The 288,358-nt window shown below is 38.9% G+C and overlaps 1 protein-coding gene across 1 annotated transcript; it reads right to left on the bottom strand.

The window, feature by feature from the left end:
* Nucleotides 1–53,474: 53,474 nt before the first annotated feature.
* Nucleotides 53,475–278,558, bottom strand: WDR97 (WD repeat domain 97). The gene is made up of 17 exons (XM_053708904.1): nucleotides 278,470–278,558; nucleotides 264,170–264,302; nucleotides 263,349–263,473; nucleotides 240,849–240,921; nucleotides 240,606–240,761; nucleotides 240,060–240,218; nucleotides 197,665–197,802; nucleotides 181,845–182,075; nucleotides 181,420–181,467; nucleotides 178,646–178,867; nucleotides 171,912–172,100; nucleotides 156,257–156,378; nucleotides 143,428–143,593; nucleotides 70,325–70,423; nucleotides 64,522–64,679; nucleotides 63,882–63,943; nucleotides 53,475–54,007 (listed from the first exon to the last, which is right to left on the bottom strand). The coding sequence occupies exons 1-17, from the start codon at nucleotides 278,556–278,558 to the stop codon at nucleotides 53,808–53,810; spliced, it is 2,370 nt and encodes a 789-aa protein (XP_053564879.1). The 3' UTR covers nucleotides 53,475–53,807.
* Between the last annotated feature and the right edge of the window lie 9,800 nt (nucleotides 278,559–288,358).

Below are 288,358 nucleotides of genomic sequence, written 5' to 3'. Positions count from 1 at the left end.
GTCAAATGTGACCCCAAGACATCGGGCATGCGGGGTAGGGGTAATGATAGAGTTGTCAACAGTTATAGAGAGATTGGGGGTGGAGAGTTTAGAAGAAAGGGGGAAAATAAGGAGCTCAGTTTTGGAGAGATTTAGCTTGAGGTAGTGAGAGGACATCCAGTTGGAGATGTGAGAAAGACAGTTAGTGACACGGGTTAGCAAGGAAGGAGAAAGGTCTGGTGCAGAGAAGTAGATTTGGGTGTCATCGGCATACAAATGATATTGTAAAACATGGGAATTTATTAGGGAACCTAGTGATGACGTGTAGATTGAGAAGAGAAGGGGACCGAGGACTTAGCCTTGCGGTACTCCGACAGAAAGTGGTGACGTGGCAGAGGAGGCCCCAGAGAAGGCTACACTAAAGGTACGGTTTGACAGGTAGGAAGAGAGCCACGAGAGGGCTGTGTCACATATGCCGAAGGATTGGAGGGTTTGGAGCAAGAGAGGGTGGACAACAGTGTCAAAGGCTGCGGACAGATCAAGGAGGATAAGCAGAGAGAAGTGGCCTTTTGATTTTGCTGTAAGTAGGTCGTTGGTAACCTTAACAATTGCTGTCTCTGTGGAGTAATGGGGACGAAATCCAGATTGCAATGGGTCAAGGAGGGAGTTTATTGTAAGGAAATGGGATAGGCGTGCATAAGCTAGTTTTTCGAGAAGCTTTGATGCAAGAGGGAAGGGAAATAGGGCAGTAGTTGGATTGGGAGGTCGGATCAAGGGAAGTATTTTTGAGGATAGGTGTGCCCAGTGCATGTCTCAGCGATGAGGGAAATATACCGGTGCTTAGGGAGAGGTTGAAAGTGTGTGTGAGTATAGGAGTAAGGGTGGCAGAGAGGGAGGGGAGTAGCTGTGAGGGGATAGGGTCAAGGGGACAGGTAGTGAGGTGAGAGTGCACTATAAGTGCCTAAACTTCTTCCTCAGTAACAGGGGAGAATGAGCTAAGTTAAAGGTTATGTGGGTTGTGGTTGATTGAGAGCATTTGAAGGGATGAGAGAATGGAATTATGTTGAGAGCTGATTTAATTTCTGATGGAGTCGATTTTGTTATTGAAGTGGTTGGCAAAGTCTTGAGCTGACAGAGAAGTTGTATTAGGAGGTGGGGGAGGGTGGAGAAGAGTATTGAAAGTGGAGAACAAACGTTTTGGGTTTGAAGAAAGATTAGAGATAAGAGTAGAGAAGTAGTGTTGCTTATGGAAATTAAGGGCAGAGTAGTAGGAGTTCAAGATAAATTTGTAATGTTGAAAATCAGCTGAACTCCTAGATTTTCTCCAGTGCCGCTCAGCAGTACGGGAACATCTGCGCAGGTATTGTGTCAGAGGAGTATGCCAGGGCTGAGGATGAGTGTTTGATTTTCGAGCTAAGGTAAGATTGTCAAGGACAGATGTAAGGGTGGAATTATAGTGGCAGATAGATTGGTCAGGGCATGAAAAGGAGGAGAAGGATGAGAGGAGAGGTTTGAGGGAATTAGAAAGCTGTTGTTGATCTAATGACATAATGTTTCTGTGAAGTTTGGAGTGAGGAGCAGAAGGAGGGAGAGTTGTAGGGAGGGATGATATGTTGCAAGTAAGGAGATGGTGGTCAGAAAGAGGAAAGGGGGAGTTTGTGAAGTTTGAGAGGGTGCATCGATAGCTAAAGATCAGATCAAGGGAGTGACCATCTTTGTGAGTGGTAGAATCAGTCCATTGTGACAAACCGAAAGAGGGAGTGAGTTGCAGAAGTTGTTTTGCAGAGGAGGCAGTGGGATTGTCAAGAGGGATGTTGAAGTCACCAAGAATGAGGGAAGGGGTGTCTGAGGAAAGGAAATAAGGTAGCCAGGCAGCCAAGTGATCTAGAAATTGAGTTGAGGAGCCAGGAGGATGGTATACGACTGCAACACGTATAGAAAGAGGAGAGAATAAGGGAATCATGTGGGTTTCGAATGAGGAAAATATGAGGGAAGAGATGGGATGTATTTGTTGAAAGGTCCAACGAGAGGAAAGTAAAATACCTACACCACCTCCTTGTCTATTACCAGACCTAGGAGTGTGGCTGAAGTGGAGACCCCCATGTGACAGAGCATCAGTGGATGCTGTGTCTAGGGGAGAGAGCCAGGTTTCTGTTAGGGCCAGAAGGTTGAGGGAATGGGAGATAAAGAGGTCATGTATAGAAGTGAGTTTGTTGCAAACAGAGCAAGAGTTCCAAAGTGCACAAGTGAAAGGGGAAGTGGCTTTTGATGCAAGAGGAATGTGAGTAAGGTTGTCAGAGTTTTGTTTTTTGAGTCTGTGGGATGGTATACATGGATGTGCACGGCTAGGCAGTTGTTGGGGACCAGGATTAGGAGAGATATCACCAGCAGTTAGTAAAAGCAAGAGGGAGAGTGACATGAGATGAGATACAGATTTGCAATAGTGAGACTGCTTTTGAGACAAGGTACAGGGGGGAGAGAGAGTGTTTAGGAATAGGTAAAGTTCATGAGTACAAAAGTAAGGTGAGTTTAAGAGAGATGGGCTAATGAACAGTGCAGGTAGAGAGAGAGAAGGAGTAATTGAATAATGTAGTTTGTTATAGAGACAGAAGGCAGCAAAAAGGAATAAGAAGATATTAGGCATTTTTACAAAAGAGGGAACCAGTTAAACACATAAGGCACAGTATTACAGTAGCAATTGCATAAGAAAACAGTAAGGTATATCAAACATAATATTACAAAAGTACCTGCCTTTTTCTTGCCCCTTGCCCAATCCTTGTCCAATTCTTGTATAATTCTATTGCTCGTGCCTCACTTATAAAATGTTCACTTTGAAAATGTGAACATATGTTGTTATAGCAATGCACATCCCAGTGCAATGCACATCCCAGACTGGTGTGAAATATATGCAGGGAGGGCAGTCAGCTGAGTCCACTAAATTTAGTTGATTGCTAATCAAAGACAATTGGAAAGGCCAATTGGAAAGTTAGATTCTGGTCTGGTCAGGGTGAGATGTTAAGTAAACAGAAAATAAAATTTGGGGGAGGTTAAAACTATGGAATAAGACAGCTATACAATTTAAAATAATAGCAAGTATTGATAAGGATTGAACATCACATGGCAATTAAATGAACATTAGAAATAAGACATTGGATAACAGTACAACAGATGTAGGACTAAACTAACAAACAAAATCATGCATCAACTCAAAGGGGCGCCACATAGCGTATTCTTATATTGTTACAAATGACTGTAGAATACACTAATAGTATCAAACTGAAGTACAAAGGGGCGCCACCTAGTGTAATCTTCTATTGTTACAAATGAATGTAAATACACTAATAGTATCAAACAGAAGTACAAAGGGGCACCACATAGTGTAATCTTCTATTGTTAACAATGATTGTAGATACACTAATTGTATCAACTCACAAGTATGTTGGCAGCAATGATGAAATGTTGCAAATAGAGCAGGCTGGCACTCACAGTCCCCAGCTGTAAAATACAGAGTACACTTTGCTCTATTTGTACCATTTCATTATTGTTGCCAACATAGTTGTGAGTTGATACTAGAGGGCCAATTTATTATTGTGCAGATGGACATGATCCGCTGTAGCATACACTGTCGGCATTTCTCATGAAATGCTTGTGCAATACTGCCCCCTGCACATTCACGGCCAATCGGCCACTAGCAGGGTCTTTTTAATCAACCTGATCATATCTGATCGGGCTGATTGCTGTCCGCCGCCTCAGAGGTGGTGGACGAGTTAAGGAGAAGCAGTCTTACAACCGCTGCTTCTTAACATATGCTTCAGGGGGAAGAGTGCGTCGGAAGCAACATCCGCTGCTTCATAAATGGACCTCTATTAGCGTAACTCCATTTATTTGTAACAATACAAGATTACGCTATGTGGTGCCCCTATGTACTTCATATTTTCTAGAACCGATGAAGTTGTGAAGACCGGCTGGAGTTAGCTGAGGACTGTGAGTACCTGCCTGTCCTTTTAGCACTAAATGGACTCTTAACATAATCTCTTCTCCCTCTTTATTTGGGATTATTTGTGAATATATTATTATGAGGCTAAAATTAGTTTTGAATACATCATTCTATCAATGATTTATGTACGACTAGATTACGAGTTTTGCGTTATGAGTGAAAATGCTTCATAACGTTGCTTTTTCACTACCGCTGCTATTACAAGTCTTGCAGGTATAGGTGTACCGTACACATTTTTGGCCGCAACATAACTACCGCACCTTTCAAAAAGTCCTTTTTTAATGGAACTTCCATAGCGAGTGCCGGTATTACAAGTTTTGCCTGGGAGGCCAAAAAGTGAGCGGCACAGTCTATACCGTCAAGATTTTTTCCGCCATCTAAAGTCAGTAGTTAAGAGTTTTAAGTTACAAATCTGTAGCATAAAACTCCTAACTAAAGTGTTACAAAGTACACTAACACCCATAAAATACCTATTAACCCCTAAACCGAGGACCTCCCGCATCGCAAACACTATAATAAAATGATTAACCCCTAATCTGCTGCTCCGGACATTGCCGCCACTATAATAAGCATATTAACCCCTAAACCGCCACTCTCCCGTATCGCAGACACTAGTTAAATATTATTAGCCCCTAATCTGCCGCCCCCAATGTCACCGCCGCCACTATACTAAAGTTATTAACCCCTAAACCTAACCCTAAGCCTAACCCTAAGACCCCTAACTTTAATACAATTAAAATAAATCTAAATAAAAATTACTAATATTAACTAAATCATTCCTATTTCAAACTGTGATTGTCTGGATTTGTTTCCAAATTTTGTCTCTCATAGTTGAGGTAAACCTATGATGAAAATTACAGGCCTCTCTCATCCTCTTAAGTGGGAGAACTTGCACAATTGGTGGCTGACTAAATACTTTTTTGCCCCACTGTATCTTAGGGTTTATTTTATAGGTATGTATTTAGTTTTAAATAGCAAATATTTAGTTAATGATAGTAATTTTTATTAAGATTTATTTTTATTATATTAAAGTTAGTGGTGTTAGGGTTAGACTTAGGGTAACGGTTAGGTTTAGGGGTTAATATATTTATGTAGTGTTAGTGATGTGAGAGGCCAGAGGTTTAGGGGTTAATAACTTTAGTATAGTGTCAGTGGCCGACGTTGGGGGTGGAAGATTAGGGGTTAATAAGTGTAGGTAGGTGTCGGCGACATTGGGGGTGGCCGATTAGGGGTTAATACATTTATTTAGGTGGCAACGGCATTGAGGACGGCAGATTAGGTGTTAATAAGTGTAATGTAGTTGTTGGCTATGTCGGGGGTGGCAAATTAGGGGTTAATAAGTGTAATGTAGGTGTCGGCGATGTCGGGGGGCGGAAGATTAGGGGTGTTTATACACAGGGTTTATGTTAGGGTGTTAGGTGTAAACATAAATGTTCTTTCCCTCATAGGAATCAATGGGGCTGCATTACGGAGCTTTACGCTCCTTTATTGCAGATGTTAGGTTTTTTTTAGCCGACTCTCCCCATTTATGTCTATGGGGAAATTGTGCATGAGCACGTAAAACCAGCTCAAAGAAGCGCTGGAATTTGTGTGCGGGATGGAGCTCAACGTTGCCATATTGCCCGCTAACGCCGGGTTTTTGCAAACCTGTAATAGCAGCGCTATTAAAGGTGAGCGGTGGAAATAACTTGCAAGTTATTCCCGAGCCCCTCATAACGCAAAATTCATAATCTGGCCGTTAGTTTGTAATGTCCCTTTAAGCATGGAATCTAAAATCATGGAGAAAAAATCTGAAGAATAGATTGTTAAAGGCTTTGAGCTGTTCTGTGTGCTTAAAAAATGAATATAGCCTAAACTACCTACGTAACGTCTACATTCTGAAACAGTGCATACTAAATTAAAAAAATTTAATTATACATAAGTTATAGAAAACAAGACATTAGCTCATAATATGTGGCTTTAAAATAGAAAACAAAAGTTAGAAATTATTATTATAAACAAACAAAAAATCACAAATATGTGACAGAATATTTTAAAAGAAAGTCAAAATGTTTACTATATTCTATCACTTACCTCCTCAGAAACAGAAAGAGTTTGCTTGATGAAACTTCACCGGGGGAAACTGAAGGTGAAATAAATACTTCTGGATTTGTAATAAAACGATGATGATGTAATTTATGATATTGACCTTAATTGTACTGGATAAAATATACATTTTTCAATATGGCCCATGATATTTTCATAAAAGCAAATTGTGTGGCTAAAAAGTAAACAATTATCAGTGAAATAAACTGAGACAAATGTTTGCTGATAACACCCTGCAATAAAATAAATGATGATACGCACCATATGAAACATAGAGATATTGACATTATTGACATTACTGGTTAATAATCAGTATGTATTATAATTAAGGAAACAAGGAAAATTGTTCAGAAGAAATACTGTACTAGGAACTCCCAAAATCAATATTGCCCTACATATTAAACCTTTTATTTAGTCATTTTCAAGACACCTGTGACAGCAGCTATAACTTAATTGAAAACCTCTCTCCGCATTCTCAATGTTCAACAAAGCAGCTATTTCACTTGAGTAAAAAGGGACATGAAACCCAATGTTTTCTTTTCTTTCATGACTCAGAGTGTATGATACTTAAAAAAAAACTTTACAGATTATTTATATTATCACATTTACTTTGTGCTCATTGTATACTTTTTTTTTTTTTTTCTCTTTTTTTTCTCTTTTTTTTTATTTGAATAAGTCAACAAACATAAGAATCACAGCTCAAATAATATATGCCACGCAGGGCAAAATGACACATTTGATCAAAATAAGCATATATAATACATAGATAGCAATCTTAAATTAACCAACTTAATCTTATATGCATAAGTAGTTAGTATCTTAAACATGAAGTTGACTTGAAATAATCATTTATGATACATAGATACCAGCCTAAACTTTACAGACTTAAATCTTTCAGTCGTACTTAGTTGGTAACTTAAACATAAAGTTTGAATAAGTCAACGAACATAAAAATCACAGCTCAAATAATATATGCCACACCGGGCAAGATGACAGATTGACCAAAATAATGATTTATAACACATAGATACCATCTTAACTTAACAAACTTAGGTCTCATATGCATAAGTAGTTAGTATCTTAAACATGAAGTTGACTTGAAATAATCATTTATAATACATAGATACCAGCATTAACTTAACAGACTTAAATCTTTCAACCGTACTTGGTTAGTATCTTTAACACAAGGTTAACTTAATTTTTCCTTTTGCTCTCCTCTAATTTTCCCAACTAAACAAAAAAAAAAAAAAATCTCCACTCCCTAACCCCTATCATGACCAATCATCCTAACCTATATTCATAGAGCTCCTATTCCCTGTAGCAAGAGACCCAAGATGCTGGGAATTCATTATATAGTACAAATTCTGCAAAACTATCTGAACTTAAAAATGGAGACAAGATACGTTTTTGACCAATCTGAAATAAAAAAAAATCTTTTTTTTTTCTTTAGCGGATTTGAGATAAAAAGATTCAAAAATTATTTGATTTTGTATTTCCTGAATAACCTTAAAGAATGAAGGAACAGATTTTGATTTCCAATTTTTGACATAATAATAGATACCAGGGTTTTCAGTCTAAAAGAGAAATCAGTAATATGGATATTAAAAAAAATAATATTTTCTGGACTGAATAATATATCGATACCATAAAACTTTTTTAACCAGAAGGATAGTTTGTTCCATAGTTGTCTTAATCTAGGGCAATAATAAAGCATATGTAATATATCGGCTTTGGGATATGAGCAACGAGGACAATTAGAAGATTGTGAGATATACATCTTTGACAATCTTAAAGGCGTTATATAAGACCTATTTATAATTTTGAAATGTGATTCTTTCCAACTCGATGGAATTCGACATTTATTTACTAGAATACAACTAGCTTTTATTTCTCCATCTTCCAAATTTGGGCAATCCCATGACCATGAAGTAGAAATGTTATTGAGGCTAAGTAGGTTCTGTTTATTGAGCATGATATCATACATGAGAGAGATTGAGGATAGCCCTGCTTTAAATTTCAAAATACATTTTTTGATATCAGACCATGCTAGACACTGATTAAGCTCCCAAGTATGACTACTGAGACAATGCCTTAACTGGAAATAAGCAAACATGTCCTGTCTAGGTAGACCAAATTGTGTAACAAGAGACTCAAATGAGCGAATATAGCCATCGTCGTGAAAGATTTGATACATATTAATGAGTCCTTTATCGGCCCATTTCTTAAATACTGCCTGAGAATAACCTGGAGAGAAATCTATTGTGCCAATTATTGGGAGAAATTCAGAAAAAGAGTAGTCAACTCCTATAAGAGTGCAACATTTTTGCCAGGCTTTAATAATATTTTTTATAGTTATCAGTCCCTTGATGTTATAAGGTAAATTCCTAGGTGCATAGTGTAAACTGGCTTTAAAAGAAAAGGGGGATAGCATATAATTTTCCATAATCAAGCAAGAAAAAATGTTTGTGTCAGCTAACCAATCTATGGCAATTTTGGCCAAGCAAGCAATGTTATAAAATTGGATATTCGGTAGCGCAAGTCCAGCTGAATCACGAGAATGCATTAATTTTCTAAGCGCAATGCAAGGTTTTTTGTTTTTCCAAATAAATCTGTAAAAAATAGAATATAATTTACGTTGGTCCATCATAGAGATAAATAATGGTAGATTCTGTAAGGAGTATAGTAGACGTGGAAATACAATTGTCTTGATAACACTGACACGGGCTGATAATGAAATAGGTAATGAAATCCAATTTTCTAGATCAATTTCAATTTTCTGAATAAGAGGGGGAATATTTAACTTGTACCATAATTTAGGATTAGCGTGAATATGGATACCTAGATATTTAAATGTTTCTGATATTTTAAAAGGAAAATTGAACTTTGTACGGCTATCCTTTTTAATCCACATTAACTCACTTTTCTTTGAATTAATTTTGTAGCCGGAAAAAGAGCTAAAAGTATTAAGACTATTTAAAACCATAGGGATTTCCTGAACAGGATTTCCTAAAAATATCAATAAATCATCCGCATAGATTAGAAGTTTTAGATTTTGCGAACCAAATCTGATAACATTAATTTTATCCCTAAGCCAAAATGCTAGCGGTTCTAAAGCAATATTGAATAGAAAAGGCGACAATGGGCAGCCTTGCCTAGTACCTCTACCTAATGTCAGGGGTGGAGAGACATTAGAATTAAATAACAAATATGAAATTGGATTCCTATAAATATTATGTATAAATCGAATAAATTGATTTCTAAAGCCAAATTGCTCAAGCACTCTAAATAAATGATTCCACGTGATTGCGTCAAACGCTTTTTCGGCATCAAGACTAATTAAAGCTGTATCTTGCTTTGATTGAATCTGTTGGGCTTTATCAGTATTATATATATAATCTATGCATGTTAAGACTTTGCGTATAATTTTAGAAGAATTCCTAGTACTCATAAAGCCCGTTTGATCGGGGTGTATTATCTTATCGAAGGAGATCGAAAGCCTAGATGCTATAATTGAAGTTAAAATTTTATAATCTGTATTGAGGACAGATATGGGTCTATAAGACGCAGGATCTTCTGGGTCTTTCTCTTTTTTAAGAATTAAAGAGATATTTGCTGCAGTAAAATTTTTCGAGATTTGTTGATCATTAGTAAAATAACTATTAAAAAGTCTCTATAATCTCTTCCGATAAGATCTTGAAAAATTTGGCTGGAAGGCCATCAGGACCTGCTGCCTTATTTAGTTTAGTTTTTACTATAGCTTTCCTTATTTCATCTTGAGTTATAGGAGCATTCAATATAGATAGATCTGTATCTAGCATTTTCGGCAGATTGATCTTTGACCAAAACATTTCTTCCTGTAATGTATCTGTTTCTGTTCCAGTATATAATTGCTGATAATATGAGTGGAAGAAATTACTAATTTCTTGAGGATCTAAATATCTTTTATTACCTTCCCTTATGGACAATATATAAAAAAAAATTTCCTATTTCTAGTTAGCTTAGCTAAGAATTTAGCAGAACAGCCGTGGAAGCTTTTGTAATAGAGATTATTTTTTATTTCTTCCTCTTGAATTTTTTGCTTTATTGAAACATCACTTTCCTGTCTAGCTTCTATGTATTTTTTCCAATTTTGGTCATTACACAGATTATTATATCTTTTATATGCAATTTTAACTTGGTTGGCTAAAATAATTTCTTGGGCGGCAGCTTTCTTTTTTATGATACACATATAGGCCTTTATCTCTCCTCTTAAGACTGCCTTTGCGGTTTCCCAAAATATCTCTATTTTATTGAAATAGGCTGTTATTGACACAATAGTCTCTCCAAGTTTGCCTCAACCATAAAGAAAATCTAGAATTATTATAAAGATATCTGGGAAAATAGAATATTTGATTATTACTCTTATTTCACGTCAAAGAGGGAAACAAAATTGAGATACTATCATGGTCTGATAGAACAATGTCATTCACCTGAGGGACTAGCTTAAGGATAGATAGTGATTCCGATATTAGAATATAATCGATTCTAGAAAATGTTTTATATGTTTTGGATTCACACGTAAAAATCTGAGAATCGGGATTCTTAATTCTCCAAATGTCAATAAGTTTCATCTTATAGCAAAAAGATCTGAAATGCTTAGCTTGTCGATCATATTCTTTTTTATTTCTAGTATCGAATCTGTCGAGTTCGGTACATAAAGACATATTAAAATCACCCCCAACTATAACGTTCTGGTTAACGTAGGGAAATAATTTAGACTGGATTATCTTCCAAAATTTAAGTGAAAACTTATTAGGGGCATATATATTACATAAAAACAATTTAGCGTCTTGGATTTTAATTTGCAATAATATAAATCTGGCTTCCGGGTCCTTCTCTATATTCAAAATCTTATATGTAAGATTTTTATTGATTAGAATTGCAACTCCACTTTTTCTGGAAGAACAGGGGGTAGCTATAACTTCTCCTACCCATTTAGACTGAAGTTTGGATATGTCAGTATCTTTAAGGTGGGTTTCTTGGAGAAAAGCAATGGTTGGGTTTAATTTCCCCAATCTTTGGATAACTGATTTACGTTTTATTGGTGAGGTTATCCCTCCTCCAGGAAAGGAGTTTAAACTCTTCAGCTAAACTTAATCCTATAGGATTAACTATCTAAGATAAAGATATTTGGGTGTCAACATACATCTTCATAATTGATAGAATGAGCTCAAACACCGACACCCGGGGACAAGAGGAGAGAGGAGAAGGGAGAGGGGGAGAAAAAAAAAAAAAACACAATGCGAGACTTAAAAATAACATTAGGAGCCATCAGATAAATATGTCTGAGCTTCTTCTACAGAGCTAAGGGATATCCTGTTACCTTCCTTCATTATTATAATTCTTGCAGGATAGAGCATACAAGCATTTTCCCCTTTATTAATCAATTGAGTACAGAACGGGGCCATGTTTTTTCTTTTAAGGGCAGTTTCGTTTGAGAAATCCTGAAATAACAGGATTTTCTTGCTCTCTATAGTAAAGGTTTCTATTTTCTTAAAGAGTTTGAGGATTTGAACTTTGTCTTGGAATCTAAGAATTTTAAATATACAAATTCTATTTCTAACTGTACCATCTTGATTAAACCTCCTAGGGCCTATTCGGTGGGCTCTTTTTATTGATAGAGGGAGTAGATGGGAAGGAAACCCTAATGCTTGTGGAAGGACGGTTGATGTAAAATGTAACAAATCCTCAAATTCTGGGGTATCGGGCAGGCCAACAATTCTAATATTATTGCGCCTGGAGCGATCTACTAGATCCACCAGGCGATTTTGTAAATTACAAATTTTGTCCCCTTGTTTTTGCAAGGTGTTTTCTTGTGTATTGACTAGATCTTCTAGATCTGAAATTCTAGATTCTGCTTCCGAAATTCTTGTAGCAAACTGTTTAACTTCTGATGAAATTAGGTCTAGCCTAGATGTAATAATTGATAGATCTTTTTTAATGGAATCAAATTGGGGTATGAATAATTGGCTTAGCTGTGTTATTAATAGTTGTGTGTCAGGGGGATTGGCCTGGGCTTCTAATATAGAATCTGAACTAGCCTCAATTAATTTACTTTTTTTCTCTAGTTTTAGCAGGCATTATGGGTGAGTTTTGTTTCACCTGAGTGACAAATCTTTTCATTAAGTGAGAATAGCTATCAAGATACAAAATTGTAAATAATTCAAAATGTTGTGATGACAATTATTGTGCAAAAAACAGACAAGGAGTCATGCAGGACCCTGTGAAGGAGAGACAATATCAGGAAAAATAAAAAATATAAGTGTACGTGCTTTTTTTCCTTTTTCTTCTTTTTCTCCTTTCTTTTTTTTCTTTTTTTTTTTTTTTCTTTGTAGGCAAACCAAGTGTATCTAGAGCCTGCTTAAATCATTGAACATTAGAACAGAGGAACAGCGTATTAACTTGGCCTAATCAAGATGTAACAAACTATCCTGACATACTATACATAGTTACATCCATAAGTCAACAGATCTCATTTCAGTTCAATTAATTTTAAAATTAATTAGGGCGAACCATATATACAAAAAAATAAATAAAAAAAAAGGGGCTCACTGTAGCTATATATATACTAGTTTGGCTGTTAAGTAAAATAACTTTTTGTTATATAGTTTGCTGAGTTTAGAACATATATATAGGCTTATTAACAGTGTAGAGATCACCAGGAACACAGGTGATTTTGAGCCTGCTTACACCTTTGGTTATAGCAAATACAAATGATACCTTACGGAAAACATTGATATGTCTGATAGAGTTGAAAAAAGATATATAATACAGTTGACAATAGATCTTCGATAGATTCTTAGCAATATCTGTTATACCTGTAATTAACATACACAAGAAAAAATTAAAGTAAAAAATAACCAGACAGGGGGAGCTAGAATCTAACACCTTCAGCTTAAATTTTGGCAAAAATAGGTTTCCCAACCAAGATTGCTATGTACCTAGAAATATTCAAAACAGGTTATTTTTGAGTAGCAAATAGACCCTATTTATAATAGTATAGACCCCTATAAGAGCAATGACATTATATGCATAATTTCAAAAACACTTTAACTCAGGCACATCAAAACAGAGCACCGCAATAAGAACATAGAAAAGTATAGTCCCAATGGAAAGGGGAAAAAAACAAAACTGCAGCCAGTTCAATTTATGCTGAGTATGTAAAGTTAGTAGCCGGCAGAAAAACAACAGGAAAATAAAAGACGAGGTTGGCCCGGATACTTGCGTAGCCCAGGATGGATGCAAAGACACCTTCTTTGGAGGATAAATTAAGCCCACTCGGAAAGATCATACAAGGCCAGCTAGATATCCTGTGCTCGTCTACAGCTAGCCGGTTGGAAAGAGACAAGGCTACCACTGCTTCAAACCGGACCAGAGAGAACCGAATGATGACAGAGGATTATGGCCTTCTTTTAGGAATGCTTCACAAGTTGTAAAGACCAGATGACTAGCAGATTCCATAAGTTCCGTAAGCTGATATATTCAAGAAGTGAAAACTTTTGACGCTTGAATGTGTATCTGCTGGTAAGTAGATTCCTTTTCCATTAGGTAAAGAGAGTAGTAGAATAGATCCTGCCGTCACTAGGAAGATTTTTTCAGCAGTCTTTTCCGATATAACGGGGATAGATGATAAACGCAGCCTTGGCAAGCCAGCCATCTCTCCTGCCCAGTATTTGTACTGCATTGTACCGAATATCACCCAATTTCCTCTTTCTATAGAGGGCAGCACGGCAAGGTACCTTCCAACTCTATACCCGCAGGGCAGAGAGACTCCGTTGGACCCGAAGGTCTCCAGCACTCAAGCTGTGGCTGTGGCAAATCGGCCTCACGCCACTCGAGGACTTCTGTGCCTTGGAGCCGGATCCCAGCTCAAGTATCCGCTCGGTAGTGGTCCACCTTACCGGCTAGGATAATGGCACTGCGGCTTGATAGAAACGCTCAGTTAGGGGGCCAGCCTTCAACCTGCCTGACTCTGTGAGCTCCGCCCCGGAAGTCTTCCAGGTAGTGTATACTTTGTTGACAAGCAGGTAGGTAGGCCCAGGAGCGTACATGAGTCTGGGGCACTATTAAGTTGCTGCTTGGCATGAAACATTTAAATATTATAATACATTACACACTGCTGCCATATAGTTCTCATGTGCATGATACCTACCTAGGTATTCTCTTCAACAAAGAATACCATTAAACTGTCAATGTGATAATAGAAATAAATTAAAGAAACATAACAGTTTGGTTTTGTATAGGCTGTACTATGTGTACCTATTATTTTTAACATATTTTTACCTTGGGAACCATTTCTGCAGAGGAGTGAAAGGGATATTGGATTTTATGCAAACTATCGCCTAGATTACAAGTTTTGTTGGTAAGGCTTGCAGTGCTAACGAGCAGTTTTCCCTCACCGCTCACCTACAGACAGCGCTGGTATTACGGGTTTTTAGAAACCCGGCGTGAGGGAAGAGCAATATTTTGCTCCACATCTCACCTCAATACCAGCGCTACTTACGTTAGCAGTGATCAGGTAAAACATGCTCGTGCACGATTTCCTCATAGGAATCAATAGGGGAGAGCCGGCTGAAAAAAAACCTAACACCTGCAAAAAAGCAGCGTAAAGCTCCTAACGCAGCCCCATTGATTCCTATGGGGAAATACTTTTGATGTCTACACCTAACACCCTAACATGAACCCAGAGTCTAAACACCCCTAATCTTACACTTATTAACCCCTAATCTGCCGCCCCAGACATCGCCGACACCTTCATTATATTATTAACCCCTAATCTGCCGATCCAGACACCGCCGCAACCTAAATTATATTTTTTGAACCCTTAATCTGATGCCCCCAACATCGCCAAACCCTACATTATATTTATTAACCCCTAATCTGTCACCCCCAATGTCACCGCAACCTACCTACACTTATTAACCGCTAATCTGCCGCCCCCAAAGTCGCCGCCACTATATTAAATTTATTTACCCCTAAATCTAAGTCTAACCCTAACACCCCCCTAACTTAAATATAATTTAAATAAATCTAAATAAAATAACTATCATTAACTAAATTATTTCTATTTAAAACGAAATACTTACCTATAAAATAAACCCTAAGCTAGCTACAATATAACTAATAGTTACATTGTATCTAGCTTAGGGTTTATTTTTATTTTACAGGCAAGTTTGTATTTATTTTAACTAGGTAGAATCGTTATTAAATAGTTATTAACTATTTAATAGCTACCAAGTTAAAATAAATTCATATTTACATGTAAAATAAATCCTAACCTAAATTACAATTACACCTAACACTACACTATAATTAAATTAATTACCTAAACTAAATATAATTAAATACAATTTAAAAAAATTATCTAAAGTACGAAAAAAACAAACACTAAATTACAGAAAATAATAAAATAATTACAAGTTTTTTAAACTAATTACATCTAATCTAATCCCCCTAATAAAATAAAAAAGCCCCCCAAAATAATAAAAAGCCCTACCATATACTAAATTACAAATAGCCCTTAAAAGGGCCTTTTGCGGGGCATTGCCCCAAAGTAATCAGCTCTATTAATTGTAAAAAAAAAGTACAATACCCCCCAACATTAAAACCCACCACCCACACACCCAACCCTACTCTAATACCCACCCAATCCCCCCTTAATAAAACCTAACACTAACCCCTTGAAGATCACCCTACCTTGAGAAGTCTTCACCCAGCCGGGTCGAAGTCTTCAACGAAGCCGGGTTAAGTGGTTTTCCAGACGGGCAGAAGTCTTCATCGAAGCCGGCCAGAAGAGGTCCTCCAGACGGGCAGAAGTCTTAATCCAGGCGGCATCTTCTATCTTCATCCATCTGGCGCGGAACACTCCGTATTCAAGACATCCGATGCAGAGCATCCTCTTCCAACGAAGTCCAACTGAAGAATGAAGGTTCCTTTAAATTACGTCATCCAAGATGGCGTCCCTTGAATTCCGATTGGCTGATAGAATTCTATCAGCCAATCGGAATTAAGGTAGAAAAAATCCTATTGGCTGATGCAATGAACGGTTTTTAAGAGCTGACAATGACACTTGCCATGTCGTAGTGGAATAAGGCAAAGGGAGGGATGTAGGTGGATGAAAGGCACCTAGGTCTAAATCGCTCAGAGACTGCATTTGTTGTCTTGATCAGTTCAATTGCATTTAACACAGAAGTAAAAAGTGCTCTTTTAGTTGAACCCTTGATCAAATCTAAAAACCCCAAATTAAAACTAAAATAAATCCTACAATTTTATAATAGTGTTGTGTTGGGGTCCCATCATGTACCACATTCATCCTCTTACCCCCAACATGACCTCAGAGCAGAACATCCAACTCCACAGAATTTATAAGGTGACCTTACTTTGGTGGCTCCTACTGAGGGTAAATTTGATGAAGAGACCAACAGAGACTGACAAAAAGAGTGTGCAGAGGTTCGCACTATGGCCTCTATTTATCAAGCTGTCAACCGCAAATACGCTGGAATTCCACAGTGTATTTGTGGCGAGCCTGATTCACTGTAGTTATCAAACCCTACAGACTGGCAAAAGTAGAATTTAGTAACGTAACATACGATCCACCGGACTCAGTCCGACACAGATCGATGCTTATGTCACTACAGATTTTCCAAACGCAAGTTCGGCACAATCTGACTACTTTTGCTAGTTATCAAAAAACTAGCTGGTACGCTCAAAACTGTTCTGGCCCAGCGTACCTGATTTTCAATCCGCCGCCCTGGAGGCGGATGCCATAGGAATCAAAGGGAGTCTGACAGCAGCGAAAGCTTATGTTCGCTGCAGACCGATATCCCATTGATTTCTATGGTAAATGTCTACACCTAACACCCTAACATGTACCCCGAGTCTAAGCACCCCTAATCTGCCCCCCTACACCGCCGCTATATTAAATGTATTAACCCCTAAACCGCCGCTCCCGGAGCCCGCCGCAACTAAATAAAGTGTTTAACTCCTAAACCGACGCTCCCGGAGGCCGCCTCCACCTACATTATATTTATTAAACCCTAATCTGCCCCCCCTACACCACCGCCACCTACATTAAATGTATTAACCCCTAAACCTAAGCCTAACCCTAACCCCCCTAACTTAAATATAATCTAAATAAATCTAAATAAATATTCCTAGCATTAAATAAATTATTCCTATTTAAAACTAAATACTTACCTATAAAATAAACCCTAAGATAGCTACAATATAACTAATAGTTACATTGTAGCTATTTATAATTTATTTTTATTTTACACTCAACTTTGTATTTATTTGACACCACTAATCAGTGCACCTGGATTAATTTATATTGTCAGATCGCTGACTAAGTGTGCAGCGGTGTGTCTTTGAATTTATACTGATACCTGTGCCGCCTACACATTTCCTCAACGGCAAGTAACCATCCATCTGGCGTGGAACACTCCGTCTTCAAGACATCCGACGCAGAGCATCCTCTTCCAACGAAGTCCAACTGAAGAATGAAGGTTCCTTTAAATTACGTCATCCAAGATGGCGTCCCTTGAATTCCGATTGGCTGATAGAATTCTATCAGCCAATCGGAATTAAGGCCAATAGGATTTTTCCTACCTTAATTCCGATTGGCTGATAGAATTCTATCAGCCAATCGGAATTCAAGGGACACCATCTTGGATGACGTCATTTAAAGGAATATTCATTCGTCGGGTAGCCGTCGGCCTGGAAGGATGCTCCGTGTCGGATGTCTTGAAGATGGACCCGCTCCGGATGGATGAAGATAGAAGATGCCGCCTGGATGAAGACTTCTGCCCACCTGGAGGTCCTCTTCTGCCCGGATAGGATGAAGACTTTGGACCGTCTGGAGGACCACTTCTGCCTGGTTGGGTGAAGACGTCTCAAGGTAGGGTGCTCTTCAAGTGGGTAGCGTTAGGTTTTATTAAGTGGGGATTGGGTGGGTTTTAGAGTGGGGTTGGGTGTGTGGGTGGTGGGTTTTAATGTTGGGGGGGGTATTGTCTTTTTTTTTTACAGGTAATTGAGCTGATTACTTTGGGGCGATGCCCCGCAAAAAGCCCTTTTAAGGGCTATTTGTAATTTAGTATAGGGTATGGATTTTTATTATTTTGGGGGGCTTTTTATTTTATTAGGGGGATTAGATTAGGTGTAATTAGTTTAAAATTTTTGCAATTATTTTATAATTTTCTCTAATTTAGTGTTTTTTTTTGTACTTTAGTTAATTTTATTTAATTGTAATTAATTTATTTTAATTTAGGGAATTAATTTAATTATAGTGTAGTGTTAGGTGTAATTGTAACTTAGGTTAGGATTTATTTTACAGGTATATTTGTATTTATTTTAACTAGGTAGTTATTAAATAGTTAATAACTATTTAATAACTATTGTACCTATGATTGTACTATTGTACCTATTATTGTTAAAATAAATAAAAAATTGCCTGTAAAAAAAAATAATCCTAAAATAGCTACATTGTAACTATTAGTTATATTGTAGCTATCTTACGGCTAGATTTAGAGTTTGGCGTTAGCCGTCAAAACCAGCGTTGGAGGCTCCTAACTCTGGTTTTGGGCTACCGCTGGTATTTAGAGTCAGTCAGGAAAAGGTCTAACGCTCACTTTGCAGCCGCGACTTTTCCATACAGCAGATCCCCCTACGCCATTTGTGTATCCTATCTTTTCAATGGGATCTTTCTAACGCCAGTATTTAGAGTCGTGGCTGAAGTGAGCATTAGAAATCTAACGACAAAACTCCAGCCGCAGAAAAAAGTCAGGAGTTAAGAGCTTTCTGGGCTAACGCCGGTTCATAAAGCTCTTAACTTCTTCTTAACCTATGTACCCCTAAACCGAGGCCCCCCCCACATCGCCGCCACTCTAATAAATTTTTTTAACCCCTAATCTGCCGACCGAATACCGCCGCAACCTACGTTATCCCTATGTACCCCTAATCTGCTGCCCCTAACACTGCCGACCCCTATATTATATTTATTAACCCCTAATCTGCCGTCCCCAACGTCGCCGCCACCTACCTACAATTATTAACCCCTAATCTGCCGACCGGACCTCACCGCTACTATAATAAATGTATTAACCCCTAATCCGCCTCACTAACTCTATAATAAATAGTATTAACCCCTAATCTGCCCTCCCTAATATCGCCGACACCTAACTTCAAGTATTAACCCCTAATCTGCCGACCGGACCTCACCGCTACTATAATAAATGTATTAACCCCTAAAGCTAAGTCTAACCCTAACACTAACACCCCCCTAAGTTAAATATAATTTTATTCTAACAAAATAAATTCTCTTATTAAATAAATTATTCCTATTTAAAGCTACTTACCTGTAAAATAAACCCTAATATAGCTACAATATAAATTATAATTATATTGCAGCTATTTTAGGGTTTACATTTATTTTACAGGCAACTTTGTATTTATTTTAACCAGGTGCAATAGCTATTAAATAGTTAAGAACTATTTAATAGCTACCTATTTAAAATAAGTACAAAATTACCTGTAAAATAAATCCTAACCTAAGTTACAATTAAACCTAACACTACACTATCAATAAATTAAATAAACTACCTACAATTATCTACAATTAAACCTAACACTACATTATCAATAAATTAATTAAATACAATACCTACAAATAATTACAATTAAATAAACTAACTAAAGTACAAAAAATAAAAAAAGCTAAGTTACAAAAAATAAAAAAATTACAAACATAATAAAAATATTACAACAATTTTAAGCTAATTACACCTACTCTAAGCCCCCTAATAAAATAACAAAGCCCCCTAAAATAAAAAATTGACCTACCCTATTCTGAATTGAATCAGCCAATCAGATTTTGCTCGCATTCTCTTGGCTGTTCCGGTCAGCCAACAGAATGCAAGCTCAATCTGATTGGCTGATTGGATCAGCCAATCGGATTGAACTTGAATCTGATTGGCTGATTCCATCAGCCAATCAGATTTTTCCTACCTTAATTCCGATTGGCTGATAGAATCCTATCAGCCAATTGGAATTCGAGGGACGCCATCTTGTCGTAATATAAAGGAACCTTCATTCGGACTTAGGACGTCGGAAGAAGAGGATGGATCCGCGCCAGAGGTCTTCAAGATGGAGCCGCTTGTCATCGGATGAAGATAGAAGATGCCGCTTGGAAGAAGATGGTTGCCGGTCCGGATCTACTCTTCTGCCCGGATAGGATGAAGACTTTGGAGCCTCTTCTGGACCTCTTCAGCCGCCGCTTGATAGAAGACTTCAGCCGGATGATGGATCTCCAGCCCCCGCTTGGGCTTGGATGAAGACTTCGGAGCCTGGAGCGATCGGTGATACCTGGCATGGTGAAGACAAGGTAGGAAGATCTTCAGGGGCTTAGTGTTAGGTTTATTTAAGGGGGGATTGGGTTAGATTAGGGGTATGTGGGTGGTGGGTTGTAATGTTGGGGGGGTATTGTATGTTTTTTTTACAGGCAAAAGAGCTGAATTCTTTGAGGCATGCCCCGCAAAAGGCCCTTTTAAGGGCTGGTAAGGTAAAAGAGCTTTTCTATTTTAATTTTAGAATAGGGTAGGGCATTTTTTTATTTTGGGGGGCTTTGTTATTTAATTAGGGGGCTTAGAGTAGGTGTAATTAGCTTAAAATTGTTGTAATATTTTTATTATGTTTGTAATTCATTTTTTTATTTTTTTGTAACTTAGCTTTTTTTATTTTTTTGTACTTTAGTTAGTTTATTTAATTGTATTTATTTGTAGGTATTGTATTTAATTAATTTATTGATAGTGTAGTGTTAGATTTAATTGTAGATAATTGTAGGTATTTTAATTAATTTATTGCTAGTGTAGTGTTAGGTTTAATTGTAACTTAGGTTAGGATTTATTTTACAGGTAATTTTGTACTTATTTTAACTAGGTAGCTATTAAATAGTTCTTAACTATTTAATAGCTATTGTACCTGGTTACAATAAATACAAAGTTGCCTGTAAAATAAATATAAATCCTAAAATAGCTACAATATAATTATAATTTATATTGTAGCTATATTAGGGTTTATTTTACAGATAAGTATTTAGCTTTAAATAGGAATAATTTATTTAATAAGAATTAATTTAGTTTGTTAGATTTAAATTATATTTAACTTAGGGGGATGTTAGTGTTAGGGTTAGACTTAGCTTTAGGGGTTAATACATTTATTAGAGTAGCAGTGAGGTCCGGTCGGCAGATTAGGGGTTAATACTTGAAGTTAGGTGTAAGCGATGTTAGGGAGGGCAGATTAGGGGTTCATACTATTTATTATAGGGTTAGTGAGGTGGATTAGGGGTTAATACATTTATTATAGTAGCGGTGAGGTCTGGTCGGCAGATTAGGGGTTAATTATTGTAGGTAGCTGGCGGCGACGTTGTGGGGGGCAGATTAGGGGTTAATAAATATAATATAGGGGTCGGCGGTGTTAGGGGCAGCAGATTAGGGGTACATAGGTATAATGTAGGTTGCGGCGGTGTACGGAGCGGCAGATTAGGGGTTAAAAAAAATATGCAGGGGTCAGCGATAGCGGGGTCGGCAGATTAGGGGTTAATAAGTGTAAGGTTAGGGGTGTTTAGACTCGGGGTTCATGTTAGAGTGTTAGGTGCAGACATAGGATGTGTTTCCCCATAGGAAACAATGGGGCTGCGTTATTAGCTGAACGCTGCTTTTTTGCAGGTGTTAGGTTTTTTTACAGCTCAAACAGCCCCATTGTTTTCTATGGGGGAATCGTGCACGAGCACGTTTTTGAAGCTGGCCACGTCCATAAGCACCGCTGGTATTGAGAGTTGCAGTGGCGGTAAATATGCCTGTACGCTCCCTTTTTGGAGCCTAACGCAGCCATTCTGTGAACTCTAAATACCAGCGGTATTTAAAAGGTGCGGGGAAAAAAAAGCCAGCATTAGCTACGCGGGTCGTTACCGACAAAACTCTAAATCTAGCCGTTTGGGTTTATGTTATAGGTAAGTATTTATTCTTAAATAGGCATAATTTATTTCATGATAGGAATATTTATTTAGATTAATTTAAATTATATTTAAATTAGGGGGTGTTAGGGTTAGGATTAGATTTAGGTTTAGGGGTTAATAAATTTAATATAGTGGCGGCGACATTGGGGGCAGGCGCTGCTTAATACCAGCGCTGCTTAAGTCAGCGGTGAGCTGGTCGTACGTGCTCGTGCGCGATTTCCCCATAGGAATCAACGGGGAGAGTCGGCTGAGAAAAAGTCTAACACCTGCAAAAAAGCAGCGTAAAACTCAGTAACGCAGCCCCATTGATTCCTATGGGGAAATAAAATTTATGTCTACACCACCTAATACCCTAACATGAACCCGAGTCTAAACACCCCTAATCTTAAAAATATTAACCCCTAATCTGCCGCCCCCGACATCGCCGACACCTACATTATATTTATTAACCCCTAATCTGCCACTCCGGACACCGCTGCAACCTACATTATACTTATGAACCCCTAATCTGTTGGCCCCAACATCGCTGACACCTACATTATATTTATTAACCCCTAATCTGCCACCCCAATTTCGTTGCAATCTACCTACACTTATTAACCCCTAATCTGCTGCCCCCAACGTCGCCGGCACTATAATAAACATATAAACCCCTAAACCACCACACTCCCGCCTCGCAAACATTAGTTAAATATTATTAATCCCTAATCTGACGTCCCTAACATCGCCGCAACCTACCTACATTTATTAACCCCTAATCTGCCGCCCCCAACGTCGCCGCCACTATACTAAATGTATTAACCCCTAAACCTAAGTCTAACCCTAACCCTTACACCCCCTAATTTTTACAGGTAAAAGAGCTGATTACTTTGGGGCAATGCCCGCAAAAGGCCCTTTTAAGGGCTATTGGTAGTTTAGTTTATGCTAGGGTCTTTTTTTATTTTGGGGGTGCTTTTTTATTTTGATAGGGCTATTAGATTAGGTGTAATTAGTTTAAATATTGTGTGATTTGTTTATTATTTTCTGTAATTTAGTGGGGGGGGTTTTTGTACTTTAGCTAATTTAATTTAATTTATTTAATTGTTGTTAATTTAGTTAATTTATTTAATTATAGTGTAGTGTTAGGTGTTATTGTAACTTAGGTTAGGATTTTTTTTTACAGGTACTTTTAAATTTATTTTAGCTAGGTAGTTATTAAACAGTTAATAACTATTTAATAACTATTCTACCTTGTTAAAATAAATACAAACTTGCCTGTAAAATAAAAATAAACCCTAAGCTAGCTACAATGTAACTATTAGTTATATTGTAGCTAGCTTAATGTTTATTTTATAGGTAAGTATTTAATTTTAAATAGGAATTATTTAGTTACTGATAGGAATTTTTTGTTAGATTTATTGTAATTATATTTAAGTTAGGGGGTGTTAGGGTTAGACTAGGGGTTAATAAATGTAGGTAGGTTGCGGTGATGTTAGGGACAGTAGGTTAGGGGTTAATAACATTTTACTAATGTTTGCGAGGCAGGAGTACGGCGGTTTAGGGGTTAATATGTTTATTATAGTGGTGGCAACGTTGGGGGCAGCAGATTAGGTAGGTTGCGGCGACATTGGGGGCGGCAGATTAGGGGTTAATAAATATAATGTAGGTGCCGGCGATGTTGGGGCCAGCAGATTAGGGGTTGTCCGGAGCGGCATATTAGGGGTTAAAATTTTTATTATAGTGTTTGCAATGCGGGAGGGCCTCGATTTAGGGGTTAATAGGTAGTTTATGGGTGTTAGTGTACTTTTTAGCACTTTAGTTATGAATTTTATGCTACGGCGTTGTACAATAAAACTCTTAACTACTGACTTTTAAATGCGTTAGGACTCTTGACGGGGAAGGGTGTACCGCTCACTTTTTGGCCTCCCAGGACAGACTCGTAAAATCAGCGCTATGGAAGTCCCATAGAAAAAAGACTTAGCAAAGTTTACGTAAGTTGTTTTGCGGTAAGGCCAAAGAAGTGTGCGGTGCTCCTAAACCTGCAAGTCTCGTAATACCAGCGGGTGTAAAAAAGCAGCGTTAGGACCTCTTAATGCTGCTTTTTTACCTTAACGCACAATCTAGCCGTTTGTTATTTTGCAAATAACCATGTACATATAAAAAATATGGTTCAGTCTGTCCGTTTTTGGTTTGTTGATAACTTTTATTCCACTTCCATAGCTTGCCCTTTGCTAAATCGTAACCCCAGATGAGTAAACTGAAGCCTCAACTGTGGTGTAGCCAACGATCCTGTTTTCCCTGTGTTGTCCAATTTTCCAGCTACATTTTTCATGCTCTCCTGGCTTCCGTATTTTGCTGTCTCCTCGTGGTTAACCTGCGCTAACTTTAGCAATCCACTTGTAATCTAGGCTTAAGAGTTTACCCAGGGGCCCTGCACCCAGATTAAGCATTTGACCTTAGGTCATCTACTGGGAACAGGCTTTTGGCAAGGGGCCCAGCACCTGGAACAGGTGTTTGCGTTGTGCCCTGCACCTGAAATAGGTATTTACAGGGGAACCTCTTTGACTATGGGCTCTGCAACACAAATAGGTGTTTTCCAGGGGATTGGAAAGGTGTTTTATTTAGAAGACCAATACTTAGAATAAGGGTTTTACCAAGGGATCAGGATTTTGCTCAGGAGCCCATACCCAAAAAAAGGCATTTTCCCAGAACCTTCCTCCTAGAGTAGGTGTTTGCTTAGGGACCACATACCCTAACTAGTTGTTTGCCCAGGGATCTCGAAACTAGATTAGGCTGTACCCTAGGGTCCAGCACCAGGAACAGGTATATGCCCAGGGGCTCTGTACACAGAATAGGTGTTTGTCTTGTGATCTACACCTGGAATAGGCATATCCTCTTTGCTTCTGCACTGGAATATGAGTTTGATTATGGGCTGTGCACTGAGAATAATAATTTTCGAATGGAATAATAGGTTTTTTACTTGGCCTACACACACTGAATAGGTGATGGCTATTCAATTGACCTAATCTTCAGCCACCATTATTCTGTTTCTCAGTTTACTAACCCATTCCCACTCTCTGACCACCATCTCTTGAAATGCAGCATCAATATACTGACTGCACACCCACTACCTAACCCTTTTAATAGAATCAATAGAAATGTACACACTATAAACACAGAACTACTCTCTCACACTCTAAACCCCATTCTATCTGCATTCCCCTCCATTTCATGCCCTGAGGAATCTGTCTCTCTGTATAATAATTCCATAGAGCCACACCTGGAAATGTAATTTGCCCAGGACACCAGAACCTGAAATAGGCACTTGCCCAGAGCCCCAACCTGGAACAGGCATCTGTATAGGGGTTTTGCACTCAAATGTGTGCTTGACAAAGGATACTACACCTGGAATAGGTATTTCCCTTGGGGCCCAACACTAAGAAAATGCATTTTCCCATATGCCCGCTTCATCCAAAACAGGATTATGCATATGGTCTGTACTTATAGAACAGGGATTGACAATGGATCCCACTCCATGAACAGTCTGTCATGTCCTCATGACCCGACACCAGGAATAGGAATTAGCCCAGGAGCCACACACCAGTAACAGGGAAGCAATTGTCAAAGGGCCATACACATAGAATAGGAGTCTGCCCAGGGGCCTCACACCTGGAATAGTCATTTACCCAGGTGCCACACACTTTGATAAGACATGAGAGTGCGGAGGTGAAGAATATAATAAAAATGTCAACAAACACTTATAAATGTCAGGTTTCTGTATTTTTATTTTTAATTTTAAAGAACTTATTTTGTCTAAAGTGTATACATAGTTTATATTATATTTGTAATACATACAGCTTTCAATAGAAATGTTCAGGATATGTTTTTAAACACTCTTATGCAGATAACGTTTGAAGTGTTATAGATGGTCACTAGTGATGTAAGTGATGATATGATAAATGTTTGCAGACTGAGCCAGGGCTGAGTGTGAGGGACAGAAGATGAGAAGGTAACTGTATGATGGAGGTGAGAGTGTCTAATATGTGAGGTAGAGGGAAGTTTGGGTAAGTAGTGGTTGTGTGAGGGTGATAATGAGGTGTGTTAAATAGGGGTGAGAGAGGGTAAGGTAGAGGCTTTTTGTGAGGGAAAGAGGAGTAAGAGGAGACAAAGTGTAAGGGTGTAGGAGACTGAGGGTCCCATATTCATAATAGTGCTATGATGTAAAGGTATCTTTATCACAAAAGTGTCTGTGAACTGTTCTAAAGGGTTCAAATCATTGTTTTAAGATTGTGTCACAGAGAGGAATTTTGTTGCACTTCACTCTGCGATGTGAGGGTTTTCTGCAAGAAGTGGAAAGTTCACAGGAGCATCGCCATGTGCAGAAAGGGTTAACGTAAATGATGCCTTTGTACAGTGTGTAATGATTCAGTCTTGCCACAAAAGAGTCTGAAACACTAGTAAAGTTGCTAAGGTCTTAACACCGCAGCCACTTAATCTATCCGCCACCTCAATTGATTTCAATCATCCCAATCTGATCCTATCAGGATAACTGGCAACCCATGAATCACTTGTGATTGGTCCCCCATGAGCAGGGGAGACATTGCACAAGCAGGGGTCCTTATCTACCTGGCTCATGATAAATGGAGTCTAACCTCTTTAGTTCCAAAACAATAGCAAATATTTTAAATAAATAATTAATGTACTTTATCTGGGGCATTATGGGTATAGTGTGCATGAGTGTATGGTTTGTTAATTATATGCATTAAACTGTAACATTTTTATTATATAATTTATATTAACTTTGTTTATTGTAAATTCTCACTGTACAGAACCAGATCCTGAAAGTATACTTATGCTCTCTGAAAAATAGAGTTTTTTTATAAGTTGCCCAATTAGACTTTTTTCAGTGGTGATAAATTAATATTTTCAGTGAGGAACATACAAAATAACCGTGTTTCATGAAATGGACACGTATCAAAGACTAGCCATGTTAAAAAATTATTGAACAGTGAATAAACCAATACCTCCTTAAAAATGTCTGTTGGAAGTGGAACCAATGAAAGTGCAGGAAAGCCTTTAAATATGTAGAGGGGGGTATTCAAATTATGTCTTAATAAAGCCCAGTTTGGGATGAAAGATGTTGACAGGACAAGAGAATCCCCTATATTGCATAAACCCTGTGAAGTCTGTATAACAGATGGAGGGAGATGCACTATTCCATTTATTTGAACAATATATAACACCACATGGCAATCTATCGGTTATTTGTTAAAATTGGTAGTCAAGAGTGCTCACAATATATCACTTTAGTTTGTTAAAATTCTGCCACTGCAATTGAGATTGCAAATGAAAAGATCCTGAAAATAACTTTTTGTGTTTTAAGTACCTGTTATTAAAATAGAAACTGGGAGGTCTGCCAAAATTGACAATATTTAATAGCCCATACACACCTCTTACGGTAACAGGAGAACCCCTTTGATCACTCTGCAAGGAAAATACTAATTTGCTTGTGTGATATTCACCTGTTGTCATTAGAATGCATCCTCAACACTAAGGAACCATATAAATGTCATATATAACTTGGCATGAACTACCATTGGTGCAGCAGGTGCAGGGGGGGGGCATAGCAGCCAGTCTATACATAGGAGTGTGCAGAATGTGTACAACTTAATGCAGGGGAGCCTTTTATTAGTGCAGGTTGCAGGTCTATCTATCTATCTATCTATCTATCTATCCCCAAAATCATTATACAAAGCAGCATGTAAGTTATTATTATTCAACAACAAGAGAAAAACCAGCAAACCTCAAAGCGCTGAAATAAATGGTGTTCTTTATTGGAGATAGGTTAAAAAAACAGCATAAAAGCAAGTAGCCCGTGCAACCTATGAAAAAAAAAAGAGTCCTACGCGTTTCAGCAGCCCTCTGCCTTAATCATGGACTTAACTAAAGTGACAATAAAACATCCTCAAATACCCCTGAGTCCTCAGGTGTAAGAAAAACATATGTAGCATATTTAAAGGGACATGACCAGATACCAAATATGAGATCACAAACACATGGATATACTAGCATAATTGATGGTTAACACAAAATCTATGGTATTTTAAAGTTATCATGCAGTTCTCATGTAAACCACAATGCAATCGATAACAAGGTAAAGATAAATCATTGCATAGTGACAGGTTGAGTGATCAAGTACATAAATGAAATTAAGTTAGATGGCCGAAATGAAGGTATATACACAGATATAATAACAAAGTAGTATAATTAACTCCCCATATTAAATTTAGTATGCTTAGAAAACATAGTGGAGCCTTAGAAAAATAAAGTAGTACATGATCTTATGGTAGATAAATTCCAAAAATAGATCAAATAACTATTATTATGCTAATCCCATAATTAATCTAATATATATATTAGAATGTAATGTACAATTTAATTGATGGATATATAAGAGCATATACAAATAAAAAAAATTATTTATGTAAGAACTTACCTGATAAATTCATTTCTTTCATATTAGTCCATGAGCTAGTGACGTATGGGATATACATTCCTACAAGGAGAGGCAAAGTTTCCCAAACCTCAAAATGCCTATAAATACACCCCTCACCACACCCACAATTCAGTTTTACGAATAGCCAAGTAGTGGGGTGATAAAGAAATGAGTAATAAAGCATCAACAAAGGAATTTGGAAATAATAGTGCTTTATACAAAAAAATCATAACCACCATAAAAAAGGGTGGGCCTCATGGACTCTTGCCAATATGAAAGAAATTAATTTATCAGGTAAGTTCTTACATAAATTATGTTTTCTTTCATGTAATTGGCAAGAGTCCATGAGCTAGTGATGTATGGGATAGCAATACCCAAAATGTGGAACTCCACGCAAGAGTCACTAGAGAGGGAGGGATAAAATAGAAACAGCCATTTTCCGCTGAAAAAATTAATCCACAACCCAAAATTTAAGTTTATTCCAATATATGAAAGGAAAAAAATTAAATCAAAAGCAGAAGAATCAAACTGAAACAGCTGCCTGAAGAACTTTTCGAACTTTATGAGAAGTTTTAAAAGACCTTTACATTTATTAGAAGGCAGGATGGCAGACAAAGCCTTCTGAATAGAATCAGCAATAAATTCTTATAAATTCACAGGTATATCTTGTACATTAGATGTTAAAAGAACAGCAACAGGCAATGTACTATTACTGATGGACACATTCTCTGCATGTAAAGGTTTATCATGACAATTTATTACAAACCACAGCTGGAGATATAATCTTCACAAGATTACAACAAATGTACTTAGCTTTGGTAGAACTGTTATCAGTCATCAGGATTCCAACAGTGATTTCTGAGACAGGATCAGATTGAGACATCTTGCAAATGTAAGAGAAAACATAACATATAAAGCAAAATTATCAATTTCCTTATATGGAAGTTTCAGGAATAGGAAAAAAAGCAAACAGCATAGCCCTCTGATAGAGAAAAAAGGCAAGAGGCATATAGGAATGGGGTTTAAAATAATGAAAATATTTGGCGTCAAGTATGACGCACAAACAAACATAGAAAAATTTTGGCGCTAACAACATCCAGAAATGACACACTGGCGTCAATGAGGATGCAACCTTTTGAAAAAACTCTGCGTCGACAAAGACACCGGAAATTACGAATTTGCGTCATCGAACGCAACTTCACGCCAAAAAAATCTTGTGCCAAAAATGTCACAATATAGTTTGACATTTTGCGCCCTCGCAAGCCTAATTCTGCCCGCGAATTTAAAATGACAGTCAATTGAAAAAAGACTATACCCCAGGTAAGAAATACATTTTCCTAAAAAATGCATTTCCCAGATATGAAACTGACAGTCTGCAAAAGGAAATATACTGAAACCTGAACCATGGCAAATATAAGTACAATACATATATTTAGAACTTTATATAAAGTGCCAAACCATAAGTAATGAAAACAAACTTACCAAAAGACACCCATCCACATATAGCAGATATCCAAACCAGTACTGAAACGCTTATCAGTAGGGGTTAATGGAATATGAGAGTATATATTGAAAATGGAGGTAGGAGATGAATCTCTATGACCGATAACAGAGAACCTATGAAATAGATCTCCCGTGAGGAAAACCATTGCATTAAAAAGGTGATACTCCCTTCACGTCCCTCTGACATTCACTGTACTCTGAGAGGAATCGGGCTTCAAAATGCTGAGAAGCGCATATCAACGTAGAAATCTTAGCAAAAACTTTCTTCACCACCTCCATAGGAGGCAATGTTTGTAAAACTGAATTGTGGGTGTGGTGAGGGGTGTATTTATAGGCATTTTGAGGTTTGGGAAACTTTGCCCCTCCTGGTAGGATTGTATATCCCCATACGTCACTAGCTCATGGACTCTTGCCAATTACATGAAAGAAAGATATATTATTCTAGAGAAATCATACAGGGTCCCCAACTTATATATAAAGAGGAGTCCTCATAGAGCTATATAAATAAGCTATCACTTACAATCATGTGGCCTAACACTAGTTATTAGCCGAAAGAGATATGTGAGGAAACAACCCTAGAATTGTACAGTTGGATAGTGGGGATAAAATGACCCAAATAAACACATAATAAATATATAAAACAAAGGAATATGTAATAGACCATATTGTCATCAAAAGAGTAAATTTTACTAACCACTATGAAGTGATAAAAAAGGAATGGGGAGATGTATTAATATAAAACCATCATCAAATTATAAACAGTGAATATGACCTACAAATATCAATCAGTTTTGGCGGCACCAAAAATTAATGAAGTCACCATCTATATTGAAGTTATTATTATTGCTTGCAACTGAGTTACCTTTGGGGCCCTCAAAAAATGCCATGCCCATTGTCATTGATGCGGCGGTGACTGTAGGCGCATGGTGATGACGTCATCGCTGCACGCCTCCTCTTCCTGATGCAGGTCAGATCGTAACTGAGAGCCTCCTTGGAGCGAATATGTGCCTATGCAAGTACCATGTCTCTTACTATTCTTTGCCCTAGTATAGGTTGTTATGTGCTTCATGGTTGCTATTCTTCTGAACTGCTGTATTATTATTGATTGCCTAATTGTTCCTGGTCTCTGCTTGTACTGACTACTCACCTGTATAACCCCTGAACTACTGATGCTTTAAATTGCCTAAATTGTTGCTGGACTCTGCTTGTACTGCCAAGGTAGAACACTGTGCGATCTGTGTTCTTATCGCAGAAACCGAAGGGTCTCTGCAGAAAGAACTGCAGTGGCAATTAAAATATTTTTTTTGCCTGCACTTTTAATTTCTACCTGCAAGGTGTCACTGTTCCGTTCTATTTCAATGTAAATATTTGCTATGTTCCTCTCTTTCCAATTTCCTCCCCTTCCTGAACTCCAGTGCGGTACAGGGTAACAGCACATTGCAGAAAAGGTAAGTCAGGGCTTAACCAATGTATTCTAGGAGTGTATGAGCCAATCAAAATACTTAGCAGACAGATTGTTTTTGTTTGTTCTTTAATAAGTGTGTGTGTGTATATATGTTGTGTGTGTGTGTAAGTGTTGTGTGTGTATGTGTTGTGTGTGTATATGGTGTGTGTGTATATGTTGTGTGTGTATGTGTTATGTGTATGTGTTGTGTGTGTACATATTTTGTGTGTATATGTTGTGTGTGTGTATGTGTTGTGTGTGTATGTGTTATGTGTATATGTGTGTGTGTATATATTTTGTGTGTGTATATGTTGTGTGTGTGTATTTGTTGTGTGTGTATATGTTGTGTGTGTATATGTTGTGTGTGTATATGTTGTGTGTGTGTATGTGTTGTGTGTGTGTGGGGGTATATGGTGTGTGTGTATATATTGTGTGTGTGTATATGGTGTGTGTGTATGTGTAGTGTGTGTGTGTGTATATGGTGTGTGTATATGTTGTATGTGTGTATGTGTTGTGTGTGTGTATGTATGTGTTGTGTGTGTGTATATGGTGTGTGTGTGTATATGTTGTGTGTGTATATATGTTGTGTGTGTGTGTATTGTATGTTGTGTGTATGTATATGTTGTGTGTATATGTTGTATGTGTTGTGTATGTTGTGTGTGCGTGTGTATATGGTGTGTTGACATGGTGTGTGTGTGTATATATACAGTTGTATGCAAAAGTTTAGGCACCCCTGACAATTGATCCATGATTTTCATTTATAAATAATTGGGTGTTTAGATCAGCAATTTCATTTTGATCTATCAAATAACTGAAGGACACAGTAATATTTCAGTAGTGAAATGAGGTTTATTGGATTAACAGAAAATGTGCAATATGCATCAAAACGAAATTAGACAGGTGCATAAATTTGGGCACCCTTGTCATTTTGTTGATTTAAATACATGTAACTACCTAGCACTGATTAATTGGAACACACAATTGGTTTGGTGAGCCCATTAAACTTTGAACTTCATAGACAGGTGCATCCAATCATGAGAAAAGGTATTTAAGGTGGTCAACTCTTAAATGACCTGAAAACAAAGATTGTTCAACATTATGGTTTAGGGGAAGGCTACAAAAAGCTATCACAGAGATTTAAGATGTCAGTGTCCACTGTGAGGAACATAGTGAGGAAATGGAAGACCACAGGCACAGTTCTTGTTAAGGCTAGAAGTAAAATATCGGAGAGGCAAAGGCAAAGGATGGTGAGAATGGTCAAAAACAGTCCTCAGTCCACCTCCAAAGACGAACAACATCATCTTGCTGCAGATGGTGTCACTGTGCATTGTTCAACAATTCAGCCTATGGGAATGTGATGCGGAAGAAGTCTTTTCTGCACACATGCCACAAATAGAGTCACTTGAGGTATGCAAACGCACATTTGGACAAGCCAGCTTCATTTTGGAAGAAGGTGCTGTGGACTGATGAAACAAAGATTGAGTTATTTGGTCATAACAAGGGGCGTTATGCATGGCAGCAAAAGAACACAGCGTTCCAAGACAAACACTTGCTAGCCACAGTAAAATTTGGTGGGTGTTCCATCATGCTGTGGAGCTGTGTGCCAGTGCCAGTACTGGGAATCTTGTTAAAGTTGAGGGTCGCATGAATTCCACTCAATATCAGCAGATACTTGAGAAGAATGTTGAGGAATCAGTCACAAAGTTGAAGTTACGCCGGAGCTGGATATTTCAACAAGACAACAACCCAAAACACTGCTCAAAATCTACTCTGGCATTTATGCAGAAGAACAAGTACAATGTTCTGGAATGGCAATCCCAGTCCCCAGACCTGAATATCATTGAAAATCTGTGGGGTGATTTGAAGCGGGCTGTCCATGCTCGGCAACCATCAAACCTAACTGAACTGGAGATGTTTTGCAAGGTGGAATGGTCCAAAATACCTTCATCCAGAATCCAGACACTCATTACAGGCTATATGAAGCATCTAGAGGCTGTTATTTCTGCTAAAGGAGGCTCTACTAAATATTTTTGCAATATTTCTGTTGGGGTGCCAAAATGTATGCACATGTCTAATTTAGTTTTGATGCATACTGCAGATTTTCTGTTAATCCAATAAAACTAATTTCACTACTGAAATATTACTGTGTCCTTCAGTTATTTGAAAGATCAAAATGAAATTGCTGATTCAAACACCCCATTATTTATAAATGAAAATCGTGGAACCTGTCAGGGGTGCCTAAACTTTTGCATACGACTGTATATATATATATATATATATATATATATATATATATATATATATATATACAGGGAGTGCAGAATTATTAGGCAAATTAGTATTTTGACCACATCATCCTCTTTATGCATGTTGTCTTACTCCAAGCTGTATAGGCTCGAAAGCCTACTACCAATTAAGCATATTAGGTGATGTGCATCTCTGTAATGAGAAGGGGTGTGGTCTAATGACATCAACACCCTATATCAGGTGTGCATAATTATTAGGCAACTTCCTTTCCTTTGGCAAAATGGGTCAAAAGAAGGACTTGACAGGCTCAGAAAAGTCAAAAATAGTGAGATATCTTGCAGAGGGATGCAGCACTCTTAAAATTGCAAAGCTTCTGAAGCGTGATCATCGAACAATCAAGCGTTTCATTCAAAATAGTCAACAGGGTCGCAAGAAGCGTGTGGAAAAACCAAGGCGCAAAATAACTGCCCATGAACTGAGAAAAGTCAAGCGTGCAGCTGCCAAGATGCCACTTGCCACCAGTTTGGCCATATTTCAGAGCTGCAACATCACTGGAGTGCCCAAAAGCACAAGGTGTGCAATACTCAGAGACATGGCCAAGGTAAGAAAGGCTGAAAGACGACCACCACTGAACAAGACACACAAGCTGAAACATCAAGACTGGGCCAAGAAATATCTCAAGACTGATTTTTCTAAGGTTTTATGGACTGATGAAATGAGAGTGAGTCTTGATGGGCCAGATGGATGGGCCCGTGGCTGGATTGGTAAAGGGCAGAGAGCTCCAGTCCGACTCAGACGCCAGCAAGGTGGAGGTGGAGTACTGGTTTGGGCTGGTATCATCAAAGATGAGCTTGTGGGGCCTTTTCGGGTTGAGGATGGAGTCAAGCTCAACTCCCAGTCCTACTGCCAGTTTCTGGAAGACACCTTCTTCAAGCAGTGGTACAGGAAGAAGTCTGCATCCTTCAAGAAAAACATGATTTTCATGCAGGACAATGCTCCATCACACGCGTCCAAGTACTCCACAGCGTGGCTGGCAAGAAAGGGTATAAAAGAAGAAAATCTAATGACATGGCCTACTTGTTCACCTGATCTGAACCCCATTGAGAACCTGTGGTCCATCATCAAATGTGAGATTTAAAAGGAGGGAAAACAGTACACCTCTCTGAACAGTGTCTGGGAGGCTGTGGTTGCTGCTGCACCCAATGTTGATGGTGAACAGATCAAAACACTGACAGAATCCATGGATGGCAGGCTTTTGAGTGTCCTTGCAAAGAAAGGTGGCTATATTGGTCACTGATTTGTTTTTGTTTTGTTTTTGAATGTCAGAAATGTATATTTGTGAATGTTGAGATGTTATATTGGTTTCACTGGTAAAAATAAATAATTGAAATGGGTATATATTTGTTTTTTGTTAAGTTGCCTAATAATTATGCACAGTAATAGTCACCTGCACACACAGATATCCCCCTAAAATAGCTATAACTAAAAACAAACTAAAAACTACTTCCAAAACTATTCAGCTTTGATATTAATGAGTTTTTTGGGTTCATTGAGAACATGGTTGTTGTTCAATAATAAAATGAATCCTCAAAAATACAACTTGCCTAATAATTCTGCACTCCCTGTATATATATATATATGTTGTGTGTGTGTGTGTAGAGATCACAGAAGCTGAAACTTTACCAAATAAGTTAATTGTATATACACAGTATTGGAAAAATGGGGTTGTGGACCCTTACCAAGCCTTTTTCACAATACTGTGAATATCCCTTTAACTCATTTGGGAAAAGCTTTAGCCTTTTAAATGGGTGTGTATTATATTATTTGCTCTTCCAGTGTGTGTGTGTTTTTTTAAAGATCCCTTTACTGTAATCAACTCTGAGGCTGTAATAAATAATATACAGTGTCTGTGTGTGTGTGTGTATATATATATATATATATATATATATATATATATATATACACACACTAATTTCTAAGTGCCATCCTTTAGGAAGCATATATTATAATTATACATCAGCAGTATAAGCATGGAGCAGCAGCCCCTACAAAATAAGCATATAGACCCCAGAAGTACAGTAGAGCAGGTTCCCAGGCAGACTGACACTGTGGGAACGTACAGCAGACATCAGCGAGGCTGTACATGAACCTGTCCTCATGCACACCAAGTATTGGCAACAAACACAGCAGCACCGGCTCCTTAGAGACACTGCAGAACATTTTCACAAAAAAATTCTCATTGCAGAAAATGAAAAAAAGTTCTGCCTCTGGGGCACTCTCCTGTTTAACCCCTGAACTGCTGATACTTTTGATTGCCTAATTATTGCTGGGCTCTGCTTGTACTGACTACTCTCCTGTTTAACCCCTGAATTGCTGATACTTTTGATTGCCTAATTATTGCTGGACTCTGCTTGTACTGACAAATCTCCTGTTTAACCCCTGAATTGCTGATACTTTGGATTGCCTAATTGTTGCTGGACTCTGCTTGTTTCTGACCGCTCTGTGTTTTAACCCTTTGGTGTTCTAACCCTTTGGTACTGTTTGCCTGGTATTGATCTCTGACTCCCTCTGACCATTCTCTGCTTACCCCTTTTGGTGCTGTGAAGGAGTGGCCTGTCTCTCTGGTGTCTAACCCTGAACCGCCTGAGACCATTTCTCTGTTCCCCTTGTCTATACTGTGAGTATTGCATTGTCTCCTCATTTACTTCTTTATATTTTTTGTTCTGGGATATTTCCTTTTCTTGCCACTTGACGCTGGAATAAGAAGACTATTGGCCAGGATTGGTCTGATAGGGAAATATCCCACGAGCATTACCATAAGTTAGTTGGAACCTAAAATTGCATGCTCTGTCTGTATCATAAAAATGTAATATTGACTTTACCGTCCCTTTAACCCTAACTGTTACTGCCAAAAACAAATAGCTTTATTTGAAACATACCTAACATCAAGTTAACTTTACTTATAGAGGCCCATTTAACAACGGTCTTGCGGAGCTGATCCGTCAGTGCGGATCAGGTCCGCAAGACCTCGCTGAATGCGGAGAGCAATACGCTCTCCGTATTCAGCATTGCACCAGCAGCTGACAAGAGCTGCTGGTGCAACACCACCCCCTGCAAACTCGCTGGCCAATCGGCCGCCAGCAGGGAGGTGTCAATCAACCCGATCGTACTCGATCGGGTTGAGTTGTGGCGATGTCTGTCCGTCTGCTTTAGACCGCTGCTTCATAACTGCTGTTTAGACTCGCCAGAAACACGGGCCCACAAGCTCTATACGCAGCTTGATAAATGGGCCTCATTATATGAATATTTGCTCACGTTATTTACTTTAGATAAATGATTCTACTGTAAAGTAATTTAAAGTGTAATTGACAAAAGGAAGCTGGTTAATATAAATATATTCATAACCTCCTGCCAGATAAAAACTATTGGTTAACAATAAAATTATTATCACCAATTTCACAGATGTTGTAATCTAGTCTTCTTGAGGGCAATAAAATCATTCCAATTCCCTGTACTATACATAGAATTAAAGTGATATAAACACAAAATGTTTCTTTCATGATTCAGATAGAGCATGTGATTTAAAAACATAATCTAATTTACTACTATTATCTATTTTTTTTATTCTTTTGGTATCTTTTGTTGAAAAGAAGGGACATAGGCTTAGGAGCTGGCTCATATTTGGAGCACTAGAGGACAGCACTATTTCCTGCTATGTAGTGCTCCACATGCCTACCTAGGTATTTCTTCAACACAGAATATCATGGGAACAAAATGCATTTGATAATAGAAGTAAATAGGAAACTTTTTAAAAATGTTATGTTCTGTATGAATCACAAAATAATTTTTTGGGTTTCATATCCCTTTAACATGTTGTGCCCATTTCAATATATTTAAATACCCTCCAGTTAAAGGGACAGTCTAGTCCAAAATAAACTTTCATGATTTAAATAGGGCATGTAATTTTAAACAATTTTCCAATTTACTTTTAACACCAATTTTGCTTTGTTCTCTTGGTATTCTTAGTTTAAAGCTAAACCTAGGAGGTTCATATGCTAATTTCTTAGCCCTTGAAGGCCGCCTTTTTTCTCAGGGCATTTTGACCACTAGAGGGTGTTAGTTCACGTGTGAAATATAGATGACACTGTGCTCACGCACGTGTCGTTCAAGTTAGCCAGCTCTAATTGGCTAAAATGGATGTCTGTCAAAAAAACTGAAATAAGGGGGCAGTTTGCAGAGGCTTAGATACAAGGTAATCACAGAGCTAAAAAGTATATTAATACAGGTGGCCCTCGTTTTACAACGGTTCAATTTACACCGTTTCAGAATAACAACCTTTTTTTTCCAGTCATGTGACTGCTATTGAAAAGCATTGAGAAGCAGTGCATTTATTAAAATAGCCAGTAGGTGGAGCTGTCCGCTTGTGTTGCAGCAAAGCCAAGCAACCTGAAATTAATCAGTTTAACCAGATCTGAGCTATCGAGCAGATTTCAAAGGAACAAATATAAATCAGTCCAGATTGGAATGCATAGAAAGAACTGTTTGCAGAAAAATGCAAGTGACGTCTGTGTTGTGTGATTATTTTATTAGGTTTAAAAATGCTGTTTAGCAAATGTTTTTGTTCATTTAAGTTAGTTTAATTTTATATTCTGTGTTGTGTGAATATTTTATTAGGTTTATAATGCTGTTTAGCATTTAAAGTCTTAATTTCAAAGCTTTAAAAATAATATATTGTGTTACTTATGACAATTTTGAGAGGGGCCTGGAACCTATCTCCCTCACTTCCCATTGACTTACATTATAAACTGGGTTTCAATTTACAACGTTTTCGAATTACAACCATTCCTTCTGGAACCTAACCCCGGCGTAAACTGAGGGCTACCTGTATAACTGTGTTGGTTGTGGAAAACTAGGGAATGGGTAATAAAGAGATTATCTATCTTTTTAAACAAGGAAAATTCTGGTGTAGACTGTCCCTTTAAGGGCTAGATTACATGTGGTGCTTACTCTATAAAGCAGGGTGTGTTATTTTGATAATAGAGCATAATCTGGTATTACAAGTGATTTAAGCAGCCCTCACACTATTGGCTGATTTGAATAATTCAGTCAATAGGAATGCAATGGTACCCCAATATAAAAGGGGTACCATGCAATTAAGCTTGAGTGTGCGGCGTAAGATTGCATGAAGAGAAGGATCCACGTCACTGAAGACTGCCGCCGCTGAAGAGGAACAATGCTCCAGATGCGGACCAGCGCTCAGGATCTGCGCATCACCAAAGACCGCTCCGCACCTCCGGGAAGAAGATAGAAGATAGTGCCGACCTGGAAGAAGATCTTCGCCGCCTGGATGAAGACTTTGCTCACATGGACTTCCTGACTTCAGGAACAGTGAGTACATTTTCTGGGGTTAGTGTTAGTTTTTTGGGGTGTTTTTTTTTTTTTAGATTAGTGCCATACAAATGCCCCTTTAGGGTCAATGGGTAGCATAGGTTTTTTTAGACTTAGGTTTTTTATTTTGGGGGGTTGGTTGGGTGGGGGGGTTACTGTTTGGGGGGACTTTATAATTATTTAGGTAAAAGAGTTGATTGCTTCAGGACAATTCCATACAAAATGCCCTTTTAAGGGCTATTGGTAGTTTATTGTTAGCTTAGGGGGTGTTTTTATTTTGGGGTGGCTTTTTGTATTATAGGGTTATTAGGTTTAAATTTTATTATTTTGGATAATTTGGTTTATTATTTTTTGTAATCTTAGTGTTTTTTTATTTTTCATAATTTTAGTGTTTTTTTGTAATGTTAAGTTTTTTTATTTATTTTAATTTAATTTTTTTAAATAGTAATGTTATGTTAATGTATAGTTTAATCTTAGTTTTTTTATGTAACAGGTAAGTTTTTATTTATTTGAAGCTAGTTATATTGTAAATTGAATTCAAAGTTAGGGGTTGTTAGGTTTAAGGGTTAATAGTTTAATGTAGTGTGTTGCGATGTGGGGGGCAGCAGTTTAAGGGTTAATAGTTTTAGTTTAGTATTAGCGATGTGGGGGCCAGCGGTTTAGGGGTTAATAGGTTTATTATAGTAGTAGCAATGTGGGGGCCGGTGATTTAGGGGTTAATAGGTTTATTATAGTAGTAGCGATGTGGGGGGCCAGCAGTTTAGGGGTTATTAGGTTTATTATAGAAGTAGCGATGTGTGGGGCCAGCAGTTTAGGGGTTAATAGGTTTATTATAGTAGTAGTGATGTGGGGGGCCAGCAGTTTAGGGGTTATTAGGTTTATTATAGAAGTAGCGATGTGGGGGGCCAGCAGTTTAGGGGTTAATAGGTTTATTACAGTAGTAGCAATGTGGGTGGCCGGCAGTTTAGGGGTTAACAGTTTTAGTTTGGTATTAGCAATGTGGGGGGGGGGCGCGGCGGTTTAAGGGTTATTAAAGTAGCAGCAATGTTGGGGGGTGGCGGTTTAGGGGTTAATAGGTTTATTTAGTGTTGGCAATGTGGGAGGGCGGTGGTTTAGGGTTTCATAGATTTATTATAGTATTTGCAATGTGGGGGGATGGAGATTTAGGGGCTAATAGGTAGTTTATGAGTGTAAGTGTACTTTGTAAAATTTTTGTTATGAGTTTTGTGAAACATTTTTGTTCCCAAAATCCATAACTAGCGGTCTCTGATCGCGGAATGGCGGTATAAGCTATAAGGCTAGCGTTATAGCCAGACCGTACAACCTGTAAAACAGGAGACTTCAAAATTCCACACTCAAAAGTCATTTTTTGAGTGCAGAATGGAGAGTTGCGTAAAGGCTAAAATGCTAGCGGTATAGCCGTACCGCCGCAAATTGTAATACCACGCGCAATGGCCAATTTTTCAGCGGTATAGCTGTACCGCAACACTTGTAATCTTGCCGATTCTTAGTAAGGGTGGTACCACCAAGCTATTATACTTCAAATTTTAGCATACTTGATGAAAACTTATCTTAAATGTGAACATATACATATGTTAACAGAGTATACAGCCTTATAAAGATACACAATTGCAAAGTTCATTTTCCAAAAAATCTGTACGGAAACCTCTGTTGCAACATTGTAAATTCTGATACTATTCTTGTTGGGGAATCTCATGTGTGAAAATGTTCTCCAAAGGGAAATGTTAATGAATGTTATGTCCACTCCTTCAATATAAGCATACCAACGACACTATTGAGCCAAATCTGTCATTTCCACTTGCTTTCCGCAGGTATACATAGACCTCAGTAATTAAACTGCACTTAAGGTCCCACCTGCATTATGTGCGCTTTGTTATATTACCAGCCCGTTATAAGCCAACTGCAGTCCAAATACTGCATTCAAGGTCCCAACTGCACAGCACACCTTCCGTTTCTTACCATCCTGTCTTTGCCGGCCACTGCAGAACTCGTACCTCTAACTGTTAGGATATCACTCCTCCTCGGATTCCTAGGAGTTTTCAGGTGTACTGCCCCCTTAGAGACTGGTCCGGATGCGTTAGGCAGATAGATTTGAAACCTAGTGTTGTTTATTCATGTACAGGTAAACAAATGCTCATTTAAGGCTCAAAGTGTAGTTGCTCACGATGATGGTCACCCAAACAACAAGATATTTGTAATCCATATAGCAAGACAAAAAGCCAACGCCTTCAGCGTTTCACCCCTTCACATACTCTCTGGGGCTTCGCCAGGGCTACTCCTCCAAATGAATCATCTCACCTATAAAGGCCTTGGTCTCTTTTACCTTTTAGAAAGTTCCACCTCCTCTAAAAAGGGATAGTGCATTTGCAACAACATGCAATCACTGTGTGGTATGTAATGGATTCAAATTCCAAATTAATAAAACTGTATTATATATACACAGACATTATGGTGTCCACTTAAACAACTATATTTACACAATATTTACACCTTTCTTACATTATGCATATTTTGGGGAACTGTTTCATGTATTCTGTTAAAGCTTCTCACTCAATTTTTTCCAATCTTTTCTTATTATTGCTTAAAGAGAACATGCATAATCCAATTTATCATTGAGGTCTAAAGGGGCTCTAGTCTTTAAGGTTAAAATCCACCTTGCCTCTTTTTGAAGCAAACATTTATCCACATCACCCCCCTATTGTTAGGATCTCCTCTGTTAATTGCTATGAATTTCAGTGAAACAGGATAACTATTGTAAAATTTAGCAAAATGTCTGGCTTCATTAGTGTCTCTTTTGAATGTAATATCATCCCTATGTTCCTGTATTCTATCCTTGAGGATGCGTTTTGTTTTTCCCTTATATAAATAGGGATATGAACAGTGTAAGAGATATACAACCCCTGTTTATTTACAGTTAAACAAGTATCTTATATCAAACTCTTTTTCACTGCTTCCTGATTTTTTCTTTGTATTTTCCATAAAGGGACAGTACACGCAATTCCCACAAGGAAAATTACCTTTTAAACCATTTAATCAGCCAATCAGACGGAGAGGGACTTTTCACAAATCTGCTTTCTTTTAATTTAGCATCCATATGAAGAAGATGCCAGTTATTTGATAAAGCAGATCTTAATTCATTCCACTGTGAATTATATGTTGCTATATATCTTATAGCTCCCTGTTCCTTCACAGGTTTCTCAGAATATTATTATTATTATACTTTATTTATGAAGCGCCAACATATTCTGCAGCGCTGTCCATGGATACAATTCATTTAAATAAAACAATACGAGACTTGTAAAAGACAGGACAACATTTCCAAACACATACAGGAGGGACTGAGGGCCATATTCCATAAGAGCTCTTCTCTATTTGTGTTCCTAGCTCTGTGTAGAGCTTTCTTCAAACATTTATTCAAATATCCCTCTCTTTTTAAACCTCACTCTCATCTGTGAGACGTGATTCTCAAACTTTTTTGTTGAAGAGCAGTTCCTTTTATCAATGAATGTGCGTGAGCACTGGTAGCATCCAAGATACTATTTGTAGCAGTGGATTTTCTATAATTTTCTGTTACAATTCAACATCCTTCTTTTTTATCGCAGCTCGTTCTGATCCACTTGAAAGGTTAGCATTATGTTTCTATCATTTTTATTTAGAATTAAGACAAATTCTTTTAGGTCCTAAAGACTTCCATCCCATAGAATAAATATGTTGTATCTGACCCAAAGTTGTATAGACCGATCAAAGGCAAAATCAAACTCATCAAATATAGTATTCTCCCATGCCCCCAATTGAAGACATGCATAGGTGGGGGCACACACGGCCCCCATAGCCGTTTCTTTGATTTGTCTATACAACTTTTCATCAAATAAAAACACATTGTTTTCTAATATAAACCTTAACAGATCTAGGACAAAGGATGTATGTTTATGGAAACCAGAGCTACGAGTTTCTAAAAAGCTCTTAATGGCCCTCATTCCAATCTCATGGGGTATCGAAGAATACAATCCTTCCACATCCAAATATGCTATAATTGTATTCTTGGATACCATAATTTCCTCAATAAATCACTAGTATCCTTCACATATGATGGTAGTAATGACAAGAAGGTTCTTAGTATGAAATATACATATTGCCCAATCTTTTCAGTAACACTTCCAATCCTCGGTCTCCCTGGTGGGTTGGTCATACTCTTATTTAGCTTGGGCAATATGTAAAATACAGGCAACCTGGGGTATTTTGGGTACATAAACAAAAATTCTCAATTAGAGATTATGCCTTCACACTTGGCATCATTTAATAATTTAAACAACTCAGATTGCATATTTTTTTATAGGGTTCATTCCCAATTTCTCATATTATTCCCCTATACCTAGATGGCATCTAATTTCTTTTGTCCGATATGACAAGGTTTCCTCTCTTGTCAGCCTCCTTTATTATCAGATTTGACACTGACATAAATTCTTTTAGAGCTTGTCTTTCATTAAATGACAAATTGTCCTAAAAAAATCAAAAATCTGATATACCTTCAATTTCTTTCTCAACTGTTTTGACAAACAAGTTAACAGCTGGGATTAGGGAGAGTCATGACATACAGTGGGGCAAAAAAGTATTTAGTCAGCCACCAATTGTGCAAGTTCTCCCACTTAAGAAGATGAGAGAGGATTGTAATTTTCATCATAGGTATACCTCAACTATGAGAGACAAAATGTGGAAACAAATCCAGACAATCACATTGTCTGATTTGGAAAGAATTTATTTGCATATTATGGTGGAAAATAAGTATTTGGTCACCTACAAACAAGCAAGATTTCTGGCTTTCATAGACCTGTATCGTCTTCTTTAAGAGGCTCCTCTGTCCTCCACTCATTACCTGTATTAATGGCACCTGTTTGAACTTGTTATCAGTATAAAAGACACCTGTCCACAACCTCAAACAGTCACACTCCAAACTCCACTATGGTGAAGACCAAACAGCTGTCGAAGGACACAAAAAAAAAATTGTAGACCTGCACCAGGCTGGGAAGACTGAATCTGCAATAGGCAAGCAGCTTGGTTTGAAGAAATCAACTGTGGGAGCAATAATTAGAAAATGGAAGACATACAAGACCACTGATAATCTTTCATGATCTGGGGCTCCACGCAAGATCTCACCCCAAAATGATCACAAGAACGGTGAGCAAAAATCCCAGAAACACACGGGGGGACCTAGTGAATGACCTGCCGAGAGCTGGGACCAACGTAACAAAGGCTACCATCAGTAACACACTACGCCGCCAGGGACTCAGATCCTGCAGTGGTAGACGTGTCCCCCTGCTTAAGCCAGTACATGTCCGGGCCCGTCTGAAGTATGCTAGAGAGCATTTGGTTGATCCAGAAGCGGATTGGGAGAATGTCATATGGTCAGATGAAACCAAAGTAGAACTGTTTGGTAGAAATACAACTTGTCGTGTTTGGTGGAGAGAGAATGCTGAGTTGCAACCAAAGAACACCATACCAACTGTGAAGCATGGGGGTGGCAACATCATGCTTTGGGGCTGTTTCTCTGCAAAGGGAACAGGACGACTGATCCGTGTACATGAAAGAATGAATGGGGCCATGTATCTTGAGATTTTGAGTGCAAACCTCCTTTCATCAGCAAGGGCATTGAAGATGAAACGTGGCTGAGTCTTTCAGCATGACAATGATCCCAAACACACCGCCCGGGCAACGAAGGAGTGGCTTTGTAAGAAGCATTTCAAGGTCCTGGAGTGGCCTAGCCAGTCTCCAGATCTCAACCCCATAGAAAACCTTTGGAAGGAGTTGAAAGTCCATGTTGCCCAGCGACAGCCCCAAAACATCACTGCTCTAGAGGAGATCTGCATGCAGTAATGGGCCAACATACCAGCAACAGTGTGTGACAACCTTGTGAAGACTTACAGAAAACGTTTGACCTCTGTCATTGCCAACAAAGGATATATAACAAAGTATTGAGATGAACTTTTTATATTGACCATATACTTATTTTCCACCATAATTTGCAAATAAATTCTTTCCAAATCAGACAATGTGATTGCCTGGATTTGTTTCCACATTTTGTCTCTCATAGTTGAGGTATACCTATGATGAAAATTACAGGCCTCTCTCATCTTAAGTGGGAGAACTTGCACAATTGGTGGCTGACTAAATACTTTTTTGCCCCACTGTATATGAAAATTTAGGCTTAAATGGAGTCATCACTGGTGTCAAGTTATATTCTCCAAATATTGTGAGGACCCTTCAGGGTCTAAAGACTACAAGATAGGCAAAGCTTTCATATCCCTGAATTCTAACCTGTCCACATTTCTACCTGATTTTCCGATAGTTAATGATAAAACCAATATTCTTGCGAATAAATGCAAATCCTTAATAGCCTCAATGTATTTAGTTTATTAGCTGTACAAAATTAAAGGCGTTTTTTTAAGGAGACTGATATGGGCCAGATTTAGTTTAAAAATGGAAAGACTGACAATTTGCATTTCATCTTCAACATTCTTCCCTTAAATCCCCTGCGTGTTCTCCTCCGAAATCTTGTACTGTATTGTGGCCCTTCTTGTGATTGATAATCTCTCCATTCACTCATTTGTCTGGTTCGATATCTCCTCTCTCCTAATGAAGAATCTATTATTTCTAGATCATTTTCTGCTCCCCCCACTCCTCCATCTCCAGGAGTACCTCATTGAGAATTCTGGGGGGTGTTTCTAGTTGTACGTTCTAATTCTGAATCAGTTGCATCTGTGCCTGAATCGTAGGAGTTTTTTTGTCATTTATAAACATATACCTTTTGTTGTTTGTAATCTTCCTGATCTCTATGTAACTTTCTACATTTTTTAAATTTTATTTCATATTATAGTCTTGAAATACCTGTTTTGTCTCTTCATTACATTTTTGAAAATTGGGGTCACTCTCAAATTGATTTACATTGTTTAGAGTTTTTTCAACCTCAACTTTAATTTTAGCGAGCCTGTTGTTGTTGATAGCAATCATCATGTTCATTAAATCCAATGAACATGATGATACTTTTTCATTCCAATTCTCTATAAATGTGTTCCCTTCCTCATCTTCTTTTGTACTCGAGCCAGTATCTAGATGCAATCTCAAATCCCTAGGTATCATTTGAATGGAAATAGTTGGATAAACTTAAGTTCTCAGTTCTGATTTTTATTTGTCTATTCAAATAATATCTATATTTTTTGAAGGCTGAGAACACATTAAGGTCCTCACTATCTGTGTTACTCCCTCCTTTCCTACATTGGTTTAAAGACTCCTTAAGATCCACTTCCCATTGCTCATCAGAAAAAGTGAACATCTATTAACCTCTTAAGGACATATGACAGAATTTTTCCGTCATAAAACAATTGAGCAAACTGAAAGCTGTGTCCTTAAAGGGTTAATAATTAATTATTATTATTACTTGTGTTTTTTTAGAGGAAAGACTGAGTGGCCAAACAAAAATCAGGGTGAGCTTAGGACGCACCAGGCCATATGAGGCCCCTGTAGTTCCGCCCGTGAAATGGATTTGTTATTAAGTATTTTTTATCACATCTGTCTTTTCCACCACACGTATTTTTTGAATAAGTTAGAAACTGTGAATGTTGACAAATAAAAATATCCAGGGTTTGCAGCCACAGGTTTGTGTTCCTGTGCCAATCACATAACCGCTGTTAGGACTTCAAGTTCTTATTTGAATAAGAGAGATCCAACAACATTGGATAAAATTGAACAACTAGCTCTAATGGGAAAACAGCTCTACGCATTTTAGAGGATACAACCATTTTTTAAACAATTATAAAATCAATCAAATGAGCTTTCTTCTTTTCCAACATTCTATTCTATTTATAGGTCATAATTAATTATTTTATCCCTGCACTCAAGTTATCTTAAAAAGTAAACCAAAAGCATTTATTAGAAAAAAACAAAATTACTTTATTAAAAAAAACAAGAAACATCCAAATTCTTTCTATAAGGGATACAAAACAGTTTCGATTGTACTTGTTTCTTTAGTAAATCACTCCTTTTTTAACTTTTTTCACAATGTTAATTTAGAATTTATCTCTGTATAAATCTATTCTTTAACATATTTCCTTACAAATTACAGGATCATCAATAATATGCGTGGCTCTAATCGGTTGACTTAAAGGTACACTTGTTTGGGGGCTGAAAGCTCTTATAATAAAGTAATGCATTTATATTTGTGGACTTGAGCATAAACAATGTAAAACCTCCTCCTTAATCAACACATTTGTGTCCAAAAAATGTTTGTGCTCAAGCAAAAACAAAATTTGCGCTCAATGGACTGAAGACCTAGTGTAAAGTGTAAGTAAAAAAAAAAAGTTGCACCAAGCACAACATAAATACAATAAAAACAAAATGTATGCTTACCTGATAAATTTCTTTCTTTCTTGACACAATGAGTCCACGGATCATCATCAATTACTATTGGGAATATCACTCCTGGCCAGCAGGAGGAGGCAAAGAGCACCACAGCAGAGCTGTTAAGTATCACTTCCCTTCCCACAAACCTCAGTCATTCGACCGAAGGAAAAGGAGAGAAAGGAAATAACACAAAGTGCAGAGGTGCCTGAGATTGATATAAAAAACCTGTCTGAAAAACAGGGAGGGCCGTGGACTCACTGTGTCAGGAAATAAATAAATTTATCAGGTAGGCATAAATTTGGTTTTCTTTCTAATGACATGGTTAGTCCACAGATCATCATCAATTACTGTTGGGAATCAATACCCAAGCTAGAGGACACAGATAATACGGGAGGGACAAGACAGGTAACCCAAATGGAAGGCACCACTGCTTGAAGACCCTTTCTCCCAAAAGAAAACTCACTTGAGGCAAAAGAATAAAATGTATATACTTTAGAAAAAGAAAACAAAGAAGGCCACGTCGACCTCCTTACAATTCTGATCTACACAGTCCTCTTTCTTGAAAACCCATCTCTCAGGAGGCTGTAGCCTGTAGATAAAATTTAAGGGCCCGCACAACATCTAAGTTGTGCAAAAAATGATCTTTATAAGAAGAAGGATTAGGACAGAGAGAAGGAACAACAATTTCTGATCACAATCTCTGCCCGAAACCACCTTAGGAAGAAAACCAAACTTGGTACGAAACTGCCTTATCTGCCGAAAAACGAGATAAGGAAAACCACACTGCAAGCTAAGATTTCGGAAACCCTCTGAGCAGAAGAAGAACAAAACTCTCCAAGAAAATAACTTAATATCTATGGAATGCATAGGCTTAAATAGAGCCCAGTTTTCTTTAAAAAACCAAGGATAAGGCTCTAAGGGAGCAACTGATTTAAATACAGTTCCGATTCTTACCAGGACCTGATAAGAGGATTGTACATCCGGCACATCTGCCAGACGCTTGAACAGCAGAACGGAAAGAGATGAATTTGACCCTTGAGGGTACTAACAGATAACCCATTCTCAAGTCCTACCTGGAGAAAGGATAAGATCCTTGGGATACTGTTAATAGTAAATCTTTCTAGTGATAGATTTACAAGTCTGAATCGTGGTCTCAATAACTGATTTGGAACCCTACGTTAGCTTAAAAAAAAACAAAAAAACACAAACAGGCATACAATCTCCCAGCAGACAGTTTCAGAGAAACGATTTTTGGATGAAGGAAAAAAACCCCTGAAACAGAAGAACCTTCCTCAGCGGAAGTTTCCCCGGAGGTAGAGACGACATCTCTACTAAATCTGCCTACCAGATCCTGCGAGGCCATGCAGGAGTTAGGAGAAAACTAAAGCTCTCTCCTACTAGATCCGAACGATGACTCACGGAAGGAGAACAAACAGAGAAGGAGGATATGTCATCTGAAGTTCCAAACTACCAGTGCATCTATTAAAAAGGCTTGAGGATCTCTTGACCTCGAACCAAACTTGGTGTTCTGATGAGACCCCATCAAAACCAATTCTGGGAACCCCCATTTGGTAGATAACCTGGAGAACACATCCCATTCCCAATTGTCCATTCCAGAAATTTGGATGGCCAATGGACAATAACTGTGAGCACCCACCCACAGAAAAAAATCGGAAACACCACATGACTAAGGAACTAAAGTTCCTTTCTGGAAGTTGATGTTAGACACAGAGACTATGTTGTCTGATAAGAACCTGATAAAATGGGCTAAAGACAACTGAGGTCAAACCATCAGAGCATTGTAAATCACTATCAACTCCAATTGATGAAGGGGAGAACAGACTTCTCCCAGGACCAAAGTCTCTGCGATAAAATGCGGGCAGTGATCCTGTTACCTCTCGCCTGATAAGCAAGCGCTCTACCCTTTGAGCTAAAACCCTGGCGAGACTCAACGAGTCCCAGACACCTCCCCAGCCCAGCAAAATGTCCAGGACGGCCTCCAAAGCGTGAGTCCTGTAGCCAAAAAAACGCTAAAAATACCACGGGAAAAAGAGACTATTTGTCGACAGATCTAGATACTCTGAGACATCCGGATAATCCCCATTCCACTGACTGAGCATGCAGAACTGCTGAGCTCTCAAATGGAATCGGACACTAAGTCACTGAGATCTAACAGTGGACAGAAAAATGAGGCAAGAGGATAGGATTTAGGCTTTCCTAACCTCTGGCAGAAGAACTTTCATTAAAAGGATTAATGAACCATACCCATGGGTAGATTCAAAGCCATTTACTTGCAAGTCTGGCATGCTAACCACTAAGCTATGACAGAGCATTCAATAATAATTCCTAAACAGAATATCCCATGTAGCTGGGACAAGGGAGTTCTTTTCCGGCTCCACTTCCATTCGTGGAATGAATATAGAGAACAAAACCTCCAATAAGATCTTGATCGAAGAAGGATGGCGTCTGGACCAATAGGGTGTCCAGGAGGGATGCCACTGCAATCCTGGAACCGAATTGCGGCCCAGAAAAACCTGGAGAAAACTTTGGGGGCTGTTACAAGGCCATTGCTGGCCCACAAACTGAAAAAAGTTCACTGGGAAAGCATAACTCAGAAATCTGAGATGATCCCTTTGAATGGGAAACTGAGGGTACGCATCTGTCTAAGGCCGTTATAAACTGACCCTCCTGAACCAAGAAAGAGTGGAGCGAATAGTCTCCATCTTGAAGGACAGTACTCAGAGAAACGTATTTAGACATTTCATGTCTAAATTAGAACGAAGAGAATTTGGAACAGAATATAAAAGAACAGCCAATAGAATGCAAGCTCAATCGTATTGGCTGATTGGATCAGCCAATAGGATTGAAGCTCAATCCTATTGGCTGATTGCATCAGCCAATAGGATTTTTTCACCTTTAATTCCAATTGGCTGATAGAATTCGATCAGCCAATCGGAGTTCAAGGGACGCCATCTCGGATAACGTCACTTAAAGGAACCTTCATTCTTTGTTAGACGTCAAGAGAAGAGGATGTTCTGCCCCGGATGTCTTGAAGATGGAGCCGCTCCGCGCTGGATGGATGAAGATAGAAGATGCCGTCTGGATGAAGACTTCTACCCGGTTGGATGAAGACTTCTGCCCGGTTGGATGAAGACTTCTGCCGCTTCGTTGAGGACTTCTGCCGACTTCGTTGAGGATGGATTTCGTGTCTTCAAAAACTGTAAGTGGATCTTCGGGAGTTAGTGTTAGGTTTTTTTAAGGGTTTATTGGGTGGGTTTTATTTTTAGATTAGGGTTTGAGCACTTGAAAAAAGAGCTAAATGCCCTTTTAAGGGCAATGCCCATCCAAATGCCCTTTTCAGGGCAATGGGGAGCTTAGTTTTTTTTAGTTAGGATTTTATTTGGGGGGTTGGTTGTGTGGGTGGTGGGTTTTACTGTTGGGGGTGGTTTGTATTTTTTTTTTTACAGGTAAAAGAGCTGATTTGTTTGGGGCAATGCCCAGCAAAAGGCCCTTTTAAGGGCTATTGGTAGTTTAGTTAAGGCTAGGGTTTTTTTTTTATTTTGGGGGGGCTTTTTTATTTTGATAGGGCTATTAGATTAGGTGTAATTAGTTTAAATATCTGATAATTTCTTTTTTTATTTTGTGTAATTTAGTGGTTTTTTTTTGTAATTTAGGTATTTAATTAATGTAATTTATTTAATTGTAGTGTAAGGTTAGGTGTTAGTGTAACTCAGGTTAGGTTTCATTTTACAGGTAAATTTGTATTTATTTTAACTAGGTACCTAGTAAATAATTAATAACTATTTACTAACTAGTCTACCTAGTTGAAATAAATACAAACTTGCCTGTAAAATAAAAATAAAACCTAAGTTAGATACAATGTAACTATTAGTTGTATATTGTAGCTAGCTTAGGGTTTATTTTACAGGTAAGTATTTCGTTTTAAATAGGAATTATTTAGGTAATGATAGTAGGTTTTACGTAGATTTATTTTAATTATATTTAAGTTAGGGGGTGTTAGGGTTACGGTTAGACTTAAGGTTTAGGGGTTAATAAATTTAGTATAGTGGCGGCGACGTTGGGGGCGGCAGATTAGGGGTTAATAAATGAAGGTAGGTGGCGGCGATGTTAGGGGTGGCAGATTAGGGGTTAATAATATTTAACTCCTTGATAGAGTCTGCTATAGGAAACATCTTGTTAAATATAGGGGATGGAGAAAAAGGGATACCCGGTCTCTCCTATTCTTTAGCAATAATTTCTGTAGCTCAATCTGGTACAGGGAAAACCTCCACCATGAAAGGCACATCAAAGTACTTGTTTAGTTTACTAGACTTCTTAGGATTGACTACGACAGTAGAGTCTGAGTCGTCCAGGGTAGCCAAAACCTCCTTAAGTACCAAACGGAGGTGTTCGAGCCTAAACCTGAAAGATACAACTTCAATATCAGCAGAAGGAATTACACTGTCTGAGTCTGAGATTTCACCCTCAGATGATACTGAAGTATCTTCCTCCTCAGATTTCTGGGAGGGAACATTTGGAGTAGACACGACTGTGTCAGCAACCTTACTCACTGATTGTTTACAATTCCTCTTGCACTTTCCCTGCAGCATTGGAAAAGCAGACAACGCATCAGATACCGCTGAGGACATGAGGGAAGTGATGTCTTGCAAAGTAACTCCAGGTGGAGTAAGAGAGGAATCGCAAGGCACTGGCTGTGTAAACGATGAATTTTGGGGCACTCGAGGAGAAAGCTGCAGCATATCTTGAACATTGTCAGGAGACTCCTGAACAGTATCCGCCTTAGACAATGTTGGCTCAGGAAAAAGTCTATCCCTGTAATGCAAAGTTCTCTCATTTACATAAGGAATAGAAAGGGATTGGTGGTTCCACATTAGCATCAAAACATAAAGAACATGTAACATCTTGCAGGGCCTCTTGGTCCATCTTTATTCACCAATAAACAGAATAAATAGATAAAAAAACTGAAATTTTATTTAGAAAATACCCCACAAAAAAACGTTACTCTTTCTTTAAATTTTTCTGCAATAAAAATAATAAAGTATCCCCAAAAAACACTCCGGACAGCCTCTACATCTCAGCTTAGCTTTGCAGAGGTGCTTACCTGCCTGACTGCAAACGGAGTGACTATTCTGCTAGATAAACCGGACTCAACTTCTTATTTTTTTGTAAATTGTAGTCCGGTAACTGCAACGCTGTTATATTTGTGACAAAGCTATTTCTCTGCTCCGGAACACAGGAAGTGTAGGAGGAAAAAGGCACGCAACAGAGATTGCTGCCTCAGCTAACCCTGCACATTGTGGGCGTTACAACGTTAACCTCCCGTTCGGCTAAATGTATTACTAAAGCCGTCGGGAGTAAAGTAACAACAAAAACACCACCTACTGAGCCATAAGTCTCCTCGTCCCCAGTGCCTGCTATTGCTGCCATTAATAAATGATCCCCCTAGCAATAGGCAAATGTCTCTTGAAACAATCGCATTTAAAAGTGCCATGCTTTTATTTTCTGCAATGTGTCCCAGAAAAAAATAAAGTTAGCACTTACCTTTAGAATTCTGCCAGGCAGCACGGCAGCTCACTAGGTTTGAGAGGTCAGTTCCCTCACATGGACCTGTGGATAAAAACAAAGACTGAGTTCCCATTGCTGAAAGCCACCACTGCTCTACTGAAGAGACTGATATGGACTACGGCTACACCCTAGGACAAAGCAGAACAATCATGCACTGCTGAAAAATAATAAAATCTTGCTTGAAGAATCTTCTTTCTAACACCTAAACTTTACCACTTCCTTACTCTAACGTAGGCAAAGAGAATGACTGGGGTTGGAGAGAAGGGAGGTGATATTTAACAGCTTTGCTGTGGTGCTCTTTGCCGCCTCCTGCTAGGCAGGAGTGATATTCCTAATAGTAAATAGATGATCCGTGGACTCACCGTGTCATTAGAAAAAATTCCTTTACTGCGCCACTTCAATAGAGAGATTTCCTGGGGCAGTTTTATATAAAGATTGATGATTCTCATTTAGTAATTACATTATTTTGTTGCCTTGAGTATGAGCATCTTTTTAAATGATTAATTATTGCTATTTAAAATTTTTGATTGTATTATAATAAGATATATGATGTGTTGCCCCTGACCACCAGAGGGACTCAGATGATTTTATTCCTGGATTGGATTAATGTTAGGCCTAATTTTGTTATTTTGTTTGCAGCTCAGTAGTAGCTATGTGTAAAGGAACGCTGTTGTATGAAGTATTTGTGAACCTCCTGGTTCAGGGACATAATATTATCCTGTGAGTCAGAAGCATCTTGCATGGGTGAGAAGGGATAGAGGGAGATCTTCTTTAGTGGCAAATCAATAAAATGGATGATCTCTGGGAACAGAGGCTGAAGAATTGGGGGTAGCTGAGCATCTGAAAATAAAATACAGACAATAAGGTTAAAAAAGAAACTCATGTAGAAAGACTGTAAACAGAAGCTAAAGTAGGAACATAATATGGAGATTTCTGAAGAGATCCATATTAGGAATAAATTAAGTAAAACAAAGAAAAAAGAAACGTGAAAAAATAATAAGTAGGGAGAAATCTAAATTTACACAACAATAATGAGATATAGATAGACTGTGTGGGGCCGATTTATCAAGTTCCATATGGAGCTTAATGCCCCTTGTTTCCATCTAAAGACCGCTGCTCCATAACTTGTCCGCCTGCTCTCAGGCAGCAGACAGAAATCAATCCGATCGAATAAGATCGAGTTGATTGACACCCCCTGCTAGCGGCCGATTGGCCGAGAATCTACAGGGGACGGCATTGCACCAGCAGTTCACAAGAACTGCTGGTGCAATGATAAATGCTGAGAGCGTATGCTGTTGGCATTTATCGATGTGCAGCGGACATCGTATCATGTCCGCTCGCACTATAATAAATATACCCCTGAGTGTACACCTGAATAAATCACCACATTTCACCAAATATTGCTAAATTCTGTATTACAGGCCTTTACTTTTTAATTAACAGACACAAATATCTATGTTTAAGTAACAGAGGTTTCATTCATTAAGAATTTCTTTAAAAAATAATTTTCTAGATTGAGAAAAAAATATTTTACAATAATAATCTGCCTAATATCATGAATTACAATGCTACTGATGATAACATTTATGGAACTGAAATAATTATCCTGTAATTTAAAAGAACTAACTAGCCTGGTACCAATCACTGTCCAATCCCTCTAAGGTGAGCGTGTGCACGCGCACACCCTTCTCCAACACAGTGCACATGTCTTTCAAAGGTGCGCACAACCCAGGGGAAATCTCCTTTTTTTTTTAAATGGTAAGAGAGGGCTCACTAGTTAGAACATAGTTTGTGTAAAAAGACAGTTCGTGCTAATTAGGTATAGTGGATGGAAGTTAATGGTGAGAGAGCGTGTGTGCTAGTTATTTACAGTGGTAAATAGGACACTGTGCCTGCACTTTAGTCTTATGTGTGTGACTGAGGGTTGTGCAGAGAGACGTCATCAGAGTTGGGGTTTTGCGGCAGTTCGTCGGTAAGTAAGAATTTACACTTGTTCATGTTTGTGGGAATTCAGCAAGTCACAGAGGTGAAGGTAATTCTTAAAGATGGGCCAAATCTTCCATACTTTTCTTTTATCTACAGATAAAAGTGTCACTACTGAAGTTTTGACAATATTATCTGGTGGATGACTTTGTATTTGATGTATTGGTTTTGCTGGCTTTTGTCATATTATTACATTGTGGATGATGGTTTCATTAAAGGCCTGTTCCAGTGCTTTTAAAGTCTAGGGGATTTATCAACCCCCAAATGCAGTTGTTGCCGCCGTAAACAGGAGTTAAGGAGCAGCGGTCTTAAGACTGCCTCTCCTTAACTCGTCCGCCAACTCGGAGGCGGCAGACAGCAATCTGCACGATCGGATACAATTGGCTAGCGGCCAATTGCATGCAAATGTGCAAGGAGCCGCATTTCTAGTGAAATGCTTGTGCAATGATAAATGTGTATGCTGTCGGCATTTATTGATATGAGGCAGACATTGTTAAATCGACCACTAGGTCTTAGCTTTAATGCAGTCAAATAGCCTCAGAAACTATCGAAACAGCAATTTGTTTAGGTTAAACGGTTTGAGCTGGGCTTTGATGAGTTAGTCACTCAGTCAGGATTTCATATTTTATTTATATTTATTACTTAATCTACACAAGTAACTGAGCTATGGGGTAATCTGCAATTCATATTGGGCTAAATTACAAGTGGAGCGCTAATTTATTGCGCGCCCATAAAACGGGCAAATTTGATCATTTACAGGCGCACAATACATAACCAGCCATTACAAGTGGCTGTTATTGCTACAGCGAGCTTGCGGTAGCAATTAGCGCTCAAAAAATTAACCAGAGGTTTTTTAAATGTGCCCCAACTGGCACCCAAAAAATATGTGTAGTTCCTTTAAAAAAAATAAAAAAAATGTGGCTTTTTTATTAAAAAATATAACTGCACTAGGCAGTTTTTGGGGGCTAAAGTTTGCTGCTGTGGGGCTTTGGAAAAAAACGTCACTGTGCCTTTACATAGCGGTCTATAGAAACACTGTGTTTTCTGTAAATATATATGTATATGCTTATTTAAATGTGCTGTGCAACTTACCCCCTTCGCTGCTATACTTCTCATGCCAAGTCTGATGGCATGAGAACGAGGCTCCCATTGGAGTGCATGGAAGGGCGCAAATATTCCCTGCAATGGAAACGCAATGGAGGTTGCGTTCGCATTGCGCTGTACTTGTAAACCCAGTGCACATTAGCATGCACTGGTATTACTCAGTTGAGAGCAAATATTACTTTTTGCAGAAGCGATATTTTGCGATCAACTTGTAATCTAGCCCATTATGTGGTAACATAGTCCTTTGGCTACTCCCTGAGTTCTGTGCCTTGCATGACATCCATCTTCTTGTATAGTAAATAGTAAATCAGGGGCCCCATTACATATGCAGGGTCGCCCGCAAAAGCAGGCGCCGCCGGTTTTTGCGTGGGTTTGGTATCCTATAAACAGCGCCGCATATAAATGCGGCACGTATATTTCACCTGTCGCCCGCAATTTTTACTCCCATAGGCTAACATGGGACCACATAGTAAATCGATATCCAATATCCAGCGCAAGGACTTACGTGGCGAAAATGGAGAAATCTTACTACATTTCTACCTCGCCATAAAAGGCAGCCGTAGCAAGCCTTGCACTGAGTATGGGAGCACCGTAACTCCCGAAAATGCCTGCAAACATAAACTAACACCTAACGCATGCGCAATGTCTATCTACCTGTCAACCGCAATCCCCCACCGCAATAACTAATAAAGTGTATTAACCCCTATACCCATCAAACCCACACCGCAAGTAATTACTAAATTATTAATCCCTATATCCGCCAAAACCCCAACATTGCAAACTACCTATTAAAACTATTAACCCTTAATCCGCCATTAACCCACAACGCAATAAACCCATTAAAACTATTAACCCTTAATCCGCCATTAACCCACTGAAGACCGGTGACCGTGGAGCCATGGAGCGTGGAGGATCCTCTTCATACGATCTCCGCCGTACACTAAATAGGAATTCAAGGTACGCGATTAAAAATGGCGTCCCTTGAATTCCTATTGGCTGATTTGAGCCTTCAAATTCAAATCAGCCAATAAGATAAGAGCTACTGAAATTCTATTGACTATTCAAATCAGCCAATAGAATTTCAGTAGCTCTTATCCTATTGGCTAATTTGAACAGCCAATAGGATTTCAGTAGCTCTCATCCTATTGGCTGATTTGAATTTGAAGGCTCAAATCAGCCAATAGGAATTCAAGGGACGCCATTTTTAATTGCGTACCTTGAATTCCTATTCAGTGTATGGCGGAGATCGTATGAAGAGGATCCTCCACGCTCAATGGCTCTGCGGTCGCCGGTCTTCAGTTCCAGGGTCTCCAGTCTTCAGCTCCGCGGTCATCAGTCTTCAGCTCCGCTCTCCACTCCGTGCCGGCGGGTTCATGGAAGAAGAAAGAAGAGGTCGCCGCTTGGAAGAAGACTTCACCGCCTGGAACAGGACCTTCTCCATCGGACTTTCAGGACAGGTGAGGATCACTTGGCGGTAAGACTTAGGGTTTTTTAAGGGATTTTTGGGGGGTTTTATTTTATTTAGATAGGGTGGGCAGTAAAAGAGCTGAATGCCCTTTTAAGGGCAATGCCCAACAAATGCCCTTTTCAGGGCAATGGGTAGTTTAGGGTTTTTAGTGTTAGGTTATTTTATTTGGGGGGGTTTGGTGGGGGTTTGAAAAAGAGCTGATTATCTTGGGGCAATGCCCTGCAAAAAGCCCTTTTAAGGGCTACTGGTACTTTATTAGATTAGGGGGTGTTTTTTGTTTGGGGGGGGCTTTTTTATTTTCATAGGGATTAGGTATAATTTTTGTAAAATTTGGTAATTTTCTTTTTTATTTCCTGTAATTGAAGCTTAAAGGGACAGTCTACTCCAGAATTCTGATTAGACTGCCCCTTTAATTTATACTTAGTTTATTTGTATTTTTAAAGTAGTGTTAGTTTTTTTTAATTTAATAGTAACTTTAGTATTCTGTAAATTAGGTAATTTGAGTTAATTTAGGGGGTGTTAGGTTAGGGGTGTTAGGTTAGGGGTTAGGTTTATTGTGTTGTGGGCTTTGGCGGTTTATGGGTTAATACTTTAATAAGTTTATTGCGTTGTGGGTTAATGGCGGATTAGGGGTTAATACTTAAATAGGTTTATTGCTTTGTGGGTTAATGGCGGATTAGCGGTTATTACTTTATTATGTTTATTGCGTTGTGGGCTTTGGCGATTTAGGGGTTAATACTTTAATAGGTTTATTGCATTGTGGGCTTTGGCGGTTTAGGGGTTAATACTTTAATAGGTTTATTGCGTAGTGGGTCAATGGTGGATTAGGGTTTAATAGTTTTAATAGGTAGTTTGCGAGGTTAGGGTTGGTGGATTTAGAGGTTAATCATTTAGTTATTACTTGGGGTGTGGGTTTGATGATATATATAGGGGTTAATAGTTTAATTAGGCTTATTGCGTTGTGGGGGGTTGCCGGTCTAGGGGTTAATACATTTTTTTATTAGTAGTGAGAGGGGGGATTGCGAATACAGGTGGCTCTCGGTTTACGTCGGTTCAATTTGCGCCGTTTCAGAATAACAACCTTTTTTTTCAGTCATTTGGAAAGCAATGCACTAAAATAAAATAGCCAATAGGTGGAGCTGTCCGCTTGTTTTGCAGCAAAGTTATGCAACTTAACAGTCTTAAATTGATCTGTGTACACAGATCAGACCAGATCTATCTAGCAAAATTTAGAAGGCACTTCCCTATTATCTTCCTGTCCAGCAGCTTCAGGCGAGGGTGACTAACTGCTTATTAATCACTGCAGATTGAAATGCATATAATAGGTGCAGACCCAATATTATCTAACATGCTAACAATGCAGATAACTTATTGCAGAAAAATGCAAGTAAAAAAACGTTTTTGTTCATTAAACTTAGTTTGATGATGATGCAGTCTGTTGTGTAATTATTTTATTAGGTGATGTTTAGCAAATGTTTTTGTTCATTAAACTTAGTTTGATGATGATACAATCTATATTATTAGGTTTATAATGCTGTTTAACATTTAAAGTCTTCATTTCAAAGTTTTAAAAATTATGTATTAGGTGTTACTTATGACAATTTTGAGAGGGGCCTGGAACCTAACTCCCTCACTTCCCCTTTGACTTACAATATAAACTGGGTTTCAATTTACAACGGTTTCGATTTACAACCATTCCTCCTGGAACCTAATCCCGGCGTAAACTGAGGGCTACCTGTATAGGGGTTTTTAAGTGTCGGGCTTATTTTTTGGGGGCCTGTTAGACTTTTACGGGAGATTTGTTATTTTCTTTACTTTTATTAGGCGCTGGCAGTTTTTAAAGTGCCGTAAGTCACTGGCGACTCCAGAAATTTGTATTTACGCTCATTTCTGGACATCGCTATTTTATCCGACTTACGGCACTTTATGAGCTGCCGGCACCATATATTTAATACCCCGATGTGCGAGGTGAAATTAAAGGCGGCGGGTTGCAGCGCTTGCGCTGAAGCCTGCACCGTATATGTAATCGCGTCCCATAAGTCTAAGCTTTTTGCATGTAACAAAAAGTTGTGGACCAAAAATCTGTGCTTCCCTACTACTCAGATGTGAAAGCATATGTTCAGCTGCATAATATGACAAAGGGAATGGCTGGAACTTAGAATAAAACATGTCAATAAATTAATAGATTCATAAAAACATATTTTTAAATATTAAGAAAAACAAACAAACATTCACCATGGGCTAAAACAAATTTTTTAAGCCCATGGTGGGTGCTTGCATTTCTCCTTATTTATTAATGTCTATTATGGAACCTTTTCAACTTGTCTGCCATTTTCTTTGGCTTATATTGTACTTTTATCATGTCACATATTAATCCAAAGGATGTTACTACTTATTTGTTGTATTTCAATTGGGGTTTGTTTAATTTATTAAAGGCACAGTAAAGTCAAAATTAAACTTTCAGAATTCAGCAATTTTAAACAACTTTCTAATTTACATATATTGGGGCATATGTATCAAGCTCCGAATGGAGCTTGATGCCCCGTGTTTCTGGCAGTTATGAAGCAGCGGTCACAAAGACCGCTGCTCCATAACCTGTCCGCCTGCTCTGAGCAGGTGGACAGACATCGCCGGAAATCAACCCGATCGAGTACGATCAGGTTGATTGACACCCCCCTGCTGGTGGCCTATTGGCCGCGAGTCTGCAGGGGGCTGCGTTGCACCAGCAGCTTTTGTGAGCTGCTGGTGCAGTGCTGAATACGGCGAGTGTATTGCTCGTCATATTCAGCAAGGTCTGTCGGACCTGATCCGCACTGTCGGATCAGGTCCGACAGACCTTGATAACTAGAGGCCATTATCTAAATAGCTTCATTTTCTTGGTACTCGTTGTAAAAAAGCATATCTAGGTAGACTCAGAAAAAGCAATGCGCTACTAGGAGCTATAGCTGTTGATTGGTAACTTCACATATGCCTCTTATTATTGGCTTACCCAATGTGTTCAGCTAGTTTCCTTTAACAAAGGATAACAAGATATTCAAATTTGATAACAAAAGGAAATAGTAAGTTGTTTAAAATTGCATGTGTAATCTGAATTATAAAAGAAACATTACTGTGCCTTTAAAAACGCATTGATAGAATGACATCTTCAGAGCAAATATTAGCCTGAGAATAATATGTACATGTATTTGCATTTTCTGTTCATAGCTCAAAGTGTTTAATGTCCCTTTAAGCTGCCTAAGGCTTTCTTGGTTCTTCTATAGACCTCCTATTGAGCCCTATACTTGCGCATGTGTTGCATTGGTTGTCATATGGAAGGCTTGACTTTCATTGTGACGTAAGGGACAGTAATGTTCTTTTATATTTTGACCGATTGTGTGCAATAATTGTACATATATCAAGCCATGTGCATCAAGTATTCTATAATGTTATAGTTTTATTTGTTATTTGTACTTAACCCAGCTGTTTGTTTTAAAAGCATTTCAGTAAATGTGTGCCCCTTAGTTTTTAAGCTCTTAACAACTGAGACATATCCTGTACGTATAATAGTGCACTACTATTAGACCCTTCCTCCTTCCTAACGGCTTGCTAAAATCACACTATCGAAAATGTCACTCCCATAGAAAGAGCAGCGACGTACAGGGTATGTCGCTGGTCATTAAGGGGTTAGATGTATTACACTAAATCAGGGTCTGTCAAATTTATATTTAAATTAGGGGCCTACAGATAATACACACATAGGGGATAGATGTGTGTTGTTATTTTTTGTAGCCATATACGGTTTTATACACTCTCCATGCCCGGAAAGAAAGAACTTTATCAGGTAAGCATAAATTTGGTTTCTTTCCTATGGCATGGAGAGTCCACAATTTCCTTCCAATTACTGGTGGGAACCAATACCCAAGCTAGAGGACACGGAAAGAACACGTAGGGAGAACAAGGCAGAAGGACCTAAACAGAAGGCACCACCGATTGAAGAACTTTTCTCCCAAAAGAAGCCTCAGCCAAGGCAAAAGTATCAAATTATTAGAATTTGGAAAAAGTATGCAGAGGACCATGTTGCCGCCTTGCAAATCTGTTCAACTGAAGCTTCATTTTTGAAAGCCCAAGTTGATGAGACAGCCCTAGTGAAATGAGCTGTAATTCTCTCAGGAGGCTGTTGACCAGCAGTCTCATAAGTAAAATGAGTCATACTTCTCAACCAGAGGGAAAGAGAAGTAGAAGTGGCCTTCTGATCCTTACACTTTCCAGAGAAAACCACAAACAGGGCAGAAGACTGACGAAAGTAGTAGCTTGAAGGTAAAATTTTGGAGCACGCACTAAGTTATGCAAAAGATGTTCCTTATGAGAAGAAGGATTAGAACAAAAAGAAGGAACAACAATTTCCTGATTAATATTTCGATCAGACACCACCTTATCGAGAAAACCCAATTTAGTACAAAGAACCACCTTATCTGCATGAAAAATAAGATAAGGGGAATTACACTGCAAAGCCGAGAGTTCAGAAACTCTGCGAGCAGAGGAAATAGCAATAAGGAACAAAACCTTCCAAGATAACAACTTAAAGGGCCATAATACCCAAATGTTTAAACACTTGAAAGTGATGCAGCACAGCTGTAAAAAGCTGACTAGAAAATATCACCTGAACATCTCTATGTAAAAAAGAAAGATATTTTACCCCAAAAGTTCCTCAGTAGCCACCTCCCATTGTAAAGGATTTCTAAGCAGCATTTTAGTGTGTCTGTCCTGGGACATCTTAGGGGATGAGCCTCGTGAACTCTCATATTATTTCACCAATCAGGTAAAGGAAGCTTACTATGAAATCCCATGAGAGTTAAGTCAAATCTCATGAGATCACAGTAAGAGTTCATTACCTCAGCACTGCTGATGCTGATTGGCTGCAGTTCATTTCTTCATTTTTTTATTTTTTTTTACCTGCAGCTGGGAGTAGGTGAAGTATAACTTTTTACACAGAACTTACTCTGCTGAGCTGAGGAGATTGTGAGGTAAAATATCTTCCTTTTTTACATAGAGATGCTCAGGTGATATTTTCCTGTCAGCTTTTTACAGTTATACTGCATCAGTTTCAAGTGATTTAGCATATGAGTATTATGTCCCTTTAATATCCACAGAATGCATAGGCTCAAATGGAGCATGTTGCAAAACTTTAAGAACAAGGTTTAAGCTCCAAGGAGGAGCAACAGGTTTAAAAACAGGCCTGATTCTGACCAGAGCCTGAAAATAGGATTGAACATCTGTCATATCAGCCAGACGTTTGTGCAAAAGAATAGACAGTGCAGAAATCTGACCCTTCAGAGAACTAACTGACAAACCCTTCTCCAGACCCTCCTGTGGAAAAGACAAAATTCTGGGAATCCTGACCCTGTTTCAAGAGAAGCCCTTTGATTCACACCAATATAGGTATTAGCACCATGCCGTATGGTAAATCTTATGAGTAACTGGTTTGTGAGCCTGAAGCATGGTATCAATGACCGACTCAGAAAAAACACGCTTGGCCAAAACTAAGCATTCAATCTCCAAGCAGTCAACTTCAGAGAATCTAGATTTGGGTGTAGGAAGGGACCCTGCAGTAGAAGATCCTTCCTCAGAGGCAACCTCCAGGGTGGAAGAGATGACATCTTCACCAGATCCACAAATCAGATCCTGCGAGGCCCTGCAGGAGCTATTAAAATTACAGATACTCTCTCCTGTTTGATACAAGCAATTACTAGTGGAAGGAGAGCAAAAGGAGGAAAAAGGTATGCTAGACCAAAATTCCAAGGAAACGCCAGAACATCTATCAGTGTGGCCTGAGGATCTCTTGACCTTGAACAATACCATGGAAGCTACTCTAACAACGAAAGACTTAAAAACTATTTGAGTTAGGAAGCAAACATTCACATAAACATTACTAAGAATTATTAAAGGGAGGTTTTAGTAGGTTCCAAAACAATGAGTTTACTTACATATCAGTATAAAGCCTCAAAATTAAAAAGCACAGTACATACAGTACCATGATTAAGGTATATTACAAAGAGAGTTAAACCAGAACATTTTAAGTAGACCTTAAGCCTAGCGGAACCTTCAAAACCTTTTAAAGTTGAATAAGAGATGTGTATTTGTTCTAAATGTTTACAAACAGATTTAGGTCAGGTAACTCACCATCCTCATATTTGCGTCTAAATGGCGCGCTGGTTTCCCCCAATCTCATTAAAGCTCGTTTACTGCAAATTAAAGAAAAATACACTAAATTACAGTTTACCATTAGTCTAAATGTTTTGATCTCATAATTAAATTGTATAACCTTATGGTTACACAAAGGATTAATATAAGGAATACATCTAGGTTTAGAGCAAGATTTATGGCAGGGATTTAGTTCTCGGATAGGTTTATGGCTAGTTAGAACAAAGGTAAAACTTATAGTTAGGGTTCATTTGAAGGTTAGTCTGATGACTTGAGTTAGTGTTGACCCCTTGCATACCACAGAACAATGCTCTGCAGCTTCCTTTATACCAAGTGTTATAGAGGGAGACTCATTATATTTATTGTAAAATTGTAACTAAGGCAATACAACAGCCCCATTGACTATGGATGCAACAGGTATGATGTCTATTTGATACACAAAGCATACATTAAGCTGTCATTTGAAGTTGAGATATTTGAATAAACTGATAGGACAAAATTACTGATCAGAATTTCATGGTGAAGAAGAATCAGACACAAAGAAGAACTCTCCACCGGTATTTAACTTTAGACAGGCACATAAGCTATCATGTGATAGCAATGGCCTGGGTATTGTTACCTGTTTATTGGGGGTAGTGCCAGCACAGTGCCACCCTGCCGAGGAGGCGCCACTTGCATTTCTTTTTCCAGCTGAACTTCACAGAAATAATTTAAAACCTCCATTGTATTTACATCAATATCAGAGGACCTTTGATCTTGTGTCTTTTTAGGTTTATCCTGCAGTGGCGGAAATATGAATTAGAATATATGTTCTCTAGCATTACACCAATAAAAACAAAGTTTTATTTCCCTTCCCACATAGTGTAGTGGATTCATGGAAGTATGTACCACTAGAAACAGTAACACATGAGTTATCTTGGACTATCTACAGCAAGGATCAGCAAACTTTTTCTGTAAAATGTCAGATAAAAAAAATATTATAGGCTTTGCAAGCCAAGAGGCACAATTGAGGTTATTATGTAGGTTCTTCTAAAACAAGAGAAAACAAATTTACATAAAATTGTACTGATAAAATTTAACATATACAACAAGTAAAAAAGCCACTTGGAAACTTGCTTTGGTTGCAGCCTGAATTTATTTTTTTATTTATGTGAAGAAATGTGTTGTTTTCCTTTGAGTTGGGAATATTGTATTGTCGTAACTTCAGTGCACCGAGCATCTACTCAACTCAGCCAATGTATCATGAAAGCATAGACAATAAGTAAACAAATGAGACGTGTTTTATGGAAAGTAAAAACAAGACAAGGGGTGCCTCATAGTGTAGCCTTACGAACATATGGAAATGATGATAAAGAGCATAAAAATACTCACAAAGGTGAATGCACCTAAAAGTCGGCAGGTGCTGATCAGCAGGCTGACATTCAACAGCATTCAGAACACTGATGCAGACGGTTCTCCCCTGGGGCGGACAGATGGAACTCCCGTGGTCTGGACTATCAGTGTTCGTTAAGGGCTCTTGTGGATAACCGATAAACACAGGAAGAGGTTGGTGGTGCCTAACCACTCCAGTGGGACCTCCAGGTGAAACACAGCCGTGTTCAGCCTGTGTTTATCGGCTATCCATAGGAGCCCTTACCGAACACTGCCCGCCCCACGGGAGAAGCGTGCTGACTGCTGTTGAATGTTCAGCACCTGCCAACTTTTAGATGCATTCACACTTGTGAGTATTTTTTATGCTTTTTACCATCATTTCTATTTGTTTGTATGGCTACACTATGAGGCGCCCCTTGTGTTTTTTATACTTTTACCACAGATGAACCATCACACCACTGGTCCCAAGAGGAGCTACCGCACAGTTTAATTGGATGTTCTTTTATATGGATTTCATTTGATATAAAAGAAAATTTATGCTTACCTGATAAATGTATTTCTTTTTGACACGATGAGTCCTCAGATCATCTTAATTACTAATGGGATATTCACCTCCTGGTCAGCAGGAGGCGGCAAAGAGCACCACAGCCAAGCAGTTAAATAGCTCCTCCCTTCCCTCTCACTCCAGTCATTCGACCGAAGTTAAGGAAATAAAGGAAAAACCAAGGTGCATAGGTGTCTGAAGTTTAAAATAACCAACACCCTGCTTACAAAAACAGGGCAGGCCCTGGACTCATCGTGTCAAAAAAGAAATACATTTATCAGTTAAGCATACATTTTCTTTTCTTTTTTATGTCACAATGAGTCTACGGATCATCTTAATTACTAATGGGATTCAATACCCAAGCTAGAGTACACAGATGATACGGGAGGGACAAGACAGGGAACCTAAACGAAAGGCACCACTGCTTGAAGAACCTTTCTCCCAAAAGCAGCCTCAGCCGAGGAAAAAGTGTCAAATTTGTAGAATTTAGAAAAAGTGTGAAGAGAGGACCAAGTTGCAGCCTTGCAAATCTGTTCCACAGAAGCTTCATTTTTGAATGTCCATGAGGAAGCGACAGCCCTTGTGGAATGAGCCATAACTCTCTCAGGAGGCTGCTGTCCAGCAGTCTCATATGCAAAACGTATGATAGTCTTTAGCCAAAAAGAAAGAGAAGTTGCTGAAGCTTTCTGTCCCTTACGTTTCCCTGAAAAAATCACAAACAAGGTAGACGACTGACGAAGTCCTTAGTCGCCTGCAGGTAAAACTTTAAAGCCCGGACCACATCCAAATTGTGCAGAAGACGTTCCTTCTGAGAAGAAGGATTAGGATACAAGGAAGGAACAACAATTTCCTGATTAATGTTCCGATCAGAAACAACTTTAGGAAGGAATCCTAATTTGGTACGTAAGGAAAATCAGATAAGGAGACTTAAACTGTAATGCCGAGAGCTCTGACACTCTCTGAGCGGAAGAAATAGCAACAAGAAATAAAACTTTCCAAGATAACAACTTAATATCTAAAGAATGCATGGGCTCAAACGGAGCACCTTGAAGAACTTGGAGAACTAAATTAAGACTCCATGGAGGAGTAACTGGTTTGAACACAGGCCTGATCCTGACCAAGGCCTGACAAAAAGATTGCATATCTGGGACATCCGCCATACGTTTGTGTAACAAAATAGATAAGGCCGAGATTTGACCCTTTAGGGAACTTGGCGATAATCCGTTCTCCAAACCCTCTTGGAGAAAAGACAACATTCTAGGAATCCTAACTCTACTCAATGAGTAGCCCTTGGATTCACACCAATAGAGATATTTACGCCAAAGGTTATGGTAAATTCTTTTAGTTACAGGCTTAATAGGCTATGACCGAGTCAGAAATGGCCCGCTTGGATAAAATTAAGCGTTCAATCTCCAAGCAGTCAGCTTCAGAAAAACTAGATTTGGGTGAAGGAAGGGCCCCTGAATCAGAAGGTCCTTCCTCAACGGAAGTCTCCAAGGTGGCAGAGATGCCATCTCCACCATGTGTGCATACCAAATCCTGCGAGGCCAGGCCGGTGATATGAGGATAACGAGGCCCTCTCCTGTTTGATTCGAGCAATTACCCGAGGAAGAAGAGCAAACAGAGGAAATAGGTATGCTAGACTGAAGGTAAAAGGGACCACCAGAGCATCTATCAGTTCCGCCTGGGGGTCCCTGATTCTCAACCCATATCTCGGGAGTTTGGCATTCTGTCGGGAAGCCATGAGATCCAATTCCGGCTGACCCCACCTGAGAATCAGGCTGGAGAACACTTCCGGATGGAGTTCCCACTCCCCCGGATGAAAGGTCTGCCTGCTCAAGAAATCCGCCTCCCAATTGTCAACCCCTGGGATGTGGATCGCCGACAGACAGCAAGGGTGGGTTTCCGCCCACTGGATTATTTTGGTTACTTCTGTTATTGCCAAGGAACTCCTCGTTCCCCCCTGATGATTGATGTAAGCCACAGAAGTTATGTTGTCCAACTGGAACTGGATAAACCGGACCGTGGCTAACTGGGGCCAGGCCAGAAGAGCATTGAAAATCACTCTCAGTTCCAGAATGTTTATAGGAAGAACAGACTCTGACCGAGTCCAAACTCCCTGAGCTTTTAGAGAGCCCCAGACTGCTCCCCACCCTAGAAGGCTGGCGTTTGTTGTCACAATCACCCAAGATATTCTGCAAAAGCAGGTTCCCTGGGAGAGATGCTCCAGAGACAACCACCATTGGAGAGAATCCATTGTCTCCTGCCTCAGTAGTATTTGAGGAGACAAGTCCGCATAATCTCAGTTCCATTGCCTGAGCATGCTTAACTGCAGAGGTCTGAGATGGAACCGAGCAAACGGTATGACATCCATTGCCGCTACCATCAGCCCGATTAACTCCATGCACTGAGCCACTGATGGCCGAGGAGTGGATTAAGGACTCGGCAAGCATCGATAATCTTTGATTTCCTGACTTCTGTTAGAAAAATCTTCATAGACAGGGAGTCTATTATGGTTCCTAAGAAAGTCCCCCTTGTATTTGGGATTAAGGAACTCTTTTCCAAATTTAATTTCCACCCGTGAGATCGTAGGAAGGACAACACCAAGTCTGTGTGGGATCTTGCTAGATGAAAGGATGGTGCCTGAACTAGGATGTCGTCCAGATATGGCGCCACTGCAATGCCCCGTGATCGAAGCACTGCCAACAGAAATCCCAGAACCTTTGTGAAAATTCTGGGAGCTGTGGCAAGACCAAAAGGAAGAGCTATGGACTGGAAGTGTCTGTCCAGAAAGGCAAACCTTAGAAACCTGTGATGACTCCTGCTGCTGAAAAGGAAATACCGTTTTTGCACTAGAAACGCATGGCATGCTTCACCATGCGACTCTAGAACAGACTGGACAAATCCTTCCTAATGTTGCTCTCTCAGAACTGAAGCGCAACTATAGAAAACAGTGTGAAACCACCAGAGCTTTAACACCAGCCTTACTCCAACCCCAGTGCCTACCAAGTAACGCTGCCAAAATACTCTCCATCCAGGAAAGATTGTAATGTCCCTAACATAAAGAGCCATCATCCCTTCAGTGCCCCTTATGTTCAGAGTGTGCTTACTTTTTTCTGAGTCTCCTTACTGTTTCACTGTGCCCCAGAAAATTAAAGTAACACTTACCTTAGCTTCTGCCTGGCAGCAAGGCAGCTCTCAGGTTTGAGAGGTCCTCTCCCTCACATTGACCTGAGGAGAATAAAATGCTGAGTAAATGTTTACCTCAGACTGAAGGATATAGGGCAGCAAGAAAACATGGGAGGCGCAGTGAGAATTATGTCCCACAAGTTCCCATTGCTCTAAAGCCACCAATGCTCTACTGAAGAGACTGATATGGACTACGGCTACACCCTAGAACAAAGCAGCACAATCTTGCACTACTTTAAAAATAATAAACTCTTGATTAAAGAATCTATACTAACACCTCACTTTACCACTTCCTATCACTAACGTAGGCAAAGAGAATGACTGGAGTGGGAGGGAAGGGAGGAGCTATTTAACAGCTTGGCTGAAGTGCTCTTTGCTGCCTCCTGCTGACCAGGAGGTGAATATCCCATTAGTAATTAAGATGATGCGTGGACTCATCGTGTCATAAAAAAGAAATAACTTTTTTTTTCTGCCTTTGTTTCATATTTCAGAATTTTGTTAGCAATTTCTGTCTTGGTTTCATATTCACATATCAATTTTGATTTCTACATTATACACAATATCCCAAATAGTGCGCCCCCTATAGATATCCTTTTGGGCATCTTTTTCAATACTACATTATTTATGGAAACTGAAATTTGAATTTCATAGAATTTTAAATTCATGAAACAGAATTCTTCTTTTCAATATTTTTCAAACATTTAAATACGTAAAAAAAAAATCTTGGTCTCAGGAGGAAGTGGGTCTGCTTTGACCTTACCTACACCTGATCTAGAATACCAGTCAAAACATTTAAAAACAACGTTGTTGAAAGCAAATAAGAAAATGTATATGAAGATAGGGCAAACATCATGCATTTGTTGTGCAACTAAGACATTACTAATCAATAGCTATTGGACGGCATTATAACACTGCAATTTAGCAGTCATAAACTGTGATGATTTGTAATATACTGTATCAAATAATAATTAGTGTTACAGTTCTAATAGTATGTATAATTTGTTGCAGAAGTTGTTAATTTGGGTATATATCATTTTGTAATTGCATTATGGAATCATCAAGATTCTTGAAATCAGTAAATTTCAAGTATTAAATAAGTGAAATGCTAGCCTTTACAATTTACTATCTGTACCCCTATGAAAGAATGGAGGTAAGTGATTTTCAGTTAAAATCTACAAAATAACTTAGAAAGCAAAGAGATTGGAGTATCTGCTCCAGCTGTAGCAAATTTAGATGAATTAGAAATATACACATCTAAAATATATATATTACTTATATACACCATAGTATCATGCAGAGAAAGGGGCTAATATGTTACCCTAAGTCTCCCGGCTCCTTTCATATGGTGACGCTTTACACGAGTTCCTTCATCATAAGCTCCCAGAGTAATTGATCTCAGGGATTCAGCCACAAAATTCTAAAATTGAAAAGCATATCTATGTTATATATTGTTCTCCACAGAAAATTATTCCAGTCGGGTGGAATTATGAAGTAGCAAGGTGGGGGCAGTGAATATAATACAATTTTCTGTTATTTATAAACTCCTTGAAATACAGCAGAGCTACAGCCCACATTACCTTGTTGTAAATAGTTAGAAACAGACCTGAAGCCAGCAGAAAGGGAATGGATATATGTAGAGGAAGAGGGGAACACTGAAGACTTCTGGGAGTTTATAATTAATGCATTAAAAGGACAGTGTACAGTAAAATTGTCTTATCCGATATATGTTGGCGTTGACTTGTTGTAACAGCTGCAAAGTACACAATGTATGTGAAATTGCTAATATGAAACCACAGCCCATCAATTGGCCTAAGCTTGCAGAGAAAGCAAACCTCCTTATGTTATCTCTCTAGGGCAGATTACAATATGAGCACAAAATATTGCGTTAGCGGAATATTTGCGCTCAACTTAGTAATACCAGTTTTTCTGAAAAAGAGAGGAGAAGAGCGCAGACTCAAATGTAGTGTAATATTCCTTTAATACATATGCACACACGACAAGTGGCAACTCACAAAAACATAATTTATGTAAGAACTTACCTGATAAATTCATTTATTTCATATTAGCAAGAGTCCATGAGCTAGTGACGTATGGGATATACATTCCTACCAGGAGGGGCAAAGTTTCCCAAACCTTAAAATGCCTATAAATACACCCCTCACCACACCCACAATTCAGTTTAACGAATAGCCAAGAAGTGGGGTGATAAGAAAGGAGCGAAAGCATCAAAAATAAGGAATTGGAATAATTGTGCTTTATACAAAAAAATCATAACCACCACAAAAAGGGTGGGCCTCATGGACTCTTGCTAATATGAAAGAAATTCATTTATCAGGTAAGTTCTTACATAAATTATGTTTTCTTTCATGTAATTAGCAAGAGTCCATGAGCTAGTGACGTATGGTATAGCAGATACCCAAGATGTGGAACTTCCACGCAAGAGTCACTAGAGAGGGAGGGATAAAATAAAGACAGCCAATTCCACTGAAAAATTAATCCACTACCCAAATCAAGAATTTCAATTTTTAAAATGAAAAAAAAACCTGAAATTATAAGCAGAAGAATCAAACTGAAACAGCTGCCTGAAGTACTATTCTACCAAAAACTGGTTCTAAGAAGAAAAAACATCAAAATGGTAGAATTTAGTAAAAGTATGCAAAGAAGACCAAGTCATTGCTTTGCAAATCTGATCAACAGAAGCTTCATTCTTAAAAAGCCCAGGAAGTAGAAACTTACCTAGTAGAATGAGCCGTAATCCTCTGAGACGGGGATTAACCCGACTCCAAATACGCATGATGAATCAAAAGCTTTAACCAAGATGCCAAAGAAATGGCAGAAGCCTTCTGACCTTTCCTAAAACCAGAAAAAATAACAAATAGACTAGAAGTCTGTTTGAAATCTGAATAGCTTCAACATAATATTTCAAAATTCTTACCACATCCAAAGAATGTAAGAATCTTACCAAATAATTCTTAGGATTAAGACACAATGAAAAGACAATAATTCCTCCACTAATGTTGTTAGAATTCACAACTTTAGGTGAAAATTTAAATGAAGACAGCCAAAACCACCTTATCCTGATGAAAAAACAGAACAAGGAGATTCACAAGAAAGAACAGATAATTTAAAACTGTTCTAGTTGAAGAGATGTCTAAAAAGAACAATACTTTCCATAAAAGTAATTAATGTCCAAAGAAAGCATATGTTCAAAGAGAAGAGCCTGTAAAGCCTTCAGAATCAAATTAAGACTCCAAAGAGGAGAAATTGGCTTAATGACAGGCTTGATACGAACCAAAGCCTGAACAAAACAAAGAATATTAGAAAGATTTAGCAATTCTTACTGTGAAACAACACAGGAAAAGCAGAGATTTGTCCTTTCAAGGAACATGCAGACAAATCCTTATGAAGAAACTATAAAATCCTAGAACTCAATAATAAATCCTATTAGACACCGATTTACGAGCCTGCAACATAGTATTACTTACTGAGTCAGAGAAACTCCTATGACTAAGTACTAAGCATTACATTTTCATACCATCAAATTAATCATTTGAATTCCTGATGAAAAAAATTAAAGTTAAGATATAAGGTCTGGCTATAATGGAAGTAACCAAGATTGGCAACTGAACATCCGAACAAGAACCATATACCAAAACCTGTGTGGCTATGCTAAAGCCACCAGCCACACCAAAGATTGCTCTCTGATGATTTTGAAAATCACTTTTAAAAGAAGAAACAGAGATGAAAAAATATAGGCAGATTGATAATTCCAAGGAAGTGTCAATGCATACACTACTTCCGCCTGAGGATCCCCGAACCTGAATAGGCCCCTGGGAAGTTCCTTGTTTAGATGAAATGCCAACAGATCTATTACTGGAAGCCCTCACATCTGAAAAATTGAAAAACATATATGGGTAAAAAGACCATTCTCCCGGATGTAAAGCTTGATTAACAGAGATAATCCGCTTCCCAATGTCTATACCTGGGAAAAAGACCACAGAAATTAGATAGGAGCTGAATTTAGCCCAAGCAAATATCCAAGATACTTCTGTCACAGCCTAAGAACTGATAGTCCCACCCTGATGATTGACATACGCCACAGTTGTGACAATGTCTGTCTGAAAAAACAATAAGCGTCTCTTCTTCAAAAAGAAACCAAACTGAAGAACTCTGAGAATGCACGGAGTTCCAAAAATATAAAATGGTAATCTCGCCTCCTGAGATTTCCAAACCCCTTGTGCTGACAGAGATCCTCAGACAGCCTCTCAACCTAAAAGACTTGCATCTGCAGATCATGGTCCAGGTTGAAAGAACCGAAGAGACCTATAGAACTAAATGATGGTGATCTTAAACACCGAATCAAAGATAGTTAAACATTAGGATTCAAAGATATAAAAAGTGATATCCTAGAATCCCTGCACCATTATTCAGCATAAGAAAACTGGAAAGGTTTCCTAAATGAGCAAAGGGAATCGAATCCAATGCTGCAGCCATGAAACCTAAAACGTCCATGCATATATAGCAACTTGAAGGAAATAATAGAGACTGAAAATTCCGACAAACGGAACCCAATAAACTTGTCACTTGACAAAAAACATTGACACAATTTATCTGGAAACCTAAAAAGGTGACCCTTGTGTGAGGAATCAAGAAGATCCTCTAACCATGTCTTGAAGAGACAACAAAGTTGAATTGTATGAGATTCCACAGAATGAAAAGACTGAACCAGTACCACCATACCGTCCAAATAAGGAACACTGAGAACCTTAGAAAAGATTCTTAGAGCTGTCACTAGACCAGAAGGAAAAGCAACAAATTGGTAATACTTGTCAAAAAAAGAGAATCTCAGAAAATAAAATAATCTGAATGAAAACAGAAAATGAAGATATGCATCTATTGTATCTATTGTAAACAAATAATGCCATCACTGACCAAAAGGCAGAATAGACCATATAAACTCCATTCTAAAAGATGGTACACTTATATGACAATTCAAAAAGATTTTCTATCTTTGGAACAATGAATAGTCTTGAATAAAACCCCAAAACCCAGTTCCTAGAAATGGAACTGAAATAAATAAATACCCCAGAAGACTCCAGGTCTGAGCAGCGCTTGAGCCCCAACGGGTGACCAGCCGCACTTCACCAGTACCCAAAACATATAGGTCTGAATACACTTCAGGAAAGTGTTAGTCTTACTGAAATAGCTGGAATACGATAGAGAAAAAAGACTTCTCACAGATGGTTTTACTCTGAATCCTATTCTGTACCCAAAGTCTAAGAAGTTTGGACCGAATAGAACCAAACAAATTTAAAAAAAAGTCTCAACCTGCCCCTTACCAGCCAAGCTGGAATAAGAACCGCACCTACATGCAAATTTGGGGAGCTGACTTTAAAAAGGCTTAATTGAATGAAGAAAAAAACTTCCAATTATAAACATGTTACTTGGAGAAGAATTCAGGACTCCATTCTTTAGTAAGAACAGAAAACTAATATAAGCTTAAAGTTTTAGTCTTAGAACTCAATCTTGAAGCCCATAGTAACAGTTAAAGAATTGAATCCAATTATGAACCAAATAATTGATTACCTTGGAAAAAAAAAAAATATGGATTTTAAAAATCAAATTAGCATTCCAAGATTGAAAAGATTGAAGAACACAAAGTTCTTCTAGCTAAAATAGCTAAAGACATAGATTAAACCTCATTTGCGAAAATATCTAATAAAATGACAACACAAATGAAATTATTAGCATGTTAATTAAGTTAAAGGACCAGTCAACACACTGGACTTGCACAATCAACAATATGCAAGAAAACAAGACAATGCAATAGCACTTAGTCTGAACCTCAAATGAGTAGTAGATTTTGTCCTTTTAACAATGCTAAACAAATCATAATCCGATACTTGATCTTAAAGTATCCAACCAGAAAGATGAAGCAATTGCAACATCAGCCAAATAAATTACAGGTCTAAGAAAAGTACCAGAAAATAATTTTCCTTAAATAAGATACAACCATCTGAAGGAAAAAAATAAATACTATTTGCTATAAGAATAATAGTATATTTAGCAGGAGTAGAGATAGCCCCATTAACTTGGGGAATCTTTCCTCAAAACTAACTGCAGGCAAAGAAACAGAATTTATGCTTACCTGATAAATTACTTTCTCCAACGGTGTGTCCGGTCCACGGCGTCATCCATTACTTGTGGGAATATTCTCTTCCCCAACAGGAAATGGCAAAGAGCACAGCAAAAGCTGTCCATATAGCCCCTCCTCAGGCTCCGCCCCCCAGTAATTCGACCGAAGGTTAGGAGAAAAAAAGGAGAAACTATAGGGTGCCGTGGTGACTGTAGTGTATAGAGAAAGACATTTTTCAAACCTGATTAAAAAACCAGGGCGGGCCGTGGACCGGACACACCGTTGGAGAAAGTAATTTATCAGGTAAGCATAAATTCTGTTTTCTCCAACATTGGTGTGTCCGGTCCACGGCATTATCCATTACTTGTGGGAACCAATACCAAAGCTTTAGGACACGGATGAAGGGAGGGCGCAAATCAGGTTACCTAAACGGAAGGCACCACGGCTTGCAAAACCTTTCTCCCAAAAATAGCCTCCGAAGAAGCATAAGTATCAAATTTGTAGAATTTGGCAAAAGTGTGCAGAGAAGACCAAGTCGCTGCCTTACATATCTGATAAACAGAAGCCTCGTTCTTGAAGGCCCATGTGGAAGCCACAGCCCTAGTAGAGTGAGCTGTGATTCGTTCAGAAGGCTGCCGTCCGGCAGTCTCATAAGCCAATCGGATAATGCTTTTCAGCCAGAAAGAAAGAGGTAGCAGTAGCTTTTTGTCCTCTCCTCTTACCAGAGTAAACGACAAACAAAGATGAGGTTTGTCTAAAATCCTTTGTTGCTTCTAAATAGAATTTTAAAGCACGAACTACATCTAAATTGTGTAACAAACGTTCCTTCTTTGAAACTGGATTCGGACACAGAGAAGGAACAACTATTTCCTGGTTAATATTCTTGTTGGAAACAACTTTTGGAAGAAAACCAGGCTTAGTACGCAAAACGACCTTATCTGAATGGAACACCAGATAGGGTGGATCACACTGCAAAGCAGATAATTCAGAAACTCTTCTAGCAGAAGAAATAGCAACCAAAAACAGAACATTCCAAGATAGTAACTTGATATCTATGGAATGTAAAGGTTCAAACGGAACCCCTTGCAGAACTGAAAGAACTAAATTTAGACTCCAAGGAGGAGTCATGGGTCTGTAAACAGGCTTGATTCTGACCAAAGCCTGCACAAAAGCTTGTACATCTGGCACAGCTGCCAGGCGTTTGTGTAACAAAACAGATAAAGCAGAAATCTGTCCTTTTAGAGAACTCACTGACAATCCTTTACCCAAACCCTCTTGGAGAAAGGAAAGAATCTTAGGAATTTTAATTTTACTCCAGGAGAATCCCTTGGATTCACACCAACAGATATATTTTTTCCATATTTTATGGTAAATCTTTCTAGTCACAGGTTTTCTGGCTTGGACCAGAGTATCTATCACTGAATTTGAAAATCCACGCTTGGATAAAATCAAGCGTTCAATTTCCAAGCAGTCAGCTGCAGTGAAACTAGATTTGGATGTTCGAATAGACCTTGTACTAGAAGATCCTGTCTCAAAGGTAGCTTCCATGGTGGAGCCGATGACATATTCACCAGGACTGCATACCAAGTCCTGCGTGGCCACGCAGGAGCTATCAGAATCACAGAGGCCTTCTCCTGTTTGATCCTGGCTACGAGCCTGGGAAGGAGAGGGAACGGTGGAAATACATAAGCTAGGTTGAACGACCAAGGCGCCACTAATGCATCCACTAGAGTCGCCTTGGGATCCCTGGATCTGGACCCGTAACAAGGAACCTTGAAGTTCTGACGGGACGCCATCAGATCCATGTCTGGAATGCCCCATAATTGAGTTAACTGGGCAAAGACCTCCAGGTGGAGTTCCCACTCCCCCGGATGGAAAGTCTGACGACTCAAGTAATCCGCCTCCCAGTTGTCTACTCCTGGGATGAGAATTGCAGATAGGTGGCAGGAGTGATCCTCCGCCCATTTGATGATCTTGGATACCTCTCTCATCGCCAAGGAACTCTTTGTTCCTCCCTGATGGTTGATGTAAGCTACAGTCGTCATGTTGTCCGACTGGAATCTTATGAATCCGGCCTTCGCTAGTTGAGACCAAGCCTGGAGCGCATTGAATATCGCTCTCAGTTCCAGGATGTTTATCGGGAGAAGGGACTCTTCCTGAGACCATAGACCCTGAGCTTTCAGGGAGTCCCAGACCGTGCCCCAGCCTAATAGACTGGCGTCAGTCGTGACAATGACCCACTCTGGTCTGCGGAAACTCATTCCCTGAGACAGGTGATCCTGAGTCAACCACCAACGGAGTGAGTCTCTGGTTACCTGGTCTACTTGAATCTGGGGAGACAAGTCTGCATAGTCCCCATTCCACTGACTGAGCATGCACAGTTGTAACGGTCTTAGATGAATTTGAGCAAAAGGAACTATGTCCATTGCTGCAACCATCAATCCTATTACTTCCATGCACTGAGCTATGGAAGGCTGCAGAATAGAGTGAAGAACTTGACAAGCGTTTAGAAGCTTTGACTTTCTGACCTCTGTCAGGAAGATCTTCATTTCTAAAGAATCTATTATTGTTCCCAAAAAGGGAACTCTTGTTGACAGGGACAGGGAACTCTTTTCTACGTTCACCTTCCACCCATGAGATCTGAGAAAGGCTAGAACAATGTCTGTATGAGCCTTTGCCTTGGAAAGAGACGACGCTTGAATTAGAATGTCGTCTAGATAAGGTGCCACTGCAATGCCCCTCGGTCTTAGAACCGCTAGAAGGGACCCTAGCACCTTTGTGAAAATTCTGGGAGCAGTGGCTAAGCCGAATGCAAGAGCCACGAACTGGTAATGTTTGTCCAGAAAGGCGAACCTTAGGAACTGATGATGATCTTTGTGGATAGGAATATGTAGGTATGCATCCTTTAAATCCACGGTAGTCATATATTGACCCTCCTGGATTGTAGGTAAAATTGTTCGAATGGTTTCCATTTTGAACGATGGAACTCTGAGGAATTTGTTTAGAATTTTAAAATCCAGAATTGGTCTGAAAGTTCCCTCTTTTTTGGGAACTACAAACAGGTTTGAATAAAACCCCTGACCTTGTTCCGCTGTTGGAACTGGGTGTATCACTCCCATCTTTAACAGGTCTCCTACGCAATGTAAGAATGCCTGTCTCTTTATCTGGTCTGAAGATAAGCGAGACATGTGGAACCTTCCCCTTGGAGGAAGTTCCTTGAATTCTAGAAGATAACCCTGAGAGACTATTTCTAGTGCCCAGGGATCCGGAACATCTCTTGCCCAAGCCTGAGTAAAGAGACAGAGTCTGCCCCCTACTAGATCCGGTCCCGGATCGGGGGCTACCCTTTCATGCTGTCTTGGTAGCAGCAGCAGGCTTCTTGGCCTGTTTACCCTTGTTCCAGCCTTGCATTGGTTTCCAGGCTGGCTTGGCCTGGGAAGCGTTACCCTCTTGTCTAGAGGCCGCAGAGTTAGGAAACGGTCCGTTCCTGAAGTTACGAAAGGAACGAAAATTGGACTTATTCTTAGTCTTGAAAGGCCTATCCTGTGGGAGGGCATGTCCCTTCCCCCCAGTGATGTCTGAAATAATTTCCTTCAATTCTGGCCCAAAAAGGGTCTTACCTTTGAAAGGAATATTAAGCAATTTTGTCTTGGAAGATACGTCCGCCGACCAAGACTTTAGCCAGAGCGCTCTGCGCGCCACAATTGCAAACCCTGAATTTTTCGCCGCTAATCTCGCTAATTGCAAAGCGGCATCTAAACTAAAGGAATTAGCTAACTTAAGTGCGTGAATTCTGTCCATGACTTCCTCATATGGAGTCTCCTTATTGAGCGACTTTTCTAGTTCATCGAACCAGAAACACGCCACCGTAGTGACAGGAATAATGCACGAAATTGGTTGGAGGAGGTAACCTTGCTGAACAAAAATCTTTTTAAGCAAACCCTCCAATTTTTTATCCATAGGATTTTGAAAGCACAATTGTCCTCAATGGGAATAGTCGTGCGTTTGGCTAGCGTACAAACTGCCCCCTCAACCTTAGGGACTGTTTGCCATGTGTCCTTCCTTGGGTCGACCATGGGGAACAATTTCTTAAATATAGGAGGTGGGACAAAAGGTATGCCTGGTTTCTCCCACTCCTTATTCACTATGTCCGCCACCCTTTTAGGTATTGGAAAGGCATCGGGGTGCACCGGGACCTCAAGGAATTTGTCCATCTTGCACAATTTTTCTGGAATGACCAAAGAGTCACAATCATCCAGTGTAGTTAGCACCTCCTTAAGTAATGCGCGGAGATGCTCTAACTTAAATTTAAACGTCACAACATCAGGTTCTGCCTGTTGAGAAATTCTTCCTGAATCAGAAAGTTCTCCCTCCGATAAACCCTCCCTCACTGCCACTTCTGACTGGTGTGAGGGTATGACAGATAAATTATCGTCAGCGCTTTCTTGCTCCACTGTATTTAAAACTGAGCAATCATGCTTTCTTTGAAATGCTGGCATTTTGGATAAAATATTAGCTATGGAATTATCCATTACTGACGTTAATTGTTGCATAGTAACAAGCATTGGCGCGCTAGATGTACTAGGGGTTGCCTGCGTGGGCATAACTGGTATTGACACAGAAGGAGAGGATGAAGCACTATCCCCACTACCTTCATTTGATGAATCATCTTGGGCAACTTTATTAAATGTGACAGTACTGTCCTTACTTTGTCTGGACGCCATGGCACAATTATCACATACATTTGAAGGGGGGACCACCTTGGCCTCCATACATACAGAACATGTTCTATCTGAAGGTACAGACATGTTAGACAGGCTTAAACAGGCTAATAATGCAAAAAAAACGTTTTTAAACAAAACCGTTACTGTCTCTTTAAATGTTAAACAGAGCACACTTTATTTCTGAATATGCGAAAAACTATGAAGGAAATATCCAATCTTTACCAAATTTTCACCACAGAGTCTTAATGCTTTTAAAGTATTGCACCCCAATTTTCAAGCTTTTAACCCCTTAAATGAGGAAACCGGAGCCGTTTAATCAATTAACAACTTTAACCCCACTACAGTCCCAGCCACAGCGTTTGCTGCGACTCCACCTGTCCCTGGGGGTTATACAATACCAAATTAAGCCTTCCAGGAACGTTTTCAATGATCACCAGACCCTCTCACATGCAGCTGCATGCACTGCATCCAAAAGAAACTGTGCAATTATGGCGCGAAAATGAGGCTCTGCCTACTATAGTGAAAGGCCCTTCCTGACTGGGAAGGTGTCTAAATGACTGCCTGGCGTCTAAAAACGTTCCCCACACTAAAAGTTTAGAAATATCACTTCAAACTTCATAAAAAACTTAAATAAAGCAATCGATTTAGCCCACAAGAGTGTCAACCAGTGTACAGCCCATAATAAGCCTGCATTCTGTTAAGAGTCTAAGAAAATGGCTTACCGATCCCCAAGAGGGAAAATGACAGTCTTCTAGCATTACACAGTCTTGTTAGAAATGGACTAGTCATACCTTGAGCAGAAAAGTCTGCAAACTGTTCCCCCCAACTGAAGTTCTCTGGGCTCAACAGTCCTGCGTGGGAACAGCAATTGATTTTAGTTACTGCTGCTAAAATCATACTCCTCTTTTAAACAGAACTCTTCATCCCTTTCTGTTTTAGAGTAAATAGTACAAACCGGCACTATTTTAAAACAACAAACTCTTGATAGAAGAATAAAAAACTACAACTAAACACCACATACTCTTTACCATCTCCGTGGAGATGCTACTTGTTCAGAGCAGCAAAGAGAATGACTGGGGGGCGGAGCCTGAGGAGGGGCTATATGGACAGCTTTTGCTGTGCTCTTTGCCATTTCCTGTTGGGGAAGAGAATATTCCCACAAGTAATGGATGACGCCGTGGACCGGACACACCAATGTTGGAGAAATACAATTTAAAAACCTTAAAGAAGGACTAAAAGAAAATTCTCAGCCTATTCCATTCCCTAGTATCAGGAACTGGAAAAAAACTTCTGAAGAAATCACAGAAGATAAATAAGCAGAATTTAAATGTTAGCTAGTCTTTAAAATCCAAAGAACTAGTTACTTCAATATCCAAAATAATCAACACCTTTTGAACAAAGAACAAATGTACTCTATTAAAAAATAAAAAAGTAGATTTGTTAGTGTCAATATCTGATGAAGAAAAATTCTGAATGAGAAAAAAACACCATCAGAGAAGGATAATTCATTATGTTGTTGGTCATTTGAAACTTCATCAACTAAAAAAGAAGTTTGAAAAAGACCTAAAAATGTATTAGAAGGCGGGATGTCAGACAAAGCCTTTAAAATAGAATCAGAAAAAAATTCTTATAAATTTCTAAGTAAATCTTGTACATAAGATGTAAAAAGAATAGCAATATATAAAGTATAAATACTAATGGATTCTGCATGTAAAAGTTTATCATGATAACTTATTACAAACCATAGCTAAAGATAAACATTCATAACATTTAAAATAAATGAACTTAGCTTTGGTAGGACTGATCTCAGTCAACAGGAATCCCTCAGCATGTTCTGATCCAGGAACAGTGTATGGAAAATCTTGCAATATGTAATAGAAAAAAAAAAACAACATATAAAGCAAAATTATCAAATTCCTTAAATGACAGTTTCAGGAATGGGAAAAAATGCAAAACAAACAAGCTTCTAGCAACCTGAAGCAACAAAAAAGTGAGACTTAAATAATGTGAGAAAAAGTGAACAAGTATGACGCCCACATTTTTGGCGCCAAGTATGACATCCACATTATTGGCGCCAAGTACAACGCCCATATTTTTTGGCGCCAAGTATGACGCCACGTCCTCTGACGCCGAAAACGACGTCCAGATTTTTTGGCGCAAAAAAACATCTGAACACACATGCGTCAAAAAATGACGTAACAACGAACAAACTTCCGGCGTCAACTACGGCGCCGGAAATTAAAAAAATTTGCACAAAAAAAGTTTGCCCCAAGAATGACGCAATAAATTGAAGCATTTTCTGCCCCCGCGAGCCTAACAGCCCGCAGGGAAAAAAGTCAATTGAAAATTTTCAAGGTGAGAAAAAAATATTTATTCATATGCATTATCCCAAATAATGAAACTGACAGTCTGAATGAAGGAATACTGATTATCCTGAATCATGGCAAATATAAGTTTAAACACATATATTTAGAACTTTACATATAAAGTGCCCAACCATAGCTTAGAGTGTCACAAAAAATAAGACTTACTTACCCCAGGACACTCATCTACATATAGTAGATAGCCAAACCAGTACTGAAACGAGAATCAGTAGAGGTAATGGTATATAAGAGTATATCGTCGATCTGAAAAGGGAGGTAGGAGAAGAAATCTCTACGACCGATAACAGAGAACCTATGAAATAGATCCCCTAGAGGAAGACCATTGTATTCAAATAAGCAATACACTCTTCACATCCCTCTGACATTCACTGCACACTGCAGAGGAAAACCGGGCTTCAGCCTGCTGCGAAGCGCATATCAACGTAGAATCTAGCACAAACTTACTTCACCACCTCCATGGGAGGCAAAGTTTGTAAAACTGAATTGTGGGTGTGGTGAGGGGTGTATTTATAGGCATTTTAAGGTTTGGGAAACTTTGCCCCTCCTGGTAGGAATGTATATCCCATACGTCACTAGCTCATGGACTCTTGCTAATTACATGAAAGAAATATATGATTAAAAACAGCGAATAAACACAATGTGTTAATGTTACAAACGTAACTTATCCCACACGGCACCGGCTCAGCATGCAACTCCAGAAGTAACAGTTCTACGCTCCTGAAAGGATAACTGCAATACTTGGTCCGGGTAAGCAGCGATGTTCTCAAACTTTGCCTAGGCTCCAAAGCTCCGTGTACTGGTATAAGGAAAGTAATAGTCTCTGTCCCGCCAGTAATTATAATTGACACAAGCGGTAAGTAACTTGACCCTCGGCACACAAACCGATAAGTTCCCAAATGCAGACCGGGAACTACGACAGCCTCACTGGATCAGATATTAATTTAATTTATTTTTTAATGTTTTATTAATTATAGTATTAGGATGTAGGTTTTATGAACAACTATTTATTAATGCAATGTATGTATTTTTAAATGAATTGCTTTTATGTAATATGCAATCCATGTTCTAACGTTATTAGGGTGTCACTATGTTCTTTTTAATAGTAATCAATATACACCTTTCAATGAACTAACCCCATTGGTTCGATAAGTGGGAGTGTATGTATCCCACTCTGTTTATAGAGAGCATTGCGGCATCTGAATAATCACTCTTGAGAAAGTCCCGCTGTGTTGGGACGAAACGCGTAGAGGACCGCCCCCTATCTGATCCAGTGAGGCCGCCGTAGTTCCCGGTCTGCAGTTGGGAACTTATCGGTTTGTGTGCCGAGGGTCAAGTTACTTACCGCTTGTGTCAATTATAATTACTGGCGGGACAGAGACTATTACTTTCCTTATACCAGTACACGGAGCTTTGGAGCCTAGGCAGAGTTTGAGAACATCACTGCTTACCCGGACCAAGTATTGCAGTTATCCTTTCAGGAACGTTGAACTGTTACTTCTGGAGCTGCATGCTGAGCCGGTGCCGTGTGGGATAAGTTACATTTGTAACATTAACACATTGTTTATTCACTGTTTTTAATCATATATTTTGTGAGTTGCCACTTGTCGTGTGTGCATATGTATTAAAGGAATATTACTCTACATTTGAGTCTGCGCTCTTCTCTCTTTTTCAGAAAAACATGTTACAAGGTCTGTGGAACCACCTTTAAAAGAGGAGCTGTTGGACTATCCTTTTGAGACATATATTTATATTTGTATTTGTATATGTATTGAATATTTATTTGTCTATGAAAATTGTCTATGAATTTTTGACCATATAGGGTTTTCTTTTATCCTTTGTTTTGGGAATATATTTATATACACTGTGGGTGATGTATTTGTTATACATATAACAACATATATATTTATATATATTTTCTATTCAATATATACATATAGATATAAGATTAGCGCTACTTAGGTGTACTTAGTTACACCATATTTTTTTGTGTTGTTAGTAATACCAGTGCATACAAATGTACTGGTATTACATGTGAGGTGCAATGCGAACGTGAGGTCACGTTCACATTGCATGGAAGCATTGCGCTCACAAAAGCGATGGACAGCAAATATAAATATATATGAAATAAACATATATATTTATGTGTTACTATGTGTAAATACACATATTAATACATAAATATATATATATGTTTATAAGCATATACGTATATAATTATTGAGAACACACAGTCCCCATAGAATACAATGTAAAGGCATTGTAAACCCGCAGCTGCCACTTTTAACCCCTAAAAACTGCTTAGTACATTTTTTATGCAAAAAACACAATATGCAAACAATTTTTGTTTTTTTAATGGGACCTCACACATTTTTTTGGTGGAAATTTGGTGGACATTTAAAAAATTAACCAGAGGTCTGACCTGTATATAATTTTTGGAGTGCTAATTTGTACTACGAGTTTGTGGTAGCAATAACCAGCCACTTGTAATCTAGCCCTATATATTTACTCCTTATCTTATTCTGTCATTGTATAGACACTGAGACCAATACTTAGGGTTCGATGATGAAAACTTTGCCGGGACAGACGTGCTGTGGTATCTGTTGGCGCTCTACAAAAAATGATAATAACAATAGTAATGATATTTGTTAATTATCTAAATAAACAGGCAGTCCCTGCGGTTTGCAAGATGTCTCCCATAGACAGTAATGGAGCTCACTGGAAAGGGAGACTTCGCTGGGGAAAGAAAGTTAGCAGGGAGAAGGGAGCGCAAATTAGAAATGAAATACTCCAGCCAATACAGATCAGCATATAATATCTTAAAATTGTCTATATTTTCGTATACATGTGTTTATCTATTAGTATTATGTGTTGCGTATTTTGACACTATCTTGCCACCTTTCAGTCTGCGATACAAAATAGTTAGATCTGCAGGGGAAAATGTTAAGAGAATATGACAGACCTGGTGGAGAAATTTCAGCTACACCAATGTAACACCCCTTTTTAGCCCACTAGAAGAGACAGGGAAACTGCTTAACAATAAGGAAAACAATATGCTTTAAATTTATTTTTATAAATACGATTTTCCCAGCATTTTTTCATGTGCAGTGAAGTTTTCTTACAATTTTTACTGTGCACCTTAAATATTTCTTTTAATGCATAATTTTAGTTTGAATTTAAATTTTTCCTAAAATACGATTTTTTGCAGAACAATTTTATACATTTTTTAATGTGATTAAACAATACAATTTTTACTGCATATTTTTTATTTAAATATTTAATGTATTAATTTTATATTATTTTTAAATTACGATTTTTTGTGAGCCCTATTGTAATGTATGCATCGCCTTCACGTACATAAAAGCAGGGAACACCCTTTGCAAGATACATTGTTCTCATTGTTCTCAAGCACATTAAGCTTTAGATCATCTGGCCCTTAGAGACAACAATGGAAAATTAACATTTTAGTACCTCTCTGTCCCACCCCCCACTGGGAACATAATTTATTCTAAACATTCTATTATATACATAACATTTCTATAACCAGTATTGCACTTTTCAGTATTGGTGGGGATACAGCAGGCAAAAACAAATTGTATGCTTACCTGATTTCTTTCATAGTGGTAAGAGTCCACAACCCATTACTCCCGAGATTCAACTACTGGCCACTAGGAGGAGGAAAAGATTCCCAAAACTTCTAAGAGTACTTAAAGAGACAGTGTACAACAATTTTCATATAACTGTATGCAATAGACACTACTAGAAGAATATGCACATATACTGATCTTAAAATCCAGTATAAAACCTTTTTAAAAACTTACTTAGTAGCTCCCACTTTAGCATTGTTGATAAGGTTAGGCTGGGACACCCAGTAAAAGGGGCTGGGAAAACAAGAAGAGTAGACACTTCCCCCTCCCCTCTTCCCTTCATATGAAAAGACGGATAAGATAAACAGGAGCCAGCAGGAGTCTTAAACGTGAGTATACATCTGACACTGTGGGGCTTGGTTAGGAGTCTGAAAATTGTCATAATGTTATTAAAAAATAAGCAAAATTATACATTGTTACAAAACACTCCAAGATGGGCTGTATAAATTGATAATGTACAAAACATTTATGCAAAGAAAAATCTAGTGTACAATGTCCCTTTAATCCTTCTCTCTCTGATATGCCAGTCTAATGTATAGTCAAGTAAGGAGAAGTAGAAAAGGTAGAAAATGATAAAGCAGGGACAAAACATAAATTATGCTTACCTGATAATTTCCTTTTCTTCTGATGGAAAGAGTCCACAGCTGCATTCGTTACTTTTTTTGGAAAATAAAAACCTGGCCACTAGGAGGAGGCAAGGACAACCCAGTCAAAGGCTTAAATACTCCTCCCACTCTCCTCATCCCCCAGTCATTCTGCCGAGGAACAAGGTACAGTAGAAGAAATATCAGGGTGAAAAGGTGCCAGAAGAATATAAGGACGCCCCACATAAAATTTTGGGTGAGGAGCTGTGGACTCTTTCCATCAGAAGAAAAGGAAATTATCAGGTAAGCAAAATGTATGTTTTTCTTCTTAAATGGAAAGAGTCCACAGCTGCATTCATTACTTTTGGGAAAACAATACCCAAGCTATAGAGGACACTGAATGCCAAGACGGGAGGGTACATTAAGAGGCCCATACTGAGGGCACCAATCCTGAACCTCTACCCAAAGAAAAAATCCCGCTTCGTCCGAAGCCGAGAAAAAAATTTCAAAGGAAAAGCCCCAGTGACACTGACTCGCAGCTAGTCCAGAGCCAAACCAGAGACCGCAAAACAGACTCGAATGAGCCGACAGTCCACCATGAGACATCGTCGCCCAACAGACGATCCCCCACCACTCATCCCTCACAATGAAGGGAAACCCAGCCAAAATCCAAAAGGGAACAAGGCACAGGAGGACCGAGAAAACCGCAAGGTCCCTGAACACAAGAAAAAACACCTCAGAAAGTGAGCCCCACTCACAGAGACCCGAATGGACCCAAAAGGGAAGGAGGCCACGCCTATACCGAGCAAAACCAGGGATAATATCGGGCATGGAGACAGAAAAGACATCTCCTCAACATCCTGCAAGCATGGAATGCAACTAAAGAGGCAAAATCCTCCAAGCGTCTGTCCATAGAATACTAAAGGATTCGACCGTGAAAAGCGTGTAATAGCCCCAGGCGAAACCCCAAGCTTGAGAACACAGAGTCCATAACAGGACCGCCCAGAGGAAGCTTGCAAGGATAAGAAGCAGTACTCAAGAAAGACAGACCATATAAAACAGCCCATCGACAGATTGCACGCTCCAGGCAATCTAAGCTACCGGACCTACTCACAGGTCCCTAAAAAAGGGGAACACAAAACCTCCACTGAGGCCCCCCGAGAAGGAGAGTATACCCTCAGAACCCGAAGGAAGAGTAAACCCTCTCCTGTCCAAGGAGCAAGGAGAAAGGAAAATCCATATCCTAGGAAACTGAGCTATCAGGATAAACTCAATAAGCTCACACATCCAGAAGAGACTGCGACCCATAGACCGCTCGGGCATCCTGATCTGTAGACCCACACCCAGCTGGACCAACCCAGCCCCAGGGATCCAAGACAGGGAACAAAAGAATCCCGAAACTGGTAAAGGAACGAGCGTAAAGATGGTACAGCCATCTCCCCAGAGTACAAGTATAACTTGACTCTGAAAACACACAAGGCCATAGACCTAAGGATCCATCCAAATAAGGCCCCACAGTCTGACTTGGAGCCAGCAAGACCCCAGGTGGAACCAATTCCACCATCCACTTCCCGACCAGGAGAAGCCCTAAGAAAGGACTCCATCTCCATAGGAGGGAGAATATCCCCTAAAGAAAAAGGGGAAGAAGCCGGAAGGCCAACAACTGCCCTCAAGGCCCAAAGCCACCGGCCAATTGGAAAGAAAAATCCCCAACACAAATGTTCTAGAAAGAACCCCCCTACAGGTAGCTTTGCCAAACAGAGGCACAGCCGTCCTATTCCCTGTAGAGCAGAGAATCCACGGGTACACTGGCAAACTGACCAGGGGAATGCAACCTTAAGGCGCACCAGAAATTGGAATCCAACGCAAGCAGCAGGGTATAAACCCACAACCCTTGAGGCGCAAGCCACACAGCTAACCCCTAGATGACATGGGTTACTCTGTTGTAAAGTCCCGACCAAAGGAAGGAACCACCCCTAGCCAAAGTCCAACGCTCCAAGGAGCAGGGCTAGAAGTCGTATGAAGGGACTTCTCAAAGCCTCAGGACAACAGAAGAGACACCTCGAGGTCCATAAAACCCTACTAGCAGGGCTAGTCTCCCCATCACCTCCACATAGGCAGAGGACACAGGGAAGAGAAAGACGCTAAACCTTCCCAGCTCCGGGAAACCCTGAGCTAAGCAAAGTCCCCACAGGGATCACCCATCATCCGGAACGCCTATCCCTAAAAGGAGATCTAACTCACCTGAGACATATAAAGAGCAGAGAGCTGCAATAGGCTTCAAAATGCAAAACCTTCCGCATGCTAGACAGCTATCCATACAAGCTGTAGGATCAAGGATCAAGTCCCAACAGGACCATCCAGAGGCCTAAAACTAAAGGCCAAAACAATCAAACAGCGGTGACAGGGCCTAAACCCACCAACCCTCCCCCACATGGAGGAGGAACTCTAGGTTCTAATGAAATCAGATGTCAGAAGGAGTGATGCAGTGGAACACTCCCCCACACAGTCATCTATGACTGGAGGCTATAAGGACTGAGACAATCCTTCCCGCCTCACAAACCCACCGGTTCTTCTCAAATGCTTAGTGGAACATGAAAAACAATGATAACCTGAGCACTCAGCGCTTCTACCGAACCAGCTCAGTAGAACAGCGCCACGTGTCTGAACAGCCGCAAGACTGAACGAACCCGACAGGACCAGCCTGTACCAGGGGTTCAAACCGGCAAGCTGCAAAAACTTTTCCTCATAGGGGAAAAGGAAACAGACATTTTTAAACATAGGACTAACATGTCCTAACAACTTCCGCAGAAGTAACAAAGAGTATCAATCCCAGATGGTTCCTGAAGGAAATAAAAAACAAATAAAAGACATCCATCGGATACAAAATAAAATATAAGGCAACCCGAAGGTTAACGCCCAAAAAAGACACGGGCCTACCTGTAGGACCAGCCAAACGGAGCCCCACAAAAACTGGGAAAGAACTCAAAATAAAGACAATAGGAGATTACCTCATCCCCATATATCTAACGAGTTGTACCATTTGGACCATCAGACTTAAAATTCCCATGAACAATAGGGTCATTCAGTGACTCAAACAGATGTCTGAGCAATAGGCGAAGGCGCGCAATCCGGGAACCTAAAGGCACAACACTGCGGAACATAACCCTCAGGATACTGTGGAGGCCCACCCCAAGGCGGAATACCCGGGACAATAGGGCACAAGCACATTCTCAAAGAAACATCTGGACTATGCAGACGAGCAAGCGCCAACATTATCTGAAGGCAAAAACGTGCTGCAAGCTCCGGGGGGAACACACCACCCCTCGTAAACCTCACACATAAGCAGGTTGAATCACATAACAAACATGATTATAAACCCCCTGTCCAATAACCCCCCTCAGGAGATATTAACCCTCGATTCCAAGATCTAACAGAGATTTACTGAGACCCTTACGTTAAAAGTTAAACCCGCGAGAAGCTTAAGCCTCACGAGAAACATCACGTTACAGTACTTTGAATAAAGTAAAATGAAATGATCTTACCGGAATAAACGCCGTGGAACAGGAACACGGCCTTTCAAGTGTGACGAATAGTAGCATCGCCTCCGCCATGGACTTGAGAGAAGAAAGCAGGCAGCAGAGCGAAGTTCGACAACGCTGATTGCTTGAAAAGCTGTTAATATGAGTCGGGATGGTTTTGCAGAAAGAAACTTCCTGCATCTTCGTACTGTAACTTTCATCCAAGCCCTCACTGAGAGACTGACAGAACTACTTAAAACTCCTGTCCCATGTCGAAGAGTACTACCCTCCATAAGAGACAAAAAACAAAAATTTAAATTCTGACACGTCTCTGCCAACCGCCTGAGACGAAAGGCAAAGAATGACTGGGGGATGAGGGTATTGGGAGGAGTATTTAAGCCTTTGGCTGGGGTGTCTTTGCCTCCTCCTGGTGGCCAGGTTCTTATTTCCCAAAAATAATTAATGCAGCTGTGGAAAACATAAATTATGCTTACCTGATAATTTCATTTCAATCTGTACGAGGAGAGTCCACGGCTTCATTCATTACTTGTGGGAATACAGAACCTGGCCACCAGTAGGAGGCAAAGACACCCAAACCAAAGGCTTAAATACCTCCACCACTCCCCTCATCCCCCAGTCATTCTGCCGAGGGAACAAGGAACAGTAGGAGAAATATCAGGGTATAAATGGTGCCAGAAGAAAGACAAAATAAATTTAAGTCTGCCTAACAGAGAACTGGGTGGGAGTCGTGGACTCTCCTCGTACAGATGGAAATTAAATTATCAGGTAAACATAATTTAGGTTTTCCATCTTAACACGAGGAGAGTCCACTGCTTCATTCATTACTTGTGGGAAACAAATACCCAAGCTCTAGAGGACACTGAATGAAAACGGTAGGGTAAAAAAGAGGTGGACCCTAGTCTGAGGGCACCACAGCCTGCAAAACCTTTCTCCCAAAAGCTGCTTCAGCCGAAGCAAAAATGTCAAATTTGTAAAACTTTGAAAAAGTATGTAAGGAGGACCAGGTAGCCGCCTTACAAATCTGCTCCATAGAGGCCTCATTCTTGAAGGCCCAAGAAGAAGCCACAGCTCTAGTTGAGTGAGTCGTAATCCTCTGAGGAGTCGTAATCCTTTGAAGAGGCTTATGTCGCACTGAATCATGCTCCTCAGCCAAAAAGATAGGGAAGTAGAAGAAGCCTTCTGCCCTTTGCGCTTCCCTGAATAGTGTGTCAAAGGGTGAAGCGTACTAGCAGCGTTTTTACAGCGTAGCCGTCTATGGTGTTTCTGCTCTTACTTTGCTCTGCGGCTCTAGTGGAACACCTGTTGTGAAGGTGAAGGATCAGTGCAACGCGTTTCAGCTGTAATTACCAGCCTTTCTCAAGCATCGACCGGCGTCTGAAAAAGTGGTGTTCCACAAGAGCCACAGAGCTAAGTAAGAGCAGCAACACTAAAGATGGCTACACTGTGAAAACGCTGCAAACACGCTCCAGGACCGGCGTCTGAAAAAGTGGTAAACCATTTTAACTTACCTATCTACTCATTACCACGGGCAGCTAAAAGCCCTATAGGATACAACAAAGGAAAGAACAGTAGGAGTGCGGAAGTCCCATACCCGCAAAATAGATTACAAAGACACGGCTTCTAAAGGATACTTGGGGTAGATTTGAAACCCGGAAAATCGCATCATTTACAGAGCAAGAAGGAAAATTTGTTTCCCAAACCACACATCATCCAAGTGTCTTTAAACAAGGAAAATAAGGTCAGATTAACACACTTGCTTATTATACCGCAATTGTTAAAGGCTCACAGTAGCACAATTTCTATCGCCTATAATTTAACGCTGCAGCCGAGAAAAGTACGCATAGATATCATAGACTCCTATATTGGGTATTACCTACGGGTAATTTTAAGATGGATTTTTAAAAATGAACTTTTAATAAGTACTTTATTTTATATTCAGCAGAAGATAAACAGCCTATCATATGATTGTTGTTATTTGGGTTGTTTAGCTTTTTAGTCGTACAGCTGGAAGTAGTAGTGTGGAACTTATGTAAATTACTTTGAGATTTGTTAAATATTTATAGTACATTATTGGTGTTCCTGAAATCAATATAAGACTATAAGGAATGTATGGTTGGCTAACCTATTAGAATCATTGTAAGTAATAATAATTATTTTATCTGTGAACAACATATCTGTAACATTCTGTACAATTTGCACAATATATCTAACAAAATAAGCACACTCTCTTTCAACTCACAAGAGTTAGAAATTTTATTAAGTTTATCAAGACAATAAATTTCCTATTTCTATAAAAATTCATCTGGTGTCATATACTATTTTTTCATAATCTCCATAAGGTATTAGCTAATTTGAGCACTCTTTTCCTTAAAACTCTTTTTTCTACAAGCTTCCCCGAATAGACAACAAACAATGCTGAAGTCTGTCTAAAATCCTTCGTAGCCTGAAGATAAGATTTCAAAGCTCGGACCACATCCAAGTTATGAAGTAACCGTTTCTTATAAGAAGAAGGGTTAGGACACAAGGAAGGAACTACAATCTCCTGATTAATGTTGCGATCAGACACAACCTTAGGAAGAAATCCCAACCCAGTGAGAAGGACAGCCTTATCGGCATGAAAAACCAGGTAAGGAGGCTCACATTGCAAGGCCACCAACTCAGAGACTCTAGAAAAAGAACCTTCCAAGACAGTATCTTAATGTCAAGAGAATGCATAGGCTCAAACGGAGCCCTCTGCAAAACCCTAGGAACCAGATTCAAACTCCAAGGAGGAGCAGAATGTCTAAATACAGGCCTGATCCTGGATAGAGTCTGAACAGAAGACTGTATATCAGGAAGCTCAGTGAGTTTCTTATGAAACAACACAGATAGAGCCGAAATCTGTCCCTTTAAGGAACTGGCGGCAAGTCCCTTCTCCAAACCGTCCTGGAGGAAGAAAAGTACTCTAGATACTCTGACCTTATACCAGGAATATCCATGAGTCTCATACCAGAGTAAGTAGGTCCTCCACACCTTATGATAGATGTGTCAGGTGACCAGCTTCCTGGCTTGAATGAGAGTATCAATCACACTCTCAGAAAATCCTCTGACTAAGTGTTCAATCTCCACGCAGTCAGCCTCAGAGAATCTAGATTTTAATGCACAAAGGGGCCCTGTACCAGCAGTTCCCTGCGACAGGGCAACCTCCATGGAAGAGACAATAACATCCCCACCAGATCCGCAAACCACATCCTCTCCGGCCACGAAGGAGCAATCAGAATAGTTGATGCTTGCTCCTGCTTGATGTGGGCCACTACTCGAGGTAGAAGTGGTAACGGTGGAAATATGCAGACTAGGTTTAATCCCCAAGGTACTGCTAAGGCATCTATTAATTCTGCCTGGGAAACCCTGGACCGCAACCCGCATCTGGGAAGCTTGAAGTTGAGTCTGGATGCCATAAGATCTATCTCCGGAGTCTCCTATCTGTTGCGAATCTCCGCAAACACTTCGGGGGGGAAGAGACAATTCCCCCGGATGAATCAATTGTCTGCTGAGAAAATCTGCTTTACAGTTGTCCAGACCCGGGATGTGGATCGCTGACAGCGAATAAGTGTGGGTCTCCGCCCACTCCAGAATCCGAGATACTTCCCTCATGGCTAGGGAGCTTCTTGTTTCCCCCTGATGGTTGATGTAAGCCACTGAGGTAATGTTGTCCGACTGGAATCTGATGAACTGGGACAAACCCAGGAGGGGCCAAGCACTAAGAGCGGTGAAGATCGCTTGAAGTTCCAGGATGTTGATCGGAAGAAGCGACTCCTCCCAATTCCACCTACCCTGTGCCTTCCTGTTACCCCAAACAGCTCCCCATCCTGAGAGGCTTGCGTCCGTAGTCACAATCTCCCAGAATGGTCTCAGGAAGGATGTCCCCTGGGACAGCTGATCTGGAAGAAGCGACCAAGAGAGGGATTCCATCGACCGGTTGTCCAGAGAGATCTGTTGGTATAGATCCAAATGATCGCCATTCCATTGCCTCAGAATGCACAACTGAAGAGGACGTAGATGGAACCTGGTGAATGGAATGACATCTATACAGGATACCATGAGCCCACTCACCTCCATACATCGGGCCACAGATGGCCTTGAGGAGGTCTGAAGGGCAAGACAGCTGGATGCAATTTTGCAACGTCTCTGGTCTGTCAGGAAGATCTTCATGGATATGGAGTCTATTATCGTGCCCAGGAACTCCACTCTGGTACTGGGAACCAGATAACTCTTTCCTGAGTTTATCTTCCATCCATGAGATCAAATAAGTATAAGAGCTCTCGAATGGTCCTCTGCCAGCTGGCAGGGCGGAGCCTAGACCAGAATGTTGTCCAGATAAGGTGCTACTGCAATACCTCTGAATCTCGCTACCGTGAGCAAAGCTCCCAAAACCTTCGTAAAGACTTTTGGAACAGTAGCCAGACCAAAGGGGAGAGCTACAAACTGGAAGTGCTGGTCCAGAAAAGCGAATCTTAGGAACTTGAAGTGATCCTTGTGTATTGGCACATGAAGGTAAGCGACCTTCAAGTCTATCGTAGTCATGAACTGACCCTCTTGAATTAAGGGCAGAATAGACCTTATGGTCTCCATCTTGAACAATGGGACCGACAGAAACTTGCTTAAGCACTTTAGGTCTAGAATAGGGCGAAACGTGCCCTCCTTTTTTGGGGACCACTAAAAGGTTTGAATAGTACCCTAGACCTCTTTCTGCTAGAGGTACCGGTACAATTACTCCTAGAGAGGAGAGATCCCTCATGCACTCTAGGATGGCATCTCGTTTCTCTGGTCTTGACGATAGATTTGACAAGAGGAATCTGCCATTGGGAGGGTGAGTTTTGAAACCTATCCTGTAACCTTGGGCAATAACCTCCAAAACCAAAGGATCCTGCACGTCTCTGGTCCAAGCTTCCACAAAAAGAGATCTGCCCCCTACAAGATCCAGAGACGGATCGGGGGCCGCCCCTTCATGCTGATTCTCCAAGATCCCTTTGACTGCTCTGGCTTTGCAGCAGGCTGCTGTCATTGGGACTTGTCCGATAGAAAGGGACGAAAATTAGGACCCTTAGGTTTATTCTTCTTATCCTGCAGCAGAAAGACACCCTTGCCCCCCGTGACTGTGGATATGATAGAGTCCAGGCCTGGACCGAAAAGAACCTTTCCCTCAAATGGAAGGGAAAGTAATCTAGATTTGGACGTCATGTCAGCAGATCACGACTTCAACCACAGGGCCCTCCGGGCCAGAACAGAAAAGCCTGATGTCTTGGCATTCAAGCGAATAATCTGTATATTTGCATCACAGATAAACGAATTAGCTACCCTCAGGGCCTTAATTATTTCCTGTATCTCATTGAGGGAAGTCTCCACCTCGATCATCTCTGACAGAGAGTCACACCAATAGGTAGCGGCTCCCGCCACTGCAGCAACCGCCGCTACATGCTGAAATACGAACCCCGTGTTCTGAAACATCTTTCTTAACAGGGTCTCTAATTTCTTATCCATGGGTTCCTTGAATGATGAACTATCCTCGAGTGGGATAGTGGTGCACATAGTAAGCGTGGAGATAGCTCCATCCACCTTAGGGGCAGATCCCAACAATTCTAGCTGAGAATCAGGAACCGGGAACAATTTCTTAAATGAAGAAGAAGGGGAGAAAGATGAACCAAGTCTCTCCCATTCATTCTTTATAATATTTGCAATCTGTATGGAAACTGGGAATGTCCTCATAGACTTTATTAAGCTTAGGAATAGAAGGTTCCTCCAGTAACTTCGGTTTCGGAACCTCTAGAGTAGCTAACACCTCTTTTAATAAAAAGTGTAAGTGCTCCACCCTAAACCTAAAGTCTGGTTCCTTCGCAGCCGGAGGTTTAGAGGCCACAGGTTCCGACCCAGAGAAAGAGTCCTCCGAAGTATCATAGTCCTCTGCATCAGTGGATAATCTAGTCTCAGATACATCCAACGGAGTAGATGACCACTGGGAAGGATAGCAATGTTTAACCTTTCACTTGCGCTTAGTAGTGCGAGGTAAAGCACTGAAGGCCGCAGACACCGCCGTTTGCAACTGATAAGCAAAATCTGGTTGCCACAGGGCCTCTCCCGCAGGAGGATTAGTAGTGCATTGGGAAGCTGCATGTGTAATCGGAGATGATTGTAGGGAACGCACCTCGCAGGACAGAGACTACTAAACATCTTGTTCTTTTTAGATATCACTATTTTATCAAGGCATGTGGAACATAGTTGAGCAGGCGGATATACCGTAGCCTCCTCACAATAAACACAGGCATTAGATTTAGGCAAAGAGGGAGTACCCTCTAACGCATCAGAGTCCTCCATAGCTTGCACCTTTAATATGGACTATAGAAAAATTAAATGGCACCTTTATGCCCCAATGGCTGGGGCACTCACCACCTCCTATGACACAGGCCCACAGAGAAATCACTTTCGTCTACTGCAACTGACGGTCAGGAAAAGGAAGAGAATGAACCACACCCGGTCACATGAAGTGCCACGCAGGACCACTCCTGCAGCCGAGAAAAAAGCACCAAACTAAACAGGCTGAGCAGTATCAAAATGAAGGAAGAATCTGACTGTTCAAACATTGCCAGAGCCACATCTCACACATGTTGCAGCAAAAACACAATAAAGTAATCATGTATAAATCCCCACCCCGTTTCAATAATCACCTTCCAGAGATATTAACCCTTAATTCTATACAGATAAAAGGAGTCACACTGTGACCCTGTCTTCTTGCGTTATCATTACAAGTATAAGAAAATGAAACGATCTTACCAGAATCTACGCCATGGAACAGGAACACGGCCTCTTAAGTTTGACAGTGCTCTGGCTTTGCAGCAGGCTGCTGTCATTGGGACTTGTTCGATAGAAAGGGATGAAAATTAGGACCCTTAGGTTTATTCTTCTTATCCTGCGGCAGAAAGACACCCTTGCCCCCCGTGACTGTGGATATGATAGAGTCCAGGCCTGGACCGAAAAGAACCTTTCCCTCAAATGGAAGGGAAAGTAATCTAGATTTGGACGTCATGTCAGCAGATCACGACTTCAACCACAGGGCCCTCCGGGCCAGAACAGAAAAGCCTGATGTCTTGGCATTCAAGCGAATAATCTGTATATTTGCATCACAGATAAACGAATTAGCTACCCTCAGGGCCTTAATTATTTCCTGTATCTCATTGAGGGAGGTCTCCACCTCGATCATCTCTGACAGAGAGTTACACCAATAGGTAGCGGCTCCCGCCACCGCAGCAACCGCTGCTACATGCTGAAATACGAACCCCGTGTTCTGAAACATCTTTCTTAACAGGGTCTCTAATTTCTTATGCATGGGTTCCTTGAATGATGAACTATCCTCGAGTGGGATAGTGGTGCACATAGTAAGCGTGGAGATAGCTCCATCCACCTTAGGGGCAGATCCCAACAATTCTAGCTGAGAATCAGGAACCGGGAACAATTTCTTAAATGAAGAAGGGGAGAAAGATGAACCAAGTCTCTCCCATTCATTCTTTATAATATTTGCAATCTGTATGGAAACTGGGAATGTCCTCATAGACTTTATTAAGCTTAGGAATAGAAGGTTCCTCCGGTAACTTCGGTTTCGGAACCTCTAGAGTAGCTAACACCTCTTTTAATAAAAAGTGTAAGTGCTCCACCCTAAACCTAAAGTCTGGTTCCTTCGCAGCCGGAGGTTTAGAGGCCACAGGTTCCGACCCAGAGAAAGAGTCCTCCGAAGTATCATAGTCCTCTGCATCAGTGGATAATCTAGTTTCAGATACACCCAACGGAGTAGATGACCACTGGGAAGGATAGCAATGTTTAACCTTTCACTTGCGCTTAGTAGTGCGAGGTAAAGCACTGAAGGCCGCAGACACCGCCGTTTGCAACTGATAAGCAAAATCTGGTTGCCACAGGGCCTCTCCCGCAGGAGGATTAGTAGTGCATTGGGAAGCTGCATGTGTAATCGGAGATGATTGTAGGGAACGCACCTCGCAGGACAGAGACTACTAAACATCTTGTTCTTTTTAGATATCACTATTTTATCAAGGCATGTGGAACATAGTTGAGCAGGCGGATATACCGTAGCCTCCTCACAATAAACACAGGCATTAGATTTAGGCAAAGAGGGAGTACCCTCTAACGCATCAGAGTCCTCCATAGCTTGCACCTTTAATATGGACTATAGAAAAAATAAATGGCACCTTTATGCCCCAATGGCCGGGGCACTCACCACCTCCTATGACACACGCCCACAGAGAAATCACTTTCGTCTACTGCAACTGACGGTCAGGAAAAGGAAGAGAATGAACCACACCCGGTCACATGAAGTGCCACGCAGGACCGCCCCTGCAGCCGAGAAAAAAGCACCAAACTAAACAGGCTGAGCAGTATCAAAATGAAGGAAGAATCTGACTGTTCAAACATTGCCAGAGCCACATCTCACACATGTTGCAGCAAAAACACAATAAAGTAATCGTGTATAAATCCCCCCCCCCCGTTTCAATAATCACCTTCCAGAGATATTAACCCTTAATTCTATACAGATAAAAGGAGTCACACTGTGACCCTGTCTTCTTGCGTTATCATTACAAGTATAAGAAAATGAAACGATCTTACCAGAATCTACGCCATGGAACAGGAACACGGCCTCTCAAGTTTGACAGTGTTGTAGCATCGCTCCTGACATGGACTTTAGTGATAGAAAGCAGGCAGTGAAACTCATCAACACTGATTGCTTAAGGAGCTGTTAATACGAGTCTGGATGGTTTCGCAGAAAGACTCTCCCTGCATCTTCAGACCCTAACATTCGTCAATGCTCTCACTGAGAGGCTGACAAGACTACTTAAAACTCCAGTCCCATTCCGAAGAGTACTACCCTCCATAAGAGACTACTCCGAATCTTCCGACACTTCGCTGCCATTCTCCTGTGATGAAAGGCAAAGAATGACTGGGGGATAAGGGGAGTGGGGGAGGTATTTAAGCCTTTTGATGGGATGTCTTTGCCTCCTCCTGGTGGCCAGGTTCTGTATTCCCACAAGTAATGAATAAAGCAGTGAACTCTCCTCGTATTAAGATGGAAATAAGTTGCAAACTAGAACTGACACCATAAAAACTTAATTTGATAAAACTAAGTAATTTGGGCAGAACAAAAATGAAAAGGCAGGTACCTAATTTCCAGATACTGCTGTCTGGTGGACTTTCCTGCCAAAAGCCACTTCAGAAGCAAACACATCAAAGTGGTAGAATTTAGTAAAAATATGTAGTGATGACCATGTTTCTGCCTTGCAAATTTGTTCAACTGAAACCTCATTTTTGAAAGCCGATGAAGTGGAGACTGATCTAGTAGAATGGGCAGAAATGCATTTTGGGGGACACTTTCCCGTCTGGCCTTTATGTAGACCTGAGAAATGAATAAACAATTTAGAGGATTGTCTAAAATTCTTAGTAGCCTGTAAATAGAATTTTAATTCTCTCATTACATTTCTCTAAATTCTCTAAATTATGTAGTCTTTCCTTTGAATTTTTTGGATTAAGACAAAAAGAAGGAACTACAATCTCTTGATTGAAGTTATCGGAAGAAACCACCTTTGGTAAAAAGTAAAATATAGTCCTTAAAACTGCCTTACGCTGAATCTTTTCTAAACAATATCTTCCAAGAAAGAAGCTGCATGTCTAGACTAGAAGAGGTCTGCAAAACTCTTAAAACCAAATTAAGATTCCAGGCAAGAGAAATTGGCTTAATCACTGGTTTTATTCTTTATGACTAAAGCTTTTCCTGTTGTATAGAACATAAAGAGACACTATCTGACCCATTAAAAAAAATAGCAGATGCATCTTTATCTAAGCCCTCTTGTAAAAACTGAAGAATTCTTGGAATGCTAAAAAATGCCAGCTAAAACCTTGTTTCTCACACCAGGAAAGAAAATATTTCCAAGTTTTGTGATAAATCTTTCTTGTAACAAACTTTTGGGCCTGAAAGGTTTCAACGAAAGCATTAGAAAAACCTCTTTGCTTCAAAATTATATGTTCAATCTCCAAGCCTTTAAGTTGCAAGTCCCAAGATCTTAAAAATAAAAAGGCACTTGAGACAGAAGGTCGTGTCTCAGTCGAATAGACCACAGAGGACAACTGCACATCTGATCCAGATCCATAAACCAGGTTCTAAATTGCCAAGATGGAGAAATTAGAATTACCAATGAAAGCTCTTGTCTGAGCAGAGCTATAACTCTTGCTAGCAAAACAGTTGGAGGATATATGTAAGCAAGACAAAATGACCAAAGAGCTGCTAGAGCATATACAAAGTCTGCTTAAGGATCCCTGGATCTTGCAAAGTATCTGAGAATTTTATTGTTTATACGTGAAGCCATCATATCAATCTCTGGCAGACCCTATCATTCTACTATCTGATTGAAAACTTACAGATGTAGAGACCATTCCCCTGGATGAAAGGACTGACGACTGAGATAATCCGCTTCCTAGGTGCTCATAACTGGGATATGAATTGCAGAAATTGATTACTATCTGTCCAAGTCCAAATTTGAGAGACCTCCTTCATCACTAGGGAACTATGAATTTCCCTTTGATGATTGATATAGGCCACTGCTGTGACAATGTATGATTAAAAATGTAGAAATAATATCTTCTTTTAGGATAGGTCAGCTCTGAAGTGCCCTTATGATTGCATGGAGTTCTAGAAAATTCATTGGTAATCTCGTCTCCTGAGGAGACCAAACTCCTTGTGCTCTGGACACCCATACTGCAACCTAACCCAAGAGACTTTCGTCTGTCTTGATTATTGTCCAATTTTGGTGTACAAAAAACTGCCAACAGAGAAAAGACCTGATTCTCTATCCACAAGAATAAGTTGTAGAATCCAAAAAGATCATTTGAGAAAGTTGAGTGTAGTTCATGCACCTCTGACGTAGCATGCATATTTAAAGAGGTCTCATGTGAAACCAAGCAAATGGAATGGCATCTGATGCTGCAATCATAAAACCCAATACTGTAGGATTGGAGATGGATTGGTTTCACAAATGTTGCCTGTAACTTTGATCTCTTTTGATCTGTTAAAGAAAGTCTCACTGTTATTGTGTATATAATGACTCCTAGAAGAGACTCTGTTTTAAGAGAACTCTTTAACTATTGATTCTCCAACCATGATTGCTAAGAAACAACAAAATACTGTTGGTGTGAGATACTACTAAAGGTAAAGATTGAGCCTGTACTAAAATATCATCCAGGTAAGGAGCCACAAAAATATCCTGAGTTCTTATTACAAACAAGAGAGTTGCCAGAAAATTTGGGAGCAATATCCAGCCTAAATGGAAGAGTAACAAAGTGAAAATGTTTGTCCTGATATGCAAATCTCAGGAAATGGTGATGGTCTTTGTGGATATGAATAATATGAAGGTTAGCTTTCTTCAAGTCAAAGGTGGACATATATTTCCCCTCTTGAACAAGGGGTAGAATAGCCCAAATTGTTTCTATTTTGAAAGTAGGAACCCTGAGAAAAATCCTGAACACATAGAAAAAAAACTTGTGCCTTTACAGGGTCCTTTGGAACATGGGACAGACGAAACCTTCCCCTGGAAGGCTTTGATCTGAAACTCATTCTGTACCCCTGAGAAAAGAAAATTCATGCTTACCTGATAAATTTGTTTCTTTTTAGATACGATGAGTCCACAGATTTCATCCTTACTTGTGGAATATCGCCTCCTGGTCAGCAGGAGGAGGCAAAGAGCACCACAGCAGAGCTGTATATATATAGCTCCTCCCTTCCCTCCCACTCCAGTCATTCGACCGAAGTTAGGAAGAGAAAGGAAAAGCCAAGGTGCAGAGGTGACTGAAGTTTAACAAAAACAGGTGTCTTATAAAAACAGGGCGGGTCGTGGACTCATCGTATCTAAAAAGAAACAAATTTATCAGGTAAGCATAAATTTTCTTTTCTTTTTAAAGATACGATGAGTCCACGAATTTCATCCTTACTTGTGGGATACAATACCAAAGCTATAGTACACGGATGAAAAGGGAGGGACAAGACAGGGAACCTAAACGGAAGGCACCACTGCTTGAAGAACCTTTCTCCCAAAAGCAGCCTCAGCCGAGGCAAAAGTATCAAATTTGTAAAATTTGGAAAAAGTGTGAAGAGACGACCAAGTTGCAGCTTTGCAAATCTGTTCAACAGAAGCATCATTTTTGAATGCCCATGAGGAAGCCACAGCCCTAGTGGAATGAGCCGTAATTAGTTCAGGAGGCTGCTGTCCAGCAGTCTCATATGCAAAACGGATGATACTCCTCAGCCAAAAAGAAAGAGAGGTAGCCGTAGCTTTCTGACCCCTACGTTTCCCTGAAAAAACAACAAACAAAGAAGATGATTGTCGAAAATCCTTAGTCGCTTGTAAGTAAAACTTTAAAGCACAGACTACGTCCAAATTATGTAACAGATGTTCCTTCTTAGAAGAAGGATTAGGACACAAAGAAGGAACAACAATTTCCTGATTAATATTGCTGTTTGAAAGAACCTTAGGAAGAAAACCAGGTTTAGTACATAACACCACCTTATCCGCATGGAAAATAAGATAAGGAGAATCAAATTGCAATGCCGAAAGCTCAGATACTCTGCGAGCAGAGGAAATAGTAACCAGAAATAAAATCTTCCAAGATAATAACTTGATATCTATGGAATGCATAGGTTCAAACGGAACCCCTTGAAGAACTCTAAGAACTAAATTTAAACTCCAAGGAGGAGCAATTGGTCTAAATACAGGCCTGATTCTAGTCAGAGCCTGACAAAAAGATTGTACATCTGGAACACTTGCCAGACGCTTGTGTAACAAAATAGATAAAGCAGAAATCTGTCCCTTTAAGGAAATTGCTGACATCCCCTTCTCCAATCCTTCTTGGAGAAAGGACAAAATCCTAGGAATCCGAAACCTACTCCATGAGTAACCCCTGGAATCGCAACAATAAAGATATTTACGCCATATCTTATGGTAAATCTTCCTAGTAACAGGCTTACGTGCCTGAATTAAAGTATCTATAACCAAATCAGAAAAACCTTGCTTAGATAAAATTAAGCGTTCAATCTCCAGGCAGTCAGTTGCAGAGAAACTAGATTCGGATGATGGAAGGGACCTTGAATGAGGTCTTTCCTCAATGGTAGCTTCCACGGTGGCTGAGACGACATGTCCACCAGATCCGCATACCAAATCCTGCGAAGCCACGCAGGGGCGATGAGGATTACCGAAACCCTCTCCTGTTTGACTCGAGCAATCACCCTGGGAAGAAGAGCAAACAGAGGAAATACATAAGCTAGGCTGAAAGACCAAGGCACTGCCAGGGCATCTATCAGCTCCGCCTGGGGATCCCTGGACCTGGACCTATCTTGGAAGCTTGGCATTCTGACGAGATGCCATGAGATCCAACTTCGGCCTGCCCAATCTGAGAATCAGGTTGGAAAATATCTCCGGATGGAGTTCCCACTCTCCCGGATGAAATGTCTGCCTGCTCAGAAAGTCTGCCTCACAGTTTTCCACCCCTGGGATGTAGATCGCCGACAGATGGCAAGAGTAAGACTCCGCCCACTGTATTATCTTGGCAACCTCTGTCATCGCCAAGGAACTCCTTGTTCCTCCCTGATGATTGATGTAAGCTACCGTCGTTATGTTGTCCAACTGAAATCTGATGAATTGGGCCAAAGCCAACTGAGGCCAAGCCCGAAGAGCATTGAATATTGCTCTCAACTCAAGAATATTGATGGGAAGTAGAGACTCCGCCCGAGTCCATACACCCTGAGCCCTTAGGGAGTTCCAAACTGCTCCCCAACCTAACAGACTGGCATCCGTTGTCACTATCACCCATGAGGGTCTGCGGAAGCATGTCCCCTGGTACAGATGATCCAGTGACAACCACCATTGAAGAGAATCCCTTGTCTCCTGATCTAGATATATTAGAGGAGACAGATCTGTATATTCTCCATTCCACTGCCTGTGCATGCTCAATTGTAGAGGTCTGAGATGAAACCGTGCAAATGGTACAATGTCCATTGCCGCCACCATCAATCCGATTACCTTCATGCACTGAGCCACTGATGGACGAGGATTGGACTGAATGACTCGACATGTATTCAGAATTTTTAACTTTCTGACCTCCGTCAGAAAAATCTTCATTGATATAGAGTCGATTACAGTTCCCAGAAAGGGCACCCTTGTCTGAGGAACTAACAAACTCTTTTGAAGGTTTACCTTCCACCCGTGGGTCCTTAGGAAGAAAAGCACAATGTCGGTATGGGACCTCGCTAGTGGAAATAATGACGCCTGGATCAGTATATCGTCCAGATAAGGCGCCACTGCAATGCCCAGCGGCCTTAGAAACGCCAGTAAAGACCTGTCATGTTCACAGCTATTCATCTGCTATTCTATGCAGTTATTGTATTAACTCACTTGCAAATAGTACTGTTTCTTTAATAGTCTGACATCCAGCCTATAAAAGGCCTCCTCCCACACTACTCTTTGCTTGGTATTGGATTGTAGTTTGCATTGTCTGCACTCCTTCCCAGCCTCCTTTGAAGCAACCTCAGAACTCTCTGTTCAGCTACGGAACTCTAAGCCGCTTGTCAGCTGTTTCACTAATCCCGGAAGTATCGGAGTGGTGACGTCACACGCAAACCTTTACCGCATCTCGTGGACTGAGTCTGTTTGCTCGCACTAAGTTCGTTCTCCTGCAGTTAAGCTTTAACTGCTCAGGTACCTCATTCAGCCACTTACCTGTTATATGTTTCAGCAATATACACTTAATACATTATATTACACTCTGATCGATCTACTCAGTGTCATACTAATTACACCTCAGTTGTTATATTTTTCTCTGTGTTAACACCTTTTTCATTGGTGACTTGTTGTGCTTATGCTGCTGCGGCTGCATTTATTCAGTGATTTATTCACATGTGGCAGCTATAGAATATCCACAGCATCCTTCACCAACTATTAAACTGCATTGATTAACTGTGGGTTCTCACATTACATATATTGTAATTGATGTTACCACCCAAATAACAATCTCTGCAAACACACTTACTAAAATTACATTTATCTCAGCAGCTGTGGTTCACTTAGATACTCACTTTTATTTCAGACATCACAAGACCCCAGAACCTTCGTGAAAATTCTGGGTGCTGTGGCTAGACCGAAAGGAAGAGCCACAAACTGAAAGTGTTTGTCCAGAAAGGCAAATCTCAGGAACTTGTCATGATCTCTGAAGATGGGAACATGAAGATATGCATCCTTTATATCCACTGTCGTCATAAATTGACTCTCTTGGATCAATGGAAGAATGATACGAATTGTTTCCATCTTGAAAGATGAAACTCTGAGAAACTTGTTTAGACTCTTGAGATCTAAGGAAGGTCTGAAAGTTCCCTCTTTTTTTGGGAACTACAAACAGATTTCAGTAAAACCCCTTTCCCTGTTCCTGAATTGGAACGGGACAGATTACTCCCATGGAGGAGAGGTCTCTTACACAGCATAAGAACGCCTCTCTTTTTATCTGGTCTACAGATAATCGTGAAAGAAGAAACCTTCCTCTGGGGGAAGAATTTTTTAATTCCAGTTTGTATCCCTGAGACACTATATCTATTGCCCAGGGATCCTGAACATCTCTCATCCAAGCCTGGATGAAGAAAGACAGTCTGCCCCCTACTAGATCCGGTCCCGGATCGGGGGGCCAACCCTTCATGCTGACTTGGGAGCAGCAGCAGGCTTCTTGGATTGTTTACCCTTGTTCTAAGACTGGTTTGGTCTCCAGGTAGACTTGGCTTGCGAATAGTTCCCTTCCTGTTTAGAGGAAGAGGAAGAGGGAATTCCCTTGAAATTTCGAAAGGAACAAATATTACTCTGTCAACCCCTCTGTTTGGATCTCTTATCCTGAAGGAGGAGATGACCCTTGCCTCCCGTGATGTCAGAAATAATTTCCTTCAAGTCAGGTCCGAACAAGGTCTTCCCCTTGTAAGGAATAGCCAAAAGCTTAGACTTGGAAGACACATCTGCAGACCAAGATTTCAACCATAAGGCTCTGCGTGGTAAGATGGAGAACCCCAAACTCTTAGCCGCCAATTTGGTAATCTGCAGAGAAGCGTCAGTAATAAATGAATTAGCTAATTTAAGAGCTTTAATCCTATCTTGTATCTCTTCCAAAGAAGTCTCAGTTTTAAGAGATTCTTCCAGAGCATCAAACCAATAAGCAGCTGCACTTGTAACCGTAACAATGCAGGCTGCCGGTTGCAATAGCAACCCCTGAGGAACATAGATTTTCTTAAGGAGACCCTATAATTTCTTATCCATAGGGTCCTTGAAAGAACAACTATCCTCGATAGGAATAGTAGTTCGTTTAGCCAAGGTGGAAATAGCTCCTTCCACTTTAGGGACCGTCTGCCAAGAGTTCCTAATAGCGTCAGCTATAGGATACATTTTCTTGAAAACGGGAGAAGGAGAAAAGGCAATACCTAGTCTCTCCCATTCTTTAGCAATAATTTCTGAAGTTCTTTTAGGAACTGGAAAAACATCAGAATAAGAAGGGACTTCTAGATATCTGTCCAGCTTACTCAATTTTTCTGGAGGAACCACAATTGAATCACAGTCGCCCAGAGTAACCAAAACCTCCCTTAATAAAAGGCGGAGGTGTTCAAGTTTAAACCTGAAGGAAACCACTTCTGAATCTGTCAGTGGCATGACACTTCCAGAGTCAGAAAGTTCACCTTCGGATAGGACCTCCATACCCTCCAATTCAGAGCTCTGTGAGGGTATATCTGAGATCGCCATCAAGGCATCAGAAGCTGCATTAACTACGTGAGTTTCCTTCCTTCTGCGTTTGCCTTGAAATACGGGAAAGGCAGACAACGCCTCAGAAAATGTGGAAGACATAACAGACGCTATGTCCTTTAAAGTAATTGCAGGAGAGGCTGCAGAGGTACTTGGCTCCGCTTGAGCGGGCGTTAAGGGCTGTGACGCTTGGGGAGAAAGTTGCGGCATACTCTGAATCTCATCAGTAGAACCCTGAGCAAATAAAGGACTATGTCCCCACTGATAGATATGGTATAGGCACAGCCGTTTCTGAGTTAAGGGGTGTCCCAAAAAATTAAAATCTGCACCTACCTCTTAGCTGAGCGACAGCATGACTCGTCCCACATGATCAAGAGGTCCTCTTCTCCTCCTGGAATTCTGTGGGAACAAACAGGATCTTAGATAATATCTGCTAAGACCATCATCTGTAGGGCAGCACATAGTATGGGAGGCGCAGAGAGAATGTGAATCCCCCCAGTTCCCATTGCTTAAAAGCCACCTGTAGCTCTACTCTAGAGGCTGACAAGGAATACGGCTACACCCTGAAATAAAATAGCACTCACTGGCACCATTTTAAAAATAATAAACTCTTGATTGAAGAATCTAAACTAACACCTCACTTTTCCCTTTTCCTATCACTAACACAGGCAAATAGAATGATTGGGGTGGGAGGGAAGGGAGGAGCTATATATACAGCTCTGCTGTGGTGCTCTTTGCCTCCTCCTGCTGACCAGGAGGCGATATCCCACAAGTAAGGATGAAATCCGTGGATTTTAAAAAGAAACTATGTTTAGAACCCAACAATCTTGACCAGATTGAAACCAGGCGTTCCGAAAAAGATGTAATCTGCACAATACCAGAAGAGAATCTGGATTGGCAGCCGTACCTTCATGTGGACTTGGTAGAAGAAAAAGGCTTTTTTAACTGTTTGGCCTTGTTCTAATTGGTGTTCCAGGAAGATCTGTAAGAATCTTGTTTTTCTGAAGAGGAGGAGGAGGACTAGTAGTTGTTCTTTCCCTTGGACTTCTTGTCCTGAGGGAGAAAAAACATAATTTATGTAAGAACTTACCTGATAAATTAATTTCTTTCATAATGGCAAGAGTCCATGAGCTAGTGACGTATGAGATATACATTCCTACCAGGAGGGGGCAAAGTTTCCCAAACCTCAAATGCCTATAAATACACCTCCCACCACACATATACTTCAGTTTAATGTATAGCCAAGTAGTGAGGTGTAAAAAAGAGAAAAAAAAGCATACAAAAAAGAGGAACTGGAAAATAATATCGTGCTTTTATGAAAAAAATATATAACCACCAAAAACAGGGTGGGCCTCATGGGCTCTTGCCATTATGAAATAAATGAATTTATCAGGTAAGTTCTTACATAAATTATGTTTTCTTTTATGTGAATGGTAAGAGTCCATGAGCTAGTGACGTATGGAATAAAATACCCAAGATGTGGAAGTCCACAGAAGAGTCACTAGAGAGGGAGGGATAAAATAAAAACAGCTATTTCCGCTGAGAAATTAAATCTACAAAATAAGTTTTTATAAACAGAAGAATCAAACTGAGAAGACGCAAATACATCAAAATGGTAAAATTTTGTAAATGTATGCAAAGAAAACCAAGTTGCTGCTTTGCAAATCTGATCAACTGAAGCTTTATTCTTAAAAGCCCACAAAGTGGCAACTGATCTAGTAGAATGAGCTGAAATTCTCAGAGGCGGAAACTGTCCCGCCTCCAAATAAGCCTTGTGAATCAAAAGCTTTAACCAAGATGCCAAAGAAATGGCAGAAGCTTTCTGACCTTTCCTAGGACCAGAAAAAACAACAAATAGACTAGAAGTCTTCCTGAAATCCTTAGTAGCCTCCACATAGTATTTCAAAGCTCTTACCACATCCAAAGAATGTAATGATTTCTCAAGAGAATTCTTAGGATTCAGACACAAAGGAGGAACAACAATTTCCCGACTAATGTTGTTAGAATTCACAACTTTAGGAAGAAATTTAAACGAAGTTCGCAAAACAGCTTTATCCTGATGGAAAATCAGAAAAGGAGATTTACAAGAGTAAGCAGACAATTCAGAAACTCTTCTAGCAGAAAAGATAGCCAAAAGAAACAACACTTTCCAAGAAAGTAGTTTAATATCCAAAGAATGCATAGGCTCAAAAAGAGGAGCCTGCAAAGCCTTCAAAACCAAATTAAGACTCCATGGAGGAGAAATAGACTTAATAACAGGCTTGATACGGACCAAAGCCTGAACAAAACATTGAATATCAGGAAGTTTAGCAATCTTTATATGAAATAAAACAAAAAAGAGCAGAGATTTGTCCCTTCAGAGTACTTGCAGACAAACCTTTATCCAAACCATCCTGAAAAAACTGTACAATTCTCGGAATTCTAAAAGAATGCCAAGAGAATTTATGAGACGAACAGCATGAAATATAGGTTTTTCACACCTGATAATAAATCTTCCTTGAAACAGACTTACAAGCCTGCAACATAGTATTGATCACTGAGTCAGAGAAACCTCTATGACTAAGCACTAAACGTTCAATTTCCATACCTTCAAATTTAATGATCTGAGATCCTGATGGAAAAACGGCCCTTGAAACAGAAGGTCTGGCCTTAAAGGAAGTGACCAAGGTTGGCAACTGGACATCCGGACAAGATCCGCATACCAAAACCTGTGAGGCCATGCTGGTGCTATCAGAAACACATACGATTATTTCATTATGATCTTGGAGATCACCCTTGGAAGAAGAACTAGAGGCGGAAAAATATAAGCAAGTTGGTAAGACCAAGAAACTGCTAATGCATCCACCATCTCCGCCTGAGTATCCTTGGACCTGGAAAGGTATCTGGGAAGTTTCCTGTTTAGATGGGAAGCCATCAGATCTATTTCTGGAAGACCCCAAATCTGTACAATCTGAAAAAAAACATCTGGATGGAGAGACCACTCCCCTGGATGCAAAGTTTGACGGCTGAGATAATCCGTTTCCCAATTGTCTACACATGGGATATGAATCGCAGAAATTAGACAAGAGTTGGATTCCACCCAAGAAAGTATCTGTGATATTTTTTTCATTGCTAAAGGACTGCGAGTCCCTCCCTGATGATTGACATATGCCACAGTTGTGATATTGTCTGTCCGAAAGCGAATGAAAAGTTCTCTCTTTCATAGAGGCCAAGCCTGAAGAGCCCTGAAAATAGCACGGAGTTCCAAGATATTGATTGGAAACCTCGTCTCTAGAGGATTCGAAACCCCTTGTGCTTTCAGAGACCCCCAGACAGCTCCCCAACCTGAAAGACTTGCATCTGTTGAGACTACAGTCCAGGAAGGACGAACAAAAGAGGCCCCTTGAATCATATGATGATGGTCTAACCCCCAAGTCAGAGAGAGTAGAATGCTGGGATTTAAGAATATCAATTGTGATATCCGAGTATAATCCCTGCACCATTGATTCAGCATGCAAAGCTGCAGAGGTCTCATATGAAAACTAGCAAAGGGGATCACGCCCAATGCTGCAGTCATGAGAACTAAAACTTCCATGCACATAGCCACTGAAGGGAATGATCGAGACTGAAGGTTTCGAAAGGCTGAAACCAATTTAATTTGTGTCATGGACACTGAATCTATCTGGAAACCTAAAAAGATGACTCTTGTCTGAGGAATCAAAAAACTCTTTGGTAAATTGATCCTCCAACCATGTCTTTGAAGAAACAACACTAGTTGATTTGTGTGAGATTCTGCTAAATAAAAAGATTGAGCCAGTACCAAGATATTGTCCAAATAAGGAAACACTGCAATACTCTGCTCTCTGATTACAGATAGAAGAGCGAACGAGAGCCTTCAAAAAGATTCTTGGAGCTGTCGCTAGGAAAAATGGTAGAGCGACAAATTGGTAATGCTTGTCTAGAAAAGAGAATCTCAGAAACCAATAGTGATCTGGATGAATTGGAATGTGAAGATAAGCATCCTGTAAGTCTATTGTGGACATGTAATGGCCTTGGGGAACAAAAGGCAGAATAGTCCTTTTAGTCACCATCTTGAAAGTTGGGACACTTACAAAATGATTCAAAAACTTCAGATCTAGAACTGATCTGAAAAACCCAGACCCTGTTCCTGAAGTGGAACTGGTATAATCAACCCTGAAAGCTCTAGATCTGAAACACACTTCAGAAAAGCCGGAGCTTTCACAGGATTTGTTGGAACGTGAGAGAAAAAGAATCTTCTCACAGGAGGTCGTACTCTGAAACCTATTCGATACCCTTGAGAAACAATGCTCTGAATCCACTGATTCTGAACAGAATCTGCCCAAATGTTCTGAAATTATTTTAATCTGCCTCCCACCAGTTAAACTGGACTGAGGGCCGCACCTTCATGCAGTCTTGGGGGCTGGCTTTGGTTTCTTATAAGGCTTGGATTTATTCCAACTTGAAGATGGCTTCCAATTGGAGCCAGAGTCCTTAGGGGAAGGAGTGGTTTTCTGTTCTCTATTCTGACGAAAGGAACGAAACCGATTAGAAGCTATAGATTTACCCTTAGACTTTTAATCTTGGGGCAAAAAAACTCCCTTCCCCCCAGTGATAGTGGAAATAATAGAGTCCAACTGAGAACCAAATAAATTATTACCCTGGAAAGATAGAGATAGTAATCTAGATTTAGATACCATATCAGCATTCCATGATTTAAGTCATAAAGCTCTTCTAGCCAGAATAGCTAAAGACATAGATTTAACATTAATCTTGATGATATAAAAAATAGTATCACAGATAAAATGATTAGCATGTTTAAGCAAACGAACAATGCTAGACAAATCAGGATCTGTTTCCTGATGTGCTAAGCTATCCAACCAAAAAGTTGATGCAGCCGCAACATCAGCCATAGAAATGGCAGGCCTGAGAATATAGACAGAATGTAAATAAGCATTCCTTAGATAAGATTTAATCTTTCTATTTAAAGAATTCTTAAAAGAAGTACTATCTTCCATAGGAATAGTAGTACGTTTGGCAAGAGTAGACATAGCCCCATCAACCCTAGGGACTTTATCCCAAAACTCCAAATCAGCCACTGGTAAAGGATATACCTTCTTGAACCTAGAAGAAGGATTAAAAGAAGCACAAGGCTTAGACCATTCTTTAGCAATCACATCAGAAACCGCATCTGGAACAGGAAAAACCTCATGAGTAATTACAGAAGGTTTAAAACAGAATTTAAACGTTTACTGGTTTTGTTATCAAGAGGATCAGACTCCTCAATACCCAAAGTAACCAATACTTATTTCAACAAAGATCGAATATATTCAATCTTAAAAAGATAAGAAGATTTATCAATTTCAATGTCTGAAGTAGGATCTTCTGAAGCAGAGAGATCCTATTCAGAGGAGGATATTTCAGTATGTTGTCGGTCATCACAAATTTAATCAGTTTTATGAGGTTTTAAAAGACCTTTTACGTTTATTAGAAGGTGAAATTGCAGACATAGCCTTCTGTATTGCATCAGCAATATAATTTTTCATATCAACAGGGATATCATGTACATTAGATGTTGAGGGAACAACAGGTGCTGTACTAGTACTAATAGAAACATTATCGGCATGCAAAAGCTTATCATGACAACTGTTACATAATATAGCCGGAGATATAATCTCAGCTTGCTTACAACAGATATACTTAGCTTTGGTAGAACTGTGTTCAGGCAGCATGGTTCCTACAGTAGCTTCTGAGACAGGATCAGACTGAGACATCTTGCAAAATGTAAAAGAAAAAATAACATTTAAACAAAATATCCAATTTCCTCATATAGCAGTTTCAGGAATGGGAAAAAATGCATATGCTAAATAAGCAGAAAAGCAAACAGCATAGCCCTCTAGAATATAAAAAGAGCAGGGAGCATAAAGGAAGTGGGGTAATATAGCCAAAAAAATATTTGGCGGCAAGTATGACGCACAATTGCGCCAAACAAACTAACGTCAATAAAAACGCAGGAAATGACGAAACTTGCGACACTATAGACGCAAATTTGCGCCAAAGAAATGTCGCGCCAAAAATGACGCAATAAATAACAGCACTTTGCGCACTTGCAAACATAGATTTGACCGCAAATTTTAAGTTAAAAACAAGTCAAATTGGAAAAAAAGACTAAACCCCAGGTAAGATTTTTTTTTTTTAAATAACTTCCTTTAACATGATTCTCATACTGAAACTGTTAGACTGCAAAGGGAAATACACATAGACCTGACTCATGGTAAATATAAGTAAATATATATATTTAAAACTTAAACTTATTAATACATAAAGCGCCAAACATAGCTGAGAGTGCCTTAAATAATGATAAATACTTACCGAAGACACCCATCCACATATAGCAGGCAGCCAAACCAGTACTGAAAACTATCAGCAGAGGTAATAGTAAAAGAGTATATTGTCGATCTGAAAAGGGAGGTAGGCGATGAATCCCTATGACCGATAACAGAGAACCTTTGAAAAGATTTCCCATGAGTTAAACCATAAAAATCAACAGACAATACTCTCTTCACGTCCCTCTGACAAACACTGTACTCTGAGAGGAATTGGGCTTCAGAAGAATGCTTAGAAGCATTTATCAAAGAAGAAATCATAAAAATCAAGTACAAACTTACTTCACCACCTCCATAGGAGGCAAAGTTTGTAAAACTGAAGTATATGGCCTAGATTTGGAGTTCGGCGGTAGCCGTCAAAACCAGCGTTAGAGGCTCCTAACGCTGGTTTTGGCCGCCCGCTGGTATTTGGAGTCAGTGATTAAAGGGTCTAACGCTCACTTTTCAGCCGCGACTTTTCCATACCGCAGATCCCCCTACGCCATTTGCGTAGCCTATCTTTTCAATGGGATCTTTCTAACGCTGGTATTTAGAGTCGTTTCTGAAGTGAGCGTTAGAGCTCTAACGACAAGATTCCAGCCGCCTGAAAATAGCAGGAGTTAAGAGCTTTCTGGCTAACGCCGGTTTATAAAGCTCTTAACTACTGTACCCTAAAGTACACTAACACCCATAAACTACCTATGTACCCCTAAACCGAGGTCCCCCCACACCGCCGCCACTCGATTAAAATTTTTAACCCCTAATCTGCCGACCGCCACCTACGTTATATTTATGTACCCCTAATCTGCTGCCCCTAAAACCGCCGACCCCTGTATTACATTTATTAACCCCTAACTTGCCCCCCACAACGTCGCCGCCAGCTACTTAAAATAATTAACCCCTAATCTTCCGACCGCAAATCGCCGCCACCTACGTTATCCCTATGTACCCCTAATCTGCTGCCCCTAACATCGCCGACCCCTATATTATATTTATTAACCCCTAATCTGCCCCCCTCAACGTCGCCGACACCTGCCTACACTTATTAACCCCTAATCTGCCGAGCGGACCTGAGCGCTACTATAATAAATGTATTAACCCCTAATCCGCCTCACTAACCCTATCATAAATAGTATTAACCCCTAATCTGCCCTCCCTAACATCGCCGACACCTAACTTCAATTATTAACCCCTAATCTGCCGACCGGAGCTCACCGCTATTCTAATAAATGTATTAACCCCTAAAGCTAAGTCTAACCCTAACACTAACACCCCCCTAAATTAAATATAATTTAAATCTAACGAAATAAATTAACTCTTATTAAATAAATTATTCCTATTTAAAGCTAAATACTTACCTGTAAAATAAATCCTAATATAGCTACAATATAAATTATAATTATATTATAGCTATTTTAGGATTAATATTTATTTTACAGGCAACTTTGTAATTATTTTAACCAGGTACAATAGCTATTAAATAGTTAAGAACTATTTAATAGTTACCTAGTTAAAATAATAACAAATTTACCTGTAAAATAAATCCTAACCTAAGTTATAATTAAACCTAACACTACCCTATCAATAAAATAATTAAATAAACTACCTACAATTACCTACAATTAACCTAACACTACACTATCAATAAATTAATTAAACACAATTCCTACAAATAAATACAATTAAATAAACTAGCTAAAGTACAAAAAATAAAAAAGAACTAAGTTACAGAAAATAAAAAAATATTTACAAACATAAGAAAAATATTACAACAATTTTAAACTAGTTACACCTACTCTAAGCCCCCTAATAAAATAACAAAGCCCCCCAAAATAAAAAATTCCCTACCCTATTCTAAATTAAAAAAGTTACAAGCTCTTTTACCTTACCAGCCCTGAACAGGGCCCTTTGCGGGGCATGCCCCAAGAATTTCAGCTCTTTTGCCTGTAAAAAAAAACATACAATACCCCCCCCCCAACATTACAACCCACCACCCACATACCCCTAATCTAACCCAAACCCCCTTAAAGAAACCTAACACTAAGCCCCTGAAGATCTTCCTACCTTGTCTTCACCATACCAGGTTCACCGATCCGTCCTGGCTCCAACATCTTCATCCAACCCAAGCGGGGGTTGGCGATCCATAATCCGGTCCAGAAGAGGCTCCAAAGTCTTCCTCCTATCCGGCAAGAAGAGGACATCCGGACCGGCAAACATCTTCTCCAAGCGGCATCTTCGATCTTCTTCCATCCGGAGCGAAGCGGCAGGATCCTGAAGACATCCAGCGCGGAACATCCATCCGGACCGACGACTGAACGACGAATGACTGTTCCTTTAAGGGACGTCATCCAAGATGGCGTCCCTCGAATTCCGATTGGCTGATAGGATTCTATCAGCCAATCGGAATTAAGGTAGGAATTTTCTGATTGGCTGATGGAATCAGCCAATCAGAATCAAGTTCAATCCGATTGGCTGATCCAATCAGCCAATCAGATTGAGCTCGCATTCTATTGGCTGTTCCGATCAGCCAATAGAATGCGAGCTCAATCTGATTGGCTGATTGGATCAGCCAATCGGATTGAACTAGATTCTGATTGGCTGATTCCATCAGCCAATCAGAAAATTCCTACCTTAATTCCGATTGGCTGATAGAATCCTATCAGCCAATCGGAATTCGAGGGACGCCATCTTGGATGACGTCCCTTAAAGGAACAGTCATTCGTCGTTCAGTCGTCGGTCCGGATGGATGTTCCGCGCTGGATGTCTTCAGGATCCTGCCGCTTCGCTCCGGATGGAAGAAGATCGAAGATGCCGCTTGGAGAAGATGTTTGCCGGTCCGGATGTCCTCTTCTTGCCAGATAGGAGGAAGACTTTGGAGACTCTTCTGGACCGGATTATGGATCGCCAACCCCCGCTTGGGTTGGATGAAGATTTTGGAGCCAGGACGGATCGGTGAACCTGGTATGGTGAAGACAAGGTAGGAAGATCTTCAGGGGCTTAGTGTTAGGTTTCTTTAAGGGGGTTTGGGTTAGATTAGGGGTATGTGGGTGGTGGGTTGTAATGTTGGGGGGGGGGGTATTGTATGGTTTTTTTTACAGGCAAAAGAGCTGAAATTCTTGGGGCATGCCCCGCAAAGGGCCCTGTTCAGGGCTGGTAAGGTAAAAGAGCTTGTAACTTTTTTAATTTAGAATAGGGTAGGGAATTTTTTATTTTGGGGGGCTTTGTTATTTTATTAGGGGGCTTAGAGTAGGTGTAATTAGTTTAAAATTGTTGTAATATTTTTCTTATGTTTGTAAATATTTTTTTATTTTCTGTAACTTAGTTCTTTTTTATTTTTTGTACTTTAGCTAGTTTATTTAATTGTATTTATTTGTAGGAATTGTGTTTAATTAATTTATTGATAGTGTAGTGTTAGGTTAATTGTAGGTAATTGTAGGTAGTTTATTTAATTATTTTATTGATAGTGTAGTGTTAGGTTTAATTATAACTTAGGTTAGGATTTATTTTACAGGTAAATTTGTTATTATTTTAACTAGGTAACTATTAAATAGTTCTTAACTATTTAATAGCTATTGTACCTGGTTAAAATAATTACAAAGTTGCCTGTAAAATAAATATTAATCCTAAAATAGCTATAATATAATTATAATTTATATTGTAGCTATATTAGGGTTTATTTTACAGGTAAGTATTTAGCTTTAAATAGAAATAAGTTATTTAATAAGAGTTAATTTATTTCGTTAGATAAATATTATATTTAACTTAGGGGGGTGTTAGTGTTAGGGTTAGACTTAGCTTTAGGGGTTAATCCATTTATTAGAATAGCGGTGAGCTCCGATCGGAAGATTAGGGGCTAATAATTGAAGTTAGGTGTCGGCGATGTTAGGAAGGGCAGATTAGGGGTTAATACTATTTATGATAGGGTTAGTGAGGCGGATTAGGGGTTAATAACTTTATTATAGTAGCGCTCAGGTCCGCTCGGCAGATTAGGGGTTAATAAGTGTAGGCAGGTGTCGGCGACGTTGTGGGGGGCAGGTTAGGGGTTAATAAATATAATATAGGGGTCGGCGGTGTTAGGGGTAGCAGATTAGGGGTACATAGGGATAACGTAGGTGGCGGCGGTTTACGGAGCGGCAGATTAGGGGTTTAAAAAAATATGCAGGGGTCAGCGATAGCGGGGGCGGCAGATTAGGGGTTAATAAGTGTAAGGTTAGGGGTGTTTAGACTCGGGGTACATGTTAGAGTGTTAGGTGCAGACGTAGGAAGTGTTTCCCCATAGGAAACAATGGGGCTGCGTTAGGAGCTGAACGCTGCTTTTTTGCAGGTGTTAGGTTTTTTTTCAGCTCAAACAGCCCCATTGTTTCCTATGGGGGAATCGTGCACGAGCACGTTTTTGAGGCCGGCCGCATCCGTAAGCAACTCTGGTATCGAGAGTTGCATTTGCGGTAAAAATGCTCTACGCTCCTTTTTTGGAGCCTAACGCAGCATTTGTTTGAACTCTCGATACCAGAGTTAATTTTATGGTGCGGCCAGAAAAAAGCCTGCGGAGCGTTAACAGCCCTTTTACCGCCGAACTCCAAATCTAGGCCTATGTGTGGTAGGCATTTGAGGTTTGGGAAACTTTGCCCCCTAATGGTATGAATGTATATCCAATATGTCACTAACTCATGGACTCTTGCCATTTACATGAAATTAACTCTTTTACCTTCAGACACAGAAGGCCTAAACACATTTTTTCCTTGAAAAGGAAGAGATAATATTCTAGATTTTGAAATGATGTCAGCTGACCATGATTTGAGCCACAAAGCTCTCCTGGTCAAAACTGATAACGCCATATTTTTGGCATTGACTCTAATTATGTCAATAACAGCATTACAGATAAAAGCATTTGCTGACTTAAGAAGTTTCAAACAATGTTGAAAATTTTCATCTAGAGAATAATCTAAAATCTGATCAGATAAATTGTCATACCAAAGAGTAGAGGCTGCTACAAAGCAAACAATGCTAATAGCTAGTTTAAACAAATTAACCCACTTAAAGAAAAACCTTTCTGTGGAAAGTCTCTGATTTTCTGTCTATAGGATCTTTGAAAGATGTACTATCCTCCAGCAAGTATATATGAAAAGAGAAGAAATGGCGCAAAAGGCAGGACTCAAGTGAAAGCGTTTAATGACACAGTATATTACACAAACATATATGCACTTACAAGATTAAAATGAATGTACTGCAATTAGGAGGATCATGGGTGGTACAGTTCTTATTGCTTCCCACAGCCGGCTTGTTGTGATTGCCGAGCGCTGCTGCACTGGATATGACTGGCAGGTGAATCTGGATACCTTGTCAGCAAGTCCTGTGGCTGTTGTGAGTGCAGGATACCAGTACCCTTGTTCCAGCCTAGATTGTCAGTTCAATACCCTGACGCGTTTCCCCCGGTCAGCGGCCGGGCTTCTTCAAGAGGGATTTAAAAATGAATATGTTGAAATGAGCGCTCTTCCTTTTTGAGTCCAATTCATCCAATCAGAACTCGGAGGTGTGTGCTGGAGCTCCTATCATATTTCTCAAAACATCAAGCGGAATTTGTCCAATCAGGGCTCAGAGGTGTGAGCCGGAGCTCCTTTAAGATTGCTCCTTACGTGGGATCAGGCAAATATTGATGCCCGTATGTTTCTAAAATAGCAATACTCAAGGGCTAAAACATCGTGGTTGCCTTATTTGTGCGGTCATGTTAATAATGTTTCAACGAGATAAAAACAATAAAGAGACTTACATTTCTATACTATGACAATTAATAAAGCATGTGGGATAAATTTCATTTCTATATTTAACAATAAATAATATTCACGATTTATAAAAACCTTTCAATGAACTTTGCTCATGAAAGCAAAAGTTCATTTGCAGTATACGAGTTTTTTCAGACACAATTGGGACCTGTCATATGTAATCTTGCTCCTACATGTCTTTTATTAAAATCGTTTATTTATTTATAAACGAAGTGTTGATAATCTAGTAAGGAATGTTGATGGTTTTATGGGAAAATGTGCTATAGAGGAGTTTTTGGTTTTATTATCGATATTTTTGATATTTATTGTTACAGATATTGATTAAATAATACTGGTAAGTTAAAAAACTGGTGACAACAAGATCCATACCCAGGTGCAATGAGGACCTATATTAACTAAATAATAAAAACTATTTGATTTAAAGTTTAGAAGTTATATAAAAAATATTAAATATATGTATCCTCTAAAAATTTAAAAAAAATTAAAAAAAAAAAAAAATTATCTAAAATTTAAAATTTATTATCTAAAATTTAATATGAATTGATGTATGTTCTAGGAAAAGGATCTAAGAATGGATTGTTTGATTGGTACTATTTTAAATTATTGAACTACTAAAAATACAATTTAGATAAAAGCAGCTACATCAATATCTATATTCATACCGAGTGGTTGGAGTGTTTTAAGTTTATAAATCCACTTGGTTTCAAATCTCCTTAGTTCGAGTAGCCTATTTGGTTTTGAGGGGGGTACCCAATCTATAACTTGTATTTTGAGTGAACTTGGGTTACTGCCATGGCACTCAGAGAAATGCCTGGGTACACTGTGTTTGAGCAGTTTTTCTTTTATATTATAGATGTGTTCGTTAGTTCTTCTTCTTATTTTACGTTTCGTGCGGCCTACATATAATAGGCCGCACCCACATTCTAACAGATATACTACATATGTTGAATCGCAGTTACTTCTAAATGTGATGTTGTATGTATTGGTCAGTTCACTGTTCGAAAAAGTTGGTGTTCTATTAATATGCTTACACATATTGCATCTTGGTTTGTTGCATCTCATAGTTCCTTTCCATTCTTTCAGCCAATTTCCTGCCACTGATTGTGTTTCTGCCTTTTCTAAGTTCGGGTTTTTTACAGGTTTAAGTTTACTTGGTGCCAAAATGTTTTTCAGACTTTTTCCTTTTTTGTATGTAAAAGTAGGTTTATTTTCTAAGTGTGGCCCAAGGATAGGATCTGACTTTAATAATGGCCAATGCTTTTTAAAAATATTTTCCATTTTCCTGGTGCCCTCATTGTAGGTTGTAATAAATCTAGGTTGGTTCATTGTACCTGCTTGTGATTTAATGACTATATTATGTATTTTAGTCCCCAGCTTTTCAGTGAATTCCTCATTGTTGGTTTTCTTATCAATAATTGAAACTCTATCCTTATTTGATGCTTTATCCTTAGCTTGCTGTATGATTTCATGATTATACCCTTTCTCTAAGAATTTATTCTCCAATATAAGGGCTTCTGATTCAAAATCAGCTGCATGTGTACAATTTCTTTTGATGCGTAGAAATTGGCTGTATGGGACATTATTAATCCAGCTTTTCTTATGAGCGCTCTTTGCTTGTATAAAGCTATTACGATCCGTTGTCTTACGATAATTTTTCACTGCAATCCTACCTACACTATCTTTAAACAATACTAGGTCCAAAAACTCTATTTGAATTTTTGAGTATGACTTGGTGAATATTAAATTATAATTGTTTTGATTAATAAAACTCATAAAATGTTCTATTTGGTCTACCTCTCCCTTCCAAAGGATGATAATGTCGTCTATATACCTTCCATAACATAATATGTTATTAATGAAGGGGTTATTTTCCCAGATAAATTCATTTTCAAATGCGTTGACGTATAGGTTAGCATATGATGGGGCAAATGTGGTCCCCATCGCTGTGCCCCTAGTTTGAAGATAAAATTGTTTCTCAAAAATAAAATAATTATGATATAAAATGAAATTGATACTATCTACAAGAAATTCTATATGTTTATGTGGAATCTGCCATTTCATCAATTCTTCCTGGACTTTCTGCACCCCTAATTTGTGTGGGATACATGTGTAGAGGGCTGATATATCACATGTTAGCCATACCATGTTATCTTCCCACGGAATGCCCTCAAATCTTTTAATTACCTCCGTCGTGTCTTTTAGATAGGCTCTTGTATTTTTTACTACTGGTTGTAAGTAAAAATCGACATATTTAGATAAACTATCACAGATAGATCCAATACCGGATACTATCGGCCTTCCCGGTGGATTTAGAGGGTCTTTGTGAACTTTGGGTAGATGGTATATGATAGATACATTAGGTTGTGGCGTGAAGATGAATTTGTATTCTTCACTATTCAATATACCATCTGATTTAGCCTTATTTAGCATTTTATTGAGTTCTTTGTTATATATTTCTGTTGGGTCACTGGAGAGAGCTTTATATGTTTCTGTATCATTTAGAAGGTTATATGCCTCCTGTATATATACCTCCCTTTTCTGGATAACAATACCCCCGCCCTTATCGGCGGGGCGTATTATTATCTCATCATTGTCTGCTAACTTCTTAAGGGCCTTCCTTTCTTGTATTGTTAAATTGTCATTGTACTTGTTAACAAAACTAACTTCCTTCTTAAATTGTTCCTCGAGATCTTGCTGGACTAATTTGGTGAACATGGATAACTGTTCACCTTGGGACCCTACTGGGTTAAAAGATGATTTAGCCTTAAATGTGGAATGGTGTATGTCGGGCTCGGTTTCATGTAAGGACAAGTTTAATGCATCTATATAATCATTTGAGAGTTCATGTGTATCTATTTGTGAAATATCTGCCTGAATGGAAATAGAGTCAGTTGTATTGGGGTATATGGTATTGTTCATATTTTCTAAGTCTTTTAGAATATTCAAAGTACCTAGATCACCTGATTCGATGTGATTATAATTTGGTACATCCCTATTTAGAGGATTTTTCAGAAAGTATCTTTGGAGTGTGAGCTTTCTAACATATTTGTGTAGATCCACATACATTTCAAATTTATTAGGTCTTGATTTAGGTGCAAAATTGAGACCCTTCTGTAGAAGTTTTATGTCATTATGATCTAGCTCAATGTTAGCTAAATTGAAGATGTCTTTTTTAGCTTGACTCATTCTTTTCTGATTCTTCCTGTTTGTCTGAAGCTGTTTTCCTGCTCTATTTCCTCTTGTTCTCTTTCTAGAGATCTTTTTCTCTGTCTTGTCCTGTCTTGCTGGGGTTCTGGTGGTTCCTGGTTCTGATTGATCCCTATCCCTAAAAAATTATTCTCAGAGTTATCTTTTGGTCTTGCACCTTTTTTCTCCCAGGTAGATGTATGAAGATTTTTATTTTGAGCTGATTGTCCATGACTATTACAAGCATAATTATTATGAGTATTTATGGAATCGTTACCCCTATAGTTATCATTACCCCTATAGCTATCTCTCCTTCTCCATTGTAAGTTTTGATTGGGATTTCTCTGATAGCCATTGTAATCATTGTTAGCATATGTATTTGTATTGTAATTGTTATGATAAATCCTTCTCTGACTGTTATAACCAGTGTGCATACCAGAACTATGATTGTCCTGATATGATCTCCCCTGATAGGTCCCTTGTTTGTAGTGAACCATTGGTGATTGATTGCCAAAATGGTGAGATTTATTATCTTTAATGAAATTTTGTCCTTGTTTGCCAGTTTTATAATTAGCAGATCTGTAGTTGTTACCAGTTTCATTGTTAGCTTTATGATTATCTATATTATTAATGGGGGGTATTGGTTCTTTATTTGATTTTTTATAAGAATATACCTTGTTTTCTTTGTAATCCTCTAGGTCTCTTCTAAGTTTTTTCTATTTTGTTTGTTGTAACTCCCTGTCTAATTGACTAACCCTGAATTGTATGCTCTTATTGCGATTGATCCATTTTTCTATGTTTTATAGGGTTGAATTCTTGTAACTATTTCATCTAGTTCTGTTTTAAGTTTGTTTAGTCTAGATTCCCTATATTTGATGAGGATCTTGATATATTTATTAGAGCATTCCTGTGATGCAGCTTCCCATTCAGTGATATATTCTATCTCATCTAGATCAAATGCCGGTTGTTTAAATATTCTAAGCCCTCTCGGCACTACTTTGTGTGTTAGATAATTTTCTAATAAAATCAGGTCCTGCCAATCTTTAGCATCTTGAATTAAAAGTTTTTCAAGGGATTTAAAAAGATCATCTGGGTCAGTTTCAGGTATATTGTAACCCTCTATATTGGTATCTAATAAATTTAAAGCTCTAGTTCTCTTAACCCTATGGGGGTTGTGGCCAAATTCTTTAAGTGTAATGTTAGACAAGTTTTCTGGCATATTTTCTAACATTCTGTCATTTTCAAATACAGGTTCAGACATTTGTTCAATGGTAAGAGCAGCAATATTATGGAAACAGAATTATACACTATACAAAACAACAATAATGATAAAATGCGCTATACCTCAAAAAAATGTTGAATTAGATATATGTTTACAAGTATGTCCTTTTTGTTGATATAACAGTTGCAATGCTGCAGTTTGATCAAATAGTAAAAAGTTGCAATGCTGCAGTTTGATCAAATAGTAAAAAGGAACAGTACCTTTGAAGGAAGAAGGAAAATGGAAAATATTTTTAAAAAGCATTGGCCATTATTAAAGTCAGATCCTATCCTTGGGCCACACTTAGAAAATAAACCTACTTTTACATACAAAAAAGGAAAAAGTCTGAAAAACATTTTGGCACCAAGTAAACTTAAACCTGTAAAATACCCGAACTTAGAAAAGGCAGAAACACAATCAGTGGCAGGAAATTGGCTGAAAGAATGGAAAGGAACTATGAGATGCAACAAACCAAGATGCAATATGTGTAAGCATATTAATAGAACACCAACTTTTTCGAACAGTGAACTGACCAATACATACAACATCACATTTAGAAGTAACTGCGATTCAACATATGTAGTATATCTGTTAGAATGTGGGTGCGGCCTATTATATGTAGGCCGCACGAAACGTAAAATAAGAAGAAGAACTAACGAACACATCTATAATATAAAAGAAAAACTGCTCAAACACAGTGTACCCAGGCATTTCTCTGAGTGCCATGGCAGTAACCCAAGTTCACTCAAAATACAAGTTATAGATTGGGTACCCCCCTCAAAACCAAATAGGCTACTCGAACTAAGGAGACTTGAAACCAAGTGGATTTATAAACTTAAAACACTCCAACCACTCGGTATGAATATAGATATTGATGTAGCTGCTTTTATCTAAATTGTATTTTTAGTAGTTCAATAATTTAAAATAGTACCAATCAAACAATCCATTCTTAGATCCTTTTCCTAGAACATACATCAATTCATATAAAATTTTAGATAATACATTTTAAATTTTAGATAATGTTTTTTTTTTTGTTTTTTTTTAAAAAAAATTTTAATTTTTAGAGGATACATATATTTAATATTTTTTATATAACTTCTAAATTTTAAATCAAATAGTTTTTATTATTTAGTTAATATAGGTCCTCATTGCACCTGGGTATGGATCTTGTTGTCACCAGTTTTTTAACTTACCAGTATTATTTAATCAATATCTGTAACAATAAATATCAAAAATATCGATAATAAAACCAAAAACTCCTCTATAGCACATTTTCCCATAAAACCATCAACATTCCTTACAAGATTATCAACACTTTGTTTATAAATAAATAAACGATTTTAATAAAAGACATTTAGGAGCAAGATTACATATGACAGGTCCCAATTGTGTCTGAAAAAACTCGTATACTGCAAATTAACTTTTGCTTTCATGAGCAAAGTTCATTGAAAGGTTTTTATAAATCGTGAATATTATTTATTGTTAAATATAGAAATGAAATTTATCCCACATGCTTTATTAACTGTCATAGTATAGAAATGTAAGTCTCTTTATTGTTTTTATCTCATTGAAACATTATTAACATGACCGCACAAATAAGGCAACCACGATGTTTTAGCCCTTGAGTATTGCTATTTTAGAAACATACGGGCATCAATATTTGCCTGATCCCACGTAAGGAGCAATCTTACAGGAGCTCCGGCTCACACCTCTGAGCCCTGATTGGACAAATTCCGCTTGATGTTTTGAGAAATATGATAGGAGCTCCAGCACACACCTCCGAGTTCTGATTGGATGAATCGGACTCAAAAAGGAAGAGCGCTCATTTCAACATATTCATTTTAAATCCCTCTTGAAGAAGCCCGGCCGCTGACCGGGGGAAACGCGTCAGGGTATTGAACTGACAATCTAGGCTGGAACAAGGGTCCTGGTATCCTGCACTCACAACAGCCACAGGACTTGCTGACAAGGTATCCGGATTCACCTGCCAGTCATATCCAGTGCAGCAGCGCTCGGCAATCACAACAAGCCGGCTGTGGGAAGCAATAAGAACTGTACCACCCATGATCCTCCTAATTGCAGTACATTCATTTTAATCTTGTAAGTGCATATATGTTTGTGTAATATACTGTGTCATTAAACGCTTTCACTTGAGTCCTGCCTTTTGCGCCATTTCTTCTCTTTTCATATATACTTGTTCCTGCATACGAAGCCCTGGTTTGGGAATACCAGGCTGGATTAAAGGGAGCAAGGCTTGGGCACAGTGACTTCCCTGGAACTAAAGGGATCCTAGAAACCAATTATCTGGAACCAATTTGGAATTATTTTGGAAAACATTGATAAACACCCCTAAGCACAGGAAATCTTATTAGACTTATTTTCTTCCATCAAAGGTACTGTTCCTTTTTACTATTTGATCAAACTGCAGCATTGCAACTTTTTACTATTTGATCAAACTGCAGCATTGCAACTGTTATATCAACAAAAAGGACATACTTGTAAACATATATCTAATTCAACATTTTTTTGAGGTATAGCGCATTTTATCATTATTGTTGTTTTGTATAGTGTATAATTCTGTTTCCATAATATTGCTGCTCTTACCATTGAACAAATGTCTGAACCTGTATTTGAAAATGACAGAATGTTAGAAAATATGCCAGAAAACTTGTCTAACATTACACTTAAAGAATTTGGCCACAACCCCCATAGGGTTAAGAGAACTAGAGCTTTAAATTTATTAGATACCAATATAGAGGGTTACAATATACCTGAAACTGACCCAGATGATCTTTTTAAATCCCTTGAAAAACTTTTAATTCAAGATGCTAAAGATTGGCAGGACCTGATTTTATTAGAAAATTATCTAACACACAAAGTAGTGCCGAGAGGGCTTAGAATATTTAAACAACCGGCATTTGATCTAGATGAGATAGAATATATCACTGAATGGGAAGCTGCATCACAGGAATGCTCTAATAAATATATCAAGATCCTCATCAAATATAGGGAATCTAGACTAAACAAACTTAAAACAGAACTAGATGAAATAGTTACAAGAATTCAACCCTATAAAAACATAGAAAAATGGATCAATCGCAATAAGAGCATACAATTCAGGGTTAGTCAATTAGACAGGGAGTTACAACAAACAAAACAGAAAAAACTTAGAAGAGACCTAGAGGATTACAAAGAAAACAAGGTATATTCTTATAAAAAATCAAATAAAGAACCAATACCCCCCATTAATAATATAGATAATCATAAAGCTAACAATGAAACTGGTAACAACTACAGATCTGCTAATTATAAAACTGGCAAACAAGGACAAAATTTCATTAAAGATAATAAATCTCGCCATTTTGGCAATCAATCACCAATGGTTCACTACAAACAAGGGACCTATCAGGGGAGATCATATCAGGACAATCATAGTTCTGGTATGCACACTGGTTATAACAGTCAGAGAAGGATTTATCATAACAATTACAATACAAATACATATGCTAACAATGATTACAATGGCTATCAGAGAAATCCCAATCAAAACTTACAATGGAGAAGGAGAGATAGCTATAGGGGTAATGATAACTATAGGGGTAACGATTCCATAAATACTCATAATAATTATGCTTGTAATAGTCATGGACAATCAGCTCAAAATAAAAATCTTCATACATCTACCTGGGAGAAAAAAGGTGCAAGACCAAAAGATAACTCTGAGAATAATTTTTTAGGGATAGGGATCAATCAGAACCAGGAACCACCAGAACCCCAGCAAGACAGGACAAGACAGAGAAAAAGATCTCTAGAAAGAGAACAAGAGGAAATAGAGCAGGAAAACAGCTTCAGACAAACAGGAAGAATCAGAAAAGAATGAGTCAAGCTAAAAAAGACATCTTCAATTTAGCTAACATTGAGCTAGATCATAATGACATAAAACTTCTACAGAAGGGTCTCAATTTTGCACCTAAATCAAGACCTAATAAATTTGAAATGTATGTGGATCTACACAAATATGTTAGAAAGCTCACACTCCAAAGATACTTTCTGAAAAATCCTCTAAATAGGGATGTACCAAATTATAATCACATCGAATCAGGTGATCTAGGTACTTTGAATATTCTAAAAGACTTAGAAAATATGAACAATACCATATACCCCAATACAACTGACTCTATTTCCATTCAGGCAGATATTTCACAAATAGATACACATGAACTCTCAAATGATTATATAGATGCATTAAACTTGTCCTTACATGAAACCGAGCCTGACCTACACCATTCCACATTTAAGGCTAAATCATCTTTTAACCCAGTAGGGTCCCAAGGTGAACAGTTATCCATGTTCACCAAATTAGTCCAGCAAGATCTCGAGGAACAATTTAAGAAGGAAGTTAGTTTTGTTAACAAGTACAATGACAATTTAACAATACAAGAAAGGAAGGCCCTTAAGAAGTTAGCAGACAATGATGAGATAATAATACGCCCCGCCGATAAGGGCGGGGGTATTGTTATCCAGAAAAGGGAGGTATATATACAGGAGGCATATAACCTTCTGAATGATACAGAAACATATAAAGCTCTCTCCAGTGACCCAACAGAAATATATAACAAAGAACTCAATAAAATGCTAAATAAGGCTAAATCAGATGGTATATTGAATAGTGAAGAATACAAATTCATCTTCACGCCACAACCTAATGTATCTATCATATACCATCTACCCAAAGTTCACAAAGACCCTCTAAATCCACTGGGAAGGCCGATAGTATCCGGTATTGGATCTATCTGTGATAGTTTATCTAAATATGTCGATTTTTACTTACAACCAGTAGTAAAAAATACAAGAGCCTATCTAAAAGACACGACGGAGGTAATTAAAAGATTTGAGGGCATTCGTGGGAAGATAACATGGTATGGCTAACATGTGATATATCAGCCCTCTACACATGTATCCCACACAAATTAGGGGTGCAGAAAGACCAGGAAGAATTGATGAAATGGCAGATTCCACATAAACATATAGAATTTCTTGTAGATAGTATCAATTTCATTTTATATCATAATTATTTTATTTTTGAGAAACAATTTTATCTTCAAACTAGGGGCACAGCGATGGGGACCACATTTGCCCCATCATATGCTAACCTATACGTCAACCCATTTGAAAATGAATTTATCTGGGAAAATAACCCCTTCATTAATAACATATTATGTTATGGAAGGTATATAGACGACATTATCATCCTTTGGAAGGGAGAGGTAGACCAAATAGAACATTTTATGAGTTTTATTAATCAAAACAATTATAATTTAATATTCACCAAGTCATACTCAAAAATTCAAATAGAGTTTTTGGACCTAGTATTGTTTAAAGATAGTGTAGGTAGGATTGCAGTGACAAATTATCGTAAGACAACGGATCGTAATAGCTTTATACAAGCAAAGAGCGCTCATAAGAAAAGCTGGATTAATAATGTCCCATACAGCCAATTTCTACGCATCAAAAGAAATTGTACACATGCAGCTGATTTTGAATCAGAAGCCCTTATATTGGAGAATAAATTCTTAGAGAAAGGGTATAATCATGAAATCATACAGCAAGCTAAGGATAAAGCATCAAATAAGGATAGAGTTTCAATTATTGATAAGAAAACCAACAATGAGGAATTCACTGAAAAGCTGGGGACTAAAATACATAATACAGTCATTAAATCACAAGCAGGTACAATGAACCAACCTAGATTTATTACAACCTACAATGAGGGCACCAGGAAAATGGAAAATATTTTTAAAAAGCATTGGCCATTATTAAAGTCAGATCCTATCCTTGGGCCACACTTAGGCCTAGATTTGGAGTTTGGCGGTAGATAGGCTGTTAACGCTACGCTGGCTTTTTTCTGGCCGCACCATAAAATTAACTCTGGTATCGAGAGTTCAAAAAAATGCTGCGTTAGGCTCCAAAAAAGGAGCGTAGAGCATTTTTACCGCAAATGCAACTCTCGATACCAGAGTTGCTTACGGACGCGGCCAGCCTCAAAAACGTGCTCGTGCACAATTCTCCCATAGGAAACAATGGGGCTGTTTGAGCTGAAAAAAAACCTAACACCTGCAAAAAAGCAGCGTTCAGCTCCTAACGCAGCCCCATTGTTTCCTATGGGGAAACACTTCCTACGTCTGCACCTAACACTCTAACATGTACCCCGAGTCTAAACACCCCTACCCTTACACTTATTAACCCCTAATCTGCCGCCCCCGCTATCGCTGACCCCTGCATTATATTATTAACCCCTAATCTTCCGCTCCGTAAACCGCCGCAACTTACATTATCCCTATGTACCCCTAATCTGCTGCCCCTAACACCGCCGACCCCTATATTATATTTATTAACCCCTAACCTGCCCCCCACAACGTCGCTGCCAGCTACTTACAATAATTCACCCCTAATCTGCCGAGCGGACCTGAGCGCTACTATAATAAAGTTATTAACCCCTAATCCGCCTCACTAACCCTATCATAAATAGTATTAACCCCTAATCTGCCCTCCCTAACATCGTCGACACCTAACTTCAATTATTAACCCCTAATCTGACGACCGGAGCTCATCGCTACTATAATAAATGGATTAACCCCTAAAGCTAAGTCTAACCCTAACACCCCTCTAATTTAAATATAATTTAAATCTAACGAAATTAATTAACTCTTATTAAATAAATTATTCCTATTTAAAGCTAAATACTTACCTGTAAAATACATCCTAATATAGCTACAATATAAATTATAATTATATTGTAGCTATTTTAGGATTAATATTTATTTCACAGGCAACTTGGTAATTATTTTAACCAGGTACAATAGCTATTAAATAGTTAAGAACTATTTAATAGTTACCTAGTTAAAATAATTACAAAATTACCTGTAAAATAAATCCTAACCTAAGTTATAATTAAACCTAACACTACCCTATCAATAAATTAATTAAATAAACTACCTACAATTACCTACAATTAACCTAACACTACACTATCAATAAATAAATTAAATACAATTGCTACAAATAACTACAATTACATAAACTAACTAAAGTACAAAAAATAAAAAAGAACTAAGTTACAAAAAATAAAAAAATATTTACAAACATAAGAAAAATATTACAACAATTTTAAACTAATTACACCTACTCTAAGCCCCCTAATAAAATAACAAAGACCCCCAAAATAAAAAAAATGCCCTACCCTATTCTAAATTAATAGAGTTAAAAGCTCTTTTACCTTACCAGCCCTGAACAGGGCCCTTTGCGGGGCATGCCCCAAGAAAATCAGCTCTTTTGCCTGTAAAAAAAAAATACAATACCCCCCCCCCACATTACAACCCACCACCCACATACCCCTAATCTAACCCAAACCCCCCTTAAATAAACCTAACACTAAGCCCCTGAAGATCTTCCTACCTTGTCTTCACCATCCAGGTATCACCGATCCGTCCTGGCATCCGGTGCTGAAGAGGTCCAGAAGAGGCTCCAAAGTCTTCCTCCTATCCGGCAAGAAGAGGACATCCGGACCGGCAAACATCTTCTCCAAGCGGCATCTTCGATCTTCTTCCATCCGGTGCGGAGCGGTTCCATCTTGAAGCAGCCGACGCGGATCCATCCTCTTCTTCCGGCGTCTCCCGACGAATGACGGTTCCTTTAAGGGACGTCATCCAAGATGGCGTCCCTCGAATTCCGATTGGCTGATAGGATTCTATCAGCCAATCGGAATTAAGGTAGGAAAATTCTGATTGGCTGATGGAATCAGCCAATCAGAATCAAGTTCAATCCTATTGGCTGATCCAATCAGCCAATCAGATTGAGCTCGCATTCTATTGGCTGATCGTAACAGCCAATAGAATGCGAGCTCAATCTGATTGGCTGATTGGATCAGCCAATCGGATTGAACTTGATTCTGATTGGCTGATTCCATCAGCCAATCAGAATATTCCTACCTTAATTCCGATTGGCTGATAGAATCCTATCAGCCAATCGGAATTCGAGGGACGCCATCTTGGATGATGTCCCTTAAAGGAACCGTCATTCGTCGGGAGACGCCGGAAGAAGAGGATGGATCCGCGTCGGCTGCTTCAAGATGGACCCGCTCCGCACCGGATGGAAGAAGATCGAAGATGCCGCTTGGAGAAGATGTTTGCCGGTCCGGATGTCCTCTTCTTGCCGGATAGGAGGAAGACTTTGGAGCCTCTTCTGGACCTCTTCAGCACCGGATGCCAGGACGGATCGGTGATACCTGGATGGTGAAGACAAGGTAGGAAGATCTTCAGGGGCTTAGTGTTAGGTTTATTTAAGGGGGGTTTGGGTTAGATTAGGGGTATGTGGGTGGTGGGTTGTAATGTTGGGGGGGGTATTGTATGTTTTTTTTTACAGGCAAAAGAGCTGATTTTCTTGGGGCATGCCCCGCAAAGGGCCCTGTTCAGGGCTGGTAAGGTAAAAGAGCTTTTAACTCTATTAATTTAGAATAGGGTAGGGCATTTTTTTATTTTGGGGGTCTTTGTTATTTTATTAGGGGGCTTAGAGTAGGTGTAATTAGTTTAAAATTGTTGTAATATTTTTCTTATGTTTGTAAATATTTTTTTATTTTTTGTAACTTAGTTCTTTTTTATTTTTTGTACTTTAGTTAGTTTATGTAATTGTAGTTATTTGTAGCAATTGTATTTAATTTATTTATTGATAGTGTAGTGTTAGGTTAATTGTAGGTAATTGTAGGTAGTTTATTTAATTAATTTATTGATAGGGTAGTGTTAGGTTTAATTATAACTTAGGTTAGGATTTATTTTACAGGTAATTTTGTTATTATTTTAACTAGGCAACTATTAAGTAGTTCTTAACTATTTAATAGCTATTGTACCTGGTTAAAATAATTACCAAGTTGCCTGTAAAATAAATATTAATCCTAAAATAGCTACAATATAATTATAATTTATATTGTAGCTATATTAGGATGTATTTTACAGGTAAGTATTTAGCTTTAAATAGGAATAATTTATTTAATAAGAGTTAATTAATTTCGTTAGATTTAAATTATATTTAAGTTAGGGGGGTGTTAGTGTTAGGGTTAGACTTAGCTTTAGGGGTTAATCCATTTATTATAGTAGCGATGAGCTCCGGTCGTCAGATTAGGGGTTAATAATTGAAGTTAGGTGTCGGCGATGTTAGGGAGGGCAGATTAGGGGTTAATACTATTTATGATAGGGTTAGTGAGGCGGATTAGGGGTTAATAACTTTATTATAGTAGCGCTCAGGTCCGCTCGGCAGATTAGGGGTTAATAAGTGTAGGCAGGTGTCGGCGACGTTGTGGGGGCAGGTTAGGGGTTAATAAATATAATACAGGGGTCGGCGGTGTTAGGGGCAGCAGATTAGGGGTACATAAGGATAACGTAGGTGGCGGCGCTTTGCGGTCGGCAGATTAGGGGTTAATAAGTGTAGGCAGATGGAGGCGACGTTGAGGGGGGCAGATTAGGGGTTAATAAATATAATACAGGGGTCGGCGGGGTTAGGGGCAGCAGATTAGGGGTACATAAGTATAACGTAGGTGGCGGTCGGCAGATTAGGGGTTAAAAAAATTTAATCGAGTGGCGGCGATGTGGGGGGACCTTGGTTTAGGGGTACATAGGTAGTTTATAGGTGTTAGTGTACTTTAGGGTACAGTAGTTAAGAGCTTTATGAACCGGCGTTAGCCCAGAAAGCTCTTAACTCCTGCTTTTTTCCTGCGGCTGGAGTTTTGTCGTTAGAGCTCTAACGCTCACTTCAGAAACGACTCTAAATACCGGAGTTAGAAAGATCCCATTGAAAAGATAGGATACGCAATTGACGTAAGGGGATCTGCGGTATGGAAAAGTCGCGGCTGAAAAGTGAGCGTTAGACCCTTTAATCACTGACTCCAAATACCGGCGGTAGCCTAAAACCAGCGTTAGGAGCCTCTAACGCTGGTTTTCACGGCTAACGCCAAACTCCAAATCTAGGCCTTAGAAAATAAACCTACTTTTACATACAAAAAAGGAAAAAGTCTGAAAAACATTTTGGCACCAAGTAAACTTAAACCTGTAAAAAACCCGAACTTAGAAAAGGCAGAAACACAATCAGTGGCAGGAAATTGGCTGAAAGAATGGAAAGGAACTATGAGATGCAACAAACCAAGATGCAATATGTGTAAGCATATTAATAGAACACCAACTTTTTCGAACAGTGAACTGACCAATACATACAACATTACATTTAGAAGTAACTGCGATTCAACATATGTAGTATATCTGTTAGAATGTGGGTGCGGCCTATTATATGTAGGCCGCACGAAACGTAAAATAATAATAAGAAGTAACGAACACATCTATAATATAAAAGAAAAACTGCTCAAACACAGTGTACCCAGGCATTTCTCTGAGTGCCATGGCAGTAACCCAAGTTCACTCAAAATACAAGTTATAGATTGGGTACCCCCCTCAAAGCCAAATAGGCTACTCGAACTAAGGAGACTTGAAACCAAGTGGATTTATAAACTTAAAACACTCCAACCACTCGGTATGAATATAGATATTGATGTAGCTGCTTTTATCTAAATTGTATTTTTAGTAGTTCAATAATTTAAAATAGTACCAATCAAACAATCCATTCTTAGATCCTTTTCCTAGAACATACATCAATTCATATTAAATTTTAGATAATAAATTTTAAATTTTAGATAATTTTTTTTTTTGTTTTTTTTTTAAAAAAAAATTAATTTTTAGAGGATACATATATTTAATATTTTTTATATAACTTCTAAATTTTAAATCAAATAGTTTTTATTATTTAGTTAATATAGGTCCTCATTGCACCTGCGTATGGATCTTGTTGTCACCAGTTTTTTAACTTACCAGTATTATTTAATCAATATCTGTAACAATAAATATCAAAAATATCGATAATAAAACCAAAAACTCCTCTATAGCACATTTTCCCATAAAACCATCAACATTCCTTACTAGATTATCAACACTTCGTTTATAAATAAATAAACGATTTTAATAAAAGACATGTAGGAGCAAGATTACATATGACAGGTCCCAATTGTGTCTAAAAAAAACTCGTATACTGCAAATGAACTTTTGCTTTCATGAGCAAAGTTCATTGAAAGGTTTTTATAAATCGTGAATATTATTTATTGTTAAATATAGAAATGAAATTTATCCCACATGCTTTATTAATTGTCATAGTATAGAAATGTAAGTCTCTTTATTGTTTTTATCTTGTTGAAACATTATTAACATGACCGCACAAATAAGGCAACCACGATGTTTTAGCCCTTGAGTATTGCTATTTTAGAAACATACGGGCATCAATATTTGCCTGATCCCACGTAAGGAGCAATCTTACAGGAGCTCCGGCTCACACCTCTGAGCCCTGATTGGACAAATTCCGCTTGATGTTTTGAGAAATATGATAGGAGCTCCAGCACACACCTCCGAGTTCTGATTGGATGAATCGGACTCAAAAAGGAAGAGCGCTCATTTCAACATATTCATTTTTAAATCCCTCTTGAAGAAGCCCGGCCGCTGACCGGGGGAAACGCGTCAGGGTATTGAACTGACAATCTAGGCTGGAACAAGGGTCCTGGTATCCTGCACTCACAACAGCCACAGGACTTGCTGACAAGGTATCCAGATTCACCTGCCAGTCATATCCAGTGCAGCAGCGCTCGGCAATCACAACAAGCCGGCTGTGGGAAGCAATAAGAACTGTACCACCCATGATCCTCCTAATTGCAGTACATTCATTTTAATCTTGTAAGTGCATATATGTTTGTGTAATATACTGTGTCATTAAACGCTTTCACTTGAGTCCTGCCTTTTGCGCCATTTCTTCTCTTTTCATATATACTTGTTCCTGCATACGAAGCCCTGGTTTGGGAATACCAGGCTGGATTAAAGGCAGCAAGGCTTGGGCACAGTGACTTCCCTGGAACTAAAGGGATCCTAGAAACCAATTATCTGGAACCAATTTGGAATTATTTTGGAAAACATTGATAAACACCCCTAAGCACAGGAAGTCTTATTGGACTTATTTTCTTCCATCAAAGGTACTGTTCCTTTTTACTATTTGATCAAACTGCAGCATTGCAACTTTTTACTATTTGATCAAACTGCAGCATTGCAACTGTTATATCAACAAAAAGGACATACTTGTAAACATATATCTAATTCAACATTTTTTTGAGGTATAGCGCATTTTATCATTATTGTTGTTTACTATCCTCCAGCAGAATAGTAGTGTGTTTTGCTAAAGTGAAAATGACACCATCCACCTTAGGGATATTTTCCCAAAGCTCTATGCTAGCAACGTTTGGCATTCTGACCCCCTCCAGATAGATAGAACAAAGAATTGAGTAAAGAATTGCACCTGCAAGTCCAGACCAGGGGTGCAATCCGAGCAGAAATAGTAGGCTGTTTAACTACCGCCCTGCCACAGAAGAAGCACTGTCTAGCGTGGATCAGAAATGTAACTGTCTCCAAGCATGCTAAGGAAATCAACAGTTACCAGGAGTAGCTGGCTTAGTATGAAAGGCCACTACAAATGTCACTTTGCCAAGTGCATTGCTTGCGGCCATACGAGAGTTACCAAACATTTTCAATCGAAAGTCACCCAAAGAGTGTATAATCTATCTAATTGTACCAACTGTCGTTCCTCAAATGTGGTCTACCTGGTGGATTGCACCCAGTGCAATAGACAATATGTGGGGTGCTCCACCAGAGAGGCCCGCACACGTATTAGAGAACACCTCAATAATATTGACAATGGTGCAGGTGTCTGATCTGGCGAGACATTTTATTAATGTTCATGGGAAAAATGTCAATAATTTTTCCTGGCAAATTATTGAACAAGTCAGGACTCCTGAGCGAGGAGGAGATAGCACAAGTAGACTTTTGTACCGTGAGGCCTTCTGGATTTTCCAATTGAAAACCAGAAGGCCCCATGGTTTTAACATTGATGGTGACATAATTAACTTTTGGCAGCGAGAAAAATAACAGCTTAGGTTACACATCTGTCTTTTCTTTATACTTGATAGGTTAAGATATCAGGACACCATATAAGTATTAGACATAAAAGACATTGTACATATCTTTACTATATCTTAACACCAATAAGCACCCATAGTAAATTGTGTAAATACACATACTTGTTTTTTAAAGTGCAGTACTGGTGGTATTTCATTATCAATATACATTTAGTTTTAATAAGATATGTATGTCCTGACTCTACACTTTGTCTACTCCTTAAATGTCTGAAGATGCCCTGATAATGTTTATTGTTAATATTTCTGTTTTGTTAAGATTATCCAGAAAGGGATTGTAGTTAATACTTGTTATGGCTAATACTTTGATACTAGTTATTCTGCCACTCATTTTTTATATGTAAAAATTCCTGTATCTGTCCTATTCATTACTTTACTCATTATCAACATTAATATCTCAATTTCAGCTCATGTCTGAATCTTAACCCTTTTGGTTACATACTGCTCTGCAGGAAGTTTTATATAGGACAGCTAAGATCTATATGCAACCTAGCCACTGCCCAATTGCTTCAATTCATGTAACAGTACAGGTTAGTGAATATATTTGGCAATGTTACTTTACTACACTCCTTTTTGTTCATTATTAATAATATTTTTCCCTGTTTGTGTTCAGCCAAAATCTTTTGTACTTATGATAGCATCGATCTCCTTAATAAGCCCACAATGTCCATTTCATGTTTTATTGCTATCTACTTTAAATACTGACAGCTGCCTTCAGCTCATGACCCTGGACAATGGCTATTTAAGCTGGTTGTTCCGGGTCATGAGTATGTCTATGAGTAAGGCTTACAGAGCCGAAACGCGTAAGACACGTTTGTCTGGGAGCTGTCATGCTCTGTTAACCTAGGATTTTAAAGTTTCCGAATAAAGCTGATTTTTTTTAATTAAAGCGCCTTGAGTCCTGCCTGGTCTACTGCTTGTTTTTGATCAGAAATGTAACTGTGTAGGGGAAGCAGGCGTGTGCTAATAAAAAAAAAGAAGCACATAAACTATAATACTACACATACATATAGCCCAGTTGAATAACTGACTAGGAGTGCGCTAAGTAGAAAGTGCGAGCGGACATGATCCGATATTGTTGATCATATCCGCTGCACATTGATAAATGCCGACAGCATACGCTCTCGGCATTTATCATTGCACCAGCAGTTCTGGTGAATTGCTAGTGCAATGCCGCCCCTGCAGATTCGCGGCCAATTGGCCGCTAGTAGGGGGTGTCAATCAACCCAATCGTATTCGATCGGGTTAATTTCTGGCAATGTCTGTCCGCTTCCTCAGAGCAGACAGGTTATGGAACAGTGGTCTAAAGGCTCGCCAGAAACACGGGGCATCAAGCTCCATTTGGAGATTGTTAATTCTGCCCCATAGTGCTATAATAAAAACAGAACCACAAACAGTAAATATTTTAAATGATAAAATAAATAATACATAAGTTTTGCAAACATTTTGTGTGTATTCAATAAAGAGATCCTTATTGCCCCTTAAAAGTCTCCAATAACATGTAAACAATAGTACATAAACAAAAGTTTAGTGTGAATGTGGTAATGTCTGCTATAAATGAAGTCCCCTTACTTGGACTATCACTTTTTATACAAAAAGTCAACTGCAACTATATGATTTATTTTAATGACACCGATATTGTACTATTACCTAAAATTTCAATAAAAAGTAAAAAAATAAATGAATTCCCTTGACTATGATGTAACAAAACAAAGTACCTTCTAATAGCCTGTGGGCTATTTGAGTGCCAATGTGATCAGACTTGCCTGACAAGCACCCACTGCACTGTGCTTGCCAGCTGCAGAAATAACTGCTTCTAGTAGACAGCCCATCCCAAGCTGAGCACATTACAGTAGAGGATCTATTTGTGGTGTTATCAATGAGCCAACAGGAGGAGGCTAAGGGACCGGTCCCTGCGACACCTGTGGCAGGCTTGTGACTAACGTCTCACTGGGAGTAATTGTATCACTGCCCAATACTCCAATCTCCCCTCTGTCTCTCAGTGGCAGCTCTCAGATGGGGAAAATGTGTCTCAAATCAGTCTGAGGACCCCTCTCGACGAAGAATCTGGAACACCTCAATTCTACACCTTCCACATGTGGAGGCAAAGTTATGACTGGCATACCAGAGAGGTGGGAGGGAGATTTTGGGAATCTGTTTCTCTACCCAGTGGCCAGGGGTTGAATATCAGGAGTAATATGCCATAAACTCTCACCACCTTTTGAAAGAAAACCGCTTTTTCAAATGACAAAATACATTTAATAGAGCTATTGATATACAAATTAAGACACTCTAGCAGGTAAAATGGATCAATTGAAGCACATTTAAGGGGAGAACAATTTACAGTACACTGTCCCTGTTACGGTACAATACAAATACTGACAAGAGCATGACCTGAGTATAATATGTACATTTTACACACTCTGTTTAATCAGATTAATCTTTGAGCTATATTCCCATGCTATTATATGGAAATCTTTCACTAAAGAATAGAGAGGTAGGCAAGTTCAATGGAAATGCTGTAAAACTGAAAAAAATGGATAGGCTAGAGAAGATATTGGTAAAATAAGCCCACTGTATGTGATGCTGGTTGATATTTACTTATTTGTTTGCACATTCAGGTGCCTTTAACTTGTAGCACACACATTAACACTCTTTAAATAACACTGCACAGAAAATGTTTTTGCCCTAAAATTGAGGGTGCAATAAACAGTGTCCAGGAGTCTTACGAGTTTATGTGTAGTCACAGCTCTATCCGTAAGGAGAAGAAAGCAATGGATTTATAGTTCTCTCAATGTATTTTTTGCGAATTTCGTCTAATAATATGGGGCATTTTACAGAAAGAGGAACATTTACACCTTATAGTATACACCTACTCGAGAGCCCCAGAAAGAGTGAGTGTGACAGAAGGTTACTCTGTACTCTCTATCAGTTTTACCTATAGCTTAATAGATACTATCGGCTAGATTACGAGCTTTGTGGTAAAAACTTGCGTTGCTAACGAGCCTTTTTTTTCCAGCGCTCACTTTAAACAACGCTGGTATTACAAGTTTTCTGAATGGCTGCGTTAGCCTCAGAAAAGTGAGCGTTGAGCAAATTTAGCTCCACATCTCACTGTAATACCAGCGTTGCATACGGTAGCGGTAAGATGGCTAAAACGTGCTTATGCACAATTTCCCCATAGGAAACAATGGGGCTGAGCTGGCTGAAAAAAAACCTAACACCTGCAAAAAAGCAGCATGCAGCTTCTAACACAGCCCCATTGTTTCCTATGGGGAAAGAAAAAATATGTCTGCACTTAACACCCTAACATGAACCCCGAGTCTAAACATCCCTAATCTTACATTTATTAACCCCTAATCTGCTGTCCCCGACATCGTCGCCACATGCATTATACTATTAACCCCTAATCTGCCGCTCCGGACACCGCCGCCACCTACATTATACTTATGAACCCCTAATCTGTTGCCCCTAACATCACCCACACCTGCATTATAGTTATTAACCCCTAATCTGCCGCCCCCAACGTCACCGCAACCTAACTACACTTATTAACCCCTAATCTGCCAACCGGACATCGCCGCCACTTTAATAAATGTATTAACCCCTAAACCGCCACACTCCCGCCTCGCAAACACTAGTTGATTTTTATTAACCTCTAATCTGCCTGCCCTAACATCGCCGACAACTACTTACATTTATTAACCCCTAATCTGCCACCACCAACGTCGCCGCTACTATAATAAAGTTATTAACCCCTAAACCTAAATCTAACCCTAACACCCCCCTAATTTAAATATAATTTAAATACATCTAAATAAAATAACTACAATTAAATAAATTATTCATATTTAAAACTAAATACTTACCTGTAAAAAAAACCATAAGATAGCTACACTATAACTAATAATTACATTGTAGCTAGCTTAGGGTTTATTTTTATTTTACAGGCAGCTTTGTATTTATTTTAACTAGGTACAATAGTTATTAAATATTTATTAACTATTTAATAACTACCTAGCTAAAATAAGTACAAAATTACCTGTAAAATAAATCCTAACCTAAGTTACAATTACACCTAACACTACACTAACATTAAATAAATTACCTAAACTACCTACAATTAATTACAATTAAATACAATAAACTAAATTACAAATAAAACAAACACTAAATTACGAAAAAAACAACAACTAAATTACAGAAAATAAAAAAATTACAAGAAGTTTAAACTAATTACACCTAATCTAAGCCCCCTAATAAAATAAAAAGCCCCCCAAAATAATAAAAAGCCCTACCCTATACTAAATTACAAATAGCCCTTAAAAGGGCCTTTTGTGGGGCATTGCCCCAAAGTAATCAGTTCTTTTACCTGTAAAAAAAAAAAAATACAATACCCCCCCCCCAACATTACAACCCACCACCCACATACCCCTACTTTAAAACCCACCCAATACCCCCTTAAAAAAAACCTAACACTACCCCATTGAAGATCACTCTACCTTGAGCCGTCTTCACCCAGCTGGGCACCAGTGGTCATCCGATCCGTCCAGAATTCTTCATCCGATGGGCCAGAAGAGGACATCCAGACCGGCAGAAGTCTTCATCCTATCCGGGCAGAAGAGGACATCCGGACCGGGAGAAGGCTTCATCCAAGCGGCATCTTCTATCTTCATCCATCCATCTTGAAGACCTACGGCGCGGAACATCCTTCTAGGCCGACGACTAACGACGAATGAATATTCCTTTCAATGACGTCATCCAAGATGGCGTCCCTTGAATTCCCTCGCATTCTATTGGCTGATCCAATCAGCCAATCGGATTGAACTTCAATCCAATTGGCTGATAGCATCAACCAATCAGATTTTTCCTACCTTAATTCCGATTGGCTGATAGAATCCTATCAGCCAATCGGAATTCGAGGGACGCCATCTTGGATGACGTCATTTAAAGGAACCGTCATTCGTTGTTAGTCGTCGGCCTAGAAGGATGTTCCGCACCGGAGGTCTTCAAGATGGAGCCGTTCCTCGTCGGATGGATGAAGATAGAAGATGCCGCTTGGATGAAGCCTTCTCCCGGTCCGGATGTCCTCTTCTGCCCGGATAGGATGAAGACTTCTGCCGGTCTGGATGTCCTCTTCTGGCCCATCGGATGAAGACTTCTGGACGGATCGGATGAACACTGGTGCCCGGCTGGGTGAAGATGGCTCAAGGTAGGGTGATCTTCAATGGGGTAGTGTTAGGTTTTTTAAGGGGGTATTGGGTGAGTTTTAGAGTAGGGGTGTGTGGGTGGTGGGTTGTAATGTTGGGGGGGGGGGGTATTGTATTCTTTTTTTTACAGGTAAAAGAGCTGATTACTTTGGGGCAATGCCCTGCAAAAGGCCCTTTTAAGGGCTATTTGTAAATTAGTATAGGGTAGGGCTTTTTATTATTTTGGGGGGCTTTTTTATTTTATTAGGGGGCTTAGATTAGGTGTAATTAGTTTAAACTTCTTGTAATTTTTTTTATTTTCTGTAATTTAGTGTTTGTTTTTTTCCATAATTTAGTTTATTGTATTTAATTGTAATTAATTGTAGGTAGTTTAGGTAATTTATTTAATGATAGTGTAGTGTTAGGTGTAATTGTAACTTAGGTTAGGATTTATTTTACAGGTAATTTTGTACTTATTTTAGCAAGGTAGTTATTAAATAGTTAATAACTATTTAATAACTATTATACCTAGTTAAAATAAATACAAAGTTGCCAGTAAAATAAAAATAAATCATAAGATAGCTACAATGTAATTATTAGTTATATTGTAGCTATCTTATGGTTTATTTTACAGGTAAGTATTTAGTTTTAAATAGTTATAATTTATTTAATTGTAGTTATTTAATTAAGATGTATTTAAATTATATTTAAATTAGGGGGTGTTAGGGTTAGACAGGTTTAGGGGTTCATAACTTTATTATAGTAGCGGCGACGTTGGTGGTGGCAGATTAGGGGTTAATAAATGTAAGTAGGTGTCGGCGATGTTAGGGCAGCCAGATTAGGGGTTAATAAAAATTAACTAGTGTTTACGAGGCGGGAGTGCGGCGGTTTAGGGGTTAATACATTTATTAAAGTAGCGGTGATGTCCGGTCGGCAGATTAGGGGTTAATAAGTGTAGTTAGGTTGTGGCGTCGTTGGGAGCGGCAGATTAGGGGTTAATAACTATAATGTAGGTGGCGGCGATGTCCGGTCGGCAGATTAGGGGTTAAAAATATTTATTATAGTGTTTGCGATGTGGGGGGGGGCTCAGTTTAGGGGTTAATATGTAGTTTATGGGTGTTAGTGTAATTGTTAGCACTTTAGTTAAGAGTTTTATGTTTCGGCGTTAGCCCATAAAACTCTTAACTACTGACTTTTAAATGCGGTAGAAGTCTTGCCAGGAGAGGGTCTACCGCTCACTTCTTCCAAGACTTGTAATACCAGCGATAGGCAAATCCCATAGAAAAGATAGGATACGCAATTGACGTAAGGGGATTTGCGGTATGGAAAAGTCACGGAAGAAAAGTGAGCGGTACACCTGTACCTGCCAAACTTGTAATACCAGCGGGCATTAAAAAGCAGCGTTAGGACCCCTTAACGCTGCTTTTTAAGGCTAACGCAAAACTCGTAATCTAGGCGTATGTATGGACATGACCTAGATTCTGTATGCAATAAGCTTCATTAGTTTTTAATTAAAACATGTCATTATTTATCTTCACCAATAAAAAACAACACTTACAAATACTACAAGTTTATTACATTAGATTTTACACACAGAACAATACAAAGCCTAAAAACCAGCTTGCAAATTGATTCAGTTATACCATATTCTTTCTTCCTGGTATCATCTGATGTGGGTCTTACCTGTAACTTTAGAGTCCAGTTCTGTAGCCATTCCTCCACACTCTTTCTGAGGGACTCTCTGTGGTTCTCTGTCACTTCCCAGCTGTCCCAGGTGTTAATTTCCTTTAACATAAACCCATGAGGGTCTTGAAGGCCCAAATCCCAGAGAAAATTAACCAACGGAGCTCTACAAAATACATGGAATGGGGGAGAGCATTGAAACACGCAGCTTGAAAGGAAAAATAATACTGGGAAACATATAAAAACACAGAAGCTCATAACCACAAATTAAGGAAGTCACTGGCGATGTCAATGAGTTAACATCTGAATGAGAACTTGAAGTCTCACATTAAAGGGACACTAAACCCAATTTTTTTTTTCTTTCGTGATTCAGATAGAGCAGCAATTTTAAGCAACTTTCTAATTTACTCATATTATTATTTTTTTGTTCTCTTGGTATCTTTATTTAAAAAGCAGGAATGTAAAGCTTAAGAGCTGGCCTATTTTTGGTTGAGAACCTGAGTTATGCTTGCTTATTGGTTTGCTAAATATCAGCCACCAATAAGCAAGCTATCCAAAGTGCTGAACCAAAAATGGGCTGGCACCTAAGATTTAAATTCTTGCTTTTTAAAAAAAGATAGCAAGAGTACAAAGAAACATTTATTGTAGGAGTAAATTAGAAAGTTGCTTAAAATTGCATGCTCTATCTGAAACATTAAAGAAAAAAACCCATAGATTATGCTTACCTGATAATTTAATTTCCATCGAGGGAGGAAAGTCTATGGTTTCATTCATTACTGTTGGGAATTATGAACCTGGCCACAAGGAGGAGACAAAGACACCCCAGCTAAAGGCTTAAATACCTCCCCCACTCCCCTCATCCCCCAGTCATTCTGCCAAGGGAACAAGGAACAGTAGGAGAAATATCAGGGTATAAATGGTGTCAGAAGATAAACCAAATTTAGGTCCGCCCCTCGGAGATACAGACGGGAGCCATAGACTCTCCTCCACTCGATGGAAATTAAATTATCAAGTAAGCATAATTTATGTTTTCCATCTAAAGGGGAGGAGAGTCCACGGCTTCATTCATTACTGTTGGGAACATATACCCAAGCTCTAGAGGACACTGAATGAAACCGGGAGGGAAAAGGCGGACCCTAATCTGAGGGCACCACAGCCTGCAAAACCTTTGTCCCAAAAACAGCTTCCGCAAAAGCAAAAACTTAAAATTTGTAAAATTATGTAAAAGTGTGTAAGGAGGACCAGGTAGCCTTTTACAAATTTGCTCCATAGAGGCCTCATTCTTGAAGGCCCAAGACAAAGCCACAGCTCTAGTCGAATGAGCCGTGATCCTCTGAGGAGGATTATTTCCCGCTGTCTCATAGGCCAAGCAAATCAAGCTCCTCAACCAAAAGGACAAAGAAGTAGAATAGGCTTTCTGCCCCTTGCGCTTCCCTGAATACACCACAAAAAGAGATGAAGACTGTCTGAAATCCCTTGTAGCCTGAAGATAGAACTTCAGGGCAAGAACCACATCCAGATTATAAAGTAACATCTCCTTAAAAGAAGAAGGGTTAGGACACAAAGAAGGAACCACTATTTCCTGATTGATGTTACGGTTGGACACCACCTTGGGAAGAAACCCCAAACTTGTGCGAAGCACAGCCTTATCCGCATGAAAAACCAGATAAGGAGGCTCACATTGCAAGGCAGCTAGTTCAGATACTCTGCGTGCCGATGCAATGGCAAAAAGGAAGAGAACCTTCCAGGACAGAATCTCAATATCAATGGAATGCATAGGCTCAAACGGAACCTTCTGCAATACCTTAAGAACCAAGGTTAAGCTCCATGGGGGAGAAGACTGTTGAAAGACAGGCCTGATTCTAGACAGAGCCTGAACAAAAGATTGGATGTCAGGGAGCTCAGCGAGCGTCCTATGCAACAAGACTGATAATGCCGAAATCTGTCCCTTTAAGGAACTGGCGGCAAGACCCTTCTCCAAATCATCCTGGAGAAAGGACAGAATCCTGGATACCTTCACCTTATGCCAAGGATATCCATGCTTCTCACACCAGGACAAGTAAGTCCTCCACACCTTATGTTAGATGCGACGAGTGACTGGCTTCCTTGTCTGGATTAGAGTATCAATCACACTCTCAGAAAAGCCTCTCTTGGCCAAGACTAGGCGTTCAATCTCCACATAGTCAGCCTCAGAGAATCGAGATTTTGATGATGAAAATGTCCCTGTTCCAGCAGATCCCTGCGCCAGGGTAACCTCCACAGCGGAGAGGATGACATCCCCACCAGATCCACAAACCACGTCCTCCACGGCCACAATGGAGCAATCAGAATGGCCGAAGCTCGCTCCTGTTTGATGCGTGCCACAACATGAGGCAGAAGTATTAACGATGGAAAAATGTAAGCTAGGCTGAACCCCCAAGGCACCACTAAGGCATCTATCAGCTCTGCCTGGGGATCCCTGGACCTGGACCCATATCGGGGTAGCTTGCAATTGAGGCTGGACGCCATGAGATCTATCTCCGGCGTTCCCCACCTTAGACAAATCTCTGCAAACACTTCGGGGTGAAGAGACCATTCCCCCGGATGGAAGGATTGTCTGCTGAGAAAGTCTGCTTCCCAGTTGTCCACACCTGGAATGTGAATCGCTGAGAGCGAGCAGCTGTGGGACTCCGCCCACTTGAATATCCGAGACTCCTCCCTCATGGCTAGGGAGCTCCTCGTACCCCCCTGATGGTTGATGTAAGCCACCGAGGTAATGTTGTCTGTCTGGAATCTGACTAAGCTGAATGACCCCAGAGAAGGCCATGCCTTCAGAGCATTGTAGATTGCTCAGAGTTCCAGAATATTTATAGGAATGAGAGACTCCTCCCGGGACCATTTTCCTTGTGCCATCCTGGCACCCCAAACAGCTCCCCATCCTGCCAGACTGGCGTCCGTGGTCACAATCTCCCAGGACGGTCTCAAGAAGGATGTCCCCATGGACAGTTGCTCCCGATGGATCCACCAAGAGAGGGAGATCCGAGTCCGAGCATCCATGGATATCTGCTGTGATAGATCTGAATGATCGTTGTTCCACTGTCTCAACATGCACAATTGAAGAGGTCTGAGATGGAACCTGGCGAATGGAATGACGTCCATGCTGGAAACCATGAGTTTGATCACCTCCATACACTGAGCCACCAAGGGGCTTGAGGAGGACTGAAGGGCAAGACAAGAGGATGCAATCTTCCTGCATCGATGGTCTGTGAGAAATAATAAAAAATTTCATGGACATAGCGTCTATTATCGCGCCCAGGAACTTCACCCTGTTGCTGGGAACCAGGGAACTCTTTCCTGAGTTGATCTTCCAACCATGAGATTGGAGCAAAAGAAGAAGCGCCCTTGAATGATCCTCTGCGAGACTGAGCGACGGCCCTAGACTAGGATGTCATCCAGATAAGGCGCCACAGCAATGACTCTGGATCTGGCCACTGCAAGTAGCGCCCCCAGAACCTTTGTGAAGACTGTTGGGGCCGTCGCCAGACCAAAGGGAAGGGCCACAAACTGGAAGTGTTGGTCCAGAAACGCAAATCTTAGGAACTTGAAGTGGTCCCTGTGAGTTGGCACATGAAGGTAAGCGTCCTACAAGTCTATAGTTGTCATGAACTGTTCCTCTTGAACTAGGGGCAGAATAGATCTGATCGTTTCCATTTTGAACGATGGAACACTCAGAAACTTGTTTAAGCACTTTAGGTCCAGAATCGGGCGGAAGGTGCCCTCCTTCTTTGGAACCATAAAAATATTTGAATAGTACCCTAGACCCCTTTCTGCTTGGGGTACTGGCATGATAACACCTAGCGAGGAGAGATCCCTCACACATTCTAGAAACGCTTCTCTCTTTTCCTGTCTTGAAGACAGGTTTGACAGGAGGAATCTGCCCCTGGGCGGATGGGATCTGAACCCTATACTGTAACCCTGGGCGACAACTTCTAGAACCCAAGGGTCCTGAATGTCCTGCAACCATGCTTCTGAGAAGAGAGATAATCTGCCCCCTACTTGGTCCGGAGACCGGTCGGGGGCCGCCCCTTCATGCCGATTTTGTCTCGGTGGGCTTCTTGCTTTGCTTAGACTTGTTCCAAGAATGAGCCGGCTTTCAAGTTCCCTTGGACTGCTCTGCTTTCGCGGCGGGCTGCTGGCGCTGGTCCTTGTCCGCGCAAAAGGGACGAAAGGTAGATCCTTTAGGCTTAGCCTTTTTATCCTGCGGTAGGAAAGCTCCCTTGCCTCCAGAAACCGTGGATATGATCGAATCCAATCCTGGACCGAACAGAACCTTTCCTTGAAAAGGCAGGGACAACAGCCTCAACTTAGAGGTCATGTCTGCAGACCAAGACTTTAGCCACAGAGCCTTGAGAGCTAAAACGTAAAAACCTGACACCTTAGCATTCAGGCGAATAATTTTCATATTGGCATCGCAGATGAAAGAATCGGCGATCTTCATTGCCTTAACTTATCCTGTATCTCGTCGATGGAAGTCTCCCCCTCTACCATTTCACACAGGGATTCACACCAATATGTCGCAACTCCGGCAAAAACGGCTATGGCCGCTGCCGGATGAAAAACAAACCCTGTGTGTTGAAACATCTTCCTTAACATGTTTTCCAACTTTTTATCCATGGGCTCTTTAAATGACGAACTATCCTCGAGGGCAATAGTTGTCCACTTCACGAGCATGGAGATAGCACCATCCACCTTAGGGACAGTACCCCACAGCTCAAGCTGACAGTCCAGAACAGGAAACAGTTTCTTAAAAGAAGAAAGGAAAAAGGAAGAACCTAATCGCTCAGATTCATTCTTAATAATATTTGCAATCTTAACAGGAACTGGGAAGGCCTGAGGCACCACCCTGTACCTTATCAAGCTTAGGAATCACAGGTTCTTCAAGAAGTTTAGGTTCCGGAACCTCCAGAGTATCAAGCACTTGCTTCAGCAAAAAGCGCAAATTCTCCATCCTAAACCTAAAGTCAGGCTCCTCCGCAGGCGGAAGTTTAGATGACACGGACTCCGACCCAGAAGGGGTCTCCTCTGAAGAGTCGGAGTGGGGCTCGTCATCATATAACGCCTCTGATACTTCCACAGGCATAGACAATCCCTGGGCTGGGCCGCCATGATGCGCCCTATGCTTGCACTTAGCAGAACGTGGTAAGGCATGGATCACTTTCGATACTGCCGTTTGCAGTTGATCCGCAAAATCTGACGGCCAACAAATCTCTCCCACAGGAGTAATGGTTGGACCCTGGGGACAGGGAACCCTCAGAGGTGGACGGCTCAGTAGTACTAGACATCCGCGCTGTTATTACGGACTAGATTAACTTAATAAATAGGCACCTTTATAACCTCCAATGGCCGGACTACAGAAACCTTTCCTTCTCCTGCGCCACTGATCAACAGAAGAAGAGAGATAGTCACACCCGGTCACATGGAAAGCCTGGAAGAACCGCCCCTGCCTAAGGAGAAAACGCGCCTCAAAAATGGCCGCACAACACTCCCATAAGTCACCTGAAAGTTCCACACATTGCCAGAGCCTCATCTCGCACATAACACAGCAATGACACAATAAACAATATCATGTATAAACCCCCCCTTTTCAATAATCCCCTTTCCAGGAATATTAACCCTTGATTCTTTAAAGATAAAAGGCGTCACACTGTGACCCTGTCTTCCGTGTTATCATTATGTAATAAAAACAAAATTTATGCTTACCTGATAAATTTATTTCTCTTGTGGTGTATCCAGTCCACAGATTCATCCATTACTTGTGGGATATTCTCCTTCCCAACAGGAAGCTGCAAGAGGATCACCCACAGCAGAGCTGTCTATATAGCTCCTCCCCCAACTGCCACCTCTAGTCATTCGACCGAAGACAAGCAAGAGAAAGGAGAAACTATAGGGTGCAGTGGTGACTGTAGTTTAAAAATAAAAAACACCTGCCTTAAAATGACAGGGCGGGCCGTGGACTGGATACACCACAAGAGAAATAAATTGATCAGGTAAACATACATTTTGTTTTCTCTTGTAAGGTGTATCCAGTCCACTGATTCATCCATTACTTGTGGGATACCAATACCAAAGCTATAGGACACGGATGAAGGGAGGGACAAGGCAGGCGCTTAAACAGAAGGCACCACTGCCTGTAAGACCTTTCTCCCAAAAATAGCCTCCGAAGAAGCAAAAGTATCAAATTTGTAGAATTTCGAAAAAGTATGAAGCGAAGACCAAGTCGCCGCCTTACAAATCTGTTCAACAGAAGCCTCATTTTTAAAAGCCCATGTGGAAGCCACCGCTCTAGTGGAATGAGCTGTAATTCTTTCAGGAGGCTGCTGGCCAGCAGTCTCATAAGCTAAGCGAATTATACTTCTTAACCAAAAGGAAAGAGAAGTTGCTGAAGCCTTTTGGCCTTTCCTCTGTCCAGAGTAGACAACAAACAATGCAGACGTTTGACGAACATCTTTAGTAGCTTGTAAATAAAACTTTAAAGCATGAACCACGTCAAGATTGTGTAATAGACGTTCCTTCTTTGAAGAAGGATTAGGACACAGTGACGGAACAACAATCTCCTGATTGATATTCTTATTAGATACCACCTTAGGAAGAAACCCAGGTTTGGTACGCAAAACTACCTTATCTGCATGGAAGATCAGATAAGGGGAATCACACTGCATGGCAGATAACTCTGAAACTCTTCGAGCCGAAGAGATAGCTACCAAAAACAGAACTTTCCAAGATAAAAGCTTCTTAGATATCTATGGAATGCAGAGGTTCAAACGGAACCCCTTGAAGAACTTTAAGAACTAAATTTAAACTCCATGGCGGAGCAACAGGTTTAAACACAGGCTTGATTCTAACTAAAGCCTGACAAAACGCCTGAACGTCTGGAACATCCGCCAGACGATTGTGCAAAAGAATAGACAGAGCAGAAATCTGTCCCTTTAAGGAACAAGCTGACAATCCCTTCTCCAATCCGTCTTGGAGAAAAGATAATATCCTGGGAATCCTGACTTTACTCCATGAGTAACCCTTGGATTCACACCAATGAAGATATTTACACCATATCTTATGATAGATTTTCCTGGTGACAGGCTTTCAAGCCTGAATTAAGGTATCAATGACCCATTCGGAGAAACCACGTTTTGATAAAATCAAGCGTTCAATCTCCAAGCAGTCAGACGCAGAGAAATTAGATTTGGATGGTTGAAAGGACCCTGAAGTAGAAGGTCCTGCCTCAGCGGTAGAGTCCATGGTGGAAGGGATGACATGTCCACCAGATCTGCATACCAAGTCCTGCGTGGCCACGCAGGTGCTATCAAAATCACCGAAGCTCTCTCCTGCTTGATCTTGGCAATCAGACGAGGGAGCAGAGGAAACGTGGGATACACATAAGCCAGGTTGAAAGACCAAGGCGCTGCTAGAGCATCTATCAGCGCTGCCTTGGGATCCCTGGACCTGGATCCGTAACAAGGAAGCTTGGCGTTCTGACGAGACGCCATGAGATCCAGTTCTGGTTTGCCCCAGAGTTGAATCAACTGTGCAAACACCTCCGGATGGAGTTCCCACTCCCCCGGATGAAAAGTCTGTCGACTTAGAAAATCCGCCTCCCAATTCTCTACTCCTGGGATATGTATAGCTGATAGATGGCAAGAGTGAACCTCTGCCCATAGTATTATGTTTGAAACCTCCAACATTGCTAGGGAACTCCTTGTTCCCCCTTGATGGTTTATGTAGGCTACAGTCGTGATGTTGTCCGACTGAAATATGATGAACCTGACCGCAGCTAGCTGAGGCCAAGCCTGAAGAGCATTGAATATCGCTCTTAGTTCCAGAATGTTTATCGGAAGGAGTGTCTCCTCCTGAGTCCACAAGCCCTGAGCCTTCAGGGAGTTCCAGACTGCACCCCATCCCAGAAGGCTGGCATCTGTCGTTACTATTGTCCAATCTGGCCTGCGGAAGGTCATACCCTTGGACAGATGGACCTGGAATAACCACCAGAGAAGAGAATCCCTGGTCTCTTGATCTAGATTTAGTAGAGGGGACAAATCTGTGTAATCCCCATTCCACTGACTGAGCATGCAGAGTTGCAGCGGTCTGAGATGTAGGCGGGCAAACGGCACTATGTCCATTGCCGCTACCATTAAGCCGATTACTTCCATACACTGAGCCACTGAAGGGCGAGAAGTAGAATAAAGAACACGGCAGGAATTTAGAAGTTTTGACAACCTGGCCTCTGTCAGGTAAATCTTCATTTCTACAGAATCTATCAGAGTTCCTAGGAAGGAAACTCTTGTGAGAGGGGATAGAGAACTTTTTTCTTCGTTCACTTTCCACCCATGCGACCTCAGAAATGCCAGAACAATGTCTGTATGGGACCTGGCGATTTGAAAGTTCGACGCCTGTATTAGAATGTCGTCTAGGTAAGGCGCTACTGCTATACCCCGCGGCCTTAAGTCCACGGTAGTCATATATTGACCCACCTGGATCATAGGTAGGATGGTTCGAATAGTCTCCATCTTGAAGGATGGGACCCTGAGAAATTTGTTTAGGATCTTGAGATCTAAGATTGGTCTGAAGGTTCCCTCTTTCTTGGGAACCACAAACAGATTTGAATAGAAGCCTTGCCCCTGTTCCTCCTTTGGAACTGGGTGGATCACTCCCATAACTAGGAGGTCTTGAACACAATGTAAGAATGCCTCTCTCTTTATCTGGTTTGCAGATAATTGTGAGAGATGAAATCTTCCTTTTGGGGAAGAAGCTTTGAAGTCCAGAAGATATCCCTGGGACACAATTTCCAACGCCCAGGGATCCTGGACATCTCTTGCCCAAGCCTGGGCGAAGAGAGAAAGTCTGCCCCCTACTAGATCCGTTACCGGATCGGGGGCTGATCTTTCATGCTGTCTTAGAGGCAGCAGCAGGTTTTTTGGCCTGCTTTCCTTTGTTCCAAGCCTGGTTAGGTCTCAAGACCGGCTTGGACTGGGCAAAATTTCCCTCTTGTTTTGTATTAGAGGAAGTTGAAGCTGCGCCACTCTTGAAGTTTCGAAAGGCACGAAAATTAGGCTGTTTGGTCCTTAATTTGTTGGACGTATCCTGAGGAAGGCCCGAATAGGGTCTGCCCCTTGAAAGGAATGTTGAGAAGCTTAGACTTTGAAGTAACGTCAGCTGACCAGGATTTAAGCCATAGCGCCCTACGTGCCTGAATAGCAAAACCTGAGTTCTTAGCCGTTAGTTTGGTTAAATGAACAACGGCGTCAGAAACAAATGAATTGGCTAGCTTAAGAGCTTTAAGCTTGTCAAGGATATCATCCAATGGGGTTTCTACCTGTAGAGCCTCTTCTAAAGACTCAAACCAGAAGGCCGCAGCAGCAGTGACAGGGGCAATGCATGCAAGGGGCTGGAGAATAAAACCTTGTTGAATAAAAATTTTCTTAAGGTAACCCTCTAATTTTTTGTCCATTGGATCTAGAAAAGCACAACTGTCCTCGACAGGGATAGTTGTACGCTTCGCCAGAGTAGAGACTGCTCCCTCCACCTTAGGGACCGTTTGCCACAAGTCCCGTGTAGCGGCATCTATGGGAAACATCTTTTTAAAAAAAGGAGGGGGAGAGAACGGTACACCTGGTCTATCTCATTCCTTAGTAATAATTTCTGAAAACCTCTTAGGTATTGGAAAAACATCAGTGTAAACAGGCACTGCGTAGTATTTATCTAATTTACACAATTTCTCTGGGACTACAATGGCGTCACAGTCATCCAGAGTTGCTAAAACCTCCCTGAGCAACATGCGGAGGTGTTCAAGCTTAAATTTAAATGTAGACATATCAGAATCAGGTTGAAGTGTCTTCCCTGAGTCAGAAAAATCACCCACAGATAGAAGCTCTCCTTCTTCGGCTACTGCACATTGTGAGGGTATATCGGACATAGCTACTAAAGCGTCAGAAAGCTCTGTATTTTTTCTAGCCCCAGAGCTGTCTCGCTTTCCTTGTAACCCTGGCAGTTTGGACAATACTTCTTTAAGAGTATGATTCATAACTGCCGCCATGTCTTGTAAAGTATACGCAATGGGCGCGCTAGATGTACTTGGTGCCCCTTGAGCGGGAGTTAAAGGCTCTGACACGTGGGGAGAGTTAGTCGGCATAACTTCCCCCTTGTTAATTTCCTCTGGTGATAAATCTTTTAAAGCCAGAATATGGTCTTTATAACTTATAATAAGATAAGTGCATTTGGTACACATTCTAAGAGGGGGTTCCACAATGGCTTCTAAACATAATGAACAAGGAGTTTCCTCTATGTCAGACATGTTTAACAGACTAGTAATGAGACCATCAAGCTTTGAAAACACTTTAATGTGAAAAAGCAGAATATAAAAAACAGTACTTTGCCTTTAAGGGAAAAAAACAAACACAAAAACTGCAAAACAGTGGAAAAAAGCAGTTAACTCTATGAAATGTTTACAGTGTATATAATAGACTAAAATAGCATTGCACCCACTTGCAAATGGATGATTAACCCCTCAGGTTCAAAAAGGAAGCAAAAAAACGGTAAAAACCGTTATAACAGTCACAAGCAAACTGCCACAGCTCTACTGTGGCTCCTACCTTCCCATAAAACGACTTTTGTAGGCACAAAAACCCTTTACAGAGGTCCAATATGTCAGGGGACTCCTTCAGGGAAGCTGGATGTCTCAGAATTAAGAAACAACTGCGCAATTAGAGCGCGAAAATAGGCCCCTCCCACCATGCACTCAAAGTCAGAGGGCCTTAAAAAACTATTCCTAGGAGTGAAATAACAGCCATGTGGAAAACTAGGCCCCAAATAAAGATTTATCACCTCAGTAAAAAACGTTCCTTATATATATAACGTTTTACATACTAAGCCATAATAGAAAGTAATATGAAAAGTAACCTTTACTGTAAGCATGATGCCAGTCGTTATTAAATCACTGCAATCAGGCTTACCTTAACTATATTGGGCACTGTCAGCATTTTCTAGTTCTTATCATCCTCTAGAAAAAAAATATACTGAACATACCTCAGGGCAGTTAATTCTGCAGGCCGTTCTCCCAGCTGAAGTTTCTCCATACTCTTCAGTTATGTGTGAGAACAGCAATGGACCTTAGTTACAACCTGCTAAGATCATCAAAAACCTCAGGCAAAATCTTCTTCTAATTTCTGCCTGAGGTAAAAAAAACAGTACAACGCTGGCACCGTTTAAAAATAACAAACTTTTGATTAAAGATAAACTACACTAATTCACCACATCTCTCTAGCTACTTCCCTTGTCGAGAGCTGCAAGAGAATGACTGGGGGTGGCAGTTAGGGGAGGAGCTATATAGACAGCTCTGCTGTGGGTGATGGACTTGAGTGTAGAAAGCAGGCAGCGAGTCTCGTCAACGCTGATTGCTTGTGGAGCTGTTAATATGAGTCGGAATGGTTTCAAAGAAAGACTCTCCCTGCATCTCCGGACTCTAACTTTCGCCCAGGCTCTCACTGAAAGGCTGACAGGAGTACTTAAAACTCAAGTCCGAATGCGAAGAGTACTACCCTCCATAAGAGACTCTCCGATCTTCGGCACTTCTCTGCCGTCCTCCTGTGACGAAGGGCAAAGAATGACTGGGGGATGAGGGTAGTGGGGGAGGTATTTAAGCCTTTGGCTGGGGTGTCTTTGCCTCTTCCTGGTGGCCAGGTTCATAATTCTCAAAAGTAATGAATGAAGCTGTGGACTCTCCTCCCGTTTAGATGGAAATTGGGTTTACTATCCCTTTAACATTCTGCAGAATATTACCAATCTAAAATCCTCTATGTTATTATTATACAATATATTTCAAAATCAGTTTAAAAGATGTCTGAATATAGACTGGTCCTAATACTGTATAACTTGAGTCCCACTTATAATATTCAAGGGCACCTATATTTGGATGAGGTATTTAAACTGGAAGATGGTCAGTCCTCCTATTTTTAAATACAGAGTTTCAGTGCTTGGTTAGCACAACTATAAATATATTTTTGAGATTGATGATAATAAGAGCAGATAGATACACTTTAACACAAAACAATCACACACTCACATCTCATTATAATTAGAGAAACAGGAGCAATTCAACCCACATCGTAGATGTGTAAGATTGCAGAACTTGGCCATACTGTAAGTCTACAATTTTAACTTTATTTAAAAAGCATAGGCCAGAAATGTCAGAAAAAAACTTTAATAGTTCCCTCAAAAACACAATGTAAATGTCTGGGTTTAGGTGCTCAGCAAACTGAAATTCTGTGTTCCTATGAATATAATATAAAGCAGCTGAATAATTCATTCTAATGATAAACCAACATCTTAATCAACAACTCTTCCTAAAACAATTGAGAATTTGGATCTGAACGGTCCTATTTCATGTAATGGGCAGTCAGGTAATGTTATCACTGACATCACTGAGGATATAACAGCTAATATTATAGATAATACCAGATAATTAGGCAAATCAGGGTGAGTAGGCACTGGCTTTAAATAGAAATATTTGAACATTCCAGTAAGTGTCTTTCACTTTGGATTAATGGTTGAATATTAAAGTGCACCATGGTTTTTAGTAGGATGGACTTGGAACCATGACATGACAGGTAATTTACATGCCATTTTGTAATAAAAAATATATTTTCAAAGATTAATGTTTGTACATCTTTTAAGGGAAACGTATTTGTGTCCCATTGCAGATAGATGTATTTATTTATCTGTATTGATTCACCATTTTGTGTATATAATTGTATATAGCTGTAAAAGTGAAAAGATATATAGGGAATTGTATTTGCTATACCTGAGAGAAGGATGGACCAGTACACAGGTCACCAGCAGCTCCAACACCAGGTCCTTGTGACCTCTGAACATATCATTCATAAATCTCAGGCAGGAAAAGACAAATTCTCGATCCTCAGACACCTAATGCAATAAAGGAAGGATATAGATGATGACCAAGAGATAACAATATATTATAACAGATTTTTTATTCTAAAGCCCCAATAATTTGTTTTTAAACTTTACATGTTTTATTATAAACAAGCATGGAAAGGCTTCAGCTAAGGACCCAAGTAAAGGAGAGGCCATTAAAGGGACAGTCAACACCAGAATTTTTGTTGTTTTAAAAGATAGATAATCCCTTTATTACCCATTCCCCAATTTTGCACAACTAACAAAGTTATAGAAATACAAGTTATACCTCTGTGATTACCTTGTATCTAAGCCTCTGCAGACTGCTCCCTTATTTCAGTTCTTTTGACAGACTTGCATTTTAGCCAATTAGTGCTCAATCCAGGGTAATTTCATGTGCATGAGCTCAATGATATCTATATGAAACACATGAACTAATGCCCTCTAGTGGTCAAAATGCATTCAGATTAGAGGCAGTCTTCAAGGTCTAAGAAATTAGCATATTAATCTCCTAGGTTTAGCTTTCAACTAAGAATACCAAGAGAACAAAGCAACATTGGTGATAAAAGGAAACTGGAAAGTTGTTTAAAATTACATTCCCTATTTAAATCATGAAAGTTTTTTTTTGGACTTGACTGTCCCTTTAAGTTACACACAAGCTTGTTGTCTCTCGGCCAATAGATATAATTAATTCTCTATTTTATGTTTTCAGTATTTGCAGCATATTTTATATAACTAAGTACCAGCTAACTTATGCTGCTGTTTTTTTTTTTTATTAGACTTAAAGAGACATGGAACCCACATTTTGCCTTTCATGATTTAGAAAGAGCATGCAACGTTCCAATTTACTTATATTCTCTAATTTGCTTCATTCTCTGGATATCCTTTGTTGAAAAGCATATCTAAATAGGCTCAGTAGTTGCTGATTGGTGGCTGCACATAGATGCCTTGTGTGATAAGCTCACCCATGTGCAACAAAGGCTATCTAAAGAATTAAGCAAATTAGATAATAGAAGTAAATTAGAAAGTTGATTAAAATTATATGTTCTATCTGAGTCATGAAAGAACAAACTTGAGTTTCATGTCCCTTTAATTCCTCATTGGGATTTCCACCCAGTGTGCTCAGTGGTCAGCTGCCTGTGTCACTGGAGTGTGCTCTCCATGCTGTGGGTAATGCAGCCAGTTTATTCTGAGAGAGTGGCCAGGGGCATATGATGTGCACTCAGTCCACTCCAAAAACAGCCATAGGGAGCTAAATACATTTTGAAATGTTATAGTTTAGATACAAAAGAAACTAAATTAATGGGATGTTTACAAGAATATCTAAAAGAAGAATAGTTCCCTAGTTAACTTAAAATAAGAAACAATGGGCCAAATTACAAGTGGAGCGATATCGTTAGCACAAAGAGTGTAAATGCGATTGCAAGATTGCTGTGTTATTTACGCTCAAATCCATTTTACAAGTGGCGCGCTGTTTAAATTACCGTTAATTTGATTGTGCGAATTGACGGTAATTTAGGCTCCCCATAATTTCTAGGGGTGGCGTTGAGCGATAATGTCCCATTTGTATTACAAGTTGAAAGTAAATGCGATCACTCAAATACAATTGCATTTAACCATCAAACTTTTTTGCAACCTGAAAGGTCGTATAACGAGTTTGGCAGGAGGAAACAGTTGCTCTAAACGACTCTATTAACCTCTAAACCACCACACCCCAACGTCACAAACTACCCCACTACACTATTAACTCCTAAACTGCCAAACCTCCACATAGCAAACTACCCCACTACCCTATAAACCCCTAAACCACCACACTCGTCACCACAAAATACCATCTAACCCTAACATCTAAACCAGCTAACCTCCTAACCTAACAGGTAACCCTTACCTAAAAAAAAACTAACCTTACCGGGAAAAAAAATACCACAACTTGAAAAAAAGCTACCATTACAGAAAATAAAAAAACAGGTATACCTATTCTTAAAACTAAACCCCCACTTAAAAAAACCCCACCCCAAAATAATAGCCTATTCAAACACTAAACTAGCAATATCCCTTAAAAGGGCTTTTTGTAGAGCATTGTCCTAAAGTGATTTAGTTCTTTTTCAAACAAAAAAACACTACACCATTCTACAAGTAACCCCCCCCCCCAATAAAAAGGCTATATAAAAAATAAATAAAAACAAAATGTATGCTTACCTGATAAATTTATTTCTTTTTTGACACAATGAGTCCACGGATCATCTACTAATGGGATAGTCACCTCCTCGTCAGCAGGAGGCGGCAAAGAGCACCACAGCAGAGCTGTTAAATATCACCTCCCTTCACTCCCAACCCATTCATTCGACCGAAGTCAAGAAGAGAAAGGAAGCAATAAGGTGCAGAGGTGTCTGAAGTTTATAAACCCAACAACCTGTCTCTTACAAAAAACAGGGTTTATTTTACAGGTAAGTATTTAGTTTTAAATAGGAATAATTTATTTAATGCTAGGAATATTTATTTAGATTTATTTAAATTATATTTACGTTAGGGGGTGTAAGGGTTATACTTAGATTTAGGGGTTAATAAATTTAATATAGTGACGGCGGTGTAGGGGGGGGCAGATTAGTGGTTAATAAATATAATGTAGGTAGCGGTGTAGGGGGGGCAGATTAGGGGTTAATAAATATAATGTAGGTGGCGGTGGGCTCCGGGAGTGGCGGTTTAGGGGTTAAACACTTTATTTAGTTGCGGCGGGGTCCGGGAGCGGCAGGATAGTGGTTAATAACTTTATGTAGGTGGCGGCGGTATAGGGGGCGGCAGATCAGGGGTTAATATGTATAATGTAGGTGACGGTGGGCTCCGGGAGCGGCGGTTTAGGGGTTAATACATTTATTAGAGTTGCGGTGGGCTCCGGGAGCGGCGGTTTAGGGGTTAATAACTTTATTTAGTTGCGGCAGGGTCCGGGAGCGGCGGTATAGGGGTAAAACAGTGTATTAAAGTGTGGGTGTTTAGTGACAGTATACCAAGAAAGCTGTAAAAAAGCAGAAGAGCAGCGAGATCGATGACTGTTAGTTAACAACAGTCCGCTGTTCATCGCCCCATACTTGGTGCGTGGCTTTTTGACGGCTTTTTTGATAATTTATAATAAATAGAGGCCAAAAATCGATTCAGAAAAAACCCCGCTTGGATAAAATTAGGCGTTCAATCTCCAAGCAGTCCGCTTCAGAGAAACTAGATTTGGATGAAGGAAGGGCCCTTGAATTAGAAGGTCCTTCCTCAGTGGAAGACTCCAAGGTGGCTGAGATTACATGTCCACCAGATCTGCATACCAAATCCTGCGAGGCCAGGGCGGTGTAATGAGGATGTCCTCTCCTGCTTAATTTGAGCAATGACCCGAGGAAGAAGAGCATACGGAGGAAATAGGTATGCTAGAATGAAAGTCCAAGGACCCGCCAGAGCATCTATCAATTCCACCTGGGGGTCCCTGGACCACGATCCGTATCTCGGGAGCTTGGCATTCTGATGAGATGCCATGAGATCCAATTCCGGCTGACTCCACTTGAGAATCAGACTGGAAAACACATCTGGATGAAGTTCCCACTCCCCCGGATGAAAGGTCTGCTTGCTCAGGAAGTCCGCCTCCCAGTTGTCCACCCCTGGTATGTGGATTGCGGACAGGCAGCAAGAATGGGCCTCCGCCCACTGAAATATCCTGGTTACCTCCCTCATCGCTAAGGAACTTCTCGTTCCTCCCTGATGATTGTTATGTTGTCTGACTGGAATCGGATAAACTGGACCGAAGCTAACTGAGGCCAGGCTAGAAGAGCATTGAAGATTGCTCTCAGCTCCAGAATATTTATAGGAAGATTAGACTCTGACTGCATCCAAACTCCCTGAGCCTTTAGGGAACCCCAGACTGCTCCCCACCCCAGAATGCTGGCGTCTGTTGTCACAAGCACCCAGGATGGTCTGCGGAAGCAGGTTCCCTGGGAGAGATGATCCAGAGACAACCACCATTGAATAGAATCCCTTGTCTCCTGCTCCAGAAATATTTGATGAGACAAATTGGTATAATCTCCGTTCCATTGCCTGAGCATGCTTAACTGCAGAGGAACTGAGGTGTAACCTAGCAAACAGGATGATGTCCATTGCTGCAACCATCAACCCGATTACTTCCATGCACTGAGCCACTGATGGCCAAGGAGTGGACTGAAGGACTCGGCAAGTGTCGATAATCTTTGATTTCCTGACTTCTGTCAGAAAGATTTATTACGGTTCCCAAGAAAGTTACCCTTGTACTTGGAATTAGAGAACTCTTTTGTAAACTTACCTTCCACCCGTGAGAACGATGGAAGGATAGCACCATGCTTGTTTGGGATCCTGCTTGATGGAAGGATGGTGTCTGGACTAGGATGTCGTCCAGATAGGGCGCCACAGCAATGCCCGTGAATGAAGCACCGCTAACAGCTATCCCAGAACCTTTGTGAAAATTCTGGGAGCAGTGGCAAAACCAAAAGGAAGAGCCACAAACTGAAAGTGTTTGTCCAAAAAGGCGAACCTTAGGAACTTGTGATGATTCCTGTGAATAAAAGTGTTTGTCCAAAAAGGCGAACCTTAGGAACTTGTGATGATTCTTGTGAATGGGAACATGCAAGTACAGTCGTGATGTTGTCCGAGTGAAATCAGATGAATTTGGTCAAAGCCAACTGAGGCCAAGCCTGAAGCACATTGAATATTGCTCTCAATTCCAGAATATTGATTGGAAGTAGAGACTCCAACCGAGTCCACACACCCTGAGCCTTCAGGGAATTCCAGACTGCACCCCATCCTAGTAGACTGGCGTCCGTTGTCACTATCACCCATGAGGGTCTGCGGAAGCACGTCCCTTGGGACAGATGATCCTGCGACAACCACCAAAGAAGAGAGTCTCTTGTCTCCTGATCCAGATCTATCTGAGGAGACAAATTTGCATAATCTCCATTCCACTGTCTGAGCACGCTCAGTTGTAGAGGTCTGAGATGAAAACGAGCAAACGGAATGATGTCCATTGCCGCCACCATCAATCCAATTACCTCCATGCACTGAGCCACTGATGGCCGAGGATTGGACTGAAGGGATCGGCATGTATTCAGAATCTTTAACTTTCTGACTTCCATCAAGAAGATTTTCATGGATATAGAATCTATTAGAGTTCCCAAGAAAGGAACCCTTGTCTGTGGAATTAGTGAACTCTTTTCTAGATTCACCTTCCACCTGTGAGTCCTTAAAAAGGAAAGAACAATGTAGGCATGAGACTTTGTCAGCTGATAAGACGACGCCTGGATCAGAAGATCCTGGGAGCTGTGGCCAGCCCGAAAGGAAGGGCCACGAACTGAAAATGTTTGTCCAGAAAGGCAAACCTCAGGAACTGGTGATGATCTCTGTGGATAGGAATATGAAGATATGCATCCTTTAAGTCCACAGTAGTCATATATTGACCCTCCTGGATCAATGGAAGAATTGTCCGAATGGTCTCCATCTTGAAGAATGGAACTCTGAGAAACTTGTTTAGACTCTTGAGATCTAAAATGGGTCGGAACATTCCCTCTTTTTTGGGAACCACAAAAAGGTTTGAGTAAAACCCCTGCCCCTGTTCTTGTATTGGAACGGGACAAATTACTCCCATAGTGGAGAGGTCTTTTACACAACATAAGAACGCCTCTCTTTTTATATGGTCTACAGACAATCGTGAAAGAAGAAACCTTCCCCTTGGGAAGGAATTTTTGAACTCCAACTGATACCCTTGAGACACGATTTCTAGTGTCCAGGGATCCTGAATGTCTCTTATCCAAGCCTGGACAAAGAGAGAAAGTCTGCCCCCTACTAGATCTGGTCCCGGGTCGGGGGCCGCCTCTTCATGCTGTCTTGGGAGCAGCAGCGGGCTTCTTGGGTTGTTTACCCTTGTTCCAAGCCTGGTTGGGTCTCCAGGTGGGCTTGGCTTGTGGGTAATTCCCTTCCTGTTTAGCGGAAGAGGAAGGGGGGATTCCTTTGAAATTACGAAAGGAACGGAAATTACTCTGTCGTCTTTGTTTAGATGTCTTGTCCTGAGGGATGAGATGACCCTTACCTCCCGTAATTTCAGAAATGATCTCTTTCAAATCAGGCCTGAATAGGGTCTTTCCCTTGAAAGGAATAGCCAGAAGCTTGGATTTAGAGGACACATTGCAGACCAAGATTCCAACCATAGGGCTCTCCGTGTTAAGATGGAGAATCCTGAACTCTTAGCCGCCAATTTTGTTATCTGAAAGGCAGCATCCGTAATAAAAGAAGTAGCCAGCTTAAGAGCCTTAATTCTATCTTGTATTTCCTCCAAAGAAGTCTCCATCCTAAGAAACTCTTCTAGAGCTTCAAACCAAAAAGCAGCCGCAGTCGTGACTGTTACAATGCAGGCTACTGGTTGCAATAAAAACCCTTGATGAACAATATAGCTTTTTGAGAAGACCCTCCAACTTCTTATCCATGGTGTCTTTGAAAGCACAACTGTCCTCGATAGGAATAGTTGTATGCTTCGCTAGGGTAGAGATAGCTCCCTCCACCTTAGGGACCGTCTGCCAAGAGTCCCGAACAGTGTCAGCTATAGGGTACATTTTCTTAAAAATAGGGGAAGGAGAGAACGGGATACCCGGTCTTCCTCATTCCCTTGCAACAATTTACGAAATTCTCTTAGGAACCTGAAAAACATCTGAATAAGAAGGGACCTCTAGGTATTTGTCCATCTTACACAATTTCTCTGGTGGGACCACAATAGAGTCACAGTCGTCCAGAGTCATCAAAACCCCTCGCAGCAACAGACGGAGGTGTTCAAGTTTAAATCTAAAAGACATGACGTCTGAATTTGACTGGGGCATTGCACTTCCTGAATCAGACAGTTCCCCCTCAGACAGTGTCTCCCTACCCTCCAATTCAGAACTCTGGGAGGGTACATCGGAGATAGCCATCAAAGCATCAGAAGTAGCAGGGACCACAGGGGATTCTGTCCTGCTGTGTTTGCCTTGTAACCCCGGCAACTTAGATAAAACTTCTGTAAGAGTGGATGACATAACTGCCGCCATATCCTGCAGAGTGAATGAAGCGGACACAGTTGAAGAACATGGCGTCGCTTGGGCGGGCGTTAAAGGTTGTGACGCTTGGGGAGAAAGATGCGGCATACCCTGAGTCTCATCAGGCTTAGAAACATCCTTAGATGTACTTGCATTAAAGAAAATTTGTTCTTTGAATTGTAAAGCCCTCTCAGTACATGAAGGACAAAAAGTAACAGGGGGTTCCACATCGGCATTCAAACATAATGAACATATGACACTTTCCAAATCCATATCTCAAACTAGAATGAATATGGTACTATTAATATAAATGACAAAAGTACAGTCTGTCTATGTAAACGTTTATCTTTTCTTTTGTATAAACAAAAACAGATAAAAATGGAACCGTTTTATGTTTAAAAACTAAGGCAGCTATAAGCTTGTTTGACGTCTAATGCGCTTATAATCGCTACTATGACTACTGTTATGCTTTGCATAGAAGCGTTCTGTGTCTTTAAAATACTCATATATATTGTCAAAAAGAAGTATAGTAAATCAGTGCACCTCGCCACAGCTCCGCTGCGGCGCCTACCTGCCCCCTCGACACAGTGACACAACACAGTCAAACACCCGGACGCTCAAGACCGCCTGCTTTAAGTAATGTAACCATGCGGTCTTGACAAGCGTCCGGGAAACACGTCCTCTGCAGTCTCAGCCAGAAGTAAGAGCGCGGCTTCAAGATGCAACCGGTCTGAAGCGGGCAAAGTTAGCCCCGCCCCTCATGGGTGGCAATCAGAGAGAAGGCCTCTAACCAAATAAAAATGGCCGCAAATAAAAAATCAATTAGTGACTGTAATCCTGAAACTACCCAGTACTGCTCACAGCAGTCAAACATAAATACAAAACACGCTAACAAATTACGGTCATTCGACCGAAGTTAAGCCAATTTTCTCAGCAATCCCCAGCGTAACAACAGCCCTAAATAAAAAATAACGTCACTCTAGGAGCCAAATGAACCTACTTAGCCCCACTACGTGACACTGACAGTTAGCATTTCACATTGTCCCTTGAAATACCCTGTACCACCAAATGAAATCAGGTTTAATTCCTATATGATAGGCAATTCATACATTCCTTTTCTGAGTTAAGATTGTCCCAGAATAAAATAGCTGTACATACCTGAAAGCTGAACGAACAGCATGATCAGTCCCACATTCAAGAGGTTCTGCAGTTCCCTCCTGTAAAGCAGTGGAGACATACCGGGCCTTAGTTGCAATATGCTAAGACCATCATCTGAAGGGCAGCACATATCATGGGAGGCACAGAGAAAATAGGATTCCTCCAGTTCCCATTGCTTTGAAGCCACCAGATGCTTCTCTTTTTAGCAAACTGAAGAGACTGATCTGGTCTAGGCTACACCCTAACACAAAGTAGCACACTTAGGCACTACACAAAGAATAATAAACTCTTGATTGAAGAATCTAAACTAACACCTCACTTTACCTCTTCCTATCACTAACACAGGCAAAGAGAATGACTGGAGTGGGATGGAAGGGAGGAGCTATATATACAGGTCTGCTGTGGTGCTCTTTGCCTCCTCCTGCTGACCAGGAGGCGATGTCCCATAAGTAAGGATGAAATCCGTGGACTCGTCATATCTTGTAAAAGAAAATAATTTCCAAGGCATTAGATATACCATGGAACACAGTGAAGACAGCCATTACCAAGAACTGGACGTCCCTCCAAAATTGCTGAAAAAAAGAGAAGAAAACTGGTCTGGGAAGCTACCAGGAGGCCTAAAGCAACATTAAAAGAGCGCAAGGAATATCTGGCAAGTACTGGCTGTGTGGTACATGTGACAATCTCCCGAAGATTAAGAACATCTGAAACACATCTAGATAGTGCCTTAGAACTCACAACACCTAAAAATGATACCCAGCCCCTGGTAGCTCAAATGTCCGAAATTTTTTTGCCACAATTCGAAATGCTTAAAAATCAAATGGCAAGCATAATGATAGAATTAAAACAATTCTCTACCCGCCTTACTGAAGTGGAGGAGAGAGTGTCTAGTAATGAAGACATATTATATAAACAAGAAAAAAGCATAGCAGATAATAGCAAAATACTGACTACATTACAAGACAAAATACATGAATTAGAAGATCGTTCAAGACGAAATAATTTAAAAATTATTGGCCTCCCAGAGAATGAGGATTACCTAGACCTAATAACTTTTGCTAGCTCCACACTACCACTAGCTCTGGGTATTTCCACTGATAAAGCCCCCATTGTAGTTGAAAGGGCACACCGATTAGGCACAAACAGAAGCAACATGAGAGAAAATCACAACAGACCTGTTTTGATAAAGTATTTAAGTTATCAAGATAAGATTAACATCTTAAGAGCTTATAGGAAACTAGGGAATTTTTCTCTGGGTCAAGTAAAAATTTTGATGTTCCAAGATTATTCTAGTGAAACCTCAATGAAAAGAAAAGAGCTGGCCCCATATTGTTCTAAACTAATCAATGCAGGGCTCAAGGCCAGATTAATGTACCCTGCCAGAATAATCCTGGAGGAACCAGGAGGAAACATCATTATAAATAATATAACCGAAGCTAGAGAAATTTGTAAAATGCGACAAATATCTTGAACATAATATAGGTTGTCTTTGTTTTTTTCTGCAATTTATCTTGGACCTTTTAAGCAAATGTTTCCGAGTTCGAAAATGTTTTTAATACTTAGGGAGTCTTTTTGTTCTTTTTGTTTTTTTTCTCTCTCTCGCTCTTTCTCTTGCCTCTTTTTCTCTGTTTCTCCTTCTCTTGTACTCTCTATTACCCCCCTCCTCCCCCAAATATACATACATTTTAAATTGCGCACTAGAGGGGTACTAATACACTCAGACAAACAAGATGAGGATGATTAAGTTTGTTTCATGGAATATAGGCGGGATCACGTCACCCAAAAAGAGGAAGTTAGTGATTAAGCATCTTGCCAAACTGAATCCTGATATAGCATTGGTGCAGGAAACACACCTCAAAAGTACTGAAGCTCAGAAACTTAAGTGTAAATGGGTTGGGCAAGTTATAGCATCAGATTGTGCCGGGAGGAAAAGAGGGGTTGCTTTCCTAATTAGTAAGGATTTGGAATATAGAATTCATGATATACAATTAGACGTTAATAATAGATGGATTATCCTTAACATAGAAATCTTTAATGTAAAATATGTACTGTGCAATGTTTATGGCCCTAACACCTCAGACCAATTGTTCTGGAATGATATAATTGCAAGATTAATTCTGCATGAATCACCTAATGTAATACTTGCGGGCGACTTCAATCTAACCCCAATACCTTTATTGGATAGATTCCCTTACAGGCAGAGGGGTAGACCAACACAGAACTCTAGATTGTTTTTTCAAATATGTAAGGAATTAAAACTTCATGACATATGGCGTATCCACCATCCTGCGGGTAAAAGCTTTACTTGTGAGTCACACGCATATAGATCCTTCTCCCGTATTGATTTTTTTTTTATTTCCAACGCCCTATTAAGAGACGATGTGAGTGCAGAAATCGGTGAAATTACACTATCGGACCATGCTATATTAACTTTATCAGTAGGAAATAGAGGATGTCAGGGAATTAACGGAAATAATTTTTATTTTCCAAAGTACATGATAAATGATAAAGCATTTCAAATGTGGATAAAGAGCAAGTGGCGTGAGTATTGTATAAATAATCAAGGCTATGCAAATAAATATGAGGTGTTTTGGGAGGCAGCAAAGGCCTTTTTTAAGAGGGGAGATCAAATTATACATGGTTAACAAAAAAAAAAAAGATTAGAGCTCGGGAAAACCAATTGACAAAAACGGTTTCAAGGGCATATCAAAACTATATAAACAATCCATTAAAAAAGTATTGGGACAAATATCACAGTGCACGTCAAGAAAGAGACCTATTTATGGCTTCAAAAATTATACAACAGGAAGCTAGAATGAACGCCATATACGGCGGACGCTATGGGAGATCTGTCAAATATCTGGCTAGGCTAGACAAAGCTAGGAATCAGAAGAATGTGATCGGGAATATTAGCTGGGGAGGCCAGAACTTCACCCAAACGAGTGATATCAGGAAGGTCTTCCTAGACTATTACAAGAATATATATGCTGCCAAAACTATAGATACAGAAGCGAGTAAGATATTCTGGGATAAGATTAAGTGTCCACAGATTACCGCAGAGCAAGTCAAGTCAATAAACGCTCCCATATCATTAGCCGAAGTTATAAAAGCAATTGAAGATTCTAAACTTGGAAAAGCGCCTGGGCCTGATCAAATACCGGCGGAGTTCTATAGAATGTTGAAGACAGATATAGCACCCATACTGACTTGTTTATTTAATGTATATTTCATAGATGGGAAAATAATGTCTCGATTCTTCTCCGCGTCGATCATAACCCTTATTCCAAAAAAAGACAAAATCTTATCAGACCCCGGGTCATATAGACCCATTTCTCTGTTGAATACAGATTATAAATTATTAACTGTAATAATCGCAAATCGCCTGAAGGAAATATTATGTAAAATTATACATCAAGATCAGGCCGGTTTTATGTGTGACAGATCACCAACAAAAAACATTCGTAAAACATATATGTTAATAGAATATTTTTGGAACAAATTGCATAAGGAAAAACCAGAGTATCATGATGATCTTGCTATAGTTGTGGTCGACGCGGAGAAGGCATTCGACTCTATAATATGGGAACATTTGTACACTTCCCTTGAAAAGTTTGGCTTCTCAGGTAAATTGATTGAATTTATTAGAGCTATATACAACTACCCCATATCCTCGATACTGGTTAACAATACCCAATCAGAGTTTTTTAAATTAGAGAAGGGAACGCGTCAGGGATGTCCCCTATCACCCCTCCTATTTAATGTGGCCATTGAACCTCTAGCAATCTATCTCAGACAAGAATTGGAGGGAATAAAGATAGGATCCCAGAAGTTTGTGCTGGCCTTATATGCTGACGACCTACTTCTCTATTTTCAACAAACATATAGAAATATTCCTATTGCGTTCAAGGCATTAGATTTATTTAGTAGTATTTCGGGTTATAAAGTCAATATGCTCAAATCGGAGATTTTATGGATATACAAAAACATGGATAGCAAGGCACAATATGAGCTAAGAGAGGTCACGCAGATTAGATATCTAGGAATCATGTTACATAAAGATCCAAACTGTTGGTATAGACTTAATTTTACGCCCTTCTTTTCTCGACTTAAAAGTAAGTTGCAAAGATGGGCATTACTCCCCATTTCTCTGTCAGCTAAAATAGCTATGATCAAATCTATCTTATTCCCTCAGATAATTTATATTATGAATAACTTACCATTATTCATTAAGGTAAAAGATATTAAATTATTTAACCAATTATGTGCTAAATTCCTTTGGAGCAAGTCGCGACATATGATAGCTATTAAAAAATTGTCACAATTGAGGGACCATGGGGGGCTAGCTTTCCCGGATATTAAATTATATAACATGGCCATCTTGGCACGGAATGTGGTGGATTGGCTTCTGTCAACCGAGGTACTAACGAACCTAATCTTGGAAGAGAGCTTAATATATCCGTTTGTATGTAAAGCAATTTTACACTGTACTTTTATAGAACTCCCAGACAACATCAAAAGGTTTATCAGTATATATAACGTGGTTAAAGCATGGCAAATGACATGTAAATATCTTAAAATTAATTTTTATATTTCTCGCTATCTCCCGATTAGAGGGAACCCCGAGTTTATTGCTGGATGTGAGTATCAGGTATTTAAAGAATGGGCGGATAAAGGATTTGATAAGTTATTACAAGTCTTTGATCAAAGGTTTAATTTAAGAACCTTTGAGAGTATTGTCAGAGAATTTGATCTCCCCAAGAAGAGTTTTTTCGCATACCTTCAAGTACGCCACTTTGCTAACAAGAAAGCTAAGTTAGGGAACTGGGAATTGGTTTCAAACCAATTGAAGATTACATCAATGTATATAAGCAAGGAAAGCACTCAATATCATTATTATACAAAATTTTATTGGCAAAGCAAGGACAATTAAATAATGAGCAATACATAGGTTATTGGGCAAAACATTTCCCAGAACTTAGCGGGGATCATATTAAGCAGGGTATCAAATGGCTGATTAAAGCCCCCCTCCATTCCTCTTGGCATGAATCTTTTTTAAAACTACTCAACAATGCTTATATTTCGCCAAAAAGATTGGCAGTATGGTCTTTAGAAAATACGGGAATATGCTAAAAATGTTCAATGCCTAGGGCAGATTTGATGCACTGTTTCTGGTTATGCCCAAAAATAAGGCAATTTTGGCAGAAGGTCAACTTTTGGCTAAATAAATTTTGCGCTGAACATTTAGTCCTGGAACCTATAAATATTTTTTTTCTAAACATAACAGTCCAGAATTATGATTTGATTAATACTATTATACTTATAGGTCGTAATCTAATTCTAAGAAATTGGAAGCAGACTAGAACATTATCCTTTAAGATATTCCTAGAAGCAGTGAGACAACAGATTATATTTGAACAATATAATACCTCAAACCTATATAACAAACCAACCCAACGCTTTTTTAACAAATGGGAAAATATTATACAGACATACCCGCTTCCCATGCAATATATACTTACTAAGGCATTCCACAAAACAGACTACTTTGAAGGCCTGATATTAAGAGAATTATTTCCAGTATCTTGGCTCTGAAAAATGGGGGACCCTAAGACCCTAAGACACCTTCTCTCGGGGTGGTGGAGGAGGAGGAGGCTTTCCCTTTTTTTTTTTTTTTTTTTTCTTCCCTTTCTTCTCTTTTTCTTCTTTCTACTACTTTTTGACCAGGTTAATGAGAATAATATGCAACAATTGTATTTAGGTGTAACATGGTATCTTGTTTTTTTTTTCTCTCTCTTTGTTTACCTACAATTCTTATTTACTGTGTGATGTCCATAAGGTAATGGGCATGGATCCTGGTTATTATGTAGGTATAAATGTTAGATATCTATTTTTTTTTTTTTCTGTATACATGACTGGAAAAACTTTTCTTTTTTACCCTGCGTGGTGCACAATGTGAGCAAATGAGCTCTGTTATAGTTTTATTGATACTGATGGAAAAATAAATAAACATATTTAAAAAAAAAAAAAAAAAACAATCTCCCGTATTCTTCATATGTCTGGGCTATGGGGTAGAGTGGCAAGACGAAAGCCTTTTCTTACGAAGAAAAACATCCAAGCCAGGCTAAATTTTGCAAAAACACATCTGAAGTCTCCCAAAAGCATGTGGGAAAAGGTATTATGGTCTGATGAAACCAAGGTTGAACTTTTTGGCCATAATTCCAAAAGATATGTTTGGCGCAAAAACAACACTGCACATCATCAAAAGAACACCATACCCACAGTGAAGCATGGTAGTGGCAGCATCATGCTTCGGGGCTGTTTTTCTTCAGCTGGAACTGGGGCCTTAGTTAAGCTAGAGGGAATTATGAACAGTTCCAAATACCAGGCAATATTGGCACAAAACCTTCAGGCTTCTGCTAGAAAGCTGAACACAAAGAGGAACTTCATCTTTCAGCATGACCCAAAGCATACATCCAAATCAACAAAGGAATGGCTTTACCAGAAGAAGATTAAAGTTTTGGAATGGCCCAGCCAGAGCCCAGACCTAAATCCGATTGAAAATCTGTGGGGTGATCTGTAGAGGGCTGTGCACAGGAGATGCCCTCACAATCTGACAGAGTGTTTTTCCAAAGAAGAGTGGACAAATCTTTCCAAGTCAAAATGTGCCATGCTGATACCCAAAAAGACTGAGTGCTGTAATAAAATCAAAAGGTGCTTCAACAAAGTCTTAGTTTAAGGGCATGCACACGTATGCAACCATATTATTTTATTTTTATATTTTTTCTTCCCTCTACCTAAAACATTTAAGTTTGTTTTTCAATTGAGTTGTACAGTTTATAGGTCACATTAAAGGTGGGAAAAGTTCTGAAATGATGTATCTTTGTCTCATTTTTTTTACATCACAGAAACCTAACATTTTAACAGGGGTGTGTAGACTTTTTATATCCACTTGTTAGGGGTTGCTTGATTAATTACCGCAGCATCTACATAAATGCCAGCTGCTCTGTATATGAAAGATCGTTTTTACATGTTCTGTGATCTATGCAGAGCAAGGAGAGGAGTAAAGGGGGGGGGGGGGGTACAGAATAGGTATAAGAGCATCAGGGCCCCTGCACCCCTGATATTTACACTTTAGATTGTCCCCTGTTACAGACATATGTAAGAGCACACGTGAGGCACATAATACAGCTAATGACACATAACTCTGTCACTAATATATAGACGGCTGCTCCTAACACATTTTATTGAAGTCTAACAAGATGTAAGTGCTCTGAGCAACGACATAGCACGGGCACAGCACTGGCATAGAATAAAGATGGGAAATACCTTTAGATTTAGGCTTCTTTGGTTTATCACCGTTATAAGGGTCTGGAAAGTCTTCATTGAGTCCTTTAGTTGTCCATATTGGTGCAAAATCTTTAGGGCTTGTAAAACCTCTATGCGCATTGGGAGGTCTCTATACAGAACGCCTTGCAGGAGACGAGACTCAAACCCAGCTTCACTCATCATGTGTACCTGCAAAACGCACAAATATATCCATCAGGAAAAGAATCAATGTCTACATATAGCTTCTGCTTTATCTATCTATCTATCTATCTATCTTCTATATCGATCTATCTATCTCTCTCTCTATCTATCATCTATCTCTCTATCATCTATCTATCTGTGTGTGTGTGTGTGTGTATATATATATATATATATATATATATATCCAAGTTATAACACAAGCACTCACTGGACTTGATACAGGTGAAATAAAAAGTGTTTTATTCCATATAAACAAGTGATGTTTCGGGGTGTTCACCCCTTCATCAGACTAACATTGGTCTGATGAAGGGGTTAACACCCCTAAACGTCACTTGTTTATATGGAATAAAACACTTTTTATTTCACCTGTATCAAGTCCAGTGAGTGCTTGTGTTATAACTTGGATATATGAACTTTCTATAGCACCCTGGCAGAATTTAAATTTACTGTTCGTGGGAGTGCACTTATTTCAGTGGATTATTTATATATATATATATATATATATATATATATATATGCAACAAAGTATGCTAAATATTAGTCAAATATCTATCTATCATCTCAATGTCTATCTATCTATCTATCTATCTATCTATCTGTATCTATCTGTATCTATCTATCTATCTATCTATCTATCTATCTATCTATATCTATCTATGTATCAATCTATGTATCTATCTATCTACAAGAGAAGGGGGGCCCAATGGCACTTCTTTTAAAATAAAAGGGAACTTAATGTGAATAAAGATTATTGGTAAGAAGTGGTATTATGTTATATCCTTCCTCCCTGTTATATAGTATTTCACAATAGGTGCTATGTACTGACTACTATTGTCAAAAAAGCAGTACAAGACCGCAAAGAATGTACACTTGGAAACACTCTAGATCTCTAGTAATGGACTAGACACAGTGAGCTATAGGTGGCAGATATTTAAGGAGAAAAAATTAAAATATAACTTTTATTGGGGCAATTAAAGTAATGGATAACACAATTAAAAGCACAGGAATAACGTCTAACCTAAATAGGGGTTGAATTGCGATATCGTGGTTAGTTTAAAAGGATCAATATACTGCAATTCACGGGGCTAGGACTCCTACTGTATTAATTGAGATTTAACAGTGATTATAATTTAAATGGCCTAGGATGTAGCTGTTAATTCATAGTCATCAAATCAATAATTTCTTAGAATTCCCAATATTCCACTATAGATGCAGAGGTCCTAGCAGTGTAGTTTAATCAAGTTTAGTCTGGATATATTGTCTGTGGATGTTAGTAGGTGATTATGGCACATTGCGATGTTCCATATAAATAGGGAAAAAATAATATAGACCTTTTAGACTGAAATAATCCTGAAAAGTCTTGGGATATAAATCAATCTATTACACCATGGTTTAAAGTAAGTTTGTTATATGTTAATTTTGCCATATTATACAGGTGCTGTTTACCCAAGTGGTGAGGATGTTTAAGTTAAAGTACTATATGATACCAATAGTAGTGAAATGAAATGTCACATGTTATATATATTGATACTTTCTACAGTACTCCAAATTTCAATTCACAATAAATATGACTAATTATAATGTAACCATTGAGATAGTATACTTTATTACCACCGGAGTCTATAATATATTACGTACTTGATTAAGATAATAGGAACTGTATATAATAGTTCTTGTTATATCATCGCTTGTTAGTTTTATTTTTACATTGATGATAATAAATTACTGTGCAGAGAATTTTAGCAGTAAAGAAAGCTGGTAACGTTTATGAGAGCCTAAATATCTGGTATTATATGCAAACTAACACCTAGATTACGAGTTTTGCGTTAGAGGCTATGCGGTGCTAACGAGCAGTTTATGCTCACCGCTCACTTACAGACAGCGCTGGTATTACGGGTTTTTACAACCCAGACAAGAAGTGAGCGTTTATCAAAATTTTGCTCCTTACCGCACTCCAATACCAGCGCTGCTTACGTTAGCAGTGAGCTGGTGTAACGTGCTCATGCGCGATTTCCCCATAGGAATCAACGGGGAGAGCCGGCTGAAAAAATGTCTAACACCTGCCAAAAAGCAGCGTAAAGCTCTTTAATGCAGCGCCATTGATTCCTATGGGGAAATACATTTTATGTCTACCCCCTAAACACCCCTAATCTTACACGTATTAACCCCTAATTTGCTGTCCCCGACATCGCCGCCACCTACATTATACTTATGAACCCCTAATATGCTGCCCCCAACATCGCCGACACCTACATTATATTTATTATCCCCTAATCTGCCGTCCCCGACACCTAACTACATTTATTAACCCCTAATCTGCTGCCCCCAACGTCGCCGCCACTATAATAAACATATTAACCCCTAAACCGCTGCACTCCCGCCTCATAAACATTAGTTAAATATTATTAACCCCTAATCTGCCGGCCCTAACATCGACACCACCTACCTACATTTATTAACCCCTAATCTGCCGACCCCAATGTCGCTGCCACTATATTAAAGTTATTAACCCCTAAACCTAAGTCTAACCCTAAACCTAACATCCCATGACTTAAATATAATTAAAAGAAATCTAAATAAAATTACTATAATTAACTAAATTATTCCTATTTAAAAATAAATACTTACCTGTAAAATAAACCCTAAGCTAGCTACAATATAACTAATAGTTACATTGTAGCTAGCTTAGGGTTTATTTTTATTTTACAGGCAAGTTTGTATTTATTTTAACTAGGTACAATAGTTATTAAATAGTTAATAACTATTTAATAACCACCTAGCTAAAATAAATACAAAAGTACCTGTAAAATAAAATCTAACCTAAGTTACAATTACTCCTAACACTACACTACAATTAAATTATTTCCCTAAATTAAATACAATTAGATTAAATTATCTGAAGTACAAAAAAAAACAAAAAACACTAAATTACAGAAAATAATAAACCAATTACAAAATTTTTAAACTAATTACACCTAATCTAATCCCCCTAACAAAATAAAAAAAGTCACCCCAAAATAAAAAAGCCCTACCCTACACTAAATTACAAATAGCCCTTAAAAGGGCCTTTTGCGGGACATTGCCCCAAAGTAATCAGCTATTTTACCTGTAAAAAAAAAGTACAAATCCCCCCCAACATTAAAACCCACCATCCACACAACCAACCCTACTCTAAAACCCACCCAATACCCCCTTAAAAAAACCTAACACTAACCCCTTGAAGATCACCTTACCGGGAGAAGTCTTCATCCAACCGTGACGAAAAAATCCTATTGGCTGATGCAATCAGCCAATAGGATTGAGCTTGCATTCTATTGGCTGATAGGAACAGCCAATAGGTTGGATTGGATCAGCCAATAGGATTGAACTTCAATCCTATTGGCTGATTGCATCAGCCAATAGGATTTTTTCTACCTTAATTCCGATTGTCTGATAGAATTCTATCAGCCAATCGGAATTGAAGAGACGCCATCTTGGATGACGTCATTTAAAGGTACCTTCATTCTGTGTTAGCCGTTGATTGAAGAGGATGCTCCACGTCGGATGTCTTGAAGATGGACCCGCTCCGTGCCGGATAGATGAAGATAGAAGATGCCGCCTGGATGAAGACTTCTGCCCGTCTGGAGAACCACTTCGCCTGGCTTTGATAAAGACTTCTCCCGGCTTCGCTGAGGACTTCAGCCCGGTTGGATGAAGACTTCTCCCGGTAAGGTAATCTTCAAGGGGTTAGTGTTAGGTTTTTTTAAGGGGGTATTGGGTGGGTTTTAAAGTAGGGTTGGTTGTGTGGGTGGTGGGTTTTAATGTTGGGGGGATTTGTACTTTTTTTTTACAGGTAAAAGAGCTGATTACTTTGGGGCAATGCCCCGCAAAATGCCCTTTTAAGGGCTATTTGTAATTTAGTGTAGGGTAGGGCTTTTTTTATTTTGGGGGGCTTTATTATTTTGTTAGGGAGATTAGATTAGGTGTAATTATTTTAAAAATCTTGTAATTTGTTTATTATTTTCTGTAATTTAGCGTTTTGTTTTTTTTGTACTTTAGATAATTGTATTTAATTTAGGGAAATAATTTAATTATAGTGTAGTGTTAGGTGTAATTGTAACTTAGGTTAGGTATTATTTTACAGGTAGCTTTGTATTTATTTTAGCTAGGTAGTTATTAAATAGTTAATAACTATTTAATAACTATTGTACCTAATTAAAATAAATACAAACTTGCCTGTAAAATAAAAAAAAACCCTAAGCTAGCTACAATGTAACTATTAGTTATATTGTAGCTAGCTTAGGGTTTATTTTATAGGTAAGTATTTAGTTTTAAATAGGAATTATTTAGTTAATGATAGGAATTTTATTTAGATTTATTGTAATTATATTTAAGTTAGGGGGGTTAGGGTTAGACTTAGATTTAGGGGTTAATAACTTTAGTATAGTGGCGGAAAGGTGGGGGTGGCAGATTAGGGGTTAATAAATGTAGGTAGGTGTCGGCAATGTTAGGAACGGCAGATTAGGGGTTAATAATATTTAACTAATGTTTGCGAGGCGGGAGTGCGGTGGTTTAGGGGTTAATATATTTAATATAGTGGTGGCGATGCCCGGTTCGGCAGATTAGGGGTTAAAAATTGAATTTTAGTGTTTGCGATGCGGGAGGGCCTCGGTTTAGGGGTTAATAGGTAGTTTATGGGTGTTAGTGTACTTTTTAGCACTTTAGTTAAGAGTTTTATGCTACGGCGTTGTAGTGTAAAACTCTTAACTATTGACTTTAAAATGCGGTACCAGTCTTGACAGGAGAGGGTCTACCGCTCACTTTTTGGCAGACTCGTAATACCGGCGCTATGCAAGTCCCATTGAAAAAATAGGATACGCAATTTACGTAAGTGTATTTGCGGTATTTCCAAGCCTGGCCAAAAAAGTAAGCAGTACACCTGTACCTGCAAGACTCGTAATACCATCGGGCGGGACTGGCCAACGCTGCTTTTTAAGCCTAACGCAAGACTCGTAATCTAGCCGAATGAATTGTATATATACCATCCAGAAAGGATGTCTATTAATAATGCTATGAAAGTTTTTGCTCTCAGATTACATAGCCCAATATCCTCCTATCTTGCATACTCTCTATATATAGACACCGTTGTAAAGATTTAGGTCAAAATATTAAGTGTTTTCTACATTTAACTTGTGTGTATACTTAAATAGAAAGTAATGAGACGATATAGAGTTAAACTACCAGGAATCTTTTAATCCGGACCGAACAGTTACGGTAAACCTATCAAAACGCTTTATAACAAGTGTATCTGGTTTGTGTATAAACTCTGTTACTGTCTATAATTGACTATATAACGCACGCTTCAGATAGGTGTCTTAACAAGGCCACATAAATGTAATTCCCAGGTATTACTGCTGAACTGTTCACTTATATTCCGGTTGTATAAAAAATGTTATCAAATAACGATTACTTATATTACACTTATTTGTATATACTGATAAAGGAAAGTAAGTTGTGCCTTTTCTACTACTATCTCTAGAAAGCAATAATATCGTTTTTTATATAAAACATAAATAAATAAATAATGAAGTAGCCGTTTTGCAGAGCGATTCTATCATTGACCCGCCATAACCCTCATTAAATATACATGCTGATTCTAGAACCAATACTACAGCCTAAATACTATGGCTATTGTACAAGCCTGGGGACTAAAGTATACTGGTAATTTATGATACGATTTTTTAGGTTAAATTCCTGCTAAATTTAAAAAAGAAGAATGAGAGCCCATTTACTCCCAACCTCCCCTCATCTATCTATCTATCTATCTATCTATCTATCTATCTATCTGTATCTGTCAATCAATAAATCTGTCTGTCTATCGCTCTCTCAGTCTATATCTATCTGTCTGTCTATCTATGGACTTGCTTATTGCATAAAGATGCTGATTGCACATTGTAAACGTCTGTTGAACACTCAGCATCAATATAACAAATATGCTGCAACACATTAGTTGTATATCAATCAGATATTTATTAAAAGCATAAATAGTCCAAAGTAGCAATGGTTTGAGACTAACTCATGTAAACAGTAAATAGTTTGAAAACTAAAACACTTCTGGGCCAATCACAATCTTTTATAAAAACGTATCTAATGATTTTCAACAGAAAAACACCACTAAAGTCTATAGTGAGTTTTGTAGATAAATCATTTGATAAACTTTTCAACAGGATAGTGATCGATCCCTTAATTAGATACTAATACACTTTCATTATTTATTTTACCCCTTTCCTGTAATTTAACTCTGAACATTGTGGATTTTACAGCATCACAAGCCTAATCCTGCCACATATCTGTCCCTAATTAACAGTATGTTATCGTATCTGCTGAAGCGGAACAATGGTGAGTTTGTTAACACAATGATAGTGGCACGTCTTGTCATCTCCAAAAAATGAAAGTAGTGAGTGGAGCTTAACTATTGAAAAACAGCTGCAGCAATCAAGGTGTTAATTTTTAACTGATACCCCGTGTCCTTCTGTAACCTCCGCAGTTCTTACCTCTGTTTCAGGGCATATGGTGGTGAACCAATCCTTGGCCTGGAATTGTTGGACAAAGAAAGGCAACGGTGGAGATATCACTTCCCGCTCTTCATGGACTGGTGTGTGAACCTCAGGTGAGTAGGTGCAAGGGGTAGGTGGTTTGTCCAATTGTGTTGGAACAGGGGACACAGGTGGTTTATCGAATACTGGCTCCTTGATAACAACAGTTTTCTTAGGACTCTTGAAGATGAAATAGAATCCAAAGATTAAATAATGACAACTGCAAAAATGGCAAAGCCATAACCTAGCAGGGAACAGGATTAAAGAATCGTATAGTTTGTAATAGGAGGACACGCTCAGTCTGGAAACCAGTACATTAATATACTGTATTATTAAAGGATGGTGAACACACACACACATACACACATACATACATAAACACACACACACATACACACACACACACACACACACATATATATATATATGCATAAACACAAACACACACACATACATATGCATAAACACACACACACATACATACACACTCACACACACACACACACACACACATATATATATATATATATATATATATATAAATATATATGCATAAACACACACATACATATGCATAAACACACACACACACACATAAACACACACACACACATACATACACAAACACACACAAACATAAACACACACATACATACACACAGACACACAAACATAAACACACACATATATATACATATATATGCATAAACACAAAAACACACATACATATGCATAAACACACACACACATAAACACCCACACACATAAACACACCACACACACACACACACACATACACAAACATAAACACACACATACATATACATAAATACACATACACATACACACACACACAAACATAAACACCCACACACACAAACATAAACACACACACACACACACATACGCACACATATACAAACACACACATATACATAAACACATACACACACAAACATAAACACACACATACATAAACACTCTCACACATACATAAACATACACACTCACACATAAACACATACATAAACACACACACTCACACATAAACACACACACACATAAACATACACATACATAAACACACACACTCTCAAAAACACATGCACACACAAACACATATACAGTTATACACACACACACATGCATAAACACACGCACATAAACACAAAGACACATGCATAAACACACACACTCACACATAAACACACACTCTTAAAAACACATGCACGCACAAACACATATACACACACACATACATAAACACACACACTCACACATAAACACACACACATACATAAACACACAGACACATGCATAAACATACACTCTTAAAAACACATGCACACACACATACATATACATAAACACACAATCACACACAAACACAAAGACACACACATAAACACACACACTCACACTTAAACACACACACAAACACATATACTTATATGTGTGGGGTTTTGATTCTGGTTGTGTGTCCTACATAATTCTGTTGAGCTGACCTGAATTACAGTGCTATGGGTCTGATGCAGGAATATGGCTGACCTGTAGGTCATGGGTCTGATCTGATGCCTGATGTGAGAATATGGTTTAAAGGAGCTACAGGGCCATTCTGATCTGATGCCTGATGCTATCAAATGGCTGACAGGGGCTACAGGGCCATGGGTATGACTAATAACTGATGTGAGCATATGGCTGTCAGGGGCTAGAGGGCCATGGGTCTGATCTGATGCCTGATGTGAGAATATGGTTTAAAGGAGCTACAGGGCCATTCTGATCTGATGCCTGATGCTATCAAATGGCTGACAGGGGCTACAGGGCCATGGGTATAACTGATAACTGATGTGAGCATATGGCTGTCAGGGGCTACAGGGCCATGGGTCTGATCTGATGCCTGATGTGAGAATATGGTTTAAAGGAGCTACAGGGCCATTCTGGTCTGATGCCTGATGCTATCAAATGGCTGAAAGGGGCTACAGGGCCATGGGTTTGACTGATGTCTGATGTGAGCATATGGCTGTCAGGGGCTACAGGGCCATGGGTCTGATCTGATGCCTGATGTGAGCATATGGCTGACAGGGGCTACAGGGCCATGGGCCTCACTGATGTCTGATAATGACTTAAAGGGGCTACAGGGCCATGGGTTTTACTGATGTTTGATAATGACTTAAAGGGGCTACAGGGCCATGGGTCGTACTGATGTCTGATAATGACTTAAAGGGGCTACAGTGCCATGGGTCTGATCAAATACCTGATGTGAGCGTATGGCTGACAGGGGCTACAGAGCCATGTGTCTGATCTAATGCCTGATAAGGGCATATGGCTGACAGGGGCTACAGGGCCATTTGTCTGATCTAATGCCTGATGTGAGCATATGGCTGTCAGGGGCTACAGGGCCACAGGTCTGATCTGATGCCTGATGTGAGCATATGGCTGACAGGGGCTACAGGGCCATGGGTCTTACTGATGTCTGATAAGGGCATATGGCTGACAGGGGCTACACGGCCATGGGTTTGACTGATGCCTGATGAGGGCATATGGCTGACAGGGGCTACAGGGCCATGGGTCTGATCTGTGATGCAGACATCATCCTTTGCTCATTAAGGAGCATTTGAGAATGTGCACCAGGGGAACATGGAGGGACACAGATTGGCAACTCTGCATGAAAATAAATAATATTATAGATTATTGTTTCAACAAGATACTGATGAACAAGAAGATAATCAAACCTTAGGTGGAAGTGGTTTAAGAAGCGGAATCCGAGAATGAACTGTTTTCTGAAATAAAATAATAACAAATATCTTGTATTGAGTATTGTCTAATGATGTTTAAGCAAATTAAAATGATTACTTTAAGGTAAAAAGTAAAATAGAATATTAACCTGTATAAATCACAAGTTCTGAGTTGATATCTTATAAACAATACAAAATACTTCCTAGCTCTAAATTGTTTTAATTACATAGGTTATAACCAAACACATGAACATAGTACACAATCACGGCCACCAAAACCAAGCATCTGCCCCACTTTCCACCTATAGGAAGAGCATTTACTATACCAGTGCGAGTTCAGCAATTAAATGTTTAGTATACAATATTATTTTAAGTAAAATAAACCAGTTTCAAATGTGTTTCTTAACCATGTGCTCCTGTACCTTAGGTCTTGGGAGATCTGTATTCTTAGGTTTGACCTCTGGTAGAGGAGGGGATAACACACGACTTGTGTCTTCTGTGGGAGGAGATATTTTCTCTGTTTCTGTAATCTTCTGCAATATGGCCATTGCATTTCTAAGTTCTTCGTCTTGTTCCTCCTCCACATCGTCTCTGACATCCTCAATGTATTTTATTTCCTCTTTCAACATGATCTTTTGTGCTTGATCGGTGCCCTTAAGACATCAATGAAGCCACTTTACTTACACATATAAATACATAAGAACACTAAACAAACAGTACTGCATATGCTCTACAAACTGAGCACAACTAGTCTGATCCATGGGGAGTAGAGAAGGAAATAGGTGGCTGTAGCTCCACCTATTTCATTAAATGGAGAAATGTTGTTATTGTAGTTTAATAGAAAGAGGAGAGAGATAAATTTAGGGCTGAACATAAAAGTTGTGTTTGGGTATAACAAGCTCACGTGGTATAAGCAGCTAGAAATCATATGGGATGTATGGCTAGCAAAATATAACCAGGAGTCTATTAATGTATCTGTAGGAAAACTAAATTCATGCTTACCTGATAAATTTATTTATTTCTTGACACGGTGAGTCCACGGATCATCACCAATTACTGTTGGGAATATCACTCCTGGCTAGCAGGAGGAGGCAAAGTGCACCACAGCAAAGCTGTTAAGTATCACTTCCCTTCCCACAAACCCCAGTCATTCGACCGAAGGAAAAGGAGAGAAAAGAAGCAACACAAGGTGCAGAGGTGCCTGAGGTTTATACAACAAAACACTGTCTGAAAAATACAGGGAGGGCCAGGGACTCAGCATGTCAAGAAATAAATAAATTTATCAGGTAAGCATAAATTTAGTTTTCTTTCTAATGACACGGTGAGTCCACGGATCATCATCAATTACTGTTGGGAATCAATACCAAAGCTAGAGGACACAGATGATAATGGAGGGACAAGACAGGTAACCTAAACAGAAGACACCACTGCTTAAAGAACCTTTCTCCCAAAGGAAGCCTCAGATGAGGCATCAAATTTATAACATTTTGAAGAAGTATGCAGAGAGGACCAAGTTGCAACCTTGCAAATCTGTTCCACAGAAGCTTCATTTTTGAAGGCCCAGGAAGAAGAAACAGCCCTCGTGGAATGAGCAGTGATTCTCTCAGGAGGCTGCTGTCCAGCAGTCTCATAGGCCAACAAATTATACTCCTTAGCTAGAGTGAAAAAGAAGTAGCCGTAGCTTTCTGACCCTTGCGTTTCCCAGAGAAGCAGACAACCAAAGCAGAAGACTGGCAAAAGTCCTTAGTCGTCTGTAAGTAGAATTTCAACGCATGCACCACATCTAGGTTGTGCAGCAAACGCTCCTTATGAGAAGGATTAGGACACAAGGAAGGAACAACAATTTTCTTATTAATATTCCTATCCGAAACAACTTTAGGAAGGATACCTAACTTAGAACATAGAACCACCTTATCTGAATGAAAGATAAGGTAAGGGGAATCATACTGTAACGCTGAGAGCTCAGAGACTCTTCGAGCAGAAGAGATGGCAACAAGAAACAAAACCTTCCAAGATAACATCTTAATATCTAAGGAATGCATAGGCTCAAACAGAGCCTGCTGTAAAACTTTAAGAACAATATTAAGACTCCAGGGAGGAGTAACAGGTTTAAACACAGGTTTAAACACAGGCCTGATTCTGACCAAGGCCTGACAACGTCCGCCAGCCGCTTATGCAACAAAATAGACAAGGCAGCAATCTGACCTTTTAGAGTACTTGCTGACAAACCCTTCTCCAGGCCCTCCTGGAGAAAAGACAAAATCCTAGGAATCCTGACTCTACTCCAAGAGTAGCCTCTGGATTCACACCAATACATGTATTTACACCATATTTTATAATAAAATCTTTCTTGTCACAGGCTTACGAGCCTGGATCAAGGTCTCAATGACCGATTCTAAGAAACTGCGCTTAGATAAAATTAAGCGTTCAATCTCCAAGCAGTAAGCTTCAGAAAAGTGAGATTTGGATGAGGGAAGGGACCCTGAAGTAGAAGGTCCTTCCTCAGAGGTAGTCTCCAAGGTGGAAAAGATGACATTTCCACTAGATCTGCATACCAGATCCTGCGAGGCCACGCGGGTGCTATGAGAATCACAAACGCCCCCTCCTGCTTGATATGAGCAATGATTCGTGGAAGGAGAGCGAAAAAAGGAAACAGATATGCTAGACTGAAATTCCAAGGGACCGCCAGAGCATCTATCAAGACGGCCTGTGGATCCCTTGACCTTGAACCGTACTTCAGGACCTTGGCATTCTGCCGAGACGCCATGAGATCCAGCTCCAGCCTCCCCCATTTGAGGGTCAAGCTGGAAAACCCCTCTGGATGGAGTTCCCACTCTCCGGGATGAAAAGTCTGTCTGCTCAGAAAATCTGCTTCCCAATTGTCCACTCCTAGAATGTGGATCGCAGATAGACAGCAGTTGTGGGTCTCTGCCCACTGAATAATTCTGGTCACCTCTGACATGGCCAAGGGACTACGAGTTCCTCCCTGGTGGTTAATGTAAGCCACCGAGGTTATGTTGTCTGACTAGAACCTAATAAACCGGGCTAAAACTAACTGAGGCCAGGCCACTAGAGCATTGAAGATGGCTCTCAACTCTAGGATGTTTAAGGGGAGAACTGACTCCTCCCGAGTCCATAGACCTTGAGCCTTCAACAAGCCCCATACTGCTCCCCAGCCCAGTAGGCTGGCATCCGTGGTTACAATCACCCAGGTAGGTCTGCGGAAGCAGGTTCACTGGGAAAGGTGTTCTTGAGACAACCACCATGGAAGAGAATATCTTGTCGCCTGATCCATTTCTATTCGGGGAGACAGATCTGCGTAGTCCCCGTTCCATTGTCTTAGCATGCACAACTGCAGAGACTTTTGATGGAACCGAGAAAATGGTGTGATGTCCATGGAAGCTAGCATCAGACCAATTACCTCCATGCATTGAGCCACTGATGGCCAAGGGGAGGACTGAAGGGCAAGGCAAGATTCGAAAATCTTGGTCTTTCTGACCTCTGTCAGAAATATCTTCATAGATAGGGAATTTTTTATCGTCCCAAGAACACTACCCTTGTAGCCAGAATCAAGGAACTTTTTCCCAGATTCACCTTCCATCCGTGGGAAAGAAGAAAAGATAACAAGATCTCCGTATGAGAGTTTGCTTGTTGAAAAGACGGCACCTGAACCAGAATGTCATCCAGATAGGGTGCCACTGAAATGCCCCAAAACCGGATCACCGCCAACAGAGCCCCCAGGACCTTTGAGAAAATTCTGGGAGCCGTGGCAAGGCCGAATGGAAGAGCCACAAACTAAAAGTGCTTGTTTAGAAAAGTGAATATCAGAAATTTGTGATGATCCTTGTGTATGGGAACATGAAGGTAAGCATCCTTCGGGTCTATGGTCGTCATGAACTGACACTCTTGGACCAAGGGAAAAATGGAACGTAAAGTTTCCATCTTGCAGGACGGTACTCTGAGAAACTTGTTCAGATATTTTAGATCTAAAATTGGCCTAAAGGTTCCCTCTTTTTTGGGAACCATAAACAAATTGGAGTAGAATGCGAGACCCTGGTTCTGTGTCGGAACTGGAACTATTACTCCCAGGGCGGACAGATCTTGGACACAATGTAAGAACGCCTCTCTATTTATCTGGTCTACAGATTATCTTGAGAGGAGGAACCTGCCTCTGAGAGGAAAGTTCTTGAACTCTAGCTTGTACCCCTGGGATATGATGTCCACCGCTCAGGGATCTGGAACATCTTGAACCCAGGCTTGAGCGAATTGAGAAAGTCTGCCCCCTACACGATCCATTCCCGGATCTGGGGCAGGCCCTTCATGCTGACTTTGAATAATTTGCGGGCTTCTTAGATTGCTTCCGCTTGTTTCAAGACTGATTAGGCTTCCAGGAAGGCTTGGACTGTTCCTGCTTTGAAGAGGGGGGGAGTATTACCTCTAAAGTTTCGAAAGGAACGAAAATTACTCTGACACCCTTTCTGTTTATTTCTCTTATCCTGTGGGAGGAAATGTCCTTTTCCTCCTGGAATATCTGAAATAATTTCGGCCAAGCCCGGCCCAAACAAGGTCTTACCCTTGTAGGGTATCGCCAAAAGTTTGGACTTAGATGAAACGTCTGCAGACCAGGATTTCAACCATAAGGCTCTGCGAGCTAGTACAGCAAAACCAGATATTTTTGCTCCTAACTTAATGACTTGTAAGGAAGCATTCGTGATAAAGGAATTGGCCAACTTAAGAGCCTTGATCCTATCCTGGATCCAGCTGTTTTCCTTAAATAATTATTTTGGAGTGCCGTGGACTGACTTTATTTAAATACACACTGCAGGCTGCCATTGCAGACCCTGGTGAACATACATCTTCTTTAGCAATGCCTCCAACTTCTTATCCATATGATCCTTAAAGGAACAGCTATCCTCTATGGGAATAATGGTTCTCTTAGCCAGAGTGGAGATCGCCCCATCCACTTTGGGCCGTTTGGCAAGACTCCTTAATAGAGTCAGCTATTGGAAACATTTTCTTGAAAATTGGGGATGGAGAAAAGGGAATTCCAGGTCTCTCCCATTCCCGTGCAATATTCTCTGTAGCACGGCCTGGTACAGGGAATACCTCCACCGCGGAGGGAGCACCAAAGTACTTGTTCAGTTTACTAGATTTCTTGGGATTGACTACGACAGTCGTATCTGAGTCGTCCAATGTAGCCAAACCTCCTTAAGTAACAGACGGAGGTGTTCCAGCTTAAATCTGAAGGATACAACTTCAGCGTCAGAAGAAGGAATTATACTATCTGAATCTGAGATTTCACCCTCAGACACTACCAAAGTGTCTTCCTCCTCAGACTTTTGAGAGGAAGCACCTTGAGTAGCCACAACTGAATCAGAAACCTTGCTCACTAATTCTTAAAATTTTCTCTTGCGCTTTCCCTGCAGCATGGGAAAATCCGACAGCCCCTCAGATACCACAGAGGATACCTGGGCAGCAATATCTTGCAAAGAAACTCCTACCGGAGCGTGAGAGGAAACGCAGGGCACTGCATGTGTAGACGAAAAAAGTTGGGATGCTTGAGGAGAAAGCTGCGGCATATCTGGTACAGGAGACACCTGAACAGCATCCGCCTTAGCTAATGATGGCTCAGGATCAAAAAGTCTATCCTTGTGACACAATGTTATTTCAATACATGAAGAAGAAAAAGGGATTGGTGGTTCCACCTGGGAGTCAAAACACAGGCTACATGTAACATCTTGTAAGGCCTCTTGATCCATCTTTGACTAATAAAAGATAAAAACTGTTTTTATTTCACCTGGATATTATCACAGAAAAAAACTATACTGTCTCTTTAAATTTTTATTTCTGTAACATTAACTACGGAGCAGCGGTCCTAATTACAAACCCAGACAGCCTTTACACCTCAGCTATTTTGCTGAGGTGCCTACCTGTCCTGCTGGTTGCAACGATCCGGTTTTCGTTCCGGAACTGCGCAATCAGTCGGCTGTGCGACCCTCTAATACAGCAGAGCCGCATACTTAACTAACGTCTCTATTCCGGAACTCACAGGAAGGAAGGCGCACAAAAACTGCTTGCCGCCTCTGAAGGGAACTGCCTCCTTGATTTGTGCAGTCCAGACGGCCATTAGAATCTATAGCAGAGCCGCAACAGTGAAACTCCATACAACTAAAATGAAAAAAGAAAATATATGGTTACCTGATAAATTTGTTTCTTTTTAAACACGATGAGTCCACGGATTTCATCCTTACTTGTGGGATTACGCCTCCTGGTCAGCAGGAGGAGGCAAAGAGCACCACAGCAGAGCTGTATATATAGCTCCTACCTTCCCTCCCACTCCAGTCATTCGACCGAAGTTAGGAAGAGAAAGGAAAAGCTAAGGTGCAGAGGTGACTGGAGTTTAACCAAAAATAAAAACCTGTCTCAAATAACAGGGCGGGCCGTGGACTCATCGTGTCTAAAAAGAAACAAAATTATCAGGTAAGCACGGATTTCATCCTTACTTGTGGGATACAATACCAAAGCAATAGTACACGGATGAAAAGGGAGGGACAAGACAGGGAACCGAAACGGAAGGCACCACTGCTTGAAGAACCTTTCTCTCAAAAACAGCCTCAGCCGAGGCAAAAGTATCAAATTTGTAAAATTTTGAAAAAGTGTGAAGAGAAGACCAAGTTGCAGCCTTGTAAATCTGCTCAACAGATGCATCATTTTTGAATGCCCATGAGGAAGCAACAGCCCTAGTAGAATGAGCCGAAATCTTTTCAGGAGACCGCCGTCCAGCAGTCTCATATGCAAAGCGGATGATACTCTTTAGCCTAAAGGAAAGAGAGGTAGCCGTAGCTTTCTGACCCCTACGTTTCCCCGAAAAAACAACAAATAAAGAAGACGATTGACAAAAATCTTTAGTCGCCTGCAAGTAAAATTTAAATGCACCGACTACGTCCGAATTGTGTAGCAAACGTTCCTTCCGAGAAGAAGGATTAGGACACAAAGAAGGAACAACAATATCCTGATTAATGTTCTTATCTGAAACAACTTTAGGAAGAAAACCAAGATTAATATCTATGGAATGCATAGGTTCAAACAGAACCCCCTGAAGAACTTTAAAAACTAAATTGGTCTAAACACAGGCCTGAGTCTAGTCAGAGCCTGCCAAAAAGATTGAACATCTGGAACATCTGCCAGACGCTTATGCAACAAAATAGATAAAGCAGAGATCTGACCCTTTAGGGAACTCGCTGATAACCCCTTCTACAATCCTTCTCGGAGAAAAGACAAAGTCCTAGGAATCCTAACCCTACTCCATGAGTAGCCCTTGGACTCACACCAATAAAGATATTTGCGCCATATCTTATGGTAAATCTTCCTAGTAACAGGCTTACGTGCCTGAAACAAAGTATCTATGACCAAATCCGAAAAACCTCGCTTTGATAAAATTAAGTGTTCAATCTCCAAGCAGTCAGCTGCAGAGAAACTAGATTTGAGTGATGGAAGGGACCCTGAATGAGAAGGTCCGTCCTCAATGGAAGCTGCCACGGTGGCAGAGATGACATGTCCACCAGATCGGCATACCAAATCCTGCGAGGCCACGCAGGAGAAATGAGGATCATTGATGCCCTCTCCTGTTCGAGCAATCACCCGGGGAAGGAAAGCAACCGGGGGGAATACATATGCTAGGCTGAAAGACCAAGGAACTGCCAAAGCATCTATCAACTCGGCCTGGGGGTCCCTGGACCCGTATCTCGTAAGCTTGGCATTCTGACGAGACGCCATAAGATCCAACTCCGGATGACCCCATCTAAGAATCAGGTTGGAAAATATTTCCGGATGAAGTTCCCACTCTCCCGGATGAAAGGACTGCCTGCTCAGAAAATCCGCTTCCCAGTTTTCCACCCCTGGGATGTGGATCGCCGACAGATAGCAAGAGCGAGTCTCCGCCAACTGAATTATTTTGGCTACCTCGGTCATCGCTAAGGAACTCCTTGTTCCTCCCTGATGATCGATGTAAGCCACTGTCGTTATGTTGTCCGATTGGAATCTGATGAAGTGGGGCGAGGCCAACTGAGGCCAGACCAGAAGCACATTGAAAATCGCCCTCAGCTCTAGACTGTTGATGGGAAGGAGAGACTCTGCCTGAGTCCATACTCCCTGAGCCCCAGACTGCTCCCCATCCCAAAAGGCTGGCATCCGGTGTCACAATCACCCATGAAGCTCTGTGAAAGCATGTCCCCTGGGATAGATGATCCAGAGACAACCACCACAGAAGAGAGTCCCTCGTCTCCTGATTTAGGGTTATTCGAAAAGATAAATCTGTATAATCACCATTCCACTGCCTAAGCATGCTCAGATGCAGAGGCCTGAGGTGAAACCGAGCAAACGGAATGACGTCCATTGCCGCTACCATAAATCCAATTACCTCCATGCACTGAGCCACTGACGGCCGAGGATTGGACTAAAGGGCTCGACATGTATTCAGGATCTTTAACCTGCTGACCTCTGTCAGAAAAATTTTCATGGATAGAGTCAATTAGAGTTCCCAAGAAGGGTACCCTTGTCTGCGGAATAAAACAACTCTATATTTACCTTCCACCCGTGAGTTGTCAGGAAGGATGGCACAATGTCAGTATGGGATATTGCTAGTTGATAAGAGGACGCCTGGATTAGAATATCGTCCAGATAAGGTGCCACCGCAATGCCCCACGGTTGAAGAACCGCCAGCAAAGACCCCAGAACCCTTGTGAAAATTCTGAGTGTCATGGACAGACCGAAAGGAAGAGCCACAAACAGAAAGTGTTTGTCCAGAAAGGCAAACCTTAGGAACTTGTGACAATTTCTGTGGATAGGAACATGAAGATATGCATCCTTTAAATCCACTGTTGTCATAAATTGACCCTCCTGATCAAAGGAATAATGGTACGAATAGTCTCCATCTTGCAATGGAACTATGAGAAACTTGTTTAGACTCTTAAGGTCTAATATAGGTCTGAAGGTTCCCTCCTCTTTTATTAACCACAAACAGATTTGAATAAAAAACCCTGCTCCTGTTCCAGTACTGGAACAGGGAACAATTACTCCCAGGGAGGAGAGGTCTCTTACACAATGCAAGAACGCCTCTCCTATTAACTGAACTGCAGATAATCCTGAAAAACAGAAACCTGCCTCTGGGAGAAAAACTCCTCAAACTCTGACTTGTTTCCCTGGGACACTATTTTCTATTGCCCAGGGATCCTGAACATCTCGAACCCAAGCCTGAGCGAAGACGGAATATTGCCCTCTACAAGACCCGGTCCCGGATCGGGGGCATGTCCTCCACACCGTGTCTGATTCAACAGCAGACCATTTTTTATTATTGTGTTGTAAATTCTTTTAATTCAAAAAGAATTACTTTCGTCAAACAAGAGCCCAACAAAGTCTTCCCCTTGCAAGGAATCACTAAAAAGCTTAGACTTAGAGCCTACATCTGTAGAACAAGGCTCTAACCATAAGGCTCGGTGAGTTGGAACAGAGAAACCTGAAAACTATAATTTCAGTTTGAAAAATTGAAGGGAAAATTTTGAAATAAAGGAATTAGCCAACTCAAAGGCTTTTATCCTATCCTGGTTCTTTATCCAGGGAAGATTCTGATTTAGTAGCATCAGAAAACCCATCAGACCATACGCCGTCGCACTAGTGACGGTAACAAAAAACACAGCTGGTTGCCATTATAAGCCCTGATGTATGATCCTTTTTAAGTTCTTAAGCAAAGGACCTTCGAACCCAACTATCCTCTAAAGGTATCGTAGTTCTCTAAGCTAGGCTGGAAACTACTCCTTCCACCCTAGTGAAAGTGTGCCCAGCCTCCTTAGCTAAGTAGACCATGGGAAAACATCCTTTTGATGAAAGGGAATGCGGTTCTTCCATTTCTTAATAACATACTGGACGCCCTAGATAACACCCGTAGTGTCGGAGTAGCCCAGAGTAGCTAAAACCTCCTAAGTAACAAATGGAGGTAAACAAGCTAAAAAACACAGAGAAAAACAACCTCAGGATCAAATAAAGAAATTATTCTATCTGAGCCTGAGAATTCACTATCAGATAATCTCGAAAGATCTTCCTCTACGTTAACAGGGAAGAAACAGTTGGGATAGCAACTACTAAATCAATCATCCTGATTGAAATGAATTCCTCTGGTAATGTTTTCTACACACGTAGGAAAAACTATGAGGTATGAAATGTTAGAGGAAGCGCAGGGCACTGTATGTGGGCCATAATTTTTGTGGGACACTATAGGAGAAATTTGTGGCATAGATTAACCATAGACAACAGTCCATAGTAGTAGGAGGTTCAGAAAATAAACAATTTTTTTTTTTTTTTTAAATTTGACACAAACGTTACTGTTCTTTAAAATTAAAAAGTAACTCAGTTTTGTGTGGGCTTATTCCATCCTAAAACATAAAAGATGGATTAAACAAAGAAACAGTGAAAATCCTTTAATAAAGATTAACAGATAAAACTGTTACTGTCTCAATTTTTAGTGTGCTTGTTCCAATCTACAACCCAAAGGATGGATTAAACAACGAAAAAGTGAAATTATAACAAATAAGATGAACAGATAAAAATGTTACTGTCACTTTAAATTTTAAACAGAAACTTTTTATTCTTGTGTGTAGGAAGTGCTTTAGACTAGGACACAAACATATAGACACCGGCAGAAACCTCAGAGAAAACTTGCTGAGGCGCCCTCCAGATATTTCTGCATTCTTAAAAACGTCATGTACCTAACGACATGACAGCCCGGAATCAGCCCTATCTCAGAAACTGCTCTATGCGTATAACAGAAGAGCAAGTGCGGTCTAAGTCTGCCTCAAGCTCCGCCCTTCGTGTGCTTGACCTTACCATCTTAGAGCCTGCATAGATATCAGTATGGAATATGCAGCTGAAAAGAAAAGGCGCCAAAACGAAACCCCGCCCTTCGTGGGCGAAACAATACATGCTCTCCTGGTCGCCATCATTGTGATAAAGATAGGTTACCGGGAGATATAACTGAAACCCTCTTGAGTCTGGGGCAAAATGTAATACCAGAGCAAGGAATAAAAAGCGTATAACTTATATATATTATTATATTATAGCTTATACAACAAAAAAATAAAGATAATATACCAAAGGTTTTATCCTTCACCGTTATAGGGCATATCCCTCATGGCATCCAGCCCGGTTTAAGTATCCCCAAAAGACACTCTCCTTAGCCCCAGTGCCTGCAATAAAACATGTCAGAAAATCCTCCTAATTCTTATATAGGAGATATATGTCCCAACAAACAGAGCAATACGTCACAGTAGGAGCCCTTATCAATATTATAGCCCCTAGTCGTGAATCTCTCTCACCGCATCTCCATAATCTGTGAATGTTATGCGAAAGCTGAGTGGTACATAGTAATGAGGGGAGCCCTGACAATAAAGGTCCATTACCCCACTATGAAATAGGTAATATATACAGCCGTTTCTGAGGTAATAAATGTCCCAGAAAAATAAAGAGATGCACATACCTCTATGCTGAGCGACAGCATGACCGGTCCCACAGGATCAAGAGGTCTTCTCCCTCCTGCAGTTCTGTGGAGACATACAGGGTCTTAGTTAATATCTGCTAAGACCATCATCTGATGGACAGCACTTAGTATGGGAGGCGCAGTGAGAATGTAATCCCACCAGTTCCCATTGCTTTAAAGCCGCCTGTAGCTCTACTCTAGAGGCTGACAAGGAATACGGCTACACCCTATAACAAACTAGTACTCACTGGTACCATTTTAAAAATAACAAACACTTGATTGAAGAATCTAAACTAACACCTCACTTTACCTCTTCCTATCACTAACACAGGCAAAGACTATCACTAACACAGGCAAAGAGAATGACTGGAGTGGGAGGGAAGGGAGGAGCTATATATACAGCTCTGCAGTGGCGCTCTTTGCCTTCTCCTGCTGACCAGGAGGCGTAATCCCACAAGGATGAAATCCGTGGACTCATCGTGTCTTTAAAAAGAAAACTGCACCTTACATACATATTCCTTGACCGGATCTAAACCGGAGAAAAGGACAGAGACTGAACCCTACAAAAATATATTAAATACTCCTCTCGTCCCCAGTGCCTGCATAATCTGCCTGTAATTAACCCTCAATATGGTCCAAGGTATTTAACGTCCCATGCAGATTTAACTGCTGAAGTGCAATATTTCCCCCATAAAATAAACTTGGCACTTACCTCAATCTACATCTGTCCGGCAGAAGGACAGCTCACCTGGTTTGAGAGGGTGTCCTCCCTCACATGGACCTGTGGAAAAAAACTGACTAAGTTAACTCAGGTTTTCAGGACAGGACAACAAAATTGTTTGAGAGGTGCAGTGGGGATTGTACCCCACAAGTTCCCAATTTCTTAAAAGCCACCACTGCTCTACTGAAGAGACTGACGTGGGCTACATCTAGATCCCAGGAAAGATCAGAGCAAACCTACTCTGCTTTAAAATAATACAATTTTGATTGTAGAACTTCATACACCTAAAACTTCACGACCTCCTTGCAACGCAGGCAAAGAGAATGACTGGGGTTTGTGGGAAGGGAAGTGATACTTAACAGCTTTGCTGTGGTGCTCTTTGCCTCCTCCTGCTGGCCAGGAGTGATATGTCCAACAGTAATTGATGATGATCTGTGGACTCACCCTGTCATTAGAAAAAAATTGCAAATAATGAATTTTAAACCATAATTAAAGGGACAGTCAACTCCAAAACTTTTATTGTTTAGAAAGATAGATAATCCCTTTATAACCCGATCCCTAGTTTTGCACAAGCAATATGGTTATATTAATATACTTTTTACCTCTGTGATAAGCTTGCATCTAAGTCTCTTTTGGCAGCCCCTGATCACATGGCTATTTATTTACCTATCATCTATTGACTTGCATTTTAGCCAAATAGTGCAGTGTCATCCACAACCCACGGGCGTGAGCACAATGTTATCTATATGGCTCACATGAACTAGCAGTCTCCTGTTGTGAAAAGCTAATAAAAAAAGCATGTGATAAGAGGCTGTCTTTAGTGGCTTAGAAACAGGCAGAAATTTAGAGGTTTAAATGTTATAAATTATATTAATATAACAATGTTGGTTTTGCAAAGCTGGGGAATGGGTAGTAAAGGCGTTATCTATCTTTTTAAACAATAACATTTTTGGTGTTGACTGTCCCTTTAACAAGATATGGAACATGTGGTCAGCTATTTGCAAATTCTATTCAAAGAGATTTTCGTTTTTTCCTTCTAAAAAGGAACTATATTGAATAAATGTAAATTATATCACCCCCAGGCAATGATGCATGAATATAAGTTAAAGGGACTGTAAACAATAAGACTTCTTACACACTAATTAAAAATTCTATTATATCAATATAATAATCATTTAATTGTGAGTATAAGCGCTACGGAAGCAAATAAAACCTCATTTTTATATTTCCCGTTATTTGCCTCCTCTGTCCGCCCATGCAGCCTGATTAATTTTTTTCATTGTCAGTGCTGCAGGGCAGTTACGTCACACTCTACACTTTCTCCGCCCATCTCTTTACCTGGAGCGCGTTGGATGTCTTGAAGATGGACCCGCTCCACGCCGGATGGATGAAGACAGAAGATGCCCGTCTGGAGGACCTCTTCTGCCCGGCTTCGATGAAGACTTCTGCCCGTCTGGAGGACCACTTCGCCCGGCTTCGTTGAGGACTTCGGCCCGGTTGGGTGAAGACTTCTCAAGGTAAGGTGATCTTCAAGGGGTTAGTGTTAGGTTTTTTAAGGGGGGATTGGGTGGGTTTTAGAGTAGGGTTGGGTGTGTGGGTGGTGGGTTTTAATGTTGGGGGGGTATTGTACTTTTTTTTACAGGTAAAAGAGCTGATTACTTTGGGGCAATGCCCCGCTAAAAGCCCTTTTAAGGGCTATTTGTAATTTAGTGTAGGGTAGGGCTTTTTTTTATTTTGGGGAGGCTTTTTTATTTTATTAGGGGGATTAGATTAGGTGTAATTAGTTTAAAATTCTTGTAATTATTTTATTATTTTCTGTAATTTAGTGTTTGTTTGTTTTTGTACTTTAGTTAATTTTATTTAATTTTATTTAATTGTAGTTAATTTAATTATAGTGTAGTGTTAGGTGTAATTGTAACTTCGGTTAAGTTTTATTTTACAGGTCAATTTGTATTTATTTTAGCTAGGTAGTTATTAAATAGTTAATAACTATTTAATAACTATTGTACCTAGTTAAAATAAATACAAACTTGCCTGTAAAATAAAAATAAATCCTAAGATAGCTACAATGTAACTATTAGTTATATTGTAGCTAGCTTAGGGTTTATTTTATAGGTAAGTATTTAGTTTTAAATAGGAATAATTTAGTTATATTTATTTAAATTATATTTAAGTTAGGGAGTGTTAGGGTTAGACTTAGGTTTAGGGGTTAATAAATTTAATATATAGTGGCGGCAGTGTAGGGGGGGGGCAGATTAAGGGTTAATAAATATAATGTAGGTGGCGGCGGGGTCCGTGAGTGGCGGTTTAGGGGTTAATACGTTTATTAGAGTGGTGGTGGGCTCCGGGAGCGGAGGTTTAGGGGTTAATAAGTATAATGTAGGTGGTGGCGGTGTAGGGGGGCAGATTAGGGGTGTTTAGACTCGGGGTACATGTTAGGGTGTTAGGTGTAGACATTACCATAGGAGTCAATGGGATATCGGGCAGCAGCGAACATAACCTTTCGTTGCTTTCAGACTCCCATTGATTCCTATTGCATCCTCGGCCTCCAGGGCGGCGGATTGAAAACCAGGTACGCTGGGCCGGAAAAGTGCAGAGCGTACCTGCTAGTTATTTGATAACTAGCAAAAGTAGTCAGATTGTGCCAAACTTGCATTCGGAACATCTGGAGTGACGTAAGCATCGATCTGTGTCGGACTGAGTCCGGCAGATCGTATGTTACGTCACTAAATTCTACTTTTGCCGGCCTGTAGGGTTTGATAACTAAGGCGAATCAGGCTCGCCACAAATACGCTGCGGAATTCCAGCGTATTTGCGGTTGACAGCTTGATAAATAGAGGCCTATGGATCAATCTATGTAAAGTGTATGCAATAGTAGTTATGATCTGTGTGGTATATTTTGTTTAAAATATTTATGGAAAGATGTTTGAGGGTGCAATCGATTTTATAATAATATTAACATGAGTGTGAAAAAAAGATTAAATTTGAAATCAAATTTTATTACTCTTGCTCGTTCGTCTGTAGGAGTGACTCACCGCTCTATCAGAAACAGAATCGCAATGCACAACAAAGCATTGCGATTCTGTATAGGGAAGAAGCAGGATTGCAGTGCGCATGCGCAAGTCAAGAGGGAACGCGCGCTGTCAAGACAGAAGACGGACATTCGTTCGGCTGTTAGCTGCAGGGGCAATGACGGTAAGTATATAAAAAAAGGTTTTTAACGTAGGCGAACAGAAAAGGCTAGTTTAGCAGAAAAAAATATAAATATTTTAAACGCTTCCACTGCGCTTTTTCTCTGTATAACATTCATAAATGAAATAATATTTGATAATTTTATAATACATGATTATTATTAAACAATGTTTACAGTCCCTTTAAACCTTACAAGATGCATTATATGTATGTATAAAAATCAACATGGACAAAAAAATAAAGACAACTGGAATATTCAGTGTCAAATCCTGTTTTCTTTCAGGTGCTTGTAACTTTAAAATACACTTTTTAGCATTTTAATTGACTTTACTGGCTTATATTTAATGGCCAGTAAATACTTGGTTAGTTGAATATAAAATAATAAAGTAAACGTATAGATGAGGATATTGCAACTGATTGTATTCATTGTCATAGACCGATGTTAGATATAATAAGAAATACATTAATATGTTATGGTAAACTAACGTGAAGAAATAACCAAATCTTATAACTGTTGCTGCAAAAACAATTTAATACAAAGAGGTTTGTCTGTAGTTTGATCTAAAGGCATAAAGGAGAAACAAAATCTATGTGTCGAGTATGATATAGCAGGAAATATTCATTATAGTGACTATATATGCTGGGCAGAAAGTGAGACTTTTAATTGGACAGAAGTAGAGAGATTATTAAATGCTATTGATAGAGAATAGAAGTCATTGGCTACAATGGGATGATAAAGGTTCTGGTATGATGATACACATAAACCTACAACCAGGCTATCAGATGTATTTAATGTTATTACCTGGGGTATATGGGGTATATGTTCCAGTATGTCTCTCCATAAACTATGTTCCACTTCATGCTGCTTCTCCAACATTTTAGAGGGCCAAAATAGCTGAACCACAGCTGAGTTTGGAATGGACCTACAGGAGAGGAAAGCCTGCAAACACAAAGTGATGTAAACACACAGGACTGGGATCTGCCCAGGGCTGCAAGTACAGATACTTTATCAAAAACATTATAACGTGTGACTTTAGATCCACTCGTATCTCTCTAACGGGTCCTTTTCTGTGTCATTTGCTGGTGACTCCTCTCCAATGCCTCTCTCAGTTGGAGGACCTCAAGGCTCTATCCTGGGCCCTCTTCTCCATGTATACTTCTTCACTGGGTAAACTTATCAGCAGTTATAGCTTCAAATATCACCTCTATGCTAATGACACTCAGATCTACCTCTCCACCCCTGCTCTATCTATCTTCTATCAGTTTTTTTTCTCACGCCAGCAACTGCTTATCTGGCATTTCTTACTGGATGGCCTCTCACCACCTAAAGATTAACATGTCCAAGACTGAGTTCCTTCTAATCCTCCCTCTAACTCCACTCGGATTTCTGACTTTTTTTATCCCTGTCAGTGGCATCACCATCTCCTCATCACCACAAGTCCGCTGCCTCAGAGTTACACTTGACCCCAATCTGTCCTTCATCCCCCACATCCAATCGCTCTCTTCATCCTGCAGCAATTACCTATGCAATACTTTCTAAATTCCTCCATTTCTGAGCGCTGACACCACTAAGCAACTAATCCATTGTATCTGCTGCACCTCTCTGCGATACGCTTCACTGGCTTCCCATTCACAACAGAATTAAATTCAAAATTCACACCCTGACCTACAAAGCCCTTATCAACGCTGCCCCCACTACCTGTCCTCGGTTATCAACAAATATACCCCAGGCCACCCCATAAGATCCAACAACGACCAGACTTTTTCCCAATCTGCGTTCTTTTAAATGCTTCCTAAAAACGTTTTTGTTCAGGAAACCCTACTAACTAACTCAGTAACAAATGAATCCCACTTTCCTAATAATTGCCCTCATCTAACTATATATGAAAGGGACAGTCTACTCCAGAATTGTTATTGTTTAAAAAGATAGATAATCCCTTTATTACCCATTCCCCAGTTTTGCATAACCAACACAATAATATTAATACGCTTTTTACCTCTATGATTACCTTGTATCTAAGCCTCTGCAGACTGCACCCTTATTTCAGTTCTTTTGACAGACTTGCATTTTACCCAATCAGTGCAGACTCCTAGGTTACTCCACAGGACTGAGCACAATGTTATCTATATGGCACACATGAACTAACAGTGGCAAGCCATAAAAAACCTGTCAAAAAGCACTGAGATAAGAAATGATCATATGAGCCTACCTAGGTTTAGCTTTCAACAAAATAATACCAAGAGAACTAAGCAAATACGATGATAAAAGTAAATTGGAAAGTTGTTTAAAATTGCATGTCCTATCTGAATCATGAACGTTTAATTTTGACTAGACTGTCCCATTAACATTATTCTCACCATTGCACTCTTTAACTCCTGTTTCTCACCCTCCTAGCATTCTAGACTGTACGATCCTACAGGAATAGGGCCCTCAATTCCTCCTATATTTGTTTGTCAAATTTTGTCTTGTTTCTTACAAGTATTGTATCATTGTTTTACTTATATCAATTGTACCCATGGACAGCGCTGCAAAATATGTTGGCTCTTTATAAAGTATAATAATAATATAATAATATCTACCAAAGAGCATGGAACTAAATACCACACAATAACAGAAAGATATACTATATATCCATCAGAAAGACTCAGGACTCCATTTACTGCTTTTCAAAATGATATTCTATAACTTGTCAGTATGTCAACTTAACATGATGTCCATTAACAAATTCTAATCACAAACATTTCAGCCCTAGCTAGCGCCTTTTCAAAACTACCAATATATATAAACAGTGTTTAACCCATTCCTGCCGGAACTTATTTGTCTACATCGGAAGTTCTAATGTAAAGAAATAAGTAAAAATTTAAATCACAGGATTGTTCATGCGATCACGTGATATGACCCTAGGCACGCCCTCCAGCCTGCGATCCCATTCAGGAAGCGTCTATGGCTTCAGGACAGCTCATTCAACACACACACACACCACATGCACACTCTCATGCAACACACACAACACACACTCTCATACAACACGCACACTCTCATACAATGCACACACACACTCATACAACACACACACTCTCATACAACACACACACTCTCCTACAACACACACACACACACACTCTCATACAACATAAACACACTCATGCAGCCCAATCTCATACAACACACACACACACACACACTCTCATACAACACACACAAACTCTCATGCAAACACATACACTCTTATGCAAAACAAAATCTCATACAACATACACACACTCTCATGCAACACAATCTCATACAACACACACACACTCTCATACAACACACATATACTTGCATGCAACACAATCTCATATAACATACCACACACTCTCATACAACACACACACTCATACAGTGAGGGGAAAAAATTATTTGATCCCCTGCTGATTTGAAGTTATAAATTGTTTTGCATTTTAATGAGTGAAATAAATATTTGATCCCCTATCAATCAGCAAGATTTCTGGCTCTCAGGTGTCAGTTATACAGATAATGAGATTAGATTCAGAGGAGAACTGGGTGAAAGTGTTGTGGTCAGATGAGACAAAAATCAAGCTCTTTGGCATCAATTCAACTCGTCATGTTTGGAGGAGGAGGAAGGCTGCCTATGACCCCAAGAACACCAAGAAACATTATGCTTTGGGGGTGTTTTTCTGCTAAGGGGACAGGACAACTTCACCGCATCAAAGGGACGATGGATGGGGCCATGTACCGTCAAATCTTGGGTGAGAACCTCCTTCCCTCAGCCAGGGCATTGAAAAACATAATTTATGTAAGAACTTACCTGATAAATTCATTTCTTTCATATTAGCAAGAGTCCATGAGCTAGTGATGTATGGGATATACATTCCTACCAGGAGGGGCAAAGTTTCCCAAACCTTAAAATGCCTATAAATACACCCCTCACTACACCCACAATTCAGTTTAACGAATAGCCAAGAAGTGGGGTGATAAGAAAGGAGCGAAAGCATCAAAAATAAGGAATTGGAATAATTGTGCTTTATACAAAAAAATCATAACCACCATAAAAAGGGTGGGCCTCATGGACTCTTGCTAATATGAAAGAAATGAATTTATCAGGTAAGTTCTTACATAAATTATGTTTTCTTTCATGTAATTAGCAAGATTCCATGAGCTAGTGACGTATGGGATAGCAGATACCCAAGATGTGGAACTTCCACGCAAGAGTCACTAGAGAGGGAGGGATAAAATAAAGACAGCCATTTCCGCTGAAAAATTAATCCACAACCCAAATCAAAAAGTTTCAATTTTTATATTGAAAAAAACTGAAATTATAAGCAGAAGAATCAAACTGAAACAGCTGCCTGAAGTACTATTCTACCAAAAACTGCTTCTGAAGAAGAGAAAACATCAAAATGGTAGAATTTAGTAAAAGTATGCAAAGAAGACCAAGTCGTTGCTTTGCAAATCTGAACAACAGAAGCTTCATTCTTAAAATGCCAGGAAGTAGAAACTGACCTAGTAGAATGAGCCGTAATCCTCTGAGGCGGGGATTAACCCGACTCCAAATAAGCATGATGAATCAAAAGCTTTAAAGAAATGGCAGAAGCCTTCTGACCTTTCCTAAAACCAGAAAAGATAACAAATAGACTAGAAGTCTTTCTGAAATCTAAGTAGCTTCAACATAATATTTCAAAACTCTTACCACATCCAAGAATGTAAGAATCTTTCCAAAGAATTCTTAGGATTAGGACACAAGGAAGGGACAATAATTCCTCTACTAATGTTGTTAGAATTCACAACTTTAGGTAAAAATTGAAATGAAGACAGCAAAACCACCTTATCCTGATGAAAAATCAGAAAAAGGAGACTCACAAGAAAGAGCAGATAATTCAAAAACTGTTCTAGCTGAAGAGATGTCTAAAAGGAACAATACTTTCCATGAAAGTAATTTAAATGTCCAAAGAAAGCATATGCTCAAACAGAAGAGCCTGTAAAGCCCTCAGAACCAAATTAAGACTCCAAGGAGGAGAAATTGGCTTAATGACAGGCTTGATACGAACCAAAGCCTGAACAAAACAATGAATAACAGAAAGATTAGCAAATTTTTCTGTGAAAACAGTACAGAAAAAGCAGAGATGTGTCCTTTCAAGGAACTTGCAGACAAAAAACCCTTATCCAAACCATCCTGAAGAAACTATAAAATCCTAGGAATTCTAAAAGAATGCCAAGAGAATTTATGAGAAGAGCATCATGAGATGTAAATCTTCCAAACTCGATAATAAATCTTACTAGACACAGATTTACGAGCCTGCAACATAGTATTAATTACTGAGTCAGAGAAACTTCTATGACTAAGTACGAAGCGTTAAATTTCCATACCATCAAATTAATAATTTGAGTTCCTGATGGAAAAAACGAATATTAAGATATAAGGTCTGGCCTTAATGGAAGTGACCAAGACTAGCAACTGGACATCCGAACAAGAACCATATACCAAAACCTGTGCGGCCATGCTGGAGCCACCAGCAACACAAAAGATTGCTCCCTGATGATTTTGAAAATCACTCTAAAAAGAAGAACCAGAGGCGAAAAAATATAGGCAGATTGATAACTCCAAGGAAGTGTCAATGCATACACTGCTTCCGCCTGAGGATCCCCGGACCTGAATAGGCCCCTGGGAAGTTCCTTGTTTAGATGAGATACCATCAGATCTATTTATGGAAGCCCTCACATCTGAACAATTTGAAAAAACACATCTGGGTAAAGAGACCATTCTCCCGGATGTAAAGCTTGATTGACAGATATAATCCGCTTCCCAATTGTCTATACCTGGGAAATGGACCGCAGAAATTAGACAGGAGCTGGATTTAGCCCAAGCAAGTATCCGAGATACTTCTTTCACAGCCTAAAGACTGAGAGTCCCACCCTGATGATTGACATACGCCACAGTTGTGACATTGTCTGTCTGAAAAACAATAAGCGTCTCTTTCTTAAAAAAGAAGCCAAAACTGAAGAACTCTGAGAAATGCACGGAGTTCCAAATATATCGAATGGTAATCTCGCCTCCTGAGATTTCCAAACCCCTTGTACTGACAGAGATCTTCAGACAGCCTCCCAACCTAAAAGACTCGCATCTGTAGTAATCATGGTCCAGGTTAAATGAACCGAAGAGACCCGTATAACTATATGATGGTGATCTAACCACCAAGTCAAAGATAGTTGAACATTGGGATTCAAAGAAATAAAAAGTGATATCCTAGAAGCCCCATTAATTCAGCATACAAAACTAAAAAGGTTTCCTATGAAAATGATCAAAATCGAATCCAATGCTGCAGCCATGAAACCTAAAACTTCCATGCATATAGCAACTGAAGAAAATAATAGAGACTGAAGGTTCCGACAAACGGAACCCAATAAAATTGTCACTTGTCTGTTAGAGACAAAGACATTGACACAATCTATCTGGAAACCTAAAAAAGGTGACCCTTGTCTGAGGAATCAAGGAGCTTTTGATAAAAAGATCCTCTAACCATGTCTTGAAGAAACAACAAAAGTTGAATCGTATGAGATTCTGCAGAACGAAAAGACTGAGCCAGTACCACGAGACCGTCCAAATAAGGAAACACTGAGAACCTTGAAAAGATTCTTAGAGCTGTCACTAAACCAGAAGGAAAAGCAACAAATTGGTAATGCTTGTCAAAAAAAGAGAATCTCAGAAAATGAAAATAATCTGAATGAAAACAGAAAATGAAGATATGCATCTATTGTATCTATTGTAAACAAACAATGCCCTCACTGACCAAAAGGCAGAATAGACCATATAAACACCATTCTAAAAGATGGTACACTTATATGACAATTCAAAAAGATTTTCTATCTTTGGGACAATGAATAGTTTTGAATAAAACCCCCAAACCCAGTTCCTAAAATGGAACTGGTATAAATACCCCAGAAAACTCAGATCTGAGCAGCGCCTTGAGCCCCAAAGGGTGACCAGCCGCGCTTCACAAGTACCCAGTACATACAGGTCTGAAACACACTTCAGGAAAGTGTGAGCCTTACTGGAATAGCTGGAATATGTTAGAGAAAAAAAGACTTCTCACAGGCGGTTTTACTCTGAATCCTATTCTGTACCCAAATCTAAGAAGTTTGGACCGAATTGAACCAAACAAATTAAAAAAAAAAAAAAATCTTAACCTGCCCCTTACCAGCTAAGCTGGAATAAGAACCGCACCTACATGCAAATTTGGGGAGCTGACTTTGATCTTTTAAATGGCTTAAATTGAATGAAGAAAACTTCCAATTATAAACATGTTACTTGGGGAAGAATTAGGATTCCGTTCCTTAGTAAGAACAAAAACTAATATAAGTTTAAGATTTAGTCTTAGAACTCAATCTTGAAGCCCTGAGTAACAGTAGAAGAATTGAATCCAATTGTGAACCAAATAATTGATTACCTTGGAAAAAATAGAAATATGGAATTTAGAAATCAAATTAGCATTCCAAGATTGAAGTCACAAAGATCTTCTAGCTAAAATAGCTAAAGACATAGATTAAAGCTCATTTGCGAAAATATCAAAAAAATGACGACACAAATTATTAGCATGTTGATCAACTTAACAATGCTAAACAAATCATAATCCGATACTTGTTGCACCAAAGTATCCAATCAGAAAGTTGAAGCAGTTGCAACATCAGCCAAAATAAATTACAGGTCTAAGAAAAGTACCTGAAAATAAATCATTTTCCTTAAATAAAATACAAGTTTCCCATCTAAAGGAAAAAAATAAATACTATTTGCTATAGGAATAGTAGTATGTTTAACAAGAGTAGAGATAGCCCCATTAACTTGGGGGATCTTTCCTCAAAACTGAAAACTAACTGCCGGCAAAGGATACAATTTAAAAACCTTAAAGAAGGAATAAAAGAAATTCCCGGCCTATTCCATTCCTTAGTATCAGGAACTGGAAAAAAACCTCTGAAGAAACCACAGAAGGTTAATAAGCAGAATTTAAATGTTAGCTAGTCTTAAAATCAAAAGAACTAGTTACTTCAATATCCAAAATAATCAACACCTTTTCAACAAAGAACGAATGTACTCTATAGATTAGTTAGTGTCAATATCTGATGAAGAATATTCTGAATGAGAAAAAAACACCATCAGAGAAGGATAATTCAGTATGTTGTTGGTCATTTGAAACTTCATCAACTAAATGAGAAGTTTAAAAAAGACCTAAAAATTGTATTAGAAGGCAGGATGGCAGACAAAGCCTTTAGAATAGAATCAGAAAAATATTCTTATAAATGCCTAAGTATATCTTGTACAAAAGATGTAAAAAGAATAGCAATAGATAATGCATAAATACTAATGGACTCTGCATGTAAAAGTTTATCATAATAACTTATTACAAACCATAGCTAAAGATAAACATTCATAACATTTAAATAAATTAACTTAGCTTTGGTAGGACTGATATCAGTCATCAGGAATCCCTCAGTATTTTCTGAAACAGGAACAGTTTTTGGAATATCTTGCAATATGTAATAGAAAAAAACAACATATAAAGCAAAATTATCAAATTCCTTAAATGACAGTTTCAGGAATTGGAAAAAAATGCAAACAAAACAGGCCTCTAGAAACCAGAAGCAACTAAAAAATGAGACTTAAATAATGTTAAAAATCTGGCGCCAAGAATGACGCCCACAATTTTTTTGGCGCCAAAAACGTCTGCAACAAACACGAGAGCCAAAAATGACGCAACTACGTGAAAACTTCCAGCGTTTCACGTAGTTGACGCCAGAAGTTTTCACGTAGTTGCGTCATTTTTGACGTTATTGACGTCAGACAAACGTCAATCTCGCGCCAAAAAAGTCTAGCGCCAAAAACAGAATTTATGTTTACCTGATAAATTTCTTTCTCCTACGGTGTGTCCGGTCCACGGCTTCATCCTTACTTGTGGGAATATTCTCTTCCCCTACAGGAAATGGCAAAGGGAGCACACAGCAAAAGCTGTCCATATAGTCCCCCCTCTGGCTCCGCCCCCCAGTCATTCGACCGACGGTTAGGAGAAAAAGGAGAAACCATAGGGTGCTGTGGTGACTGTAGTGTACAGAAATAAATTTTTTTAAACCTGACTAAAAAGCCAGGGCGGGCCGTGGACCGGACACACTGTAGGAGAAAGAAATTTATCAGGTAAACATAAATTCTGTTTTCTCCTACATTGGTGTGTCCGGTCCACGGCTTCATCCTTACTTGTGGGAACCAATACCAAAGCTTTAGGACACGGATGAAGGGAGGGAACAAGTCAGGTTACCTAAACGGAAGGCACCACAGCTTGCAAAACCTTTCTCCCAAAAATAGCCTCCGAAGAAGCATAAGTATCGAATTTGTAAAATTTGGCAAAAGTATGTAGAGAAGACCAAGTCGCTGCCTTACATATCTGATCAACAGAAGCCTCGTTCTTGAAGGCCCATGTGGAAGCCACAGCTCTAGTAGAGTGAGCTGTGATTCGTTCAGGAGGCTGCCGTCCGGCAGTCTCATAAGCCAATCGGATGATGCTTTTCAGCCAAAAGGAAAGGGAGGTAGCAGTAGCTTTCTGCCCTCTCCTCTTACCAGAATAAACGACAAACAAGGATGATGTCTGTCTGAAATCCTTTCTTGCTTCTAAATAGAATTTTAAAGCACGGACCACATCTAAGTTGTGTAACAAACGTTCCTTCTTCGAAACTGGATTCGGACACAGAGAAGGAACAACTATTTCCTGGTTAATATTTCTGTTGGAAACCACTTTTGGAAGAAAACCAGGTTTGGTACGCAAAACAACCTTATCTGTATGGAATACCAGATAGGGTGAAGTACACTGCAAAGCAGACAATTCAGAAACTCTTCTAGCAGAAGAAATAGCAACCAAAAACAGAACTTTCCAAGATAGCAACTTAATATCTATGGAATGTAAAGGTTCAAACGGAACCCCTTGAAGAACTGAAAGAACTAAGTTTAGACTCCATGGAGGAGTCATGGGTCTGTAGACAGGCTTGATTCTGACTAAGGCCTGTATAAACGCCTGTACATCTGGCATTGCTGCCAGACGTTTGTGCAACAAAACAGACAGAGCAGATATCTGTCCTTTAAGAGAACTCGCTGACAACCCTTTATCCAAACCCTCTTGGAGAAAGGAAAGTATCCTAGGAATTTTAATTTTACTCCAAGAGAATCCCTTGGATTCGCACCAACAGATATATTTTTTCCATATCTTATGGTAAATTTTCCTAGTCACAGGTTTTCTGGCTTGGACCAGAGTATCTATAACTGAATCTGAAAACCCACGCTTAGATAAAATCAAGCGTTCAATTTCCAAGCAGTCAGTTGCAGAGAGACTAGATTTGGATGTTCGAATGGACCTTGTACTAGAAGATCCTGTCTCAAAGGTAGCTTCCATGGTGGAGCCGATGACATATTCACCAGGTCTGCATACCAAGTCCTGCGTGGCCACGCAGGAGCTATCAGAATCACAGAGGCCTTCTCCTGTTTGATCCTGGCTACAAGCCTGGGAAGGAGAGGGAACGGTGGAAACACATAAGCTAGGTTGAACGACCAAGGCGCCACCAATGCATCCACTAGTGTCGCCTTGGGATCCCTGGATCTGGACCCGTAGCGAGGAACCTTGGAGTTCTGACGGGACGCCATCAGATCCATGTCTGGAATGCCCCATAGTTGAGTCAACTGGGCAAAGACCTCCGGGTGGAGTTCCCACTCCCCCGGATGGAAAGTCTGACGACTCAAATAATCCGCCTCCCAGTTGTCTACTCCTGGGATGTGAATTGCAGATAGATGGCAGGAGTGATCCTCCGCCCATTTGATGATCTTGGATACCTCTCTCATCGCCAAGGAACTCTTTGTTCCCCCCTGATGATTGATGTACGCTACAGTCGTCATGTTGTCCGACTGAAATCTCTTTACCATCCCCGTGGAGATGCTACTTGTTCAGAGCAGGCAAAGAGAATGACTGGGGGGCGGAGCCAGAGGGGGGACTATATGGACAGCTTTTGCTGTGTGCTCCCTTTGCCATTTCCTGTAGGGGAAGAGAATATTCCCACAAGTAAGGATGAAGCCGTGGACCAGACACACCAATGTAGGAGAAAATGACGCAATAAATTCTAGCATTTTTTGCACCCGCGAGCCTAACAGCCCGCAATTTAAAGGAAAAAAGTCAATTGAAAATTTAGGTAAGAAAAATATTTAATTCATATGCATTTTCCCCAAAAAATGAAACTGACAGTCTGAATGAAGGAATACTGAATATCCTGAATCATGGCAAATATAAGTTTAAACACATATATTTAGAACTTTACATATAAAGTGCCCACCATAGCTTTGAGTGTCATAAATAAAAATAAGACTTACTTACCCTAAGACACTCATCTACATATAGTAGATAGCCAAACCAGTACTGAAACGAGAATCAGTAGAGGTAATGGTATATAAGAGTATATTGTCGATCTGAAAAGGGAGGTAGGAGAAGAAATCTCTACGACCGATAACAGAGAACCTATGAAATAGATCCCCTAGAGGAAGACCATTGTATTCAAATAGGCAATACTCTCTTCACATCCCTCTGACATTCACTGCACTCTGAGAGGAAAACCGGGCTTCAGCCTGCTGCGAAGCGCATATCAACGTAGAATCTAGCACAAACTTACTTCACCACCTACATGGGAGGCAAAGTTTGTAAAAATGAATTGTGGGTGTGGTGAGGGGTGTATTTATAGGCATTTTAAGGTTTGGGAAACTTTGCCCCTCCTGGTAGGAATGTATATCCCATACGTCACTAGCTCATGGACTCTTGCTAATTACATGAAAGAAATGGGTCGTGGATGCGTATTCCAGCATGACAATGACCCAAAATGCACAGCCAAGGCAACAAAGGAGTGGCTCAAGAAGAAGCACATTAAGGTCCTGGAGTGGCCTAGCCAGTCTCCAGACCATAATCCCATAGAAAATCTGTGGAGGGAGCTAAAGGTTCGAGTTGCCAAACCTCAGCCTCAAAAACCTTAAAGACTTGGAGAGGATCTGCAAAGAGGAGTTGTACAAAATCCCTCCTGAGATGTGTGCAAACCTGTAAACCTGGTGATTGCCAACAAGGGTTTTACCACCAAGTACTAAGTCATGTTTTGCAAGGGGTCAAATACTTATTTCACTCATTAAAATGCAAATCAATTTATAACTTTTTTTAAATGCTTTTTTCTGTATTTTTTGTTGTAATTCTATCTCTCACTGTTCAAATAAACCTACCATTAAAATTATAGACTGATCATTTCTTTGACAGTGGGCAAATGTACAAAAACATAAATTAAGCTTACCTGATAATTTAATTTACATCTGTGGGAGAAGAGTCCACTGCTTCACTTATTACTTGTGGGAAATAGGAACCTGGCCTCCAGAAAGAGGCAAAGACACCCCAGCCAAAGGCCCAATTACCTCCCCCACTCCCCTCATCCCCCAGTCATTCTGCCACTGGAACAATGAACAGTAGGAGAAATATCAGGGTATAAATAGTGCCAGAAGAATAATATTAAAATTTAAGTCCGCCCCCCCCCCCGGAGCAAACGGACGGGAGCAGTGGACTCTCCTCCCAAGATGGAAATGAAATTATCAAGTAAGCATAATTTATGTTTTCCATCTTAATGGGAGGAGAGTCCATTGCTTCATTCATTGTGGGAACAAATCTCCAAGCTCTAGAGGACACTGAATGAAAAAAATGGGAGGGTAAAAGGATACCCATTTTATACTGAGGGCACCACAGCCTGCAGAACCTTTCTCCCAAAAACAGGTTCCACCGAAGCAAAAACATCAAATTTGTAAAACTTTGTAAAAGTATGTAAGGAGGACCAAGTAGCTGCCTTACAAATCTGCTCCACACAGGCCTCGTTCTTAAAGGTCCAAGAAGAGGCCACAGCTATAGTTGAGTGAGCCGTAATCCTCTGAGGAGGCTTATGTGCCACTGTCTCATAGGCCAAACGGATAATGCTCCTCAACCAAAAGGACAGAGAAGTGGAAGAGGCCCTCTGCCCCCTACGCTTCCCTGAATACACCACAAATAAGATAAAACTTCATGGCTCAAACCACATCCAAGTTATGCAGTAATCTTTCCTTAGACAAAGAAGGGTTAGGACACAAAGAAGGAACTACTATCTCTTGATTGATGTTACGATCTGACACCACCTTGGGAAGAAATCCTAACCTACAGCCTTATCAGCGTGAAAAATCAGGTAAGGGGACTCAGATTGCAAGGCCGCCAACTCAGAGACTCTGCGAGCTGAAGTAATAGCCAAAAGAAATAGAACCTTCCAGGAAATAATCTTAATGTCAAGGGCATGCATAGGCTCAAACGGAGCCCTCTGCAACACAATAAGAATCAAATTTAAACTCCAAGGAGGAGACAAATTTCTAAAGACAGGTCTGATCCTAGATAGAGCCTGAACAAAGGATTGAATATCAGGAAGCTCTGCTAGCTTCTTGTGTAAAAGCACTGATAACGCAGAAATCTGTCCCTTTAAGGAACTTGCGGCAAGATCCTTATCAAGACCATCCTGGAGAAAGGCCAGAATCCTGGATACCCTAACCTTGTGCCAGGGATATCCATGTTCTTAACACCAGGATAAGTAGGTCATCCACACCTTATGATAGATGTGACGAGTGACCGGCTTCCTGGCCTGGATGAGAGTATCAATTACTCTCTCAGAAAAACCTCTGTTGGCCAAGACTAGGCATTCAATCTCCACGCAGTCAGCCTCAGAGAATCGAGATTTTGGTGTAGAAAGGGACCCTGAACCAGCAGATCTCTGCGACAGGGCAACCTCCATGGTGGAGACAATGACATCCCCACCAGATCCACAAACCACGTCCTCCGCGACCACAACAGAGCAATCAGAAGGGTCGAAGTTTGCTCCTGTTTGATGCGGGCCACCACTCGAGGAAGAAGTGGCAATGGTGGAAATATGTAAATTAGATTGAACTCTCAAGGCACTGCTAAGGCATCTATCAACTCTGCCTGTGGGTCCCTAGTCTGCGACCCGTATCTGTGTAGCCTGAAGGTCTATATCCGGCGTCCCCCATCTGTTGCAGATCTCCGCAAACATCTCGAGATGGAGAGACCATTCCCCCGGATGAAACAATTGTCTGCTGAGAAAGTCCGCTTCCCAGTTGTCCACACACGGAATGTGGATCGCTGAGAGCGAACAATTGTGAGTCTCTGCCCATTCCAGAATCCGAGACACTTCCCTCATGGCTAGGGAGCTTCTCGTTCCCCCCTGATGGTTTATGTAAGCCATCAAGGTAATGCTGTCCAACTGGAATCTGATGAATCGGGACGACCCCAGGTGGGGCCAAGCCCTCAGAGCATTGAATATCGCCTGAAGTTCCAGAATATTTATGGGTAGAGTCGACGCCTCTCGAGTCCACTTGCCCTGTGCCCTTCTGGCACCCCAAACAGCTCCCCATCCTGCCAGACTTGTGTCCGTCTTCACAATCTCCCAGGATGGCCTCAAGAAGGATGTCCCCTGGGCCAGCTGTCCCGGGCGGATTCACCAAGAGAGGGATTCCCTCACCCGGTTGTCCAGAGAGATTTGTTGGGATAGATCTGAGTGATCGCCGTTCCATTGTCTCAACATGCATAACTGAAGAGGTCTCAGATGGAACCTGGTAAAAGCAATCACATCTATGCTGGATACCATGAGCCCAATCACCTCCATACACCTGGCCACAGATGGCCTTGAGGAGGTCTGATGGGCAAGGCAGCTGGATGCAATCGTGGAACGTCTCTGCTCTGTCATATCTTAATCGATATGGAATCTATTATCGTACCCAGGAACTCCACCCTGTTGCTGGGCACCAGAGAACTCTTTCCTTCGTTAATCTTGCATCCATGGGATGGAAGGAGAAGAAGTAAAGCCCTTGAATGGTCCTCTGCGAGATTGCAGGACAGAGCTGCAATACTTCTGGCTCTCACTACCGCGAGCAGCGCCCCCAGAACCTTCGTAAAGTTTCTTGGTGCGGTCGCCAGACCGAACAGTAGGGCCACAAACTGGAAGTGTTGGTCCAGAAACGCAAATCTTAGGAACCTGACATGGTCCTTGTGGATTGGCACATGAAGATAGGCATCCTTCAAGTCTATTGTTGTCATAAATTGCCCCTCTTGATCTAGGTGCAGGATCGATCTGATCGTCTCCATTTTGAACGAGGGGACTGACAGAAACTTGTTTAGGCACTTTAGATCCTAAATTGGGCAGAATGTGCCCTCCTACTTTGGGACTACGAAAAGGTTTGAATAGTACCCTAGACCTCTTTCTGCTAGAAGTACTGGGACAATCACTCCGAGAGAAGAGAGATCCCTCATGCACTCTAGAAAGGCATCTCTCTTCTCTGGTCTTGAGGATAGGTTTGACGTGAGGAATCTGCCCCTGGGCAGATCAGACCTGAACCCTATCCTGTAACCCTGGGAGATAACCTCCAAAACCCAAGGATCCTGTACATCTATCATCCAGGCCTCTGCAAACAGAGATAGTCTGCCCCCTAGGCGATCCTTAGGCTTGTTCTTCTTATCGTGCAGAAGGAAAGCACCCTTGCCTCCTGTGACCGTGTATAAGATGGAGTCCAGGCCTGGACCAAAAAAGACTTTAACCTGAAACTGAAGGGATAGTAATCTAGACTTGTAAGTCATGTCAGCAGACCACAACTTTAACCACAGAGCCCTATGGGCTAAAACAGAGAACACTGATGTCTTAGCATTTAGGTGAATAATCTGCATATTTGCATCATTGATAAAGAAATTTGCAACCCTTAAGGCCTTAATTTTTTCCTGTATCTCCTCGAGGGGAGTCTCCACCTCGACCATAGCTGACAGTGCATCACACCAATAGGTGGCCGCTCCAGCTACCGCAGTGATCGCCGCTGCCGGTTGGAAAACAAACCCCATGAGTTGGAACATCTTTCTTAACATGGATTCCAACTTTTTATCCATGGGCTCTTTGAACGACGAACTATCCTCAAGGGGAATAGTTGTGCGCTTAGCAAGCATGGAGATAGCTCCATCCACCTTAGGAATAGCCCCCCATAGCTCAATCTGAGAATCCGGAATGGGGAAAAGCTTTTTAAAGAGGTAGAAGGAGAAAAGGACAAACTCAGTTTCTCCCACTCATTCTTAATAATCGTAGCCATCTTCACGGGAACTGGGAAGGTCTGAGGCACCACCCTGTCCTCGTAAACCCTATCTAGTTTAGGGATTGAAGGTTCTTCCTGAAGTTTGGGTTCCGGAACCTCCAATGTAGCAAGCACTTCTTTCAGTAAAAAGCGCAAGTGCTACATCTTAAACTTAAAATCTGGCTCCTCCCTAGCCGGAGGTTTAGAAGACGCCGATTACGTCCCAGAGAGAGCGCCCTCCGACGAGTCGGAGGTGTCCTCCTCATTCGATAATCTCTCAGAGACATCCAACGGAGTAGATGACCCCTGGGAAAGCTATGTCTATCCTTCGCTTGCACTTCGCAGGGTGAGGTAGGGCATGGAGGGCCGCATCGCTCCTGACATGGACTTAAGAGAATAAAGGCAGCGAAACTCGTCAACGCTGATTGCCCAGGAGCTGTTAATATGAGTCGGGATGGTTTCGCAGAGACGACACTCCCTGCATCTCTGGACTATAACTTAGTAAGGCGCCTTAGGGATCACCCTCCTTTTCTCTGGACTATAACTTTCATCCATGCTCTCACTGAGAGGATGACAGGATTACTTAAAACTCCAGTCCCACTTCGAAGAGTACTACCCTCCATAAGAGACTACTCTGAATCTTCTGACACTCTCTGCCAACCTCCTGTGACGAAAGGCAAAGAATGACTGGGGGATGAGGGGGGTGGGGGAGCTATTTGGGCCTTTGGCTGGGTGTCTTTGCCTCCTCCTGGTGGCCAGGTTCTTATTTCCCACAAGTAATGAATGAAGCAGTTAATTAAGATGGAAATCAGCAGAGGATCAAATATTTTTTTCTCTTACTGTACAACACACATATACTTTCATGCAACACACTCTCATACAACACACATACACACTCTCAAACAACATACACACACACACACACACACTCTCATACAGCATACACACACTCTCATACAACATACATACACACACTCATAGAACACACACACAATCTTACATACAACACACACTCTCATACAACACACACACTCTTATACAACACACACACTCTCATACAACACACACAAGCAGGCTCTCATACACACACACACACACTTTCATACAACACACATACACTCTCATACAACACACACACCCTCATCAACACACACACACTCATACAACACACATACACTCTCATGCAACAAACACATTCTCTCATTCAACACACACACTCTCATACAACACACATACAACACACTCTCATACAACACGCACACAGTCATACAACACACACACACACCACACACTCTCATACAACACACACAGACTCTCATACAACACACACACACTTTCATACAACACACACACTCTCATACAACACACACCACACACTCTAATACAACACACACACACTCATACAACACACACACACTCTCATACAACATGCACACTCTCATACAACACACACAAACTCTCATACAACAAACACACTCTCCTACAACACACACACGCTGCGGAATCTGTTGGCTCTCTACAAATAACCGATAATAATAATAATAATAATAATAATAATACAACACACACAAACTCTCATATAACACACATATACTCTCATGCAACAAAATCTCATACAACACACACTCTCATGTAACACAATCTCATACAACACACACACACACACTCCTGTATGACACACATATACTCTCATGCAACACAATCTCATACAACATACCACACACTCTCATACAACACACACACTCTCATACGACATACACACACACTCTCATACAACACACACACTTTCATACAACACACACTCATACAACACACACACACACTCTCATACAACACACACACACTCTCTTACAACACACACAAACTCTCATAAAACACACACACTCTCCTACAAAACACACACTCTAATACAACATACACACATTCTCATACAACTTAAAGCGCTGCAGAATCTGTTGGCGCTCTACAAATAACTGATAATAATAATAAAACACACACAATCTCTCATATAACACACATATACTCTCATGCAACAAAATCTCATACAACACACACACACTCTCATACAACACACATATACTCTCATGCAACACAATCTTATACAACATGCCACACACTCTCATACAACACACACACTCTCATGCAACACAATCTCATACAACACACACACACTCTCATACAACACACATATAATCTCATGCAACACAATCTCATACAACATACCACACACTCTCATACAACACACACACTCTCATACAACACACACACACTCTCATACAACACACACTCTCATACAACACCAACACACACACACACTCTCATACAACACACACTCTCAAAAAACACACACACACACACTCTCATACAAAACACACTCTCATACAACACACACAAGCACACTCTCAAACAACACACACACACTCTCATACAACACACACTCTTATACAACACATACACACACTCTCATACAACACACACACACACTCTCATACAACACACACACACTCCCATACAACACATTGCAACACAGTAAACATGGTCTTGCAACCCAGTAATGAATTAGAGTGTGCTTGTGGTGTTTATTGTGGTTATTTAAAAATCCATAAAAAAGACTTGTCAGCATGTCAACTTAACATGATGTCCATTAACAAAACACAATCACCAATGCATCAGCCCATCTATATAGGCTTTTTAATTGTACCAAAACATTATGGCCCTTTAATAATTCCAAGGTTCTATAAATAAACCTTTATTGATAGAAGAGAGAAGGGGGAGGGATCACATATTGAGCATCTCAGCAAGATAACAAGGAAGCCCTACATTTCAGAAAATGTGAATTTTAGCTATTATACTAAGTGGATATAAACTAATTTGGGTAGATTATAAACTATCTTATTTATAAAAAGAAAATTTATGCTTACCTGATAAATGTATTTCTTTTTTGACACGATAAGTCCACGGATCATCTTATTTACTAATGGGATATTCACCTCCTGGTCAGCAGGAGGCGGCAAAGAGCACCACAGCAAAGCTGTTAAATAGCTCCTCCCTTCCCTCCCACTCCAGTCATTCGACCGAAGTTAAGGATAGAAAGGAAAAAACAAGGTGCAGAGGTGTCTGAAGTTTATAATAACCAACAACCTATCTTACCAGAACAGGGCGGGCCGTGGACTCATTGGGGCATATGTATCAAGCTCCGAATGGAGCTCGATGCCCCGTGTTTCTGGCGAGTCATCAGACTCGCCAGAAACAGCAGTTATGAAGCAGCCACAAAGACCGCTGCTCCATAACCTGTCTGCCTGCTCTGAGCAGGCGGACAGACATCGCCACAATACAACATCGCCACAATACAACCCGATCGAGTACGATCGGGTTGATTGACACCCCCCTGCTGGCGGCCAATTGGCCGCGAGTCTGCAGGGGGCGGCGTTGCACCAGCAGCTCTTGTGAGCTGCTGGTGCAATGCTGAATACGGCGAGCGTATTGCTCGCCGTATTCAGCGATGTCTGTCGGACCTGATCCGCTCTGTCGGATCAGGTCCGACAGACATTGATAACTATAGGCCATTGTGTCAAAAAAGAAATAAATTTATCAGGTAAGCATAAACTTTCTTTTCTTTTTTATGACACAATGAGTCCATGGATCATCTTAATTAATAATGGGATTCAATACCCAAGCTAGAGTACACAGATAATACGGGAGGGACAAGACAGGGTACCTAAACGGAAGGCACCACTGCTTGAAGAATCTTTCTCCCAAAACCGGCCTCAACCGAGACAAAAGTGTCAAATTTGTAGAACTTTGAAAAATTGTGAAGAGAGGACCAAGTTGCAGCCTTGCAAATCTGTTCCACAGAAGCTTCATTTTTGAATGCCCATGAGGAAGCAACAGCCCTCGTGGAATGAGCCGTAACTCTCTCTGGAGGCTGCTGTCCAGCAGTCTCATATGCAAAACGTATGATACTCTTCAGCCAAAAAGAAAGAGAAGTAGCCGTAGCTTTCTGTCCCTTACGTTTTCCTGAGAAAATCACAAACAAAGAAGAAGACTGACAAAAGTTCTTAGTCGCCTGCAGGTAAAACCTTAAAGCACGGACCACATCCAAATTGTGCAGAAGTCGTTCTTTCTGAGAAGGATTAGGACACAAAGAAGGAACAACAATCTCCTGATTAATGTTCCGATACGAAACAACCTTAGGAAGAAATCCTAATTTAGTACGTAAAACTACCTTATCTGTATGGAAAATAAGGTAAGGAGACTCATTCTGCAATGCCGAGAGCTCTGACACTCTATGAGCAGAAGAAATAGAAACAAGAAATAAAACTTTCCATGATAACAACTTAATATCTAAGGAATGCATAGGCTCAAACGGAGCCCCTTGAAGAACTTTGAGAACTAAATTAAGACTCCATGGAGGAGTAACTGGTTTGAACACAGGCCTGATCCTGACCAAGGCCTGACAAAATAATTGTACATCTGGGACATCCGCCAGACGTTTGTGTAACAAAATAGATAAGGCCGAGATTTGACCCTTTAGGGAACTTGTCGATAAACCTTTCTCCAAACCTTCTTGGAGAAAAGACAAAATTCTAGGAATCCTAACTCTACTCCATGACTAGCCCTTGGATTCACACCAAAAGAGATATTTGCGCCAAATCTTATGGAAAATCTTTCTAGTTACAGGCTTACGAGCCTGAATCATGGTCTTTATGACCAAGTCAGAAAACCCCCACTTGGATAAAATTAAGCGTTCAATCTCCAAGCAGTCAGCTTCAGAGAAACTAGATTTGGGTGATGGAAGGCTCCTTGAATTAGAAGGTCCTTCCTCAACGGAAGTCTCCAAGGTGGCAGAGATGACATGCCCACCAGATCTGCATACCAAATCCTGCGAGGCCAAGCAGTAGCAACGAGGATCACTGACGCCCTCTCCTGCTTGATTCGAGCAATGACCCTAGGAAGAAGCACAAACGGAGGAAATAGGTATGCTAGACTGAAGGTCCAAGGAACATCTATCAGTTCCGCCTGGGGGTCCCTGGACCTCGACCCGTATCTCGGGAGCTTGGCATTCTGTCGAGATGCCATGAGATCTAATTCCGGCTGACCCTACTTGAGAATCAGGCTGTAGAACACTTCCGGATCGAGTTCCCACTCCCCCGGATAAAAGGTCTGCCTGCTCAGGAAATCCGCCTCCCAGTTGTCCACCCCTGAGATGTGGATTGCCGACAAGTAGCAAGAATGGGCCTCCGCCCACTGAATTATCTTGGTTACCTCTGTCATCGCTAAGGAACTCCTTGTTTCTCCCTGATGATTGATGTAAGCCACTGAAGTTATGTTGTCCGACTGGAACCTGATAAACTGGACCAAGGCTAACTGAGGGCAGGCCAGAAGAGCATTGAAGATCACTCTCAGTTCAAGGATGTTTATAGGAAGAACCGACTCTGACTGAGTCCAAACTCCCTGAGCCTTTAGGGAAACCCAGACTGCTCCCCACTCTAGAAGGCTGGCGTCCGTCGTCACAATCACCCAAGATGGTCTGCTAAAGCAGGTTCCCTGGGAAAGATGATCCAGAGACAACCACCATTGAAGAGAATCCCTTGTCTCCCACTTCAGAAGTATTCAAAGAGACAAATCGGCATAATCTCAGTTCCATTGCCTGAGCATGTTTAACTGCAGAGGTCTGAGATGAAACCGAGCAAACGGGATGATGTCCATTGTCACTGCCATCAGCCCGATTACCTCTATGCACTGAGCCACTGATGGCCGAGGAGTGGACTGAAGGGCTAGACAAGTATCAAAACTTTTTATTTTCTGACTTCAGTCAGAAAAATCTTCATTGATAGGGAATCTATTATGGTTCCCAAGAAAGTTACCCTTTGTATTTGGGATTAAGGAACTCTTTTCCAAATTTACCTTCCACCCGTGGATCTTGCTTGTTGTAAGGATGGTGCCTGGACTGGGATGTCGTCCAGATAGGGCACAACTGCAATGCCCTGTAATCGAAGCACCGATAACAACGATCCTAGAACCTCTGTGAAAATTATGGGAGCTGTGGCAAGACCGAAAGGAAGAGCCACAAATTGGAAGTGTTTGTCTAGAAAGGCAAACCTTAGGAACTTGTGATGACTGGGAACTGGGAACATGCAGGTACTGGTCCTTTAAATCCACTCATAAACTGACCCTCTTGGATCAAAGGGAGAATGGAACGAATACTTTCCATCTTGAAGGACGGTACTTTGAGAAAGTTGTTTAGACTCTTGAGATCGGAACAGGAACAATCACTCCCAGGTCGGAGAGGTCTCCTACACAGTGTAAGAATGCCTCTCTTTTTGTCTGCAGATAATCTTGAAAACAGAAACCTGCCCTGGGAGGAAAACTTCTGAACTCTAGTTTGTATCTCTGGGACACTATTTCTATTGCATCTATTTCATCTCATACCCAAGCCTGAGCGAATAAGGAAAGTCTGCCCCCTACAAGATCCGGTCCCGGATCGGAGGCAGGCCCTTCATGCTGTCTTTGATTCAATAGCAGGATCAATAGCAGGATTCTTTTATTGTTTTCCCTTATTCCAAGACTGATAGGGTCTCCTTTTTGTATGTTTCTCTTATCCCGAGGGAGAAGATTACTTTTACGTCCCATGATATCAGAGATAATTTCCATCAATCCACCACAAAGAAAAACATGGAGCGCTAGCGTATGTAAAACATAACCTTTATTGTGGTTATTTAAAATTAGGACATAGTCAATCAAAAAAGGACAGAGATGGGATACCTCTGGCTGGCAGGCTTACGCGTTTCGGCAAAGCCGTAATCATAGCATACTATGCCAGCCACAGGTGTGCTTTATATACAAAATTAGAAACAACACCATTGGTTAAAAGGACATGTCATTTAAAACAACAATACGCCCAGAGAGATTTTTGCATTTAACCCCTTATATCTCGGAGGTGAAAGAACAGATCTATCTTATTACATTATGAGTATATGTGGGTATTTTGGAGACATGTATGAGGTTATTCACAATAATTAAATCGTCATTTTTAGATGTTAAATAAATAATTATTTGGTTATGTTCGCTACCTTTAGATCACAGTCACAGTTAATCCCGTCATATCCATAGCCTATAGTAACGGCCTTCTATTTAAATAAATTTAAACTAGTCAAATTATACATCCGTTTCATAGTGCATATATGCATTATCATTACTTAAGAACAAAGTGTCAGTATAATGATCTCAGGTTGTGTGTCAGTCAGATATGAGGAGCGTTAAGTGTTATTTTATGTATTGTTGAACGATGTTACTTAATGTCTTACAATTTTGTAGATATTATGAAAAAGAGAGGGGATCGGGTGTTTTTATTCCCAATAGTTTATAAGGTCGAATTCTGAGTTCAGGCCTTTTGGTAACCTTGTATCCATTTTTAGGATCCACAGCATCTCTCCTTAGATAGAGTTACTCCACGGTCACCTCCTCTTTTTGGTTTAGGAACCATATCTATTGGTTGCCATGAAAAACATGTAAGGTCCTTATTATGAACCTGAGCAAAATGATGCACCACAGGGGTAGTTGCCTTGCCCCTCCTGATAGTGGACAAGTGTTCAATAATTCTTGTTCTAACATCTCTAGTGGTGAGCCCGATGTACTGTTTTCCACATACCGTACAAGTTACACAGTAGATGACAAAGGTAGAGGTGCAGTTGAGACAGAAGTTAATCTCATAGGTTTTCCCTGTTACAGTAGAGGTAAATTGTTCTGACATGGTTAAATAATCACATGCTCCACATCTTGAGCTTCCACATTTGTAGGAGCCTTTACAACTGAGCCAGGCACTCCCCTGGGTGATAGTCTTCGGTAAGACTGTTGGGGACAATATATTGCCTAAACTCTTATTTCGTCGGTATGAGCATCTAAGTCCTTCTTTAACACATTGTGTCAGTCTATCGTCTGCTATTAGCATACCAAAATGGTATTTGACGATTCTGCATACTTCCTCATACTGTGCACTGTATTCAGTGACAAATGTAACTCCCTTTTGGGCCTTCCCATTTGTCTGGTTTGATTTGTCCCTTAACAAATCACATCTGTCCATTCTATCCACCTCCTTTTGGGCCCTATTTATTGCCTTTCTAGGATAGCCTCTCTGAGATAAGCGTTTTCTTACTTCCATCATTTGGTTGGCACTCTCATTGGCCTCGGAGCAATTCCGTTTGGCCCTTATGAGTTGTCCCTTGGCTATAGCATACGGCACATGTTTGGGGTGGCAGCTTCTTGCATGTAGTAGTGAGTTGCCTGATATAGGCTTTCTATATAGGCTTGTCTCAATCCGACCATCAGGAGTCCCACTCAGTACTACATCCAAAAAGTTAATCTTGGCCCTTTGAGTTTCACTTGTGAATTTTAGACCGATGTCATTGTCATTGAGTTTCCCTAGAAACTTTTCCAAATCATCAGAGCTGCCCTCCCAGATAAGGATTAGATCATCTATAAAGCGGCGGTAAAAGGTAATGCAACCACGGAGGGGGTTCTTATCTCCAAAGACGTGGGACAGCTCCCACCAACCCATGAATAGGTTGGCGTAAGAGGGGGCAAACTTCGCCCCCATGGCTGTCCCACATCTTTGGAGATAGAACACACCCTCGAATTCAAAAAAGTTATGAGTTAACAAGAACTCAGCCACTTGTAGTACATATCTCTGAAAACCTTCAGTAAGGGAGGACCAACCCCTGAGGAAAAAAGACATGGCCTCCAATCCTTTTGAATGGGGAATGGAAGAATAGAGGGCTGTGACATCTATGGTGACCCACTGGTTATTATCTTCCACCCATGCAACATCTTTTATTAGATTCATTAGGTGCTTGGTGTCCCTGAGATAGCTTGGGAGGGCTTCAACAAAGGGATGTAAAATCATGTCCAGCCATTGAGACAAGCGTTCAAAGAGAGACCCTATACCACTTACTATAGGTCGTCCCTTCACATCCGTGAGGGACTTATGCACCTTAGGTAGATGATGGAATATTGGAGTGACCGGATGTTCCACAAATATATATGACATAGTGTCCTGGTCAATATAGCCATTTTCCATTCCATCATCTAAAAGGTGCATAAGTTCTCTCTTGAACCGGCTTGTAGGGTTCGTGGTTAGAACTGAATAGCATTGTCTGTCATCCAGTTGGCGCATTGCCTCATTGACATATTGCGCCCTATTCATTACCACCACTGAACCACCCTTGTCTGCATTTTTTATGACCAGATCATGGTTATTAGCCAGGGAGGACAACGCTTCCCTTTCAATTGTCAATGAGGCAATGCGCCAACTGGATGACAGACAATGCTATTCAATGCTATTTCAAGAAGGACTTAGATGCTCATACCGACGAAATAAGAGTTTAGGCAATATATTGTCCCCAACAGTCTTACCGAAGACTATCACCCAGGGGAGTGCCTGGCTCAGTTGTAAAGGCTCCTACAAATGTGGAAGCTCAAGATGTGGAGCATGTGATTATTTAACCATGTCAGAACAATTTACCTCTACTGTAACAGGGAAAACCTATGAGATTAACTTCTGTCTCAACTGCACCTCTACCTTTGTCATCTACTGTGTAACTTGTACGGTATGTGGAAAACAGTACATCGGGCTCACCACTAGAGATGTTAGAACAAGAATTATTGAACACTTGTCCACTATCAGGAGGGGCAAGGCAACTACCCCTGTGGTGCATCATTTTGCTCAGGTTCATAATAAGGACCTTACATGTTTTTCATGGCAACCAATAGATATGGTTCCTAAACCAAAAAGAGGAGGTGACCGTGGAGTAACTCTATCTAAGAGAGAGATGCTGTGGATCCTAAAAATGGATACAAGGTTACCAAAAGGCCTGAACTCAGAATTCGACCTTATAAACTATTGGGAATAAAAACACCCGATCCCCTCTCTTTTTCATAATATCTACAAAATTGTAAGACATTAAGTAACATCGTTCAACAATACATAAAATAACACTTAACGCTCCTCATATCTGACTGACACACAACCTGAGATCATTATACTGACACTTTGTTCTTAAGTAATGATAATGCATATATGCACTATGAAACGGATGTATAATTTGACTAGTTTAAATTTATTTAAATAGAAGGCCGTTACTATAGGCTATGGATATGACGGGATTAACTGTGACTGTGATCTAAAGGTAGCGAACATAACCAAATAATTATTTATTTAACATCTAAAAATGACGATTTAATTATTGTGAATAACCTCATACATGTCTCCAAAATACCCACATATACTCATAATGTAATAAGATAGATCTGTTCTTTCACCTCCGAGATATAAGGGGTTAAATGCAAAAATCTCTCTGGGCGTATTGTTGTTTTAAATGACATGTCCTTTTAACCAATGGTGTTGTTTCTAATTTTGTATATAAAGCACACCTGTGGCTGGCATAGTATGCTATGATTACGGCTTTGCCGAAACGCGTAAGCCTGCCAGCCAGAGGTATCCCATCTCTGTCCTTTTTTGATTGACTATGTCCTAATTTTAAATAACCACAATAAAGGTTATGTTTTACATACGCTAGCGCTCCATGTTTTTCTTTGTGGTGGATTTCCTTGCCCTGAGAGCGCTAGTGTCCCTGCATTATATGCTGCAAATTATCCCCAGAGCATATGCTGAATACCACTACGCTGAACACTGAGCACAGAACGCTGAGATACCAGTGGAGCCCCATTATTGGTCCGTATAGAGAGGCGCAACAAAAGGCAGCCTGAGGATTGGAGGATACTGAGTGGAGGCGTCTAAAGTGATGACGCACGTGGTACCTGTTTAGCTATCCGGTTGGAGGATTATCCGTTGTAACTTGGACACGCCCCTGGTGGGCGCGGAAGCACGGTGCCTCTGGAAAAGTGCCGGGTAGCGGTGGACGAGATACGGAGATACAGATCAAGAAAAAGGTGTATATGACGCCGGCTCTGCTTGGAAAGGATCCTGCTGTAAGTTTAAAAGCTCCCCGGGTGGAAGACAGCAGAGGTGAGACTGTATCTTTCTGATTATCTCTACTACATAAGATTGAAATGTACATTTGCTCTGGGTACACTGCAGTTCTGGTTTCCTGCGGTGCATGAAGGAAAAAAGTTTTCTTTGCAACATCTATTTTGTTCTTGTTTTTGTAACTGATCCTCTCATTTGCTTTTGGTATTGTGTATAATTTCCATCAAGCCAGGTCCAAACAAGGTCTTCCCCTTGTAAGGAATTGCTAAAAGCTTAGACTTAGAGAACACATCCGCAGACCAAGGTTTTAACCATAAGGCTCTGCGAGCTAGAATAGAGAAACCTGAAATCTTTGCTCCCAGTTTGATAACTTGAAGGGAAGCATCTGTAATAAAGGAATTAGCTAATTTAAGAGCTTTATCCTATCCTGGATTTCATCCAGTGAAGTTTCTGTCCTGATAGCATCAGACAACGCATTAAACCAATATGCCGCCGCACTAGTGATGGTAGCAATGCACACAGCTGGATGCCATTGTAAGCCCTGGTGAACATACATCTTTTTGAGTAACCCCTCTAATTTCTTGTCCATAGGATCTTTGAATGAGCAACTATCCTCTATGGGAATAGTAGATCTTTTAGCTAAGGAGGAAGAGGCTCCATCCACCTTGGGGACTGTTTGCCAAGCCCCCTTAACAGAGTCGGCTATGGGAAACATCTTTTTAAATATATGAGATGGAGAAAAAGGTATACCCGGTCTCTCCCACTCCTTAGCAATGATCTCAGAAGCTCGGTCTGGTACCGGAAACACGTATTGAGGAGGGAACCTCAAAATATTTGTTCAGCTTACTGGACATCTTAGGAACAACAACGACCGTGAAGTCGCTGTCGTCCAAAGTAGCTAAAACCTTCTTAAGTAACAGACGGAGGTCCTGAAAGACACAACTTCAGTATCAGCAAGAGGAATTACACTGACAGAATCTGAAATTTCACCTTCAGATGTTACTACGGTATCCTCCTCCTCAGGCTTCTGGAAGGGGGCCTCCAAAATAGCAACAACTGCGTCAGAAACCTTGCTTACTGAATGTCTGATTTTTCTCTTACGCTTTCCCTGCAATATTGGAAAAGCAGAAAATGCATCTGAAATTGTAGAAGACATGAGAGAAGCGATGTCCCTTAAAGTAACTCCAGCGGGAGTTTGAGAGGAACCGCAGGGCACTGCATGTGAGGGCGGTAAACTCTGGGATGTCTGAGGACAAAGCTGCATTATATATTGAGCATTGTCATTAGATTAACAGCATCCTCATAAGAAAATGTTGGCTCAGAACAAAGTTTATCCCTGTAGCTTAACGTTCTCTCAATACCTGAGGAACAGAAAGGGATTGGTAGTTCCACATTGGCATTAAATCATAGTGAGCAAGTGACACTTTGTAAGGCCTCTAGGTCAATTTTTTACATTAAACTGAAACAATTTAATTATCCAAATAATTTTGTTTTATTAGAAATGCAAAAAAAAATAAAAAACGTTACTGTCTCTTTAAATAATAAAACTATAACTTTTTATTTATTGGTAATAATAGGCTTAAAAAATGAACATATAAACACCCCTACACCTCAGCAGCACTCTGCTGAGGTGCTTTTGTCCTCTGAGCAGGAATCGAGTGAAACTATGATTCTTTGCACAGACGATCTCCGGAGTAGCTACGCAGTAAGTTTCTCTAGGAGAATATGCGCAGCAATGATATGCGCATGCGTAGAAGCAAGTGGCCAAGGAAATCTCCTGGTCGGCTCTAAAGTTACAAACCTGCCGGGAGATGTGGAACCACCTATATTAGTAAAATAAGCCCCAGTGCCTGCTGTAACGCTGCCCAAATATCCCCTATGCTTAAGGGGAGACTAGTAGAGAAACGCTGCCCAAATGTCCCATATGCTTAAGGGGAGACTATGAGAGTAATAATGAGGTTTGTCCCATGTACAAAATAAGTAAAGTGCCCTCCTTTATTTCTGAGACTCCATTTTCTTCCCCCAGAAAAAAAGTCAGCACTTACCTCATATGCTGCCTGGCAGCAAGGCAGATCCCAGGTTTCGAAAACAGTGAGAAATAGAGTAAACCAAGTCTCTATGGGAGGTGCGCAAAGTTCAAAAGGATGTTCAGTATGAGGATGTTCCCAGGGTATTCCGAAGAAGCGGGCAGCACTCTTGTAAAGTGAGGGTGGGTACCTGTAAATCAAAGAGAAAGAGAGAGGCGCCTCATGGGACAGTATCGAAACAACCAAATCAGGTATACAAAGGGACAGCCCGTAATGGGGTATACTCACAAGGAGAGCGGCATATAAGGATGCCTAGTAGAGCGGGACGGGACTACAAGTCGCCCGACAGACGTGCACAGCAGTGCGTGGAGACGTCGGGTCACGGGGTCGGTTCAGCCAATCAGCGGCCAAGGAGAACCAGCATCGAACGTCACAGCTGTTCAAGGAGTAACCTATGCAAGGCTTGACGTATGATCGGCAGGTCATCAAACCAATCAGGATAATGGATCAGGATAATGAAGAGCAAGGAGTGATATGGATAAAAAAACTCGTATTTATTGAGTTAGTTAAAAACAATTAGCATACAGCAACGCGTTTCTCGACCTACGGGTCGTTTCATCAGGCTGATACTGCCTATCTCACAACTTGCTCTACTTATAGTATTTAATATCCTATCAAATGCTGACCTCACTCACACACCCCTGTAGGGGGCCAATCAGATAGCCAAACACGGAATTGGTTGGTGGCCATTCACATTCGTCCTATGGGTGGGGTGTGTGTGTGACGTAAGCCACATCGGCTTTCAGATAAATTTGAAATTAAAAGTGAAAACAATTCATCTTAACATAATATTAACATATATATATATATAACAACTCTGATAAAAATAATAAAATATATACACAATTAATCACAATATTAAACAACTTCTTTGATCCTTGATGTAACGACTTTGAGTAATAATGACACACTTCATGTATATATATAGTAGCGTCAATGCAACCAAATAATAAAGAGTTGCGTGATTTCGAATAAACGTTACTATACAAAATGTGTCTTTTCTGGCAAACATGTGTCCTAGTCTCACAGATAAAACAGACCATTAAAGCCTAGCATGCATAACATATAAATTATAAAAAACAAATATATTATATATATAAAAATTATAAACAAAGGGACCCAGACATGACATAGGACTCCCCCCAAACTCTAACTAATTGATAAGCTATGGTCATAACATAATACATAATATAATATAAAAAAAGATAGAGATTAGTATCCTTTCTAACGCTGTCCTATAATCATGGCTCATATATTGAGAGAGACTTAATATGGCCCTTTTTAGCATATATACCCATATACAGGTGTAAGTTTGCCAAACAAGGACTATTTTTAAAATATATAAAATCAGTCCCGATAATTAATGATAGCATGGAGATATACACATAACCTGTCGACTTTAGTCCAACGGGCCGAGGCTCAGTGAAGGAGAGGGAGACCTAAGGGAGCCAGTCACTGGAAGGCGGCCAAATCAATACATAGATTCAGGCCGTCAGGGTGCATACTCTTTAGTACATGGATCCAGTAGGTCTCCCTCTGCCTAAGTCTGAAAAAACGATTATATAAATGAGACTTAGATATATGTTCGATGGGATTGATGGAAAAGCATTTGAGATCACCATTATGAGCATTGTTACAGTGTCTGGAGACACTGTGAAGTCTATAGTTATTTCTCATATTACGTTGGTGCTCAGCCCACCTAGTACTAAGGCTAACGCTACAAGTGCGCCCCACGTACTGCATTCCACAAATGCATGTCAACAAATATACAACATAATTGGATGCACAGGATACATGCCCGGTTATAGTGTATGATTTATGGGTAATGCTAGATCTAAAAGTTTTTTGTTTATTGTTAACAAATGTACACATCTTGCATCTATTAGACCTACATTTAAAAGAGCCTGATGGTAATTGGCATACTGATAGATGGTTACGTGTAGGTGGTGTCTTGTGTTTCACCACTTTACTAGGAGCCAGCAATGTTTTTAGAGTGGGAGCCTTTCTATAGACTACTCTTGGTTTATTGTCCAACTGTTTTCCTAGAATGGGATCTTTCATCAGAATCTCCCAATGTTTGTAAATGATTTGTTTTATTAGGTGGTGGTTGGAATTGTACTGAGTTATGAATAGAGGGCATTTGTTAATTCCCTCGGCCTTCTCTGCTTGGGTGGTAGCAGTAAGGAAATATTTCTCTCTATCATCAAATTTAGCTCTACTGTACCCATTATTAATGATGTATGTTGGGTAGTTTTTCTCAATGAAACGTTCTCGTAAAATGAGACTCTGAGACTCATAATCGGATATAGAGCTACAATTGCGGCGGACTCTTCTAAATTGCCCATAAGGCACATTTTGTTTCCAAGGATGGTAATGGCAACTCTTGAAGTCCAGAAAGCTGTTGCAGTCAACCGTTTTAAAAAAGGTGGTACTAGTTACCTTCCCATCAGTGAAACAAAGATTTAGATCTAAGTAAACAATAGATTTATCATTGATGACACTCGTGAAGTTTATACCTCTATTGTTAGAATTTAGATGATCTATAAATAGATTAGCAGAGGACTGATCGCCCCTCCAAATGAATATGAGGTCATCTATAAATCTGCCATAGAATACCAGGTTCGCCCCAAAAACCGATTCATATATATAATGTTGTTCGAAGTAACCCATGAATAGGTTAGCGTAGCTCGGGGCGAACCTGGTACCCATGGCAGTACCTCTTGTCTGTAAAAAGAACTCATCCTGGAACACAAAATAATTGTGTTCCAGGATGAAAGTGATCAAGTCCAATATAAAAACTCTTTGATTCTCAGGAAGGTACATATCTTGTTCTAAGTAATGGGATACTGCTAGCAGCCCCAACTCGTGGGGGATATTGGAATACAGTGCTTGGACATCGCATGTTATCCATATCATTTCTGAAGAGATCTGCATTGGCTCTAATTTCTTCAGAAGGTCTGTTGAGTCCCGAATATATGACTCGAGACCCAATACATACCTCTGTAGAAAATAATCCACGTATGAAGATACATTGTCCGTAAGACTGCCTATCCCTGCTATTATGGGACGGCCTGGAGGACATTTGTTGTCCTTATGTATCTTAGGAAGGTGGTAGTAAAAAGCCTGGTTGGGCTCATTGGGTACCAGGTAATCCTTTTCCTTTTTATAAAGTATCCCTTCCTTAGACGCACCTTCTACGATATCTCTAAGGGTAGCTCTATATCTCGCAGTAGGATCCGAGTTGAGTTTTGTATAATAGGAGGTGTTAAATAAAATTTTTCTTGCTTCCACAAGATAATCATCTATATCTTGTAGGACCACCCCTCCGCCTTTGTCGGCCTGCCTAATGATGAGGGATTTGTTGTTTCTGAGGGTTAACAAAGCTCTTTTTTCATTGGCAAACAAATTCTCTTGTCTATTATTTATCTTTTTGGGAATTTTTTCAAAATCATCGCTGACCAATTGTCTAAATATTTCGATATGTGCATTATTAGTAAGCTGTGGTACAAAATTAGATTTGTTTCTAAAAGATGTATGTATATAGCCATCACATAATTGATCTAATAAGCTATCAGGCTCGTAGACGGCAACAGTTTGCTGTCTGAGTCTTGCTTCCATAGAATCAGTTAAAATGGGCCTCTGTGTGTTATCCCTAAGCAATTTCTCAGCAAAAAACTTTTGCATGGACAATTTCTGTGTAAATTTATTTAGGTCTACGAAAAGTGAGAAAATATTATGTTTGATGGAGGGACTATAGGATAGGCCTTTACCAAGCACCCGTATCTCATCATTTGTTAGTGTATGAGATGAAAGGTTATAAATGCCTTTTTTCAAGGTCTGTAATCGTGTCTCTTTGAGGGCTGTACTTCGTCCTCTGCACCCTCGTTTCCGTGTGGTCTTTTGCCTTTTGGGGGGGCAGTTAAAGAGACCACAGGTTCTAGATAACTGGCAATTGTTTTCTGTTTCCAGGTGGATTGTCTGGGCCTAACTCTAAAAAATTAGGAGAAGAATTATTCGCAGAAGCTCCTGTTTGGTTCACATTTTCAACATATGGGCTTAAGTTGGGAATACAATTTCGACTAGTGTCATTTACATAAGAGTGGCCATTATTGTTAACCATTGGTCTATTAGTGGTTTGTGATCTGTTTGAAGAGTCACGATAATCAGAAGTAGACGTGTCTCTAAAATGTGATGTACCTTTATTTCTAGAGGAGTGACCTCTCCAATCTCCATAATTCTGATTGGATGAAGGATGATTCGAATGTGTCAAGTTAGCCCGTGTTGAGTGAGAGTGCTTATTAGCATTATATATGGGTCTTTGTGAGTCGTAATGTGATCTATAATGGGGGCGTTCGTAATCATATCCATTATCGTTCTTTCGATCAGTATAATTAAAGTGTTGTTTGTTTGTCCACTCACTATAATTGTTGGGTCCCCCTCTTTCATGTTGTATAAATGACCTATGGGGATCTCTATTGTAATCATCATATGAATGGCCATATTCACTATTATGATCATTGTAGGGCTGCCTATTTTCTCTATAGTGTGACTGATTTATACTTTTATTTCCACTCCTATCTTTATTTTTATTTTTATTTCTAGAGTAGTTCACCACTGTCCAATCATTATTTTGGTCAGTTAAATACCCTAATCCAGGGGTCTGGGGGTAATTTGAATTTTCCTCAATTACAATATTACTCACTAAAGAGGGTTCTGATGGATTTACTTTAGTATTTTTATTTTTATTTTTATTGCTATTTTGGCCCTTATTATAGGTGTGAACTTGGCCCTTTGAGTAGTCTTCATCATCTCTCATGAGTTTTTTATTTTTAATTGACATAAGTTCTTTTTGAAAATTATCTGTTTTTTGCAACACCATCGAGTTAAGTTCATCGTATAATTGGGAATTTTTAAATTTATCTAAGCTATTCTGGATGGAGTCAATTTCTTTTGAGATCTGCTCAACCAATGTTTTCCTATGGGAAATTAAAATTTTCATGAGTGTGATGGAGCAGCCATCTAATGCTTCCTCCCATTTGGCATTAAGATTTAAATCATCTTTGAATGAACAATTTTTAAAAACTCTTAACCCACGAGGTATCTGCTTTTTATCTAGATATTTTTGTAACATCTCGGCGTCCAACCAATGTCTGCATTCGACATTGATGGACTCCTCTAGTCTAGCAAATAATGCATGAATAGATAAATTTTCTATGTCATTCCCAGTATCAGACATGTTAGTATTAGAATTTGCATGTGAAACCATCATGAGCCTCTTGTTTGTCCTCTCACTGACTGAAAGCATTATTAATAGTGATTACTAATCAGTATAGTGGATAATATAATAAATCTAAAAATATAAGTAAATACTGTAAGTGTAAAAACAATATAACTCTAAAAATATATAAACAATTTAGCTTATGGATCAACAGTTGAAACCTTAAATATATAAACTTCAATAGTGTGAAAGCCGTGTGAATCTAATGCACTTCTATTGAAATTAACACACAGGTGCTTTAGAAAAAGTGCAGAAAGACAAAATATCATATAATATAATCGTGATATGTATTTAGCAATCTATACCAAAATAATAAAATTATATCAAACAAACGTGACAGGGTTAATACCAGTGTATTATAGTGGGGGGTGATCTTAGTAATAGCAATGCAGCAATCCTCTCTTTACCAGTAACAGTTTCGAAAACAGTGAGAAATAGAGTAAACCAAGTCTCTATGGGAGGTGCGCAAAGTTCAAAAGGATGTTCAGTATGAGGATGTTCCCAGGGTATTCCGAAGAAGCGGGCAGCACTCTTGTAAAGTGAGGGTGGGTACCTGTAAATCAAAGAGAAAGAGAGAGGCGCCTCATGGGACAGTATCGAAACAACCAAATCAGGTATACAAAGGGACAGCCCGTAATGGGGTATACTCACAAGGAGAGCGGCATATAAGGATGCCTAGTAGAGCGGGACGGGACTACAAGTCGCCCGACAGACGTGCACAGCAGTGCGTGGAGACGTCGGGTCACGGGGTCGGTTCAGCCAATCAGCGGCCAAGGAGAACCAGCATCGAACGTCACAGCTGTTCAAGGAGTAACCTATGCAAGGCTTGACGTATGATCGGCAGGTCATCAAACCAATCAGGATAATGGATCAGGATAATGAAGAGCAAGGAGTGATATGGATAAAAAAACTCGTATTTATTGAGTTAGTTAAAAACAATTAGCATACAGCAACGCGTATAATCGTTTTTTCAGACTTAGGCAGAGGGAGACCTACTGGATCCATGTACTAAAGAGTATGCACCCTGACGGCCTGAATCTATGTATTGATTTGGCCGCCTTCCAGTGACTGGCTCCCTTAGGTCTCCCTCTCCTTCACTGAGCCTCGGCCCGTTGGACTAAAGTCGACAGGTTATGTGTATATCTCCATGCTATCATTAATTATCGGGACTGATTTTATATATTTTAAAAATAGTCCTTGTTTGGCAAACTTACACCTGTATATGGGTAATATATATGCTAAAAAGGGCCATATTAAGTCTCTCTCAATATATGAGCCATGATTATAGGACAGCGTTAGAAAGGATACTAATCTCTATCTTTTTTATATTATATTATGTATTATGTTATGACCATAGCTTATCAATTAGTTAGAGTTTGGGGGGAGTCCTATGTCATGTCTGGGTCCCTTTGTTTATAATTTTATATATATATATTTGTTTTTTATAATTTATATGTTATGCATGCTAGGCTTTAATGGTCTGTTTTATCTGTGAGACTAGGACACATGTTTGCCAGAAAAGACACATTTTGTATAGTAACGTTTATTCGAAATCACGCAACTCTTTATTATTTGGTTGCATTGACGCTACTATATATATATACATGAAGTGTGTCATTATTACTCAAAGTCGTTACATCAAGGATCAAAGAAGTTGTTTAATATTGTGATTAATTGTGTATATATTTTATTATTTTTATCAGAGTTGTTATATATATATATGTTAATATTATGTTAAGATGAATTGTTTTCACTTTTAATTTCAAATTTATCTGAAAGCCGATGTGGCTTACGTCACACACACACCCCACCCATAGGACGAATGTGAATGGCCACCAACCAATTCCGTGTTTGGCTATCTGATTGGCCCCCTACAGGGGTGTGTGAGTGAGGTCAGCATTTGATAGGATATTAAATACTATAAGTAGAGCAAGTTGTGAGATAGGCAGTATCAGCCTGATGAAACGACCCGTAGGTCGAGAAACGCGTTGCTGTATGCTAATTGTTTTTAACTAACTCAATAAATACGAGTTTTTTTATCCATATCACTCCTTGCTCTTCATTATCCTGATCCATTATCCTGATTGGTTTGATGACCTGCCGATCATACGTCAAGCCTTGCATAGGTTACTCCTTGAACAGCTGTGACGTTCGATGCTGGTTCTCCTTGGCCGCTGATTGGCTGAACCGACCCCGTGACCCGACGTCTCCACGCACTGCTGTGCACGTCTGTCGGGCGACTTGTAGTCCCGTCCCGCTCTACTAGGCATCCTTATATGCCGCTCTCCTTGTGAGTATACCCCATTACGGGCTGTCCCTTTGTATACCTGATTTGGTTGTTTCGATACTGTCCCATGAGGCGCCTCTCTCTTTCTCTTTGATTTACAGGTACCCACCCTCACTTTACAAGAGTGCTGCCGCGCTTCTTCGGAATACCCTGGGAACATCCTCATACTGAACATCCTTTTGAACTTTGCGCACCTCCCATAGAGACTTGGTTTACTCTATTTCTCACTGTTTTCGAAACTGTTACTGGTAAAGAGAGGATTGCTGCATTGCTATTACTAAGATCACCCCCCACTATAATACACTGGTATTAACCCTGTCACGTTTGTTTGATATAATTTTATTATTTTGGTATAGATTGCTAAATACATATCACGATTATATTATATGATATTTTGTCTTTCTGCACTTTTTCTAAAGCACCTGTGTGTTAATTTCAATAGAAGTGCATTAGATTCACACGGCTTTCACACTATTGAAGTTTATATATTTAAGGTTTCAACTGTTGATCCATAAGCTAAATTGTTTATATATTTTTAGAGTTATATTGTTTTTACACTTACAGTATTTACTTATATTTTTAGATTTATTATATTATCCACTATACTGATTAGTAATCACTATTAATAATGCTTTCAGTCAGTGAGAGGACAAACAAGAGGCTCATGATGGTTTCACATGCAAATTCTAATACTAACATGTCTGATACTGGGAATGACATAGAAAATTTATCTATTCATGCATTATTTGCTAGACTAGAGGAGTCCATCAATGTCGAATGCAGACATTGGTTGGACGCCGAGATGTTACAAAAATATCTAGATAAAAAGCAGATACCTCGTGGGTTAAGAGTTTTTAAAAATTGTTCATTCAAAGATGATTTAAATCTTAATGCCAAATGGGAGGAAGCATTAGATGGCTGCTCCATCACACTCATGAAAATTTTAATTTCCCATAGGAAAACATTGGTTGAGCAGATCTCAAAAGAAATTGACTCCATCCAGAATAGCTTAGATAAATTTAAAAATTCCCAATTATACGATGAACTTAACTCGATGGTGTTGCAAAAAACAGATAATTTTCAAAAAGAACTTATGTCAATTAAAAATAAAAAACTCATGAGAGATGATGAAGACTACTCAAAGGGCCAAGTTCACACCTATAATAAGGGCCAAAATAGCAATAAAAATAAAAATAAAAATACTAAAGTAAATCCATCAGAACCCTCTTTAGTGAGTAATATTGTAATTGAGGAAAATTCAAATTACCCCCAGACCCCTGGATTAGGGTATTTAACTGACCAAAATAATGATTGGACAGTGGTGAACTACTCTAGAAATAAAAATAAAAATAAAGATAGGAGTGGAAATAAAAGTATAAATCAGTCACACTATAGAGAAAATAGGCAGCCCTACAATGATCATAATAGTGAATATGGCCATTCATATGATGATTACAATAGAGATCCCCATAGGTCATTTATACAACATGAAAGAGGGGGACCCAACAATTATAGTGAGTGGACAAACAAACAACACTTTAATTATACTGATCGAAAGAACGATAATGGATATGATTACGAACGCCCCCATTATAGATCACATTACGACTCACAAAGACCCATATATAATGCTAATAAGCACTCTCACTCAACACGGGCTAACTTGACACATTCGAATCATCCTTCATCCAATCAGAATTATGGAGATTGGAGAGGTCACTCCTCTAGAAATAAAGGTACATCACATTTTAGAGACACGTCTACTTCTGATTATCGTGACTCTTCAAACAGATCACAAACCACTAATAGACCAATGGTTAACAATAATGGCCACTCTTATGTAAATGACACTAGTCGAAATTGTATTCCCAACTTAAGCCCATATGTTGAAAATGTGAACCAAACAGGAGCTTCTGCGAATAATTCTTCTCCTAATTTTTTAGAGTTAGGCCCCAGACAATCCACCTGGAAACAGAAAACAATTGCCAGTTATCTAGAACCTGTGGTCTCTTTAACTGCCCCCCCAAAAGGCAAAAGACCACACGGAAACGAGGGTGCAGAGGACGAAGTACAGCCCTCAAAGAGACACGATTACAGACCTTGAAAAAAGGCATTTATAACCTTTCATCTCATACACTAACAAATGATGAGATACGGGTGCTTGGTAAAGGCCTATCCTATAGTCCCTCCATCAAACATAATATTTCTCACTTTTCGTAGACCTAAATAAATTTACACAGAAATTGTCCATGCAAAAGTTTTTTGCTGAGAAATTGCTTAGGGATAACACACAGAGGCCCATTTTAACTGATTCTATGGAAGCAAGACTCAGACAGCAAACTGTTGCCGTCTACGAGCCTGATAGCTTATTAGATCAATTATGTGATGGCTATATACATACATCTTTTAGAAACAAATCTAATTTTGTACCACAGCTTACTAATAATGCACATATCGAAATATTTAGACAATTGGTCAGCGATGATTTTGAAAAAATTCCCAAAAAGATAAATAATAGACAAGAGAATTTGTTTGCCAATGAAAAAAGAGCTTTGTTAACCCTCAGAAACAACAAATCCCTCATCATTAGGCAGGCCGACAAAGGCGGAGGGGTGGTCCTACAAGATATAGATGATTATCTTGTGGAAGCAAGAAAAATTTTATTTAACACCTCCTATTATACAAAACTCAACTCGGATCCTACTGCGAGATATAGAGCTACCCTTAGAGATATCGTAGAAGGTGCGTCTAAGGAAGGGATACTTTATAAAAAGGAAAAGGATTACCTGGTACCCAATGAGCCCAACCAGGCTTTTTACTACCACCTTCCTAAGATACATAAGGACAACAAATGTCCTCCAGGCCGTCCCATAATAGCAGGGATAGGCAGTCTTACGGACAATGTATCTTCATACGTGGATTATTTTCTACAGAGGTATGTATTGGGTCTCGAGTCATATATTCGGGACTCAACAGACCTTCTGAAGAAATTAGAGCCAATGCAGATCTCTTCAGAAATGATATGGATAACATGCGATGTCCAAGCACTGTATTCCAATATCCCCCACGAGTTGGGGCTGCTAGCAGTATCCCATTACTTAGAACAAGATATGTACCTTCCTGAGAATCAAAGAGTTTTTATATTGGACTTGATCACTTTCATCCTGGAACACAATTATTTTGTGTTCCAGGATGAGTTCTTTTTACAGACAAGAGGTACTGCCATGGGTACCAGGTTCGCCCCGAGCTACGCTAACCTATTCATGGGTTACTTCGAACAACATTATATATATGAATCGGTTTTTGGGGCGAACCTGGTATTCTATGGCAGATTTATAGATGACCTCATATTCATTTGGAGGGGCGATCAGTCCTCTGCTAATCTATTTATAGATCATCTAAATTCTAACAATAGAGGTATAAACTTCACGAGTGTCATCAATGATAAATCTATTGTTTACTTAGATCTAAATCTTTGTTTCACTGATGGGAAGGTAACTAGTACCACCTTTTTTAAAACGGTTGACTGCAACAGCTTTCTGGACTTCAAGAGTTGCCATTACCATCCTTGGAAACAAAATGTGCCTTATGGGCAATTTAGAAGAGTCCGCCGCAATTGTAGCTCTATATCCGATTATGAGTCTCAGAGTCTCATTTTACGAGAACGTTTCATTGAGAAAAACTACCCAACATACATCATTAATAATGGGTACAGTAGAGCTAAATTTGATGATAGAGAGAAATATTTCCTTACTGCTACCACCCAAGCAGAGAAGGCCGAGGGAATTAACAAATGCCCTCTATTCATAACTCAGTACAATTCCAACCACCACCTAATAAAACAAATCATTTACAAACATTGGGAGATTCTGATGAAAGATCCCATTCTAGGAAAACAGTTGGACAATAAACCAAGAGTAGTCTATAGAAAGGCTCCCACTCTAAAAACATTGCTGGCTCCTAGTAAAGTGGTGAAACACAAGACACCACCTACACGTAACCATCTATCAGTATGCCAATTACCATCAGGCTCTTTTAAATGTAGGTCTAATAGATGCAAGATGTGTACATTTGTTAACAATAAACAAAAAACTTTTAGATCTAGCATTACCCATAAATCATACACTATAACCGGGCATGTATCCTGTGCATCCAATTATGTTGTATATTTGTTGACATGCATTTGTGGAATGCAGTACGTGGGGCGCACTTGTAGGCGCCTTAGTACTAGGTGGGCTGAGCACCAACGTAATATGAGAAATAACTATAGACTTCACAGTGTCTCCAGACACTGTAACAATGCTCATAATGGTGATCTCAAATGCTTTTCCATCAATCCCATCGAACATATATCTAAGTCTCATTTATATAATCGTTTTTTCAGACTTAGGCAGAGGGAGACCTACTGGATCCATGTACTAAAGAGTATGCACCCTGACGGCCTGAATCTATGTATTGATTTGGCCGCCTTCCAGTGACTGGCTCCCTTAGGTCTCCCTCTCCTTCACTGAGCCTCGGCCCGTTGGACTAAAGTCGACAGGTTATGTGTATATCTCCATGCTATCATTAATTATCGGGACTGATTTTATATATTTTAAAAATAGTCCTTGTTTGGCAAACTTACACCTGTATATGGGTAATATATATGCTAAAAAGGGCCATATTAAGTCTCTCTCAATATATGAGCCATGATTATAGGACAGCGTTAGAAAGGATACTAATCTCTATCTTTTTTATATTATATTATGTATTATGTTATGACCATAGCTTATCAATTAGTTAGAGTTTGGGGGGAGTCCTATGTCATGTCTGGGTCCCTTTGTTTATAATTTTTATATATATAATATATTTGTTTTTTTAATTTATATGTTATGCATGCTAGGCTTTAATGGTCTGTTTTATCTGTGAGACTAGGACACATGTTTGCCAGAAAAGACACATTTTGTATAGTAACGTTTATTCGAAATCACGCAACTCTTTATTATTTGGTTGCATTGACGCTACTATATATATATACATGAAGTGTGTCATTATTACTCAAAGTCGTTACATCAAGGATCAAAGAAGTTGTTTAATATTGTGATTAATTGTGTATATATTTTATTATTTTTATCAGAGTTGTTATATATATAATATGTTAATATTATGTTAAGATGAATTGTTTTCACTTTTAATTTCAAATTTATCTGAAAGCCGATGTGGCTTACGTCACACACACACCCCACCCATAGGACGAATGTGAATGGCCACCAACCAATTCCGTGTTTGGCTATCTGATTGGCCCCCTACAGGGGTGTGTGAGTGAGGTCAGCATTTGATAGGATATTAAATACTATAAGTAGAGCAAGTTGTGAGATAGGCAGTATCAGCCTGATGAAACGACCCGTAGGTCGAGAAACGCGTTGCTGTATGCTAATTGTTTTTAACTAACTCAATAAATACGAGTTTTTTTATCCATATCACTCCTTGCTCTTCATTATCCTGATCCATTATCCTGATTGGTTTGATGACCTGCCGATCATACGTCAAGCCTTGCATAGGTTACTCCTTGAACAGCTGTGACGTTCGATGCTGGTTCTCCTTGGCCGCTGATTGGCTGAACCGACCCCGTGACCCGACGTCTCCACGCACTGCTGTGCACGTCTGTCGGGCGACTTGTAGTCCCGTCCCGCTCTACTAGGCATCCTTATATGCCGCTCTCCTTGTGAGTATACCCCATTACGGGCTGTCCCTTTGTATACCTGATTTGGTTGTTTCGATACTGTCCCATGAGGCGCCTCTCTCTTTCTCTTTGATTTACAGGTAGATCCCAGGTTTGAGAGGTCCTATACCTCACATGGACCTGTGAATGAAGAGAAAGTCCTGAGTTAGAATCTCTCAGGTTTTCCAGAGGCAGGGCAGCATCAATATATGGGAGGCGCAGTGAGAATTATGTCCCACAAGTTCCCATTGCTCTAAAGCCACCACTGCTCTACTGAAGAGACTGATGTGGACTACGGCTACACCCTAAAACAAAGCAGCACAATCTTGCACTACTTTAAAAATAATAAACTCTTGATTGAAGAATCTTTTTCTAACACCTAATATACCACCTCTTTGTACTTAACGGAGGCAAAGAGAATGACTGGAGTGGGAGGGAAGGGAGGAGCTATTTAACAGCTTTGCTGTGGTGCTCTTTGCTGCCTCCTGCTGACCAGGAGGTGAATATCCCATTAGTAATTAAGATGATCCGTGGACTCATTGTGTCATAAAAAAGAAAATAAATATTAGGCTCTAAATCTGTCAAGCAGATGCCCAAAAAAAGACAAACAAACCTTAATTTAAACTACTGATAATCAATGTCACGCTTCAGTCACAGCCTACTGTTTCACCTGAATATCCCTGGACAGGGCTTCAGCAGATGCTATTGGTGCCACATCTGGGAAGAAGCCTCCTCTGCACAGAGAGCGACCTAATGCAGAATCCTCTACCTGCAGGACATTGGTCATCATCTGCTCAGCATCTGAATTAAATGAATCCACATCTGGTATCTGGGCAGATTACAAGAAAAAACTGTCAGACACTTCTAGATGTACCTACAAAGACGCTGAAATGAATAATGTTCTCATTTTATAGGGAGCTACTAGTGGGGCAAATTGGAGGTCAAGAAAAAAATACTCTAATTTTTTGTGAGAATATTCAGTGAACCTTACATTTTAGTTACACCGAGGAATCAAATCCCATAAAACAGAAACAATTGCAATAAATCCATAATTTAAAAAGATGCTCCAATATTTTCTTTATGTCTTTGTAAACATATCTTAAATGGACATTAAAAGTTGTTTTATAAAATTCATCATTTTACTTTTAAAGCCCTATATAGTCTAATAAATAGTTACTTTACTATGCTACTTTTTTATGCATAACTTGTCCGTTACCTTGACGCAGAGTTTCTCTTTGTAAAACAGTTGCATGTATTTGTTCATGGCCTCTCTTTTAGTATTTTTGTTGCTTTGTCGTTTTTTGTTGGGTTTCAACATCCCGTCCTGGAGAAGTTGAAGCTCCTGATCTCTGGCACTAAGCCGGGCAAACTCCTGATAGAGCAGGTGACAGGTGTTTGTTTCATATTCCACTCTCAATGTCAAATTACCCCCCTCCTTGGACTTCACTGCCCTTCATACCTGGCTCTGTTCTCCAGTCTGAAGGTGTCTTGTCTTAGTCTCCTCATTTATTCTGATGGAACCCACAGTTCTCCTGAGACAAAAAAAAATACAAAGAACAGGTGAAGAGCCCAATAGTGGAGATAACGTAGGAGTTAGTCACAATCATTTGATAATTATCTGCATGTTCATGGCTGAAGATTAACCCCTTTCAATGTCAACACAATATCAATCAGTATTTTTTATTGTTTATCCGCAGCACTTTTTTCATTATTGGTTTTGTTAAAAATGGTCCTACAAATAACATGTGCCAGTCCTGGTTTCCTGATACCAATTCTCGATACATAACAACAAATTTTACAGCCCATTTTTTACTATCAAATTCCAAAACTAAAATAACTTGATAAACCCTGAATAAAACTGTTCAACTTATTATCAAGTACTCCAAAAAGTGACATTGGCTTTGTGCATGGGCAAAACACATTGACATTACCCATCACTATATTAGATTGCAAAACGGATACAAATACTTCTTGCTCAATCAATTAAAGTTAAAAAAAATTATAATAAGCACCTTTTCACTAATAAAAAATCTCTTAAATCAATAACTAATGAAAGACATTTGCCCAACATCTTAAATGCTCATGCCACCTACTAGCTTTACTACACACTGTAAAAGTCAAATTACAGACCCTTTTGCTAAATAAAAAAAACAAAAACATTTTGTTTGTCCTTAAAGGGACACTAAACCTTTGAAAAAACTGTATTTGAAACTATAATAAACTATTAATAAATAATATTCGCAATATGCTTTAATTAACAATTATTCACGGTTTACTATATATTCATGATCAAAAATTAATATATTTCCAAACCCACACTTACTTCTTTTGATCCCCGTTACCAATAGTGCCTGATAACCTGCGTTATCAATATGGCCGTAATCCGCCGTACTGCGCATGCGCTTTATTTTTGGCGTCATCGAAAACGTCACCATCCATTTAATCTACAGATCTCCGTAATCGAGCATTCTCAACAGATGTTTCAGCGTTCTCGAGCAGGTAAGATGTGAGTGCTTAGCAGCGATAATACCCGTAGTAAGAACGAGCATACATTGAATAACTCACGCATCCAAATATCTTAATAGCATCGATCTTGAAATTGAAATAACTAATAGATAGCGAGGCTACTAGCAAATAATCACCCTTGAAGTAACGAGCATTATTAATTAATATTTGAACATTTTGACAACATTTGATGAAAGAAACTCATATTCAAATTTAATATATTATACAATGTTATTTTAAATTTCATGCAATATCGGATATAAATGTTAAAAAATGACACTTAGTCACGGTTCTCACAATGCGGTTTCCTGTAAATAAAAGAGTATATCTTTGGCAAACATCTTTATTCACTATATTTTATTTGATAGAGATCTACTTTTAATTACAATAATTATGCTTATTGTTATTTAAAAATAAATTATGGAGATCACGTCTAATTGGAAAGTTGAGGGTATCATACAGAGTTCTATTGTGACAGAAGTGCAAGCGTTTTCTAGCAGTTCAGATGTGAGCGCTTAGCAGCGATAATACCCCTAGTAATAACGAGCATATATAGAATTTATCACGCATATAAATATTTTAATATCATCTATTCTGAATTTGAAATAACTAATAGATACCGAGGCTACTAGCAAATAATCCCCCTTGAAGTAACGAGCATTATGTATTAATATTTGTACATTTTGGACAACATTTGATGAAAGAAACTCATATTCAAATTTAATATATTATACAATGTTGTTTTAAATTTCATGCAATATCGGATCTAAATGTTTAAAAGAATGACACATAGTCACGGTTCTCACAATGCGGTTCCCTGTAAATAAAAGAGTATATCTTTGGCAAACATCTTTATTCACTATATTATATTTTATAGAGATCTACTTTTATTACAACAAGTATGCTTATTGTTATTTAAAATAAATTATGGAGATCACGTCTAATTGGAAAGTTGTGGGTATCATACAGAGTTGTATTGTGACAGAAGTGCAAGCGTGTTCTAGCAGGTCAGATGTGAGCGCTTAGCAGCGATAATACCACTAGTAATAACGAGCATATATAGAATTTATCACGCATCTAAATATCTTAAAAACATCTATTTTCAACTTGAAATAACTAATAGATACCGAGGCTACTAGCAAATAATTCCCTTGAAGTAACGAGCATTCTGAATTAATATTTTTACATGTTTAAAACATTTGATGAAAGAAACTCATATTCAAAATAATATATTTTACTGTGTAGGTTTAAATTTCTTTAATTATCATATAGAAATTTTAAAAAGAATGACACATAGTCACGGTTCTCACAATGCGATCCCATGTAAATAAAAGCGTATATATTTTGCAAACACTGTATTCACTATGTTATATATGAAAGCGATCTACATTAAATTAAAATTAGTCTGATTTATTTTTATTTTAAAATAAACTTTTGATATCACGTATAATCTTATTTTTTGGGGTATCTAAAACCAGTTCAATTTTTAGATTTATATTATTACAGTCTTTTTGATTTGTAAGTAAAATATGCAATGCAATGGCCACTATTGTATGTTGACTGTTATCAACTGAGTTACCCATTCAAACAGAAATCGAAAATAATATTTTAAATTATAAATAATCAAAGAAAACAATTAAATTTTTATTTAATCCTTGTCTCCATTTCAAAAATATAATAGTCATACAATTTGAACTGATACTTTTTATTTAAAGCACGTTTATACACCATTATTAAATGTCATATTAATATCTTATTTATAAGTAATAATAACTAAATTTTAAAAATTGTATCTACAAATTTAAAAAAAAAAACATTGTAAATAATTTATCAATGGATTATATATATATATCTGATTCTAAAATTATAAATGTTTTCTATTCTTTTTTTTCAAAGTCTATTTTCTAAGCTTTCTATTTTTCTTTCACTTTGTCTCCTTTGTCTGTTTCAGCTTTAAATGGTTATTTTGTTTGTTACATTTCTTTCATTTGTAAAAACATCTTATCACACAATCTATTGATTAGCTTTTCATTCACTCTAGTGGCCTCCCAACCTCTGTCTTTTTGCAAATAGTAGTCATGGGTAACACTGTTGTAAATGTAGGCTCCTTAGTTTAATTCTTGATTATATTCTTTGAAAAGGTCAAAATTAAAACCTGATTAGACAATGTTTTAATGAATTCCAAGAGTAGATTAGTTTGAAATAGAGCTTTGTTATTTTAAAGGGAGAGTCAAGTACTAATCTTATTTTCAACTTGTAAAAAGGGCATGCAATTAAATTCATATTAACAATAGATTTTTTTAAACTATTTCTCTTTATCTTTTTATTATTATTTGAAATAGAAAACTAATTAGTTCATATGGTAATTTTATATAACTTTCAAGAATGACTATCAACTCAATAAATTTAGAACACTATAGGCTATTAGTTCTCATGTTTCATGTAGATAGCATTGATCTCATTCAGTTAAACTCAACCAGTATTGAGGAATGATTTATTAGAATTAATTTTTGTAAAATTCAATGAATTTAACGCACATTATACACTCATTTACATATATCTGCATGTAATATACACTACAATAAATACTAAAATTCAAAATATTCATATAAAATTAAATTTTAAAGATAATTATAAAATAAATTCTAAGGTTTTATTTCTGATTATTTGAAAAGGTTAGTTTTAAAGTAAAATTCAAGTGTCAAATAGACACTCCACCCTTGACCTTATGTTGATATTGCTATACATTTTAAAAATACAGGATCATGCTTTAAATGTAGATAACTGTATTCACATCAAATAATGTTTTTTTTTAGTATTCCTATTAATTAGAAAATTGTTATGTTTACATTTTCAATAAACTTTTCTTTTTCCTATTTTCTAAAAAACATGGCTATATAAAGATCTAATTAAACAAACATTGTTTATAATTTTAAATTTAGTCTATAAAATGATTTTAAAGGGACACTAAACCAATTTTTATTTCATGATTCCCAGATAGAGCATGCAATTTGAAGAAAATGTATCATCTATCCTATTATCAATTTTTCTTTGTTCTCTTGCTATCTTTATTTAAAATGCAGGAAACGGGTGCATAGGAGCAGTCCCATTTTTGGTTGAGAACCTAGGTTATGCTTGTTTATTGGTGGTTAAATGTAATCCTCCAAATACCAAGCGCTATCGTGGTACTGAACCAAAAATGGGCTGGCTGCTTAGATTTACCTTCCTTCTTTTAAAATAAAGATATCAAGAGAATGAAGAAAATTTAATAATAGGAGTAAATTAGAAAGTTGCTTAAAATATCATGCTATATCTTAATCTTGAAAAAAATGGGGTTCAGTGTCCCTTTTAAGGGTCAGTCAGCACAATTTTTTAACATATATAATTACAAATATTGAAAGTCTAACATTAGTAACTGTTGCTTTTTACAAAACATATAAATGGTTAATAAATTGATTTTTATTATTTGTAAAACATTAATTCATGTTTCTGGTTTCATTTTACATAGAATTAAAGAGGCATTCAACCACTGTTTCAAGCTATAATTTTTCAATCTCAAAAAATTATTTTATTTAAATATCGTTTTCAATTACATAAATCAAAATTTCGATTATTGTTTGATTGAAATTTCAATACAGTATTAATAAAGAATAACCGATTAAAAAAAAACTAGAAATGCTATACCAATTTTTTTTTAATAAAAATTTTGTTTTTCATTTTTGGAGTTGAGTCTTTATACACTGCCTTTGTACCATGCGATGCCATCATCCAATCTCAAAATCATAAAATTATCATGTTACAAAAATCCTAGATTCACAAATGAATAAACCAATTATAATTACACTTGTTCATTACTATAATTAGAATACAAAAATTGAAAAAATTAACAAAATGTGGCATTAATTTAAATGTCATTAATTTTAATAATTTCTAATAATTATATATTAAAATAAAGTACGGATTTTTATTTGTTATTTGTTATTGTCTCCCCTTAATTTTTAACTTCACTTCATTTTTTTTTTTTTTTTAAATAATTATAGACTATAAATTTTATTATGAAGAGTATAATCTTAAAATGAAATAAACTTAAAAATATATTCAATAGCCTATACATCAGTATTAATTGTTGCAATGTAGGTGTAGATAAAACAAAGGCTAAATCATCTATTTAAAATGCTTCAATTGGAGTAAACTAGCTTCTTTTAAAAATTTAATAGACTATCGACGGTTAAAGTACATTTCTAATAAAAACAACCCACATATATAACAAATTATAAATTAATTTCTTAAATTTAAAAAATTATATATATAAAATAATTATTTTTGAGCATTAATATATAATTTATACTCTTATTACATTTAAAAAGATTTCATTTATTAAAAAAAAAAAATTATCTTTTAAAAATTTTTTATAAAAATTAAAAATATCATTTCATATATAGTATTAAAAATTTTTAAAAATCTAACATTTAATAATTCACATAAATAATCCAAAACATACATAATTCCAAATAATTAAGAAATAATAAAGACACACCATCATTCACATATACATAATTAATAAATCAATATACCAATTAAAGATATTTCCTTGCATATAGACTATAAAAAAAAGGATTTTTAAATAACAAACATAGACCGTCACACACACACACATACACATACACACATGCATTACAACCCATCTTGAAAAAAATTATTAAAATAATATTGATTATTTAATTTCAAAATCAGATTATTAAAAATTTTTATTAAATTGTTTCTCCAATATATCTAAATTGTATTTCCTTTTTTTATTCAGAATAAATCGAAATTTTTCAAAAATTTCATTGTCTTTTGTTTGAAAATCCTGATCACGTCCGAATTTACAAGGTAATTATTTTTACAATTATCATTGAATTTTTTTTTTACATGTTAAATAATGTTTATAAACAAATTTGCACATTACATATTTATATAAGTATTTTGTTATATGCGAAAAAAAAATTTTTTTTTAAAAGAACATTATATATTTTTTTTTATAATAAAATAAAAATATGTACAATGATTATCAATAATTTTTACATATAAAATTATTTTTTCAAATACACAATGTATATTAATTTTCATTTTGCATTGTCAAAATATTTTTTTTTATTTTTTTTTTTTAAATGATTTATTTATTAGATATATGAATAATAATTAATTTTTTTTAAAAAAATTTCGTTTTAAAAAAATAATTTTTAATTTTTTTAATATATTCAAATTATAATAATAACTATTTTAATATTCCTTTTATTTTTTTATAGATGCCTAAATGTTTTGTAAAGGGATGTTCATCAAAACATGACAACATCGATCGAAAACACCAGACGGTCAGTTACATTGTTTTCCTAGATCACCCAATAGGATAAGAAAATGGCTAGAAATTTCAGGACAAGCATTACCAATCCAGAAACAATAGTACAAAAGATTATGATGCCAAAAAGTTACTGTTAATTATCGTATCTGTTCTAAACATTTTACAACTGACAGTTATATGATGATCGGTTCAAGAAAAACACTCAAAAAGGACGCTGTTCCGAGTTTTGCAAGTACATGTGTTAAACAACATCGAATGTAATAGTCGATAATGAACAACCGTCAACTTCAATGTCAGTAGAGAAACAGTAAATGTCTCATCTTCACGTGTCGATGTAATCCCAAGCGACAGTGAAGAAATAATGGACACAACTCCTGAACCATCGCTTCCATCTTGGCAAGTTGATCACCATTATAGTAGCACACTGTCTAGTATGGATAGCTTGAAACTGATTTATCTGTAATGTCACATATTCAGAGACATGATATTTCATAGAACGTGCATCTACTGCACTTCAAATTCAAGATGAAAATCCTCATTTGTTACCAAAGTCACGTACTATGTTTGCCAAAATTCTTCCAAAAACACCATCAAAAATTATTGTAGGAAAAGGAAGTCATGTAATGGATCAGCAGATGTTAAGACGTTCGCCTAGAATGATAAAGAAGAAAGACAAAGGAAATTAAACAAATGTCGGAACTACAACAAAAAATTTAATACAAACTCGGTCAATCGGTACATGGACCGGTACTTATGACTTTTTTATTCTGAAATTGCCTCATATAAAAAATTTTTGAGGAAGAGGAATCGATTTCGACATTACCAATTATGTCCACACCAAGGCAAATCACAAAACAGTACTTGAGGTCAACTCTCACACCGATCAATGTAGTGGTATCTAGAATACCCAGAATAATAATACCTAAAACAACCATCACCTATTTTAAGCCACAGCATGAAGAAGAATTTCAATTACTAGATACCAGTGCATTAGGTGTGAAAGTATAAATCCATTGGAAGAATCTGCAACTTCAGAACATGTGATGATAAAGACACTTCCTATGTTCCTAAATCAGATTCATCACCGTCTTCAGAAGAAGAAAAAAATCTCAATTCTGACATATCGAAAAAAGCACAAACAGAACGCAATTTATTGTGTTCGAATCATGTCTTGACGAAATTTTAAAGTTGATAAAGTGCTTCCTATGGTGGGAATTGCAAATTCGCCTTTAGAACAAATTCTAAAAACAGTGACCTGGAACAAACTTACTTTATACACAGAATGCACTGCTGGACATAAATTCAAATTTTGGGACAGCCAGCCACATTTTGGAAAAAAGCCATTGGGAATATTAGACTTGTGCAACAAATACTACTGTCTGGCAACCATTACAGTAAAATTGCTGAATTTTTTCAACATAATGAACATTCCATTCCTATCCGAAACAAGTTACTACAAATTTCAAAATAGTTACTTCTTTCCAGCTATAGAAAGAGCGTGGATACTGCAGAGACAAGATATAATAAAACAGTTTTAAAGGGAAATATGTGACAGTGATGGGTGACGGCCAATGCGACAGTCCGGGTTTTTCAGCCAAGTACTGTACGTATACTTTAATGGAGGATACTACCCGAAAATAATCGATTTCAACATCATACAGGTGTCCGAAACAACGTCATCCGGTTGCAATGGAAGCAAAAGCATTCGAAGAAGTGTAACCAATGTTATCGCACAAGGTCTAGAAGTAAAGACAATTGCCACTGACCGTCACGTTCTCAATTCGAAAAATCATGAGAGAAGACTACAAAGAAATCCGTCACCAATTTGATTTGTGGCATTATAACAAAAGTCTGAAAAAAAATTTGTTTTCTTTAGCAAAAACAAGAGAAAACAAATCACTACAACATTGGGTTCCTCTAATTTCCAACCATCTCTGGTATAGTGCTGCATACTGCAAAGGGGACAAAAATAATATTAAGTGAACTTGGCGGTCTGTATTACATCATGTTCTAAATGTTCACCTCTTGGGACAATGAAACCCGTTGTTAAGAAATGTCTTCACAAGGAACTTACACCGGAAGAAATTGCAGAGCGTCCATGGCTTGACAAAAAATCTATGGCATATGCAGAACTGTGTAAATTCATTAAGGACCCACTCATTGAAAAAGATCTTGTTTACCTGAAGGACTACTGTCATACTGGAGAGATAGAAGTATTTCACAGTATGGTCCTGAAATATCGTCCCAAGAGGTGCATTTTTCAATGGATGGGATGAATGCTAGAACACAGTTGGCAGTCATGTCACATAACGCAAATGTGGATCGTCCTCAAGCTGTTGTTAAAAGACCAACAAGAGCAAGTCGGAAAAAGGAGAAGAAAGATTCAAACCCTTTTACTCAAAAATGAGAAGCAGTGGCACGTTAAAGCGGTGTATGAAAATACAAACAATGATTTAATTCAGCCCAATCATGTTTGACATTTTACAGATAGTCAATGGCGAATTGAAATATGACTTTCATTCACAAGTTGCACGTTTACCCACCGAATATAGCACATGTGCAAAGACCGACAACATCGCAATTAATTGATTCACATCGTTCTCGACTATCAAGAAAAGGCTTTTCAAGAGGAAATGATAATTAATGTTCTAGTTCAAATATCCTTTTTTTTTTAACTTTGGGGTTTAATAAATGATAACATACTATATACCTTTAAATTTTTTAGTTTTCAAAAATTTAATTTTTTGTTATATTTTATCACCAAAAATTATTTCAAAGTTTTAATTTCTATTTTGTTGTGTATATTTACTGTGTTTATTAAAAATAAATATTTTATTTTTTTGTTGTAATGTGAATAAACAAAAATTTTTAAACAATTATTGTTTTTATTATCAATTTGTAAAAATTTTTTAAACTTTTTAATTATCCTTTTTATGTCGATATATTAGGATCTTAATTTTAAATGATAAATGTAAATCTCATCATCCAGCACATTTTATGTTCATCAACATTGTCTCTCAATTTAATTATTTAAAAAAAAAAAAAAAATAGCATCATCTATATTATTAAAAAAATGTCACTGCTACTTACCATAAAATGTAATTAAAAAAAAATTGAAGTTTATATTCGAAAAATCATTTTTATAATATTTATAAATTAATCAGTTTATTTTATTTTTATTATAAGAGTGTTAGTAAATATTTATTTTCAGTGTGCCTTTATAAATATTATTTTAAAGTGATTATTAAAATTAAAAAAATTAAAAAAAGAAGTAGTACGATCATTAATAATTCAAAAAATAAATATTATTTAAATAATAGAATTCTTTATTGAGAATATAACAATTTTAAAATTTTTTAAAAAATTATTAAATATGAAAATGTACCCACAACTTAAATAGTATAATTAGATAAAAACCAAAAAAATAAAACATAAATATAAAAACTATTTACACTTAACTAAATAAACAGCATATTAAATTATTCTAAAAATTTCTAAATGTTTAATTATATTAACAAACAAAATATTATATAATATAATAAATAAAAATAACTGAAACATTTTATTAATAACATTAGTCAATAAACATTTCTTCGCAGGACATCAAATTCAACCCCTATAAAATCCCATGTAGATTCTATCTGGTGCTGGAAATTGTGACGTATGGTATTTACTACGCAGGAAGGTATGGGTCTGCGATTGAAAGGGCCAAGATATCCATGAATCCCATAATGTAAATTGCCGGTATGCAATTTTCCTGTAGTCCCTTAAAAAAAATTTAAAAAATTATTTAATATAAAAAAAAATAATCAACTCAATTTTTAAAATAATATTATTTATTAAATTTGAAATAAATATAATTTAAAATAAACTAATTAACATAAAACAAAATTTTATTAAAGATAATTTAATAAATTACATTAAATTTTTTAATATTAAAGTTAAATCTTAAGATCAAATAAATTTAAAAAATAATTTGAAATTAATTTTGTTAAAAAAAAAAAATATATTAATTAACATTATTTTATCTAAAAAAACATAATTTATGCTTACCTGATAAATTCCTTTCTTCTGTAGTGTGATCAGTCCACGGGTCATCATTACTTCTGGGATATTACTCCTCCCCAACAGGAAGTGCAAGAGGATTCACCCAGCAGAGCTGCATATAGCTCCTCCCCTCTACGTCACTCCCAGTCATTCGACCAAGGACCAACGAGAAAGGAAAAGCCAAGGGTGAAGTGGTGACTGGAGTAATAAATTAAAAAATATTTACCTGCCTTAAAAACAGGGCGGGCCGTGGACTGATCACACTACAGAAGAAAGGAATTTATCAGGTAAGCATAAATTATGTTTTCTTCTGTTAAGTGTGATCAGTCCACGGGTCATCATTACTTCTGGGATACCAATACCAAAGCAAAAGTACACGGATGACGGGAGGATAGGCAGGCTCTTAATACAGAAGGAACCACTGCCTGAAGAACCTTTCTCCCAAAAATAGCCTCCGATGAAGCAAAAGTGTCAATTTGTAAAATTTGGAAAAAGTATGAAGCGAAGACCAAGTTGCACGCCTTGCAAATCTGCTCAACAGAGGCCTCATTCTTGAAGGCCCAAGTGGAAGCCACAGCTCTAGTAGAATGAGCTGTAATTCTTTCAGGAGGCTGCTGTCCAGCAGTCTCATAAGCTAAACGAATTATGCTACGAAGCCAAAAAGAAAGAGAGGTAGCAGAAGCTTTATGACCTCTCCTCTGCCCAGAGTAAACGACAACAGAGAAGACGTTTGCCTGAATCCTTAGTTGCCTGTAAGTAAAATTTTAGAGCACGGACTACATCCAGGTTGTGCAGTAGACGTTCTTCTTCGAAGAAGGATTTGGGCACAAAGAAGGAACAACAATCTCTAGATAGATAATTCCTGTTAGTAACTACCTTAGGTAAGAACCCAGGTTTAGTACGCAGAACTACATTATCCGAATGAAAAATCAAATAAGGAGAATCACAATGTAAGGCTGATAATTCAGAGACTCTTCGAGCCGAGGATAATAGCCATTAAAAATAGAACTTTCAAGATAACAACTTTATATCAATGGAATGAAGGGTTCAAACGGAACGCCCTGTAAAACATTAAGAAACCAGGTTTAAACTCCATGGTGGAGCAACAGTTTTAAACACAGGCTTTATTCCTGGCCAAAGCCTGACAAAAAGCCTGGACGTCAGGAACTTCTGACAGACGTTTGTGTAACAGAATGGACAGAGCTGAGATCTGTCCCCTTTAATGACTAGCAGATAAACCCTTTTCTAAACCTTCTTGTAGAAAAGACAATATCCTAGGAATCCTAACCTTACTCCAAGAGTAACCTTTGGATTCACACCAATATAGGTATTTACGCCATATCTTATGGTAAATCTTTCTGGTAACAGGTTTCCTAGCCTGTATTAAGGTATCAATAACTGACCTCAGAAAACCCAACGTCTAGATAAAATCAAGCGTTCAATTTCCAAGCAGTCAGCTTCAGAGAAGTTAGATTTTGATGTTTGAAGGGACCCTGTATCAGAAGGTCCTGTTTCAGAGGTAGAGACCAAGGTGGACAGGATGACATGTCCACCAGGTCTGGCATACCAAGTCCTGCGTGGCCACGCAGTGCTACTTAGAATCACTGATGCCCTCTCTTGTTTGATTCTGGCAATCAATCGAGGAAGCATCGGGAAGGGTGGAAACACGTAAGCCATCCTGAAGTCCCAAGGTGCTGTCGGGCATCTATCAGGTCTGCTCCTGGATCCCTGGATCTGGACCCGTAACGAGGAAGCTTGGCATTCTGTCGAGACGCCATGAGATCTATCTCTGGTTTGCCCCAACGTCGAAGTATTTGGGCAAAGACCTCGGATGGAGTTTCCCACTCCCCCCCGGATGAAAAGTCTGACGACTTAAGAAATCCGCCTCCCAGTTCTCCACTCCGGGATGTGGATTGCTGACAGGTGGCAAGAGTGAGACTCTGCCCAGCGAATATCTTTGATACTTCCATCATAGCTAGGGAGCTTCTTGTCCTCCCTGATGGTTGATGTAAGCTACAGTCGTGATGTTGTCCAACTGAAACCTGATGAACCCCCGAGTTGTCAACTGGGGCCAAGCAGGAGGGCATTGAGAACTGCTCTCAATTCCAGAATGTTTATTGGCAGGAGACTCTCCTCCTGACTCCATTGTCCCTGAGCCTTCAGAGAATTCCAGACGCACCCCAACCTAGAAGGCTGGCGTCTGTTGTTACAATTGTCCAGTCTGGTCTGCTGAATGGCATCCCCCTGGACAGATGTGGCAGAGAAAGCACCATAGAAGAGAATTTCTGGTCTCTTGATTCCAGATTCAGAGAAGGGGATAAGTCTGAGTAATCCCCATTCCACTGACTTAGCATGCACAGTTGCAGTGGTCTGAGGTGTAAGCGTGCAAAGGGTACTATGTCCATTGCCGCTACCATTAAGCCGATTACCCTCCATGCATTGAGCCACTGACGGGTGTTGAATGGAATGAAGGGTGCGGCAAGCACTTTGAAGTCTTGTTAGCCTGTCCTCTGTCAGTAAAATCTTCATTTCTACAGAAATCTATAAGAGTCCCCAGGAAGGGAACTCTTGTGAGTGGAACGAAGTGAACTTTTCTTTTCGTTCACACTTCCATCCATGTGACCTTAGAAATGCCAGTACTAACTCTGTACTGAGACTTGGCAGTTTGAAAGCTTGAAGCTTGTATCAGAATGTCGTTCTAGGTATGGAGCTACCGAGATTCCCCGCGGTCTTAGTACCCGCCAGAAGAGTACCCAAAACCTTTGTGAAGATTCTTGGAGCTGTAGCCAATCCGAATGGAAGAGCCACAAACTGGTAATGCCTGTCTAGGAAGGCAAACCTTAGGTACCGGTAATGATCTTTGTTGAATCGGTATGTGAAGGTAAGCATCTTTTAAATCTACAGTGGTCATGTACTGACCCTCTTGGATCATAGGTAAAATTGTCCGAATAGTCTCCATCTTGACGATGGAACTCTTAGGAATTTGTTTAGGATCTTTAAGTCCAGGATTGGTCTGAAAGTTCCCTCTTTTTTGGGAACCACAAACAGATTTGAGTAAAACCCCTGTCCCTGTTCCGATCGTGGAACTGGATGGATTACTCCCATTAACAAGAGCTCTTGTACGCAGCGTAGAAACGCCTCTTTCTTTGTCTGGATTGTTGACAACCTTGACAGATGAAAATCTCTCTCTTGGAGGAGAGTATTTGAAGTCCAGAAGGTATCCCCTGAGATATTATCTCTAGCGCCCAGGGATCTGGACATCTCTTGCCCAAGCCTGGGCGAAGAGAGGAAAGTCTGCCCCCACTAGATCCGATCCCGGATCGGGGGCCCTCAATTCATGCTGTTTTAGGGGCAGCAGCAGGTTTCCTGGTCTGCTTGCCCTTGTTCCAGGACTGGTTAGGTTTCCAGCCTTGTCTGTAGCGAGCAACAGCTCCTTCCTGTTTTGGTGCAGAGGAAATTGACTGCTGCTCCTGCTTTGAAATTACGAAGGAACGAAAATTAGACTGTCTAGCCTTAGCTTTGGCTTTGTCCTGAGGTAGGGCATGGCCTTTACCTCCTGTAATGTCAGCGATAATCTCTTTCAACCGGGCCCGAATAAGGTCTGCCCTTTGAAAGGTATATTAAGCAATTTAGACTTAGAAGTAACATCAGCTGACCAGGATTTTAGCCACAGCGCCCTGCGTGCCTGAATGTGTGAATCCTGAATTCTTCGCCGTAAGTTTAGTAAGATGTACTACGGCCTCCGAAATGAATGAATTAGCTAGTTTAAGGACTCTAAGCCTGTCCGTAATGTCGTCCAGAGTAGCTGAACTAATGTTCTCTTCCAGAGACTCAATCCAGAATGCCGCTGCAGCCGTGATCGGCGCAATGCATGCAAGGGGTTGCAATATAAAACCTTGTTGAACAAACATTTTCTTAAGTTAACCCTCTAATTTTTTATCCATTGGATCTGAAAAAGCACAAGCATCCTCCACCGGGATAGTGGTACGCTTAGCTAAAGTAGAAACTGCTCCCTCCACCTTAGGGACCGTTTGCCCATAAGTCCCGTGTGGTGGCGTCTATTGGAAACATTTTTCTAAATATCGGAGGGGGTGAGAACCGGCACACCGGGTCTATCCCACTCCTTAGTAACAATTTCAGTAAGTCTCTTAGGTATAGGAAAAACCTCAGTACTCGCCGGTACCGCAAAATATTTATCCAACCTACACATTTTCTCTGGTATTGCAACTGTGTTACAATCATTCAGAGCCGCTAAACACCTCCCCTAGTAATACACGGAGGTTTTCCAGTTTAATTTAAAATTTGAGATATCTGAATCCAGTCTGTTTGGATCAGAACCGTCACCCACAGAATGAAGTTCTCCGTCCTCATGTTCTGCCACCTGTGACGCAGTGTCTGACATGGCCCTAATATTATCAGCGCACTCTGTTCTCACCCCAGAGTGATCACGCTTACCTCTTAGTTCTGGTAATTTAGCCAAAACTTCAGTCATAACAGTAGCCATATCCTGTAATGTGATTTGTAATGGCCGCCCAGATGTACTCGGCGCTACAATATCACGCACCTCCCGAGCGGGAGATGCAGGTACTGACACGTGAGGCGAGTTAGTCGGCATAACTCTCCCCTCGTTGTTTGGTGAAATTTGTTCAATTTGTACAGATTGACTTTTATTTAAAGTAGCCATCAATACAGTTAGTACATAAATTTCTATTGGGCTCCACTTTGGCATTGCAACAAATGACACAGGTATCTTCCTCTGAATCAGACATGTTTAACACACTAGCAAATAAACTTGCAACTTGGAATACAATTCAATTAGATAATATTAAAAACGTACTGTGCCTTTAAGAAGCACAGAAGATCTATGACAGTTGAAAATTAATAAATTGAAACAGTTATAGCCTCAATCCTTATAAACAACACAACTTTAGCAAAGGTTTAATCCCATTAGCAAAGATAACAAATTCTGAAAGCAGGAAACAAATTACAGAATAAACGTTTTTTGTCTCAGTCAACTATAATTCTCACAGCTCTGCTGAGAGAAATTACCTCCCTCAAAATAAGTTTTGAAGACCCCTGAGCTCTGTAGAGATGAACCGGATCATGCAGGAAATACAATGAGCTGCTGACTGAAATATCTGATGCGTAGCAAAAGCGCCAAAAAACGGCCCCTCCCCCTCACACACAGCAGTGAGAGAGAACAGAAACTGTCAGAAAAAAGATTAAGCAACTGCCAAGTGGAAAAATAGTGCCCAAAACATTTATTCACTCAGTACCTCAGCAAATGAAAACGATTTTACATTCCAGCAAAAACGTTAAACATAATTTCTAGTTATTAAACAGCTTTATGTACTTCTTACAGTGTAATTCTAGTGAAGTACCATTCCCCAGAATACTGAAGTGTAAAGTATACATACATGACATTATATCGGTATGGCAGGATTTTCTCATCAATTCCATTGTCAGAAAATAAAAGCTGCCACATACCTCTATGCAGATTCATCTGCCCGCTGTCCCCTGATCTGAAGTTTACCTCTCCTCAGATGGCCGAGAAACAGCAATATGATCTTAACTACTCCGGCTAAAATCATAGCAAAAACTCTGGTAGATTCTTCTTCAAACTCTGCCAGAGAGGTAATAACACACTCCGGTGCTATTTTAAAATAACAAACTTTTGATTGAAGATATAAAACTAAGTATAATCACCATAGTCCTCTCACACATCCTATCTAGTCGTTGGGTGCAAGAGAATGACTGGGAGTGACGTAGAGGGGAGGAGCTATATGCAGCTCTGCTGGGTGAATCCTCTTGCACTTCCTGTTGGGGAGGAGTAATATCCCAGAAGTAATGATGACCCGTGGACTGATCACACTTAACAGAAGAAATAATATTACATTTCAATTTAATATATTTGTAAAATATAAATAAAATAAATAATCAAAATTAAAATATTTCAAAGTCATATATTTTTATATAATAATGTATATTTTTTAGATGAATTGAACATCATTGAAATTAGAAAATCATTTAATAATCGTGGTCTTCAGAATATATTTAAAAAAAAATTTTTTTTATCAATTATTGTATTAAAAATTCAAAAATTAATGAAATTTAAAAAATTACATGTTATTTTTAAATAAGGATATGTTTATAAATATTGTGATTATACTTATTGAAATTATGAAAATAATTTTAGATTTATAATTAAAAAATTTAAAATTATTATTAGATTTATTAGAAAAAATAAAAAACTATTAGAAAAAAATTAAATAATTAAAAATTATTGATTACAAATAAGTAAATATTATATATAAAGATATTTTAAATATAATTTTACCAACAAAATTTACAAATTTATCGATAATAATCAAAAAAAAATAATTTAATTTTAATTATTAAAAAAAAAATAAAAAAAAAAAGAACTAACCTCTCTTGCAGATCTTGGACGCGTCTCTGACGTGTCCTGCGATCAGCAGCCCGGTAACGGTGAAGATCGATCAAAAATTGACGATCTTTAAGTCTGTTAAAATATTCGTCTTCGGAAATGCAATTTAAATCCTCTGAAATCCGAGTTGCAATGTTCTCTATTTCCTTACAACATCTTGACTCTAAAGCAGTGGGCATAATGTTACAATTTCCACATTGACACCAATTAGTGTTTCCAATTCTATCCGATGTATCAGATGAACTGCTATCTGAAGTTGATGGTGATGGTGAAAATTGTGCTGGAACCACTATTGGATCCCATAGATGTAAAAGATTGGGATCCATTGGAAGTGCTCTATTATTCCTTTCATTATCATATTCTTCTCTCTATATAAAAAAAAATAAAAAAATTTAGTAAATTATAAATTTATATATTTTAATTGAAAAATACAACACTAAAAATCAGTTAAATAAAAAATATATATATATATTACCATTCTTTTTCTTCTCTCCAATATCTCTATATTTTGAGAATCATCTGATCCACTGGCCATCGCTTTTCTTTTTATTCTGTAAAATTTTATTATAAATAAACCTTGTTAGATAAATAGATTAAATATTTAAGTTATATATTTTTGAAAATGTAAATGGATTATATGACATATATTACATATTCAATATTTATAATATATATACTCTAAAACAATGTTTGACATTCTCTGTGACGTGGCCAACTAGTGTGCATTTATAGATCATCAGTTGTGCCACGTCAGACTGACTACTGTGATTGGGTCTACATATTTAAAATATATTAATATTTGAAGGTAGATGAAAGGATAAGCAGGCATCTTTTACAACCATGCATTTGACATTAATTCATAGACAATTATTATGATTTTTTGATAATGAATGTCAATATGACATGTATAATTTTTTGGAAGTATGGCACGAGAGCACAGTACAGTGAGTCTTATTATAAATATATATTTAAATTTATTTGTATATAAAATAAATTTTTAAAATTTTTAAGATTATTTAACAATAATGTATGGAGTTGTTACACATTTTTTTTAATGAAATTTCTCATACGTGAATAAATAAAGGTTTGCAATCACTGATGTAAACAATATATGTCTATTGAAGTTACAGATATATAATTTATTTAAAGAGAGAAAAAAATAAAAAAAAATTACAATGTGTATGATAAAACACAAAACCTGTAATTATAATAAAATTAATAATTTAATTATTATTTTAATTGTTGATATTGTTGATGAATGTTATGCTAGCTGATTTCTATATAGGCTATGTGTGTAATTTAATTTTCTATCAATGTAAATATATTTTGTCTGTATATACGTACAATAATTTGTTTGGTACGTACAGTATGGATCTATGTATGTACACAAAATATTTAAATTGTTAAAATCTTTTTATATGGATAAACCTATATTTAGTTGGTTTATATTTATTTACATTATTTATGTATATACATTTTCTAGTGCAAATATATGTAAGTAAATGATTTATATATGTATGTTGTATTTACAATATTTTACTTAGTTCGGTTTATATGTAAATTATTGATTTTAGTATTTAAATTAAATCGTTATGTATGTATATATCAGATTTTTGTATATATATATAAGTATGTAAAGTATGTATATATTTATGAATCGATATCCTTTTTGGTATGATAGCATGTGTATATGTACAGTTTATATGTTAGTATATACAGTATATATGTATTTTTGATTATACAAAATATATTTATGTATTTATATATATATGTGCAATACATTGTTATGTAATTACATTTTTTATGTATTTATAAATCATTATTAAATACAAAATATATGTTATTTCACTATATATTTTTGTCTTTACAGTATGTATTTATTTATAGCTTTATTCAAAATAGCTATTTTGGTATGTATGTACAGTTAATATATATATGTATATGTTATTACAAAAATCTATTTGAACAAATTTTTTTTTTAATACGATATATTCTATATATGGTCCTTAGTATATGTGTAATTTTGAAAAGTATATATGTATGCAAATAATACATTTTTATTTAAATGTAGATATCTAATTTCAGTCGATATGTATCTATGTCAATTAGATTATTAATGTATTTAAAAAATTTACTTTGATATGTATGTATCCGAATAATATATCTATTTATTATGTATATATATATATATATATATTGTTGATATTTCTTTATGTATGCGTGTATGTACAATATTTATTTTGATAATTATAGTTTACATGTATGAAAATTCATTATATTGATATTTAATTTTTAAAATTCGGTTGGGATGTATGATATAAATATATAAAATAGATTTTTATGTATCTAATTTATATTTAATGTTTTAAAAATAAACATATAAACTATATACAATATATATATATTGTGATGTAAAGTATTTATAGACGTATGTGAACATGATGTTGATGTTTAAAATATCTACTTAAATGTTATATGTTTGTAGTTTTGAATGTCTGTTTTATAATGATTTTTTTATGTTTTATCGTTATGTAATTAAATTATTTATTTAGGTACTTTAGATAATAATTGGTGTGCATTCAAAATGTATGTATGTACTTTATATATAGATATATGTATGCTAAATGAATTACAATTTATGCATGTACAGTAGGTATATGTATATCATGAAAATAAATGAGTATATATTTATAAAAATTATTGATTTATGTTAAGTTGGTCTGTATGTATGCATGTATGTCCATTCTGTAAGTATGTATGCATGTGTGTACAATATAAATATATGCATGTCAATTAATTAATTAGTTAATGTATGTCAATTTTATATCTCTAAATATGTAATGTATTTATGAATGTATGTTCAGACATGTAACTATGTATGTAGAGTTGTTATGCATGAATTTATGTGTCATATGTATTTATATGGATAATGTGTGTCTATATCATGTATATATATACAATAGATGTGTATTTATAAATCCATTTTTGGACAATATGTATGTATTTATGTTCTGTGTGATTGTATGTATGTCTATACTTTAGATATGTATTTAAATATATAAAATGAGTAGATATTGATATATTGATGTAGAATGTGTATATGATTTCATAAAGTTTTTATTTATCGATTAACATTAAAAACGTATGTAAAGTAGATATGTAATTCTAATCATTATTACTGTAAAATAGGTATGCATGTTGTCCTGAATGTACATTTTTAAAATCTGTATGTATAATAGTTATGTATGTATATATGATATTTATGTGTGCATGTATGTACATTTGGTATATATGAAACCGAAGTATGTACTAATGTGTAATCTGTAAAAAAAATGTAACGCTCCAAATGTATGATTTGATGTTTATTAGTTATGAATGTAGAGTAATTAAGTTTTTATTTTCTAAAATGTTTGTATTGATGCATGTATTCAGGATCGATGATTATTTAGTGACGATTTATTATATCTTTATCGTTGCGTATGTGGACTGCTATGAATGCATCTGAAAATGTGTGCAATTATAATAGATAAATAGTAAATTTGTGGTATTATGAGCACATCTTACTGAATACCGTTGAATACACTTTTGCGCTTAAAAAAAAAATAATTCATAAGTGCTGATTGATGGAGAATGTTATAAAAAAAAAGTGAATGTCTAATCTTTAGAATATAATTCATAAATGCACAGTTGTAATAGCAATGGTATCTATTTTTTATTAGAATGTATTCGCATATAATTATTTTAGACTTTGTATAATCATATACATAGTTGTCACATTGAGATGTTTGAATTAAAACATAAATCGATTTAACTATATTCATTATTTAATTATTCATTTTTAATTAAAAAGAAATAATAATAAATAGCGTTCAATATAAAAGCAAATAAATACAGATTTTACCTGTACAATGATGTCTCCTGCAACACACGAACTCAATGCAGCAAGCTTGTAACGGAATAAATACAAAAATTACAAACAATAGCTTGCTTATCAAGTTAGTGGGTTGAGAAGAGACATGCAGAAAACACCCATAAATTAGAGACAGAGATAAGAATTTATAAGTCATTTAACTTTCTTTGTTCGTAAAACAGACTTAGCCGCAATTGAATCAAATACCGATGTCATGGATATACTTTTTGTAATGCGCATGCGTTATGCCAGTAGATCACGTAATGGCGTTTGGAATCAGATGTTCAATATGCGCATGCGATAAGTTGCTAAATGATTTGCGCATGCGCGCAATGACGATCGATTTGGATAATTATATGCACGATAGAGCACTGCGATTGGACAAAGTCTATTCTAATTTCGTCACTGAAAAAGGGGGTTTGGCAGCGGTGACGCGATTGCAAGGATTTTATATATCGTTTTCTAAGGCAAGAAATACTCGTTTGAGATTGCAATAAGGTAATTTTTACTTGATAAGTTGTTGACAATAGATTTTAGGGTGTTAATTGGAGTAAAAAAAACAACGTTTTGGAATCCTTTAATCCTAACTGTGACAACCAGGGTTATCCAACCCTGCGCTAGTCACTTGTTTGGCACAAAAAGGGTTACCAGACCCCTTCTACTGTCACTAATATATCACAATCTAGCCACACCAGGCCAGCTTGTAATTTAGTTCAGTGGGTGTAAGGGTTAACAACACTCTCCAGTCTGTACTAGACGTAAAAGAAATGCCCAAAACTCCCCTTCAAAGCCACCCACACCAAACTAACTATAATATCCAGCTCAAAAACTGCCACAACTTATGATTTATTAAAGGGAAAATCCTAAGGAAAAACCCAGACTTACACATTAACTCTGAATACAATTTAGCAGAAAATAACCTAAATTATACAGTTCTAATATTCCAGTCTCTTTCAGTAACGTGGTTCAATTATTAGACAGAGGCCAAAACTTAATAAAGGAATTATTTATTATGCCAAAAATTATTATGCACAATGCATTATTAATAAAAAATTGTTACAAATAAAGTTACACACAAGCAGTTTTTCAAAATAAAAAGAAGAAAATTAGAAACCTTACACTGTACTAGTCTTTGGAATCTGTTACCAGAGAGATGGCATGAAGCAATTGGGTCCTTACTCTGTGTGGTCACAGCCTCCTGAGGCACTGTTTTCTATCATGCCCACTGCTGACAGTCTGAGCCATAAAGCTCTATCCTGTGTATACTACAAAAGCATTTATGAGGCTCTTGGCACTTCAAAGAAACACAAACAAGCACAGGACACAATTCTTTTTGAAAAGCAAATAACTGTTTTTAGTTCACAAACTAAACAGAATTAACCCCTTAGCAGCTAAATCCTGAGGTATTCGTGACACTAACATTTGGGTTTTGGATTCCAAAATCTTGTGATTAATAATGAAGATAACAATTTTGTGTTGTCGTTGGGGAGGTAAAAGTTTTGAGCTTTAGGGGTATTAAGGGCAGAAGAATGCTAGGATTGTGATCACTATAAAAACACACTGACAATACCGACCTAGGTTTAGAAAAAGTTATCTGCCAAAAACAAGTGCCAAATTTGTATAAAGACTATAGTGTTTATATGATAATAGATGAACGAGGTCTGGGGAAGGCAACAACTAGGAGAAAATAATGATATCAGATTCTTCTTACCTGCTGTAAGCTGAGTGAGGTTCTGTGAGGCGTCTCTTATCGTGACTGGAGAGAGATAATAGAACGTCCTCGGTTACAGCAATATGAGGCTGGGTATCCACAACAGAGGGTTCCAGGCACATTATCTGAGACACAAAAGAACAGAGATGGGCAAAGAAGCCAATGGGAAGAGATGCAAAATACAGAGTTACAGAAGCTGGGAAATATAAGTGTAGTATGGTAGTATGGAAAGATGGTAAATGAGAGAATTAGAAAGAAAGAAAAATAAGCATGACATTTTTATCTTACATTTATTATATAAACCACAGATCTTCTCGTTACCTCCTCACATTCCCATCTGCAGGACTTCTCCATGATGGTCCCAATCTTGTGGAACTCTCTGCCTTACTTACACAAGACCCTCCCGTAGTTTTTATTGAAGTTTCAAGCATTCCTTAAAGGCTCTTCTGTTCCGGGTACAAACATTCTATGCTAACCTCTCTTATCCCATTTCCTCTCCTTCTTTTGTCAGTACCTTGTACCCTTTAAGCACATAGCTTAGAAGCCCATCTTTTCTGTAGACCCTTATCTTTTAAAAGTGATTTACAACAGTTGGAAACTCTTGGCAGGGCAGTCTACCCATCTCTACCCATCACTCACTGCATGCACTCATCTGGTGCATAATCTGCCTCTTAAATGTAACTTTTGTATATAATGCCTATGTTTATAGCACTGCAGTATATGTTGGCACTCTAAAAATAAATTATATAATAATATTTATATGGAATGATTTAAGCAGCATGGACTTATAGTATGGGACATACTAACATCACAAATGGTACCTTTAGTTGGTATGGATTTGGCAGCAGTTTGGAGAGGTCAATATGATACACATGACTGTGGATACCCAGCAAAAGTTCCCCTTGATCGCTTCTGAAGGCCAGGCTCTCAGGCTCTGAGCTTAGACATAACGTTCTGCATCACAGAAACAAAAACATGAGCAGAAAAAATTCTACAGGGTGACAATCACATGGCAAATATAAGGAACTAATACATTACAGAAAACAAATGAAAAATCAATAAAAAAATGGTTTGCTGTAAATGGGAAGGAAGCCCTAAACAAGAATACTAAACATTTTTTTTTTTTGCTGGACATGTAAAAAAAGAGGAATAGAAAGATTATGGGCTATATTAAAAGTGCAGTGCTAAAGTGTGCTATGGTGCGTAAACATCGATCAAGCTCAGTTTATATCACTTCCAAGTCCAAAGTTATTTTATATTGCTTGAGTGATAGACCAGCGCATGCTAACACCTGCATGTCAGATAGCATGGGTGTGCTTAATTTCTTACATAAAAGACTTCTATAGGAGAGTGCAGTAAATTCATGTTGGATAACTCTCGAGCACTAAACCGATTGCAAAAAATATGCTCAAGTAATGGAGTTTTCACTTATGAAATTTAAATATAAAACATTTCACACATATATATATATATATATACACACACAAAAACATATACCCATCTACATTGTAAGTTCCCAAGGGAATAGGGCCCTCAATTCCCCCTGTATTTGTCTATTAATTTTTTTCTTTTATTGTATTGTTTCTCCATTGTACTTTTATTTGTGTACCTATGGGCAGCGCTGCGGAATCTGTTGGTGCTTTACAAATAAAGAATAATAATAATATATATATATATATATATACAATTCCTTCTGGTTCAGCACTCACAACTCCTGTCCGGGGTGCTCAGCAACAAACAAATATTTCAAATAAAGTAGGCACTCTCCGTTTACATTCACAAATTTTTACTGTGCAATAAGTGACGTTTCGGTGAAAACCCTGAAACGTCACTTATTGCACAGTAAAAATTTGTGAATGTAAACGGAGAGTGCCTACTTTATTTGAAATATATATATATATATATATATATATATATAAATACACACACATACATACATATAGACAACCCACACAAACATACATATAAATACACACAAATACATATATACATACACACACATACATATATCTATAAATACACACATACATATATCTATAAATACACACACACATATATATATATATATATATATATATCTATAAATACACACACACATACATATATATATATATATATATATATATATATAAAAACGCACACACACATACATATATATATAAATACACACACACATACATATATATATATATATATAAACGCACTATATAAAAACGCACACACATACAGCTTATGTGCCCCATGTTATATACTATATTCCTTAAAATTTGCCACAAAACAAATCTTTCAGTAATAAACCTTTGTTTTCAAACTATTAAGTTTAAATATAACTTAAATACTTCATTTTCATTTGCTTTGTAAGGCAAAGTAGCAAGTGACAAACATTTGCCCCAGATCAAAGTGCTAAATTATAAAGAGGTATTTTGGATTGTGCTCAAGAGCAACACTCATTTCCCCACTTTTAATATGAGGGCAATAAGCACTATCTGTGCTATCTATTAACGGACTATACAATGTACAAGGTGAGGAGGAGGCGCTATAACAAGCACTAGAAGTCAAAAACGATCGGCTAGATTATGAGTTTTGCGTTATGGCTGAAAAAGCCTCATATCGCTGCTTTTTTACTACCGCTGGTATTACGAGTCTTTTTTGGCCGTAACGCAGCATAACTACCGCAGCTTTCAAAAAGTCCTTTTTCAATGGGACTTCCTTTGCGCCGGTATTACGAGTTTGCCTGTCCGGCCAAAAAGTGAGCGGTACAGCCTATACCGTCAAGATCCATACTGTAAACTGAAAGTCAGTTGTTATGGGTTTTGCGCTACAAAGCTGTAGCATAAAACTCATAACTAAAGTGCTAAAAAGTAAACTAACACCCATAAACTACCTATTAACCCCTAAACCGAGGCCCTCCCGCATCGCAAACACTAAAATAAAATTATTAACCCCTGATCTGCCGCTCCTGACATTGCCGCCACTATAATAAACATATTAACCCCAAAACCGCTGCACTCCTGCATCGCAAACACTAGTTAAATATTATTAACCCCTAATCTGCTGTCCCTAACATCGCCGCAACCTACATTACTGTTATTAACCCCTAATCTGCCGCCCCCAATGTCGCCGCCACTATACTATTAACCCCTAAACCTAACCCTAAGTCTAACCCTAACATCCCCTACTTTAATATAATTAAAATAAATCTAATTAAAAATTCCTATCATTAACTAAATAATTCCTATTTAAAACTAAATACTTACCTATAAAATAAACCCTAAGCTTGCTACAATATAACTAATAGTTATATTGTATCTATCAGGTTTTATTTATATATTACAGGTAAGTTTGTATTTATTATAACTAGGTAGACTAGTTACTAAATAGTTATTAACTATTTACTAACTACCTAGCTAAAATAAATACAAACTTACCTGTAAAATAAAACAACCTGTCTTACACCTAACATTACACTACAATTAAATAAATTACATTAATTAAATACAATTAACTAAATTACAAAAACCCCCACTAAATTATACAACATAAAAAAGAAATTATCAGATATTTAAACTAATTACACCTAATCTAATAGTCCTATCAAAATAAAAAAGCCCCCCAAAAATAAAATAAACCCTAGCCTAAACTAAAGTACCAAAAGCCCTTAAAAGGGCCTTTTGCGGGGCATTGCCCCAAAGAAATCATTGCCCCTGTAAAAAAAAAAAATACAAACAACCCCCCAACAGTAAACCCCACCACCCACACAACCAACCCCCCAAATAAAATCCTAACTAAAAAAACATAAGCTCCCCATTGCCCTGAAAAGGGCATTTGGATGGGCATTGCCCTTAAAAGGGAATTTTGCTCGTTTTCAGCCCAAAGCCTAATCTAAAAATAAAACCCACCCAATAAACCCTTAAAAACACTAACCCCCGAAGATCCACTTACAGTTTTTGAAGACCGGACATCCACCCTCAACGAAGCCAGGAGAAGTCCTCATCGAAGCAGGCAGAAGTCTTCATCCAAGTGGCCCAAAGTCTTCATCCAAGCCGGCAGAAGTCTTCATCCAGACGGCATCTTTTATCTTCATCCATCCGGCGCGGAGCGGCTCCATCTTCAAGAAATCCGGCGTGGAACATCCTCTTCAATCGACGTCTTCTTGAACAATGAATTTTTCTTTAAATTATGTCATCCAAGGTGGCGTCCCTTGAATTCCGATTGGTTGATAGAATTCTATCAGCCAATCGGAATTAAAGGTGAAAAAATCCTATTGGCTGATGCAATCAGCCAATAGGATTGAGCTTCAATCCTATTCGCTGATCCAATCAGCCAATAGGATTGAGCTTGCATTCTATTGGCTGATTGGAACACTGTGCAGACTAAAAAAGCGGTAATTGCCACAGTGCTCCTTCTGTAATGTTGCGTGCATGTCTGGGGAAAAAAAATTCCAATGTATGTACTCACCTTCTATTTAGTTTCCTCAAGGTCTTTAAGCTACCATACATACATCGGCAATGGAGGCAAGCAGTGATGACGTCACATTTGTATACCTCAAATCTTAACTTGCGCAAGTTATTTGATGGTCTGTACGTTGCTTGATACCTGCTCTTTAGTACTTCTGTAAGCAGGTCACAAATTTCAAAGACTTTTTTTCTTCTCCTCTTTATCCTTATTCAGAAAGGATATAGGGTTTCACACTTTATCATCAACGCGTTTCTCCAGTGGTCAGTGGACAGTGAGTCCATACATGGGAAGTTTTTTTCCCCAGACATCCACGCAACATTACGGAAGGAGCGCTGTGGCAATTATCGCTTTAATAGTCTGCACGGAAAATCAGACAGACTGCTGATCGGGGAATGTATCACGGTTAGAAGACCGGTTGAAAAAATCCGGCATTACATCTAAGTCACATTAGTCTCTACATATTCAGACATTATGAAGAAAACAAAGGAAGATGTTGAAGATACTGACACTCTTCTCTAATGAGCTAACCCAAGTGGTATGTAGATCTCCTAACTACCTACCAAAGAAAATAGGAAAAAACAGTTGTATGGGTAGCGCTAAACAAGCATAGAGATTAGTGAAAAATACTTATTGTCTTTGTATAATCCTTTTGGGATTCGTGGAAAAACAGAATTTATGCTTACCTGATAAATAACTTTCTCTTACGGTGTATCCAGTCCACGGATTCATCCTTACTTGTGGGATATTCTCAATCCCTACAGGAAGTGGCAAAGAGAGCACACAGCAAAGCTGTCCATATAGCTCCCCTCAGGCTCCGCCCCCCCAGTCATTCGACCGACGGTTAGGAGAAAAAGGAGAACCATAGGGTGCAGTGGTGACTGTAGTTATATTAAAAATTAAATTTGAACCTGACTTAATTGCCAGGGCGGGCCGTGGACTGGATACACCGTAAGAGAAAGTAATTTATCAGGTAAGCATAAATTCTGTTTTCTCTTACTTGGTGTATCCAGTCCACGGATTCATCCTTACTTGTGGGATACCAATACCAAAGCTTTAGGTCACGGATGAAGGGAGGGAACAAGTCAGGTAACCTAAACGGAAGGCACCACTGCTTGCAAAACCTTTCTCCCAAAAATAGCCTCCGAAGAAGCAAAAGTATCGAATTTGTAAAATTTGGCAAATGTATGCAGAGAAGACCAAGTCGTTGCCCTACAAATCTGTTCAACAGAAGCCTCATTCTTGAAAGCCCATGTGGAAGCCACAGCTCTAGTGGAATGAGCTGTAATACGTTCAGGAGGCTGCTGTCCAGCCGTCTCGTAAGCCAATCAGATGATGCTTTTCAGCCAGAAGGAAAGAGAGGTAGCAGTCGCTTTCTGACCTCTCCTCTTACCAGAATAGACAACAAACAAGGATGATGTTTGTCTGAAATCTTTATTTGCTTTTAAATAGAATTTTAAAGCACGAACCACGTCAAGATTGTGTAAAAGTCGTTCCTTCTTAGAAACTGGATTAGGACACAGAGAAGGAACAATGATTTCCTGGTTAATATTCTTATTAGAAACCACTTTTGGAAGGAAACCAGGTTTGGTACGCAAAACAACCTTATCTGCATGGAACACCAGATAGGGTGAATTACACTGCAAAGCAGACAATTCAGAAACTCTTCTAGCAGAAGAAATAGCTACTAAAAACAAAACTTTCCAAGATAATAACTTAATATCTATGGAATGCAAAGGTTCGAACGGAACCCTTTGAAGAACTGAAATAACTAAATTTAGACTCCATGGAGGAGCCACAGGCTTGTAAACAGGCTTGATTCTAACTAGGGCCTGTGCAAACACCTGAACGTCTGGTACAGCTGCCAGACGCTTATGTAACAGGATAGACAGAGCAGATATCTGTCCCTTTAAGGAACTAGCTGACAGACCTTTCTCCAATCCTTCTTGGAGAAAGGACAAAATCCTTGGAATCCTAACCTTACTCCACGAGTAACCCTTGGATTCACACCAACAAAGATATTTCCGCCATATCTTATGGTAAATTTTCCTGGTGACAGGCTTTCTGGCCTGTATCAGAGTATCTATAACTGATTCCGAGAACCCACGCTTAGCTAGAATTAAGCGTTCAATCTCCAAGCAGTCAGTTGCAGAGAAACTAGATTTGGATGCTTGAAAGGACCTTGAATTAGAAGATCCTATCTCGATGGCAGCTTCCATGGTGGGACCGATGACATGTCCACTAGGTCTGCATACCAAGTCCTGCGTGGCCACGCAGGCGCTATCAGAATTACCGAAGCCTTCTCCTGTTTGATTCTGGCTACTAGCCGAGGGAGAAGAGGAAACGGTGGAAAGACATAAGCTAGACTGAATGACCAAGGCGCTATTAAAGCATCTATCAATGCCGCCTTGGGATCCCTGGATCTGGATCCGTAAAGGGGAAGTTTGGTGTTCTGACGGGACGCCATCAGATCCAATTCTGGAATTCCCCATAGCTGGGTCAGCTGAGCAAAAACCTCAGGGTGGAGTTCCCACTCCCCCGGATGAAAAGTCTGACGACTCAGAAAATCCGCCTCCCAGTTGTCTACTCCTGGGATGTGAATTGCAGATAGATGGCAGGAGTGATCCTCCGCCCATTTGATGATCTTGGTTACTTCCTTCATCGCTAGGGAACTCTTTGTTCCTCCCTGATGATTGATGTACGCTACAGTCGTGATGTTGTCCGACTGAAATCTGATGAATTTGGCCTCCGCTAGTTGAGGCCACGCCTGGAGCGTATTGAATATCGCTCTCAGTTCCAAAATGTTTATCGGGAGAAGAGATTCTTCCCGAGACCATAGACCCTGAGCTTTCAGGGATTCCCAGACCGCACCTCAGCCTAACAGACTGGCATCGGTCGTGACAATGATCCACTCCGGTCTGCGGAAACTTATTCTCTGAGACAGGTGATCCTGAGACAACCACCAGAGAAGAGAGTCTCTGGTTTTCTGGTCCATTTGTATTTGAGGAGACAAATCTGCATAATCCCCATTCCACTGTTTGAGCATGCGCAGTTGCAGTGGTCTGAGATGAATTCGGGCAAAAGGGACTACGTCCATTGCCGCAACCATTAAACCAATTACCTCCATGCACTGAGCCACAGAAGGCCGAGGAATGGAATGAAGAACTCGGCAAGTAGTCAACAGTTTTGACTTCCTGACCTCTGTCAGAAAGATTTTCATTTCTACCGAGTCTATTAGTGTTCCCAGGAAGGGAACCCTTGTGAGCGGGGACAGAGAACTTTTTTCTATGTTCACCTTCCACCCGTGAGACCTTAGAAAGGCCAGAACAATGTCCGTATGAGCCTTGGCTCTGTGAAAAGACGACGCTTGTATTAAGATGTCGTCTAGGTAAGGTGCTACTGCAATGCCCCGCGGTCTTAGTACCGCTAGAAGGGACCCTAGCACCTTTGTGAAAATTCTGGGAGCGGTGGCCAACCCGAAAGGAAGGGCCACGAACTGGTAATGTTTGTCCAGAAAGGCGAACCTTAGGAACTGATGGTGATCTTTGTGGATAGGAATATGTAGGTACGCATCCTTTAGATCCACGGTAGTCATATATTGACCTTCCTGGATCATCGGCAAGATTGTCCGAATGGTTTCCATCTTGAAAGACGGAACTCTGAGGAATTTGTTTAGAATTTTTAGATCCAGGATTGGCCTGAAAGTTCCTTCCTTTTTGGGAACTACGAACAGGTTTGAGTAAAAGCCCAGTCCTTGTTCTGCAATTGGAACTGGGTGTATCACTCCCATTTTTAGAAGATCTTCTACACAGCGTAAGAACGCCAGTTTCTTTGTTTGGTCTGAAGACAAACGGGAAATGTGGAACCTTCCCCTTGGGGGAGAATCCTTGAATTCTAGAAGATACCCCTGAGCAACTATTTCTAAAGCCCAGGGATCTGGAACATCTCTTGCCCAAGCCTGAGCAAGAGAGAGAGTCTGCCCCCTACTAGATCCGATCCTGGATCGGGGGCTACCCCTTCATGCTGTCTTGGTAGCAGGAGCAGGCTTCTTGGCCTGTTTACCCTTATTCCAGCCCTGCAAGGGTTTCCAGGTTGCTTTGGTCTGTGAAGCGTTATCTTGCTTTGCGGCAGCAGAGTTTGCAGCAGGTCCGCTCCTGAAGTTGCGAAAGGAGCGAAAATTAGCCTTGTTTTTGGCCTTAAACGGCCTATCTTGTGGGAGGGCATGGCCCTTACCCCCAGTGATATCCGAAATAATTTCTTTCAGCTCTGGGCCGAATAGGGTTTTCCCCTTGAAAGGAATATTTAACAGTTTTGTTTTGGACGACACAACAGCCGACCACGATTTGAGCCAAAGCGCTCTTCGCGCCATGATGGCAAAACCTGAGTTTTTCGCCGCTAACTTAGCTAATTGGAAAGCGGCATCAGTGATAAAAGAATTAGCCAGCTTTAGAGCATGAATTCTATCCATGACCTTGTCGTATGAAGTCTCCTCCAGAGCCTCAAACCAAAAGGCCGCCGCAGTAGTTATCGGAATAATGCAGGCAATTGGTTGAAGAAGGAAACCTTGCTGAACAAATATTTTCTTCAGCAAACCTTCCAATTTTTTATCCATAGGATCTTTGAAAGCACAACTGTCCTCTATTGGTATAGTTGTACGCTTAGCAAGTGTTGAAACAGCTCCCTCTACCTTAGGGACCGTCTGCCACGCGTCCCGCCTGGGTTCGTTTATGGGGAACATTTTCTTAAAGATAGGGGGGGAACAAAGGGTACACCTGGTCTCTCCCACTCCCTAGTCACAATATCCGCCACCCTCTTTGGGATCGGAAATGCCTCAGTGTATACAGGGACCTCTAAAAACCTGTCCATTTTACACAATTTTTCTGGGACCACCATGGGGTCACAATCATCCAGCGTAGCTAAAACCTCCTTAAGCAGGACGCGGAGGTGTTCCAGCTTAAATTTAAACGCTAAGGAATCTGACTCTGCCCGCTGAGAAACTTTTCCTGTGTCAGAAATTTCTCCCTCAGACAGACCGTCCCTCACTGCCACTTCAGAGTGTTGTGAGGGTACTACAGATAAGTCATCCAAAGCTTCTGATTGCTCATCCTCTGTATTTAAAACTGAGCTATCGCGCTTTTTTGGAAAAACTGGCAGTTTGGATAAAAATGCTGCAAGGGAATTATCCATTACTGCTGCTAATTGTTGTAAGGTAATAGGGGCCAATGCGCTAGAGGTACTAGGCATCGCTTGCGCGGGCGTAACTGGTGTCGACACATGGGGAGAGGAAGAAGGACTATCCTCATTACCTTCCGTTAAAGAATCATCTTGGGCTACATTTTTAAGTGTCACTGCATGGTCTTTAAAATGCTTAGATGTTTTAGCACACTTTAAACACAAATGCAATGGGGGTACCGCCATGGCTATTAAACATAAAGAACAAGGTCTATCTGAAGACTCAGACATGTTTGACAGACTTAGACAGCACTACAATACAGTAAAAAACACTTTTTGAAAAAAACGTTACTGTGCCTTTAAATAATAAAAAGCACACACTTTTTTACCAAATCACCAAAAAACATCCGATCTTAATGAAATTTTCACCACATGATTCTAATGCTTTGAAATGATTGCACAACAATTTTCAAATCAATTAACCCCTTATTGCCCAAACCGGAGCAAATTGAAGCAAACTACCGGTTTAACACACTACAGCACAGTACCACAGTCTTTGCTGTGGCCCTACCTTCCTTTGGGATTATTTGTAGAAGAAAATAAGCCTCCTGAAGTCCTCCCTGCACTCTCTGGACTCTACACGTGAAGCTGCATGAAGCTGCCTTGCAAAACAACTGCGCAACGGAGGCGAAAATGAGGCCCCTTCCCTCTTCATTCCGGAGTTATGGGGCCTTCCTGAGTCAGATTAGGTGTCTTACAATATGCCAGGCGTAATAAAACCCCCAAAAGTGTCTAAAACACTTGAACAAATATGAGATTACACTAATAAAGTAATCGATTTAGCCCATAACAGTGTCGACCAGTATTTAAGCCCTTAACTTAAGCCATCCTTCTATACTGCGTCTCAGAAAATGGCTTACCTTCCCACATGGGGATTTCTGTCAGTCTTCTAGCATTACCAGGTCTTGTTAGAGAAAAATGTCTGAGCATACCTTAAGCAGTTAAACCTGCAAACTATTCCCCCCAACTGAAGTTCTCCGGTACTCAACAGTCCTGCGTGGGAACAGCAATGGATTTTAGTTACAACATGCTAAAATCTTTTTCCTCTCAGCAGAAATCTTCATCACTTTCTGCCTCAGAGTAAATAGTACAAACCGGCACTATTTTAAAATAACAAACTCTTGATTGAAGAAATAAAAACTACAAATCTAACACCACATACTCTTTACCTCTCCCGTGGAGATGCTACTTGTTAGAGCGGCAAAGAGAATGACTGGGGGGGCGGAGCCTGAGGGGAGCTATATGGACAGCTTTGCTGTGTGCTCTCTTTGCCACTTCCTGTAGGGATTGAGAATATCCCACAAGTAAGGATGAATCCGTGGACTGGATACACCAAGTAAGAGAAATTCAGTGTATAAGGCAACAAACGTTGTCAACAAATGTTGTCAAATATATATCGAAATTCGACCAAATAAATAATAAGTACCATAATTTGAAAGTATTGAAGAAGTGCTATGTGGTAAGTGAGATGCGTGAAACAATAATGCATAAAAAATTTAAGAATATGAGTTAATATCGAAATTCGACCAAATAAAAAATAAGTAACAATATTTGAAAGTATTTGAAAAAGTGCTATGTGCTAAGTGAGATGCGTGAAACAATAATGCATAAAAAATGTAAGAATATGAGTTAATAACGATGGATGTAATAAAAATAATTTATATAATAAAAATAATTAATATACACAATTCATATGCTAATAAGGTGCCGGCACCTAATACAATAAAGTATAAACAATATATATCGTACATGTAAAAACAGAAATAAAAACTTGAAACAGCAGTTATGAAGCAGCGGCCTAAAGACCGCTGCTCCATAACCTATCCGCTTGCTCTGAGCAGGCAGACAGACATCGCCGCAATTCAACCCGATTGAGTACGATCGGGTTGATTGACACCCGCAGGGGGCGGTGTTGCACCAGCAGCTGGTGCAATGCTGAATATGGAGAGCGAGGTCTGTCGGACCTGATCCGCACTGTCGGATCAGGTCCGACAGACCTTTGTTAAATAGGGGCCTATATCTGAATCATAAAAGAAAAAAATGGCTTTCATATCCCTTTAATGGGGGCACTAAACAACTTTTGCCCCCTTTAAGTTACTTTGGTGATCATTTTTAACCATCTACTTGTAATAAAAGATTGTGTGTTATTCTTTTTGCCAGGCACAATATAACATGCCCCTCGCTATCAATAGGAATTTGTACTCCATTTGTAATCTAGCCCTATATGAGTACAAGTCTAGCTCTGGCTCAGTTATATATATAATCTAGCCCTATATGATTACAAGTCTTGCTCTGGCTCAGTTATATATATATAATCTAGCCCTATATGATTACAAGTCTTGCTCTGGCTCAGTTATATATATAATCTAGCACTATATGATTACAAGTCTTGCTCTGGCTCAGTTATATATATAATCTAGCCCTATATCATTACAAGTCTAGCTCTGGCTCAGTTATATATATAATCTAGCCCTATATCATTACAAGTCTAGCTCTGGCTCAGTTATATATATAATCTAGCCCTATATCATTACAAGTCTTGCTCTGGCTAAGTTATATATATAATCTAGCCCTATATCATTACAAGTCTTGCTCTGGCTCAGTTATATATATAATCTAGCCCTATATCATTACAAGTCTAGCTCTGGCTCAGTTATATATATAATCTAGCCCTATATCATTACAAGTCTTGCTCTGGCTAAGTTATATATATAATCTAGCCCTATATCATTAGAAGTCTTGCTCTGGCTCAGTTATATATATAATCTAGCCCTATATGATTACAAGTCTTGCTCTGGCTCAGTTATATATATAATCTAGCCCTATATGATTACAAGTCTTGCTCTGGCTCAGTTATATATATAATCTAGCCCTATATGATTACAAGTCTAGCTCTGGCTCAGTTATATATATATATAATCTAGCCCTATATGATTACAAATCTTGCTCTGGCTCAGTTATATATATAATCTAGCCCTATATGATTACAAGTCTTGCTCTGGCTCAGTTATATATATAATCTAGCCCTATATGATTACAAGTCTTGCTCTGGCTCAGTTATATATATAATCTAGCCCTATATGATTACAAGTCTTGCTCTGGCTCAGTTATATATATATTCTAGCCCTATATGATTACAAGTCTTGCTCTGGCTCAGTTATATATATATATAATCTAGCCCTATATCATTACAAGTCTTGCTCTGGCTCAGTTATATATATATATATTCTAGCCCTATATGATTACAAGTCTTGCTCTGGCTCAGTTATATATATAATCTAGCCCTTCATCATTACAACTTTTGCTCTGGCTCAGTTATATATATATAATCTAGCCCTATATCATTACAGGGCTTGCTCTGGCTCAGTTATATATATAATCTAGCCCTACCGCATTACAAGGCTAGCACTATATCATTACAAGTCTTGCTCTGGCTCAGTTATATATATAATCTAGCCCTATAGCATTGCAAGTCTTGCTCTGGCTCAGTTATATATATAATCTAGCCCTATATCATTACAAGTCTTGCTCTGGCTCAGTTATATATATAATCTAGCCCTATATGATTACAAGGCATGCTCTGGCTCAGTTATATATATAATCTAGCCCTATATGATTACAAGACTTGCTCTGGCTCAGTTATATATATAATCTAGCCCTATATCATTACAAGTCTTGCTCTGGCTCAGTTATATATATAATCTAGCCCTATATGATTACAAGTCTAGCTCTGGCTCAGTTATATATATATATATAATCTAGCCCTATATGATTACAAGTCTTGCTCTGGCTCAGTTATATATATAATCTAGCCCTATATGATTACAAGTCTTGCTCTGGCTCAGTTATATATATAATCTAGCCCTATATGATTACAAGTCTTGCTCTGGCTCAGTTATATATATAATCTAGCCCTATATCATTACAAGTCTTGCTCTGGCTCAGTTATATATATAATCTAGCCCTATATGATTACAAGTCTTGCTCTGGCTCAGTTATATATATATATAATCTAGCCCTATATGATTACAAGTCTTGCTCTAGCTCAGTTATATATATAATCTAGCCCTATATGATTACAAGTCTAGCTCTGGCTCAGTTATAAATATATAAGCTAGCCCTATATGATTACAAGTCTTGCTCTGGCTCAGTTATATATATAATCTAGCCCTATATGATTACAAGTCTAGCTCTGGCTCAGTTATATATATAATCTAGCCCTATAGCATTACAAGGCTAGCACTATATCATTACAAGACTTGCTCTGGCTCAGATATATATATATATATAAATATAAATATATATATATATATATATATATATATATATATATATATATATATATATATATATATATATATATATATATATATATATATATATATATAATCTAGCCCTATATGATTACAAGTCTTGCTCTGGCTCAGTTATATATATATAATCTAGCCCTATATGATTACAAGTCTTGCTCTGGCTCAGTTATATATATAATCTAGCCCTATATCATTACAAGTCTTGCTCTGGCTCAGTTATATATATAATCTAGCCCTATATGATTACAAGTCTTGCTCTGGCTCAGTTATATATATAATCTAGCCCTATATGATTACAGGGCTTGTTCTGGCTCAGTTATATATATAATCTAGCCCTATATCATTACAGGTCTTGCTCTGCCTCAGTTATTTATATATATATATATATATATATATATATATATATATATATATATATATATATATATATATATATATACAAGCAGGAAACAGCACTCACTGGTCTTGACAAATACTGGATTTATTAAGTGACGTTTCGGGAATACACCCCTTCATCAGACCAAAGTACATACAGTGAAACAAACATTTATACACTCACAAAAGACCCTCCCCCAGGGTGAAATTGCGCCAAAATTGTTGTCTAGGCAACCCCCCTAAAGTAAACAACAGCAAAATTGAAAACACAATAAAATACAATAAAATGCATAAAGTACAAAAAATTGCAGAGTGGCTATGCACGATCATCATCATCTATGGCAGCAATAATATGCACATTGTAACAGACATATATCAATAGCATAAACATAATAACCAAAAATGTACATATCACTATATTCGAATAGTACACATCAATATCTTAGAATAGGTGTATAACCGCAAAAGCGTTGTCAGCAATACATACAGTCCCCAAAATACCGGTCTGGAGAAGACCGTACAGTATTAGCATACAGATAGTAGAAGCTAGCTCATACCTAACATAACAATATTGTATAATGAAAAAACAGGAGTGCGTAGCTACGTTAGTCAAAGAATATGTACGAGTATGTAAGTAAGTAGAAGAGTCTATAAGTGGTTTAGTTCCAAAGTTACAATTTCATTCCTCCTAGCGATCCACTAACGGTAACAACCTGATGTGATACTAAAAGGCTACTGGCTAATACCTCAGATTATATAGATATGTCAGAGCCTGTACACCGTACAGCCTTTCGTAATGTTTGGCGAATACAGCGGGTCCTGCTTCAGTGGACATGAAGCTGCAATGCGCATGCGTATCTAGGTGACAGCTCCGCCCATACCTCTGTACCCTGGTGTACTGTGATACGTTGAAAAGGGCAAGCCCCCATAGTGGATACCCGCACCAACTGAGTACCGTTAAAACCGGTAGTGGGAGCATAGAAAGATGGTAGTGGCGTACGTTAACCCGCATAGTCTGGGAGGCATGTCAATACTCGGAGCGGCCATACTAACCTAGAGTCTAAGTGTCTATACATCAGGGATGAGGACCAAGGGGCACATGCGTGTCAGTCAGTCAATCATAACCCAAGAAGGGGGACAAAAAAGTGGACGGATGCGATTAGAGGGACAAGCCCTTGTGTGAAACATAAATACAGTGTGTTAAGTAAATCACAAATGGAGGTGGCAAGCTAGTCTAGTCACAGTGGAAGGTCACAGAAGTGTTCAACACGTCAGGGGGAGGAAGACCCATGGATACATACTGATATGCAAAAGCTCATTACCCATCATAGGTAATCACCCTATGCATCAAAAATTCAAAGGCTGACATATCTACAGCATAATGATTTCACATATCCCTATAGCATAAATACATAGTAATTGCATCACAATACATATATGTAGCGATCAAATAGGTGATGAATATACTGAGTCAAAGCTGACCCAGAGCCATGCAGAGACGATCCCCAATCTGAGAGGGGTATCACGGCAAGCCCGTATAAGAATACTCCCATACTGAGGGGAACAAGGTCCACAGGGGTAATAGTCTCTATCTTCACATACAATAAAGAAATATATAGTCGTAGCTATATGAGCATCTCACTTACATATTAAACTATTTACAAGTTCAATATAGCCAAGGGCTTTGAAATGTCCTAGTCAGAGACTGGATACACAATATCTGTAACATGAAGTGAGTCCCGGTAACAGGTTACATATTATATGTAACATAGAGTAAGTCCCAATAGCGGAGTTGCAGCGACCCCAAGCAAATCAATAAACTAAGACCACTAAGACCCGACTGGCATTGTTTCCTGTGATGATTGGAACATTGACCCTACTTCTGACCGAGGTGATATATGGATGTGGTCTTAGTTTATTGATTTGCTTGGCTTGCTTGGCTTGCTCTGGCTCAGTTATATATATAATCTAGCCCTATATAATTACAAGTCTTGCTCTGGCTCAGTTATATATATAATCTAGCCCTATATGATTACAAGTCTTGCTCTGGCTCAGTTATATATATAATCTAGCCCTATATGATTACAAGTCTTGCTCTGGCTCAGTTATATATATAATCTAGCCCTATATGATTACAAGTCTTGCTCCGGCTCAGTTATATATATAATCTAGCCCTATATCATTACAAGTCTTGCTCTGGCTCAGTTATATATATAATCTAGCCCTATGTCATTACAAGTCTTGCTCTGGCTCAGTTATATATATAATCTAGCCCTATATGATTACAAGTCTTGCTCTGGCTCAGTTATATATATAATCTAGCCCTATATGATTACAAGGCATGCTCTGGTTCAGTTATATATATAATCTAGCCCTATATGATTACAAGTCTTGCTCTGGTTCAGTTATATATATATATATAATCTAGCCCTATATCATTACAAGTCTTGCTCTGGCTAAATTATATATATAATCTAGCCCTATAGCATTACAAGTCTTGCTCTGGCTCAGTTATATATATATATATATATATATATATATATATATATATATATATAATCTAGCCCTATATGATTACAGGGCTTGCTCTGGCTCAGTTATATATATAATCTAGCCCTATATGATTACAAGTCTTGCTCTGGTTCAGTTATATATATAATCTAGCCCTATATGATTACAGGGCTTGCTCTGGCTCAGTTATATATATATAATCTAGCCCTATATCATTACAAGTCTAGCTCTGGCTCAGTTATATATATAATCTAGCCCTATATGATTACAAGTCTTGCTCTGGCTCAGTTATATATATATAATCTAGCCCTATATGATTACAAGTCTTGCTCTGGCTCAGTTATATATATAATCTAGCCCTATATCATTACAAGTCTTGCTCTGGCTCAGTTATATATATAATCTAGCCCTATATGATTACAAGTCTTGCTCTGGCTCAGATATATATATAATCTAGCCCTATATGATTACAAGTCTTGCTCTGGCTCAGTTATATATATAATCTAGCCCTATATGATTACAAGTCTAGCTCTGGCTCAGTTATATATATAATCTAGCCCTATATCATTACAAGTCTAGCTCTGGCTCATTTATATATATAATCTAGCACTATATGATTACAAGTCTTGCTCTGGCTCAGTTATATATATATATATAATCTAGCCCTATATCATTACAAGTCTTGCTCTGGCTCAGTTATATATATATATTCTAGCCCTATATGATTACAAGTCTTGCTCTGGCTCAGTTATATATATAATCTAGCCCTATATCATTACAAGTCTTGCTCTGGCTCAGTTATATTTATATAATCTAGCACTTTATGATTACAAGTCTTGCTCTTGCTCAGTTTTATATATAATCTAGCCCTATATGATTACAAGTCTTGCTCTGGCTCAGTTATATATATAATCTAGCCCTATATCATTACAAGTCTAGCTCTGGCTCAGTTATATATATAATCTAGCCCTATATGATTACAAGTCTAGCTCTGGCTCAGTTATATATATAATCTAGCCCTATATCATTACAACTCTTGCTCTGGCTCAGTTATATATATAATCTAGCCCTATATGATTACAGGGCTTGCTCTGACTCAGTTATATATATATATAATCTAGCCCTATATGATTACAAGTCTTGCTCTGGCTCAGTTATATATATATCATCTAGCCCTATATGATTACAAGTCTTGCTCTGGCTCAGTTATATATATAATTTAGCCCTATATCATTACAAGTCTTGCTCTGGCTCAGTTATATATATAATCTAGCCCTATATGATTACAAGTCTTGCTCTGGCTCAGTTATATATATAATCTATCCCGATAGCATTACAAGTCTTGCTCTGGCTCAGTTATATATATAATCTAGCCCTATATCATTACAAGTCTTGCTCTGGCTCAGTTATATATATAATCTATCCCGATAGCATTACAAGTCTTGCTAAGGCTCAGTTATATATATAATCTAGCCCTATATGATTACAAGTCTTGCTCTGGCTCAGTTATATATATAATCTAGCCCTATATCATTACAAGTCTTGCTCTGGCTCAGTTATATATATAATCTAGCCCTATATCATTACAAGTCTTGCTCTGGCTCAGTTATATATATAATCTAGCCCTATATGATTACAAGTCTTGCTCTGGCTCAGTTATATATATAATCTAGCCCTATATCATTACAAGTCTTGCTCTGGCTCAGTTATATATATAATCTAGCCCTATGTCATTACAAGTCTTGCTCTGGCTCAGTTATATATATAATCTAGCCCTAAATGATTACAAGTCTTGCTCTGGTTCAGTTATATATATATATATATAATCTAGCCCTATATCATTACAAGTCTTGCTCTGGCTCAGTTATAAATATATAATCTAGCCCTATATGATTACAAGTCTTGCTCTGGCTCAGTTATATATATAATCTAGCCCTATATCATTACAAGTCTTGCTCTGGCTCAGTTATATATATAATCTAGCCCTATATGATTACAAGTCTTGCTCTGGCTCAGTTATATATATAATCTAGCCCTATATGATTACAAGTCTTGCTCTGGTTCAGTTATATATATATATAATCTAGCCCTATATCATTACAAGTCTTGCTCTGGCTAAATTATATATATAATCTAGCCCTATAGCATTACAAGTCTTGCTCTGGCTCAGTTATATATATATATATATATATATATATATATATATATATATATATATATATATATATATATATATATATATATATATATATATATATATATAATCTAGCCCTATATGATTACAGGGCTTGCTCTGGCTCAGTTATATATATAATCTAGCCCTATATGATTACAGGGCTTGCTCTGGCTCAGTTATATATATAATCTAGCCCTATATCATTACAAGTCTTGCTCTGGCTCAGTTATATATATAATCTAGCCCTATATGATTACAAGTCTTGCTCTGGCTCAGATATATATATAATCTAGCCCTATATCATTACAAGTCTTGCTCTGGCTCAGTTATATATATAATCTAGCCCTATATCATTACAAGTCTTGCTCTGGCTCAGTTATATATATAATCTAGCCCTATATAATTACAAGTCTTGCTCTGGCTCAGTTATATATATAATCTAGCCCTATATGATTACAAGTCTTGCTCTGGCTCAGTTATATATATAATCTAGCCCTATATGATTACAAGTCTTGCTCTGGCTCAGTTATATATATAATCTAGCCCTATATGATTACAAGTCTTGCTCTGGTTCAGTTATATATATAATCTAGCCCTATATCATTACAAGTCTTGCTCTGGCTCAGTTATATATATAATCTAGCCCTATGTCATTACAAGTCTTGCTCTGGCTCAGTTATATATATAATCTAGCCCTATATGATTACAAGTCTTGCTCTGGCTCAGTTATATATATAATCTAGCCCTATATGATTACAAGTCTTGCTCTGGTTCAGTTATATATATATATATAATCTAGCCCTATATCATTACAAGTCTTGCTCTGGCTAAATTATATATATAATCTAGCCCTATAGCATTACAAGTCTTGCTCTGGCTCAGTTATATATATATATATATATATATATATATATATATATATATATATATATATATATATATATAATCTAGCCCTATATGATTACAGGGCTTGCTCTGGCTCAGTTATATATATAATCTAGCCCTATATGATTACAAGTCTTGCTCTGGCTCAGTTATATATATAATCTAGCCCTATATCATTACAAGTCTTGCTCTGGCTCAGTTATATATATAATCTAGCCCTATATGATTACAAGTCTTGCTCTGGCTCAGATATATATATAATCTAGCCCTATATGATTACAAGTCTTGCTCTGGCTCAGTTATATATATAATCTAGCCCTATATGATTACAAGTCTAGCTCTGGCTCAGTTATATATATAATCTAGCCCTATATCATTACAAGTCTAGCTCTGGCTCATTTATATATATAATCTAGCACTATATGATTACAAGTCTTGCTCTGGCTCAGTTATATATATATATAATCTAGCCCTATATCATTACAAGTCTTGCTCTGGCTCAGTTATATATATATTCTAGCCCTATATGATTACAAGTCTTGCTCTGGCTCAGTTATATATATATTCTAGCCCTATATCATTACAAGTCTTGCTCTGGCTCAGTTATATTTATATAATCTAGCACTTTATGATTACAAGTCTTGCTCTTGCTCAGTTTTATATATAATCTAGCCCTATATCATTACAAGTCTTGCTCTGGCTCAGTTATATATATAATCTAGCCCTATATCATTACAAGTCTAGCTCTGGCTCAGTTATATATATAATCTAGCCCTATATGATTACAAGTCTTGCTCTGGCTCAGTTATATATATAATCTAGCCCTATATGATTACAAGTCTTGCTCTGGCTCAGTTATATATATAATCTAGCCCTATATGATTACAGGGCTTGCTCTGACTCAGTTATATATATATATATATAATCTAGCCCTATATGATTACAAGTCTTGCTCTGGCTCAGTTATATATATAATCTAGCCCTATATGATTACAAGTCTTGCTCTGGTTCAGTTATATATATATATAATCTAGCCCTATATCATTACAAGTCTTGCTCTGGCTAAATTATATATATAATCTAGCCCTATAGCATTACAAGTCTTGCTCTGGCTCAGTTATATATATAATCTAGCCCTATATCATTACAAGTCTAGCTCTGGCTCAGTTATATATATAATCTAGCCCTATATGATTACAAGTCTTGCTCTGGCTCAGTTATATATATAATCTAGCCCTATATGATTACAAGTCTTGCTCTGGCTCAGTTATATATATAATCTATCCCGATAGCATTACAAGTCTTGCTCTGGCTCAGTTATATATATAATCTATCCCTATATCATTACAAGTCTTGCTCTGGCTCAGTTATATATATAATCTATCCCGATAGCATTACAAGTCTTGCTAAGGCTCAGTTATATATATAATCTAGCCCTATATGATTACATGTCTTGCTCTGGCTCAGTTATATATATAATCTAGCCCTATATCATTACAAGTCTTGCTCTGGCTCAGTTATATATATAATCTAGCCCTATATCATTACAAGTCTTGCTCTGGCTCAGTTATATATATAATCTAGCCCTATATGATTACAAGTCTTGCTCTGGCTCAGTTATATATATAATCTAGCCCTATATCATTACAAGTCTTGCTCTGGCTCAGTTATATATATAATCTAGCCCTATGTCATTACAAGTCTTGCTCTGGCTCAGTTATATATATAATCTAGCCCTATATGATTACAAGTCTTGCTCTGGTTCAGTTATATATATATATATAATCTAGCCCTATATCATTACAAGTCTTGCTCTGGCTCAGTTATATATATATAATCTAGCCCTATATGATTACAAGTCTTGCTCTGGCTCAGTTATATATATAATCTAGCCCTATATCATTACAAGTCTTGCTCTGGCTCAGTTATATATATAATCTAGCCCTATATGATTACAAGTCTTGCTCTGGCTCAGTTATATATATAATCTAGCCCTATGTCATTACAAGTCTTGCTCTGGCTCAGTTATATATATAATCTCAGTTATATATATAATCTAGCCCTATGTCATTACAAGTCTTGCTCTGGCTCAGTTATATATATAATCTAGCCCTATATGATTACAAGTCTTGCTCTGGCTCAGTTATATATATAATCTAGCCCTATATGATTACAAGTCTTGCTCTGGCTCAGATATATATATAATCTAGCCCTATATCATTACAAGTCTTGCTCTGGCTCAGTTATATATATAATCTAGCCCTATATGATTACAAGTCTAGCTCTGGCTCAGTTATATATATAATCTAGCCCTATATCATTACAAGTCTAGCTCTGGCTCATTTATATATATAATCTAGCACTATATGATTACAAGTCTTGCTCTGGCTCAGTTATATATATATAATCTAGCCCTATATCATTACAAGTCTTGCTCTGGCTCAGTTATATATATAATCTAGCCCTATATGATTACAAGTCTTGCTCTGGCTCAGATATATATATAATCTAGCCCTATATGATTACAAGTCTTGCTCTGGCTCAGTTATATATATAATCTAGCCCTATATGATTACAAGTCTAGCTCTGGCTCAGTTATATATATAATCTAGCCCTATATCATTACAAGTCTAGCTCTGGCTCATTTATATATATAATCTAGCACTATATGATTACAAGTCTTGCTCTGGCTCAGTTATATATATATAATCTAGCCCTATATCATTACAAGTCTTGCTCTGGCTCAGTTATATATATAATCTAGCCCTATATGATTACAAGTCTTGCTCTTGCTCAGTTTTATATATAATCTAGCCCTATATGATTACAAGTCTTGCTCTGGCTCAGTTATATATATAATCTAGCCCTATATCATTACAAGTCTTGCTCTGGCTCAGTTATATATATAATCTAGCCCTATATGATTACAAGTCTTGCTCTGGCTCAGTTATATATATATAATCTAGCCCTATATGATTACAAGTCTTGCTCTGGCTCAGTTATATATATATATATAATCTAGCCCTATATGATTACAAGTCTTGCTCTGGCTCAGTTATATATATAATCTAGCCCTATATCATTACAAGTCTTGCTCTGGCTCAGTTATATATATAATCTAGCCCTATATGATTACAAGTCTTGCTCTGGCTCAGTTATATATATAATCTAGCCCTATATGATTACAAGACTTGCTCTTGCTCAGTTATATATATATAATCTAGCCCTATATGATTACAAGTCTTGCTCTGGCTCAGTTATATATATATAATCTAGCCCTATATGATTACAAGACTTGCTCTGGCTCAGTTATATATATAATCTATCCCGATAGCATTACAAGTCTTGCTCTGGCTCAGTTATATATATAATCTAGCCCTATATAATTACAAGTCTTGCTCTGGCTCAGTTATATATATAATCTAGCCCTATATCATTACAAGTCTTGCTCTGGCTCAGTTATATATATAATCTATCCCGATAGCATTACAAGTCTTGCTAAGGCTCAGTTATATATATAATCTAGCCCTATATGATTACAAGTCTTGCTCTGGCTCAGTTATATATATAATCTAGCCCTATATGATTACAAGTCTTGCTCTGGCTCAGTTATATATATATAATCTAGCACTATATCATTACAAGTCTTGCTCTGGCTCAGTTATATATATAATCTAGCCCTATATGATTACAAGACTTGCTCTGGCTCAGTTATATATATATATAATCTAGCCCTATATCATTACAAGTCTAGCTCTGGCTCAGTTATATATATAATCTAGCCCTATATGATTACAAGTCTTGCTCTGGCTCAGTTATATATATAATATAGTCATATATCATTACAAATCTTGCTCTGGTTTAGTTATATATATAATCTAGCCCTATATGATTACAAGTCTTGCTCTGGCTAAATTATATATATAATCTAGCCCTATATCATTACAAGTCTTGCTCTGGCTCAGTTATATATATAATCTAGCCCGATATGATTACAAGTCTTGCTCTGGCTCAGTTATATATATATATTCTAGCCCTATATGATTACAAGTCTTGATCTGGCCCGGTTATATATTTAAGTAGACACAGCACGGCATGTTCTAGGCATGAACTGTATAAGGTAGAATGACGGCTAAAGATGTTTCGACCTAAGAAGCTGGTTCTCCTCATTCCATATCCTGATCATACGATCCTTTCCAGCAGATGCTATTAACCTCAGCCGAGGGCACGAGCACAGACCTAAAGAGAGAGGCAAACCAGGCGCATGAATGAAGGTGAGTGAGGGGGTAAATGAAGGGAGGTGTCATTGTGGGTAATAATAAAAGTTTGCAATATATTTTCTATAATATTACATTCTCTGTTCCGCCCAGCACAACACTGCATTCAAATAAACCTTAAAATGCTATAAAAATAAATGAGCAAATGTCATTATCTGCACTAGATTGGCTTTGTACATTCACATTATTTAACGTTAATAATTTTAGTGCAGTCCCTTATAGAAGTCTATTACCTAAGGACAGTTTATAAATCTGTGCTTTCCAAGTGAAAACTTAGTTCGCACCTTACTACCGCTCAAGTGATAAATATTAACCTTCAAAAAAATGCAAGTGGTACTGAAGTGCAATATGTTGTATATTTATAATCTAGGCTATAGTATTTAAAGGGACATAAACTCAACAATTAATCTCCCCGTAAAACATTTAATTAAGGAAAATAAAACAACATTGCAATACAATTATTTATTTTGCCGGCTTTTGCTATAAAATCTTACATTAGAAAAGTGTGCTCGTTTCACTTCCTCCCAGAGAGATTGTAGTGCTTCTTAAAGGAACAGTCAACACCAAAATTATTATTGCATAAAGAGATAGCTAATGCCTTTACTACCCATTCCCCAGCTTTGCACAACCAACATTGTTATATTAATATACTTTATAACCTTTAAACCTCTAAATTTCTGCCTGTTTCTAAGCCCCTACAGACGGACTCTTATCATGTGTTTTTATTAGCTTTTCACAACAGGAGACTGTTAGTTCAAGTGGTAAGAAGTGAATACAGCGCCAACA

This window comes from Bombina bombina, chromosome 4, assembly GCF_027579735.1.
Source record: "Bombina bombina isolate aBomBom1 chromosome 4, aBomBom1.pri, whole genome shotgun sequence".
Lineage (NCBI taxonomy): Eukaryota > Metazoa > Chordata > Amphibia > Anura > Bombinatoridae > Bombina > Bombina bombina.
This window is presented reverse-complemented; position numbering and strand designations above follow the sequence as displayed.

Bases quoted from the DNA above. Each gene is read 5' to 3' on its own strand.
- WDR97 (XM_053708904.1), bottom strand. From the start codon at position 278,558: ATGTCCACTGAAGCAGGACCCGCTGTATTCGCCAAACATTACGAAAGG. The intron at 264,303-278,469 runs GTATTAGCCAGT...TCTGTGATGCAG, and splicing joins ACATATCTATATAATCTGAG to AACGTTATGTCTAAGCTCAG. The intron at 70,424-143,427 runs GTAAGACCCACA...TTTCAATTTTAG, and splicing joins ACTGGACTCTAAAGTTACAG to AATTTTGTGGCTGAATCCCT.